The 288,358-nt window shown below is 46.3% G+C and overlaps 3 protein-coding genes, 1 long non-coding RNA gene and 1 pseudogene across 11 annotated transcripts; 2 read left to right on the top strand and 3 right to left on the bottom strand.

The window, feature by feature from the left end:
• Window positions 1-24,100: 24,100 nt before the first annotated feature.
• LOC309814833 lies at window positions 24,101-80,773 on the top strand. Of its 3 annotated transcripts, none has more exons than XR_014295753.1 (3): window positions 24,101-24,291; window positions 25,436-25,532; window positions 69,359-69,648. It is a non-coding gene; the product is annotated as an uncharacterized lncRNA (long non-coding RNA). The 3 variants fall into 3 exon arrangements; XR_014295751.1 differs by lacking the exons at window positions 24,101-24,291; window positions 25,436-25,532 and adding exons at window positions 67,378-67,462; window positions 80,740-80,773 and having other exon boundaries at window positions 69,359-69,435; XR_014295752.1 differs by lacking the exons at window positions 24,101-24,291; window positions 25,436-25,532 and adding exons at window positions 67,378-67,462; window positions 72,746-72,836 and having other exon boundaries at window positions 69,359-69,435.
• LOC309814419 (putative ATP-dependent RNA helicase DDX28) lies at window positions 60,641-67,314 on the bottom strand (annotated as a pseudogene). Its single transcript, XR_014296206.1, has 2 exons — window positions 65,577-67,314; window positions 60,641-61,612 (listed from the first exon to the last, which is right to left on the bottom strand). The product of XR_014296206.1 is annotated as a putative ATP-dependent RNA helicase DDX28 (transcript).
• LOC309815159 (dipeptidase 2-like) lies at window positions 74,354-79,654 on the bottom strand (the record flags this gene model as incomplete). The annotated part of the gene is made up of 7 exons (XM_082641755.1): window positions 74,354-74,683; window positions 74,793-74,928; window positions 75,581-75,656; window positions 76,317-76,401; window positions 76,781-76,957; window positions 77,078-77,146; window positions 79,634-79,654. The coding sequence occupies 7 exons, from the start codon at window positions 79,652-79,654 to the stop codon at window positions 74,426-74,428; spliced, it is 822 nt and encodes a 273-aa protein (XP_082497881.1). The 3' UTR covers window positions 74,354-74,425.
• A 41,288-nt stretch (window positions 80,774-122,061) lies between the features above and the next one.
• On the top strand, window positions 122,062-230,245 carry PARD6G (par-6 family cell polarity regulator gamma). 4 transcript variants are annotated; one of them, XM_082640068.1, is made up of 4 exons: window positions 122,062-122,270; window positions 157,244-157,381; window positions 157,619-157,841; window positions 227,108-230,245. In XM_082640068.1, exons 1-4 carry the CDS (start codon window positions 122,199-122,201, stop codon window positions 227,926-227,928), a joined length of 1,254 nt encoding a protein of 417 aa, XP_082496194.1. In that variant the 5' UTR covers window positions 122,062-122,198; the 3' UTR covers window positions 227,929-230,245. The 4 variants fall into 4 exon arrangements, with proteins under 4 accessions (XP_082496194.1, XP_082496195.1, XP_082496196.1 ...); XM_082640070.1 differs by lacking the exon at window positions 157,244-157,381 and adding an exon at window positions 155,719-155,781 and having other exon boundaries at window positions 122,183-122,270; XM_082640071.1 differs by lacking the exons at window positions 122,062-122,270; window positions 157,244-157,381 and adding exons at window positions 143,468-143,494; window positions 155,719-155,781.
• A 27,066-nt stretch (window positions 230,246-257,311) lies between these two features.
• On the bottom strand, window positions 257,312-284,362 carry ADNP2 (ADNP homeobox 2). 2 transcript variants are annotated; one of them, XM_082640066.1, is made up of 5 exons: window positions 284,291-284,362; window positions 276,090-276,210; window positions 266,078-266,167; window positions 259,288-262,439; window positions 257,313-258,820 (listed from the first exon to the last, which is right to left on the bottom strand). In XM_082640066.1, the coding sequence occupies exons 2-5, from the start codon at window positions 276,195-276,197 to the stop codon at window positions 258,739-258,741; spliced, it is 3,432 nt and encodes a 1,143-aa protein (XP_082496192.1). In that variant the 5' UTR covers window positions 276,198-276,210; window positions 284,291-284,362; the 3' UTR covers window positions 257,313-258,738. The 2 variants fall into 2 exon arrangements, with proteins under 2 accessions (XP_082496191.1, XP_082496192.1); XM_082640065.1 differs by having other exon boundaries at window positions 257,312-262,439.
• Window positions 284,363-288,358: the final 3,996 nt, after the last annotated feature.

The following is a 288,358-nucleotide window of genomic DNA, read 5'->3' as shown; positions in this document are numbered from 1 at the left end:
TGCCGCCACCAAGAAGCCCCTGTGCGAGCGCAGGTCACTCTCCACACCTCCCCTCCCGGGAGCCTGTGCTGCCCGCCACCGCCACGGTCCCCGGCTCCACAGACAACATCCCCGGGAGAACGCACGGGCGCGCCTCATGCTGACGCAACGTCACGCCGGCCTCCGCCGACGCACGCTCGCCCCGCCTCCGTGCCCCTCCCTCCCCCGCGGCCCGAGGGAGCCAGAGCGCCCGAATCAGCGGCTCCTTTAACCCCGTCCTGTCTGAGCGAAGAACAGACGTCCTCCGGCGACCTACACGCAGAGGCGGGGCCGAATCCAAAGCCGAGCCCCGGGAGCTGTGCGAACAAAGAAGACAAAGGGGAATCTCTCCCAGCAGCCTCAGAAGCAGCGGATTAAAGCTCCGCAATCAACTTGATGTACCCTGCGTCTGTGGAATACCTGAAGAGACATCGAATCATCCCGAATTGAGGAGGTGGACTTTGAGAGCAAGATTTATGATATTTTTCCCCTTTTCCTCTTTTTGACAGTGCGTACGTGTATGCTTCTGTGTGAGATTTTGTCTGTATACCTTTGCTTTCACCATTTGTCCTAGGGTTCTATCCGCCCGTTTCTTGGGGGTTTTGTTTTTCTTACTTAAAAAATTTTTTCTTAATAATTCTTTATTTTAATAACTTTATTTTATTTGACCTTACTTTATTTTCTTTTATCCTCTTTGTTTCTTTCTTTCTTTTTTTCTACTTTTTCTCCCTTTTATTCTGAGCCGTGTGGATGAAAGGCTCTTGGTGCTGCAGCCAGGAGTCAGTGCTGTGCCTCTGAGGTGGGAGAGCCAACTTCAGGACACGGGTCCAAAAGAGACCTCCGAGCTCCACGTAATATCCAACGGCGAAAATCTCCCAGAGATCTCCATCTCAACACCCACACCCAGCTTCACTCAACGACCAGCAAGCTACAGTGCTGGACACCCTATGCCAAACAACTAGCAAGACAGGAACACAACCCCACCCATTAGCAGAGAGGCTGCCTAAAATCATAATAAGTCCAAGACACCCCAAAACACACCACCAGACGTGGACCTGCCCACCAGAAAGACAAGATCCAGCCTCATCCACCAGAACACAGGCACCCTCCACCAGGAAGCCTACACAACCCACTGAACCAACTTTAGCCACTGGGGACAGACACCAAAAACGACGGGAACTACGAACCTGCAGCCTGCAAAAAGGAGACCCCCAAGCACAGTAAGAGAAGCAAAATGAGAAGACAGAAAAACACACAGCAGATGAAGGAGCAAGATGAAAACCCACCAGACCTAACAAATGAAGAGGAAATAGGCAGTCTCCCTGAAAAAGAATTCAGAATAATGATAGTAAAGATGATCCAAAATCTTGGAAATGGAATAGAGAAAATGCAAGAAACATTTAACAAGGACCTAGAAGAACTAAAGATGAAACAAGCAACGATGAACAACACAATAAAAGAAATTAAAAATACTCTAGAAGGGATCAATAGCAGAATAACTGAGGCAGAAGAACGGATAAGTGACCTGGAAGATAAAATAGTGGAAATAACTACTGCAGAGCAGAATAGAGAAAAAAGAATGAAAAGAACTGAGGACAGTCTCAGAGACCTCTGGGACAACATTAAACGCACCAACATTTGAATTATAGGGGTTCCAGAAGAAGAAGAGAAAAGGAAAGGGACTGAGAAAATACTTGAAGAGATTATAGTTGAACACTTCCCTAATATGGGAAAGGAAATAGTTAATCAAGTCCAGGAAGCACAGAGAGTACCATACAGGATAAATCCAAGGAGAAACATGCCAAGACACATATTAATCAAACTGTCAAAAATTAAATGCAAAGAAAACATATTAAAAGCAGCAAGGGAAAAACAACAAATAACACACAAGGGAATCCCCATAAGGTTAACAGCTGATCTTTCAGCAGAAACTCTGCAAGCCAGAAGGGACTGGCAGGACATATTTAAAGTGATGAAGGAGAACAACCTACAGCCAAGATTACTCTACCCAGCAAGGATCTCATTCAGATTGGATGGAGAAATTAAAACCTTCACAGACAAGCAAAAGCTGAGAGAGTTCAGCACCACCAAACCAGCTTTACAACAAATGCTAAAGGATCTTCTCTAGGCAAGAAACACAAGAGAAGGAAAAGACCTATAATAACAGACCCACGCACATATGGTCACCTTATCTTTGATAAAGTGGCAGGAATGTACAGTGGAGAAAGGACAGCCTCTTCAATAAGTGATGCTGGGAAAACTGGACAGGTACGTGTAAAAGTAGGAGATTAGATCTTCCCTAACACCATACACAAAAATAAGCTCAAAATGGACTAAAGACCTAAATGTAAGGCCAGACACTATCAAACTCTTAGGGGAAAAACATAGGCAGAACACTCTATGACATAAATCACATCAAGATCCTATCTGACCCACCTCCTAGAGAAATGGAAATTAAAAAAAAATAAACAAATGGGACCTAATGAAACTTCAAAGCTTTTGCACAGCAAAGGAAACCATAAACAAGATGAAAAGACAACCCTCAGAATGGGAGAAAATATTTGCAAATGAAGCAACTGACAAAGGATTAATCTCCATAATTTACAAGTAGCTCATGCAGCTCAATAACAAAAAAACAAACAACCCAATCCAAAAATGGGCAGAAGACCTAGACATTTCACCAAAGAAGATATATAGACTGCCAACAAACACATGAAAAAATGCTCAACATCATTAATGATTAGAGAAATGCAAATCAAAACTAGAATGAGATATCACCTCACACCAGTCAGAATGGCCATCATCAAAAAATCTAGAAACAATAAATGTTGGAGAGGATGTGGAGAAAAATGAACACTCTTGCACTGCTGGTGGGAATGTGAATTGGCACAGCCACTATGGCGAGCAGTATGGAGGTTCCTTAAATAACTACAAATAGAACTACCATATGACCCAGCAATCCAACTACTGGGCATATACCCTGAGAAAACCATAATTCAAAAAGAGTCATGTACCAAAATGTTCACTGCAGCTCTATTTACAATAGCCCAGAGATGGAAACAACCTAAGTGTCCATCATCGGATGAATGGATAAAGAAGATGGGGCTCATATATACAATGGAATATTACTCAGCCACAAAAAGAAACGAAATTGAGCTATTTGTAATGAGGTGGATGGAGCTAGAGTCTGTCATACAGAGTGAAGTCAGTCAGAAAGAGAAAGACAAATACCGTATGCTGACACATATATATGGAATTTAAGGAAAAAAGTGTCATGAAGAACCTAGGGTTAAGACAGGAATAAAGACACAGACCTACTAGAGAATGGACTTGAGGATATGGGGAGGGGGAATGGTAAGCTGTGACAAAGTGAGAGAGTGGCTTGGACATATATACACTACCAAACGTAAAATAGATAGCTAGTGGGAAGCAGCCGCATAGCACAGGGAGATCAGCTTGGTGCTTTGTGACCACCTAGAGGGGTGGGATAGGGAGGGTGGGAGGGAGGGAGATGCAAGAGGGAAGAGATATGGGAACATATGTATATGTTTTACCGATTCACTTTGTTATAAAGCAGAAACTAACACACCATTGTAAAGCAATTATACTCCAATAAGTTGTAAAAAAATGTTTATTCTACCTAAAGCCATCAACAACCAGTGCCTGGAAAACTAGACACCGGACTCCAAAGAACGACAGTGGTCACCATCTACACTGCATATAAAGCTAACTAAAAGCACACAGTATTCCACATTAAACTCTTTCTCTCCTGAGTCCCCTGAAGATGCACCCCACCCAGCCAGCAGTCAGTTGCACAGGCAGATTCTCCACACTTGCTCATTTTTTCCTCTTGCGGAGTCTCCTCACCAGTGGCTCCTGAGAAAACCCAGCTCCTGTCAGTGTGGACAATGCCTCATGTTCCAGAAACCTAAGCCCTGACAGGAGACAAAGCTCCCGTCTGCTTGTCACAGAGCAAAGTCTGTGGGCAGGGTGCACCTGTGCCCCCAGGGTCAGACAGGTTGGTTTGGCGCCCCCTGTGGGACGTGAGAAAAGTGCCGGGAGTGCCGCACTCACAAACCCAGAGGCCTCATCCGGAAGGCAGTTCTGCTGTATATACTAAGTTTGGAAATCCAAACTGAAATGGAGCCAAGTGTCTCACTGTATCTTCTCTAAAATTGGTTAAGGAGCAATTAATTACAAACCATATGTAATGAAATGAATGTAGACACAAACTTTACAACTTAAACCAAAATTCACTCAAAATTGCCCATAGACAAATTTAAATTACCAAACTATAAAAATCCTAGACAAAAAAAGATAATCTACATGACTTTGGGTCTGGTGACCTTATTCAGAAAACAGGAAGACAAACCACAAACTGCAAGAAACTATTTCCAAAACACATATCTGTTAAAGGATTTGTACTCAAATTATGCCAACAGCGCCATTAAAATTTAGTAAAGATTGAAACACACACCTAGCCCAGGAAGATAAACAGGCAGTAAATAAGCTTACAAGAATATACTCAAGATGCTGGTGGAATGCATGTACAACCAACTTTGGAAGACAGTTTGGCAGTTTTTTCCAAATCTAAAAAGTCTCACCTTAGGATCCAAGAAGTGTACCTCTTGTATTTAGACAACTGCTTTGAAAAACTGTGTTCAAACCAAAACTAGCATCAAGTAATGCACAGCAGCTCTATTCATAATGGCTAAAAACTTAAGATATCAGGATGTCCTTCTGTAGATGAATTCATAAGCAAATTAGGGCACATACATGTCAAGGGGAGCAGAATACACCACCCCAAAATATGCCCATTTGACAAAGGGATTATTTTGGACTGGTTAATTTAAGAAACAGCAGACCCAGGAGAATCTTTCAAAACCAAGTAGATGGCTTCCCTGGTGGCACAGTGGTTGAGAGTCTGCCTGCCGATGCAGGGGACACGGGTTCGTGCCCTAGTGTGGGAAGATCCCACATGCTGCGGAGTGGTTGGGCCCATGAGCCATGGCCGCTGAGCCTGCACGTCCAGAGCCTGTGCTCCGCAACGGGAGAGGCCACAACAGTGAGAGGCCCATGTACCGCAAAAACATAAATAAATAAATAAATAAAGTAGAAAATGCCCTTTTAGGAGGTAAATTTCCATTTATTAAGGATATCTCCATTTGTAAGGGTATGTCCCTCTTTGGACCAGGAATTGAAAGATGACTAAATATCAAGAAAAGTTTGTTGGGACTTCCCTGCTGGTCCAGTGGTTAAGACTCCACACTCCCAATGCAGGGGACCAGGGTTCAATCCCTGGTCAGGGAACTAGATCCCACATGCTGCAATTAAGGGCCTGCATGCCGCCACTAAAGATTACACAGGCTGCAACTAAGACCCAGTGCAGCCAAATAAATAAATGTTTAAAAAAAAAAATAAAGCTTGTCAATGCAATAGGCCTGGATGTAAATCTGTGTAACAACCATACCCTTGTTTACTGGGCTTTGACTAATAACATCCCTTAAATGGCTTCCTCCATTCCCTAACATCTTTCTTTTGTTCTCAGCAGAAGATAGCATTTAAGGTAATGACTTGGGCCATTTCAGGGAGTGACTCAGTTTTCCTGGGTATCTTTCAAGTATACAGGAGGTACGCATGGTATATATTAAACTTCTGATTGTTTTCTCCAGTTCGTCTCTTTTTCATTACAAGGGAGATCTCAATAAAGAACATAGAGGCGTAGAGGGAAAATTATTTTTCCTCTCATATACATGCAGTGCAATAGTATTCAGAGATATAAAAGAATGGATCATCAACCCATGCAAATATATATAGATAGATAGAGATGCAACTAACACGTACATTGCTAAGTGAAAGAATCCAGTCTGAAGTGCTACACACTGTATGACCTCATTTATATGACATTCTAGAAAAGGTAAAACTGACACTGGTAAACAGTTTAAGGAATATGTGGTAGAAATAGTCCATATGATACTTTAGTGGTGAATACCTGTCACTATGCATTTGTCTACACCCACAGATTTTTACAACACAACAAGTAATTTACAATCTATTCAAACTTAGCTACTTAGGATATGGGAGTGTCAAAGCCTGGAATACAGAATGTAACAAAGAATCTAACTGTTTCAGAAATGTATGGAAAAACTCACTGTTGGTAGTGGGACAAATGGGCTGACCTAAGTTAACTTTGGAAATGTACAGAATCTGTAGGCCAAAGACAAAATGTGCCATACATACACAGTGGACTCTAAGTTCTTTCCCATGAGGGGTAGTAGCTAACAGTACTGAAACTACTATATCAGTAATCAAATGGAACAAGCACTGAATTTAATAAATGACAAATGGTGGAAGCCATTTCTTACCACTGGAGTGGGATGTTACAGTCAAACAAAGGGAAAAGGTTACGATATCCATGTCATAACAGATCCGGTTGGAGATATCAGTATAAACTATCTTTAGCCTACACATAGTTCCACATGGATATCTTTATAATTATGTGTATATGCATAGGCTGGGATACATGCATGTATTTCTATGTACTGTCAGCTGAGCATATTGAGCTCCCACATGTAAGTTTTTAATACCATTCTCTAATAAAAGGAACAAGGCTCTTTGAAGAAAGGGCTGATGCTAGGACTGAGACAGTAAATATATGAAGCAGCGTAATCTTAAGATATCAGAAAGTAAAGAAGTACCCAAAATTTTAAAAACCCACAAAAGAAAAATTATGTAAAATGAAAACAGGAGCAAATGGAAAAAGCTCTCAACAGCCAAAGCAAGAATGAACTAAGCAGTCTAATAATGTAGTGCTGGATTATAAACAAAAGTTTACAGTAATCATTCACGTGTCCAAACTGGTAAAAATAAATTACATAGTTTTTGATGAATGGTGTTAAATAGAAATCTCCTATGCACAAATCTTCTAAACAATTCATATAGACACTCAGCTGTAACACCTCTCTCCTCAAGTGTGGCTTCTGCATTATGACTTCCTCCTAAATAAGACACACAGGATGGACATGGGAAAAAAATTAACCTGTGGGAAAACTTGACAAACACTACATTAGCTAGGTGACCAAAGTTAAGAATATAAGTGAGAAGTTTCCTTAAGAGCCTGTCCTCTTGATATATAGTGAAGAGGAAGCACTTCACCTCTGTGATCTGTTTTTACAAAGCCAAGTCTAACCACGACAAAAACACCAAGCAAATCCCAGTGCCCGGCAGTCTATAAAATACCTGACCAGTCCTCCTCCACACTGTCAAGGTCATGGAAACAAGGAGAGTCTGAGCAACTGTCAAAGCCCAGAAGAGACTAAACAGACATGATGACCCCATGTCCTTTGAGACCCTGGAACAAGGAAAGGTATAACAAAGGGAACGTGAATAGGGACTTCAGTTAATAGTAAAGTATCAGTATTTGTTCATTATTTGTCATGATTCTGTAGAAAATTAGACAGGAAAAAGTAAACGTCAAATAAGAGAAACCTACTGTAACAAACTGGAAACCTAGAGGAAAAGGGGGATTTCTTTGTAAAAACACATTACCAAAATGGTCCCTAAATTAAGGAAAACACAAAAAGGCCAATTAATCACTGAGGAACCTCTTCCTCTACTGGTTATCCTATCACTCTTCCAGGGTTTCCCTCTCCTGGGACAGGGAAGGAGCAGGGACAGAGATGTCTGGCAGCTCCCCTAGTATATGACCCCACCCAGTGTCTTCACCTCCCCCAGCCACGCCTACCCAGTGAGGACACCTGAGGAAGGGTCAGGGATTATTGATTTCGATGTTTCAACTAGGACTTTTTTTATTCTCAGCGACTGGACACACTTACGGAAGTAAAATAAATTAGTATTTATTGTAAGGGTAGAAATACATTAATACTTGCAAGTGACAAGTTGAAGAATGGGTTTGGACCTGGCAGGTCCAGCGGCTCACACTGTCTCAGTGTGATCTTGCTTCTCTCCAAACCTTTGTCCCGCTCAGTGCCTTTGGGGGACCCCATTCACAGGCACAGGCTCTCTCACTGCCCTTGGGCCAACAACAGTTCTAGGCTGACAACCACTCACCATCCATTTTCCGAGAAAGAGTTTCTCCTTTTCTTGGATTCCAAAAAGTCATGGTTTTAAATGCCTTTGATCTGGCTTGGGTTGCATTCTCATCCTTGACCCAACACCAGAAGATGGAAAATGGGACTGGCTAGATGTGGGTTGTAAACCCTTCTTCGAGCTGGGTGGAACATGGGGTCATCCTTCTGCAACTGTTTGGACTGGAAGCAGGTGAGATGTAATTCCCAAAGGAAAACTGAGGCACTTGGACCTGAGAACAGATGTTCGCTGGGAGAAAGCAACAGATTCTAAGTCAATGACAGCTCACTGCACAGCACAGAATCTGACACAAAGGGAAGAAAGGGGTTCACTTAGGGTCAGGGGCTGCAGCTATGTATCCAGTGCTCTTACTGTCCCTCCCAAGACTGCAAGAAGTTCTTTCACTTGCTGAAAAGTCAGGATCATTGGTGGTGGTAAACTCAAGTCTCTTTCCTTGGGCATCAGGTCCTCACATCTCAGAGGCTGGCCCAGAACAGCCCATGTGCCCTCAGAAGACCCACAGACCTCATTCCTGCCCCTGAGAGGTGGGAGCCCGTGAGTTATGCCATCTCCCTGGCCATATTAACTACCCATCCCTGAAAAACAATACTGCTCCTTTTCCAGTTTCTTCTCTCTCCTTTTCTAAGGGAAGAAACCAAATGCTAGGGTGGTAAGGAAACTCTTGTGCAATGAAGTAACGGGAGGCTCAAGAATTATTCCATGCCATGGAACCCATAATTGGCAGGCTTCCAGAGGCCACATGGATGCATATGGCTCTCCAAGACAATGGCAGTGTCAGTGTAAACCTCCCACTGGGCGGTCCAGGTGCTTCCATATCTTTGATTCTTAATGAATATGCATGTCAAAAGTTTCTAACGACTGAAAGGACAAAGGATTGCAGGGCCATGGTCTACTGTATGGGTGTTGTGTCAGGGACACACTCCAATGTTTAGAGGATTATTACTTCTCTTGGCAGCCTATGAGGCTGTGAGCGGGAGGCCTTTTTCTCAGCCACATGCATGTTGGTAGTTGAAACTTCTCAAAGAAATGTCTACACTGCCCAGGTAGCTCTTGAATTGCCCAGCATCATGGTCAGCTCCGTAACTGTACATGAGGGCCTGACAATGCCCAGGCTGGACTGAGCTAGAGGACCATAGATGCCTGCCTGGATAGTCAGAGGTCAAAGGCTGTCCTGCCTGAGACTTGATCATCTATTCATGCCCACTCAGATGGAACAAAGGATGCCTCCAGGGCCAGGAGGGCCCCACCAGCCCTTAAGAAGGCGGCATCTGGGGGCTGGCAGGTCACTGCCCCCAGTCCTGTATAAATCCACACGTGTCCGCTGAGTGCCCTCCTGTCCTGGCTGTGCTGGAACCTGGGGCTGCCCAGGCAGAGTAGGGCCAGCATCACCCTTCCCAGGTAGGAGGGCAGAAGGAAACCATGCATGACTTCTGACACCCTCCCCAATCCTTGACAGAGGTTGAGTTGGATAAGAAACAGTCCGAGACAAGAACAGACATTTCATTCTTCTCTCAGAGCCCAGGACTGGGGGAAGGGAGGCCAGAAAAACAGTTATTTACCTCAGCTCCCTGACTCCTGTTTGACCCTGGGCAAGTCCTATCCATTCTGGAGGCTTCAGAGAGAAAGAGAGGGGAGGGCAATGAGGGCCAATTGTGCTTAAACCTAACTCTAACCTTTACCCTAAGAACCCTAACCTCTAACCGTAACCCCCTAACAACCCTAGCCCCAGACCCCTAGACCCTTGCCCCGACCCCTAAACTCTAACCCCCAACCCTTTAGCCACAGCCCTCTACCAGGATGCTCCAACAATGACCCCTAACCCTAAACTGTGACCCCTGAACCCTCACACTGACTCAAACCTAGGCCTAAAGCCTGGCCTAGTGGGTACCGAGGGATGACTGTATGAACTCTCAAATAAACCAAGGAATTAAATCTTCCTGACCATGAATTTAGCAATGGTTTCTTAGATTTGACAGTAAAGCATAAGAAATGAAAGAAAAAAATAGATAAATTGGATTTCCTCAAAATTACAAACCTTTGTGCATCAAAAGAGGCTATCCAGAAAGGAAGAAGACAGCCCACAGAATGGAAGACAATATTGGCACATTCTATATCTGATAAGACTCTTTACCTAGAATATACCCAGGACTTTTCCAACTCATCAACACAAAGACAACAGCATTTTTGAAACAGACAAATGGCTGCATGGACTGCTCTCCAGGCAAGACATACAAATGGTCAACAAGGACATGGAAAGATGTCAAACGTCAGTAGTCATGATGAAAATGCAAATGAAAGCCACAGTGTGATGCCCCTTCACACACACTAGAATAAAAATAAACTTTAAAATCAATTTTAAAATATATAAATAAAAATAACAAATGGCAGCAATGCAGAGAAATTGGAACCCTTAAAAGTTACTTGTGGAGATGCACAATGGTGCAGTCTATGCGTACAAACCTTTACCATTTACTTAAAAATATAAAATATAATTACCATGTGGTTCAACAACTCCACTCCTAGATATATACCAAAAAAATGGAAAACAGGCATTCAAACAAAAACTTGTACACCAATTATTCATAGCAGCACTGTTCACAATAGCCCAGGGTAGAAAAGATTTAAATGTCCATCAGCAGGTAAACGGATAAGCAAAATAAGGTAGATTCATAAGCTGCATTATTCTGTCATATAAAGGAATAAAGTAAAATTATACAGCCGCTGTGGAAAACTGTATGGTGGCTCCTAAAAAACATGGATGTGATCCCTTGATTCCACTCCAGGGTGTACACCAGAATATTAGAAAGCAAGGGCTGGAACAGACATTTGTACCCCATATTCATAGCAACGTTATTCACAATAGCCAAAAGGTGGAAGCAACACAACACATCCTTCAACAGATGAATGGATAAGTACAGTGTAGTATATACACAATGGAATATGATTCAGCCTTTAAAACTAAGGTAATTCTCACACATGCTACAATGTGGATGAACCTTGAAGTCATTATGCTAAGTGAAACCAGCCAGACACAAAAAGGACAAACGTTCTATGATTCCACTAGTATGAGGTATCCAGATAAGTCAAACTCAAAGACAAAGTAGAATAAGGGTGCCAGGGGTTGAGATGAGTTCGTGTTTAATGGTTACGGTTTCACATGGGGAAAATAAAGCTCTGGAGATGGATGGTGAGGATATTTTTACAACAATGTGAATGTAATTAATGCCACAGAACTGTGTACTTACAAATGGTTTAAATGGGGCTTTCCCCATGGCACAGTGGTTAAGAATCTGCCTGCCAATGCAGGGGACACGAGTTCAAGCGCTGGTCCTGGAAGATCCCACATGCCGCAGAGCAACTAAGCCCATGAGCCACAGCTACTGAGCCCTCGTGCCACAACTACTGAAACCTGTGCGCCTAGAGCCCGTGCTCCGTAACAAGAGAAGCCACCGCAATGAGAAGCCTGCACACAGCAACGAAGAGTAGCCCCGCTCGCCGCAACTAGAGAAAGCCTGCGTGCAGCAACAAAGACCCGACACAGCCAAAAAATAGAAAATAAAATAAAATAATTTTTTAAAAAGCTTTTAAAAATGATTTAAATGGTAAATGTTATGTGTTTTTAATCACAATGGAAAAAATGAATGAAATAATGATCAATGTTACAATGTGGATAAACACTGAAAACATCCTAAGTGAAAGAAGCCATACAGAAAAACCACCCAGATCATGCTCATCTTGTACACTTTAAACCCAGCAAGGTTTGTTAAGAGAGGAAAAGCCCCAATGATGGTTCCAAGAAAAGAAAACTGGATTCGAATAGAAAAATACATTTCCACAAAGCTGGGGCAGCTGGTGAAAGTTGAAGCAGGTCTGTAGATAGGATTATAATGTGGAAACCATAATTATTCCTCATTTGGGGGTTATGTGCTCGTTCCCTGGGAGAGTGGCCCTCCTACTCTCACAGGGTAAAACAAACTGGAGTATTTTGTGAATGTGGAAAACTTTATACTGCTATTTAAAGTTTTTTATACACTTGAAATTTACTAGAAAATAAAGTACTTATCAAAACAGCCATGTCATACCATGCCAGAAGTACAGACAGAGCTATAGGGACTTGCCTGGGGGCGCGGTGGTTAAGAATCCAACTGCCAATGCAGAGGACATGGGTTCGAGCCCTGGTCCAGAAAGATAACACATGCTGCAGAGCAACTAAGCCCGTGCCCCACAACTACTGAGCCTGTGCTCTAGAGCCCATGAGCCACAACTACTGAAGCCCGAAGCCTAGAGCCCATGCTCTGCAAGAAGAGAAGCCACTGAAATGAGAAGCCCATGCACTTCAACGAAGAGTAGCCCCAACTTGCTGCAACTACAGAAAGCCCACGTGCAATAACAAAGACCGAACACAGGCCAAAAAAAATAATTAATTAAAAAAATAGAGCTACAGAGCACACAGCACTTCCACTCCCGGGTGTACATCTCGGGAGAACCATGAATCCATAGGACACAGGCACTTCAACTGTTAGTGCAGCCCTTTGCAGGAGCCTCGACTTAGAAACAATATAAATGTCCTTGGAAGGAAAAAATGGATAAAGAAGATATGGTACTTATGTACAATGGAATATTACTCAGCCATGAGATCAATGAAATAAGGCCAGTTGCAGCAATTCAGGTGAACTTAGGTACAATCATTCTAAGTGACATAAGTCAGACACAAAAAGACACTTAGCATAAGATATCACTTATAGGTGGAATCTAAAAATGGCTACACATGAACTAAATTACAAAAGAGAGTCACACATTTAGAAAACAAACTTAAGGCTGCTAAAGGGGAAAGGTGGGGTGGGGCGAGGCATAAACCAGAGGGTTGAAATGAGCACAGATAGGGTTCCAAAGACCAAATAGGTAATTGACAAGACCTACTCTATAGCTCAAAAAACTAGACTGGGCACACTCTAGTCACCATAAAAGAATATATACGACTGGTAAGAATCTGAAAAAGAATTTATGGATGTCTCTCTGTAAGTGAATCAAGTGGATGTGCAGCAGCATTGAAAATCAGCTCTACCCCATTATAAAAATAAATTACAAAAAAAAAAAAAAACAAGGAGAAACTGTTACAAAATTCGTTCAGGGGCTGTGATGAAACCTGCATTGACCCCATCTAGATCCACAGCTAAACGGGACAAGAGCAGAGGGCTCCATCTCTGTCTTTACGTTTACAGTCTAATGCGAGCTCAGGTCATTTTACCTCTGTTCATACACTGCTGATTATTTTCAACAAATCACGAAGATATCGGTGTTTTATATTTACTATTTGGTGCTTGAGCTGGAGTAGCAGGCAGCACCTTGAGGATATTAATCCTGGCTGAGCTATGCTAACCTGGAGCGCTACTTGGAGATGCCCAAGTCTTTAACGTAGTCATAACAGTCCCTGCACGTGTAATAATTTTCTTTGTAGTTGTACCCATTATACTGCAGGGTTCAGAAACTGACTTGGGCCACTAATAACTGGGACACCTGAGGTAGCATTTCCCCAAATAAATCATGTCAACTTTTGACTACTTTCCCCATCATTCTTACTCCTACTCATGTCACCAATAGTAGAAGCTGGTTCTGGTCAAAGTGGAACTGTATATTCAGCTCTAGCCTGCAATCTGGCCCACGCAGGAGCCTCTGTCGACCTAACCATTTCCTCCTTACCTTTAGCAGGCATCTCTTCAATTCTTCGTGCTATTTCTTGTATTACTATAGTCTTTAATCCAAAACCAACGGTCAAATCCCAATACCAAACACCATTATTTGTTTAGTCTTCCCTAACTATAGCCATATTACTATAATTACCACTCTCAGTCCAAGCAGCCAGAATTGCCAGACTGTTAAGAGATAGAAATCTCAACACTACATTCTTTGACCCTGCAGGAGGAAACCGAATCCTATAGCAACACCTAGTTTGATTCCTTGGTCACCCTGAAGTGTGTGTATTCATGGCCTACCAGGGTTTGTTATAATTTCACATATCATTACATACGATTTAGGACAAAAACTGTCTTTCAGCTATTTGGGAATATTATGAGTCATGTCCACTGGCCTTTTAGGATTTCTCTTGTGGGCCCATCTTATATTTACCATAAGGATAGCTGTCGACTCAGTAGCATACTTTGCATCAGCTACCATAATTACTTCTATCCCTACAGGAGTAAAAGTATCTAGCCGATTAGAAACTCTTTATTTAATTTTTTTATTTTTTTATTTTTGGCTGCGTTGGGTCTTCGTTGCTGCGCACCGGCTTTCTCTCGTTGCGGTGAGCAGGAGCTAGTCTTCGTCGCCACGCGCAGGCTTCTCATGGCGGTGGCTTCTCTTGTTGCAGAGCACAGGCTCTAGGCATGTGGCCTTCAGTAGTTGTGGCTCACGGGCTCTAGAGGGCAGGCTCAGTAGTTGTGGCGCACGGGCTTTTTGCTCTGCGGCATGTGGAATCTTCCTGGACTGGGGATCAAACCCGTTTCACCTATATTGGCAGGCCAATTCTTTACCACTGCATCACCAGGGAAGTCCCTGATTAGCAACTCTTCACGGAGGTAATATTATATGAGATCCCACTCTATTACGAGTTTTAGGCTTTATTTTGCTTTTTACAGTAGGTGGTTTGACAGGAATCATCTTAGCCAACTCATCCCCGGACATTGTCCTCCAGGACACATACTATGTAGTAGCACACTTCCATGACGTAGCGTCCATGGGAGCCGTCTTCACTGTTATAGGAGGCTTCCTACACTGATTCCCACTATTCTCAGGTTACACAGTTAACTCAGCAGGAGCAAAACCCACTTCACAGGTATATTTGTAGTAGTAAATGTGACTTCCTGCGGCACTTTCTTGGCCTCTCAGGGAGGTCACTACGTTCCTCTGAGGCACACACAACATGAAGTGTTTTGTCTTTAGGCTCATTCGTCTCAGTAGCAGCAGTAATGCTAACACTCTTCACACTGTGAAAACCACTTGTGTCCAAACGAGACGTCTCAGCCGTGGAAGCTGCTGCCCCTAACCTAGAATGGTTGCGCGGAGGCCCTCCACCGTATCCTATATCTGAAGATCCTACCTATGTAAATGTAAAATCAGGTAGGACTCAAGTCCTCGTCAAGCAGTTTGAAGCCAACAGCATAACAATTATGTCTTTCTCAATAAATGAGGTAAAAGTAAAAAGTGATGTAAATTTTTCAAAGTGAAATCATAGGCTAAAATAGTGTACGTCACGAAGGCATATCAATTTCATCTAGGCTCTCAAGATACAACATCACCGATTATGGAAGAACTTTTACATTTTCATCACACACATTAATAGTGATTTTTAAAAGAAGTTCTCTAGTCCTCTATATTATTTCACTAATATTGACAATTAAACTAGCTCATATATGTACAATAGATGCACAGGTAGAGAAAATTTGAACATTTTACCAGCCATTATTGTAATCTTAGCTGCTCTATCATCATTGTGAATCCTTTACATGATACATGAAATCAATAACTCTTCCCAAAGCATAAAAACTATGGGTCAGTAATGATACTGATGCTACAAATACACAGATTAAGAAGATTTAAATGTTGACTGCTCCGTAATCCCCACATCAGAGCTAAAACCAGGAGAATAGTGATTAATAGAAGTCAACAACCTAGCACTATAGAGATAGTCATTGAATATTAGTTTCATCTGAAATTGTTGTACACTCCTGAGCTGTTCCTTCTCAGGCCTAAAAAGAGCTGCTATCCCAGGACGCCTAAATTAAAGAATCCTAATACCGACAGGACCAGGCCTATGTTGTGGACAAGAGAGCTCGTTTTCCTGAGGTCAAAGACAGGACAGAGGGATATGGCTGAGATATGGGGTGAATCTGGAGCCCATGGGGATGCACCCTCCAAGCTCCAGGATAGGAATGGGGCCTCTGGGGTCCCAGGCCACCCACCACGCCCTCCCGAGCAGCATCTTGGCAACATTCCCTGTCAGTGATGAGGCAGCCCTAGCACTTGTCACGCCCCAATGCTGTGTCCTATGTGGGTCCCATGCTGTTGGGACCACACCCACACCCTGCAGGTCCACGCTGCAGGGTCCTTCCTGCCTCAGGAGTAAAGACCCCACAGCAAGCAGTTTCCTCCCCAACCAGCAGGAGGAGGGGAGGAGAGCAGGGGCACCAGGGGAATCTCACTCAGACAACACCCCAGGGGTGCCAGCGGGAACAGTGATGATGCAGATGAGGCACAGACCAAGAGATGGATCTAGAGGACCCAAAAGGCAGCTGGTCAGGTCCTGGCTCATCTGCACCCCAGACACCTTTGTCCCTCATACAGCCCCTTCCTCATACACCCTCTCCTTAAATGCAGATTCTTCAGATGCAAACAGGCAGAGCTTCAGGCTGAAAGTCAGCTCTTCCAAAGTGACCCCTCAGCAAACACGGCAGGATTCCACTCCAGTGGGTGCCCTGGAGTCCACAACTCAGGGACTGAAGTGGATATCGGTGCCAGGGGCAGTGGGAGAGAATGGGGAGTGAGACATTCGTGGTTGTGGAACTTTGGTTTTGCAAGATGAAAAGTCTTAGGAATGGTGGTGATGGCTCCACGAGAAAGTGAATAGATCTGATGCCTCAGAAACGTGCACTTAAAATGGTGAAGATGGTAAAGGGTATGTGACGTGTGTTTTATTTCACTTAAAATAAATTCTTAAAATAATGTCTTGTTCACTGTGATTCCATTTCGACTCCCCTTCATCACAGATGTCGGAGGCCCAGACACAGTCCCCTACCTTAGGGGCCATCACGGTACCCTCACATGGCACATGGGAGACCATTCTTAGGGGGGGCTAGTCTGTGCTCACCTGACCTCTGTCCAGGGGGACCCAGGCAGTGGTGACCCCCATAGATTAGACATATGATATGATATGTTATTAATATGATACCACCAAGCATTGTCACTCACCAGAACACAGAGCAGCAACCCACTCAAACATGCCTGACCTCACATGAATGTGAGAAGACTAAGAGTAGAAAAGGCGGGCCTCCCTGGTGGCGCAGTGGTTGAGAGTCCGCCTGCCGATGCAGGGGATACGGGTTCGTGCCCCGGTCTGGGAGGATCCCATGTGCCGCGGAGCGGCTGGGCCCGTGAGCCATGGCCGCTGGGCCTGCGCGTCCGGAGCCTGTGCTCCGCAGCGGGAGAGGCCACAACAGTGAGAGGCCCGCATACCGCAAAAAGAAAAAAAAAAAAAAAAAAAAAAAAAAGAGTAGAAAAGGTACCACAGGTTAATCAGGTCAACACCCTTAATGCAGAGGTTGGAAATCTCAAAGGGGAAAAGACACGCTGCAGGCAAAGAGCACATATGGGCTCTCCCCGTACATGTGATCCTGACCCATGCAGATGTGGTGAGAGCCACACAGTCCCCACACCCTTTACCTGGGGTCGCATGTCCACACTCACCACGGTGACCCCACCTCCCTAGACCCTGCACCTAAAGTCACACGTTCTCTCTCAACAGGTGACCCCTCCTACCCAGACCTCTCCACCTGAGTCCCATGTCCACAGTCCCAGGGTGAACCGCCCTCCCCAGACTCCCCCAACTGGGCTCACACGTGCACAGTCTCCAGGGTGACCTCACCTCCCCAGACCCTGCACCTGGGGTGACATGTCCCCTTGGTCAGGACACCATGGCTCTGCTGGTGGCTCCCCTCATGTGGAAACAAGCTGTGTTCCTGGGGCCTCCTGGGATGGGAGAATGTGGCAGGTGGGTCTCCTCTCCCCACACTTGTCCCAGAGAAGTCCTCCTCTTTTCAGTTTGATTCTGTTGATTTTACCTGTTTTTAAAGCTTTCATGCTAAAGTTGAACACACTACTTGGTTCTGGCAGGCTCAGTCCTTTCTTGTCTCACATGCTTGTTGAGATCACTCACAGGACAGCAGGGTTGAAAGCAGAGGGGCAGCTCTGGACGCTTCTGAGTAGGGACGGTAGAATGGAAGGAGAGCTCAGCAGCAGCCTCAGCTGTTACCCATCGGGCTTTTGCCCGATCTGCGTGCCCTGCGATCAATTCACCAGCTAAACCTGCCTCCCTACGCACCATGCACGTGCTGGTGAATTGGAATTATTGCCAGGTAGCCCTCCTGTGGATTCTCCACGAGCCCCAGGGAAGGTGAACCTTACAGGGATTAAACTAAGGCCCCGACCAGAGCACTGACCCTTGGGAGGACCAAGTAACCACACTCAGAAGAGAGGCTGTTACTTAGAGAAGCCCACCTCAGTTCCATACCCCAGACATTTAAGCACTCACCTTCAGATGCAGGCACGGAGTTTCCCAGTCCTGAGGCCAGGCCGGGTTTCTACCCAGGTTCCCATAGTCCTAGCGTACACAGAACATGGTCAGGTCTAAATCTTCTTCTTATAGACAACACATGGTCAGCTCTGAACATAATCAGTAGAAAGGACATGCAGAGGTCTAAATCTACCGTGTAGACAGAACTTGACCATGTTTAAACTAGCTTAGGGCTGATCTCATAGGAGGTACAGATCACACACATGGGTCTCTCATCTTTGGACACCCACATCAGGAAACTGAACAAAATCTTTGTCATTAAACATTTCAACAGGCAAAACAGAAATGTTACCAGTTTCTCTGGCCACCTGATGGTCAGGATCCATGGGTGAGCCATGAACTTCTGAGAGTGCAGCCCCGTCTGCTGCCAGGACAGACAAGAAGTGGCCTGATTCCAGCCTCCCAAGCTTCCAGAAGGAGGCGGCCGCACTGGAACCCAGGCAGGACAGTCCTGCATGGTCCGGGCCGGGAGATCCGGTCTGTCCATTCCACTGACCAATTCCGGGCGGGGCGCTCAGGGCCGCTGAGAGCCCTGCACTCAGGTCCTGCTTCCCTGCAGCGTGTGCATGTGCATGTGCGTGTGTGTGTGTGTGTGCGTGTGCGTGTGGGTGTGTGTAGAGGGGGCGGTGGCTGATGGCTCCCATGGCTCCCGTCCCGGGCACCGCGCTGTCTTTGAGGGGAGTCACGGGGAGAGGTAGGGGCACAGAAGCTGTTGGAGAGGAGAACCCACCGCGGAGCTCCTTGCACACTGGCTCGCCCCACCTGGTGACCCGCCTGCCCATCGTGGGCCGCATGTCACCGCCCAGCCCCCACCCCCGACGGCAGGGCTCCTGCTCTTTCAAAAGGACAAGGTCTCACATGAAGGAGACCCAGTGGGGACTGTCACGCCCCCACTCCTGATGCTGACTTTGGGAGAATGAACCCCCTTGACTGGGTGATGGGACACTGTGAGGAAAGAGGTGGCGGCCCCTTCCAAGTCGGGGCCTGGCTGAGAGATGGGAACACAGGAGCCAAGTGCAGGGCCTGGAAGCCAGGCCAACAGGAGGGGCATCCCCAGCCTTGGCCGGCCTCTCCAACTGTGACATTGTAGCTTTAGGGGACCTGGGGCAGGTGACTGAATGTAATGGGTGTCTAAACTGGACCCTGAATGGGGCTTAAGGAAGGTGTGAAGGATGTTACTGAGACCGTGACAGTCATTGGAAGACAGACTCTGTGTCAGGACATCCTGCTCCATCCATTTAAATCCCTGAGATCTGTGACCTTTATGTGGTTACGCAGGATTGTTAGAGCAGCTGTGTGTGGATATATCTGCAAGCGGTTCCAGCAAACACACAGTTGTGCACACAGGCGGGCATAGCACACGCAGAAACATATGTAGGTGCACAGCACAAATATATTCACACACTAGCATATGAACACACATGCACGCATATGCCCGTGCACACACTAACGTGAGCAAGTGCACACTAACGAACGTGTGCAAGTGCACATACCTATGCACATGCACAGCATAGGTATGCAAACAGGCACATGCACACGCATGTACATAGCACACACACAGGGAATAAAGTGAGTCCGTAAAGCATTAAGTCCTGAACACAAGTGAAGCTGACATGTATTTTTCCCTTTTCTTAGCTTTGATGTTTTTCACAATAAAAAGTTTAAGGAAAAAGTTAATGGCAAATGACTTTTGATTCATAGGACTTTCTGACGTTATTCCACAAATATTATGACAGGAGAAATGAATGTAGATAGTACATGTGTCCACTAATGGATGAATGGAGAAGAAAAACATGGTCCATCAATACAAGGGAATGTTATTCAGCCTAAAAGGGAAGGCAATTCTGACACAGGCTGCAGCAGGGATGAACCTTGAGGGCATTAATGCTCAGTGATGTAAGCTAGACACAAACAAACAAACAGTGCTTGATCCATTCATACAAGGCCCCTAGAGCAGTCAGAAACATAGAGACAGAAAGTAGGATGGTGAGTGCCAGGGGCTGAGGGAGGGACAATGGTGACTGAGTGTTTAATGGGGACTGTTTCAATTTTGCAGGATGAAAAAATTCTGGAGGGCGATGGCGGTCAAGTTTGCACAACAGTGCGAATTACTTCTGGACCCTGAAATGTGCACTTAAAAATGGTTAAGATAGTAAAGTTTATGTTTTGTGTATTGGACCACAATTTTTAAAACTTTAAAAAAAAAAACAACAGGAAGTAGTCCGTGAATAACACAAGATGCACAACTTCACTAACAACCGAGGGATTAAAACCATAAGAAAACTACTGTGCACACACCTACCAGAATGGCAGACATGAAGACACAGTATCAAATATCAGCAGGATGTGGAGCAATGGAAAGCCTGGTGCGCAGCGGGGGGTGCAACCACTTCTGAAACAATCGGGCCTCAGAGAGCAAAGTCCGTGCACACAGACCCACAGTGTTCCTCCCAGCTGAACACAACCCCCCCAGCCCTGCACCAGGACACACAGACATGGACTCTGCAGCCACAGGAGCCAAACCTGAAAGAACCTGAAGACCATCACAAGCAGATGCAGAAATGAACCATGCACGCTCCTATGAAGGAATATTCCACAGCAATGGAGTACATTTTGTTTAAAGGCAGTAAAACTATAAAAAATTATTTTTTTAAAAAAACTATATTCACAAGATGAAAGAATCTATAATTCTGGCACCTAAGGATTGTCGAATGCTCCTAAAAATAGATTGTTGTGGAAACGTTTATTATAAGGAAATTAACATATTCTCTAGGAAGGACGGGGTGAATGGGCCTGCTACATTTTCTACATTGAAGACATATACAGGTTTTGATTCTACTTCTGTTAACTCAAGTGGGGCTTCATTGGATTTCTGCTACCGCGGAGATCATCAAATTCTGGGTAGGGGTCAGGAGAAAACTAGCCATAGGCGTTCTCGTGTAGTAATTACTGTTGAAAGTGTAAACGATCCATTTATCAGTACGACTGAGAATAGAATAACTGCTGCATTACTTCACATGGGATCGTGTGTGCTACTGTCCCTAGGGCTCCAGTGAGTGAGGATTTTGAATGTGAAGCTCATCCAGATCTGAGGATGGAATAAATGGCTAGGGGTGATATGGCTAATATAAATAATAGGCCAACATTTATATTAATTAGTGGGTAAGATACGGGAAGAGAAATCCATGTTGTGAGAGCCAGGGTTAAGGCTAGCATTGGGGCAATAATATATAAATTGATGATGTTGATGGACATAGTGGTTCTTTAATAAGTAATTTGTATGCCTCAGCAATGGTTTGTAATCATCCATGGGGGCTGAGGATTGTTGGCCCTTTCTGGATTTGTATATAGCCTAGGATTTTCCATTTAATTAATATGAGGAATGCTATGGTGAATTAAATTGGGTCATTTGTGAAAGAATGTTGATTATAAACATATTCTTAGGAAGAGGACTTGAACCAGTGCAGATAAAGGTTTCAGTTTTACATAATTACCGGGCTCTGCCACCTTAACAAACATGGTTCTACAGTAGGGTATGTATAAATTAATTGAATGTAGAGTATATCATCATTTAGTTTCCAGACATTTTGTAAAGTAAGCCGTAATGCTCTTGTCCTTTCCTACTGGCAGAAATCTGCAATAGACAGAAAGCAACCAGGATGACTCCAGTCTGAACTCAGATCACGTGAGACTTTAATCGTTGAACAATTAAAAGCAGTTATACCATTGAAATGTCGTGATCCAGCATCAAGGTCATAAACCATATTGCCGCTATGAACTCCAGAATACAATTACACTGTTATCCCTAGTAAAACTTGTTCTGTTGATCAGTGTTTTAGAACAGGTGATAAAGCATTTTGACTAGTTGGTCTAAATTTTGATCACTCAGAGGTGGTTGCTTCTCCAAAAAATAAATGGCACACGGGCCCAAGGCACACCAGCTTCAGTAGTTGTGGCACACAGGCTCAGTAGTAGTAGCCCACTGGCTTAGTTGCTCTATGGCAACTGGGATCTTCCCAGACCAGGGATCGAACCCGTGTCCCCTGCATTGGCAGGCGAATTCTTAACCACTTCATCACCAGGGAAGTCCCAGAATCGCAGTCTCCCTTTTAGTATACCTTAAGCCCAAAGAATCCATGGAGAATTGTTACAGAAAATAAGACAATAAAATATTGTAAGGACTGTGACAGAAGCATATAGTACACAGTTCATATAGACACAGCCCAAGCAGTTACAAAGTATATTAAAAGGGAGGCTGCAATTTTATTTTATTATTTTTATTATTTTTTAACATCTTTATTGGAGTATAATTCCTTTACAATGATGTGTTATTTTCTGCTTTATAACAAAGTGAGTCAGTTATACATAAGCATATGTTCCCATATTTCTTCCCTCTTGCATCTCCCTCCCTCCCACCCTCCCTATCCCACCCCTCTAGGTGGTCACAAAGCACTGAGCTGGTCTCCCTGTGCTATGCGGCTGAGGGAGGCTGCAATGTTAAAAGAATAAGATAAATTATACCCACAAACTCCCAATCTTTCCTGAAACGTTGCAATCTGGAACCCTATTGTAGGAAGCAGAAGATTCCAGGAGACATTCTACAAATGAAGGACTCTAAACCCTGTGGTTGGATAAGGAATTCTGGAAGGAAGGTATCCTCACCCGAGGAGAGCAGGTTCCTATACTTGTCTAACATCACATACCTGGACAGTTCCCACTGATCTTGGTCCAGGCATTGCCTGTCCTCTTGAGAGAAAACTAGGGCCATATCCTGGAATGTCAGCAGTCCCTGAAATTAAAAGTACACATACCGTGTGGCCACGGGAAGAGTTCATAATGTGACCCAAGAAGAAAAGAGCAAGTTAAAAGAACTGGTTTTAATTTAGAAGAGTGTCTTCAATTACCCACTAATATATATATATATATATATATATTTTTTTTTTTTTTTTTTTACAAAGTAAGTTTCTCTATCTTATTTCTAACTACAAGAAAAGAGTGTGGCATGTGATCCACAAAACCAGTATAGAGACTGTACTTATCTGGAAAAGAAATGATAAAATGATGGTTTCAACACAGGCATATGCATTTTTGAGTGTTTTATTTATATCAAATTGGATAAAATGTGTGTATTTCTCAGACAGAAAAGACACGTCGAGGCAGGAATGTACCTTTCAACTATTCATGTGTGCACAAGTACACTGGGGAGATTGTAAAAGTTCAGATTGTGATTCAGTAGGTCCGGTGGGCCTGAGTTCTATTTTTTTAACAAGCTCACTTTTAACTAGTGATGCCACAGTCTCTGATTCATTAACGATAATTGTGAAGAGCAGAGACATAATTAGAAAGGTAAACATTCATATTTAATTTTGAACTTAAAGTGTCTTATGGATTTTACACCTTTAATAGGATAGTAAGCACAGCAGCAACAATCATTTGTGAATATTTACTATAGACCGTGTATCTTTCTAACTCTGTAGTGTAGGACTCCCGGAAAAATGCCTGGGCTGCGGTCACAGTGGGCGGGGCCCTCAGGCCGGGCCGCCCCTCCAGGACCCCCGACGGGGCCCTGCGCTCCTGGCGGCTCCCTCCCCCGGCGCCTCCGTCCCTCCCAGAAGGCCTTGGGGCAGAGCGGTCCCACCCGCTGCGCCCAGAACGGAGCCCGCGTTTCCGCAGAGCTGGAGCTCCCGGCTCGGGGTCTCTTCCCTCCGCCTTCACGGAACTGCCCCGGAGCCCGCGGCGAGGGCGGCCTCACTGACGCTGCCGGCTCTGGAGGGGCCCCGGCGGCCGAAGCCGCGACAGTCGTGCGGACGGCGGGCCGGGTAAGTGGGCGCCGACCCTCCGCCTGGTACGGTGCCCTGGCGGCAGGGCAAGACCAGCTTCTGAGGGGCAGGGGTTCGCTGCCACCCGCCGCTGCTGTGCAGAAAGGGCGGCCCCCAGCGTCTGGTCCCGGGAACTTCGGTCCCTCCTCTCGCCCCTGCCCTCGGCCTGGCTCGCGGGGCCTGGGGGGCGTGGGGAGGGGGTCGGCCAGAGTGTCCTGAGGGGAAACGGGGCAAGGGAGGCGCAGGGCCCGGCGGCAGCGTCAGCGCGCCTCCCCCCGACTCCGGGGAAAGCGGCTAAAAACTCCTCCCGAGGCTCGCAGGCCCCTTATTCAGCGGAGTCCCTCTGCCCTCCTTCCTCCCTGAGCTAAAGGACCGGGGGGAGGAGACAGGGCAGGGCACTGGCGCAGGTAATGGGGACCATCAGCAGGTGATTGTTAACTAAGGCAAACCGGCTCTCCCAACGTGAGGAATGCGGCGCTTTTCTTTGCGGAGATGCCAGAGGCTGGGCTCCCTGAATTCCTTCCTTTCATATGCACCTCAGCGCTCTGGGGCCTGCATTCTGTATTTGCATATCCTGAGATCCTCAGGGCTCGCGGCTCACGCTGGAGGGCTGCAAGGGCTGATGACTGTGACATCCTTTGTTTACTGAGATGGCAAGAAATATTCCATTTCTCACAGGCTTGAGGGGCACAGAGTGAAGAGGGCAGGAGAATCTCACTCGGCATGTACTTCGGTTTACACGTAGATAATATGTACACTTAACTGTGCCACTGGAGGTTCTCAAGTGTGATCAATTGTACCACTGCCCTCTATGGATTAACTTCATGAATATCATAAGATACGTGCCTATAGAATTGACTTAATCCATTTAAATAGGATAATGGTCTTTAAAGGAAACATAATAGAAATATAACAACAAACCCCTTACCACTAAAGGCTGGGTCTGGAGCAACCTAAATAAATGTTCCATCGTTAAAATATTGAAAGATGTATTCAATAGAAATATCAACAAAAATGACAAATGATGAGGGCAGCAGAATGTTGAAATGTTCTATCTTTATCCTTAAAGTGGCAGAACATCATGTATTAGTAGGCGCTGGGGGCAGAAGATGCCTGATTTTATACCTTTGTCATATTTGTACAGTTGTTTCAACAAGTAACTTAAAGACCAAATGGAAAAAAAGGAGGTTTGTGCCTGAGATCATGTTGATGTGAAACCAGGGATGGCCACCTTGTCCCAGGTGAGTTAAGTTTACCTGGCAGGTAGACCACAGAGCTCCTGAGAAGCAAGGGTTGGAATTTTTCTGCTGGGTGCCCCTTAGGTTCTGTGACTTGACTGATTGTGAGTCATGTTTCGGGAAAGACCTGATCACAGGAAAAGGGTGGGGAAGAGTGATTTGGGGAGCAGCTAACAACATGCATCACGGCTCATGGCTTGAATGAATTTTAAAGAAACAGGAAAACAAATACTTCTTATGGAATCAGAGAATGTCCAGCCGGACAATCCCAGAAGATGAGGAACACCCATCCCATTTTCCAGATGAGAAAACAGAGGCCCAGCAAGGTGAAATCCCTCACCCAAGTTGCACCCGTCTCTCCTCCCCACTACATGGTTCATGAAAGCACGACTTTTCCTGTCGTGATCACTGCTGAACCCCAAAAAGGACCAGGCATCTAGCCGCTGCTCCAAAAATTTTGGTTGACTGTAGGAACAATGCTATTTCTTTCTTTCTTTCTCACTCTTATTCAGGATTGTGCCAAGAACTCCCCAGGCTGCAATGTAATTCGATAAATGTAAATATTAATTGAGTTTTGTTGTGATGAGGACTTAGGCTTTGAAGGTAACAGACTTGGTTCAGATCTTGGTTCTGCCACTTAATAGCTGTTTGGCTTTGGGAAAATTACTAAACCTCTCTGAGCTTATTTCCTCCTTTGTAAAGTGGGGATAAATGTATCTGAGCCAGCAGAGCACCTGCATGAGAGATGTGCACTAAATATTGGTCTTTCTCACTCTCCCACGCCATCTCTGTTCTTCCCAGAGAAGTTGTACAGAAGGATATAGTACTTTTTAAAATTAATTAATTAATTTTTGGCTGTGTTGGGTCTTCGTTGCTGTGCGCGGGCTTTCTCCAGTTGCGGCGAGCGGGGGCTACTCTTTTTTGTGGTGCGCGGGCTTCTCATTGCAGTGGCTTCTCTTGCTGCGCTTGTTGTGGAACACCGGCTCTAGGCACACGGGCTTCAGTAGTTGTGGCCTGCAGGTTCACTAGTTGTGGTGCATGGGCATAGCTGCTCCGCAGCATGTGAGATTTTCCCTGACCAGGGCTCGAACCCATGTCCCCTGCGTTGGCAGGCATATTCTTAACCACTGCGCCACCAGGGAAGTCCAATATAGTACTTTATAAAGAGGGGTTTTAGTTGATTTCAGATAGTGTACATGTTTCTTGTAGAAAAGATTTTTCCACTATAGAAACATTAACATGCAATACCACTACAAATGCGGTATTCTATGGGTTAGATATTATCAGTACATTTTATAAGTAATTGGGCAAAGGCCAAAGCACTAGGTACTGGGGAGTAAGAAGTCTCAAGTCTGGGGTGCCCCCCACCCCAATTTCAAGAGCAGGGTGTGTTTTTCAAATCCATATTTCATCTGGTCTTTGTTGCTCATCCATCCTCTGTGTCTGCCTTTCACAAAAGGCTCAGATCCTCCACTTTCACACCCTCCCGGCTGGCTGTGCCCCAGCTCCCGTCCTGGAACCTCTGCACGCATGGGTGTGCCTGCTCTCCCTGGGCCTCGCCAGCTTTGCCAGGGAGCTGCTGTACCGTGCACTGGTAGCTGTACCCCAGGGTGCCTGGACCCTCCTGGTACATGAAGTGCACCCTCATCACCAGGAGTGCACGCCCATCCCCTTACCTTATATCCTGCCTCTAAGCCAGGCTTGGGGGTGACTAGTGTGCCTTCAGCTATGTGAGGTGCTGGGATCAAAGTGAAGTTCCCAACTTTTGAAGTTGCAGGCTTGAGGGGCACACAGGGATTTAAAGTCGGGTCACCTGACTTAAAGGGGGGGCTGGTTGCTTTAAAGCCAGGGCAGCTGGCTTAAACCCTGCGTCCCTCCGCTGCAGGACGAGACCAACTTGGCGCTGCTCGGGTTTGCTCCAAGCCGGCACTGCTGTGCAGGAAGAGCTTCCAGGAGTGCCTTAGTGCGGGGGGACTTGGTCCGTTGTCTTGCCGCTGCCCTCAGAGCGGGACCACCTGCTCTTCTGGAGGAGAATCAGGGAGGGGGAAGTGCAGAGTCCCGGCTGGAGTTGCGGCACCCCTTGTCTGATGGCAGGGAAGGGGGGACGGGGCTGTGTGGTGTCCTGGGGCTGGACTCACCAGGTCGACTCAGCCTCTCAGCCTCCTAACCTCACCCCACACACCCCACAAGAGTCTCCAATAATATGTAATTGTGCCTTAGGTTCTCGGTCTTCAAACTCATACCCAGGCTCCCAGGTCCCTTGATTTAGCCAATCCCTCTGTGCTCTTTCTTCTATTAGATACAGTCCCAGAGGGAGGGGCTGGGGGATGGGACTGGAGGGACCCCGGCAGCACTGGCCTAGGCTGACTAAAGAGATCCAGGGCCTGCGCTATCACACATGTGCAAGGACCCTTAAGGCGCAATCGAGGGGGCCAGTTAGAGGCAGTCCTTGTTGCCTCAAGTGAGTATGGATCACCGTCGGGTGGGGAGCATGCTGACCCCTGAGAAGTACTGTTAGAAGGATGTGTTCCTCCCTCGGCTTCAAGGACGTGGGTGGGCTTCAGGGCTCCATTTCCCCTCCAGACCTCCAGGGCTGACTGCACCCCAGCGGCCTTGCAGACCTGGCTTCCTGTCCCAGAACTTGCCAGGCTCCAGGAAGAATCCAGACTGCAGAGATGGTGCTTGAGCGCTCCAGCTTAAGAAGTGCTGTCCCTGGGGACCCAACAGTGGAGGGAGGAAGGGTGAAGGGAGTAGGGGGGTGGGATTGGGAGGGGTGGCTGTCCTGGGAGACGTTGAGAGAGAAATATCGCCCCCCACACCCCCTGCCCCCTGCAACTGACTGACCCACTGATGCCATAGGATCTCAGGCCCTTTTAGTCAGAGATGCCTCGGTTTCTTTACTCCTGCGTTCAAAACTATGCAAAACCAACTCTTCATCCTCTTGCTGCCTGGCCAGGACTTGTAAAGCACTGTTCTTTTGGAGCACTCGTTCCCTAAACTGCAGTTTGGAGCTGTCCCAGCTATTTAAAGGTGTTCTCCTTAAACTGAGACTAAATCCTACTCTTTTGGAAAAACGCCCTGCACTTCCGAGGAGATCATGTTTTCTGCCCATTCCTTCCTTCTACTTCCCTCTTAAGAAGCCCTGTGCTCAAAGGGCTTGGTGACTTATTTTTTGCTTGATGTCAAAAAGAAACCTTCCCCATGCACCGCAAAAATCTTTCCTGGAGCATAGGTGTTTCAAAACCATGACCGTGTTTTGCAGTCAGTATACACTGGGTAGACTGCCTAGCAGTCCCTGGAAGAGCCAGAGGTGAGCGTAATCAACGTATCTGATTGGATGTCCTTCAAGTTTAGGAAGGTCCCATTCTTATGCCCCAGCAGATAAGACAGGGCCCTGGATGGCTGTGGCTGTGATTAGATAACCTCTGATGATTTTATTTCCCTTACTGAGCTGCTGCTTCTAGGTTAAATTCATTTTATTACCTGTCCTTTTTTTTTTTTTTTTTTTTTTTTTTTTTTTTTGCGGTACTTGGGCCGCTCACTGTTGTGGTTTCTCCCGTCTTGGAGCACAGGCTCCGGACGCACAGGCTCAGCGGCCATGGCTCATGGGCCTAGCCGCTCCGCGGCACGTGGGATCCTCCCATACTGGGGCATGAACCTGTGTCCCCCGCATTGCAGGCGGACTCTCAACCACTGCGCCGCCAGAGAAGCCCTACCTGTACATTTTTAAAGAAAGACTGAAAAAGTCACTGTAATAGGTCAGGAGTCTGAGCTCAGGGTTAATCAAAGGTACTCACAGGGAGGAAGGTGGATAAACATAGGTGCGTAAAGTAGGAGGGTTGGCAAGTACAGCCAGGACGACCGGGTTCACCGTGTGCACTAATAAAGGCCAGAATCTCCTCATTTATCTCTGGTGGGAAGTTCTGATGGTTTCTCAGGATCAAACTCAAATCATATTCAAACTAGGGGGCTTCCCAGAAGGTGCTGAAGCACCGGCAGAGCCCACCTGCGCTCCCACCTTGGCACTCCAGGATCAGAGTTGGGTTTGGAGATGGGGTTGCTGTAACCCCAAGGAGGTGAGCAGAGAGGAGGAGTTGATTACTGGTCTCCTCTGACTCTCTGGCCCAAATTGCCTGGCTTCACGGGGGGGCAGAGTTTTGCTTTGAGCAACTTATGGGGCACTTCCAGACTGGTGGGGTTGCCCAGTGGCCCGACAGTCTGACAGGCTGGCTGCGGTGTGACCGCCCTTTTGTCTCTTCAGAATCTGTTCATCAGGAGGTGCATGGTTGCGGAAGCCCATTCACCGCCCACCCCCCCACCCCCCGAGGGTGATGGCACCTTCCCTGGCTGTACCCTATGATCACCAGGTACTTGAAATGAATGCAAGGTTTTTGACTTCAAGGAAGAGCTCACATAACCCCTTCTGCCTCATAATGTGTGGGATTTACTATAATGGAAGGACATTATAAAGAACAGGTAGAAAACTCACCTGTTGGTCTCCATGTAGGAGTTTATTTTGCATGAATCTCTCCTACATGAGTAGATAGCAGAGGTTTATTTTTGTTTCCGTGTGTGTAGTTGTGGCAGAGGATGTAGGTATGGTGGTTTGAAGCCCTCAAAGAAATATTCTCAGAATTCTCAAGACTTCTCTTGATTGGAACCGAAAGAGACCTGGAAAAGGAGGAAAAGCAAAGGAGGAGGGAGAACGAATGGCTGTTTCTCAGTAAATTCACCTTCCTGGTTGATTTTTCTGTCTTCTCATTTCTTTTAACTTCTATGTATGTCTAATGGAATGATGTAGAAAGGCTGATTTTTATGCTTTAAAAGATTTTACATCACAAAGAAACTAGAAGTGGCTAACAGAACTTATTCACATCAATGTTACATAGAGACTTTGATATTAAATTTGTATACTAAAATGGGTTAATCCAAATTTTCTCTTTCTTTTTGAGTGAATATTTGTAACATATTTTTGTAGATAACAATTTATCCTAGATATACAAAAGTGTGAGAATGGGTACCATTTTTCACCACTTAAATGATTTCTTTTAAATGAATAGATCGTACACTTTAAAGGCCAATGTTGTCTTACATGTTGTTTTTTAATTCCTTGATTTCCAAAACTTGTGTTTATTTAATTGATTTCTATCTAATAATCTGTCTCCCCTTTATTGTTTCTTACTTTATATTTTATTGATCTATAGTTAATTTGCATTATTATATTAGTTTCAGAGGTACAACATGGTGACTCATAAATGTTTAGGTTCTTCTCCATTTATACTTATTATAAAAGAGTGGCTCTATTCCCCATGCTATGCAGAACGTCACTGTAGATGATTGATTTTATACATAGTGGATTCTTCCTCAGAACCTCCTACCACTATTTTGCTCCTCCGCCCTGTCTCTCCCTGCTGGTAACCACTAGTCTGTTCTTTAATCTGTGAGTCTGTTTCATTGTTGTTGTTTTATTCAATGTTTTAGATGCCACGTGTAAGTGATAACCTACCAGGCTTGTTTCCTCTGCGGCTTATTTTACTAAGCACAATACCCTCCAAGTCCATCCATGTTCTTGCAAATAGCAACATTTCCTTTTTTGCTGAAGTCATCATAAATATCATTTTTTTATCCCCTAACCTATTGATGAACACTTAGTTTGACTCTACATCTTGGCTATGGCAAAGAACACTGTTATGAACATTGGTGTGCAGTTATGTTTTTTAAATGGTGTTTTTGTTTTCTTCTGATATACCCAAGAGGGAAATTGCTGGATATTATGGTAGTTCTATTTTTAGTTTTTTGTGGAACCTCCATTCTTCTTTCCACATTAGCTGCACTACTTCACATTCACATCAAGAGTTTACAAGAGTTTCCCTTTCTCCACATCCTCACTAACCTTTGTTATTTGTGACCTTTTTGATGACAGCCATTCTGACAAGACTGAGGTGATATATCGCATAGTTTTGATTTGCATTTTATTGCCGATTAGCTATGTTTAGCATCTTTGTGCATTCTGGCTGTCTATCTGTATTTTGTCCTTGGAAAAATGTCTATTTAGGTCTTCTCATTTTTTAAAAAAATATTTTGGGTGCAGTTCTGATATTGAGTTGTATATGCTGTTTCTGTAGTTTAGATATGAACCCTTGCTTGGTCATCTTTTTGGTGTTAACCTCTTATCATGTGCCAATATTGTCTCTCCTTCAGCAGGTTGTCTTTTCATTTTGTCTTTGGTTTCCTTTGCTGTGCAAAATCTTTTAAGTATAGTGAAGTCCCATTTGTTTATTTTTGCTTTTGTTTCATTTGCCTTAGTAGACTGAACCCAAATCCGTTGCTATCATTTATGTTGAAGAATGTTCTGTATTTTCCTCTCGGGGTTTTATGGTCCTACATTTAGGTCTTTATTCAGTTTTGCGTTTATTTTATATACGGTGTGCTAAAATACTCTAATTTTATTCTTTTCCATGTAGCTGACCAGTTTTCCCAGTACCACTTATTGAAGAGACAGTTTTTTCTCCATATTGCGTGCTGTGTCATAAATCAATTAAATATACGTGTGTGGGCTTATTTCTGGGATCTCTATTCTATTCCAGTGATCTTTGTGTCTGTTTTTGCTCCAGTCTGATGCTCTTTGATTACTGTCGCTTTGCAGTATAATCTGAAGTCAAGGTGCGTGATGCCTCCAGCTCTGTTCTTTCTCAAGATTGTTTGGCTATTTGGGGTCTTTGTGTTTCTATACAAATTTTAAATTACTTTTTCAAGTTCTGTGAAAATGCTTTGGTATTCTGATAGGGATTGCATTAAATCTGTAGATTGTCTTTGGCAGTATGGTTATTTTAACAGTATTAATTCTTCCAGTCCATGCACCTGCTGTATTTTCCCATCTTTTTCTGTTGCCTTCAACTTCTTTCACCAATGGCTGATACATTTCTGAGTACATGTCTTTTACCTGCTTAGGTGTGTTTGTTCTTAGGTATCTTATTATTTTTAGTGTGATTGCATATGGTATTGTTTTCTTAATTTTTTTCTTTCTGACAGCTTTGAGTTTTGTTTTTTTCTTCTTTTTCTAATTCCTTCAGGTGTAATGTTAGGTTGTTTATTTGATATTTTTCTTGTTTCCTAAGAATAAGCTTGTATCACTATAACTTCCCCCTGTGAACTGCGTTGGCTGTGTCCCATAGATTTTGGATCACTGTGTGTTCATTTTCATTTCTCTTGGGTATTTTTAGAATCCCTCTTTAATTTCTTCACTGTTCCTTTCTTCCCCTTTTATTCATCTGTGATGTTAGGACTCTCTTTAATATTGTTTGGATTTCTTTCAGTTGTGTGTGTGTGTGTGTGTGTGTGTGTGTGTGTGTGTGAGATTATTTAAGTTGCTGAGCTCTTAATTTCACGTGGACACTAACAACCCTGCATTGTTACTCTGCTCCCCCACAGTTACTGAATTTGACCTTATATTTTACATCTACTTGTTTTGTGTGTCCCTTAACTTCTTATTGTGAATATAGATGATTTTATTACTGTTTTCTTTCATCCTTCCTATTAGCTGTGTACATGGTTGATTTACTGCCTTTGTTGAATATTTGCCTTATCCAATGAGGTTTTTCCGTTAGTAAGTTTCCTTTTCTAATTTTTATGTTTCAGTCATGGCCTTTTCTTTTTCACTGAGAAAAGCCCCTTTAAGATTTCTCATAAAGCTGGTTTGGCGATGCTGTGCTCTTTTAGTTTTGCTTCTCTGTAAAACTTTAGATCTCACCATCAAATCTGAAGGAGAGCCTTGCTGGGTAGAGTATTTTTGGTTATAGGCTTTTCCCTTTCATGACTTTAAATATACCATGCCACTCCCTTCTGGCATGCAGAGGTTATCCTGAAAAGTCAGCTGATAACTTAATGCAAGTTCCCATGTTTGTAACTTGTTGCTTTTCCTTTGCTCCTTTTAATAGTGTCTTTTTATCTTTATTTTTTTTGCCATTTTAATTACAATGAGTCTTGGTGTGGTCCTCTTTGGGTTGATCCTGTTTTGGCCTTACTGTGTTTGCTGGACTTGGATGTCTGTTTTCTTTCCCAGGTTATGGAAGTTTTCAGCTCTTATGTTTTCAGGTATGTTCTACACTGCTTTATCTTTCCTTTTTGCTTCTGGGATCAGTATAATGCAAATATTAGTACACTTGATGTTGTTTCACAAGTCTGTTCAACTTTCCCCATTTCATTTTAATCTATTGTTTTACAGTTCATCTTCAGTGATTGCCAGTACTCTGTCCTTCAGTTTTCTGATTCATTCCTCTGAGTCATTTAGTCTACAGTAGTTTCCTTTTAGTGTATTTTTCATTTCAGTTATTGTATTCCTCATCTCTGTTTTGTTGTTCTTTAATGCTCTAACTCTTTTTTAAAAAATTCTACCTTCTTACTCTGGTCGTCCATTCTTCTCCTGAGTTCTTTGATCATCTTTATAGTCATTACCTTGAACTATTTTTTGAGGAGATTGGTTACCTCCACTTCACTTAGATCTTCTTCTGAGTTCTTATCTTGTTCCTTCATTTGGATCGTGTTTCAGTGTCACCTCATTTTTCTTAACTTGCTGTTTTTATTGCTATGTATGTAGTAGGTTCGTTACATTTCCTGACCTTGGATAAGTGGCCTTTTGTAGGAGAGGTCCTATGTGTCCCAGCAGCCCACTGTCCCCTGGTCACTAGAACTATATGTTCTAGGTGTACCCCCTATGTGGGCTACTTGGGCTCTTCTGTTGTGGTGGGCTGACTACTGTGGGTGGTCTGGTAGGCTTGGCTGCCCCCAGACTGCTTGTTTGCCAGACTCTGGCTTGTATGGAAGCTGTCTGTGTGGCTTGGTGAGCCTAAATCATAAGGCAGCTGGCTGCACAACTCTGGGGGACACCAAATCTAGTGCTGGTTCACTTATGGGTAGAATTGCAGTCCAGGTGATATCAGGGCTAGTGCCCAGTCACTGGCCTTGGGGCGATGCTGGCTACTGGGAGGAAGACACAGGTCCTGAGTTCTGGCTGCAGGGCCCAGGAGTCGCAGAGTTGGTGTTGGATCACTGTTCCTGACACAGCTATCTGCAGGGTCTGGGGTATCCCTAATCTTGTGCTGTCATTCTGATGGGCAGGGTCAAGACCCAAGTGAGTCCATGGCTGCTTCTGGCCTACAAGTGAGTGTTCTGGTCACACAGGCTGCTGGGCTGTGGTATTCCTGGAGCTGGTGTGTGCCTGTTGGTGTATGAGGCTGATCCCACTGCTAGAGCAGATTTGCTGTTGGGTAGGTCCAAGCTCCATCCAGTCCCTGTGCAGTAATCACCTGCCGACGGTGAGACTGATTCCAAGGCCAGAGCAGGCTCACTTGTCAGAGGGGCCAGGGACTCTGGGACTGGTGCCTCTCCACTTAGGTGTGGAGGCTGGTCCTGGGGCTTTTGGTGGCTGGGCCCATGTCCAGTGGCAGCTGTGCATTGAGCGGGTCTGAAGGCAGCCTGTTTGCTGGTGGATGGGGCTATGCCCCTGCTCAGTTAGTTGCTTGGCCTGCAGCATCCTAGTACTTGTGTCTATAGTCTGGTGGAAATGGGTAGGGCTAGACCCTGAGGCTAAAAAGATAGAGGGAGGACTCTGAAATTATGCTTGCTGGTACCAGTGGCCACGAGGTAGAAGGAGCTCCCCTAGATGGCTTCTGCCAGTGTCTATGTCCCTGAGGCTGTGCTGTAGTTGCCTCTGGACTCTCTGGGAGACTCTTCAAGATCAGGAGGTAGGTGTGACCTAGGATCCGTTTAAATGACTGCTTCTGTTCTGATTCTCGGGTCATGTGGGATTTTGTGAGCTTTTTTTTTTTTTTTTTTTTTTTGCGGTACGCGGGCCTCTCACTGTTGTGGCCTCTCCCGTTGTGGAGCACAGGCTCCGGACGCACAGGCTCAGCGGCCATGGCTCACGGGCCCACCTGCTCCGCGGCATGTGGGATCTTCTCAGAACGGGGCACGAACCTGTGGCCCCTGCAAAGCCCAACTTTCTAGGAACTCTTCTTTCCAGCACAGGGTCCCTGGGCTTGAGAGCCTGATGTTGGGTTCATACCCCTTGCCACCTGGGTGCACCTCAGAAATTGTAATTATTCTCCCATTTGTGGGCCACCCACCTGGGGGTTTGGGTCTTGACTCTGTTGAGATTTTGCCTTTCCTCCCTGTCTTGCCGAGGTGCCTTCCTTATATCTTTAGCTCTAAAACATCTTTTATGGTAGGTCCCGGCCTTTTTCATCAATTGCTGTTCTGTAAACAGTTGTGACTTTGGTGTGCCCATGAGAGGCATCAAGCTCTGGGTCTTTGAATGCTACCATCTTGGACAATCTCTCCACTTCATTCTTAAATCATATAATTTAATTTTTCTTAGTATCTTATTTGACTGGTGACAGTTTGAAATTTATTATCACTCATGTTTACGTCTCCTGTTTTAAAAAAAATTGAATAGTGCATTCATTCATTTTGAAATGAAGGTAGTGACCTGTGAATTTCCATACCTCAAAAATCAAGGATAGGACAAAAGCCTTTTCTACCTGTGTTACCCTCAAACTCTGCACCCCACACCAGCCTGGGGATTAACCTCTTGCACCCATGCTCACCTTCTTTTTTTGGACCGTTAACCATTGCTGCATCTGTATGTGTGTTGACAAAGTGAACTCTAGTCTTTCCAGTTTTTGTGTTTTGTTTTTTGGATTAGGGAAGAGTCCTACTATGAATGTACATTTACTGGTCTGCTGAAGTTCATATTAAACCTGTCAAGCACATTACCAGAATTGGAATTGCTTGTATATACACTTTGATAAATTTTAGAGACAATGGTAGAACAGAAGTAAATTGTATTTCAAATCCCACAATATTCTCACACCATGAAAACCCTTCCCTTTTTAATATATTTGTGTGTAGTTTATCTTTATGCCCATACTATATTTCCCAGAGATGGGTAAGTGTTACGTTTCTTGTGAGCACATTTACGGTATTGTTCAAAGTCAGGCGTTTAGTGATTTAACATGATCATATTTCCATGAACTTGCAAGTACAAGATCTTCTCTCACACTGTCTTTTACTCCCTGCTTTTTTATATTGCCCTCCTAATTCTCAGTCCTGGTCTTTCTTTATGTTCTTCATCAACCTGGATAGGTTATACTATTTTCTCCCTTATTCAAGACCAATAGAATAGAATAGAATAACCAGAAATAAACCCTGATATATGGCCAAATGGTTTTTGACAAGTTGCCAAGTCTTTTCAAAGTAGAAAGGATAGTATTTTCAACAAATGATGCTGAGAAGTCTTGTTGTCAACATGCAAAAGAAGGAAGATGGACCCTTACCTAACATCATATGCAAAAATTAGTGAAAATATATCAAAAAACTAAATATAAGACCTAATAAAATAAAAAGTCTTAAAAGAAGACACAGGACAAGAGCTTCATGACATTGTATTTGGCAGTGATTTCTTCAATATGAAACGAAGGAACAACAAAAGTACAGCTAACAAAAAAATAAACAATTTGCAGTACATAATTTTAAAAAACCTGTATCAAAGGAATGTAAACAGAATAAAATGGCAACCCACAAGATGGGAGAAAATATTTGAAAGCCATCTATCTGACAAGAGATTTCTATTCAGAATATACAGAGAACTCCTACAACTCAACAAGAAGCAAACACCCTGATTCAAAAATGGATAAAAGACTTAAATAGATGGTTCCTCAAAAAGAGGTACAAATGACTAAGCACTTGAATAGATGCTCCATATCATTAAATGCATGTTTATATATTTGTGTGCATGCATACACACACAAGCACACACACACATACACAAGCAGAAAACAAGTATTGGTGAGGATGTGAGGGAGTTGGAAGCATTGTGCTCTGTCAGTGGGAATGTAGAATGATACAGCTGCTTTGCAAAAGAGTATGGCAATTTTTCAGATATTGAAAAATAGAATTACTACATGATCCAGGAATTGTACTATGAGGTATACCCAAAGGAATTGAAATCAAGGTCTTAAAGTAATATTTGTACTCCAGTGTTTAGAGCAGTAATAATCACAGTAGCTAAAATATGAAAGCAACCTAAGTGTTCATCCACTAGTTCCTGGATAAGCAAAGTGTGGTATACCCATATAATACAATATTATTCAGTGTTAAGAAGGAAAAGATCTAGGAATATGCTACAACATGGATGAATCCTGAGGAAATTTAGCTACCAAATATGCCATTTTTGTGACTTTTAGCGAGTCATAACAATGCAACTACTTATTTCAATTATATAGGGTACTTAGTGTAGTCAAAACCATAGAAATTGGGAGGGTAATGATGCTTTTCAGGTGGTTATGGAACAAAAAGGAAAGTTATGTTTAAAGGATATAGAGTTACAGTTTTAAAACGTAGAAAAGAATTAGAAAGATAAATGGCGATGTTGATCGCCCAATAATATGAATGTATTTAATATCACTGAACGGTGCACTTTATAATAATGAACATATTATACTTTATGTTATTTGATGTTACTAACATACAAAATTGGGAAAGAATGTAATATCAGGTAAGGGAGTGGCCCTGGGATAGAGCAGAGAGTAATCAGAAGGGTGAGACACTGCATATGTTGAAGAAGAAGAGCTGAGAGTCTTCATTGGACAGAAGAGACTTTATAAAAAAGAAAAAAAATTACTCTGAGGGTGTATTAAATAGATATCTGTGGGTGTACTGCTATCTCCCATGGGTTATCTTTAAGAATCTTTAATAAAGTCCATAAGGCTTGCTGAGGCTTTTTTAAAAACTGGATTCCCTAGGAGATAATTAGAGGGTGGTACTTAAGTCTATGTCTAAGTTGACAGATTTTGCAGGGAAGACGAACCTGAGAACAGTGGAGGTCCTGAGAGTGTAAGTACATGGAAATTGGAAAAAAAAAATAATAAAGGAATTAGGAAAACTTTTGACTTCGAAGGTCATGTATTACTGAGTCATACCTGAGGTTTCTAAGGAGTTATATACACAGTTGCTATTTGGATTGCTTGTTGATGAAGATCAGTGGAAAACTAGAGTCGTTTCCAAGTGTAGGTAAGATATAATGAGAGGATGGAGGTGGGAAGTAGGGAGGCCCAGAGAAAAGTGGGAAGGTCATACTGGGCCAAGATGGTGGTAATATCCAGCAGAACGGATGGTAGGGCAGACTGTGGATTCATCTTTTTTATTTCGGCTCCCCACCTCATCCTTAATAATTCTTTGGGAATATTTCATTGCTCTGTGATGCAGGTACAGAATTCGAGTGAGGAGACTACACCCTCAGAGTCCAGCTGTCTGAGTCCTCAGTGTGCTTCAAATGATGGAGAACTATTGCTGCTTTATGAGAAGAGTTAGTACCTCGTAGCTAAGCTTTAGCTGGAGCTTATGCGGGATTGATTCCAGTTTATATATACTGTTGGCATGGAGGTTCCTCCTCCTCTTTTCTTGACCATTATGAAATGAATCTATATTTCTCAATATTTGTGTATATCAGATAAATACATTAAGTAAAGGAATCTTATATATTGCTCCCTGCATAGTTTGCTCTTTCTTGTTTCTCTTTTACCTTTACTAAATGAGCACAGTGAGAGACCGTGCAATGTTCTAATCAGGAGAGATTAGAACATCATATTTCTAGAGAGGTTGGTTGGACAGAGCAGGGGTCCCAGTGAGAACCAAAGCTTCTGTTTCTACTTGGAAGTGTACCTGTATAGAGTAGAGGGCTCCAGGAAATATACCAGAATATTGCAATGTCCCTGCGGGAGATCATTAAGAGAGGCAGGATCTGGTACCAGATCAGTGCACTATGACATGTTTGTCAGTCATCTGGTGTGAGATTCTCAGAGCCAATCCCATATGGTAAGGCTGAGTGCAGAGTATGAAGCACCTGTGAAAGCCTTTGATTGAATGTTAAAGATGAAGCTCTGATTTTGGGGAGAATTTTCTTACCTGACTGAATGTCACCCTTCTGTGGGGATGAGATTCTGTGCTTTTCTTCTCTTGATGACCACTGACTGAAAGTCATTAGAGGATCATGTCTAGACAGCATTCTTTATTTAATTTCTTAAAGAAGAAAACATAGAAAACATTTTTATCCACTTTCAAATTGAGGATCAAGGGGAATGACATCAGTGAAAATGTCAGAGTAGGGAGCTCTAGCTTGTGTCCATCACCAGAAACACTGACATACGTGGTAAAACCTGTCAGAATGATCTTATCAACACATGTAAGTTTTCTTTTCTTTTCACCCTGTAGATTTATCTTTCACTGAAACTTAACTTACTACAAGATGTGGAGAATAAACAGGGAAGTAGAAACTGCATTTCCTGATGAGAGAATCACTAAGTCACATTAGTTGTTCTGAGCTATGTCTTACTCACCGTGATTGTAATTAAAACAAACAAACAAACAAAACACTTTTTTTTTGTAAGTCAGTTCTGACATTTCCTCGTTAAAGACAAGGTAACAGATACAGATTTAGATCTACCAGAATTGAGCAAGATGTTGATTGTACCTGTGCTGCATATATGAGCATGACCTGCTACAAATCTTCATTATACTTATTGCCACAACTGACAAGTTCACTTTGGCCACTCCTGATATGTTGCATGTAAGGAATGCATAGGACACTAACCCCAGCTGGTCACAGGTAAACTCTGCCACGTGGATTGCTGCATGTTTTCCTGCTGGAAGACCACACATTCTCGAGTATCATGACTGCAGAGTATGTGGGCTCTTCTTTTTTCTGGATAAAGGTTAGATAATCACCTAATTTTATGAGAAATATATAAATTGTATTTGCATATTCTTCAGGTTTTTATTTATCCATTCTCTTTCAAGTCCTAAGTGCAAATATTAAAGTGATTTCCAATAGGGTGGTAAATAAGACAGCTACGTTTATGCTCCAAAATTATCAATAAAGCATAATACAATTGTAAACGCATTAATGTGTGATTAATATGTAGATACTTATGTAAATACAATTTTAGTAATGCTTTGCGGAGAGCTTCAGAATCTAGGTATTTTTAAAAAAAGAAGGAGTTTTTGAAACTCTCAGGGAATTATATAGAAGTCTTTGTGTCTATAAATATCAATCTGGAATAATGCATTTTCTCAGAAATAAACTAGGCATAAAATTGTAGGAAAAAACTTCATGAAATGAAAGAGCATGTGAGATGGACATACAAGAAAAAGAATATTCTCAGAGAATAATGAACAGTGTGAATTTCAGCAGAAGTGTAATACAGATTCAGAGAGTAAAACTTTGGAGAGCCTACTTATGAGTTCCTCATATTGCATCTTTGGAGAGACGGTAGTCATTTGAAATATGATGTTATAAGATGACGTTAACATGCTTAAATACTTTCGTTTAGAAATGACCACTTAGAACCAGAATAAATGAAAGAGAGCACAAAATTATGTTTTCGTTGATTTTTGAAGATCTCAGGTGAGTGCTGATAATTTCAATATATAGATGTCGGGCTTCCCTGGTGCAGTGGTTGAGAGTCCGCCTGCCGATGCAGGGGACACGGGTTCGTGCCCCGGTCCGGGAAGATCCCACATGCCGCGAAGCGGCTAGGCCCGTGAGCCATGGCCGCTGAGCCTGCACGTCTGGAGCCTGTGCTCCGCAACGGGAGAGGCCACAACAGTGATAGGCCCGCGTACCACAAACAAAACAAAACAAAAGAAAACCATGATGTCTTTCACTGCAAAATAAAGGAGCTGTTACGGTGGAGGATTCCTGGACTTAATGTCAATATTATGACAATAGTGTGAGTGTGTTTCGTGTTTGGGAATTACAATCATTGTTGCTTTTGCTGTGGTCATCCATTTACAATGCTTGGTGTCAGTTGATTTTTCTCTTGTAAAAATAAAATGCAGTCTGTGTGTGTGGAAAAAAGAAAACATACATGATGTCTTGATAAAGTTGTATGTAATTTGAGATCTGGAAAAAAGCATTTCTTTTCTGTAATGCTAGGATGCTACTTGGACATTTTTGCAAGAAAGAGATTTCAGGATGCAAATCTCGTGTCTCTAAGGTGGGAAGCCAGTTCATGGTGGAACATTCTATTAAACTTGTGTGAGTGCAGAAATATTTCTTTGGAAGAAAGAGGTCATGAATCCCTTTTTAACAGTTAGTGGTTTATAGTATACCGATTGAGCAAAATGGGTATTTCTGAACTTTAGAAAAAAATAATATAGTTTTTCTGCATTTATATTATGCAGCTGATGTAGAATATCAAAAATTCTTTATTTTGAAAAACAATGTAATCAGTTTGACATAATTCATATATATTGAACCTGTGGTACACACACACAATAAAACTTACATTCAAAAAATCTTTTTCACTTAAGAAATATTTTCTAGTGTAGTTGATTTACAACGTTGTGGTATTTTAAAATACATGTTTATTAGAGTATAATTGCTTTATAACACTGTATTAGTTTCTGCTTTACAACAAAGTGAATCACCTATATGTATACAGATATCCCCATATCCCCCCGTCTTGAGGCTCCCTCCCAGACTCCCTATCCCACCCCTGTGGGGGACATAAAGCACCGAGCTGATCTCCCTGTGCTACGCGGCAGCTTACCACTAGCTCTTTTACATTTGGTCGTGTATATATGTCCGTGCCACTCTCTCGCTTCGTCCCTGTCTCCCCTTCAGCCCTGTGTCCTGAAGTCCGTTCTCTACATCTGTGTCTTTATTCCTGCCCTGTCACTAGGTTCGTCAGTACCATTTTTCTGAATTCCATATATGTGTGTTCACGTACGGTATTTGTTTTTCTCTTTCTGACGTACTTCACTCTGTATGACAGACTCTAGGTCCAACCACCTCACTACAAATAACTCAATTTTTTTCCTTATTATGGCTGAGTAATACTCCATTGTATATATAGGCCACATCTTCTTTCTGTATTCATCTGTCGATGGACATTTAGGTTGCTTCTATGTCCTGGCTATTGTAAATAGTGCTCCAGTGAACATTTTGGTACATGTCTCTTTTTGAATTATGGTTTTCTCCGGGTACATGCCCAGTAGTGGGATTGCTGGGTCATATGGTAGTTCTATTTTTAGCTTTTAAGGAACCTCCATATTGTTCTCCATAGTGGCTGTATCAGTTTACATTCCCACCAACAGTGCAAGAGGGTTCCCTTTTCTCCACACCCTCTGCAGCCTTTATACATTATTGTATTAATTTCTGCTGTGTAGCAAAGTGATTCTGTTTTATATATATATATATATATATATATATATATATATATATATATATATATATATTCGTTTCCATTATGGTTTATCACAGGATACTGAATATAGTTTCCTCTGCTGTACAGTAGGTCTTTGTGGCTGGTCCATCCTATGGAGAATAGTTTGCTTCTGCTATTCCGAAACTCCCAACCTTTCCATCACTCTCTCCTTGGCAACCACAACTCTGTTTTCTATATCTGTGTGTTTGTTTCTGTTTTGCTGACATGTTCATTTGTGTCCTGTTTTCGATTCCACATGTAAGTGATATTATATGGTATTTGCCTTTCTCTTTCTGACTTGCTTCACTTAGTATCATTATCTCTATGTCCATCCATGTTGCAGCAAATGGCATTATTTCATTCTTTTTTATGTCTGAGTAATATCTATTGTATACGTATACCACACTTTCTTTATACATTCATTTTTCAATGAACATTTAGGTTGTTTCCATGTCTTGGCTATTATAAATAGTGCTGCTATGAACATAGGGTTTATATATTTTTTTGAATTATAGTTTTGTCTAGATATATGTCCACAAGTGGGATTGCTAGATCATATGGCAACTCTATTTATAGTTTTTTTGAGGAACCTCCATACTGTTTTCCATAGTGGCTGCACCAACTTACGTGGCCACCAACAGTGTAGAAGGGTTCCCTTTTCTCTATACCCCATCCAGCATTTGTTAATTGTAGATTTTTTTTAATGATGGCCATTCTGATCAGTGTGAAGTGATACGTCATTGTAATTTGGATTTGCATTTCTCTAATAATTAGTGATGATGAGCATCTTTTCATGTGCCTATTGGCTATCTGTATGTCTTCTTTAGAGAAATGTTTATTTAGGTCTTCTACCCATTTTTCCATTGAGTTATTTGTTGTATTGTTATTGAGTTGTATGAGCTCTTTGTATAGTTTGTAAATTAAGCCGTTGTCAGTCTCATCATTTGCTAATATTTTCTCCCAGCCCATAGGTTGTATTTTCATTTTGATTATGGTTTCCTTTGCTGTGCAGAAGCTTATAAGTTTGATTAGTTCCTGTTTCTTTTTTGCTTTTACTGTAAGTCCCCTACATATGAACAAGTTCTGTTCCAAGAGTGTGTTTGTAAGTCCAATTTGTTTGTAAGTCCAACAAAGTTAGCTGAGGTACCCAGGTTACACAGTCGGCTATATGGTATTGTACCATAATAGGTTTATAATACTTTTCACACAAACAGTATATAAGAAACAAACACAAAAACAAAGAAGACATTTTTAGTCTTACAGTACAGTAACTTGAAAAGTACAGTAATACAGTACAACAGCTGGGATACTGGGGCTGGCGTCGAGGGAACAGGCGAGAAGAGTTACTGATTGGAGGAGGGTGAGGAGGTGGGAGATGGTAGAGGTGAAGGATTATCAGCAGTGGGAGACAGGGGGCAAGCTCCAATTTCACTCATACCTGACATTGATGACACAGGTTCTGGTTCCTTGCTGGATTTAATTCTATCTACCCTCTTGAAAAAATGATTCATTGATGTCTGGGTTGTAGCTTGTTTCTTCTCATCATAGATGATGACACGATAGCACTGGTTTGCGTTCTGAATGGCTGCTGCCACCTTTGGGTACCATTGTAGGTTCGAGCCCTGTGCCTCAGAAACTAACAGTGCCTCCTCAAGTTTAGAAGATGCCCTTGGCATTTTCTGTGTCGTGAATCTCTTCAGTTCTTCAGTTACTTCTTCTTCCTCCTGTCCCTCTTCATCCTTTCTCTGCGCCTCCAATTCCATCAGTAAGCTCCTCATGTTGCACAGCAAGGAGTTCAGTGAAATTGTCCTCTTGCAGATCTAGCTCCAGCTTCTCGCTGAGGGTCACTACGTTGCCGAAGACCTCTTTAGACTTCTGATCTGCCTTCTCAAATCCACAAACATCATGAACAAACTGTGGGCAAAGGTTCTTCCAAACCCCATTCATGGTGACCACCATACACTCACACCACGCAAAGTCAATGTTTTTTATGGCCTTGTAGATGTTATAATCATTCCAAAATTGTCCCTAGGTTCTTCCTGATTTCTCACTTACCTTTACTGCCTGACAAAAAGTGTGACATAAATAATATTTCTTGAAAGTCGCTATAACTTCCTGGTCCATAGGATGGATGAGCAATGCAGTATGCGGTGACAGATGCACTACTTTGACGTTGGGAAAAGTCATCCATGAAAGGGGCGTGGCCCAGAGCATTGTCAAGCAGCAAAAGAATGTTTTTCTGGGACGTCCTTCTCCGAGCAATATTTCTCTACATCTGGGATAAAGTGTTGGCAAAACCAGTCCTGGAACGTGGCCTGTGTAATCCAGGATTTGGGGTTACACTTCCACACAATAGGAAGAGAGTCATTGGCTATGTTTTTAAGGGTTCTTGGCTTCTCTGAATGATGAACTAAGAGAGGCTTCAGCTTCATATCACTGGAAGAATTGCCACCAAACAACAGTTAGCCTATCTGTTGCTGCTTTACAGCCCGGCCTCAACTTTTCCTTCTTACTGATGTAACTTCGGTCTGGCATCCTCTTCCAGTACAGTTGTGTCTCATCCACATTAAACACCTGGTTGGGTAAATGCACACCATTATCAATAATTTCTCAAAGTGTTTCAGGAAGTTCCTGGACAGCTACCCTATCTGCACCTGCTGCCTCTCCACTTACTTTTACCTTGTTGAGGTTGGCTCTACTCTTGAACCGATGAAAACAGCCATGGCTGGCATTAAAAAATATGCCCTCTGATTCTTTCCCGTGTTTCTTCTTCAAGTCTTCACAAAGGCTTTTAGCTTTCTCTTGAATCACCATAAGCTGAGCAGGATTTAGCGCTGATGTTGATCCTGCACCTGCACACTGAGAAGTTTCTCCATCTCCTCCATCACTTTTCCGTGCTTCTTTGATATTTTGTCATGAGCATTGAGTATTATATTGGCTGTGGGTTTGTCATAAATAGCTTTTATTATGTTGAGATATGTTTCCTTTATACCCATTTTGGTAAGTGTTTTTATCATGAATGGATGTTGAAGTTTCTCAAATGCTTTTTCGGCATCTATTGAGATGATCATTTGTTTTGTGTTCTTCCTTTGTTGATGGAGTGTATCATGTTGATTGATTTGCGTATGTTGAAACAACTTTGTGACACGGGGGTGAATCAAATTTGATCATGGTGTATGATCCTCTTATGTGTTGTCAGATTCAGTTTTCTAATATTCAGTTGAGAATTTTTGAATCCATATTTATCAGAGATATTGGCCTGCAATTTTCTTTTTTGGTACTGTCTTTCTCTGTGTTTTTTTTTTTTTTAGTCTTTATCGAATTTGTTACATTATTGCTTCTGTTTTATGTTTTGATTTCTTATTTGTGAGGCATGTGGGATCTTAGCTCCACCACTAGGGATTGAACCCACACCCCCTGCACTGCAAGGCGAAATCTTAACTGCAGGACCACCAGAAAAGTCCCCATCTGTGTTTTTTTTTTTCAGTAAATTTATTTATTTCTTTATTTTTGGATGTATTGGGTGTTCGTTGCTGTGCACGGGCTCCCTCTAGTTGTGGCGCGTGGGGGTTACTCTTCGTTGTGGTGTGCGGGCTGTTCACTGCACTGGCTTGCTTTTTGCAGAGCATGGGCTCTAGGTGCGTGGGCATCAGTAGTTGTTGCTATGAGGATCAGTAGTTGTGGCTCGTGGGCTGTAGAGCACAGTAGTTGTGGCACACAGGCTTAGTTGCTCCACGGCATGTGGGATCTTCCCGGATCAGGGCTTGAACCTATGTCCCCTGCATTGGCAGACGGATTCTTAACCCCAATCTGGTTTTGATATCAGGGTGATGGTGGCTTCATAGAATGTCATTGGATGTATTCCTTAATCTTCAGTCTTTTCGAAGAGTTTGAGAAGAATCAGTGTAAGTTTTGCTTTGTGTATTTGGTAGAATTTGCCTGTGAAACCATCTGATCCTGGATTTTTGTTGGTAGGGAGTTTTTGTAAATTACAGTTTCTATTTTGCTTGTAGTGATCAGTCTGTCCAAGTTATCTATTTCTTCTTGATTCAGTTTTGTTTGGCTGTAAAAAACAACGTATATTTTTAAGTTATGTTAGCAGCTAAATACTTACCATGTATTAGACCACAAAAGAGCAAAGAAAAAAATATTAAAATATTTTTTCAAACAGAAAAAGTATTGAAATATTTTTAAGAAATTGGGATAATAATACTAGTTACAATAATGACAAACTGTTCTGAACTTAAACACTACTTTATCTAAGATGCATATTATATGCTTATCGTTTTACTGTTTTTAAATACATGGAATGTTTTCTCCTTTCTAATGTAATTCTTTTATTTTACCTGTATATTGGGAAAAAATTTTAGTTGCACATAATATAAAAAATTACACTTTAATAGGAGACATTAATCCATTTACATTTGCTGTAGTATTGAAAATACTTATGTTTAGAGTTACCATGTTATTGAGTACTCTATTTTATTTATTTATTTTTAAAAAGATTTAATTTGGGGGAGGTATAAATTATTTTATTTATTTTTAGCATCCTTATTGGACTATAATTGCTTTACAATGGTGTGTTAGTTTCTGCTGTATAACAAAGTGAATCAGCTATACATATACATATATCCCGATTTCTCCTCCCTCTTTCATCTCCCTCCCACCCTCCCTATCCCACCCCTCTAAGTGGTCACAAAGCACTGAGCTGATCTCCCCGTGCTATGCAGCTGTTTCCTACTAGCTATCTATTTTACATTTGGTAGTATATATAAGTCCATGCCACTCTCTCACTTCGTCCCAGCTTACCCTTCCCCCTCCCCATGTCCTCAAGTCCATTCTCTATGTCTGCGTCTGTATTCCTGTCCTGCCCGTAGTTTCTTCCCAACCATTTTTTTCCTCTCTTTTTAGATTCCATATATATGTGTTAGCATACAGTATTTGTTTTTGTCTTTCTGACTTACTTCACTCTGTATGACAGACTCTAGGTCCATCCACCTCACTACAAATAGCTCAATTTCGTTTCTTCTTATGGCTGAGTAATATTCCATTGTATATATGTGCCCCATCTTCTTTATCCATTCATCCGTTGATGGACACTTAGGTTGTTTCCATATCCTGGCTATTGTAAATAGAGCTGCAATGAACATTGTGGTACATGACTCTTTTTGAATTATGGTTTTCTCAGGGTATATGCCCAGTAGTTGGATTGCTGGGTCATATGGTAGTTCTATTTGTAGTTTTTTAAGGAACCTCCATACTGTTCGCCATAGTGGCTGTACCAATTCACATTCCCACCAGCAGTGCAAGAGTGTTCCCTTTTCTCCACATCCTCTCCAGCATTTATTGTTTCTAGATTTTTTGATGATGGCCATTCTGACTGGTGTGAGATGATATCTCATTCTAGTTTTGATTTGCATTTCTCTAATGATTAATGATGTTGAGCATTCTTTCATGTGTTTGTTGGCAGTCTGTATATCTTCTTGGGAGAAATGTCTATTTAGATCTTCTGCCCATTTTTGGATTGGGTTGTGTGTTTATTTTTGTGTTTGGTGTTAGGGAGTCTTCTAATTTCATTCTTTTACCTGTAGCTGTCCAGTTTTCCCAGCACCACTTATTGAAGAGGCCGTGATTTCTCCATTGTAAATTCTTGCCTCCTTTATCAAAAATAAGGTGACCATATGTGTATGGGTTTATCTCTGGGCTTTCTCTCCTGTTCCATCGATCTATATTTCTGTTTTTGTACCAGTACCATACTGTATTGATTACTGTAGCTTTGTAGTATAGTCTGAAGTCAGGGATCCTGATTACTCCAGCTCTGTTTTTCTTCTCAAGATTGCTTTGGCTGTTCGGGGTCTTTTGTGTTTCCATACAAATTGGGAAATATTTTGTTGTAGTTTTCTGAAAAATGCCATTGGTAGTTTGATAGGGATTGCATTGAATTTGTAGATTGCTTTGTGTAGTATAGTCATTTCACAATGTTGATTCTTCCAATCCAAGAACATGGTATATCTCTCCACCTGTTTGTGTCATCTTTGATTTCTTTCATCAGTGTCTTATAGTTTTCTGAGTAAAAGTCTTTTGTCTCCTTAGGTAGATTTATTCCTAGGTATTTTATTCTTTTTGTTGCATGAGTAAATGGGAGTGTTTCCTTAATTTCTCTTTCAGACTTTTCATCTTTAGTATATGGGGATGAAAGAGATATCTGTACATTAATTTTGTATCCTGCAGCCTTACAAAATTCATTGATTAACTCTAGTAGGTTTCTGGTAGCACCTTTAGGATTCTCTATATATAGTATCATGTCATCTAGTGGCAAACAGTGACAGCTTAAATTCTTCTTTTCCGATTTAGATTCCTTTTATTTCTTTTTCTTATCTGATTGTTGTAGGTAAAAATTCCAACAGTGTGTTGAATAATAGTGGTGTGAGTGGGCAACCTTGTCTTTTTCCTGATCTTAGTGGAAATGGTTTCACTTTTTCACCATTGAGAACAATGTTCGCTGTGGGTTTGTCATATATGGCCTTTATTATGTTGAGGAAATATCCCTCTATGCCTACTTTCTAGAGGGTTATCATAAATGGGTGTTTAATATTGTCAAAAGCATTTTCTGCATGTATTGAAATGATCATATGGTTTTTATCCTTCAGGTTTTTTTTTTTTTTTTTTGCGGTATGCGGGCCTCTCACTGTTGTGGCCTCCCCCGTTGCAGAGCACAGGCTCCGGACGCGCAGGCCCAGCGGCCATGGCTCACGGGCCCAGCCGCTCCGCGGCATATGGGATCCTCCCAGACCGGGGCACGAACCCGTATCCCCTGCATCGGCAGGCGGACTCTCAACCACTGCGCCACCAGGGAGGCCCCTTCAGGTTTTTTAATATGGTGTATCACATTGATTTCCATGTATTGAAGAATCCTTGCATCGCTGGGATAAACCCAGCTTGATTATGGTGTATGATCCTTTTAATGTGCTGTTGGATTCCTTTTGCTAGTATTTTGCTGAGAATTTTTGCATGTATGTTCATCAGTGATATTGGCCTGTAGTTTTCATTCTTGGTGACATCTTTGTCTGGTTTTGGTATCAGGGAGATGGTGGTCTCATAGAATAAGTTAGGGAGAGTTCCTCCGTCTGCTATATTTTGGAAGAGTTTGAGAAGGTTAAGTGTTAACTCTTCTCTAAATATTTGATAGAATTTGCCTTTGAAGCCATCTGGTCCTGGGCTTTGGTTTGTTGGAAGATTTTAATGACAGTCTCAATTTCAGTGCTTGGGATTGGTTTGTTTATAGTTTCTATTTCTTCCTGGTTCAGTCTTGGAAGGTTGTGCTTTTCTAAGAATTTGTCCATTTCTTCCAGGTTGTCCATTTTATTGGCATATAGTTGCTTGCAGTAACCTCTCATAATCCTTTGTATTTCTGCAGTGTCAGTTGTTACTTCTCCTTTTTCATTCGTAATTCTATTGATTTGAGTCTTCTCCCTTTTTTTCTTGATGAGTCTGGCTAATGGTTTTATCAATTTTGTTTATCTTCTCAAAGAACCAACTTTTAGTTTTTTTGATCTTTGTTGTTGTTTCCTTCATTTCTTTTTCATTTATTTCTGATCTGACCTTTATGATTTCTTCCCTCTGCTGGCTTTGGGTTTGTTTTTTTTTCTTTCTCTAATTGCTTTAGGTGTAAGGTTAGCTTCTTTATTTGAGATGTTTCTTGTTTCTTGAGGCAGGATTGTATTGCTCTAAACTTCCCTCTTAGAACTGCTTTTTCTGCATCATGTAGGTTTGGAGTCATCATGTTTTCATTGTCATTTGTTTCTAGGTATTTTTTAATTTCCTCTTTGATTTCTTCAGTGATCTCTTGGTCATTAAGTAGTGTATTGTTTAGCGTCCATGTGTTTGTATTCTTTTACAGATTTTTTCCTGTAATTGATATCTAGTCTGATAGCCTTGTTGTCGGAAAAGATACATGATACAATTTCAATTTTCTTAAATTTACCAAGGCTTGATTTGTGACCCAAGGTATGATCTATCCTGGAGAATGTTCCTCGAGCACTTGAGAAAGAGTGTATTCAGTTGTTTTTGGATGGAATGTCCTATAAATATCAATTAATTCCATCTTGTTTAATGTATCATTTAAAGCTTGTGTTTCCTTATTTATTTTCATTTTGGATGATCTGTTCATTGGTGAAAGGGGGGTGTTAAAGTCCCCTACTACGATTGTGTTACTGTTGATTTCCCCTTTTATGGCTGTTAGCCTTTTCCTTATGTATTGAGGTGCTCCTATATTGGGTGCATAAATATGTACAATTGTTATATCTTCTTCTTAGGTTAATCCCTTGATGATTATGTAGTGTCCTTCTTTGTCTCCTGTAATATTCTTTATCTTAAAGTCTCTTTTATCTGATATGAGAAATGCTACTCTAGCTTTCTTCTGATATCCATTTACATGGAATATTTTATTCCATCCTCTCACTTTCAGTCTGTATGTGTCCCTAGGTCTGAAGTGGGTCTCTTGTAGACCGCATATATACCGGTCGTGTTTTCAGATCCATTCAGCCAGTCTATGTCTTTTGGTTGGAGCATTTAATCCATTTACATTTAAGGTAATTATTGATATGTATGTTCTTATTACCATTTTCTTAATTGTTTTGGGTTTGTCATTGTACGTCTTTTCCTTCTCCTGTGTTTCCTGCCTAGAGAAGTTCCTTTAGCATTAGTTGTAAAGCTGGTTTGGTGGTGCCGCATTCTCTTAGCTTTTGCTCGTCTGTAAAGGTTTTAATTTCTCCTTCGAATCTGAATGAGATCCTTGCTGGGTAGAGTAATCTTGGTTGTATCTCTTTCCCTTTCATCACTTTAAATATGTCCTGCCTGTCCCTTCTGGCTTGCAGAGTTTCTGTTAACCTTATGGGGATTCCATTATATGTTATTTGTTGTTTTTCCCTTGCTGCTTTTAATATTTTTTCTTTGTATTTAATTTTTGATAGTTTGATTAATATATGTTTTGGCATGTTTCTCCTTGGGTTTATCTTGTATGGGACTCTCTGTGCTTCCTGGACTTGATTAATGATTTCCTTTCACATATTAGTGAAGTTTTCAACTGTCATCTCTTCAAATATTTTCTGTCTCTTTCTTTTTCTCTTCTGCTTCTGTGACCCCTATATTCGAATGTTGGTGTGTTTAACGTTGTCCCAGAAGTGTCTCAGATTGTCCTCAATTCTTTTCATTCTTTTTTCTTTATTCTGCTCTGTGGTAGTTATTTCCACTATTTTATCTTCCAGGTCATTTATCCATTCTTCTGCGTCAGTTATTCTGCTACTGTTTCTTTCTAGAGAATTTTTAATTCCATTTACTGTGTTCATCATTGTTTGTTTGCTCTTTAGTTCTTCTAGGTCCTTGTTAAATGTGTCTTGTATATTCTCCATTCCAGTTCCAAGATTTGGGATCATATTTAGTATCATTACTCTGAATTCTTTTTCAGGTAGACTGCCTGTTTCCTCTACATTTGTTTGGTCTGGTGGGTTTTTACCTTGTTCCTTCATCTGCTGTGTGTTTCTCTGTCTTCTCATTTGGCTTTGGGGACAGTGTTTGGGGTCTCCTTTTCGCAGGCTGCAGATTCGTAGTTCCCATTGTTTTTGGTGTCTACCCCCAGTGGCTAAGGTTGATTCAGTGGGTTGTGTAGGCTTTCTGGTGTAGAGGACTGGTGCCTGTGTTCTGGTGGATGTGTCTGGATCTTGTCTTTCTGGTGGGCGGGTCCGCATCTGGTGGTGTGTTTTGGTGTGTCTGTGACCTTATTATGATTTTAGGCAGCCTCTCTGATAATGGGTTGGCCTGCATTCCTGTCTTGCTAGTTGTTTGGCATGGTATGTCCAGCACTGGATCTTACCGGTCTTTGAGTGGAGCTGGGTCTTAGCGTTGTGACAGATATCTCTGGGAGGCTTTCACCGTTTTGATATTACAAGGTGCCGGAGGTCTCTGGTAGACCAGTGTCCTGAACTCGGCTCTCCCAACTCAGAGACACAGGTCTGACATCCAGCTGGAGCACCAAGACCCTCTCAGCCACACCGCTGGGGGTGAGAGCAAGAGCTAGCTTTGGTACATCTCAAAGAACACCAATGGGATTCACTCACCATTTTCTCTCCATCAGCGAAGAAAACAAAATTCAGTGTTCGGTGAGTCAGCCACTTTGGTAGCCAGCCTCCAAGATGGCCCTAATCATCCCCTAATTATCTCCCAGTCGTCATGCACCTGTGTGCCTCCTCACACTTGAAAAGGGCTGACGTTTTAACTAATAAGACATTGCAGAAATGACAGTGCAGCTTCCAAAGGTATAAAAGATATTGGAGCTTCTGCTTTGGTTTCTGCTAGATCACTCATCCTGGGGTAAGCCAGCTGCCATGTCATGAGGACACTCAAGCAGCCCTAAGGAGAGATTCATGTGGCAAGGAGCTGAGGCCTCTTACCTACAGCCACATGAGTGAGTCATCTCACAAGTCACAATACTTAATTTTATTTATTTTTGGTTGCCTTGGGTCTTCAGTGCTGCACAGGGTTTCTCTACTTGTGTCGAGCAGGGGCTACTCATCGTTCTGGTGCACGGATTTCTCCTTATGGTGGTTTCTCTTCTTGTGGAGTATGGGCTCTAGGTGCATGGACTTCAGTAGTTGTGTCACGCAGGCTCAGTAATTGTTGCTTGCAGGCTCTAGAGCGCAGACTAAGTAGTTGTGGCACACGGGCTTAGTTGCTCTGCAGCATGTGGGATCTTCCCAGACCAGGGATTGAACCCCTGTCCCCTGCATTGGCAGGCAAATTCTTACCCACTGTGCCACCACGGAAGTCCAGTGTGCTCTATTTTAAACCTAGTCTGTTTTCATTATTTTCTATCTTAACTATTCTATAATAAATAAAAAAAATAATACTCCTTTCTACCCCTCCTCTTTGAGGATTATATATGAAGAAGTATGTCTTATTTATTAATCTGAAAATTTCACCTTACTTTTAAGAAGTAACCACAATGTCAAGTATTTAGTACGTTTCACTTTCACCTTGAAAAGCATGGATATTAAAGTGCTAATATAATTACCTTCCCTAGTCTATCGTTTTTACTTTTGGTTATGTATAAAAAACAACTAAAAACATGCATGGTTTGTAAGGAAATGACAAATTTCAGAAAATTCAGAATCTGAATACACTCTATACGTAGCTTCTAGATACAGACACAGAAAATTGCCAGATACTCAGAGCCCCCCTTGTCCAATTCTAGTGACTCCCCTTAAGGTTGAATAATGTTCTGGTATCTAACAAAAAGATCACTTTACCTGTATTTTATACAAATATAAATAAATTTTATATAAATATAAATTTTATATAAATATAATATACATATTATATTTATATAATATATATAATATACTATATTTATATAATATATTCTATATAAATATAATTTCATAAATATAAATTTTAGATAAATATAAATGTAATGGCACAGTAAAATCACTTTTGGATTGGGCTTTTTTATTTTATGTTGTTTGTGAATATGCCTATATGGTTGCCTGTTGTCATGCATTGCCACTGTTGCATAGGATTCCATAGCGTAAATATTTAACTATTAATTAATTTTTTCCAAAGTGTATTACAATATGAGTGATTTTCAGTTTGGGTCTATTGAGAATTGCACTGGTATATAAATACGAGAACTTGAGCTTTGGTTGTATGTGTATAAATTATTGTTCAATATACATGTAGTAGTAAAATTTTTGAGTCATAGCTTTCATCTGTTTATCTTTTTAGATATTTCTAAATATCTTCAAAACATTTGTATGATTTTTCATCTTCAGCAGCAGTGAATGAGATTCAAGGATTATACACATTCTTGTCAAACTTGATAATACCTGTCATTTTCATTTGAACTTTCTGGTTGGTGAGTGATAATTCCAGGTATCATTTTTTTGCATTTAATTGACTACTAAGAAGCCAAGCATCTTTTGATATGTTTACTTAACATTCTGTACTCTCTTTCTTGAAATATCTTTTGGTATATTTTTCCCATCTTTGCTATTACATTATCTTCTTATTGAAGACTTTTTTTTTTAACATCTGAAGACTTCTTATTTAGGAGTTTTAAGTATATGCTTGATATGAGTTCTTCTCTCTTTCTGTCTCTCTTTCATTAGATGAGTGTCAGTTTTTAATGTTAATAACATCTAATTTGTTATTTTCCTCTATTTAGTCTTATTTCTATTTATTTATGTAGTCTTATCTGTAGCAGAACACATTATATATTTTAAACCACAAATATGTTTTCGTTTCTTCAATAAATCTAATTATTAAGCTTTACATTTAAGTTAACTTTCTAAACTAAATATGTTGTATCATAGTGAATATTAATTTGTCTATGACAGCTGAAAGGTTACATTTATTCAGAAAATGTTGTATTCAGCTTTCTTTTCATTTGCTCCTACTTCTCAGTGATTCACCGAGGTAAACATCACTTCATCCATGGGTCTGACTTTTCTTGATTTCTCATGGTCATTCTCATTAATTCTTCTTGCCTCATGAAATCTTTAGGCATCGCATTATTCCACAAAAGCAAAAAGCTTCCTTGGGCCTTTTTCCTCGGAAGATTGATTATTCCCACATTTTAAATGGGAGATTGCAATAAGTTAGGAGAAAATGCCACAGGAGTCTCTCATTTTTTTTTTCACATCTCATATCAGCCTCTGCTTGCACTCTGTGTTCAAAGATTTTTGTACAACACATTGATAGAAGTGCCAGTTGTTTCTCTCCTTGGGGCAAAAGACAGATTAATTACCTGACAAATAAAATAAAGACAGTGTCTTTCTCTGTCCAAATGTTGGAAAGGATTGCTTGCATCCTAATTTAAAAGTTTCAGGTGATTGAAGCTTAAGATTCCAAAGCTTTAATCCATACTTGCACCATGAACAGCATCCAACAGGACTGCTTTACGTAACCCCATGAGACTTTTGTGTGCAAGTGAAATAGATAAAAATAGAAAACTATTGCTGTCTTTTTGGGTCATAAAAAAGATTTTTTGTCTCATTTAAAATATTTTTTTTCTAAAATCCAGAAACGTGTCAGGCTAAAATATTGGAATTTCAAACATGGTATAACCCCTTTTGAACGATGCGAAGTGAGACTTCTTTGTAGTGCGGATTTGCATTGCCCGCTTCTTTGGTTGGCCAAAAAGGGCCTACGCGTTTTTTCCTGAATATATTCAGGGGAAAAAAACGTACGCCCTTTTTGGCCAACTGCATCATTGTCGAAGTTCTGCCGCTTTTCATGTGCTTTAAAGGCGACTCCAATCTACCTCTTGAAAACGGTTTCCTGCAATTCTGCCTTGTTTTCAAATCCTCTTCGTTGCCTTACCTCAATAAGATACGAAAGTTGTCATTTATAATCCTGCAGGTTTGTGAATTTTAGTGCCCCTGAGATCCATTTTTCAACTCGCCTTTTTGGGAGCTGGCCGCCAAACCGCAGGATTGCTTCAGGCCCTATTCTGATTCCGGGGGGGGGCAGGCTGAGCCTTTGGTTAATTCTTCTTCCTGATTGGAAATTAGAGTGACATGTGCCTGTCCAAACACCTAGAGCTGATCTCTCATTGGTTCCTCCTCTTCCCGTTTAACCTCTGGACAAATTGCAAACTGTACGAAACAGGAGGTTAAAGGTGCTGATTCTCCAAGTGGGGAGATTGTTGGTAAAGCAGCTGGAATGGCGAACCCGAGCACCACGAGATAAAAAATGAGGTGCGTTTTAGAAACGTTTCCCGATCGTATGGTGTACCATCCTCTGGGTTTCCCATGCATGTTTTAGCTGTAGGAAGATTCCCTTGAACCTGGAGATTTCTGACCCATGGAACGGGTAGCACGCAGTATTACTTTAAAGGGTCTGCATTTGCTTACCCAACCTCACCAATCCGGTCACCCCCAAGAGTGTCCAGCCTTATGTCTCTTCCTGCTGTGGGTCTAGATGTGGTCAATACAGGTTGCATCACAGCCACTGAACGAATTTTTTAAGAATTTCTCTCTCTTTCACTATCTTTGCTTTTTTTTGTAACTTGTATTTATAATGGGATTTAGCTGATTTTCAATGTTGTGTTTGTGCCCCTTTACACCCACTATATTCACTTACCAAGAAATATCAATAAGTACTTTTTAAGATTCTTACTACGCGGATATATTCTTCTGTGGTGAATAGGGTGTGTTGAGTCCAGTTCACTGAGCAATGAGTAGGTCTTGTCTATTATATATTTGGTTGATGGAACGGTATCTGTGCTAATTTCAAACTATTGTTTTATGCATCACCCCACCTCACCTTTCCCCTTAAGCAGCCATAAGTGTGTTTTCTAAATGTGTGACTCTGTTCTGTTTTGTAATTTAGTTCATGTAGCGATTTTTACATTCCGTCTATAACTGATATCTTATGATAAGTTTCTTTTTCTGTGTGACGTATCTCTTAGATTCATCGTACCTAAATCCACTCATTATGCTGCTACTAGCCTTAGGACATTGATTTCATGACTAAGTGATGTTCCATTGTACGTAAGTACTACAACTTGTTTATCCATTTTTCTCTTTCATGAGATACTTAAGGTGTACCCGAGTCAAGGATTTTGTGAACACAGCAGCCCTAAAATTTGGGGTGCCTGTGTCCTGTCGATTTTTGGTTTTCTCAAGATATAAGCCCATGAGTGGAAGTGCCCTGTGCTCTGTAGCTCTGTTTTTTAGATGTTTTAGGAAACACCATACAATTTTCGAGAGTGGCCGTTGGCAATTTATATCACGCCCATCAGCGTAAAAAAGCTCCCTTTTCTCCTTGACTTGCCCTGCATTTCTGGTTTTTACACTTTTTCAGCATGGCCCTTTTGACCAATGCCTAGTGAGACTTCTTTGCAGTGTTGATTTGCATTGCCCGCTTGTTTGGTTGGCCAAAAAGGGCGAATGCGTTTTTTCCTGAATATATTCAGGTGCTCACCAGGGCGTGTAGCAGGTGTGGGTGAGTGTCACGTAGCGCACACCCAGCGCATAGGAGGTACGCAAGATGGAGAGGCTACTGTCCAGTGAGTGGCCGCCCTCCACACCAGTGAGGCAAGCCAACTTCCGGGTATTGTTGAGAGCTGGGGGCAGGTAGGTTAGATGATCATTTTCAGAGGCAGGGGTAGCTTACTGAAGTCCCTAACACCCACTACCACCAGTCTGTTTACCTTTTTTTTTTGGCCGTGCCACGCAGCATGAGGGCTCTTAGTTCCCCCACCGGGAATCAAACCCGACCCCCCTGCAGTGGAAGCGTGGAGTCTTAACCTCTAGACTACCAGGGAAGTTCCCCGTCTACCTTTAACTGAGGTCACAAGCTCCAGCTCAGAATAGGAGGCACACATGAGGCGGATGAGGTCAATTTGTTCCAGGGTGAGGCGCACAGCATCCCGTTCGTGGGTCTGGCATGGGACGTAGGCTGACCAGAACTGAGGAAAGGCCAGGGCCTAGTTTGGGCTTTGGAACTCCTTGGGCTTCTCATAGCCTCCTCAGCTGGCACAGCACTCAGTGCCCAGAAGTCACATGTAATGCGTTGCTTTTTCTGTGGTACTTGGAAGCCCGTCAGGTGGGCTCACTGTGACCCCTGTAGCCCCCAGCATCCATGGCATGGCACTTTCTAGGTCACTATGGTAACTTCGTTCCAATGTGACTAACCTGTGGTCTCTGTGGCCCCCAAACTGCCCCACATTCCCCAGCAGCCATGGTGGCACCTTGTGTGTCCCTTTGGTACCTGGCCACCCACGAGACCATCTTTCAGCCTGTCCAAGCTGGTCTAGCCATGGCTGAAATTGCGCAGATTAACATGCTGTAGCCCATTGTGGTAAAACTGCCTCAGGACCAGGGACATGTTGTTGTGGCTGGAGAGAGGTCAAGGCAAATGGGTGGGCTCCTTAGGTCTTGGGATCGGGCAGGACACATTGCCTGGCCTGGGCCAGCCTGGGGGTCCCCCACCTCACACTGTCACACAGACTATACTAGGAGCAGCTGAGGCCTGGGCTGAGGGTTTCCCACCAGGGAGGGGATGACAGAGAAGGGGAAGGGCATCCATAGATGATGGAGAGGACATCCAGGGGTGGTGTGAGGGAGCCTCCCCACTAGCGCTACATGCTCCGGACCTCCTCCCCTGCCCAGGGCCAGGCTAGGCCCCCACCGGCCCCCAGCAGCCCGCTCACACTGCAGCCACCCTTCCACAAGTGGGAAGTCCTGCATCAGGGCCCGCGTGCGCTCCCGCGGACTTGGGGTGCTGGAGGTGCCCAGCGTGGTCTGCACGCGGGTTACCGATCACAGCAGCAGACCCAGCAGGAGCAGCAGGCACAGCAGAGGCCGCTGGCTGCGTGCACGGGGACCTTCGAGGCCCCCAGGCCGCAAGCTGCGCAGGGCAAGGCAGGCGGGCCGAGGCGGGTCTGAGAGGGGCGGGCGATGGGGTTCTGCCCGTTGAAACAGGCCACCCAGCGGCGCGGCCTCGCGAGGGGGACGGGGTGAGGGAGGGGATACAGAGTCACAGGACCCTGCGAGTCGTGTGCGGAGAGCTGCGATCCGGATCCGGGAAGCCCGGCAGCCACAGGGCGGCACTGCCCTCCCGCCCCCTGCTCAGAGGCAGCTCCCGCGGGCTAAGCTGGCCTCTGCTGAGAGCCCACTCGCCTCCCATCGCGGGTTCCCTCTGCCCCCGCCCCTCTTCCCACACCCACTGCTCCGAGGGGGCGCCCTAGGTTGCTTTCCCCCGCCTCTAACCTTCCTGTCCAAGCTGGGGTGCTTCTCTCAGAGGGCCACCTGCAGCCCGTGGCCTCCCGGGAGCACACCTCGTCCCCATCTGCCTGCAGCCGGCCCCGCCCACCCCGAGGGCTGCGTGCGAGGGTCTCTGTGGCCACAAGTGCTCTGGGCTCCCGGTTTCCCGGTACTGGGCCATGGGGGCTGGTGTGGGGGAAGAGGTAGTTTCTGGAAATGGGGGGGGGGTAACCTTGTGAGCTCTGGATTCAGGAGGGGGCCCTCTGCCCCCAACCTTCTCTCTCCTCCTACTTGACTCCCCAACCTGCATGACCATTCTCTGGGGACTTGAACCAGCACCTGGGAACTATCAGGAACCTCCTCCACTTCTGTCAGCCAGCCTCAGGAGAGCGCCCTCAGGAGCTGCTACACCTCCCCAGGGCCTGAATAGAGGGACTTTTGGGATCTGAACTGAACAACCTTCTGGGGAGAGTCAACGACCCTTTTACTCAACAGAGCAGGAACTCAGTCAGTAGGCTATTTGTGTGGAAGGAAATGAAGTCGCTTCCATGGTAGAAGAGCCCCCGCCGCAGCAACCTTCGTCCCAGAGCTGCTGGCTGACCTTCTGGCCAGGATCCCTCCTACCTCAGCGTGGAAGGCCCGGCCTCGTGGAGAAGTGTAGGTTCTGAAGAAAGACCTGGCACCTGGGTTCTGTTGCTACACTTGCCTTATCTCGTGGCCCTTGTGGCTCTAGCTTTCCCAGAAACCTCAAGGGCTAAGTGCCTGTGCTTGCTTAGAGGCTGCACGCCATTCCCCATTTCCAGCCTCAGGCCCTCTTTCTAGCTGCCTCCTCTAGGGACCCCCTCCCCCCAACACACACACACACACACACACACGCACAATGGGGATGTGCCTTCTCACAGCAGCTCAACCACTGAGATGATTTAGGGACTGTGCCCAAACTCCTTCATCCCCAGCCTCTCAAGTTTTTGCTCTGATCCCTGGTACCCCCTGGAGCTGTTCCACCTTTGGAACCTTTCCCAGGTGGCAGGAGTGCCTAGCACAGGGCTAGTGACCTAAGTCTGAGCACTGGCGACCCTACAAATCTGTTACAGAAGAACATTTTATTGAGCAGTAAGGGACGCCACTGGGGACAGAAAGGGCTGGCAATAAAGGAGCATGTGAACCTCGGGGCGGGGTGCGTGCTGCTTGACTCTCCATCCTGTTCTTGCTTCAGGGAGCAGGGCTTCCTGGGCCTCTCTGTCCTGCCTCCTGAGACCCCAGGCAGGAGGCTCTTTGGGAAGCCACAGATTGCTGCTTTCAGTTTCAAAAAGCCCAGCTCCCCCCTGGTTTGTGGTGGTGGCCGCTGACAATGGCTCAGGGCAGGAGCCCATGTGGTAGACTGCTAAGGCTTCTCTGCACCCTGTCTCTGCTCCTGCATCCTCCTCGGCTCGCAGAGTGCAGACTTCACTTTCTCCAGCTCACAAAGGGGCCCATGAGGATTGAGCAGAGGAGTGCCAGGTTTTCTTCCAGGCCAGCTTCCGCCCTGGGATGTTCAGGGCAGACTCTCATTTCAAACCTCACTTTCTGAGGCTCCTGGCTTATAGCCATTGAGTGTGCAGGGAGGCTCCTGGCTGAGGAAGGCTCAGACAGAACGACGCAGGTTCTAATCTGTGGTAGTGGGCAGTGGGGGGGGGGGCCGGAGGGGTCACTGCAGGAAGAGGCATTCGCTGTCTTAGGCAGTTAAACCATTGCCCTGTCTTCAGAATGGTTCAGCCAGCAAGATTCTGTGGAGTCCGCCTCCTGGCACCATGCTACAATCGCCGGATTTTGGGTCTGGAGCAACCGAGATCTTCGTCCGACTCTTCCGGAGTGTGCTTTCTCTCGGGAGCACATCTGGGGACTGGCTTCTCGGCTTCCGCCTTTGCTGGCGTGGCCAAAGGAGCATCCCCGTAGGCCCGGTAGCCACCAACCAGGCAGTATGTCTCCCCATGCCGGCCCACCTGCGTTTCTCCACATCCTCGGTTGAGGACATGGTAGTGACCAGGTGTAGGAGGAGAAAGGGGAGCCACAGCTGCTGCAAAGAAAATCAGAACTGATCAGTCACTTTTGCTGTACACAGTCTCCTGCCAGAATTTCCCTCTCTCATGTCTCTCCCAGTTTCTGGCTCAAGACCTTTAATCTACTTGACATCCCAAACACAGCCTTGGCCCATCACCTCTATGAGTCCCTAGAGAAGGGACACTGGCTACAAAAGCAATTCCTAGAGCCTACGGTTGCATCAGGTGAGGTAGTCTCTTCACCGTTTCCGGGGAAAACAGTAGAACCCGAAAGTAATTGCAATCATGATCCTCTCCATCTCTCCCTTCCACAACAGAGAAAACATTTCTTGCAGTGTGTCACTTCTGAGGCTTTAATGGAAACGTCTTTCAAGTTTTGGAAAAAGATAATCTAATATAAATTGGTTAAGGACCCCTCCCACCTTGGCAACCCCTCTTGGGCCCCATTTATAATGCCTGTTACAACCACACTGAACTCTAGCCCTCTGATACTTTTATCTAGATTAGATCAAGGCCAAATACTGAGGCAGAGTGATCAGGAGACTCAGACCGGGTTCTGGGTACCAAGTGTAGGCTCACATCCACCCAGCCTCCTGGGACACCATCTGCTCAGCCCTCCAGTCTCAGTAGCACTTCATCACCCCCCTTGGTTCTTCCGGTCTTCCCATGAATAAGGCACCACCCTCTCCCCTAGTACTCAGCAGCTCAGTATGGGATGTGTCTGAGGGGACCGATATAGATGTGTACATGACAGCACAGAGGTGCCTGGGTTTGAAGGTGTGGTTCAAGAGTGGCCCTCTTCCTCAAACTGCTCCGTTTACCATCTGCCAACAAAAATGCACTTGCCTTTTGCTAAGAGGCCAATCAGGAAAGGGTCTGAATGGAAGCATCCTGTAGCCCAAAGCGGAAGGCAACATTTATAAAGATCAGAAGCTTCCTGAACACTAGTTCAGGGATGACCTTTCACTTGTCCTCAGCAGTGAGCACTGTGGGACCCTGAAGGTGTCCCAGGTCACTGGTATTACTTACAGCTGGGAAAGTGCTGAGGTTTACGTAGTGGGCAAGCCCCACAGGAACATGTGGCAGCCAGGTGAGGTTGTGTGTACACCATGCCTCTTCTACAGGTGCCCGGTCTCGGTGTACCTGCTGCACTGCCCAGCCAGGGAACAGAGCACAGGTTTGAGTAAATATAGACGATCCGGTCAGACATTCTCTCTCAGACAACCAAAGAGATTGGTATCTGGTGGAGAACTGGTAGGGAAGTTTCTCTGAGGGCAGCACGTTTCCATAGTTACGCTGCCATGGAAACTGTGAGAAGGCCTGTGAGGTCATCACTACCCAGTGAGGTCATAATAAGGAACCTGTGACTTGCGGTCAGGCTTCAGGAGGAGGGGCAGTTCTGTGGAGGAGAGCAGGGTGGAGGCAGAGGTACTCTGCCTGGTCCCTCACACCTGGGCCTCCCCGCCCATGCCCTAGTCTAGTAGACACCCCACGTGGGGCGTGCAGGTGGGCTGGTACAGCCCCAGGGGCCCCAGGAGGGCAAGAGAGACCCACATTCTGAAATTGGCTTGAGAGGCAAGATTAACGTTAAGAGACAGCTAGGTTGTATGGCACTGACCCTAAGAGGCAGAGAATTGTGTGGACTGGGGAATCAGGGAAGGCTCCTTGGCAGTGGGCCTGAAGGACAAGTGAGATTTGGACCCATGGGGAGGAGAGGGAAGACATTCCAGTTTGGAAGAATACAAGCAAAGACACACTCTTCTCGACCTTGTCCTGCCCCAAATATAAATTCATAGAACCCTCACATTTTTACACCTGAGGGCTTAGAAAAACCAAGATGTTAAGGGGCCTACCCAGTGTTAAACAGCTAGTGGAGAGGGGTTCTGCTCAATGGTTACGTTCATGTCGGGGCTCCGGATTTACAGCTGATAGGAATGTGAGGACAAGCTCGTGCCGTTTCAAACATTTCCAAGCGATACTGAGAGAGATGTTAAAGGTGCAAAATGAGGGTGCTGAATGACCTCACAAAGTGGGAATGGTGGGCCCATTTTAATATGAAATTCAAAACAAATTCATGACAAAAGGACATAATACAAAATGACAACATAATCATTACATTCCCCTCTCCCCTAGAAGTAAAAATCATTATAATCCTCTCTCTCTCCACCATGAAAGGATGAGATAAAGGCTCAGCAGCAGCCCCCGTGAAAAACATGGTCAACACTGTGAAGAGGGGTTAGTAAGACAACTTGGTCCGACTCAGAGAAGGAAAGAGACAACTCTGCCCTTAGCCTGATCAGGCCCACAGGAAGGAACCACATTTGGGGCAGCTTTTGATAGTGTGGCAATGAGAGAGAACCTTCTTTAGGAGGGGACTCCCTGTTGCCGACCTTGAAAAAGCAAAGATGGGACCTTCGTTTACTGGGGCTGTTGCAGAGGGGATGTGCCCAGGAGGTAGAGACTGCTTGGACTACCCTTTTAGAGGTTGGGCCACCCTGGTTGAGAACCACAGCACCTTCTGTCCCTAAACTGCTTGAATCAGTGGGTGCCCATTAGGACAGACAAAGTCAGGCCTCATTGGAGCAGACTGCCTTTTGGAGTGGTAGAAGGTAAATGTGAAGGGGAATGCTTGCTCTGGCGGAGGTTTGTCACGGCAGGTGAGCCAGCATGAGACCATTCAGAATCTCCAAGGCTCCAGAGATTACTTGGCTGGGAGCATCCCTCTGATGTGGTGTGGGGACTCCTACCTTAACAGAACCTGGCTGGGCATCTGGGGGAGGCAGAATAAACGGTTTATTAACTTAAGAGAGCGAGAGAATCACCTGGGGGGGTCCACCAAACCACTTAAAAAGCCTTGTACCTGGATTCTTGAGCCAACCCTCAGAAAACTTATCTAGATCTGGAGTAGGGCTCAGGAAGCTGCACTTTTAATAAGCTTCCTGGGCAGTCCCACCACAGTGGTCCATGGATAGAGAGACCAAATTATTGTGTATTCTCGGTTGCTTTTGGGAGTCAAAGTGGGCAATATTAAAAACTGCAGCAGGCATACGTATAAACAGGGAATATTCAAGGCAAGCAGAGGTGTATAGTTATTCTATGCATGAATCAGATTTGAGAAAAGCTAGCCTGGTGGTTAAAGAACACAACCCTTAGGACAGACAGACCAGATTCTTTCCTACTTACTTGGGTGATTTTGACCAAGTTCTTTTATTCTTCTGACTGTTTCTTCATATGGAATAGAGCTATGACTGTACATTTAGCACAATATTCTCTTTCGGCAAAGGTTGCTCTGGGTCCATTTGTGTTCTCTGCAACTTAACCCTTTCCAGTGTGCAAGCATTTTTAAGTTTGGTGAAGTATTACATTTGACTTTCAACAGTTCATTACTTTGGGCAAAGCTTATATAATGCTGCAGAGACTAGAACCTATGCAGAGATAGTGAGAGGATGTTATAAGCTTATTCTGCCGGTTTATAAAAAAGTTTAACCTTTTCTCCTCTTCCTCCACCTGCCACCAAGAGATGAGAAAGAAGGCAGAGCCTGGAAATGCACACCAAGCAATACTTTGGTGTCAGTTTGCCTTTTATTCCTCTGCCAGTACTTCCCAGAGAGATTTCACCAAAAGTGCCTAAGCTTGCCATGGCCATTGTTGTGAAGAAAGTTTCTCTCTATTGCTAGTCACATCCCCTTTTCCTTCTCCTGGGGGCTTAATGGATGTTTGGGGGCAGGAAACAAAATTTAAACTAAAACATCCATTGAAAGAGCCTTCGTCCTAAGTGTGGTAGTTTGGAGTGTGAATCTTCTCAGGGTCTACTGAATTCTGCCCCAGTGGAAACTGTTATTAAGGGGCACCCATAGAAACATCGCTTATTGTTAGAAACCATGACATAATACAGAGCCAAGATCGACATTATTCTTCACGTGAAAGACTACAGAGAGCCAAGCTCAGTAGTTCACCCTCAAGTGTTGGCCAGCAACTTACCTTTTGAAGCCAGACTGCAGCCCGGGTCTTCAGAAGGTGACTAGGCAGCCCAGAGCACCCCACTGACAAGTGTGCTCACCCGTCCAGCACAGAGGGAAAGGTCCCTGTTACGGCATCATATGTAAGCCTGCTGCAATAAGGTTTGCTGGTGCAAAGGCTCTCTCACTGAGGACCCCAGTCCCGGAAGGCTTCTCCTCCGGCGAGCTGCCAGTTCAATCTTCTGAGCCAGGCTCACGTCCCAGGGATGGGTCACAAAGCTGACGACGGTGCCTGGCACCTCGCCCCCCACCCGGCCCACCCTCCCTGCTCTGTGGATGTAGTCTTGCAGGGTGAGAGGGAAATCATAATTGATGACTAGCTCCACCTGGGTGCTGTCCAGGCCCCGAGAGGCGATGTCTGTGCAGAGAAGAATGTCTCGGGAGCCCTTCTGGAAGGACTGGAAGATGCCTGTTCTCACTGAGGCTGGCATTTGTCCCTGCAGTCTTAAGTGTTGGATTTTGTGGTCATCCAGAATATATACCCCAGCCAGTTCACAGCGCTGTAGCAATTACAGAACACCAGAACAGTTCCTGCGGCGCCAGTCCTATATGCTCTGTCATGCTGCCTGAGGATCTGCACCAACCCAGTCACCTTCTCTGTTCCCTTCGGCCTCATGAATGTCTGTCTGACATGAGGCATGATGCAGTGGAGCTTGTCACTGGTAACGGGGGTTAGAGAGTCTAAGCTGGCAACTTTACTCAGCAGCTGGCCTACAGCTTCGGGAAATGTGGGCCCCACCAGCACTAAGTGACCTTTCGGATTGAACGGTCTTGTAAGTCAGCTGGGCCTTCTGCTATATGGCTCCCCTCCAAGATGTAATCCACCAGTTCCAGGAAGCTTTCATCCAACACCAAGAAGGAGAGCGGCTCCAGGCTGATCAGTTGAGTTTTCAGGGCCTTCCACAGAGCCCCCGGAGTGGCCACCAGAATATCTGCTGGAGGTTGTTTGGGCAGTTGCAGCCTGGTCCTCCTCATGCCATGGCCTCCCCCTAACTCCCGCACCTGGAGGTCCAAGGAGCTGCCCAAGGCCTGGGCCACAGCACGCACCAGTTCGGCTAATTCTCGAGAAGGCACAAGAGCCAGGCCTCGAGGAGCAGGGATACGACAGGGGTCCAGGCTTGGCTGGCCCAAGAGCCGTTGAAGGAGAGGTAGCATGTAGCTGACAGTTTTGCCACTGCCGGTTTCTGCGGCGCAGAGGATGTGGCGGCCGCGAAGGAGTGGGGGAATGGTACTCGACTGCTCGGTTGTGGGCCGAACAACTTCGGGAGCAGCCTCTTGTAGTGCGCTCAGAACGCGGAGCTCCAGACCCAGTTCGGTTCAGCAGCCGTTGGGCGAGAGGTTCCGCAGCGCTGGAGTCTCATACTGCGCGCGCTCGATGGAGAAATGGTCCGCGTGGGCGCGCCGATTCCTCCAGCCGCACGAAGCGAGTGGCGCGGGCTCCCAAGGGCCCAGCGTGAGGTGTGCCGCTGGTTCAACTCCGGTCGCCGCGCTGACATCAGCAGCGGCCCCGGTCGCGCCGGCCCCGGCCGCGGGGGGCTCCGCTGCCCGCTCTGCCGCTCTTCCTGCCGCCGCTGTAGAGCCCGCGGGATGCGCACCACGAGCAGGGGCTCGTTGGGGCCGCGGACCGTTAGGTCCCAGCGAGGCGCCAGAAGCAACCGAGCCGCGAGCGACCACAGCTGCAGCCGCCGTGCCAGAGCCATACTCCCCTTGCTGCGGGAGAGGCGCACGACAGTGACGTCACAGGCGCGCCAAGGCCTTGCGGACGGTGGCCGGCGCGGCTCAGTAAGGCCCGCGGACTCGGCGAACTGTGTGGAAGGAGCGGGATCTGTAGAGCTCAGCAGCGGCGAGGTCTGTAGGTCCGAACAGGGGATGGTGACTCCAGACCCCGGCCAACCTTGGGGAAGGGTGCGCGGCGGAGGCAGGACCGGGGTCCGGCGATACGCGGCGATGAGGCCCTGGCATTACGAACCAGGAGGGCGGAGGGCTTCTGGCGATCCGATGTCCTATCCCTGCCGTGCTCTTTTGTCGCCCTCACAGCTCCTGTCATGGCTTGGCCAGTTCGGGTCTCCCCCTGTGACTTATGATGAGGGTGCGGCGATGTTTTCCCACATGTGGTCCCCGTGTAATTTCTTTGAATACAAGTATTTATTGAGAGTCTGAGTGAATGGTCAGGCCTGGGGGCCGAGACCAGGAGTCCGGAGTCGTAGGTCCAGGCTCACCCTTCCCTTAGAGCTCCCCAGAGAGCTGAGGGCCCCGAGGGCAAGCTGATGGCTTTCAGCGTATCTTCTCTTCAGTCAAGAGAACTCATCTCTTGGTACTTTTCCCCTTTCTTTTCAGCTGAGGTTCGTTCTCCCCTCCCTTGTCACCCTTTCCAAATTCTCATCCTGAAGCCACTGCTTTCTTAGGTAGTTCACCTCCACCGGCTTTCCAGTCAGATACCTCAATTCCGTAAATAGCAGCGAGGAGGGTCCTGCTACAGGTTTGTGTCTTGTCTCACAAAGCCACGGTCAGGCAGAATATTTTACTTGAATTCAGTTGTTCAGGTTGCCAAAAAGCCTTAGACAACAGGTACTTCCTGAACGGATCCCGAAAATGGGTGTCCGATCATTACTGTAATTTCCAGTGCCTGGGGTAGGAGATAAGGTAAACGTGGATTAACCACCTGGGAGGTTCTTAACATCTGGAGAAAGAGTTTTACTTTCATCAGATACCGTTATAGAGATAAATACTACTAAATTTCAAATAGCATTTTGATACATGATAGACTTTCTGGAGAGTTACCTGTTAAGCCCGCAGAGGAGAGAGGTTTGAATACTCATGGGTGAACAGAGTCACCCATGGATAGTCACCCATTGGGTAGAGCAGTGGCTCTTGAGTGAGGGTGATTTTGCCCTCACCCTTCCTCCAGGACGTTCGACAGTGGCTGGAGACATTTTTCTTTGTCACATCCGGGGTGTGGGGGGGGCGGCGGCGGTGCTGCAGACATCTAGTGGGTAGAGGCCAGGATGCTACTACATATCGTACAAGGCATAGGACAGCCCTCCCCACCACCCCAAAAGAATTATCTGGCCCAAAATGTCAATAGTGTGCTATGGAGAAACCTTGGATAGAGGCTGAGGACTGAAGAGAGGCTGAGGTTCTCACATGTACTCTCACATCAGGTTGTCAGTCACATTTGCCAGACCCTTGTGTGGCCCTGCCCCTTTCCCAGAGTCTGTAGCAGGCACACTGATGCCATTGCTTGTCACGGCCTTGGGATGAGAAAACCTTGGGGGCTCCTCAGAGTCATAAACACAGGAAGGAGTGATTTAGGAGGGTGACGTGGGAGAAGAGAGCTTTAGGAAGAACAAAATTGTCCTCATGTGTTTGGGAAATGTGCCAGATGGAAAAGCGATGAGGTGTGCCATGGGGTGTACCATTGCAGAAGGCAGACTGGGACTGATGCGCGACAGGGAGTCAGATTCTGAATTTGACATAGACTGCTGTAGCAACTAGAAATGCCTAGATCTGTCTAGACAGTGCTGGGTTTTCTGTCACTGCAAAGTTCATGTATAGGCTGATGACCACAGATTGGTGATATGATAGAGGGGAGTTGATATAAAGGATGCTCTGAGATATTGTGATTCTACACTACTTTTACGATTCTTTCCCAGAACTTGGAGCTCCTCGTTTGTTAGCTGAAGTGCTCGTTGGATGTCTGCTCTGACATGTTTCATCCATTTACATGTGCCACTCATCTTTCAGGTACAAAACAAAGAATCGCTTTGCACAAAGCCAGAAGGGATACACTGAAAGAATGATCAGAAAAGAATAATACATAGGTAAGCATTTACATTGACTTTCTCCACATATTTGAGACAGGGTAGCTGGTTAGTGGCTGCTTTCTCGTGCTCGAGCCCTTACAAAGTGAATCTCCTCAGCATGTCATAGAGATTGGAGCCTGTCTGAGCCTGTCTGTCTCTGCCCGTGGCCCCTAGTTTCTTCTTGTCATTGCTTTAGGTACTGTGTAAGGCCCTTCTCTTTTCCTCCGATCACAGCAGACATTGAGTAACCTCTAGTTGTGACTGAGATGCATATTCCACAGTATAGTACTTTAGAAATGAGAAAGGTTTACCTATTGTGGAAACAAATGTAGGCCCCTGGGAGTGTTAGTGTCACTTGGTAATGATTTCCCCAGGGCTGCCATGGTAACTTACGTTGCCTGGTTACTCCCTAAGTTTTGAAAAGAATTCTTCCTTGGATCTCAGGTGATAGTGGTACATTCCTTCCTTCATTTATTCATTCAGTATATATTTTCTGAGCACCATGTATGTGCCAGGTACTTTTCATATGGACAGTGAATGAAACAGACAAAATTCCTGCCCTAGTGAAGTGTATATTCTGATTAAAATGGGGTGAGGCCTGGCCATTGGTAGTTTTAAAAATCTCTCCAGATGATTCTAATGTACAGCTAGGTTTGAGAATCACAGTTTTAAATGAAGCACTTTGGGAATTGCAAAGGCATTGCAGAAATAAAAAGTGGCTATTGGTATTCCTTTGCTATTCCTGCTTTCTCCTGCCTGCATCCGGACTGTTGTACAAGTGCCGATCATTTTCTTTTCAGCCCTTTTCACTGTTTGCCTAGACCCTTTATCCCTCTTTCTAACCTAACACCCTACCTCCTTCTGGTCTTTCAACCTCCAGTCCCTCATCTGTTTGGGATTTATCCTACACTTGGTGGGAAGCCATTGCAGGGTATAAACAGGGAAGTGGTGTTAGCAGAGATGCCTTTTTCAGACACCATACTGGCTATTGTAAGAGAATGGATAGGAGGGGGCAGGAGAAGATTTGGGGAGACTCATTACGAGACTGGCTTTGTGCACAGTGGTGGCCTTGGAGATGGAGTAAAGCAGGCAGGTTAGAGTCATATTTGGAAGGTTAGTGATGGCTTGGAGGCGAATAGCAGTAAGCGATGAATTGGATGTGGGGAATGTGGGTTAAGGATGTGTAATTGGGTAAATGGAGATGCTACCTACTGAAATGGGAAACATTTTCTCCCCACATATTGGCCTGATAAACACCTTCTCACCCTTTAGACCTTGAATCAGAGATTCTTTCTTTTTTTATTTTAATATATTTTATTTTATTTCATTTTTATTTGGGCTGCGATGCCAGCTTGCAGGATCTTAGTTCCCCAACCAGGGATTGAACCCAGGCCCCCTGAACTGGAGGCACAGGGTCCTAACCACTGGACCACCGGGGAATTCCCAGCAGAGAATTTTTCTTTGTTTTTTTTTTTAATATAAGTTTTAATTAATTAATTAATTAATTTTTGGTTGCGTTGTGTCTTCGTTGCCGCTCCTGGGCTTTCTGTCGTTGCGGCGAGCAGGGGCTACTCTTCGTTGCGGTGCACGGGCTTCTCACTGCAGTGGCTTCTCTTGTTGCGGAACACGGGCTCTATGTGCACGGGCTTCAGAAGTTGTGGCGCATGGGCTCAGTAGTGGTGGCTCGCGGGCTTAGTTGCTCCGAGGCATGTGGGATCTTCCCGGACCAGGGAGCAAACCCATGTCCCCTGCATTGGCAGGCGGATTCTTGTGGGGTTTTTTTAAAACATATTTGTTGGAGTATAATTGCTTTACAATGGTGTGTTAGTTTCTGCTGTATAACAAAGTGAATCAGCTCTATGCATACGTATATCCCCATATCCCCTCCCTCTCGAGTCTGCCTCCACCCTCCTGATCCCACCCCTCTAGGTGGTGGCAAGGCACTGAGCTGATCTCCCTTTGCGATGCCGCTGCTTCCCACTACCTAGCTATTTTACATTTGGTATTGTATATATGTCAGTGCTACTGTCTTACTTCGTCGCAGCTTACCCTTCCCCCTTCCCGTGTCCTCAAGTCCATTCCCTACGTCTGCGTCTTTATTCCTGTCCAGCCCCTAGCTTCATCAGAACTCTTTTATTTTTTTAGATTCCATACATACGTGTTAGCGTACGGTATTTGTTTTTCTTTCTGACTTACTTCACTCTGTATGACAGACTCTAGGTCTATCCACCTCAGTACAAGTAACTCAATTTCGTTTCTTTTTAAGGCTGGGTAATATTCCATTGTATATATGTGCCACATCTTCTTATCTATTCGTCTGTCAATGGACACTTAGGTTGCTTCCACGTCCTGGGTATTGTAAATAGTGCTGGCTGGCGGATTCCGAGCCGCTGCGCCACCAGGGAAGTCCACAGAGATTATTTTTTGAGGGAGGCCCTCCTCAACCCCCATCAGTCTCTTCGCTGCTGAGCTAGACTCCCACAGCCTTACGTAAGTGCTCCATCACAGCACCATGCACACTTTTATTTTCACACATATCTGTAAGTTCCCTTTCTGTAACCCTCTGTTCTATTGAACCTTACCCTCCTGCCTCATCTTTTGGTCTCTAGTGCCTAGCAGTGCTTGGCATATCTTAGGGGCTCAGTAAGTGTCCGTTGAATAAATAATTGGAGACAGAGTACGAGGCTTAGGAAGGTTGATCAAGGCTTTGTCTTCTACACGTGGAGTAGGAGATGCCCTTAACACATCCGAGTGGGGATGTGTTTTGAGCAGTTGGTGTGAGGTTGGGATGCCTTTGGAGATGATCGTGGCCAGTATTTTATACCATGGAAGTGAATAAATTTGTGGGGCAGGATGTGTGAAATTAGCAGGGAAGAGGGCCCACGACTGAGGAGCAACCTCAACATGTGAGGGCAGGAGGTGAAACCAGGAAAAGAGACTGAAAAGCAGGGGTAGAGAAAAACTGGGAGAGTGTGCGGTCGACGAACCCAGGGAGGAGAGAGATCAAGCAAGAGGGGAGGCTCCACCGTGCCATGTGCTGCTAGGAGAACAAGATTGAGGACGGGTCAGTGTCTCATAGACTGAGCCACTTCGAGGTAATTGGTGACTTTAATCAGAGCAGTTTTGGGAGAGTGGCAGGGGGGAGGGCATGCCGGAGTGGGCTGAGTAGTACAAAGGTAGTACCTCTGAGAAGAGCATCCTTGGCAAGCTTTGTGGTTTTTAGAGGGGACCGTGTTTGCTTAGAATAAATAAATTAATGGTTATCTCTGGGACATGGGATTTTGATTTTCTTCGTTTTACTCCTGTTGCCCCTTCAAAATATTTTTAGAATGTGACCACTTCTCGCCACCTCCCCTACTATCTCTCCGTCTTGAGCCACCATCATCTCTGACATCGGTGACAGAAGAGCCTTCTGATGATCTGCCAGTGTCTACCGTGCCCCCCACAGTCTGTTTTTCATACAGCAGTCAGCGTGATCATGGGGAATGTGATCAGTCATGCCACTCCTCTCCTTAAAACCCTTCACTGGCTCCTACCGTGAAGCGCTAACACAGCCCGCAGAGCGTCCGACAAGGCCATTCGGGGTCCGACCACTGTGTCCTACCTTCTCACTGCTCTCCATCCATTGTGTATCTGACTTCCATTACCCTCTTCTCCTTTCTGTGCTGCAACCAACAGTGGCCTCCTTCCTGTTCTTCTAACACACCAGACAAGCTCCTGCCCCAGGGTCTTTGCACCGGCCCTTACCTCTCCTGTGCGCTCTTCCATTAGATACGAACTTGGCTAACTCAGATCTCTGCTCAGATTTCACCTTCTCATTGAAGTTTATCTGGGCTCCTCTATTTAAAATTTTAACCTATGGGGATGAGGTGGGGTGGGGGGGAAATGGGTGCGGGTGGTCAGAGGATACAAACTCCCAGTTACAAGACAAATACGTTCTGGGATGTAATGTGCAGCATGGCAACTATGGTTAACAATACTGTATTGTATCTTTTTTCATTTTATTTATTTGTTTACTTTTGGCTGTGTTGGGTCTTCGTTGCTGCAGTGGGCTTTCTCTAGTTGCGGTGAGCGGGGGCTCCTCCTCGTTGCGGTGCGCAGGCTTCTCATTGTGGTGGCTTCTCTTGTTGCGGAGCACCGGCTCTAGGTGCGCGGGCTTCAGTAGTTGCGGCACGTGGCCTCAGTAGTTGTGGCGCACGGGCTGTAGAGCACAGGCTCAGTAGTTGTGGCGCACGGGCATAGTTGCTCCTCGGCATGTTGCATCTTCCCGGAGCAGGGCTCGAACCCGTGTCCCCGGCATTGGCAGGTGGATTCTTAACCACTGCGCCCCCAGGGAAGCCCTACCTCTCATTATTAACTCAATGTATTAACTCAATTTTGGCTATAATTAGTGCAGTTTCTATTATCATTAATGAACTGGGGGAAGATCGGGTGGTTGTCTAAGTAGCCTGAACCGACTAGAGAGGAAGTCCCTGAGGCACAGGGGAGGAGGTGTGCCCACATCCAGAGCAGTCTAGCCATTGGAGGTCCATGGCTCATTAAGTAGCCTGAGATTCTGGGCTGTGTCCAAATAGGTACAAAGATCATTTGTGATCTAGGCATGTTCTCTCCTTGGGCATCTGAACCAGAATTCCCTGAAAGATCCCCAGGTGGTACTCAGTGGGTCAGGATGTGGATGGAGGTGAGCTACACAGAGGGAACCGAGTAAGGTCCACCCTCCCGCAGCCAGAGCCACCCACTGTCTTCTTCCACTGCTGAGGCAAGCCACCTGGGTTTCCTCAGGCCACTGCCCACAGGCCTTCCTTTAGTATCCGGTGTCTAAACTGCAGAGTGCCCCACCAAACCCCAGTATTGGGAGCCTGCACCACAGACCCCACCACGGAGACGGACACTCATGCTGATTCCATTTTTAAAACATTTATTTTCAGGACATGTTTGTGTTCATATGCAAGGAAACTTTGTGGGGTATCTGTGGCTGCCAAAGTGACATCTGGCAGGATTAACTGGATCACCAGAGCCAAACAATGAGGACTGGGAAGGCGGCAATAACTGTGAGGCCTGGGCCCATGTGGGGGCAAGATTTTGAGAATGACCACTTAGGTGACAACATGGGATTCCCACGAACCGCAGCTCTGGTTAGTTTCTGGTCTGGAGCCAGATCCTCTCTCTGATGCAGACGTGGGAGAACGGAGTGGCAAGAGCTGCCCCGCTGCTCATTTGGGAACTCATCCTCCAAGCGACTCTGTCCCTCGTCCTCCTCCCATACCTGGAGGCGGCAGTCAGCGGGCAGCACCTCTCACAGCACCCCCGCGGACACCTGCTCAGACCACCTGCTCAGAGCTACTCTTCTGCCCAGCCCAGCACACCTGTTCCACCTGTTCCACCTGCCTGAAGACCCGCCGCCCCTTTCCTCGAAGCACACCCCAGAGCTCTTCCTCACTCCAGCCACGCCCCAGCAACTCCTCTATCAGTACCGGGTATAGGGACACGTCCTCCAGGCCCTGTGGGAACCTGTGTGGCTGCCAGCCAGCCAGCTCTTGGGCCCCAGACCTGTTCCCTGGTCCTGAGTCAGAACCAAAGCCCTATGTGTCCAGGGTCCACTGAACCCCAGCCCTGGTCAGATATGGAAAATGGAGACTTGGAGAGAGTAAATGATTCACTCCTGCTCTTCATCCTTCAGAGGAAGACCCCAAAAGCGCCTCGAGTATTCATCAAGTCATTGAGTTGTACTGTTAAGATCTATGCCTTTCACTGAATGCACTTTTTGCCTCCATTTATAAAGAGAAGAAAAGCTTTTTAAGAACTGGGTTGAGCCCCCTGCATGCACAGACCCAACTGCAGGCAGAGAAGATGGTCAGCCCAGCCCAGACCTTGCTAAGAGTCTGCTCAGAGGCCATGGGTCTGGTCTGCTGGCACTGGATGGGTGCAGATGCTGGGCAGTTGATCTCTGTGTGGTGTTTTAGACAAATATGATGACCTAGAGTAGGGTCAAACAGACAGGAGAGCCCAGGAAGCAGACCCTGGGAGAGGGGAGATACCATTTGGGCCAGCACACCTGAGGCTATGGTCAAGGCCATGAGGACCACAGTGTGGTGGGCACAGTGGCTGTGAAAGCCCCACTGCTGCCTAGCCAGCCTGAGACAAGCCACGGGGAAGCACCCACTGGCCAGCCCCGTCATAATCTCCGCCAATCCCGATGAACTTGCATCCAATGACTGCCCTGATGTGGTCGAAGTGATCTGAAGAATGGAAAGTCAGCAGTGTGGGGCTTCCAGGGCAGGGGTGGGGTGATGACTGACCTCTGTTGATTCCCCTTTTTGTAGCCTGTAGGCCAAACAGGCCAGTTCCTTCATGGCCTGGCACCGAGAGTACCAACTAGAGGGCCCTGAGGTTTGATCTGAAGTGATCCCAGCTGGCTCTAGAACTGGACTTCAGATTTGGAGTGGACCCCAGAGCCCCCTGTTTGGGCCATTTCCCACCCAAGATTCACCCTGCCTCCCAGTCTCCTTGAGAACCTGTGGGGGCTCCTTTCCCCGGGTGTGGAGGATGAGAGAGGAACAAGAGTACAACTGGTGAAGACCCCAGAGACCTAAGGAGCTGTCCAGTCCCTTGGCCAGAGGTAGGGGCAGTGTGCTTTAGGAGCCCCTGCAGAGGCACAGATGGGCAGCACCCGGGCTCTGTGTCTGACAGCCTCCCTGATACCCATCATTATCACAGTTTTGATTCCATGGCTCCAGTTCCACATGGCACCAAGGTGCTGTGTACCGTCCATTATTGGGTTTTGGGGAGCTGTACCTATTGCCAACAGGTGGGTCAAACCACTGGGGCTCTTCTGAAGTCCTCCCCAAATTTGGACCCAGCTTCAGCTCCAAATCAGAGTTTTCAGAGAGCCCAGGGCGAAGCCCCAGTAGACACGTTGGCTAACGGGTTGCACTGCAGCACCCGCACGGACAAGGACACCATCACGATGCCACCGTTCTTCTTCTGCAGGGGCGGACCGGTGGACAGTCAGCTTGGCTCCCAGCACAGCCACCTGCCTGTTCACTCTCTCGGCCCCTGTGAGAAAGGTGTTCAGCCCTGGCCTTGAGGTCAGAGTCATCTCCTCTCTGGGTTTGTGTGAATGGAGGAGCCGCAGCCCGGGTCTGGGTGGTGTCTTGGCCCTGGGTTTCCGGGTTTGGAGGAGTATCTTACCACCTAGACCCCCACCTAGGGCTCAAGAGTTCAGGGGCTGTGGACCGTGGGTTTTGGGGGCAGAAGATATTTAACCTGGGGTTTGAGGAAATTGAGGAAGAAGAGGCTCAGGTTCAAGGGCTCCTGGTTTGAACCTCTTGCTTTAGGGATTAGGGCCAGGGCAGTCTCTCACGAGAAGCTGCAGGATATCATCAGGAACATTCCGAGTGTTCCTGCACACGCCCCGGGCCGCTGAGTGGGAGAAGATGACAGGTGCCTGTGACACTTCTAGGGCTCGCCGTGCCACAGCATCCGAGACATGGGACAAGTCCACCATCATGCCCAGGCGGTTCATTTCTGCCACCGCCTTCTACAGGAACAGGATGGGGAGAGGGCATCAGGGCTGCATTTATCTTGTGTGCATTTATCTGTAGGGAACAGGCGGGGCTGTACATTCATGTGGGGCAGGGTATGGAACCCGGGTACTTACCTTGCCAAGCCGGTGAGCCGACTGACATTGCTGTAGAAGGGGTGGATACCCTTTGCTGTGCTCTGTGCCCTGCAGGATGGCCAGGAGGCAGTCTGACTGGTGGCCGTGACTTTGCTACAAGAGCCTAGAAAGAGGTTCTTTCGAACTGTCTACACCTGCAACTCCCTGGTGCAAGAGGAGGGACCCAAACTGGGCTGTGCCTGGCAGTAGGAGGGCCCTTCTGGGGACTCAGTCTTGACTATATTCAGGAAAAAAAAATGCATACGCCCTTTTTGGTCAACTGCATCATTGTTGAAGTTCTGTCTCTTTTCACTTGCTTTAAAGGCGACTCCAATCTACCTCTTAAAAACTGTTTCCTACAATTCTGCCTTGCTTTCAAATCCTCTTCGTTGCCTTCCCTCAATATATTTTTGGACGATAGTTGTCCTTTATAACTGTACAGGTTTGTGAATTGCAGTGCCCCTGAGCTCCATCTTTCAACTCGCTTTTTTGTGAGCTGGCTGCAAAACCGCAGGATTGCTTCAGGCCCTATTCTGGTTCCGGGGGGCAGGCTGAGCCTTTGGTTAATTCTTATTCTTGATTGGAAATTAGAGTGACATGTGCCTAGCCAAACACCTAGAGCTGGTCTTTCATTGGTTCCCCCTCTCCCCGTTCATCCTCTGGACAATTTGCAAACTGTACGAAACAGGAGGTTAAAGGTGCTAATTCTCCAAGTGGGGAGATTGATAGTAAAGCGGCTGGAATGGCAAACCCGAGCACCAGGAGATGAAAAATAACGTGCGTTTTAGAAACCTTTCCCAATCACTGGGTGTACCATCCTCTGGGTTTCCCATGCATGTTTTAGCTGTAGGAAGATTCCCTTGAACCTGGAGATTTGGGACCCATGGAATGGGTATAGCACACAGTATTACTTTAAAGGGTCTGCATTTGCTCACGCAACCTAACCAATCCTGTCGGACCCAAGAGTGTCCAGCCTTATGTCTCTTCCTGCTGTGGGTCTAGATGTGGTCAATCCAGGTTGCATCACAGCTCCTGAACGAATTTTGTAAGAATTTCTCTTTCACTATCTTTTTTTCTCTTTTTTTTTTGTAATTTATATTTATAATGGGGTTTAGCTGATTTTCAGTGCTGTGTTTATGCCGCTTTACACCCACTTGATTCACTTACAGAGAGATATCAATAAATACTTTTTAAGATTCTTACTATGCAGATATATTCTTCTGTGGTGAATAGGGTGTGTTGAGTCCTGTTCACTGAGCAATGAGTAGGTCTTGTCTATTATATATTTGGTTGATGGAAAGGTATCTGTGCTAATTTCAAACTCTTGTTTTATGCATCACCCCACCTCATCTTTCCCCGTAAGCAGCCATAGTGTGTTTTCTAAATGTGTGACTCCGTTCTGTTTTGTACAGTTCATGTGTAGAGATTTTTACGTTCCGTCTATAAGTGATATAAGTTTCGTTACCTGTGTGACTTATTTCTCTTAGTATCATCGTACCTAAATCACTCATTATGCTGCTACAGGCCTTAGGACATTGATTTCATGGCTGAGTGATATTCCATTGTACATAAGTACCACAACTTGTTTACCCATTTTTTTGTTTCCTGGGATATTTAAGGTGTACCCGAGTCGAGGTCCTTGTCAACCGAGCAGCCCTAAACTTTGGGGTGCCTGTGTCCTGTCGATTTTTGGTTTTCCGAATATACACGCCTATGAGTGGAAGTGCCCTATGCACTGTAGCTCTGATTTTTAGATGTTTTAGGAAACACCATACACTTCTCCAGAGTGGCTGTTGGCATTTTACATCCCGCCCATCAGCGTAACAAGGCTCCCTTTTCTCCATGGCTTGTCCTGCATTTCTGGTTTTTACACTTTTCCAGGATGGCCCTTTTGACAGATGCGAGTGAGACTTCTTTGTAGTGCTGATTTGCATTGCCCGCTTGCTTGGTTGGCCAAAAAGGGCGTCTGCGTTTTTTACTAAATATATTCAGGAAAAACGCATAGGCCCTTTTTGGCTAACTGCACCATTGTCGAAGTTCTGCCGCTTTTCATGTGCTTTAAAGGCGACTCCAAACTATCTCTTGAAAACTGTTTCTTGCAATTCTGCCTTGCTCTCAAATCCTTTTCGTTGCCTTACCTCAATATATTTTTGGAAGATTGTTATCATTTATAACCCTGCAGGTTTGTCAATTGCAGTGCCCCTGAGCTCCATTTTTTAAGTCCCTTTTTTGGGCACTGGCCACAAAACCCCAGGATTGCTTCAGGCCCTACTCTTGTTCCGGGGTGCAGGCTGAGACTTTAGTTAGTTCTTCTTCCTGCTTGGAAATTAGAGTGACATGTGCCTGTCCAAACACCTAGGGCTGGTCTCTCATTGGTTCCGCCTCTTCCCGTTCATCCTCCGGACAAATTTCTAACTGTACGAAACAGGAGGTTAAAGCTGCTGATTCTGCAGGTGGGGAGCTTGTTAGAAAAGAGGCTGGAGGGGTGAACCCGGCTACCAGGAGATGAGGAGATGAGGTGACTTTTCCAAACTCTTCCGGGTCAAAACGGTGTACCATCCTCTGGGTGTCAGGCATGTTTTAGCTGTAGGTAGAGTCCCTTTCATGTAAGGAGGACACCAGGGATTTTTCCAAATCAGTGTCTCCCCGAACCCCAAACTGGGAAATTTTTAAGCTATGGGTACACGTATGTTCATTAAGGGCCTTAGGCAGTAGTCAGAGTCTGAGCTTTAGTTGATTGAAATCTTCAGGGTCAGAAGCGCTCACCATTGGCCTCCCTTAGGTTACATTTTATCTGTCATTGATACATGATGTAGATATAGATATGTATTCTTTTTCAGATGATTTCCCCTTATAGGTTATTACAGAATATTGAATGTTGATCCCTGTGTTATACAGAAGTTCCTTGTTGATGATCTATTTTATACCTAGCAGTGTGTATGTGTTAATCCCAAACTGTTAATTTATCCCTCCTCCCACGTTTTCCGTTTGGTAATAATACGGTATAAGGTTTTATACTTCTCGGAAATGGGGGAGCTGAAAGAGAGGTCTCATTTTCAGTGGAAAAGCATTCAAAACAAGATTGAAGCTTCAGCCAAGATTATTAGATGTCCATCCTTGGAAAGATATCATGTCATTTCTCTAATATTGACCTGACAAATAAGACAAACCCCTCTACTGAACTTGCTTATAATAAAGTGATGGAAATATCAAATGGAAGTCTTAGAAACATCTTATTTTACCCGAGCCTTATACACTGCTCTATGTTAATTACAGGGTTTTTTTAAATTAATTTATTTATCTAACTCTTTTTTTTTTTATAAATTTATTTATTTATTTTTGTCTGTGTTGGATCTTCGTTTCTGTGCAAGGGCTTTCTCTAGTTGCAGCGAGCGGGGGCCACTCTTCATCGCAGTGCACGGGCCTCTCTTGTTGCGGAGCACAGGCTCCAGACGCGCAGGCTCAGTAGTTGTGGCTCACGGGCCCAGTTGCTCCGCGGCATGTGGGATCTTCCCAGACCAGGGCTCGAACCCATGTTCCCTGCACTGGCAGGCAGATTCTCAACCACTGCACCACCAGGGAAGCCCTGTTAATTACAGTTTGGCTCACACATCTGTTCATTGAAGTTACAATGTTCTCAATTTCTGTTACTGATCCTCCAGAGCGGACCCCAACAAGGGTCCCCCTGCCCAGTGTCGGGAGGGAGGGGGCGGAGCTCTCGAGGGCCGGGTTGCCTGCAGCTCAGGCTCTATGTCGCGGAGTCTGCAGGGGCCCCGCAAGCTGAGGTGTCGGCCCACCCATTCTGCACTAGGAAATCGGGTCTGAAGTGCCGGGTGTGGGACCTCTGCATGTGGAAACCTAGGAGCAAGTGAAATTAGACAAAGCACAAAGGAAAGAAAGGTTAGACTTTATTTTGTTGCCCAGATTCTCTTTTTATCTCCCAGGAATTTTTAATAACGTTGCCGGAGACGAACACCTCCTCTGCTTTTTGTCCCGTTCCTCATTCTTGGGGTGCTGAGGGTGCAGACCCCTCTTTTGTAACTGCTTCATGCTGTGGTGGGAGCCCTGATACATGGGGGGGAGGGGCAAAACGTCTCCCCACCAGCCTCCAGGTGAGGTTGATTGTCCCCAGGCCTCCCGCCTCACTGCTCGTCCGCCTGAGCACCAGCATTGGAAGTGTTATAGATTCTAATGACCTCTAAGGGTCCAGGAAAGAGATGCGCAGAGACGCTGGGGTGGGGGCAGGTTTTACCCCGCCCCACATTTGTTCGGCGAACTTAGGCTGACGGTTTCTGCCAGCCTAGATGCTCTGACCGGTAGTCTGAGTTTTCTTCAATTAGGCCCCTCAATTAACGTACAAACAGCACCAGGTGTCGGAGCCCTGCCTGCTCAACTCCCAGACAGTCCAGGGTCGGTGGTGATCCAGGACCATGACGGCCACTGAGTCAACGGCCTTTTGAAGTAGCCAGGAGTCCAGCCGGTCTCACTGGCTGCCGTCACCGCGGTGTCTGTAGGCTTTTCTATGGTGACAGCGTGATTTACAGTTCCCCCGCCAAGCTTATTAGCTCCCCTCTGGGTGCAGTAAGTCCTGCAAGCAGTAGTCTGCTCTTTCGGGGCACACTCTTGTTTTCTGAGAGAAACTCCAGGTCAAGTGATGGTCACATGAGTCGTCATTGGGGCCCGTTGCCCCCGGTTGTCTCTCTGGAGGTTGGAGTAGGAGGGCCTCCTCTCTCGAGGTCTGTGTGTCCACGGAGCAACCCCTGCAACTTCAGGGCATGGTGGGTGGTTAAGATCACCACGTGGGGTCCTTTTCCCTTGGGAGGGAGCTGGCCTTGCGGGCTGCTGATTTCCAGGTTTTAGATACCCCCAGTATCCTGGCCTGATGGGGCGGCGGGCAAAGCCCTTGGTGACCAAGTTTATCCTACCTGAAGGGCATTCTTGCGTTGCTCCATTTCAAGTGGTCCCAGTTTTTGCACTAATGCTCCAAGGGCGATTCACCTTCGACCGGGAATGTAAAGGTCAAAGGATTCAGCTAAATTAGGGAGTTCCTGGGCAAGGGTCTGAACTGACTGCTCTTTCCATTCTTGAAAGGCTGCTTCTGGATTCTATTCAAAAGGATCATCATCTTTTCGTGTCAGTGTTTCATGTAGAGGCCCGACTATTAGACTGTAGTTAGGGATCCAGATGCAGCAAACCTCGGCCTCCCCAGGAACCCCTAAGCTGTCTTCTAGTTTTAGAAGGGGTAAGGCTGCAAATGGCTTCTTCCCTTTCCTGGGATGCCCTTCTCCGAACTTCTGTGAGAATGAAGCCCAGGCAGGTCACCTTAGCCTGGGATATTTGAGCCTTTTTCTTGGACACCTTCTATCTTTATTGGCTAGGTAGTTCAGAGGCGTCCTTAGTAGGGCTGGCGATCAGAATGTGGTCTGCATATTGAAGGAGGGTTCCCTTTTACAGAGGCAGAACTTTAGGTGTTTAGATAACGTTTCCCCAATGATGGTGTGGGAATGTTTGTGAGGCGCGGGGCCTGAGGAACACAGGATATGCAAATACAGAATGCAGGCCCCAGAGCGCTGAGGTGCATATGAAAGGAAGGAATTCAGGGAGCCCAGACTCTGGCATCTCCGCAAACAAAGAAAAGCTCTATATTCCTCACGTTGGGAGAGCCGATTTTCCTTAGTTAACAATCACCTGCTGATGGTCCCCATTACCTGCGCCAGTGCCCTGCCCTGTCCCCTCACCCCGGTACTTTAGCTCAGGGAGGAAGGAGCGCTGAGGGATTCGGCTGAATAAGGCGCCTGCGAGCCTCGGGAGTTTTCGGCCGCTCTCCCCGCAGTCGGGAGGAGGGGTGCTGACGCTGCAGCCGGGCCCTGCGCCTCCCTTGCCCCGTTTCCCCTCAGGACACTCAGGCCGACCCCCTCCCCACGCCCCCCAGGCCCCGCGAGCCAGGCCGAGGGCAGGGGCGAGAGGAGGGACCGAAGTTCCCGGGACCAGACGCTGGGGGCCGCCCTTTCTGCACAGCAGCGGCGGGTGGCAGCGAACCCCTGCCCCTCAGAAGCTGGTCTTGCGCTGCCGCCCGGGCACCGTACCAGGCGAAGGGTCGGCGCCCACTTACCCGGCCCGCCGTCCGCACGAGTGTCGCGGCGTCGGCCGCCGGGGCCCCTCCAGAGCCGGCAGCGTCAGTGAGGCCGCCCTCCCCTCGGGCTCCCAGGGCAGTTCCGTGACGGCAGACGGAAAAGACCCCGAGCCGAGAACTCCAGCTCCGCGGAAAGGCGGGGTCCGCTCTGCGCGCAGGGGGTGGGACCGCTCTGCCCCGAGGCCTTCTGGGAGGGACGGAGGCGCCGGGGGAGGGAGCCGCCAGGAGCGCAGGGCCCCGTCGGGGGTCCTGGAGGGGCGGCCCGGCCTGGGGGCCCCGCCCACTGTGACCGCAGCCCAGGCCTTTTTCCTGGAATCCTACATTAAATAAGTTAGAAAGATACACGGTCTATAGTAAATACTCACAGATGATTGTTGCTGCTGTGCTTACTATCCTATTAAAGGTGTAAAATCCATAAAACACTTTAAGTTCAAAATTAAATATGAATTTTTACCTTTCTAATTATGTCTCTGCTATTCACAATTGTCGTTAATGAATCAGAGACTGTGGCATCACTAGTTAAAAGTGAGCTTGTTAAAAAAATAGAACTCAGGCCCACCGGACCTACTGAATCACAATCTGAACTTTTACAGTCTCCCCAGTGTCCTTGTGCACACATGAATAGTTGAAAGGTACATTCCTGCCTCGACGTGTCTTTTCTGTCTGAGAAATACACACATTTTATCCAATTTGATATAAATAAAACACTCAAAAATGCATATGCCTGTGTTGAAACCATCATTTTAACATTTCTTTTCCAGATAAGTATAGTCTCTATGCTGGTTTTGTGGATCACACGCCACACTCTTTTCTTTTTTTTTTTTTTTTTTTTTTTTTTTTTCTTTTTGCGGTATGCGGGCCTCTCACTGCTGTGGCCTCTCCCGTTGCGGAGCACAGGCTCCGGACGCGCAGGCCCAGCGGCCATGGCTCACGGGCCCAGCCGCCCCGCGGCATATGGGATCCTCCCAGACCGGGGCACGAACCCGTATCCCCTGCATCGGCAGGCGGACTCTCAACCACTGCGCCACCAGGGAGGCCCCACACTCTTTTCTTGTAGTTAGAAATAAGATAGAGAAACTTACTTTGTAAAAAAAAAAAATATATATATATATATATATATATATATATATATATATATATATATATATATACATATATATATATTAGTGGGTAATTGAAGACACTCTTCTAAATTAAACCAGTTCTCTTAACTTGCTGTTTTCTTCTTGGATCACATTATGAACTCTTCCCGTGGCCACACGGTATGTGTACTTTTAATTTCAGGGACTGCTGACATTCCAGGATATGGCCCTAGTTTTCTCTCAAGAGGACAGGCAATGCCTGGACCAAGATCAGTGGGAACTGTCCAGGGATGTGATGTTAGACAAGTATAGGAACCTGCTCTCCTCGGGTGAGGATACCTTCCTTCCAGAATTCCTTATCCAACCACAGGGTTTAGAGTCCTTCATTTGTAGAATGTCTCCTGGAATCTTCTGCTTCCTACAATAGGGTTCCAGATTGCAACGTTTCAGGAAAGATTGGGAGTTTGTGGGTATAATTTATCTTATTCTTTTAACATTGCAGCCTCCCTCAACCACATAGCACGGGGAGACCAGCTCGGTGCTTTGTGACCACCTAGAGGGGTGGGATAGGGAGGGTGGGAGGCAGGGAGATGCAAGACGGAAGAAATATGGGAACATATGTATATGTATAACTGATTCACTTTGTTATACAGCAGAAAATAACACATCATTGTAAAGCAATTATACTCCAATAAAGATGTTAAAAAAATAAAATAATAAAACAATTGCAGCCTCCCTTTTAATATACTTTGTAACTGCTTGGGCTGTGTCTATATGAACTGTGTACTATATGCTTCTGTTATAGTCCTTACAATGTTTTATTGTCTTATTTTCTGTAACAATTTCCCATGGATTCTTTGGGCTTAAGGTATATTAGAAGGGAGACTGCAATTCTGGGACTTCCATGGTGATGCAGTGGTTAAGAATTCGCCTACCAGTGCAGGGGACATGGGTTCGATCCCCAGTCTGGGAAGATCCCACTTGCCACGGAGCAACTAAGCCAGTGGGCCACAACTACTGAGCCTGTGCACCACAACTACTGAAGCCCGTGTGCCTTGAGCCCATGCGCCATTTATTTTTTGGAGAATGAAACCACTTCTGAGTGATCAAAATTTAGACCAGCTAGTCAAAGTGTTTTATCACCTGTTCTTCTAAAACACTGATCAATGGAACAGCTTTTACTAGGGATAAGAGTGTAATTGTATTCTGGAGTTCATATCGGCAATATCGTTTATGATCTTGATGCTGGATCATGACATTTCAATGGTATAACTGCTATTAATTGTCTGTTCAACGATTAAAGTCTCACGTGGTCTGAGTTCAGACTGGAGTCATCCTGGTTGCTTTCTGTCTATTGCAGATTTCTTCCAGTAGGAAAGGACAAGAACAATACGGCTTACTTTACAAAATGTCTTCAAACTAAATGATGATATAATCTACATTCAATTAATTTATACATACCCTACTGTAGAACCGGGTTTGTTACGGTGGCAGAGCCCGGTAATTATGTAAAACTGAAACCTTTATCTGCACTGGTTCAAGTCCTCTTCCTAAGAATATGTTTATAATCAACATTCTTTCACAAATGACCCAATTTAATTCACCATAGCATTCCTCATATTAACTAAATGGAAAATCCTAGGCTATATACAAATCCAGAAAGGGCCAAAAATCATCAGCCCCCATGGATGATTGCAACCCATTGCTGAGGCATTTAAATTTCTTATTAAAGAACCACTATGTCCATCAACATCATCAATTTATATATTATTGCCCCAATGCTAGCCTTAACCCTTGCTCTCACAACATGAATCCCTCTTCCCATATCTTATCCATTAATTAATATAAATGTAAGCATATTATTTATATTAGCCATATCACACCTAGCCATTGATTCCATCCTCAGATCCGGATGAGCTTCACATTCAAAATACTCACTCACTGGAGCCCTAGGGACAGTAGAATATACAATCTCATATGAAGTAATGTACCAGTTATTCTATTCTCAGTCTTACTGATAAATGGATCATTTACACTTTCAACAGTAATTATTACACGAGAACACCTATGATTAATTTTCTCCTGACCCCTACCGAGAATTTGATTATCTCCGCGGTAGCAGAAATCCAATGAATCCCCACTTGATTTAACAGAAGTAGAATCAAAACCTGTATATGTCTTCAATGTAGAAAATGTAGCAGTCCCATTCACCCCGTCCTTCATAGAGAATGTGTCAATTTCCTTATAATAAACGTTTCCACAACAATCTATTTTTAGGAGCATTCGACAATCCCTAGGTGCCAGAATTATACACAGCCCAAGTCATCATTAAAACACATCTAACAATCTCCTTTCTATGAATTCGAGCATCCTACCCAGAAGTTTGATATGATCAACATATACATCTCTTATAAAAAGTTTTTTTACTACTAACATTAGCCCGGTGTATATGAGAGTTTTCACTACCTGTCATCAGACCCGTCAACCCACCACAAACTTAAGAAATGTGTCTGACAAAAGAGTTACTTTGATCGAGTAAATCATAGAGGTTTCAATGCTCTTCCTGGAATTGAATTCTTCCTAAGAATTTTACATTCTCCATGCTACCACATTACACCACATGCTATATAGTAAGGTTCTCTAATTAAGCTCCAGGCCCATACCCGCAAAATGTTGTTTTATATCCTTCCTGTACAAATAAACTCTCATTGTTTTTACTATCATCATTCTACTGACTGTTATCTCAGGAAATATAATTGTATAACAAGCTCACACTGGTTAATGGTATCCCCATTCTAATAAAAAAACACGAACCCATAAGCTACAGAAGCATCCAACAAATATTCCCTAAAACAATCCACCACATCAATACTACTTATAATGGCTATTATCATTCATCTAATATACTCTGGTCAAAGCACACAATGAATAACAAAAATCTTTAATCCAGCAGCATCCACCCTCATGACAATCACCCTTGTCGCAAAAGTAAGGCTTTCCCCATTTCACTTCTGAGTGTCTGAAGTCACACAAAGCATCCCATGAACAGCAGGTCTGATGCTATTTACATGACAAAAGTGCACCCCTATCAGTTTTATACCAGATGTCACCATCCATCAATCTAAATATACTATTAACCATAGTGATATTATAAATCATAGCTGGAGGCTGAGGCAGACTTAGCCATACTCACCTGGAAAAAATTACACCCTCCTCATCAATTGCCCATAGAGGATGAATAACAGCTATTATAATGTATATTCAGATTATAACAATCCAAAACATACGACTTTATATCATAACAACACTCTCTTCTTATTTATGCCCAGATCATGTACTACAAGAGTACCATTATCACACACATGAGATAAAACACCTCCCATCACAATCCTTTTCCTCACCATTATAGTATCATTAGGACATCACCCATCACTATCAGCGTTTTTACCCAAATGAATAATTACCCAAGAGACAACAAAAATGATAACATCATTCTACCAACACGGATAGCCATCATAGCCGTCCTCAGCATATATTTCTACTTGCAGCTGACATACCCCACATCACTATGTTCCCTTCATTAAACAGCACAAAAATAAAACAAGTTGAACATACAAAGAAATAACCTTCCTATCATTACCAATCATAATATCCACACGATTACTACACATAACACCCATTCTATCAGTGCTGGACTAGGAATTTAGGTCAGTTCAGCCCAAGAGCTTTCAAAACCCTAAACAAGTAAAATTTACTTAATTCCTAAAAATAAGGATTGCAAGACTTCATCCTACATCAACTGAATGTAAAGCAAACATTGTAATTCAGCCAAATCTTTAGGAGATTGATGAGTTTTAACCCCAGGAAACTTCAGTTAACAGGCAAATCCTCTAGTCAACTGGTTTCAGTCTACTTCTCCTTCATTTGAGAAAGAAAGAAAAAAAAAGGCAGGAAAGTCACCGGCAGAATTGAAGCTGCTTCTCTGAAGTTACAATTCAATTTCTTGATTCATCACAGGGTTTGCCAGAAAGAGGGCTCAATCTCTGTCTTTAGATTTATAGTCTAAAGCTAGCTCACTCATTTTACCTCTGTTCATACACTGCTGATTATTTTCAACAAATCACAAAGATATCAGCATTTTATATTTACTATTTGGTGCTTGAGCTGGAGTAGCAGGCAGCACCTTAAGTATATTAATCCAGGCTGAGCTATGCTAACCTGGAGTGCTACTTGGAGATGCCCAAATCTGTAAGGTAGTCATAACAGTCCCTTCACTTGTAATAATTTTCTTTATAGTTGTACCCATTATATTGCAGGGTTTGAAAATGGACTTGGGCCACTAATAACTCGGACGCCTGTGGTATGAGCATTTTCCCAAAAAAATCACGTAAACTTTTGAGTACTTCCCCCATCATTCTTACTCCTATTCATATCACCAACAGTGGAAGCTGGTTCTGGTACCAGTGGAACCGTGTATTCAGCTCTAGCCTGCAATCTGGCCCACGCAGGAGCCTCTGTCGACCTAACCATTTTCTCCTTACATTTAGCAGGTGTCTCTTCAATTCTTGGTATTATTACTTTTATCACTATAGTCTTTCATACAAAACCAGCAGTCATATCCCAATACCAAACACCATTATTTGTTTAATCTTCCCCAACTACAGCCATATTACTATAATTACCAACGTCAGTCCGAGCAGCCAGAATTGCCAGACTGTTAAGAGATAGAAATCTAAACACTACTTTCTTTGACCCTGCAGGAGGAAACCGAATCCTATACCAACACCTATTTTGATTCTTTGGTCACCATGAAGTCTGTATTCATGGCCTACCAGGGTTTGTTATAAACTCACATATCATTACATACTATTTAGGACAAAAAGTGCCTTTCAGCGATTTGGGAATAGTATGAGTCATGTCTACTGGCTTTTCAGGATTTCTCTTGTGGGCCCATCGTATGTTTACCACAGGGATAGCTGTCGACTCAGGAGCACACTTTGCATCAGCTACCATAATTACTTCTATCCCTACAGGAGTAAAACTAGCTGATTAGCAACTCTTTCTTTAATTGTTCTTTTTTTTTTTTCTTTTGGCTGCGTTGGGTCTTGGTTGCTGCACGTGGGCTTTCTCTGGTTGCGGTGAGCGGGGGCTACTCTTCGTTGCGTTGCACGGCCTTTTCATTGCAGTGGCTGCTACTGTTGCAGAGCACGTCCTCTAGGCACGTGGGCTTCAGTAGTTGTGGGTTGCGGGCTCTAGAGGGCAGGCTCAGTAGTTGTGGCGCACGGGCTTTTTGCTCCGCGGCATGTGGAATCTTCCCACACGAGGGCTCGAACCCATGTCCCCTGCATTGGCAGGCGAATTCTTAACACTGTGCCACCAGGGAAGTACCTGATTAGCAACTGTTCACGGAGATAATATCATATGACCTCCCACCATATTATGAGTTTTAGGCTTTAGTTTTTCTTTTTACAGTAAGTGGTTTGACAGGAATCATTTTAGCCAACTCATCCCCAGACATTGTCCTCCAGGATACATACTATGTAGTAGCACACTTCCATGACGTAGTGTCCATGGGAGCAGTCTTCACTATTATAAGAGGCTTCCTACACTGATTCCCACTATTCTCAGGTTACACAGTTAACTCAGCAGTAGCAAAACTCACTTCACAGGTATATTGTACTAGTAAATATGACTTCCTGCAGCACTTTCTTGGCCTCTCAGGGATGTCACTACGTTAGTCTGAGTACCCTGAGGCACACACAACATGAAGTGTTTTGTCTTTAGGCTCATTCTTCTCAGTAGCAGCAGTAATGCTAATAATCTTCATACTTTGAAAAGCATTTGCGTCTAAACAAGAAGTCTCGGCAGTGGAAACTGCTGCTCCTAACCTAGAATGGTTGCACGGATGCCCTCCACCATATCCTATATTTGAAGATCCTACCTATGTAAATGTAAAATAAGGTAGGACTCAAGTCCTTTTCAACCAGTTTCAAGCCAACACCATAACAATTATGTCTTTCTCAATAAATGATATAAAAGTAAAAAGTGATGTAGCTTTGTCAAAGTTAAATCATAGGCTAAAATTCTGTATATCACTAAGGTATATCAATTTCATCTAGGCTCTCAAGATACAACATCACCAATTGTGAATGAACTTTTACATTTTCATCACACACATTGTGATTTTAAAAATAAGTTCTCTAGTCCTCTCTATTATTTCACTAATATTGACAATTAAACTAACTCATATACATACAGTAGATGCACAGGTAGAGAAAATGTGAACAATTTACTAGCCATTATTATAATCTTAGTTGCCCTATCATCATTGTGAATCCTTTACATGATACAAGAAATCAATAACTCTTCCCAAACCATAAAAAACTATGGGTCAGTAATGATACTGAAGCTACAGATTCACAGATTATGAAGATTTAAATGTTGATCCTCTGTAATCCCCACATCAGAGCTAAAACCAGGAGAATAATGACTAATAGAAGTCAACAACCGAGTATACATAGTCAATGAATATTAGTTTCATCTGAAATTGTTGTACACTCCTCAGCTGTTCCTTCTCAGGCCTAAAAAGAGCTGCTATCCCAGGACGCCTAAATTAAAGAATCTTAATACCGACAGGACCAGGCCTATGTTGTGGACAAGAGAGCTCGTTTTCCTGAGTTCAAAGACAGGACAGAGGGATATGGCTGAGATATGGGGGGAATCTGGAGCCCATGGGGATGCACTCTCCAAGCTCCAGGATAGGAATGGGGCCTCTGGAGTCCCAGGCCACCCACCACGCCCTCCCGAGCAGCATCTTGTCAACATTCCCTGTCAGTGATGAGGCAGCCCTAGCACTTGTCACGCCCCAATGCTGTGTCCTATGTGGGTCCCATGCTCTTGGGACCACACCCACACTCTGCAGGTCCACGCTGCAGGGTCCTTCCTGCCTCAGGAGTAAAGACCCCACAGCAAGCAGTTTCCTCCCCAACCAGCAGGAGGAGGGGAGGAGAGCAGGGGCACCAGGGGAATCTCACTCAGACAACACCCCAGGGGTGCCAGCGGGAACAGTGATGATGCAGATGAGGCACAGACCAAGAGATGGGTCCAGAGGACCCAAAAGGCAGCTGGTCAGGTCCTGGCTCATCTGCACCCCAGACACCTTTGTCCCTCATACAGCCCCTTCCTCATACACGCTCTCCTTAAATGCAGATTCTTCAGATGCAAACAGGCAGAGCTTCAGGCTGAAAGTCAGCTCTTCCAAAGTGACCCCTCAGCAAACACGGCAGGATTCCACTCCAGTGGGTGCCCTGGAGTCCACAACTCAGGGACTGAAGTGGATATCGGTGCCAGGGGCAGTGGGAGAGAATGGGGAGTGAGACGTTCGTGGTTGTGGAATTTCGGTTTTGCAAGGTGCAAAGTTCTAGGGATGGTGGTGATGGCTCCACAAGAAAGTGAATAGATCTGATGCCTCAGAAACGTGCACTTAAAATGGTGAAGATGGTAAAGGGTATGTGACGTGTGTTTTATTTCACTTAAAATAAATTCTTAAAATAATGTCTTGTTCATTGAGATTCCATTTCCACTCCCCTTCATCACAGATGTCGGAGGCCCAGACACAGTCCCCTACCTTAGGGGCCATCACGGTTCCCTCACATGGCACATGGGAGACCATTCTTAGGGGGGGCTAGTCTGTGCTCACCTGACCTCTGTCCAGGGGGACCCAGGCAGTGGTGACCCCCATATATTAGACTTATGATATGTGATGATATTAATATGATACCACCAAGTGTTGTCACTCACTAGAACACAGAGCAGCAACCCACTCAAACATGCCTGACCTCATATGAATGTGAGAAGATTAAGAGAAGAAAAGGTACCACAGGTTAATCAGGGCAACACCCTGGAAATCTCAAAGGGGAAAAGACACACTGCAGGCAAAGAGCAGATATGGGGTCTCCCCGTACATGTGATCCCGACCCATGCAGATGTGGTGAGACCCACACAGTCTCCGCACCCTTTACCTGGAGTCGCACATCCACACTCACCACGGTGACCCACCTCCCCTCGTTCTCTCTCAACAGGTGACCTCTCCTCCCCAGACACCTCCACCTGGGTCACATGTCCACAGTCCCAGTGTGACCTCACCTCCCCAGACCCTGCACCTGGGGTCACACGTCCCCTTGGTCGGGACACCATGGCTTTGCTGGTGGCTCCCCTACTGTGGAAACAAGCTGCGTCCCTGGGACCTCCTGGGATGGAAAAAAGTGTAAGGTGGGTCTCCTCTCCCCACATTTGTCCCAGAGAAGTCCTCCTCTTTTCTCTTTGGTTCTGTGTGATTTTACCTGTTTTTAAAGCTTTCATGCTAAAGTTGAACACACTACTTGGTTCTGGCAGGCTCAGTCCTTTCTTGTCTCACATACTTGTTGAGATAACTCACAGGACAGCAGGGCTGAAAGCCAAGGGGCAGCTCTGGACGCTTCTGAGTAGGGACGGTAGACTGGAAGGAGAGCTCAGCAGCAGCCTCAGCTGTTACCCATCGGGCTTTTGCCCGATCTGCGTGCCCTGCAATCAATTCACCAGCTAAACCTGCCTCCCTACGCACCATGCACGTGCTGGTGAATTGGAATTATTGCCAGGTAGCCCTCCTGTGGATTCTCCACGAGCCCCAGGGAAGGTGAACCTTGCAGGGATTAAGACTAAGGCCCCGACCATAGCACTGACCCATGGGAGGACCAGGTAACCACACTCAGAGGAGAGGCTGTTACATAGACAAGCCCACCTCAGCTCCAGACCCCAGACATCTAAGCACTGACCTTCAGATGCAGGCACGGAGCTTCCCAGTACTGAGGCCAGGCCAGGTTTCTGCCCAGGTTCCCATAGTCCTAGCACACACAGAACATGCTCAGCTCTAAATCTTCTTATTATAGACAACACATGGTCAACTCTAAACAGAATCAGTAGACAGGACATGCAGAGGTCTAAATCTACCGTGTAGACAGAACTTGACCATGTTTAAACTAGCTTAGGGCTGATCTCATAGGAGGTACAGATCACACCCAGGGGTCTCTCATCTTTGGACACCCACATCAGGAAAGTGAACAAAATATTTGTCATTAAACATTTCAACAGGCAAAACAGAAATGTTACCAATATCTCTGGCCACCCGATGGTCAGGATCCACGGGTTAGCCACGAACTTCTTAGAGTGCAGCCCAGTCTCCTACAAGGACAGATAAGAAGTGGCCTGATTCCAGCTTCCCAGGCTTCCAGAAGGAGGCGGCTGCACTGGAAGCCCAGGCAGGACAGTCCTGCATGGTCTGGGCCGGGAGATCCGGTCTGTCCATTCCACTGGCCGATTCCGGGTGGGGCGTTCAGGGCCGCTGAGAACCCTGCACTCAGGTCCTGCTTCCCTGCAGTGTGTGTGTGTGTGTGTGTGTGTAGAGGGGGCAGTGTCTGACGGCCCCTATGGCTCCCGGTCAGGTGACCTCATGCCCTGGGGCTGACACCCAGCACGGGCACCGAGCTGTCTTCAAGGGGAGACACGGGGAGAGGTTGGGGCACAGAAGCCACTGGAGAGGAGAACCCACCATGGAACTCCTTGCACATTGGCTCATCCCCACCCAGGGAACTGCCTGCCCATCGTGGGCCCCATGTCACCCCCCAGCCGCCCCCCCCCAAGGGCAGGGTGCCTGCTCTTTCAAAAGCACAGGGTCTCACATGAAGAAGACATGGGGGGGCTGTCACCACCCCCCACTCCTGATGCTGAGTTTGGGAGAATGCACTGCCTTGACTGGGCAATGGGACCCTGTGAGGAATGGCGGCCCCATCTAAGTTGGGGCCTGGTTGAGAAATGGGAACACAGGAGCCAAGTTCAGGGCCTGGAGGCCAGGCCAACAGGAGGGACACCTCAGGCCCTGGTCGGGTTCTCCCACTGTGACATTGTAGCTTATAGGGACCTGGGACAGGTGACTGAATGTAATTGAGGCCTCAGCTGGACCCTGAATGGGGCCTAAATAAGGTGTGAAGGATGTTACTGAGACAGTGACAGTCATTGGAAGACAGACTCTGTGTCAGGACATCCTGCTCCATCCATTTAAATCTCTGAGATCTGTGATACATTAAACAAATTGACTTAATTGATATTTAATTGATAATTGATATTTATAGGACATTCCATCAAGAAACAACAGAATACACTTTCTTCTCAAGTGCTCATGGAACATTCTCCAGGATAGATCATATCTTGGGTCACAAATCAAGCCTTGGTAAATTTAAGAAAATTGAAATCATATCAAGCATCTTTTCCAATCACAATGCTATGAGATTAGAAATAAATTACAAGGAAAAAAAGGTAAAAACACAAACACATGGAGGCTAAACAATACATTACTAAATAACCAAGAGATCACTGAAGAAATCAAAGAAATTTAAAAATACATAGAAACAAATGACAATGAAAACATGATGACCCAAAACCTATGGGACACAGCAAAAGCAGTTCTAAGAGGAAAGTTTATAGCAATTCAAGCTCACTTCAAGAAACAAGAAATATCTCAAATAAACAATCTTACCCTACACATAAAACAACTAGAGAAAGAAGAACAAAGAAAACCCAAAGTCAGTAGAAGGAAAGTAATCATAAATATCAGAGCAGAAACAAATGAAATAGAAATGAAGAAAACAATAACAAAGATCAATAAAACTAAAACCTGGTTCTTTGAGAAGATAAACAAAATTGATAAACCCTTAGCCAGACTCATCAAGAAAATAAGGGAGAGGATGCAAATCAATAAAATTAGAAATGAAAAAGAAGAAATCACAAGTGACACTGCAAAAATACAAAGGATTATAAGAGACTACTACAAACAACTATATGCTGATAAAATAGACAACCATGAAGAAATGGACAAATTCTCCGAAAGGTACAATTTTCCAAGACTGAACAAGGAAGAATTAGAAAATATAAACAGACCTATCACAAGTAATGAAATTGAAACTGTAATATAAAATCTTCCACAAACAAATGTCCAGGACCAGATGGCTTCACAGGTGAATTCTATCAAACATTTAGAGAAGAGCTAACACCAATCCTTCTCGAACTCTTCCAAAAAATTGCAGAGGGAGAAACTCTCCCAAATTCATTCTATGAAGCCACCATCACTGTGATACCCAAACCAGAAAAAGATATCACACAAAAAAAGAATATTATAGACCAATACCACTGAGGAACATAGATGCAAAAATCCTGAACAAAATACTAGCAAACAGAATCCAACAGCACATTAAAAGGATCATACACCATGATCAAGTGGGATTTATCCCAGGGATGCAAGGATTCTTCAATATACACAAATCAATCAACGTTATACACCACATTAGCAAATTAAGGAATAAAAACCATATGATCATCTCAATAGATGCAGAAAAAGCTTTTGACAAAATTCAATACCGATTTATGATAAAAACCCTCCAGAAAACGGGCATAGAGGGAATTTACCTCAACATAATAAAGGCCATATATGACAAACCCAGAGCAAGCATCATACTCAACAGTGAAAAACTGAAAGTATTTCCACTAAGTTCAGGAACAACACAAGGACATCCACTCTCGCCACTCTTATTCAACATAGTTTTGGAAGTCCTAGCCACAGCAATCAGAGAAGAAAAGAAATAAAAGGAATACAAATTGGAAAAGAAGAAGTAAAACTCTCACTGTTTGCAGATGACATGATGCTATACATAGAAAATCCTAAAGCTGCCACCAGAAAACTACTAGAACTAATCAATGAATTTGGTAAGGTTGCAGGATACAAAATTAATGCATAGAAATCTCTGGCATTCTTATACACCAACAATGAAAAATCAGAAAGAGAAATTAAGGAAACACTCCCATTTACCACTGCAACAAAAAGAATAAAATACCTAGGAATAAACCTGCCTAAGAAGGCAAAATACTTGTACTCAGAAAATTATAAAACACTAATGAAAGAAATCAAAGATGACATAAACAGATGAAGAAATATACCATGTTCTTGGATTGGAAGAAACAATATTGTGAAAATGACTGTACTACCCAAAGCTATCTACAGATTCAGTTCAATCACTATCAAACTACCAATGGCATTCTTCACCACTGAATTAGAACAAAAAAATTTACAGTTTGTTTGGAAACACAAAAGACCCCAAACAGCCAAAGCAATCTTGAGAAAGAAAAACGGAATTGGAGCAATCAGGCTCCCCGACTTCAAACTATACCACAAAGCTACAGTAATCAAGACAGTATGGTACTGGCACAAAAACAGAACTATAGATCAATGGAACAGGATAGAAAGCCCAGAGATAAACCCATGCACATATGGTCACCTTATCTTTGATAAAGGAGGCAAGAATACACAATGGAGAAAAGACGGCCTCTTCAATAAGTGGTGCTGGGAAAACTGGACAGCTACATGTAAAAGAATGAAATTAGAACACTCCGTAACACCATACACAAAAATAAACTCCAAAGGGATTAAAGATTTAAATGTAAGACCAGACACTATAAAACTCTTACAGGAAAACATAGGAAAAACACTCTTTGACATAAACCACAGCAAGATCTTTTTTTTTTTTTTAACTTATTTTATTTTTTTGCTTTATAACAAATTTAATCAGTTATACATATACATATGTTTCCATATCCCCTCCCTTTTGCGTCTCCCTCCCACCCTCCCTATCCCACCCCTCCAGGCGGTCACAAAGTACCGAGCTGATCTCCCTGTGCTATGCGGCTGCTTCCCACTAGCTATCTACCTCACGTTTGGTAGTGTATATATGTCCATGCCGCTCTTTCACTTTGTCACAGCTTACCCTTCCCCCTCCCCATATCCTCAAGTCCATTCTCTAGTAGGTCTGTGTCTTTATTCCTGTCTTACCCCTATGTTCTTCATGACTTTTTTTTTCTTAAATTCCATATATATGTGTTAGCATACAGTATTTGTCTTTCTCTTTCTGACTTACTTCACTCTGTATGACAGACTCTAGGTCTATCCACCTCATTACAAATAGCTCAATTTCATTTCTTTTTATGGCTGAGTAATATTCCATTGTATATATGTGCCACATCTTCTTTATCCATTCATCCGATGATGGACACTTAGGTTGTTTCCATCTCCGGGCTATTGTAAATAGGGCTGCTATGAACATTTTGGTACATGTCTCTTTTTGAATTATGGTTTTCTCAGGGTATATGCCCAGTAGTGGGATTGCACAGCAAGATCTTTTTTGACCCACTTCCTAGAATAACAGAAACAAAAACAAAAATAAACAAATGGGACTTCATTAAACTTAAAAGCTTTTGCATAGCAAAGGAAGCCATAAACAAGACAAAAAGACAACCCTCAGAATGGGAGAAAATATTTGCAAATGAAACAACAGACAAAGGATTAATCTCCAAAATAGACAAACAGCTCATGGAGCTCAATATCAAAAAACAAACAATCCAGCTAAAAATTGGGCAGAAGACCTAAATAGACATTTCTTCAAGGAAGACATACAGATGACCAAGAGGCACATGAAAAGATGCTCAACATCACTAATTATTAGAGAAATACAAATCAAAACTACAATGAGGTATCACCTCACAACGATTAGAATGCCCATTATTTAAAAATCTAGAAACAGTAAATGCTGGAGAGGGTGTGGAGAAAAGGGAACCCTCTTGCACTGTGGGTGGGAATGTAAATTGATACAGCCACTATGGAGAACAGTATGGAGGTTCCTTAAAAAACTAAAAATAGAACTACCATACAACCCAGCAATCCCACTACTGGGCATATACCCTGAGAAAACCATAATTCAAAAAGAGTCCTGTACCAAAATGTTCACTGCAGCTCTATTTACAATAGCCAGAACATGGAAGAAACTGAAGTGTCCAGCAACAGATGAATGGATAAAGAAGATGTGGCACATATATACAATGGAATATTACTCAGCCATAAAAAGAAACAAAAATGACTTATTTGTAGTGAGGTGGATGGACCTAGAATCCGTCCTACAGAGTGAAGTGAGTCAGAAAGAGAAAAACAAATACCGTACGCTAACGCATATATATGGAATCTAAAATAAAAACAGAAAAGGGCTTCCCTGGTGGCACAGTGGTTGAGAGTCTGCCTGCCAATGCAGGGGACACGGGTTCGTGCCCCGGTCCAGAAAGATCCCTCATGCCACGGAGCGGCTGGGCCCGTGAGCCATGGCCGCTGAGCCTGTGCATCCGGAGCCTGTGCTCCGCAACGGGAGAGGCCACAACAGTGAGAGGCCCACGTACCGCAAAAAAAAAAAAGAAAAAGAAAAGAAAAGAAAAGAAAAGAAATGGTTCTGAAGAACCTAGGGGCAGAACAGGAATAAAGACGCAGACATAGAGAATGGACTTGAGGACATGGGGTGGGAGGGAGAAGCTGGGGTGAAGTGAGAGTAGCATCGACCTATATACACTACCGAATGTAAAATAGATCGCTAGTGGGAAGCAGCCACATAGCACAGGGAGATCAGCTCGGTGATTTTGGATGACCTAGAGGGGTGGGAAGTGGAAGGTGGGATAGGGAGGGTGGGAGGGAGGCTCCAGAGGGAGGGTATATGAGGACATGTGTATGCATATGGCTGATTCACTTTGGTGTATGACAGAAACTAACACAGTACAGTGAAGCAATTATACTCCAATAAAGATGTATTAAAGAAAAATTAACCAAGGATGTGAAAGCACACTGAAAAATGTAAAACACTGATGAAAGGAACGAACAGACACAAATAAATGGAAAGCTATCATTTATTGGATGCAAAGAATACTGTTAAAATGTCCATTCTACCCAAAACAATGTTCAAATTCAAAGCAAGCCTGCTCAAAACTCCAATGGCATTTTTCACAGAAACGGAACAAACATTCCTAACATTTGTGTGGAAACACAAATGACCCTGAATAGCCAAAGGGATTTTGAGAAAGCAGAACAGGCTGGAGGCATCTTGCTCCCTGACTTCACACTTCATTACAAAGCTACAATCACCAAAAAGTGGGGAATTGGCACAGAAACAGGCACGTGGACCAGAGGAACAGAGCAGAGAGCCCAGGAATCAACCCACAGGTATGTGGTCAGTTAATTCACAAGAAAGGAGCCAAGAACATACACCAGGGAAAGGACAGTCCCCTCAACGAACGGTGCTGGGAAAACCAGACGCCACTTGCCAAAGAACACTGAACTCTGTCTACACCACACACAGAAGTGGCCAAAAACCCAGTTTTCCACATCAAGCCCTTCCCCTCCTGGGTCCTCTGAAGACAGACACCCTCAGCGGTCAGCCACGCACAGGAACCTTCTCCCCACTTTTCCTCACCTTCTCCCTCAGCGGCATCACCTTCCGGCAGGTCCTGAGGAGACCAGGTTCCTGTCAGCATGAACTGCACCCCACAGTGTCCCAAAGCCAAAGCCCCAGCGGGTCCTGAGGAGACCCGGCTTCTGTTACTGTGGACTCGACCCCGGCTTGTCCCGAAGCCTGGCCATCAGCGTGGACTCGGCCCTGCGTGTCCCAGAAGCCAAAGCCCCAGCGGGTCCTGAGGAGGCGAGGCTCCCGTCAGCTGCGCGCGGCGCCAAGTCCGCAGGCAGAATGCGCCTTCCCGCGGAGGGTCAGCGGGGCGGGCTCGCATTCCCTGCCAGCCAATGGGAACGTGCAGACCAAGCCACCTCCCAGTTCAGTGGAGGCCCCGCCCCCTGAGGGCACTTCTGCAGCATTCACTAAAATGTGGAAATTCAAACTGAAATACAGTCAAGTATCCCATGACTTCTCCAAAATAGTTAAGGAACAATTAACTGGAAACTGTATGAAATGAAATGACTGTAGACACAAACTTTAAAACTTACACCAAATTCATGCAAATTTATTATCAGACATTTAAAATGCAAAGCTATCAAAATTACATAGAAACACAGAAGAAAATCTACATGACCTTGGATTTGGTCTGTAGATCATGAGCTTTGAGGGGTTTTTTGTTGTTGTTGTTTTTTGCAGTACGCGGGCCTCTCACTGCTGTGGCCTCTCCCATTGTGGAGCACAGGCTCCAGACGCGCAGGCTCAGCGGCCATGGCTCACGGGCCCAGCCGCTCCGCGGCATGTGGGATCTTCCCGGACTAGGGCACGAACCTGTGTCCCCTGCATCGGCAGGCGGACTCTCAACCACTGCACCACCAGGGAAGCCCGAGCTTTGAGCTTTAACACACAAACAGCCAATCCACAAAAGAAAAAACTGTCGTGGACTTTATAAAAACTAAAGATTTCTACTCTGAAAGACCTTATTCAGAAAGTCAAAAGACAAGCCACAAACTGGGAGAAAAATATTTGTAAACCACATATCCGATAAAGAATTTGGACTAAAAACAGGCAAAGAATTCTAAAACAATCCCATTTAAAAAAAAAATGGGTTAGGATTTGAACAAGACACCTGGCCAAAAAAGATAGACAGATAGTAAAAATCATACAAAAATATCATATACTATTAGGGAATTACAAATTAAAATCATGAGATATCACAGCACACCTATTAGGATTGCTAAACTCCAAAAATATGACAATATCAATTGCTGGAGGGTGAAGAACAACAGAAACTATCCCTCATAGCTGGAGGGATGCATGTACAGCCACTTTGTAAGACAGTTTGGCAGTTTTACTTTCCAAAGCTAAACAAGTCTCACCTTGGGATCCAACAATCATGCTTCCAGTATTTAGGCAACTGCTTTGAAAATCTATGTCCAAATTCAAACAAGGATGCAATTATGCACAGCAGCACTATTCATAATGGCTAAAAACCTGAAGAAATCAAGATATGCTTCAATAGATGAATGCATAAGCAAAGTGGAGTACATCCATGTCAAGGTGAGTGGAATATGCCACCCCAAACTGTGCCTCTCTGTCATAAGGATTATTTCAGTCTGATTGAAAAAAAGAAAGAAAAAAACCGAGTAGAGATTGTCCTTTTGTGAAGGACATTTACAATAGAGCAGTCTCCATTTATAAGGGTATGTCCCTCTTTGTACCAGAAATAGAAGGATAATGAAATCTCAAGTAACTCTTATCAGTGGAGAAGTCCTGACTTAAATCTGCAAACAACCATACCTTTGTTTACTGTGCTTTGCATGATAACCTGCCATAACTGGCTTCTCCCCTTCCTCAGCATCTTTCTTCTGTTTTTAGCTGAAGATGATGGTATTTAAGGGGATGGCTTTGGCCATCTCAGGGAGTGACTCAGTTTTTCTTGGTATGCCCCCTGTATTCAGAAGGTATACATGTTTTTAAACTTCTGTTTTTCTCCTGGTAATCTGTCTTTTATTACAGGGGCGGGGGGGCCTCAACCAAGAACCTAGAAAAACAGAGTGAACATTGCTTTTCCTCCCATACACATGCAGTGGAATACTACTCAGCAATAAAAAGGAATGAACCATCGACCCATGGAAAGACATGGATAAATCTTCAGTATATATTGTTAAGTGAAAGAATCCAGTCTGAGGAGGCTGCACATTTTGGGAAAGGCACAGCTACATAGATGAGAGCAGATCATGGGGTGGGGAGTTTGAAGTAGCCCACGTGATACTCTAGGATGGATACCTGTCACTATGCATTTGTCTAAGCCCATAGATTTGTATAGCCCAAGGGGTCAATCAGAATTTATTCAAATTTAGTTATTTAGGGTGTAGGAATATTGCAGGATGGAATATTCAATGTGACAGAATCTAACTGTATTAGAAATGCATGGAAAAAACTCACTGTAGAGGATGGGGTAAAAGGTGCTGACCTAAGTTAACTTTGGAAATGAACAGAATCTGTAAACTAAAGGCAAAATGGACCATATATAAACAGTGGGCTTTATTTTATGAAGTTCTTTCCAGGGTGTAGTAGCTAACAATTCTGAAACCTCTGCACATGTAACCTGGAAAGGAGCAATGCACACGTAAATGGCAGATGGTGGGAGCCAGGCTCCTTGCTGTGGGAGCAGGAAGTTACAGATAAGCAAGGGGAGAGCCTCTGCCCTCGTAATCCTGGATCTGGGCTTCCTGGGAGGATGCTGACTGGCTGAGGGAAACATACACATGTTCACACTGGAAAGACCCTGCAGACATAGGAAACTCACACCCCATATTTCCACCATAACTGCTGGAAACACTCATCCCTCCATAATCAGTCAATTGCAGCTTTTTAGACATTCTCACCCCCAGGCGGATAAAGGAGCATGAGGGTCTTTCTTACCCCTCAGCTGTCCCAGAATCCAGGCCCTGGGGGTGGAGCCAGGTTGGGGGTTCCTGGGCCTCTGACCAGCAGATGTGAGGAAGGAGGAAGACCAGTCCTGAGGACAGAGGTTCCCTGAAGTCTGTGAGCCCTGGTGCCCTGATGGGATTCATTCCCAGTGAGGACATGGGCAAGGCCTGCAGTGGTTCTCTGTTCCCCCTGGGGCCTTTTATGAAGCCATGGCAGCACTGGGCCCGGACGTCTCCTGGCGGTGTCTCAAACTCTGACACAGCGGTTTTACAAAGGAACAAGAGAATGGAGCTGAGCCCCTGACGGCCACTCCTTTCTGGCTCTAAGTTGCTTCCAACAGGACCGCAGTCACCTGCACATAGTCTGCTGTGACCTACCTGCCTCCATTGGCCTTTCCTCTCCCTCCCTGTGATGATTCCCGTGACATTTCCAGCCTGGACCCCTCTCCCAGGCCAGACGCCTCTGTCCAGCCACTGCACCCCCATCTCACCTTGGGGGCTAACAGGGCCCTCAGAGGACTGGGATCCCGCAGCTCCCCACAGCCAGGAGCAGCCCCACCTTCCCAGGTTGCTGAGCCCAGGCACCGGGTGTAACCGAGCAGGACCCTATGGGGCCTTCCCAGGACAGACCCCTCCCCCATATCCTCTGCTGTAGGTCCTCTCTGAAGTATCTGATAACAGTGTCTGATGCACGCTTCCTGAGTTGTTTTACAGAGGCTAAAACCACCACCAAGTGGAAGGAATTAACTACTTGATGATCATGAACAGGTAGCCCTGGAGCTTCTGGTGCCTAAGAATTTATAATGTTAACCGCCTGTTACCTCACCATCAGCCAGAGAATTGTGCACCAGCTGATCACATACCCTGCGACCCCCCTCCTTCACCTGGCCTTTAAAATTGCTTTGCTGAAAACTTTCAGGGAATTTGGGGTTTTAGAGCACAAGCCACGTGGCCTCCTTGTATTGGCGCTTTTACAACTAAAGCTGCACTTTCCTTCACCACCCCCGGTGTCAATAGATTGGCTTTACTGCACTCGGGAGAGCCGATCCAAGTTTGGTTCAGTAACACTGGGGTCTCCCAGGCTCCCACTCTCCTTGTACCCCAGTGACTGTCAGCTCCTCCTCCAGAGTCTGTGGCCAGACCCCACACTGATTCCCCTCTACACCCACAGCTCTGGCCCAAGCCCGATCTTGTGCCTGGTTCCTCCATCAGGCTTGACAAAGCTCCCTGCCCCCACGGTGCGTCTCACATCCCACCCCAATGTGGTCTTCCTGAAGTATAAACGAGACTGTGACTCTCTCCCACCTGTAATCCCCCAAATGTTTCCCCACTTTCGCTAGGGTATCTGCCGGGAGAGACATCTGCCAAGGCCCTGAGAGTCCCCGGCATCCCCACTAGGCTGCTGGCTCCTGAGTTCCCTGACAGTGAGCACCTCAGCAGGCCAGGAGACACGGCAGGAAACCCCAGAACTGCTCACCTCTGGAGGGGACTGGCGCTGCCACTGCCTGATCAAAGAGAGCAGAGAAGGGCTCCCCTGCTGGGACGCAAACTCTGCATGAGTGGCCTCTCCTTGAGCCATTACATCACCTCGTGTGACTTGAGGGAAGGAAGGACCGAGGCACCCTCGGTTCCTAAGGAGGATGGTACAGGCTCAGCCACGTCCCCCCAAATTCACATGCTGAATCCCTAACCCCCAGGACCCCAGGACGTGGCTGTATTTGGAGATGGAGTTTTTAAAGAGGTGATCAAGGTAAAATGTAGTCACTATGGTGGCTCATAATCCAGTAGGATTGATGTCCTACAAGAAGAGACTAGGACACAGATAGGCACAGGGGGAGACCATGTGAGGACCTGGGGAGAAGACAGCTGTCTAAGCACCAAGTAGAGAGGCCTCAGGAGAAACCAGCCTGCAGACACCTTGATCTCAGCCAGCATCCAGGACTGGGAGATGTCTGTTGTTTAAGCTGCCCTGTCTCTGCTATTTGTTACGGCGGTCCCGAGCAGACTCACACGCAGGGTAACTCAGGGCTCAGACTGGACAGAGCCCACTCTCCATCCCCCTGTACATGAGTTACAGGAGCCCCAGGAACTGAGGAGGGGGTCCCTGATGGGAGGCACGAGATAGAAGATGCCAGGCATTAACATGAGTGCATTCATGTTAAACGTGCCTGAACTACATTCACACGAGATGGTCTTGTCCTGTATGTACATCGGCACCTTCAGTCTGAACTGCGGATCTTTGGCTTCACCAGCTCCACCGAGAGCATTAGCTTCACCTGCTATGAACCACCTCCTATAGGATTTCCAGAACCACAAAGCATCGAAGAGCTCATGCTGATGTGTAATCATGTTTCACAGGACCCAGAGTCTGTGCGCTAGCTTCCGGGCAACCCTCACAGCAGAGCGGCGCAGCTGCCCACCAGATCCCATTTCCCTTTTTCCTGCTCACAGCTACCATGCCCCTCCCAGCTTTCCCACCCCTGGCAACTGGGACCCAGTGTCTCGTGTTACCAAGGGGAAATGGTGGAGGTGGTGAGGACCTTGACAAGCCTGCATCCTAGGACAGAGGACATGATGCCCACATGGACACCCCACCCTGCTGGGGGGGACAAGGGGGAACAGAGCCTGGGCCCTGACACCCACCTGCCCTGGACGCTTACATGAAGCGGACAGAGACATCTTGAGCTTCAGCCCATTTCTATGGGGGATACTTTGTTCTAGTAACAAACCTTTGCCTTAAAAGCCAAGGTGCTTTACAAACCCCTCCCCAGCTTTAACAGAAAGTAAGGCTTCTTTTCATCACACAATAAACTTATGAAGAATTTACAAGTCAAAGAAACTTAGGTTTTGGATATTCAATTCGTGAAGTATCTGAACAAAGTTTGAGCTTGGGGCAGTAAATTAAAGAAGTACCAAGGGTTGTTTATATAGGCTTCTGCACCTTTCACATGAGAGACTTATTTCCTTCTTTCAGGGAGAGAGAGAGAGTGTTCCTCTTGCATCAGCAGTTTATTAAGTAACTTTAATTCAAAATAATCAGTACACCATTGTGAAGCGGCCCTCTCTGAGACCCAACAATACACAGAGGTGGGAATACATGCATATATTTTCCTTGCATTATCAGCTGAGCACTTTTACCTCCTATATGTAACTTTTTTTTTTTTTGCGGTACACTGCCTCCCACTGCCGTGACCCCCCACCCCCCCGCCCCCCGCTCCCCGCTCCCCACTGCAGAGCACAGGCTCCGGACGCGCAGGCCAAGCGGCCACGGCCCACGGGCCCAGCCGCTCCGCGGCACGCGGGATCCTCCCAGACCGGGGCATGAACCCGCGTCCCACGCATCGGCAGGCGGACCCTCAACCACTGCGCCACCAGGGAAGCCCCTATATGTAACTTTTTTAAAATAAATTTATTTATTTATCTATTTATTTTTGGCTACATTGGGTCTTCGTACGTGCTTTTCTCTCTAGTTGCAGCGGGGGCTACTCTTCGTTGCAGTGCTCGGGCTTCTCATTGCGGTGGCCTCTCTTGTTGCGGGGCACAGGCTCCAGGCGCACAAGCTCAGTAGTTGTGGCTCACGGGCTTAGTTGCTCCGCGGCATGTGGAATCCTCCCGGACCAGGGCTCGAACCCGTGTCCCCTGCACCGGCAGGCGGGTTCCTAACCACTGCGCCACCAGGGAAGCCCCCTGTAACTTTTTAATACCATTCTCTAGTAAAAGGAACCAGAGTTTTTTGAAAAAATGGCTGACACTAAGACTGACACAGTAAATATATGAGCCAGGAGAATCTTGAATCTTATATCAGAAAGTAAGGAAGTACCAAGAAAAAAAAATCCACAGGATGGAATTATGTCAAAGGAAAAGAGGAGCCAATGGAAAGAGCTCTCAGTAGCCAAAGTGGGAATGAACTTAGCAACCAAATCTGTACTGCTGGATTATAACACAAATTCTAAACAAACAAACAAAAAAACTATCCACAGGTGTCCATGCTGGTAAAAATAAGTAACTGCATAGAGTTTTTGTGTTTTTTTATTTGTATGTTTGTTTGTTTGTTTGTTTGTTTTGTGAATGGGGTTGAATACAAGTCTCCTATGTGGAAGAATGCCAAATAATTGATGTAGACACTCAGCCAGCCATGGAGTGTGGAGGTGGAGCTAACTCCTGTCTCCATAGTTGCTGGTTCCCAAAGTGACTTCCTCCTAAAGAACGCACACAGTATGGAAATGGGAAAAAAATTAATTTCATTATGGGGAAATGTGACAAATACTACCTAGCCAGGTGACCAAAGTTAATATTAACAATGATAAGTTGCCTTGAGAACCTGTTGCCTTGATATAAAATGATAAGAAAGCACTTTACCAGGTTTTCCTGGTGGCGCAGTGGTTAAGAATCCGCCTGCCAGTGCCTGGGACATGGGTTCGAGCCCGGGTCTGGGAAGATCCCACATGCAGCGGAGCAACTAAACCCATGCGCCACAACTACTGAGCCTGTGCTCTAGAGCCTGTGAGCCACAACTACTGAGCCCGCGTGCCACAACTACTGAGCCCGCATGACTAGAGCCCGTGCTCCACTACAAGAGAAGCCACCACAATGAGAAGCCCGCGCGCAGCAATGAAGACCCAACACAGCCAAAAATAAATAAAATTTAAAAAAAAAAGAAAGCACTTTACCTCTGTGATCTGCTTACTCAAAACCCATAACTCGGGCTTCCCTGGTGGCGCAGTGGTTGAGCGTCCGCCTGCCGATGCAGGGGACACGGGTTCGTGCTCCGGTCCGGGAAGATCCCACGTGCCGCGGAGCGGCTGGGCCCGTGAGCCATGGCCGCTGAGCCTGCGCGTCCGGAGCCTGTGCTCCGCAACGGGAGAGGCCACAACAGTGAGAGGCCCGCGTACCGCAAAAAAAGAAAAAAAAAAAAAAAAAAAACCATAACTCATACCTAATCATGAGAAAAACACCAAGTAAATCCCAATGCAGGACAGTCTACAAAATACTGACCAGTCCCCCTCACCAATGTCAAGGTCATAGAAAAAAGCAGAGTCTGAGAAACTGCTAAAGCCGAAGAGCCTAAACAGACATGATGACTAAATGTCACATGATACCCTGGATGGCATCCTGGAAGAGAAAAAGTTAGAATGAAGGAAACCCAAATGAAATATGGATTTCAGTTAATAATAAGATATCAATATTTGTTCATTAATTGTGACAATTCTGTAGAAAACTAGAACGAGAGGGGAAAAAAAGTGAAATAGGAGAAACCTATTGCATCGCACTAGAAATCTAGAGCAAATGGGCAACTTCCTAGTAAAAACAGATTAACAAAATGGAACGTAACTATGGAAACTACAAACAGAACAATTTGCCATCAAAGGACCTCTTCCCCACGCTGCTTCTCCTCTCATTGTTCTGAGACTTCACTCTCCTGAGACAGGGGAGGAACAGAGAGCAATTGGCAGCTCCCCTAAGATCTGACCACATTCAGGGTCTTCATCTCCCCCAGCCATGCCCCACCCAGTAGGACACCCAAGGGAGTCTCAGGGATTATTGGTTCTGATGTGTCAGCTATGAACTTTTGATTCCAAGGGACTGGACACACTTACTAAAGTAAAATAAATCAATATATTTTTTTAACCATTTATTTATTATTTATTTACTTTTGGCTGTGTTGGGTCTTTGTTGCGGGCTTCTCTCTAGTTGTGGCAGTGGGTTTTCTCTTCTCTAGTTGTGACGTGCAGGCTCCAGAGTGCGTGGGCTCTGTAGTTCGTGGCAAGCAGGCTCTAGTTGAGGCAGGTGAGCTCAGTAGTTGTGGCACACAGGCTTAGTTGCCCCGCGGCATGTGGGATCTTAGTTCCCTGACCAGGGATCGAACCCACATCCCCCGCATTGTAAGGCAGATTCTTTACCACTGGACCACCAGGGAAGTCCCCAATATTTTTAAATGATAGAAATAAATTAATAATAGTAAGAGACAGGTTTAAGAGTGGATTTGGACCTGGCAGTTTCGGGGGCTCATTCTCTTGCAGTGTGATCTGGTCTCTCTCCAATCCTTTGTCCTGCTAAATGCCTTTGGGTGGCCCCATTCACAGGAACAGTCTCTCTCACTCCATCCAGGGCTTCCTGGAGCAACTCCAGGCTGACACTCACTCAATGTCCATTTTACCAGAAAGGAAGAGGTTCAGTTAAGGTCATGGGCTGTGGTCACCCATCCAGGGCTCTTGCTGTCTTCCCTTGATGGCAGGAAGCTCTTCCACTTGCTAAAATAGCAACTTTGCTGTTGGTGGTAAACTCAAGGATCTTGCTTTGGGCATCGGCGCCTCACATCAGGGGCTGGCCCTGATTGCCTGTGTACCTCAAAAGGCACACAGACTTCATTCGTGTCCCTGGGAGCTGGAAGCCCAGAAGTCACACCTGCCCTCTGTCTGTATGAATCACCCAGCTCCACAGAACACATTTGCTCATTTTCCAGTTTCTGCTCTCTACTTTACAGAGACCAAAAACCAAATGGTAGGTGGTAAGGGAACTGTTACTCAATGGAGCATTGTCTCAAGGATTATTCTATACCATGGAACCCACAGTTGGCTGGCTTTCCAGAGGCCACAGGGACTGGGCCCGAGATGCACATGGCTCCTGGAAACCACGTGGCCTCAGTGTGAGAATACCGGTTGGGTAGCCACTTGCTCCCATACCTTTGATTTTTAATGAGTATGAATGTCAAAGGTTTGCAACAACCCAAAGGCCAGAGGATTGCAGGGCCGCGGTCTGCTGTATGCTGGTTGTGGCCAGGGCCACACTCAATGTCTGGAGGGTTATTTCCTCTCGGAAGGCTAGGAAGCTATGAGGGAGGAGGCCCTTTTCTCAATCACATGGATGTAGGGAACTGAAACATCCCAAGGGGCCGTCTACCCTGACCAGGTAGCTGTTCAATTGCCCAGCAGCAAGGTCAGCTCAGTGATTGGCCACAGGGGCTTGACAGGGCCCAGGCAGGCCTGAGCTGGAGGACCACAGATGCCTGCTTGGATGGTCAGGGGTCAAGGGATATTCTGAGATTTTATTATCTACTACTGCCCACTCAAATAGGATGAAGGATGCAGCCAGTCCTGAAGGGCACCACCAGCCCTCAATAAGGCAGCATATGGGGGCTGGCAGCGCCACAGCCTTGCATACACGCCAACACGTCCCACTGAGCGCACTGCATGTCAGGGCTGTGCTGGAACCTGGGTCCAGCCCCACCCTCCTCATGTTGGCGGTGGCGGACCTTCCTGACTTCTGAGACCCTCCACAACCACAGACTGAGGTTAAGTTGGAGATGAAACAGTCAGCAACCAGAGCAGACATTTCATTCATCTTCTTTAGAGTCCCGGATGCGGAGAGGAAGCAGAGGCGGAGCAGAAAACCAACAGTCCAGCTCGACCCCGCATCACTTGTGCCAGGTGAGTCCTGTCCATCGTGGAGGCTCAGATAGACGAGAGAGGGCAGAGCGAAGCAGGCCCATCAGATCGTGAACACTAGGGTGTGTAAAGCACGAGTACTTTCTGGTTTTCTTTTTATTTACAGGAATTTCTATTTTTCAATCATTAAGATGTACTATCAGTAAAATAAAAAGATTAAAATTGTGTACACCTTTTCACATGCCCCTCACTAAATGTGAATTCTGTAGAAGGTACATATCTTCAGACATCTCTTCTTACAAGAGTCATGGATTTACTTACTAAAAGCTGGCTGGAATCAACACAGGTGACTTTGCAGTTTCAGGAATGCCTGGGGCCCTGGCTTGCTGGGCTGCAGCTCCTACTTTCCACCTCTGTAAGATGCAGGTGGAGAAGCAAGTGTGAGACCTATCTCCCTATTAGCTGTTCAGCCAGGACTTTGAGGTACTTACCTTGTGCAGTATGTTGTAGAAGAAGCACGGGTCACAGCAGGAACAGAGTACTTGATCTCGGCCCTTAGATGACCCAGGGTGGACATTACATACTCAGCCAACAGCTAGAAAAGAGAATCCACACATCTTTCCTCCCTTCTACAAGTACGTGCCGCTCAAGAACACAGGACACAGAAACTGGGTGGATATAGAGTTTAAATGCAGAATCTCTGGGACTTCCCTGGTGGTCCAGTGGTTAAGCCTCAGCGCTTCCACTGCAGCGGGGGCAGGTTCAGTCCTTGGTTGGGGAACTAAGATCCCGCATGCCGCACGGCCCGGCCTAAATAAATAAACACACAAATGCAGAATCTCTGTTCTCAAGGTGCTGGCTGATGGGGGAGACAGAGAATAATTCATGTTCACCTCCCCAGAGTGGAAGTGTCGGAGCCAGCCACAGACGAGCATACCTATATGGGATGCCGGGGTAGGAGCGGGCAGCTGCAGGGGGAGGAAGTTTAATGAGGAAGGGAAGCGACCCAGGGGTCCAGCCAGCGAGGCTGCCTCACAAGGCAGGCCCGGGAGACCACCGTGTGGACAGGACCACAGGTCCCCTGAGGACTGGGGCTGAGCTGCTGGTGGGAACAGGGGGGCAGCCCTGATAGAGGGTTGGGAGGCTCCAGAGTTTAGAGAGAGCCCTGGGCCCCTGTGAGGAGGATGCAGTGGAGCAAGGCCCTGCAGAGACCAGCTAGGAAAGGCTGCACGGATCCAAGCAGACGCCAGAACAAGATCGCGCCAGGGGACCATGTACAGGCGGTAGAGGAGACTGGGTGACTGCTGGGCAGGTGGGGTGGGATGGCCGACAGGGGGCGCATCACGGGGAGAGCCTAGGAGCAGCAATTTGGGGAGAGAGGAGGGACGGCAGAAACGATGAGATCGGCTGTATAGGTCAAGCCATAGTGACAAGTATCCAGACGGTCTGCCTGAGGCCTGAGTGCATGATTTAGATCTTGCGAAATATGAGTAGGAAGGAAGGAGGAGAGAGGATCCCAAGTTCTGCTACTTGCTTACCACTTTGAGGGTATGAGGAATATGAAGATCCTGCAGTGAGTGAAAGTCTGGGCAGTTATTCTCCCAGTAAAATGGGGAGATCCAGGACTAATCAAGGAGAAAAAGACACCAGAAGGGGATGCAGACATGTGGATATGGGGAAATGAACAGGACCAGAGATCAGAAGACGATGGTCCGAGGGAACCCAGTGGGCTTCCAGTTTGTCCTTGGGGTTTTTAGTAGGACACGCGAGAACAGCTAGATCGGGTGCATATTGAGGACAGAAGGGCCTCTGGCTAAAGGACTGGGCATCAAACTGGGTGTTGCCTGAATCCAACCCTTGTCTTCCTTAGGCTAAGGAAGTTCCTTGTTCACTTTCTGCATGTGCTACTGTGAGTTTTATAATCGCGTACTGGAGCACCACCTCCCAGGAAGATTTCCACCCAGTTCTAAGAGTGCTGGGTTAACCCATAACAATCTAGAATGAATAAACTGTATCCAGACAAGGACAGACAGAGAGACAGAAAATGACAGTGTGGTGTGACGAGTGCTATGACAGGGACCATTCAGGGGAACAACGAAGCCAGCAGGAGGACCAAGGGGCTGTGCTGGGCCGGCCAGACCGGGGTGTGGGGTGGAGAGCCTCCGCGAGGAAGGACGCAGTTGTTTCCTTGAACAGCTACAGGTGTTGGTTTGGCGGGAGGTCACCGGACCAGAAAATGACCAGCAGGGGGCGCTGAGGGAGAGACCAGGCACCAGGAAAAGGCAACAGCTGCCCCAGCTCAAGACATTCGGCCGGCACCTCGGGTTCACCCAGGCCTGCTCTGGCCTTCTGTTCCCCCTCTAACACAGGCCACCAAGACAGCTCTGGGCAAAACTGTGCCCTCGCTCACCTCCCACCCAATCCCCTCCTCACCCACTTTGGGTCTTGATGAACCCAGAGCAGCAGGGATGCCTACCATCCTCCCAGTGGGGGCCAAAGTCTATAAGCTCATCCCAGCAAGCCAGCCCACTCCTTCCAGCACACTCCCGAGGGTAGCGATGGAGATGCAGCTGGAATCCAAATTGCACAGCCTGCTCACTTCACCTTCCGTCGTTAAGAAAAAGGTCTTTACCCGTGGAACATACTTTGCATTTACACATTCACCCCATTTTTGGTCCTTTAAAAAATACATTTTCTTAGGGACTTTTACAGCAAAGTATCTTCTGGAAAGCAAACCTTCAGTAATAAGATTTATTTTCAGTACAGTTTCATTTTATGTACATATATGTGAACTTAAAGAGGGCCGTGTATAAAGTGATATGCTTAGTTTTGCCATTTCTTTGAAGTCTGAGGCATCTGACGGTGAGCGTGCCTGGTGTTTATGATTGTTGCTTTCATAGAGTACTTTTTCCCGCCTTTATCTCCAGACCCAAGGATGGGGAACAAAGGCAAAACAGGTCTGCACACTGCAAAATGTCTTCAGGGATCTGCAAACCCCGCTTCTTACAGGAGCTAAAGGTTAAGGACTGGGACAGTGAAAGGGTGTGCGGGGCAGGGAATAGCAAGTAACCAAAGCAAGGTGTCTGCGACCAGCCCGCCTCCCCCGTCAGGAGCTGCACCTGGAGCTGGTCTCTGTGTTTGGGCAGCCCTTGTGCTTCACAGAAGCAGTGCTGAGCCAGGGTGGAGCAGCTGGCCACAGACACCACCTGCCAAGCACCCACTCTCAGTCCTGAGCTAAGGTTAAACCATAATTACATTTATTTGCTTACTTACTGTGACAGGCAATGTGCTCAGTACTTGGAGTGACTATATTCTCCCCTATTTTATTTTTTTAAACCACTTTATGAAGGTATCATTGACATACGGAAAGCTGTACATAATTAATATATATGCAACTTTGTAAGTATGGAGACAGATTACACCCATGAAACCATCACCACAATCTACACCGTAAACATAGCTGTCATGCCACAGGTTTCCTCCCGACCCATTCATTCCTTTATTTATTATTATTCCTATTATCATCATCGTTTGTGTGTATGGTAAAAACTCTTCAGAAAGGAACCATCCTCTTCGTGCATTTTAAGCACACGATACAGTATTGTTAACTACAGGCACCATGTTACTCAGCAGAGCTCCAGAACTTGCTCGTCTGGCGTAACTGAAACTTTGCGCCCTCGGACTAGCTCCCAATTTCTCAGGGACTCAGAAGGGGTAACCTATTGCCTCAGACCTTGACAGCTGGGAGGAAGCAGAGCCTTGGTGTCTTCCTGCTCTGTCCAGACCTGTGCATGGTCGGTAAATGCTCTGTCCTGGCTGCAGCCCCTTGCTCACACGCCCTAGTATAAAACCCCAAGTTTGGATCCCAGGCCACCCATGCATGAGTGGCAGAAACCCTTCCCAAGGACCTCCCTCTGCCAAGTTTTCTTAGTCTTCTCCCTCCCACCCTCCCATGCCTTTCCTTGCTTCCCCTAAAGAAGGAGTTAGTGGAGAAAAGCGAAGCCCGGCGGCTACAATCACACACACACACACACACACACACACACACACACACACACGCAGTGCTCCCTGCTGTGAGCCTCATGACAACCTTGGGAGGGGAGTCCTCACTGTACCCCCATTTCACAGATGAGGGCCCGAGGCAGAGAAGAGCAGTGGCACATCCACCTCACACAGGATGAGGCCTGGACGCCCCTAACCTGTGGCTCACCTGGCTCCAGCCACAGCCACCTCGGATTCTAGGAGACTCTGCTGGGTCTTTTCCACAAATCCCTTCGAGACCTACAGGCTCTTAACTAATCTACCAGGGCAAGCTACTCAAAAACGCCCCTGGCAGGTTTCTAGCCAGCTGTGAGCACATGAAAAACTGAAGACAGATGGGAGAGCCCAGGTTACAGAAGAGGACGAAGCAGCTGCTTCGCTGGCAAAGCAGGAGACGGGGAGCTTCTCCACGCTTCCTTCAAGGAAAAGGTGTGTGGCTGGGAAGGAGGGGCGTGTGGACCCTCTCAAAGCCCCGTCCTGAAGAAGGCGTACACCCGGGACCAAGGCCAAGTTCCAGCCAATGTCTTCAGAAGGGAAGAAAAATATAAAATAGGTAGCTCTGCTTGGAGTGTTTGAGATTGAGCCGTGAGGGGCAGACACCAGCATCATCACACTCCAGCACATGTTCATGCCCAGAGGTACATTCTCCACGGGGAATTGTGGACATCTGTGGAACATATCTGCCCTTTTCCTCCACAGATGAAGAACCTGAGAATCACAGAACTGAAGTCTCCTGTGGAGGAGCACGCACCGTTTACAGGTTGTAAATAGTTTCAGGAGGTCACCACTGCTGACAAAGCCCCCAACTTCACGTGCATTTAGGCACACAGGTGGGTCAAGAGTCAGGCAGGATCCTTTTGCAAAGCTGTCCCACTAAGCTTCCACTCTAGTAAGGTTTTGTTTACAGAAATGCATACTTATGGCAGAAGTTTTTAAAATGCAGAAGATAACTGAGAAGAAGTAAAAATTCCCTGTGATTCCCTCCCAAGAGATACCCGCCACTAACCTAGTGATCCATCCACCGCCTTTCAGCCTCAGGCTGAGCCCCTCTGACCTGGACTTTAGTCTGGCGTGGACACCACACCCCGCACTACCCCTAGATGTCCAGTGTAGAGTTGGCAGCATGCTGGGGCTTGCGGATGGGGTTGTCTGTGCCTGGGAGAGCCTTCTGAAGAGGTCAACTCTGAAAGGCCCAGGCTGTGGAGTAGGGTGTGAGGCTGTGTCTTCGTCACACCTCTGCTACTTCTCAGTTGACCCTGGAATCTCGCGACTCAAGGGTGCTCCACAGAGCAGGCACCACCTCACTACTAATTGGCCTAATTTGTCTCTTTCTACCCCAAATATACATTGTACATTACCAGTGAGACCAAGACCAAGCCTGCTGGTGCCAAATCCAGCAGCCACTCCCTCTGTTTTTTCAGACCCTGCTCTACAACAGAGGGGAGGGTGGGGTAAGGTGCAGTCTGAGTCCGTGGAATTCGGGGAGCTAACAAGGCCCTCAGTTCCCAGCTCCTAAGGCCAGGGTACCGGGTCACTCACCAAGGGTGGACAGCAAAAGGCCCTTAAATTTGACCAAGCTACAGGAGAGGACCATCCTCCCCTTGTGGGCAGGAAGAGGGGTGGGCTGTCTCCTGAGCTTCTCCTGGAGGCCAGCATTACCACTTACATAGGTTTCTCATCCTCAGCACTGCTGACATTCTGGGCTGAATCATTCACTGTGGTGGGGTTTGTCCTGGGCATTGTAGTGTGTTTAGCAGCGTCCTGGCCACCTGCCACTAGCCCACCTTCCAGACATTGCTAGGTGTCCCTGAGGAGGGAGGGTAAAACTGTTCTGTTCAGGAACCCCTGCACTTATCCTGCTGCTCTGGCCAGCCCAGGGGCCACCATGTATGCAGGACTCACCTCCTAACCAGGCATACTGGGGAGGGTGGGCAGGGAGGGTACAGGCTGGAGTCTCTTCTCCACCAGAGTTGACATCCAAAAATCCTAACTGCTGATTCTGCAACTCGCATGAGGTTGACATTTCTCTTCTCTCTTTTCAGGGTCTTGGAAACAAATTATCTCTCTGTGTTTTCATTATTAAATCCTTTTTCTTTCTGATGAAAATGCCTTTGGTCCCCGAGTACCTAGAAGTTTAAGATTTTAAGCCTACTGCTACTTCCATTTTAGATACTGATGACTGTGAGGGCAAACCTAGGCCTTTTGGGAAACACATTTTCGGGGTCTATAGCATGTTTCCTTTTTGGTACTGGGGGGCTCGGCTACCAGTTTGGGATGGATTATTTGAAGCCAAAGATTTGAGGAGGACTGCACCCTTACACCTGCTTATTTTCCAGTCTCCATGTGAAAGTAGCCTGTGTACATGGCAGGTGTGGACCTCTGCAGCCCGGGCCTCAGTGAAGGAACACCTCTGGCTGGGCTGTGTTCGTTCATCTCAAGGACAATGTGCCCACTCCTGACACCCGCTCCACCCCAGACCAGGTGAGGCATTGCTGGGAAGGTGCAACCTCCAGCCACTTTTATTGGCAGACCGCTTTAAAGATTTCAAAGTCGGCCCACATGGTGTCCTCTTGTCGCCAGGATATCGCCTTGAAGTAGGCGAGGGAAGCACTGCGGTGCCTACCTTACAAAGAAAGAAAGCTGAAACTCAGTTAAGTGACTTGTCCAAGTTGACCTAGATCCACGTCCTTCATAAGATGCCTGCAGGACGCACGATGGAAATATAAGGCCTCCACACCCTCCCAACACTTCTGCTGAGAGACTCCAAATTTAACTTCATTTAAATCTCTGGATACCTGACTGAGGCAGCTAGCTCAGAGACAACTAACGGAACAGCAATCAACATTTTGTATCTGGCCTGTGGGGCAAGCATGCACCTTCCAGCCATAGACAGCCTCCCATCGAGGACTCCCAGGGCTCTGTGACCCCATGGTGTGTGTCAGGCCAGGACCTGTGGAGAGCTTTTCAATTATGCTTCTGAACTTTGAAGAGATTTTTCCACCTGAAGGCTCCACTAGGCAAGTTGGTTTGTCTACACCCAACCCACTCACAGACTTGAAGCCCTAAAGGACCCTGTTCAAGTCTCAGCTGGACACTCAGGTTCCACATGCAGCCAGGCAGCTTTCCCAGCCTTTCCTCCTGCTGACCACGCCAACCAACAAGTGACCGGCAACAGATGAGATGAGAGATGGGTGAGAAAGGGTGCAGATGTTCAGGTGCAGATCGTGCTGCAGCGGGCCTGGGGGATCACTAACAAGTGCCACGGGATCACGTGTTATGGGGCCTCGGACCACATGGGCCACAAACGTGGCAGAGATGATCTCTCCTCCACCAAGCCTGGAATCCTGTGGCTTCCAGCCTTTCCTCTCTTCTGCCCCAAGGGTGCTGCTCATCCCCCCTCTGCCTCTATCCCTCCTTCTTAAAATGTCTGGGTGGGAGTTCACCGTGAGCATGCCCGGAGCCTCTCCTACCCACACCAGATGAAGATGCCCACTGTCAGCCATAACCTGTGACTCTCCTCGGAGCCAAAGACCTGCATTCAGTTTAGGAAATTTCCCTTTGAGAGAAAGTCAGCACCTCTGTACACAGTTTACTCTCCCACTTGCCCACTGTGTATCTCTTTGACATTTTTTTGTTCTACCTGGAATTTATTAAGTTTTGCATAGATGGCAAACTAATATACCAGGTCCTTTCTAGCTTTCAGACATCCTCAACCTGCTGTCTGGAACAGTTTTCTCCTGACTTCCTGTGGAAATTTCTCAGCATTTTGTTTGCATGCTTACTTCACTTGTGCCTTGTTGTGGAACTCTGTCTACATGTCTGGACCACTGGCCACCCTTCCCTTAAGGACAGGGACCGTGAATTGTTGCCTCTCTGATCGTAGTCCCTGGCATGTAACAGCATATTTAGTGAAAGGAAATGAAAATTAAATTTTGCGTACTGGAGCTTGGCAATCTATATTGAAGGGTTTAGGGATAGGTGTGCTTTATGGCCTAGAAATTCCACTTTTAGGGGTTGATTCTAATGAAATCAGAAATAAGAGAATTCAACAAACACAGCATTATATAAAACCTAAACATTGGAAACATTCTAAATATTCAATAATGGAATGATTAAAAATTATATCTGTATTCACATATGCAGTTATTAAAAATTATATTTTCTAAGAACATTTAATGAAAATGTTTTTTATGTAACATGAGGTTAAAAAAAAAGCAGGTTGCAAAGCTGGTTAAACAGCATGATCAAAATTTTGTGAAATATATAAATATATATGCAGAAAAATGAAACAGAGGTAAAATATACCAAAAAGGTAATAAATACAGTTGATTGCTGAGTAGTATGATTATGGGTGATTTTAACTTTTTTCTATTATGTGTTTGGATTCTCCTGATTTCTTTTACAATGAACTTATGGTACATTTATAATTACATAACTTATAAATTATAGTCATTTATAGTATATTTGATAATAATTTTTTAATCGGTTAGGTTACCTAATATTTATTTGTTTTTTTCAAAAAGCCACCTCCTGCATTTATTTATTGATTCTATTATTCTTTTCCTAATTCAATCTTTCTACTTCCCATCCTGCAATTTTATTTTATTGTTATTGTTTTAAAATTTTTAATTTGATCTTTTATTCATTTATTTTCATTCTCACTTATTTATTAGCATAATTACTTACTATAACATTTTCCTCTGAGCACTGCTTGAACTATATCATATACAGTCCAATCTATGGTTTTTCATTATTACTTTAGATATTTTAATCTGATTTTTATTTACTCATTTATTCAAGGTGTGTGTATTTTCATAACAGTTTGAGTTCATAAAATTAGCTTCCAGACAGTAAGGATTTTTGTTGTGGTGTTTATTTTCTAATTTTTTCTTTCATTCTTATTTTTAAAACATTGTGACCACATATACATATCAATATCTATCTGTCTATTGATACGTATATATTAATACTCTTTTTATACTTTGGAATTATTCGTGTTTACAAACTAATTTAGGGATCAGCAAACTTTTTGTATAATGGGCAAGACTGCAAAAGTTTTTGAGTTTGTGATCCATGCAATCTCCCTCTCAGCTATTCAGCTTTGCACCTGGAGCACAAAGCCAGCCACAGACATGAAAGAATGAGCATCCCTGTGTTCCAATAAAACCTTATTTACAAAATCAAGCAGCAGAGCAGATTTGGCACATGGGCCATAGCGTGTGGCCCTGTCCTAACATATGTCCTGATACACAGTTATTTTGTGGATGTTCTATGAAAACTGCAAAAGGACCATTGTCTGTATTTAGGCACAGAATTCAATAGTTATATAAGTTCAAATGACTAAGTTTACTATTCTTTACCTATTACTGTGCATTTTAACAAAGGCACATTAGTTAATTTCTCATTCTGTTTCCTGCCATGTTATTTTATGAATGCTGATCCATGTAGTGTTCATATATATTAGATCTTCATGTTGGCATACCATTTTTCATTATGAAGGCTCATTTCCTTTTGCGTGTGTGTCCAAAATATAAGCCTTTTATTTAAATATCATGTAAGAGATGTCTAAAGTCTGTACAATGACTGAGTAAGCTTAATATAACAGGAGTAAGGAATAACATTATTCCTAAAGAAAAATTTTGCCCATATGACTTGTTTTCCTCAAAAAAAAAAAAAACTCCTCTCATCTGTGGTATCTGAAGGCTCATTTTCATTAAATGAGGTAATGCCTTTGTCCCTAAAGCGACATAATCTTAAATTAAGAACCCTCATTTTCTCCCTTTTACTGATATTTTAAATTTCATCCTTTCTATGTCACTTTGTTGTAGTTACGTCTCTTGTTTACCGTTTTTTAAAAAAATATTTATTTATTTATTTGGCTGCGTCAGGTCTTAGTTGCTGCACGCGGGGATCTTTGTTGCCCCTTGGGGATCTTCGTTGCAGCGTGCGGGATACAGTGCCCTGACCAGGGATCAAACGTGGGCCCCCTGCATTGGGAGCGTGGAGTCTGAGCCACTGGACCATCAGGGAGGGCCCCTCTTGTTTACTGTTTTTGACTGGGTATTACTTAGTGAACAAATCTGAAAGTCTTAAAATAGGTGAATTTTATCTCACTCACATTTATAGGCATGACAGATGTATATATATATACTCTCAGTTCCTATCTACTTTGTTATTTTTTCTGTCTGTAGAATTTAATAAGTATTTCACAACGTGTTTGCATTCGTTTCTCTCTCTCTCTCTATATATATATACATAAAATGTTCTGAAAATTTGAGGGGTTATATTGTTTTCTATATTTGTTCTTGATTAGATTTATTTTTAAACGTAGTTTAATCTTTTTTTTTAGAAATTTATTATTTATTTATTTATTTTTGGCTGCGTTGGGTCTTTATTGCTGCACGTGGGCTTTCTCTAGTTGCGGCGAGCCGCGGCTACTCTTCGTTGCGGTGCGTAGGCTTCTCATTGCGGTGGCTTCTCTTGTCCCGGAGCACTGGCTCTAGGCGCACAGGCTTCAGTAGTCGTGGCACGCGGGCTCAGTAGTTGTGGCTCACGGGCTCTAGAGTGCAGGCTCAGTAGTTGTGAGGCATGGGCTTAGTTGCTCCGCGGCATGTGGGATCTTCCCGGACCAGGGATGGAACCGGTGTCCCCTGCATTGGCAGGCGAATTCTTAACCACTGCACTACCAGGGAAGTCCTTGATTACATATAAAACCATACATTTAACTAACCCTTCTGTATGTATAATAATTAAATTAGCATGTGTGTACTTCCTCTTCCTTTTCCTCCTATGAATTTACACTAAGAAAAATAATATAATAAACTAAAATTGGATTGCAAACTCGTATAGTATACTTTATAATAATTTTGAAACACCTATTTGTCCTGTGTTCTTAACTTCATTACAAATTCCTCAAGAGCGAGGATGTTGGTTTTGGCAGCCCCGCTTCCAGAGCTCTCTAGATAATAAGTACTCATGTCATTGCTAACAACTGATGACCTCTTTCTCCTAACATGTTCTTTTTTCTACCAGCCGTGGCAGAAGTCTTCCTTCTCATCAGACAGGCCTATGAGATGCTTCTGACCCTTCCCTATCCCTTTACTTCGGCCTATGCTAGACTATGCCTTAGGAGTTTGCCTCCGGCAGAACCTTCGCCCAGACCAAATACCACCTGGCAGCTCCTACGGACACTTGGACCCAAGGGCGTCACGCCTCCGATGATTCCCCTATTATCAAAGACAACGTTAAAGATCACCCCAAGTCAGCCCCCTTCCCTGGCCGACGGGTGGAGGCAAACAAAATCTTGGTGGGAGCGAGCAAGGGACAAAAAGCGTGGGCGCCGAGGTGGAAATGAGGCGCCCCGCGTGGGTCAGCGCGGCGTCTCTTCCCCGCTCTTGATTTTGCGGACTGGAGCACGCACCTACCCGGGCGCGGCGTCTTTGGGGGCGGGCCCGCGGGGCGGGGCTGGGGGAGGGTCTTCGGGGCACAGGGCGGGGATTGACGGCGGGTTCGGGGGGGCGGGTCGGCGAGCCCTGGGCGGGGCGTTGGGTGAGTCCTCGGGGCAGGGGGCGTGTCCTCCAGGCTCGGGAGGTGGATCCTCAGGGCGCGAGTCTGGGCCTTGAGGCTCGTGGGGCGGGTCCTCGGGAACGTGAGCCGGTTTTCTCGGCGTGGGGCGTGTCCTCGGGGAACAGATCCTCGGGTCGGGGGGCGGGGATTGGCGACTGATCCACGGGGCGCGGAGCAGGACGTGGGCCCTTGGGGCTCGTGGGGGCGTGTCCCCCGAGCTCCGGGCGTGTCCTCGGGGTACGAGTGCTGGCGACGCGGGGCAGGTCGTCGGCGCGCGGGGCGGGGCGTGGGGCCGGGTCCTCTGGGTACGGGGCGGGGATTGGCGGCGGATGCTCTGGGCGCGGGGCGGGGATTGGTGGCGGATACTCTGGGCTCGGGGCGGGACGTAGGTGCTAGGGACTCGGGGGGCGGGTCCTCGGGGCGGCGCGCGCCGGCTTCCCCTGCTCCTCCCGCGCGCGGCCCCTGGAGTGCCTAAGGCGCGCGGCCAGCCCAGCTCGGGCCGCTGCACTCGAGCTGCCCCGCGGCCGAGCGAGCGCGGGCCGGGGTCGGGGCCGCGGCGGCGGGTATTGCACCCAGGGTCCTTCTGCAGCCCCCGTAGCGAGGAGCGAGGGCGAAGACGAGGCTAAGCGGGGCCGGAACCATGAACCGGAGTTTCCACAAGTCTCAGACCCTGCGCTTCTACGACTGCAGCGCGGTGGAAGTCAAGAGCAAGGTGAGCCGGGGGCCGGCGGTCTGCGCCCCCCACCCCCGCGAATGAATGGGCACCCCGAAGGGGACTGAGAGGTGCGAGACGGGCCGGCGCCAACTTTGGAACGCGGCGCCGTCCGTGGGATGTGCAGGGGTCCCGCGATCCTTCCCGCCCCTGCGCGCGCACAAAGCCCGGCAGCCCGATAGGGTTCAGCTGGAGCCCCGGCGCTCGGAGGGCCGCGCGGCCGCCTGACCCTTCGCGAGAGCGGCTCTTTTGTTCCACAAGCTGGCGGCGACCCGGCGCGCCGCACGGTGGAGGGGCGACATTTCCGGGGCGACCCGGGGGCTGCTCGGACTCGGGGCCGTGGAGGGGCCTCGGGGGCCCGGGCCAGGGGAGGGCCCTCGCCGCGCCGCCTCCTTCATTGCGGAGGAGTCTCGGAACCGGTGAGGGGAGACGGGCAGCCGGTCCCCGATCCCCGGACCGGACCCCCAGCCCCCGGCCCGGCCCTCTGTACCAGTCCCTCAGCCTCCCGGCTCGCCCCAGGCCCAGATTGCCCGGGCGCGCCGGGCCGGCGGCCCCTCCCGCTGCCCGCGCCCCGGCCCCAGCGTGCCCGAACTTGCGGGTTGCTGTGCGCGTTTGGGTAATTGGCTGATAGGATCTGGCGCTTCTGCCCTTTGCGGGGGCGGCTACTTCGCGGCAGACGCTTTTGTCTGCGAGGGTCTCAGTGGTGGACCCCGCGGCAGAGGAGGAGTTGCAGTTGTTCAGGGTCCTGGAGGGAGGGGGCCCAGCTTACCGCTGCCTGGGATCCGGCTCTCGCCCGTTCTCTGCGCGCCCCCCGCCTCGGTCAAGCAAGGCGGAGGCAACTGAGTGGTTGGTGGGAGGGGGCCGGACCCGAGGGTGGGCTCTGACCTCCAACTCTGCGCACGCTTGGGTCGCGGGGCGTGTGTGCCCCGGTCCGGTCTCTGGGAAGACGAACCCGGCGGCCCCCTGTCTGGGCTGCCCCTGCCGGCCAAGGGGGGTGCTTTGGCGTAGGAGTCCAGGGCTTCCTCCGAGGATGGGGGATTCTCTGCGGGAACCCCACTGCAATGAGTTGCGGCATTTCATCACCATCTTGTTGGACAGTCTTTTTAGGAACCCCTCATCTCTAACTACCCCGTGTGCTAATTCTGGGACCCTCGCCCCACACTCCTCCCCGCTTTTAGCGCCAGAGTGCCTACACCCCGGAATCAGAAGTGCCCGCTGTGAGTTGCGTGGGGGAGAAGAACCGACAGGCGTGAGTGGGAGCCCCAAATAATTGACGTTTCTTCAACTCAGTGGGAAGGTGGCTTTGTGGAGCCCATTGTCCCCTGCAATAGCCACTGAGCCCGTGTGGTGTTTCGTTTTAATTGTTTATTTTGAGATCATCATAGATTAACAGGCAGTTGTGAAAAAGAATACAGAGGCTTCCCCAAAAGTAACATCTTGTATCACAATGTCATGTCCAGGACTTCATCAGACTTGTTCACTGGGTGTTTTGGGTTCACACACTTTTGTCGTGTGCTCATTCCTGAGACCTAGCACGGTCACAACACAGACCACTTCGATCGCAAGGGTACCTCCTGCTGCCCTTTCACGGTGGCAGTTTGGTTCTAAGTGATTAACATCACATGCTGTTCCTGAGTCTCACTGGCCACATTCCCTGTGCTCAGTAGCCACAGGCGGCTTGCAGCTGCCTGACCAGATTCAACTCCGGAGGGTCCGTCCAGAGGGACAGCCCTGGAGGAAATGCCCTCACCAGGCCTTATCTTGCAGTTCTGCACTGTGGACACTGTGAGGACCCCTGGGGACTGGAGAATAGGCGTCTGCCTTTGCCTCTCCTGGGGAACTGTGGGCTGTGGGCGTTCGGGGGGCCCAGTGGGTTGCCTCAGGCTGCCCCACCTTCTTGACTCCCCAGTGAATGCTTGCCGCATGGCCCAAGCCTGGGTTCAAGTTCAGATGCATTGACTGCTCCACCGGGGGTGAGCGGCAGAGCGAGAGTTTTGGTTGGATTTGGGAGCACCCCTGGCAGGCCACACCAGCCTGGGCCCTGCTGGGCTGGCTGGTTACACACACACCACCACGACCGACCCCCGCCCTTTTGGAAGAGGGGGCTTGCCTTACTGTTTGTCCAGAGGGTCCACGTGGCTCATCTGTCTGTACACGCCCTCCCACCCACCCACTTGGTAGTGAATACGTGCATGGAGTCCATCTCTACAGGGAGCCTTAGTCCAGCTGCTGATGTCAAAATATGGGAGGCCAAACGTTACGACAGTGATGTCTTTCTACCATCTAAAGGTAGCACCGTAACACCTGGGTTTGTATGTGGAGAAAGTGGTGCCCGGGAGCTGAGTCCGGCTGGTTCTGCCACCTACCCTTTGGAGTTTTCAGGCAAGTTATTTAACTTTTCTGAGCCTTAGTTATTTCATCTGTAAAATGGTCATTGAACCTATTCCGCTAGCCTCCCAGGATCAAATGAGGTAATGAATGTGAAGTACTTTTAAACACAGAGCACCCACAATTGTAAGAGTTAAGCACTGCAGGTCAGGATTCTGTGGCATTTCAGGATATCAGCTCTGAAAATCTGATCCTCTCAGAATTTTTGGCCTTAGCCACCTGCCACAGCTGGTCAATTCCCAAAGCCTCGGAGACAGAGACATTGTCTTGACCTGGTGGGTCTTCCCCATCGTATAGCCCCGGCTCTTCCCCAGCATTTCTGTTTTAATACCTGTGATGCGTCTATTTCTCTCCCCACCAGCTGCATTTCTCAGCACTTCTTTTTTTTTTTTAACATCTTTATTGGAGTCTAATTGCTTTACAATGGTGTGTTAGTTTCTGCCTTATAACAAAGTGAATCAGCTGTATGTATACATATATCCCCATATCCCCTCCCTCTGTGTCTCCCTCCCACCTTCCCTATCCCACCCCTCTAGGTGCACGCACTTCTGATTCCCCAGTTTTGGTTAATGGGGCCGCCATTTCACACTCACTCTGACTTTGTCCTCTCTCCCTGTAAGACCTGCAGTGGGGAGGGGCTGTGCAGCTGTCTGAGGGAGCATGTTTCAGGCCGAGGGGAGCAAGTCTTGGCCCATCAGAGGGGGAGCAGGAAGGCCAGTGCTGGGGGGTGGTCTACAGGGGCAGAGTAATTGGGATGACTGGTTTGAGGAGAAGGCAAAAGGCTGCCCGGGGCCATTGTGAGCCACATGCCCGAAAAGCCTAGAGGAACACAGCTACCCGTGTCCGCAAGTTGCTGTTCACGGAGCCCTCACCCTCTGGCTGGAGGCCCCTGTGTTAAATGAGGCCCGTGTTGTCCCGGTTTCCTTACCCCTCAGGCCTCATCCGTGTTCTCTTCAGCCTCTGGGCCCCGTTTATGTGGCTTTCCCCCCACCTGAAATGTTTTCTCGAAGAATCTGCCCTATCCTGACGACCCTTTCCTGCAAGGCCCATCTGATGTCTTCACCAGGCCAAGCTTTCTGCATCCTCTGACCCCTTCCCCGTGTTTCTCTCATCTTATGGCCTTTGTCACGGTGCTGGTGACAGGAACCCAGGACTGTGTTTACACCCCCATGACTTGTTGTGTTCATTGTGTGAGGGGAGAATAACACCTCTAAAGGTTTTAATCCAGTTTTGGCTGCTTGGTTTAGATAATGTTGGAGACTTTTCTGCATTCTAGACAAATACATTATCACTGTAGAAAATGTAGAAACCATAACAGACGCAAGGGGATAATTCTCACATCCAGAGTGTGGTCGCATGTCCTTCTGACCCTTTATATGCATGTATACATGCAGATGTCTTTGTTTTACAGAATCAGAGTCATATTTTATAGGTATATTATTCTGTAGCCTTCAAGTTTCCACCTTGAACTTAACAGTGACGTGTTAAGTGTTTTCTCACGTCATTAATAATTTTAGAAAACATATTTTTGAAATGACTACGTAGTATTCCATCTTATGTGTAAACCATAATTAATCTAACTAATATCCTATTGGGTTATTTCCAGTTTTTTCCTAGAATAAACAATGCTGTGAATAACAACTTTGCATTTAAATCTTTATATAAAGAGTACATATAGAATGTATATCATAAAAAGTATACAGAGAATACTGATTCCCTTAATTCAATGCAGAACTTTTCTTATTTCTTTAGGACAGATTCCTAGAAGTGAAATTACTAAGTGAAAAGTATGCACATTTTTACGGCTTTGAGTACATATTGCTGAATTTCCTTCCAGAAAGTCTCTTCTGTAAACGTGTATACCTTGTTTCATGTCTAGCCCTCTCTCTCCCTCCAGTACTGGGTATTTTCTTGTTCTTTCCCATTTAGATAAGTGAAACACTACCCCATTTAATTTGTATTCTTGGGTTATTAGTGAATAGAAAATCCTTGTATTTGTTAGCTATTTGTATGTCTCTCTTTAGCTGCCTGTTTCTTCCCACCCTTCTCTGTTTTTGGTTCGTGTTCTTATGTTTCTACTGAACGGAGCTGCTCGTCCACAGGAGATTTTCCAGTCAGTGCGGATGGTGCTAGGTGACAGTGTTCCCTGTGGTCCCAGATCTTGTCTCTGCTGAGGTTGCTGGCTGCCTGGCCATGCCCTTGAATCTGGGGGCTGGAGCCTGGGCCAGGCCCTCCCCATGGGGTGGCTGGGCACTTGCCTCCTGTGGGCCAGTTGAGAACCGCCTGACACAGTTTGACTCACCTGTGTGTTTGGCTACACCCTTTTAAGATTCCGGTTTTGTTGTATCTGTGCATGTCTGTGTTTAAACAGGTTCGGTAACTTGATTTGGGAAGTTGCATCTAGAGGAGGCTCTCATCAGGGACCCAGGTGGGGAGTGTCAGTCTGGTGGGCATGGATGGTGTTGCTGCCCACCTCCTGTGGGTCTGTGACCCGTGAGCAGCAGAAAGCCCTATGGGCCTTCCTAGGGGCACCCCAGTTAGCAGGGGTTCAAGCCCTTTCCTAGGACCCATGACATTTCAGATAGATAGAGGGCTCTTCCAACTTTAGGGAAGGAAAGGAGTGTCAGGGCCTGGGAGATGCAGCCATTCAAGGTTGCTTCTAGGTGTCAGAAGCTCAAATGTTTGTGAATCATATCCTGAATCGGCGAAAATAGAGAGGCATCCTGCCCCTTTCCCATGAAGGGGCCTCCTGGACTTTTAGAGGCAAGCAAGGAAGGAGCTTGGAATGACTAGGGCAGAGGCATCTGTGAAAGGGGCCTCAGGGGTCTGGGAGTTGCATTTGGTCAACTGGCTGTTTCCATGTTTATAGGCTACCCACTTCCTCTCGGCAGATTTCTCCTCAGCTGTGAACCTGGGGAGCAATGCAAGGTGCTGTGCCCCTTTCTAGCCCAAGCACACACCCTGTAGCCAGCCCTCCTCTGAGGCTGCCCTGAACACACTGGGGGTATAGAGATGGTCCAGGCTGGACACTGCCCTCTGTGTATAGGTTGCATTCAGAAGTATTTCTTAATATTTGGTTAACCACATACATATATATTCTAAATACATTACAAATAATAATTCATTAATCCCCATCACAACCTTGCCAGATCGGTTCTGTTATAACCTCCGTTACACAAGAGAACGCTGAAAAACCAAGGTGGTTCCACTAAGCTGGCCCAGGTCAGAGATCCCAGGCAGTTGGGCTCGAGACCCCGTGATCTTTACCATGAACGGTCTGTGGCCCCGTTGGAGGAGGGCTACTGCCCCTGCCCCTCTGACAAGCCCTCAAGTCCAGGTCCGGATACTGACGCAGGTGCTCACAGCTCACCCCGTGTAGAATGAGCCAGTCCCTCTCGGGCTTTCTGGATCTGGAGTTTGGAAGGGTTCGGCCTAGTGCTTTGGGGGAGGAAGTTCTACTTTTCTTCCATCCCGGGAGCAGTTTCTAGCCGCGTGGCCTTGAGGGGAGTCCAGTGTTCAGTAGTCATTCTTAAAAGCCTGTCATCCATTGATGTATTCATTTATTGAGCAACTACAGTGTGACAGGTGTGGGGTTCGTGCTGGGGTACAAAGGTAACCAAGACAGCCAGTATCCCCACCTTAAAAACGTAGGATCCAATGAAGGATCAGTCGCTGATGGGCATATCGGAGTGGGTGGATGCGGGGGTCCTTCATTCTGATATCCAAAGTGTCACCAAATCCACAGTTTCACATCTTGAGACCAGAGGTTTCCGGTGCATCCTGGCCATCTTGCCCACACAGCAAGGCCAGTCATGGGGCTCGGGCACCCAGGACCTGCTCTTGTCTTCTCTGGCGTCAGCAGCAGCGGCGCCTGCGCGGGTCGCTTTGAGACGAGTCAGAGCATCTTCCGCCCTCCTTGCTTCCAGAAGCAGCTGGGCTCTGGTCCCCACTTCTACGCATCTGGGGACTCTAGCTCTCCCCCTGGGCTGCCTTTCTCCGTAGCTCGCTCCAAGGAAAACGTTCAGTGGCTAAAACGTGACAAGCACTGCTTTGCATGCAGTCGGTACCCAATACGTATTAGTTGAGTTGAAATCAGATGATTTTCCTGATAGCTGCTACTGCAGAAGTGGTCTGTCAGGGTACTTTCAAAAAGAACTGCTTTCTGAGGAAGGTGACCAAAGCTGGAGTCACCGATTGACTTATTCCCAGGGCATCTCTGAGAGGGGTCAGGGGCCTTGTCCCCTGCCTGCTAGTGCCACGGAGGGGAAGGGAAAGAGTGGGGTAGAAGATGAGCTGAACAAAGACGAGAAAGTTTGCAAGTGCAGAGGAAGCTGATGTAAAAGTCCACGTGGACATTGCTGCTGTGCTAAATTGTAGGCTGAGAGCTGCAGGGGCCCAGCTCGGGGCACGTCGTCAGAGCCAGCTCCTGTGCATCTCCACGAGCGGTGCTCACCCCTCTTCCTTGTAAACCCCATTGGCCCTACCTGCTTCCTCCGCCAGAGCCGCCTGGGCAGCCCTGTGTTACCCATAGGATAGGGGGAGCAGGACAGGGCACTCACTGTTACAGCTGGGACAGCAGTTACCTTTGATGCCTCCTTTCTCTGTCCCCTAAATTCAGTGCTTCTCAGGTTCCTGGGGTCCAGGGATATGTGTCCCGCACCCCGCCATCCGTCTCTCCGACTCCCCAAGACTGTTCCTCTGGGGCTCTGCAAAGATGCTTGCTGGCAGAGGAGACCACAGGGGTGGGCTCCTCTCAGCATCCCCAGCCAGAGCATGTGCTCTGTATTCTGGGGTACATGTGTAGCATTTTACTTGAGGAAAGTGAAAAAAGCTTTTGCCGCTTAAAGAGTGTGAAAAGCACCCAGAGCCTCCTGCGTGGCCCATCCCTGTTAAATTCTTAGTTTGTCACCCTCCCCGGGTCCACCGTCTGACCTTCTGCAACCTGATCCTCTCCTACACTTAAGCAGGAAGCTCTGCCATGCCTCAAGGCTGAAACAGCTGCCTTTTCAGGAAACTGTTCCAGCCCCACCTCGCGCCAGGGAATCTCTCCTGTGTGGAGTGCGGTGTCTGTGACAGTACAGTAATCTCAGGCGTGTGGCTTGATGAAATCTTACATGTTTGCACACCCGGCGAGCACTGTGCACATCACAGTGTGGAGCATTTCGGCATTCAGGAAGTTCCTTCGTGCCCTATACAGTCAGCACCCATCCCCGTTGTAACCACCATCGGGGTCTCTGTCACCAGAGATGAGCGTGCCGGTTCTCAGGCGCTATGTCACAATGCAGTCTGTGTCCGCGGGGTCCATGCGTGTTGTGTGCATCCAGAGATCTGTTTTTTATGGATTCAAAGTATTCCTTTGTGCAGAAGGTGTGGCACATATATACAATGGAATTTTACTCAGCCATAAAAAGAAATGAAATTAAGTTATTTGTAGTGAGGTGGATGGACCTAGAGTCTGTCATACAGAGTGAAGTAAGTCAGAAAGAGAAAAACAAACACCGTACGTGAACACATATATATGGAATCCAAAAAAAAAAATGGTCATGAAGAACCTAGGGGCAGGACAGGAATAAAGACGCAGATGTAGAGAATGGACTTGGGGACATGGGGAGGGGGAAGGGTAAGCTGGGACGAAGCGAGAGAGTGGCTTGGACATATATACACTACCAAATGTAAAATAGATAGCTAGTGGGAAGCAGCCACATAGCACAGGGAGATCAGCTCGGTGCTTTGTGACCACCTAGAGGGGTGGGATAGGGAGGGTGGGAGGGAGATGCAAGAGGGAGGAGATATGGGGATATATGTATACGTATAGCTGATTCACTTTGTTATAAAGCAGAAACTAACACACCATTGTAAAGCAATTATACTCCAATAAAGATGTTTAAAAAAAAGTATTCTTTTGCATCCGTCTGTGTGCTGGAAGTCCAGGTGGCCAAAGCCTCCTGTGAGCTCCTTCAGCATGCTTGTGAATTTCACTAGCCATTCTCGATGTTGCTGGGGGCCGGCTGGCGGAGGCCCTGGTCAGGCTAGCGCACAGCCCACTGTGGCTCTTCTGGAGTGTCAGCTGTGCGGGCTCCAGCCCTGGACTTGGGTGGATTTGGGTGGGGCAGCTGTTGTAGGGTTCTGAGGGTTAAGGAGTTCCTGAAAGCCTTGAGCCACAGCTTATTAATTAGTTGTTGATTACTGAATCCAAACAAATCAGGAATTAGTCTTACAGAATTGAAGGGCCTTCCTAGTCCTTCCTGTATTTATTTATTTTAAAAACTATTTATGTATTTATTTATTTGGGTTGCGCCAGGTCTTAGTTGCAGCGCGCGGGATCTTTAGTTACAGCATGCAGACTCTGAGATGCGGCATGCAGACTCTGAGATGCGGCACGCACGCGGGATCTAGTTCCCCGACCAGGGATGGAACCCGGGCGCCCTGCATCGGGAGCGTGGAGTCCTGCCCACGGGCCTGCCAGGGAAGCCCCCCCGGCCCGGTCCTTCATTTAATTCTGCAGTTTGAGCTGTTGCTGTCCTGCCTTCCCCTGCCCCGCTCTACCCCGTATTACCTTGTGTGGGCCCTTCTGGTGGGCCAGGTGCTCGGGGAGAAACTGAGACACGACATGAGCAAGGATGGGCCTGGTGCTGCTCAACGGGTCCAGGATAGCTCATGCCACAGTCTCTTTTTTTTCTTGAATTTTATTTTATTTATTTTTTATACAGCAGGTTCTTGTTAGTCATCTGTTTCATACACATCAGTGTGTACATGTCAATCCCAATCTGCCAGTTCATCCCACCACCGCCCCCGCCACTTCCCCCCTTGGTGTCCGTACTCTTGTTCTCTACCTCTGCCACGGTCTCTTTCGTGACAGTGCACAGTTGTCCTTTTGAAAACTGTCTGAGTTTCCCAGGCGGAACGAAGACCCCCCACGGCGGCCTTGACCTTGGCGGGCTGTGGAGCCAGGAGCTTCACGTGGCCTTCACCTAGGGGTGTCCCTGTGTCGCCCTGCAGCTCACCACTCGCACACCTGAGGATGTTGGTGAACCGCACCCTTTGCCTTCGGGAATTTCTTCGCTCTCCCTAAAAGTCCTGCCTAGTGATCCGGCTTGTTTATTTTCCGTTTCATGGCGTGAGTGTGCCTGTCGAAAGCTGGATTGTATGTCCGTCAGTCTATAGAGCAGATCTCTCTGTGCCTTTGCTTCCGAGACAGGATGTGGGGCACTGATGCACAGGGGCAGAAAGTCCCCCCGACGGCCTCCTTTGGGGGTGTGTTGCTGTGGTCCACCTGGGGTCCCTGGTTAAGGGCTGTGGAAGAGAACTGTGAGGTCCATTAAGTGGCTGTCTTTATGTGGTCAGCTATGCTAGAGGAATTGGGAGACTAAAGTAATGTTCGTGTCCTGTTTTCCATGCTTGGGGGCCTGAGCGACTGCTTCCCCACCCACAAGCCCTGCCCTTACTTCCCTCGCTGGCCTGGAATAATAACGGGCTGCTGCTATGGGGCAAAGCAAACTACTCTGCCTGCAGGAAGGCCCTTCACACAGAGGAGGAGGTGGCCCCTGGCTCCTGGCAGCAGCTACAGGTGCAGGATGAGCAGGGCGCCCAGATTTCACAAGAACGTGCTCCTTTGGCCTGGAAGGGGATGCAGAAGCCCGTATGTCTGGACGCTCTTGTGGGAAGCAGCATGTCGAGGGTTCTCCGGAGAGGAGATGCCCTGGAGCAGCTTTGTCCCTGCTCGTCTGGAGCTCGGGGTCACCGGTCCTGTGCGCCGCCTCCCCGAACTGGGAGCAGTTTCCCAGGAATGCGACCGCACTGCTGATCAGTGGTGCCTCCTCTCAGCCCACCCGGTGGAGGGTCACAGACTCTGGTCACCGCCAGGCCAAGGATCAGCAGGGACCAGCCCTTGAGAGTGAGCAAGCGTGTGCTCTCGGGGTTGCCCTGCAGTCCTTCCTGGAGCAAGTTTCTGGGGAGCACACAATCTCTGGGCTCCCCCCCTGCCCTAGGAGCTAGGTCCAGACTGGTGGGAGCAGTTGCCACCCAGGTCACCTCACCTGGAGGAGAGTCCGGGCAGGCGTGACCTTCTCTCGTCAGCTTCAGTGGCGTCTCATGGTTGCAGCTTCCTTTCTTGGAGCATCAGCTGTGTACCAGCTTCCTGCCAGCCCTTCTGCGGGGTACTCGTCACAGATGTTTTCCTTGATGCTCATGACACCTTATGCATGGGCTGTAGAGGGGAGGACCTGGGGTCTTGACCAGGCTGTTAACTCGCCCAGCCAAGGCCCCAGCCAAGTGGCAACATCAGATCTTAAACCCTCAGTTGCTATGCCATCCTGCTTCCCATCTAGTTCTCATTATCCACCTCATGGAAAATAGACAGCACCTACCTGGTCGAGACGTGCTCTGAAGTCACAGCATGTGTCACACCACCTTCCTCCCCAGCACCTCCTGGACACCAGCTCAGGGCTGCACTGCTTCTTAAATATCCCTCCTGCACCCTGTGAAATCCCCTCTCCTAGGCAGCCCCATGAGCTCTGGCCCGTGTACAGTCTGATTGGAGGGAGATGGGGAGGGTATAGGGAGGGCCTTTTCCTCTGTAGCACTGCAGAGGCTCTTGCAACCGTGGTCAGTGTTAGCGGTGACCTCCCAGGTACCTAGCACACTGGACATGTGACTCAGTGGAGGCCCCTTGGATTGCAAGGCTGGGGGTGGGCAGCGCCTGCTCAGCTTAGCTCTGAGTCCCCATCCAGAGATCGGGATTAGGGTCACACTCCTGAGCACAGCTTTTCTCTCACAGAGTTATAAAAAGGTGGTTTCATTGTGAAAAATGCCCTGAAAAATAACTGCCTGCCAGTGACGGAAGGGACAGGGCCTATGGCAGCCGTGACTCATATTCAGAAGTTAGGAAGGTGGCTCAGCTGAAGGAGGGAACGCTGCCATTGGGGACCCACGAGCTTCCTGCTCTGTCTTTTATAAACCCACGCCGGCAAAAGGTCTCACTTTATGATGCTGGCAGGCCTGGCTCTTTGAGAAGGGCTCAATACAGCCCTGGGAATGCGTGTGGAAGGTCTAGCTCAGTGCAAAACTTGTGCACCTTCTCCACGCGTGCTTGGCCAAGAGGAGCAAGAGCTCCGGGAGCAAGCTGGCGAATAGCTGCTGTCTGCTGGCATCTCGCTCAGAACAGCACGTGGTTGTGGATTCGGTTCTCACAACAACCCTGTGAGCAATATACTTTGTCCCTCTTTTACAAAGGAGGAAGTAGGCTTGGAGAAGTTGAAATTATCGAGTCCCCCAGCCAGTCAAGGTGAGTCAGGAATTTGGACCTAGTACACTGGTCCAGAGCCTGCCTCTCGGTGACTCTGCCTTTTGTGTGATAAGCTACCCCCCTGACCCAGGCAGCATCCCGCCTCAGCCCGTGCCCTCCCTGGACACTGACTCTTTTCCGTGCATCCTGAGCTCGTGTCCGAATGTGACCTTGCTTCCCTACTCAGGCTGGGGTCCCAGTCCTCTGCCTGAGTGGATTTCTGTTCCAGGAAAGTTCTGTGAAGGCAAAGACACATGAGAAGCTGGCATTTGCCTCCACACTCTGGCCCAGGTGGACCTTCCAGTCCTCCAGCCCCACCTCAACACCAGGGTCTCCCTGCACGTCTACCCCCAGCTTCTAGAGCAGCCCGGCTCTGGTTCATGCTGCTAGCCCCACCATGGCCCCCCTTTGTCCACGCTCTCAGCTGGTCTGGGTGCTGTCCCTTCCCACGTAGGGCGTCCCTGTCCCTTGGAATTCTCACCCGCACCATGGGCGCTCTTTAGGTCTTGTCTAAATTCTCCCCTGTATTAGCCTCAGTTCCTTCATTTACTAGCCTTGTACCCGTGCACTGTTATAGAATCCTTCCAGGCCTCAGTCTCCTGGTCTGTAAAATGGGAACAGTGACACCTCGGGCTCGCTGTTAGGGTCACGTAGAGCGTGCACGCAAAGCTTGGCGCCCACCACACCTTCTCTACCACAGTGGAAACCCCTGCCAGGCAGGCACCACAGGCCATATTCCTAAATCTCTCTGGCCTCTATTCTCAGCCCTGCCCCACCGCTACATTTAGCAGCACTGGGTCCACGGGTGCCAGTCACGCATTCGTGAGCAGAGGAGTGTGTGCCCACCTGTCTGGAGCACACGTGGGGCTCATAGAGGTGACCACAAGCGCAGTGGGTTCTCAGTCCCCAGCAGCTGTCGGGCAGCCTCATGCGGGAATCGGTGCTTGTCTGAGCAGTTCTGCAGGTGCTGACAGCTACGCCATCATTGCTGTGGATTGAGGTGGGTGGACGGGGCACAGCAAGGGGCCAGGCTCCGCTGTCGGCTCCACCCCATCTGACTCACAGGTCCGTGGCCCGATTTTAAACTGTCCCAGCGTGTCAGCCCAGGAGCTCGTCCCTTGGCAGGTCCCACGCTCTGACAGATACCTCGTTAGGACGACAACCTGTGCTGCCTGGTCATCCCATAAAGGGAGGTCTCTCCACAGTTTTCCACATGGCATGCTTGTGTACACATGTTCCTTGGCCCCGTCCTGAAATGGTCCCGAGGTGCTGGCATTTACCCTATGAATGTACGCTCCTGAGATCTTTTATGGATGGAATGTCATGTTGATTGTGACTCCAGGACCCACCCCGACGAAAAGCAGGACATAGGAGGTCACAGCCCATTTGGCCGCCCTGGCAGCCTCCTGGTGCACACAGTGAGGGCCTGCCCCCCCGGTGCCTGGGCTGTTGGGAGCTCCTTCGGGCCACGTGTGGGTGATGTGCTGCAGCCCTTCTCCATCCATCTGTTTGTTGCTTTCCTCATGCACACAATTTAAACCAGGGCCTGTGTCATGCGGCTTCTTTGTTTACGTTTCTCAGTTTGTCGTTACACATTTGCACATGTGATTACTGTTCAACGTCTCAGTGCTGGGCTCTCAGGCTAAACCATCAGCCTCACGAAGACGCTCATCACTGGCGCAGGGCCTGGCCCGTACTGGGCATTCAGTGAAATCTTGTTGAATGAATGAATGAGTACTAAAAAGTAGCCCATAGTGGTTACTGGCAAGATGCTTACTGGGATGTTTATGACACTGCTTTTGAGACTTTAGTGTGCACCTGGGTTACTGGGAATCTTGTTAGAATGCAGATTCTGATTCCCTGTGCCTGCTGGGCCCAGCCCAGAGAGCCTGGCTTCACTGGCCAAAGATGGGCCGGGTGTACACAGCTCCCTGGGCTCTTGGCTTAGGCAGGAGTCCCAGGCCCGGGGTGGGGCCTTGCTGCTTTGTTCTGTGTTGCACCCAAGTCATTTTCAACCTGATTGGGATCACATTGTGGATTTTCCGATGGGTTGTGTTTTCTTTCACTTTCCATATTGTAAAGGCTTCCTTGAGCGCTAAAACAGCACTTCTGTTGGCTTCATCGTATTTCATCCTGCGCGTGTGCTTCATCTGTCTGACGAGCTTTTACAGTTTCCGTTTTTCACCATATTTTGATGAAGCTTTTCCATCAGAATCTACCTGTACTTCTGATGACTTCCTGCGATTGCTCTCACCTGAGAGGCCGGGGGTGGGGGTGGTGGCCTCGGTATGGGGTGGTGCCTCGGGGTGGGGTCGCCTGGGGGCGGAGCCTCTACCGCAGGGTCCAGAGTGCTGGGCTGGGTCGCTTCCTGCATTGAGCTGCTCAGAAGGCTGGGTAACGTGTGTGCGTCGTTTTAAGTCTGCGCTGTAAGACAGACTTTACTTAAAAGGGGTCGTTCGTGTGTGGAAGAACATAGTAGCCCCCTGGATAACCCTCAGGAGTATCTTAAGAGAAACACAACATTTTACAATAGGAAAATGAGCCGAGGAATCCTGGATGCTTCAGCCCCAGGCCCCTGCCAGGGAGCAGTCAGTGGGTATTGGAATGAGAAGATTTAGCATCTAGCATCCTCCTTGGTCCCTCAAGATTAGGGCAGAGTCTCGGGATCCCTGGGAAGAGTCTAGCCCTGAAGATTTTTCAAGGAAAGTACTGCTTTCACAGTAATGGTTAAATTGTTACAGTGGTCAGAAGCAGCTAACCTGCTCTGTGTGCATAAAACCTTACGGTAGCCCCATCCTACAGATGGGGTAACTGAAGCCCAGAGAGCTGTAGCGCCGGGGCGACCTGTCCAGGCCCTGTGGAAGGGATCCAGCAGGCCTTTGAGCTGCCATGGTCTGTGCTCCCATGTAGCTTCCGGCAGGTTATGGAAAACACGTGGCTTCCATCAGCCCATCTCCTTACCATTCTCTCCTCCTCCCCGTGGCGCTCACCACTTCCTCACACACTCTAGGGTCTGCTTATTCACTATTTGTACTGCTTGCTGTCTGTCCTCCCCACTGGTATGTAAGTCTCATGAGGGCAGACATTTTTTCTGTTTTGTTCACTCACGTGCCCCAGTGTGAGGGGTCGTACCTGCTTCTGGGAACCTCTCCGTGGATATTCTCTGCGTGACTGAGAGCAGGGGCCATGCCTTATTACTAGCTGTCCCCTCGGCGGATGTACTTTGAGTGCCTGCTCTATGCCAGGCTCAGTGGGGATAAAATGGAGACCATATTTTTCTTTTTGCAGCTATAAAGTTCAGCTCATGAAAATATTTTTTCAATGAATAAGTTCCTCCTTGGGGTACTTCCCTGGCGGTCCAGTGGTTAAGACTTCGCCTTCCAGTGCAGGGGGTGCGGGTTCTTTCTCTGGTCGGGGAGCTAAGATCCCTCACACCTCGAGGCCAAAAAAACCAAAACATAAGACAGAAGCAATATTGTAACAAATTCAATAAAGACTTTAAAAATGGTCCACATCAAAAAAAAAAAAAAGTTCCTCCTTGGTAGTTTGGAGGAGTGAGTTCACGTGAATGAAGAGACACATGTCACATGAAACGACACTTTTGTAAAAGTGTCCTGGTGGTTCCTGGGGCCTCTCTTGTGAAAGGGAGCAGCAAAAGCAAACGATGCTTCTCGGATGTTCTCCTCTTTCTAGGGTCAGTTCTGCTGCAGGGAGGGTGTGGGGCGGGCAGTGGTAGGAGCGGCCTGGAGGCTCGGGGTCTACCTTCCTGCCGCAGGTGCAGGGTGCCCACTGCGTGGTCTCTAGCAGAGGGTACAGCTTCAGGCAGCCACTGGGTCTGAGACCCACTGAGCCTCTGTGGCCTAAAACTGGCACTTGATGTTGAGCTGTGCCCTCTGAAGCAAAGGCACAGCCAGAGTGTGTTACACCTGCCAGGTCACACCCCTTTGCAAATATGCATTGAAACAGTGCCTTTGCTGGTGAAGATGTCTTCACTTTTGGGCTGACACGTGGTGGGCAGGGGCGGGCTGGCATTCAGCTTCAGGTTGCTGGGATGCGGCAGGGCTGACGTGAGGCGCGGGGCCTGCTTCGTGACTCCGTGCTCACATCTGCTGCATTCCTGTTTTGTCCCGTAATGTCAGCTTATAGAGTTTTATTTTGAAACTGGTTAACACAGGTTTATTTCATTAATTCAATAAAGATTTGAGCGCCTACCGTATACCAGGGACCGTGATAGGGTGCAGCAACCAGACCCTGCGCTCATGGGTTTGTGGTCTGGTGGCAGTTTCCTGCTCCCACTCATATGGTAATTGAAAGTTTGTGGCTGCTTGGGGTTTGGGGGGTAGCTTATAAGTGACTCAGTTACTAAGCAGATTTCAACAAGTAAAGACTCCTCCTTAGTGCCTGGCTCCTCTGGCCTTGCCTGGTGAGTCTGACAATACCTCATCACGTCCCTGTGGGCACCTTGTGGGCACCTTACAAGCCAGCAGCCAGATGACGTGCAAGTTTGAGATGCCTACCTCATAGGACCTCAGCATTCAGTAAAAGAATGTTTTTCAAGTACAGCAGATACGTGGAAAATGCATAGCATAGAGCAGTGCCTGCGGTACAGTACTGTTTAGAACAGAGGGCACATGGACACAAGTCACAGATACTGCGTTTACATGCAGGAGACGCCTTTTGAAGGCACATACAAGTGAAGTCATCGGTTCCTGTGGAGGGGACACTGGGTGGCTGGGATTCCTTTTGAATTTTGAGCTGTATGGTTCTATCCCCTTCAAACCATACAGATAAATGTACCAAACTGTGTAATCCTAATTGTTTAAAAGCACACACGTTGGAGAAGCCTGGAGGAGCGTCCTCTCCCCCAGCGCAGAGCTCTCTCAGTCAGCTGTCCCTCCCGGCCCAGGCAGCACTGGAACGGCCGCAGGACATTGAGCCCTGGGCTCCAGCGGCACCTCAACTGTCTTACCAGACACCAGCCCTTGGCGTGTCTGCCTCTTTTTCGGTCCAGCATGAATCTTGCTGGTTTCTCCAGAGTGACGGTGTTCACAGGCACATGCGGTCGGCTTTGCTGACTGCCTCTGAGGCGAAGATTACCGTGAGTTGCATGCAGGAGAGGAAAGGATGCTTTCTTAAGAACAGCAGAGTATCTTAAGGAAATGATGAAGAAGGATAGAACTTCAGAGTTTATAGACCTTTGTCCTGAAAGTTCAATTCCCCCTTTTTGTGAAAGCCAACCTGAAAGGGGAGGTGAGCTGGGGCTTGGGGGTGGCTGACTCAGACACTGTGGCAAAGAGTGACCAAGAGCACCTTCGCCTCTGGGTTTTAGCTGCCTACATCTAGGAGGGGGCAGCTTGAAAGTAACAGTAGTGTGGTGCACTTCCTGCCCCCAGATAGTTGTTAGAGACACAGCCACGGGTGTACCTTTACCTCCCACGGCCTTTCCCCAAGTGATGGAAACGGTGATTGGTTGGCCCCCCCTGGGGCCGTCGAGGGACATCACGTGGGGTTCAGGCCCTAGGAGCTGTCCCTAGTTAGAAAGACAACGGTGGGAAAGGACCTAGGTGAGAAGACAGTACCATTTTTAATTCTCCTACCCTTGCCTTTGACGTTAGACCACAGGAGGATGGCAGCTGCTTTTACTCAGACTCAGTTTCTTTGGGAATGGTATTAAGCCAGAGCTGCATCTTAATTATCAAAGATGTGCCGTTTTAGAGTTTTTAAGTAAATAGTAGCTAAGTGAGTTTAAGATGAAACCTGGGACCATGATTTCAGTTGTAAAAAGAATGAACTTTTTGGTTGGCTTGAAGTGGCAGCAGGTGGAACACAGGACCAGAGTCAGGAAATGGGGTTTATTTCCAGCCTGGAATCAAGTAGCTCTGTGGCTTTGGGCAAATCTCTCTCTCTGAGACCCTCAGCATAGGAGCTTGGAAGTGCACTTCCACTGGGGAAGCTAATGATTTAATTGTGGGCGTGAAGACAGCTAACAAGACTTGCAGTGCACACCAAATGAGCCTTTCACGCTCTGAATTAAATATGTTTCCATACCAAAGGGATTTGTTTAAACATGTGGATAACTGTAGAGAGAACTCCTTAGGTATCAAGAAAAAGAAAATTTTACATTTTTAATATTTTTAACCTGGAAAGTAAGAGAGAATTATGGTAATGGTAGTAAACTAACCTTGGAGTCACGTGACATTGAATGATGAAAATACATTTGTATTGCCAGAGCCTTGTGGCTCCAAAAACATCATTCATATGAAGTTTTAGCTTCTAACTTGGATGAGAGGGATTGAGGGCCTTTTGCAGTTTGGGGTCAGGGTGGAGATGGGCGTGTGAAGGAGGCAAGTTCTGCCCTGTTCAGAGTGCTAGCCCTCTGTCTTCCCTACCAGTTGTACGCCGCTGGACCAATTCGAACTGGAAAAGCTTGCCCTACCAGCTTGGACGAAGTCTCACATCCTGTTCTCCTCTGCAAGGGCCAGCAGTAACGGCGGCGGGGCAGGGGGCGGGCTTCCCTGAGTTCTTTGTAAGTCTTCATCTTCTAAACTGAGGTGTGCTGGCAGCTGATGCTTGGACCCTTGGTCTCTTGGGATTTCCTGGGGCACAAGCAGAGCCTCCGTGTGCACCAGCCAGTCCACCGCCGTCTTGCGGGGTTTCCATATTTCTTAACGTAACTGCCAATAAGCCTTCAGTTGGCGGTTTAAAAAAATTATTCTTTGAAGTGAAAGTTACAAAAACAGCTCTATAAGCTGTAATTTGTATGAAATAAAATTCATACCTTTAAAGTATAAATTCAGTAGTTTTTAGTATTTTCACAGAGTTGTGCAATCATTACCATTACTTAGTTTTAGAACATTTTCTTCACCCCAAAAAGAAACCCCCTACCGATTAGCAGCCGTTCTCAATTCCTTTCTACTTCTAGTCCCTAGAAACCACTAGTCTACCTTCTTTATGAATTTGCCTATTCTGTACATTTCATATAAATAGAATCATACAGTATATGGTCTATGTGTCTGACGACTTTCATTAACCATAATGTTTTCAAGGTTCAAATTTGTTGCAGCATTTATCATACTTCATTCCTTATTATGGCTGAGTAATATTCACCAGTAAGGGTATATACCACTTTTTGTTTATCCATTCATCAGTTGATGGACATTTGGATAGTTTTCACTCTTTGGCTATTGTGAACAATGCTGCTGTGAACATTCATGTGCAAGTTTTTATGTGTTCGTTAATCTTGGGTACATACCTGGGGGTGAAATTTCTTGGGCCACATGGCAACTCTTTGTTCAACATTTTTAGGAGCCAAGCTGATTACCAAAACAGGCACATATTTTATATTCCTACCAGAAATGTATGAGAGAGTTCAGACTCCTTCATATTCTACCAGCACATCATCATCTAGCTCTTTTTTTTTTTTTTTCTGGCTGCACCTCATGGCATGTGGGATCTTAGTTCCCTGACCAGGGATCTAACACATGCCCCCTGCAGTGGAAACGTGGAGTCTTAACCACTGGACCGCCAGGGAAGTCCCTGTCGTCTGTCTCTTTGATTGTAGTCATCATAGTGGATGAAATGGTGCCTTATTACAGTTTTGATTTGCATTTTCCTAATGACTAATGATGTTGAGCATCTTTTCATGTGTTTATTGGCTATGTGTGTATCTTCTTTGGAGAAATGTCTGTTCAAGTCCTTTGCCCATTTTAATAGGGTTGTTTGTCTTTTCATTGTTGAGTTTTAAGGGGTCTTTATATATTTTTGGTACAAGTACATTATATATGATTTGCAGCATTTTCCTCCCAGTCTGTAGGTTATCTTTTCACTTTGTTGATGCACAACGTTTTCAGTTTTGATGAAGGCCAATTTATCTAATTTATTCTTTTGTTGCTTATGCTTTTAGTGTCATATCAAAGAAATCATTGCCTAAGTGAAGTAATAAATTTAATCCTATGTATTCTTCTAAGAGTTTTATAATTTTAGCTCTCACATTTACGTCTGTGATCCAGTTTTAGTTTAGCTGTATCTGATACGAGGTAGGAGTCCAACTTCATTGCTTTGCCTGTGAGTATCAGATTGCCTCAGCACCATTTGTTGAAAAGACTGTTCTCTTCCACTACTGAATTGCCTTAGCATTCTTGTCAAAAATCAATTGATCACAAATATAAGGGTTATTTTCCTTGACTCCCAATTCTATAATATTGATTATATGTCTACTTCTTTGCCAGCATTAGTCTGTAACTTCTGAAATTAAGAAGTGTTGAGTCCTCCCTGTTCTTCTTTTTCAGGCATCTTTTTTTGGATTTTCTGGATCCCTTGCATTTCCATATAAATTTTAGGAACAGCTTGCCAATTACTGCAAAAGGGCAGCTAGGATTTTGATAGGGCTTGAAATGAATTTGCAGTCAAGTTGGGGATTATTGCCATCTTAACAGTATTAAGTCTTGCACTTCATAAGCATTGAATATCTTTTTTCCTTCCCTCCCCGCTTCCTTTCATGCCATAGGTAGCCATCTGCTCCCTGGAGGCATCTGCCGATAACTTTGAGAAAAATATTTGACAAAATGGGAACTCATCAGGGAATTGTTGTTAATGTGTTGGAAATGAAGAGCAAGATGACTAATATTCCCAGTCGTCTTACTTTATGAATTAAAAGCTGTTTTGTTTTGTCCTTTTTACATGTCCATATATGTGCTCACACTATTTAGGTCTTCTTTAATTTTTCAGCAGTATTCTGTACACTATTCTGTAGTTTTCAGCATACAAGTCTTTCACTTCTTTTGTTAGATTTATTCCTAAATACTTTAATCCTTTTTGATGCTATTGTAAGTGAAATTTTGTTAATTTCATTTTCAGATTGTTCCTTGCTAGTGTACAGAAATAAACTTATATTTGTGTGTTGATACTGTATCCTGCAACCATGCTGAACTCATCTATTAAGTCTAATAATTAATTCTTCCAGATTCCTTAGGACTTTCTACATGTAAGAACATATCAGACGGGGACAGACGTATTTTTAATTCCTCCTTTCCAATCTGGATGTCTTTTATTGTCTTCCCTAAGCGCCCTTGGTAGAACCTGTAGAACAGTGTTAACTAGTAGATGTGAAAGTGGAAATTCTTTTCCTGTTCCTCATCTCAGGGTGAAATCATTCTGTCTTTAACCGTTAAGTATGAGGTGTTAACCTAAAACAATCAGTTATTTTACCAACAAATAGGGTTTGCTTGGGAACGGCAAAAAAAATTGCAATTTGAGACATGCAGTCTATGGCAAACCACAGGCATGTCCAGAGAACAAAGGGAGTCTGCTTTTATGGGGAAAATGGGGAAGCTGCAGGGGTTGTTCTAAATGAAAGTTCATTGGAGGAAGGAAGGAGTTCAGGATGGTGATGGCTTCTCCTTGGTCGAGCTGTAATGTTTCTCATTGGCTGAACTGTTGCTGAGCGAGGAGAAATTCTTCCTTTCGGATAGTGATGTAGTCACTTCCTGTCTGGGAGTGCAAGGTATTTCTTCCTGTGGGGCAAACACATGAAGTTCAGGGCATGCGAATGATGGTGAGTGAGAATGTGTGAGCGCTCCCTCTACAGGTCATTCCTGACTCTAATTTTAGTTGAGGTCTCCTTTATTAATTTCCAGAGGTTACCTATGAGTTTTCTTGGATGCCCTCTATCAGGGTGGAGAAGTCCCCTTATATTCCTAATTCCTTGAGTATTTTAGATCATTAAAAGGTGTTAGATTTTGTCAAATGCTCTTTCTGCATCTATTGAGATGATCACGTGGCTTTGCTCTTTATTACTATTATGTACTACATTGATATTTAGGTGTTAAACTGACCTTGTGTTCCTGTGATAAATCTCACTGGTCATGATGTATTGTCCTTTTTATACAGTCCTTTGCTGGATATAGCTTGCTAGTATTTTGTTGAGAATTTCTGTGTTTCTATTCACAGTGGATATTGATTTGTTGTTTTCTTTTCCTGTAATGTCTTTTTCTGGCTTTGCCAGGGTAATACTGACTTCATAGAATAAGTTGGAAAATGTTCCTTCCTCTTTTACTTTTTAGAAGATTTGTGAAGGATTGGTATTATTTTTGTAAATGTTTACTAGAATTCTCCAGTGAAGCCCTATGGGCATCGGATTTTCTTTGTGGGCACTTTGAAAATTAAATAAATACCTTACAATAAGTTTAATCAGATTGTCTATTCTTGAGTCAGTTTTGGTAATCTGTGTATTTCTAGCAATTTGTCCTTTTCATCTTGGTTATCAAATTTGTTGAGACAACAGTTATTAGTAGTATTCCCTTGTCATACTTCTAAAAAATAAACTTTTAATTTTAGGACAGCTTTAGATTTACAGAAAAGTTGCAAAGATAGTACAGAGAGTTTCCATATATGTGCCACATCTAGTTTCCTCTGTTATTAATGTCTAATGTTAATAAAATAAAATCTAATGGTACATTTGTTATAATCTGTAAATATTGATACATTTAAATGAAATACATACTTTATTTTTCCTTAGTTCTCACCCAGTATTCTTTTTAGCCTAATGTTTCAAAATCCTGTACAGGATACCACATCGTATTTGTGTGATGTCTCCTTAGGCTCCTCTTGACCATGACAATTTCTCTGACTTTAATTGTTTTTTATTACCTCTATGAATTGAATGTTGAATTCAGTTCATATGTTGAAGCCCTAATCCCCAATTTGACTGTAGGTATTTCGAGGTATTAGGCCTTTGGGAGGTAATTAGCTTTAGATTAGGTTATCAGGGTAGAAGCCTCATGATGGAATTAATGTCCTTATAAAAAGAGGAAAAGATGCATGAGCTCTCCATCATGTGAGGACACACAGCAAGAAGGCGGCCATCAGCAAATCAGGAAGAGAGCTCTCACCAGATACTGAATCTGCCAGCACCTTGATTCTGGACTTCCCAGCCTCCAGAACTGTGAGGAGAAAATATTTGTCGTTTAAACTACCCAGTCTATGGTATTTTGTTTTAGCAGCTCAAGCAACGACCTCAGCAGTTTGAAGGAGTAATGGTCAGATACTTTGTGGATTATCCTTCAGTTGGGATTTGCCTGTTGTGTTTCTCATTATTATACTGAGATTATAGGTTTTGGGGAGGAAGACCATAGAGGTAAAGTGCCATTTTCATCACATCATATCAAGAGTACATGCTGTCAACATGGCTTATCACTATTGATATTGACCTTGATGACCTGGCTGAGAATGTTTGCCAGATTTCTCCACTTAAAGTTATTCTTTCTCTCCCTTTCCACACTGTATTCTTTGGAATGAACTGTGCGTGCAGCCTACTCTTAAGGAGTTGTGTTCTATTTCCTTGAAGTTGGTGTATCTACATAAATTATTTGGTGTTCTTCTGCATGGGAGATCTGTCTCTTCTCCCCCGTTTATTTATTCACCATTTATTATGTCATTCTGGACACATGAACATTTATTTTGTATGCTGAGTTATAATCCAGTATGCTTTATTGATTTTGTTGCTCATATGGTTCCAGCTTCAGCAATTGGGAGCTTTTGCAATTGGTTCCTGTTTCCTTTGACATACCCCCATGATTATGTGTTTTGTTTCTGTTTTCAGCACTTTCTTACTTTCTGGTATTATAAAATTTCCTAGGCTCATCTTATGTGTTTTGTGTACCAGTTCTAGAATCAGTCAATTCTTCAGGGAGTTTCTTGGGTGTTAGGTGTGATTCTTACTACTGGGATGCTTATGATCCTTCTTAATTCCTTAAGCTCAATAGTAATGTTTCCTCCTCTTTCATTCCTGGTTTTAGTAGTTTGAATCTTCTTTTTTTCTTGGTCCACCTACTTAAAGATTTGTCAGTTTTGTTGATCTTTGATCTTTTCAAAGAACTGATTTTTGGTTTTGTTATTTTCTATATTTTTTTCTATTCTCTATCACATTCATTCTGTTCTAATCTCTATAATTTCTTTCTGCTTGCATTGGGTTATTTTTGTGCTCTTTTAGTTTCTAATGGTGGTAGTTTAGGTTATTGTTTTGATATCTTTCTTCTTCTATTACTATGGGTGTTTATAGCTGTGAATATCCTCTAAGCACTGCTTTAGCTGATTTCCATAAATTTTGGAATGGAATGTTTTCATTTTCTTTAATCTCTCTGTATTTGCTAAGTTCCCTTGTGATTTCTTCTTTAAACCATAGGTTATTTAGGAGTATGTTGTTTAATTTCCACATATTTGTGAATTTCCCCAATTTCCTTCTATTATTGATTTCTAATTTCATTCCATTTTGGTTAGAAGACATATTTTGTATAATTTCAATCCTTTTAAATTTATTAAGACCTGTTTTAGGGTCTAAAATGTGATCTATCCTGGAGAATGTTCCATGTTCACTTGAGAAGAATGTGCATTCCACAGTTGTTTGGTGGCATGTTGTGTAGACTGTTAGGTCTAGTGTCGTCTTCTATTTCCTTTTTGATCTTCTGTCTAGTTCTATTCTGTAATGAAAGTGGGATATTGAAGTTTCCAACATTCATTGTTTTTTTAATAGTTTTTTAAAATGTTTATTTATTTATTTATTTGGCTGCACCAGGTCTTCGTTGTGGCATGCAGGATCTTTTAGTTGCAGCATTCGGGATCTTTGGTTGCAGCATGTGAACTCTTAGTTGCGACATGTGGGATCTAGTTCCCTGACCAGGGATCGAACCTGGGCCCCCTGCATTGGGAGCTCGGAGTCTTAGCCCCCGGACCACCAGGGAAGTCCCTCCAACATTCATTGCTGAATTGTCTATTTCTTCCTTCAAGTTTGTCTCTTTTTGCTTCATGTATTTTGGATCTCTGTTGTTCGGTGCATAAATGTTTAAATTTTTATGTTTCCCTCATGAAATGACCTTTTTATGATTGTAAAATATTTTTCTTTGTCTCTAGTAACAATTTTCGTCTTAAAGTTTATTTTGCCTGCTGTTAGTATAGCCACTTAGCACTCTTTTTATACTGTTTGCATGGTATATTTTTTCCCATCCTCTTTCAACCTATTTGTTTCCTTGAATTTAAAGCATGTTTCCTGTAGGCACCATCTGTTTGGATCATGATTCTTTTTAAAATTCATTTTGCCAATCTCTGTCTTTTAACTGGAGCATTTAACATTTACATTTAATGTAATTATTGATAAGCTAGGAGGATATACTCCTGTCACTTTGCTTTGTGTTTTCTATACGTCTTATGTTTTTTCTTCCTTTCTTCCTGTATTACTGCTGTCTTTTGTATTAACTAGATATTTTTTAGTGTACCATTTTAATTCCTGTTTTGTTTCTGTTACTGAATTTTTTCTGATTTGTTTACTTAGTGATTGCCCTGAGGATTACAATTAACATCTTAATTTAAAACAATCTAGTTTAGATTAATAGCAACTTAATTTCAATAAAAAACAAGTACTTTGCTCCAATATATCTGTTTCCACCCCTCTCCTTGGTGTTATTATTCTCATACAAAGTACATTTTTATTTAACTTTATCAAACACTTGTATAACTATTGCTTTCTGCAGTTGTCTTTTATTTATTTATTTTAAAATAAATTTATTTATTTATTTTTGGCTCTGTTGGGTCTTCATTGTTGTACGTGGACTTTCTCTAGTTGCAGTGAGCGGGGGCTATTATTCGTTGCAGTGCATGAGCTTCTTACTGCGGTGGCTTCTCTTGTTGCAGAGCACAGGCTCTAGGTGCTTGGGCTTCAGTAGTCGTGGCACTCAGGCTCAGTAGTTGTGGCTCATGGGCTCTAGAGTGCAGGCTCAGTAGTTGTGGCGCACAGGCTTAGTTGCTCCACAGCATGTGGGATTTTCCCAGACTAGGGCTCGAACCCGTGTCCTCTGCATTGGCAGATAGATTCTTAACCACTGCACCACCAGGGAAGTCCTTGCACTTGTCTTTTAATCAGAGAGAAGAAAAAGTTACAAGCAAACAACAACACATTTGTACATACCTATGTAGTTATTTTTTTTCTATGTAGTTACTTTTAACAGTGCTCTTTATTTCATCATGCGAATTTAAGTTAATGTAGAGTGTCCTTTCCTGTCAGCCTAAAGGATGGCTTTAGTATTTTGTAAGGCAGTTCTGCTAGTGACAAATTCTCCCAGTTTTTGTTTATTTGAGAATGTCTCATTTCTCCTTCATTTTGAAGGATAGTTTTCCTGGATATAGAATTCTTGGTTGACATTCTTTTTTCCACCCACAAGTTGGAACATGTCATTCCGCAGCATTTTAGCCTCCGTGGTTTCTGATGAGAAGTCAGTTGTTAATTTATTGAGGATCCTTTGGACATGACAAATTGTTATTCTCTTGCTGCTTTCAAGATTCTCTCTTTGGTTTTGGGTTTGGTAGTTTGACTATGATGCATCTAGATGTGGGTCTCACTGAGTTTATTCTCCTTGTAATTTGTTGAACTTTCAGATATGTACATTAAACTTTTTCATCAGATTTGGGAAGTTTTGGGCCACTATCTCTTCAGATATCCTTTAGCCTTTTTCTTTCTCTCTCTTCTCCTCTAGGATTTCTCCAAGATGTGTTTCTTGGTATGCTTGAGAGTATGGCACAGATAGTATGTCATTGAGACTCTGTTCATTTTCCTTCATTCCTTTTTCTTTTGCTTCTCAAACTGGATACTCTAAATTCACCTATCTTCAAGTTTGCTGATTCTTTCTCTGCCACCTCTAATCTACTGAGTCCCTCTAGGGAATTTTTTATTTCAGTTATTATAATTTTCAACTCTAGAATTTCTGTTTGGTTCTTTTTTAAAAAATGATTTCGTCTCTATTATTTTCTAGTGGTGAGACATTGTTTTATGGTTTCCTTTAGTCTTTATACATGGTTTCCTTTAATTTGAACATATTTATAGTAGCTTATCTAAAAATCTTTGTCTAGTAAGTGCAACTTCTGGGCACCCTCAGGGACAGTTTGCATTGACTGTTTAATTTAACTCTGGCCATTTTTTCCCATTTCTTTGTACATCTCATAATTTTGTTGGAAACTAAACATTTTAAATAATATGACATGATAACTCTGAAAGCCAGACTCTTCCCTCAGGGGTTTGTGGTTGTTGCTGCTGCTTGTTTGTTGAGTGACTTTCCTGGACTAATGCTGTAAAAAAGTGTATTCTTTCTCATATGTGACCACTGAAGCTCTGCTTAGTTAGCTTAATGGTCATCTGATGATTGGACAGAGATTTCCTCAAGTGATTTTAACCAGTAAGTCTCCATTCCTTTTGGTTATATGTACCAAAATGGGCACATATTGGGGCACATATTCAACACTTCAGTAGTTTACAACTTTGCTTTAGCCCTCACTTCCTGATTGCACAGAATCTCAAAGTCAGCCAGATATGAGAGATTACAACCTTCTCATGTCTTTCCTGACCATGCACACAGTCCTGCACATGAATGTGCCCTTATATTTCCAGGAATATATCAGAGCTTATCAAAGCCTCCTATGGATACCTCATTCCCCAGCATTTGAAAATTTTTCCTCCATTTTTCTATTGTAGTAAAATATACATAACATAAAATTTACCATCTTAGCCATTTTTAAGTGTACAGTTTAATGGAATTAAATGCAATCACATTGTTGTGCAATCATGCCAGTATTTATCCTCGTAACTCTTTTCATCTTGTTAAACTGAAACTCTATACCTGTTAAGCAATAACTTCTGGGAATTCCCTGGCGGTCCAGTGGTTAGGGCAGGGGGCACAGGCTCAATCCCTGCTTGGGGAGCTAAGATCCTGCATGATGCATGGTGCAGCCAGAAAACAAACAAACAAAAAAGAAGGTGTACTAAGTGACTTCCCTTCAAAAAAGGAAAAAACCAATAACTTCCAATTTCCCCCTCCCCCAACCCCTGGCATTACCATTCTACTTTCTGTCTCTATGATTGTGATAACTCTAAGTACATCATGTAAGTGGAGTCGTACAGTATTTGTCTTCCTGTGACTGGCTCATTTCACTGAGCATACTGTCTCCCAGGTTCATCCATGTTGTAGCATATGCCAGAATTGCCTTCTTTTTTAAGGCTGAATAATATTCCATTGCATGGATAAAGCACATTTTGCTTATTCATCCATCTGTTGATAGAAACTTGGGTTGGTTCTGCATTTAAACTGTTGTGAATAATGCTGCTATGAACATGAGTGTACATATATCTCTTTGAGACCCTGCTTTCAGTTATTTTGGATGTATACTCAGAATCTGAATTGCTGGGCCATATGGTAATTCCTAATTTTTTGAGGAACCTCCATACTATTTTCTGCAGTGGATGTATCATTTTACATTGCTAACAACAGTGCACAAGGGTTCCACTTTCCCCATATCCTCACTAATACTTGTTTTCTGTTTCTTGACAGTAGTCATCCTAACAGGTGGGAATCCCCAGCATTTCTTTTTATTGTGTTTGTCCCAGCTGGTACTTGACTCGGGTACTTTTGTAGAGATTCCTATACCCTAATGCAGTAATCTTCATATGTTACAACCCCCCTAAAAGAATTTTGAGAATTACCTCTATAGAACAGATAACATATGTTGAAGTTTACATCTAAGTTTTCTTGTATTAAATATAGTTACAAAGGATATAATTTCCTTCATGTTGTAAAAATTCCATTTAAAAATGGAACTTTTATTGTATAATCTTTAATCATTAAACAATTGCTGCTGATTGTTCTTAACAAATGTCCTGAGGAAAGGGCTTTTCCCAATGAGTGATCTCTGACTCAGGTCACATAGAGACAAACCCTGTGAACCGGGCTTTTCCAGGGACTTGTGAGACAGGTTTAAAGATGACAGTTATATAAGGATGGGGCTTTTGGGCGAGCTCCAAACCAGTTCTGCCCCCTGTAAAGCTATTAGGCTGCTGGTTTTCAAAGCTGAGGAACGGGGGAAGTTCAAACACTGTAAAATTTGCTGTTCTGAGATTCAGCTGCTTTTCTGGAATAAATGCACCTTGGATTATTGCTTGCAAACCTTTGGTTAATTTCCAGAATTCTCAAAAAGTTGCTTTTTTACTATCTTTGCCAGAGTTCTCATGGCTTTTATGGAGGAGCAGATTTTTGCAGATCATGACTCCACTGCTCTAGAAGTACTTCAGGATTCATTTAGAACAACAAATAACTTGAACTTCCCCAGCTCTTAGCTATCTTGGGTTTCTACCACTCTTTTTTGTCTCCTTGCTTCTTGACCAAGGAAAGGCTTCTTGTTGACAAAGAACTTTATCAGTAACATAGTGCACTCAGTAGCATATTACTTGTGTAGCAACCAAGTTCTGGGTATTATTCATTCAACAAGCATCTGTCAGAAGTCTCCCTTCTTCCTGAAGGGAAGGAGCGTCAAAAGAGATGTGTAGGTAAATCTTGGTTTTCTAATTATAATGATCATTGTATTACTTATGTAATATTTTTAAAGGAAATAAAAGTAAATTTCATTTAGAGGCCAATTCAGTTTTGCTTACTGACTTCCTTATTTCATATTTGAGATAACTAAAAAATTTAAAGAGGTGAACCCCCTCCCCCATTTTTACTATCCTGTTGTAGGAATAACAGGTGGGGTCAGCTGTAAAATTCAGTAAATATTATCAAGATCATAATGGAATAACAGTTTATTTATCTGCAAGCTTTGGGAAATAAGGAGTTGTTACATCTGTTAATTTCCCAATAATTAATGATGTTTCTTTGGGGAAAATGCTTGATTCTTTCCTTTTATCTACTTATTTTCAAAGTAGTAGGTTGGTTCCCTGGCACCCTCCAAAAAGTAAAAAATAAAATTTTGGTTCTCATTATAAACAAATATGCATTATTTATGCATATTGGATGTGTTCCAATCCATAGCAGTTATTATCCTTATGGATGATAAATGCACAAATGTCCCATCTTCAGCTGTTGGGAGATCATTCAAACTAGTTCCTGAGTCCTTTTGATATGACCCTAACAGTCTTTGATAATTCCTTGCTTCTTAGAAGGATGAGATTCATGGGCTCATATAAAGTTCTTGACTCATATCTAGAATTAGCCATTTTGACAAGGAACCCTAGATCTTTTTTTTTAAATTTGTGTTAAAATGCACAGAACAGGGACTTCCCTGGTGGCGCAGTGGTTGAGTGTGTGCCTGCCAATGCAGGGGACACGGGTTTGAGCCCTGGTCTGGGAAGATCCCACATGCCATGGAGCAACTAAGCCCATGAGCCCAGGTGCCACAACTACTGAAGCCCGCACGCCTAGAACCCGTGCTCTGCAGCAAGAGAAGCAACTGCAATGAGAAGTCCTCGCACCACGACAAAGCATCTCCCCCGCATTCGCCGCAGCTAGAGGAAACCAGCGTGCAGCAACGAAGACCCAACGCAGCCAAAAATAAATAAATAAATAAACAAACAAATAAATAAATAAATAAATTTGAAAAATACACAGAACATAAAATTTGCCATCTTAATCATTTTTTAATTTAGTGATATTAAATACATGCACATTATTGTGCAGCCATCACCATTCATCCCCATAACTCTTTTTATCTTATAAAATTGAAACTCTATACCCATTAAACAATAACTAACCATTTTCCCCTCCTCCTAAGCCCCTGGCTACCACCATGGGACTTCCTATGATTTTGACGACTCTGAGTACCTCATATAAGTGGAATCATACAGTATTGTCCTTTTATGACTGACTTATTTCATTGAGCATAGTGTCCTCAAGTTCCCATGCTGTAGCAAATGCCAGAATTTTGCTCTTTAAGGCTGAATAACATTTTGCTTAGGAATTCTTTATATATTCTGAATACAGTGGACCCTCAGTATCCACAGGTTCTGCATCCATGGATTCAACGAACTGTGGATAGAAAATATTCAGAATAACAACTACAGAAATTTTCAAAAAGTAAAACTTGAATATGGTGTGCACTGGCCACTATTTACATTGTATTAACAACTATTTACATAGTGTTTACATTGTATTAGGTATTATATGTCATCTAGAGTTGATTTAAAGTATGGGGGGTGGGGCATGTGCGTAGGTTATATGCATGTACTGTGACATTTTATAAGGGACTTGAGCTTCTTAGGATTCTGCTGATAGAGAGGTACGACTGTATTTGTCACTGTTTAAAGCCTTTTTACTCTGTGGATAGTGTCCTTTGACGCACACAGTTTAGTTTTTAAGAAGTCCAACGTCTATTTTTTTAATTCTGTTACCTGTGCCTTTGCTGTCATATCGAGAACTCATTATCAAACCTCATGGACTGAAACTTTTGCCCTATGTTTTTGTCTAAGAATTTTATAGTTTTAGGCCTTACATTTAGGTCATGGATCCATTTCGAGTTAATCTTTGTAATGGTGTTAGGTAGGGGTCCAACTTTATTATGACAAAACTATTTTATTTTTTAAAAATATTGGCATGTGGTACTAATTTTATATTTTTACTTCCCTGTTCTATCAGATCAGACAGGTTGCCTTTAAATGAAGGAATTAGCCGGCACAATTCATTGTCGTATAATTCTTGGTATAGTTACCAGAAATTGAAAAAGTGAAAATGGCTCTAATGACGGGGCAATAAATCTTCCAAGTCAAGTATTTTCCAATTCTTTGTTTTCAACAAACTTGAAAGTGGTCCTAATTGAATTGTCAGCTAATAGATTGTTTGAAATAATTCTAATGATAGGCTGCTCTGTGGTTACTTCTGGCCCAAGACTTGGTGAGACTCACAGGGCTGAGCATCTTTGTGTCTATCTATGTCCTGCTTCATGTGAAAAGGCTCCTCAGTGCCAACACCACAATAAGAAACAGCAGAAGAATCGATGCTACCCTTGCCTCATTTAGCAATAAATACTTTCTATTAAGCAAAAGATTTTTTAAATGTTTACTTTGGAAGGCTAATAATTATTTGTCAAGTTTTATAACTATGTTCCAACCTGATTTAATAATTGTCATGACTCAATCTAGAAACTTTTTTACTGTAAAAATCTATTTTTGTTTATTTTATATTACTTGATTTATAAACGTGATAAAATACACATACATAAAATTTACCGTCTCAGCCATTTTTTAGTGTACACTTTAGTAGTGTTAATTACATTCACGTTGTTGTGCATGCACTCCAGAACACTTTCCGTTTTTCAAAACTAAAACTCTATACCCATTAGAAACAACTTTGAAATATTTTTCACAAAGAGAGCCTTATGGCCTTGGGGAAAATGTTTAATTTCAATTTATCTAATTTCGTTGTAGAGAAGAGTGATAGGGTAATCAAGCATAAATTATTAGGATAAAATATCAGGGTTAAATTCTCTTGGAGCATTGTAATGGAAACGAGATCAAAGAGAAAAAGGAACCTTGTTGAATTTCTTTTTTTTTTTGGCTGCGTTGGGTCTTCGTTGCGGTGCATGGGCTTTCTTTTCTCTAGTTGTGGCGAGCAGGGGTTTCTCATCCTTGTTGAATTTCTGATTTTTATAAAAGAGCTTGTTCATTCTATTTTAAAATGCATGATAGTAGTATCAAATCACTATGGCATTTAGATTTCACTGACTATATTTAAAAGATCATATGATAAAATATTTTTAAATGAAATACTTACAGCATGCTGGAAATTGTATCCTTTGCAACTATTTATTTTTCTTATGAAGAATTTAGATGCCAACTTAAAAGTATATTATCCTCTTCATAGTGGTAGGTTTTCCAAAATTCTTGAGGGGATATGTGACATTTGGAGACCACTGCATTAGGGTAGAGGGATCCCTATGAAATGCCTGAACCAACATTGAAGTTCACTGGAGACTCACCACCCCTTTAAGGTGTTCAGCGTCTCACTGGACTGTGTTCCCACGGCAGGACTCACGAAAGGGTGACCGCTGAGCTTCACTCCTTCACTTATTATCCGATAACCAGACCCGTAAAAAGGCTCACTCCATTACCAATTTCAAATGAAGTTCAATACTTACTAAGGAAAGTTTTAAGAAAAACTTGCCGTAACTGTGCCTGACCTAGGTTAGGAAGCAAGTTACAGAACTGTGTCAAAAGTCCAGCTTTAAAAAAAATAAATAAATAAAAAGTCCAGCTTTCCCTCCCAGCACCCTGGTTACTTAAAGGACCCAGATCCACAGAGTAAAAGACAGAATGGGAGGAAATGTTTACAAAGCATGTATCTGATAAAGAATTATATGCATATGTGTGTGTGTGTGTGTGTGTGTGTGTGTGTGTGTGTGTGTGTGTGTATAGAGAGAGAGAGGGAGGGAGGGAGAGAGGAAGCACAGTGGTGGTTGCCAGGGTCTGGGGGGCAGGGAAATGTGTTGTTATTGCTTAACGGGTATAGGCTTTCAGTTTTACAAGATAAAGAGTTAAGGCAGATGGATGGTGGTGATGGTTGTAAAACAGTATGAATGTACTTAATGCCACTGAATTGTACACTTAAGAATGGTTAAGATGGTGAATTTTATGTATATTTTGCCACAATAAAAAAAAAGCTTGAAAAAATGCTTTTATCATATTACATTTCACACCTCTTTGCCCAACTGTGGAACTCATTCAGCATATGAAGCATATTCAACATATAACTGGATTGACAGAACCAGCCTCTTTATCCAACAGAAATCAGACTTCTGTCAGGAAGAAGTCAGAGCTCATTTGCACTTCAAATTAACATGTATTTTGAGGAAAATTATTAAAAGAACTGAGAAACAAATTAAATTTCATCTGAAGTTAATTACCAAGTACAGTTAGGACTAAAACATCGCAGAACTAACTTATTTAATGCATGCTGTTTCTCATTACTTAAATTGCAGGATGCGGCGTAAGTCTAGCATGAGGGAGAGGAATGAGAGTCCCCTGGTGTCCCTTGGATGAAAGTGAGTGTGTTGTGTCCAGTTTGGGGGAATATTCAACTGGGAATTATATATAAGTCAAAAATACCTGGTTTCATTAGACATGATGAAGCTCTTCTCGTGTATTTAGTGAAAATAAGGCATATACTGATAAAAACTAATTGCTCTGGAAGTCAGCATGTGTGAGATATATGAGACTGGAAAGATGGTGGTTGACTGCTATTGAAATAAACATTCGTGATGTGACTGGATAACTGATTATGAAAAATCCCATTAACCTTGTGTCGTCTGCTTGTCTCTTGTGTCTGGAAAAGTTTTGCCGGCCGGGATGTCTCCCCTGTGTGTAAGGGGTGGGGTGTGCCTTGCTTACTGTGAGCCTGTTCTTGTGAGTGCTTGGAGAAAATACCGAGAAGGAGAACGGTGCTTGTCTTTTAAGTAAAAGGGAGAGGGACCCCGTCTCAAGGGGAGGCATCTCTGGCAACAGCAGAGGACGAAGGAGAGTGCTCCCCTGGGCCCTGGCTTGCGGAGCCAGGCTTTCGTTTCGATTAGCCATTGAAGGTGGTTTTCCCAAACTTGAAGTTTTTCGTTCCTGGGGCAGTGCAGGATGGGTGTTGTCCTTTGCTTTTTAAAAGGGAAATGGGATCTGAGGCTCTGTTTCTAAGAGATCTGTGGAGGTTGAGGTCTGAAGACTGATTCCCTTTAAATCTGTGGTTTTGTCTGTGTGCTTTGCAGACCAGTACCATCCGCTTCTCCTGGGAACTTGTTAAAAATGCACATTCCTGGGCTGCATTCCATATCAGGCAATTCCAGAACTCTGGCATCCTCCAGGTGATTCTGATGCCTCCCCAAAGTTTAGAACCACTCACACCTGTATGGTTTGAGTCGCATTGCCCTTGAGTAGTTGACATAATGTCTAGATGATGTAACTATTGGTTTGTGTAAACGTTAGACATTTCATTTTTATGTATTTTGGAGCCAATATAATTAGTTGTCAGTTATATACAAGGGCACAGAATCTGTTCCGCCTGTTGAATAAAGGCCCCTTTGGCAAGTGAGGTACAACAGCATGTCCTAAGCCAGCAGCCTCAGGCCAAACAAACAGGCGGTGTCCTGAGATCGCTGGACAGTCCGGCCGTGGGAGCTGACCCAGGGTCCTCTCCTGAGATCGCTGGACAGTCGGCCCATGGGAGCTGACCCAGGGTCCTCCCCTGGCAGGTGGCCTGGAGGTCTGCAGGCAACTCTGTGGGCATCTGAGCCAGAGCCAAGGGCTGACAGGAAGGAGGTGGGCCCTGCATGTTTCCTACAACAGGAGAGTGCATAGCATCTTTTTTTGAAAAGACGTGCTCTGTCCTTTTGGCCAGTCCAGAACCCATCCTCCTGCCCCAGAGATTTGTGAAGCATCTGATCCTTTTGAAGGGCAGCCGTTTGGTCTTTTTAAAAATGCAAATCGTATCAAGTCGTTTCCTTAATGTTACAATTGTTCCAGGACTTCCCATTGCCCTTAGGAAGGAGTTCAGAAGCTGCAGCTGGCCTTTGCTTCCCTCCCACCTTTGAGTGTCTAAGGCTGCCCTGGGGTTGTGCTGTTGCCTGGGCCTGGAGATGCGCCCCAGCGTCCTCAGATGAGGTGAGGGTCCCCCACAAACGGAGCTCCAGCGCCTGTCCTGCACTCAGGACGTGGTCCATGCTGAGTGAGCTGGTCCCTCCCCTCTGGGCTCGCGTAGCCCTGAGGACTGGGGTGCCGTTCGCAGCTGTGTCCCAGGCCTCCTGGTGGCTCTGTAAATGCTCCTTTGTCAGGTGAACAAGCCACAGCTCTGCTGCCCTTTCCCTGCTGTTCGCGTACCCGCTGTCTATTTCGTTGTAGTTTGGAGCCGAGTTCCGAAGGTTCTCCTTGGACCGTCAAAAGCCTGGAAAGTTCGAAGACTTCTACAAGCTGGTTGTGCACACCCACCACATCTCCAACACTGAGGTGACCATCGGCTACGCAGACGTGCATGGCGACCTGCTGCCCATCAACAACGATGACAACTTCTGCAAGGCGGTCTCCAGCGCAAACCCCCTGCTCAGGGTCTTCATCCAGAAACGAGGTACCGAGGAGGCTGAGCTGTTGCTCTTGCTCGGCGCTCATTTAAAAAATAAATACAGTTTTCTATTTTGTCTGTCATTTCAGAACCATGTTATTCTGTTTTCTAGCCTTTGGTGGGAGACTAAAGAAATTAACATCTGTTGGGTCAACGTTAATTTCTTAGAAAGGCTTAACAATATTTGAGCTGCATTTTCCACCTGAAATCGTGTTGACTTATGATTTTTAAATACCGAGGAAAAATAATATCGATATTTTCAGTATTTTAACTGGATGCATTAGCCAGTAACCCAAGAATGAAACTTCAGGTTATTAGTATATGTTTTCCACTGCCTTTTTAGGGTTGGAAAAAACGTTCGCTTTAGAGTATAACTTTGGTTAACTTTTAGCTCTGAAGGCCTAGCTTTGCTGTAAGTAAGAACAGTATCATTTTATGTGAGAACAAGTCACTAACACAGGTTAACGGCTGACAGGTGGGGCGCTCTGCTGTGGGGTCACTTCTCAGAGCTGCGTGTTAGATTTGTTTCATCGTCTCTGAACTTGGGAGAACCCTGAGGACTCTACATAACGTACTGGAGAAAAGAGCCGCCTGCAGGCGAGGCCTGAGGTTACAGAAAGAGGCACCTTATGATGGCCCTGGTCACAACCGTCCCTCCTTCCCTGAGCAGACCTCTGTGCCCCCAGCAAGTGCTGACCACCGCGGGGGAGCAGCATGGCGGTGGGGACACCGTACTCGCCGTCGTGGACTTCCGGCGTAGGGGAGGAGAGAGGACGGTCTTAGCCTCTGGGGCAGGGGGGCAGCTTCACGGACACTGGAAGCCGCAGCACAGCGTGCTGGGCGGGGCGCCCTCCCCGCTGCGGGAGCCCGAGCCAGGCTTGGTAAGCGTGAGACTGCGGGAGGCCGAAGCGCGGGCCGGGTGCCTGGCGCTCTCTCCTCCGCCCGAGTCCCCGCCCCCGCTTTGCGTGACGGTGTTCGAAGAGTGCTCGCCCGCCGAGCCGTCCCGAGGTTGGGAGGCCGCACATGCCGAGCGCTCAGAGCGTGCTGGCCGGCAGCCCGTGCTCTGAACGCCGGCTTCTCGTCTGCGGCGTTGGAAGGGAGTGTGTAGCAAGGGAACGGCAGGCGGTCTGCTGACCTCACTTCGGGCTGGTTCCCTGGCACTAGATCAGAAAGCTGTGCATCTGCAGCCCCGGTTTAGCCTGGGTGTCCTGCTGATGGCACCGAAAGTCAACACAGCTGTCACTTCCTCACGGTGGCGGGGGGACTGGCTTTCGCCCTCCTGTGGAGTTGCTGGGGCCGCAGGGAGCCCGCCGCCGCTCACGCCGTTTGGGCGCCTCTTCTCGTCCACCCTCTCAGCAAGGCCTGGTCTCGATCGGCCTGTGGCCCCCCCGCCCCCAGCCCCTTGTCTCTTTATTCTGCTCTCTCTGTGTCGTATCATCAGTTGCTCCCAGGGCTGGCGCGTGGTCCAGATGCCACGTCTACAGCTGTGCCCCGGCCATCCCAGGTCGCGGCGTTGTCTCACAGGGTGCGGAAGGATGAGTAGTGGGTGTGAAGCCCTGTGAGTGACGGACGTGCACACAGGCTTTGCCACCTGTGTAGGAAACAGGCCGCTCTGTACGGCTGCACTGGGAGCACCGCCTCAGGCACTCCTGCCCTTTGTGAGGGCAGCCCTAGGGACACTTGGCAGCCTGTGCCGTCGAGTCACCGAAGCTCAGGTGAGGCGGGAAGCCGCAGGCGGGGATGTGCCAGCTTCCACGGGTCGCTCGGATGGCTTTGCTGCTCAGCTTGCTGGCTCAGGCCCTGCCCCCTGTCTTTATTATTTTCTTTTCCTCTTTCCCTTGGCCTCAGAGGAACAGCCCAGAGTTTAACTAGCTGCCTTAGGGTTTCTAACCGTCCTGTGTTGTAAGGGTGCAGGCTTCGCCTCCAGCCCCTGCCTTTCTCTGTTAGGTGACGGCAGGGAGCCGCATTCATACCCTGCCCCCAGCACTTTCTCGCGGCTCGACGACCCCCGACCCTAATGTTCTCACATCTGTACAGTGGGAGAACCTACCTCAGGTTATTGTCAGGCTTTGAGAGGAAAATGTTCCTGATGTTCCCAAAGCCTGGCCCCTCGCTCCGTCACTGGGGAGACTGGGGCTCTCCTCTCACTCTCCTCAATGGAGTCCAACTGTAAAGACTGCATCGCAGTGGGAGAGGCAAGGGCAGTCGTGTTTCTGTGGACGGTGGCAAGCAGGAGCCATCCTGGTGCCCTACGTGTTCAGGAAAGACTCGCTAACCGTGTGACAGGGTCTGTCCGTCACGGGTGGGGCCGAGCCGAGGTCCCTCTGGAGGTGGCACTCAAGTCCCATGTCCTTGTCCTACAGCGCGGGTCCTGAGATTTGGGTCACAGTGATGCCATTCTCATGATCTTACTGTAACCACACCCGGTCTGTAGTTTACTTAATAACTTTCTGTACATTGATGTGTATTGTAAGAGGAAATTGTTTGACCATCACAAATGAAGAGTCATTCTTCTAATAGGTGTTGAAATACACCCACAGTGATGTTTAGGAAAATGAATTTGTTTGCCACTTGCTAATCCCCTCCCCAAACCACACAAAGACACCACAGTAAAACTACAGACCAACACCCCTTATGAATATAGATGTAAAAACCCCTCAGCAGAATACTAGGATATGGAAAACATGTTTCCGTGGTGGATGAATAGATAAACAAAATGTGGTATATCCATCCAATGAGATATTATTCAGCCATAAGCAGGAACAAAGTACTGAAGGGTCCAGACTGCAGTACAGATGGGAAAGAACGCCAGGTGGATGAAACAGCCGTGTTACAGGATTCCATTTATGATCTGTCCTCATCCTGTGCAGATTCTGTGTTTGTGAACTCAGTCCAGTTTCAGTACGCGGGGCCCTTTCACAATCGTTTGCAGACGTGCACAGGTTGCCAACGCATGTTCCAGACGAGGCTAAGTAGGCACTGCTCTGCCTGCTTGTGTCAGCTCACGCTGTGAACAAGCGAGCTTTTCATGGTCTATTTAGTGCCACATTTTCCAAATTTTTGTACTTTTTTGTTTTGTGAAATTGTATTAAAATGCATACAACATAAAATTTAGCATCATAACCATTCTTAAGTGTTCAGCTCAGTGGCATTAAATACATTCACAGCGCTGTGCAGCCGCCACCATCCATCCCCTTTTCATCTTGTAAAACTGAATCACTCTGCCTTTTAAACAGTAATTCCCCACTTCCCCTCCCCCAAACCTGGCAACCACCATTCCACTTTCTGTCTCTAGGATTTTGACAACTCTGAGTACCTCCTATAAGTGAAGTCATACAGGATTTGTCCTTTTGTGCCAGCTCATCTCACTGAGCATCATGTCCTTCAGGTTCATCCATGTTGTAGCCTGTGTCACAATTTAGTCCTCCTTCCATTCTATGACAATACCACATTGTGCTTATCCACTCATCTGCTGATGAACACATGAGTTTCTTCCACATTTAAGCTGTTGTGAATAATGCTGCTGTGAACATGAGTGACAAATATCTCTTTGAGACCCTCTTTGAGTATAAACCCAGAAGTGGAATTTCTGGGTCACGTGGTAATTCTATTTTTTATTTTTTATTTTTATTTTTATTTATTTATTTTTTTTTTTGCGGTACGCGGGCCTCTCACTGTTGTGGCCCCTCCCGTTGCGGAGCACAGGCTCCGGACGCGCAGGCTCAGCGGCCATGGCTCACGGGCCCAGCCGCTCCGCGGCATGTGGGATCTTCCCAGACCGGGGCATGAACCCGCGTCCCCTGCATCCGCAGGCGGACTCCCAACCACTGCGCCACCAGGGAAGCCCTATTTTTTATTTTGTTTGAGGAACCCTCATACTGTTTCCCGCAGTGGCTGTTCCAGTCTCATCCCCACCAATGGTGTGTAACGGTTCCAGTTTCCCGACATCCACACCAGCACTCACTGCTTTCTGGTGTTTGGATCGTAGCCATCCTGGTGGGTGTGAGGCGGTAGCTCATTGTAGTTTTGATTAGTGTTTCCCCGATTACTTGTGGTGTTCAGCATCTTTTCACTGGCTTAATGGCCATTCATATGTATTCTTTGGAGAAATGTCTGTTCAAGTCTTTTGCCCCTTTTGTACGAGGTTGTTTGTTTTTGGTTGTTGAGTTTTAGGAGTTCTCTATTTATCTGGATATTGATCCCTTATCAGATATATTATTTGCAAACATTTTCTCCCATGCTCTGGGTTGCCTTTTACTCTGTGGATCGTGTCTTTTGGTGTACAAAATTTTAAATTTTTCCCGAGGTCCAATTTGTCTAATTTTTCTTTTCTTACCTGTGCCTGTGGTATCATATCCAAGAAATCGTTGCCAAATCCAATGTCATAAGACATTTGTCCTACGTATTCTTCTAAGAGTTTTATAGTTTTAGGTCTTCAATGTAGGTTCTTGATCCATTTTGAGCTAATTTTTGTGTACGATGTTAGGTAAGCATTCAACTTTATTCTTTTGCATGTGGATATCCTGTTTTCCAACACCATTTGTTGAAAAGACTGTCCTTTAAACATTTAGTGGTCCTGTCACCCTTGTAAAAAATCATTTGACTATATGTGAGAGTCTATTTCCAGGCTCTCTATTCTATCCCATCAGTCTCTATGTCTCTCTTTATCTCAGTATCACACTGTTTTGATTACTGTAGCTTTGTAATAAGTTTTAGAATCAGGAACTGTGAGTCCTCCAGTTTTAGTCTCCTTTTCAAGATTGTTTTGACTACTCAGGGTCCTTTGAGATTTCATATGAATTTTAGGATGGTTTTTCTATTCCTGAAAAAAAATAGCATTGGGATTTTGATAGGGATCACTTTGAATCTGTAAGATTGTTTTGGGTAATCTTGGCATTATAACAATATTAAGTCGTCCAATCCATGAACGTAGGATATATTTCCATTTATTTATGTCTTTAATTTTTTTCAGTAGTGTTTTAAAGTTTCATTGTATAAGACTTTCATCTCCTTGGTTGTTAATTTCTAAATACTTGATAAATTTTGATGCTCTTGTAACTGGAATTGTTTTTGTAATATCCTTTTCAGATCGTTCCTTGCTTATATATAGAAATGCCACTGATTTTATGTGTTGACTTTGAATCTTGCTACTTTGATGAATTCATTTATTAGATCTAACAGCTTCTCTGTGGAATCTTTAGGATTTTCTGCATATAAGGTCATATCATCTGTAAACAGAGATTATTTTACTTCTTCCTGCTCAGTTTGGATGCCTTTTATTTCTTTCTGTTGCCTAATTGCTATGGCTAGACTTCCTGTGCTTTGTTGAATAGAAGTGGTGAAAGCAGGCATCTATGCCTTCTTCCTGATTTTAGAGGAAAAGCTTTCAGTCTTTCACCATTGAGTATATATGTTTGCTGTGGGTTTTTCACATATAGTTTATTATGTGGAGGTAGTTTCCTTCTATTTCTCATTTTGTGAAGTGTTTTTATGATGAAAGGATGTTGAATTTTGTCAGATGCTTTTTCCGCATCATTTGAGGTGATCATGTGTTTTTGTTCTCCCTTCATGTTGTTGATTGATTGATTTTTGTGTTTAACCATCCTTGAATTCCAGAAAAAAATCCCACTAGGTCATGGTGTACAGTCCTTTTACTTTGCTGCTGAATTCTGTATCCTAGTATTTTGTTGAGTATTTTTGCATCAGTGTTCATAAGGAATGTTCATAAGGAATGTTGGTCTGTGATTTTCTTCTCTTGTGGTATCTTTGTCTGGCTTTGGTATCAGAGTTATGCTGGCCTCCTAGAATGAGGTGGGAAGTGTTCACTCCTCTTCAGTTTTGGGGAAAGTCTGAGAAGGATTGGTATTAGTTCTTCTTTAAATGTTTGGTAGAATTCACCACTGAAGCCATCAGGTCCAGAGCTTTTTGGGGGGGGAGATTTTTGGTTACTTATTCAATCTCATTACTAGTTATAGGTCTATTTAGATTTTCTGTTTCTTCTTGACTTCGTCTTGGTAGGTTTTGTACTTCTAGGAATTTGTCCATTTCATCAGGGTTATCCAATTTGTTGGTGTAAAATTGTTTATAGTACTCTCTTATAATTTCCTTTATTTATGTAGAAATGGTAGTAATGGTAGAAATGGTCGTCTGCACTGTCATTTCTTATTTTAGTAATTTGAGTCTTCACTCTGTTTTCTTAGTTTATCTAGCTAACGATCTGTCGATTTTCTTGATCTTTTTGAAGGACCAGCATTTAGCTTCACTGATGTGTTCCACTGGTCTTCTATACTCCATTTCTTTTAGTTTTGCTCTACCCTTTCCTTCCTTCTGCTAGCTTTCAGTTTAGTTTGTTCTTATTTTTCTAGTTCCTTAAGTGGTACGTTAGGTTGTTGATTGGAGACTTTTCTTGGTTTCTAATGCAAACATTATAGCTATAAATTTACCCTTAACGCTACTTTTGCTGCATCCCATAAGTTTTGGTATGTTTATTTTCATTTTCATTTGTCTTTAAGTATTTTCTTTCTTCCCTTGTGAGTTCCTCTTTGACCCATTGGTTGTTTAGAGGTGTGTTGTTTACCTTCCACAGTTTTGTGAATTTTCCAGTTTTCTGTTTGGTTTGTAACTTCATCCCATTGTAAATAGAGAAGATTCTTTGTATGATGTCTTTTTAAAATCTTCTGCGACTTACACTGTGGCCTAACATATGGTCTATCCTGGAAAATGTCCCATGTGCACTTGAGAAGACTGTGTATGTGGTTGTTGTTTGGTGGAGTGTTCCGTGTGTATCAGATCTATTTGGTTTATTGTATTAAGTCCTCTATTTCCTTAGTTATCTTCTGTCTGGCTTTTGTATCCATTATTGTGAGACGGGTATTTCAGTCTCCAACTATTCTTGTAGAACTGTCTGTTTCTTCAGGCTTTGCTTCATATATTTTGATGATCTGTCATTTGGTTTATAAATGTTTATAATTGTTATATCTTCTTGCTGTATGAACCTTTTATTAGCATATGGTGTTATACTTTGTCTCTTGTAATCTTTTCTGATTTAACATCCATTTCATTTGCTATAAGGATAACTACCCCTGCTCTATTTTGGTTACTCTTTGCATAGAATACCATTTTTCATCTTTTCACTTTCAACCTGTTTGTGTCCTTGGATCTAAGGTGAGTCTCTTGCAGACAGCCTATAGGTGGAACATATGTTTTTATCCATTCTGCCAATCTCTGTCTTTTGATTGAAGAGTTTAATCTGTTTTCATATAAGGTGATTACTGATAAGAGGGGCTTACTTCTGCCATTGTGCTATTTGCTTAGTATATGTCTTATAGTAATATATAAGACATATATATGTCTTATATGTTACTCATTTTCTGTAATCCTATCTTCTTTTGTGGGTTTTTTTGGTTATGAATGTTTAACTTCACTTCTCATTTCCTTTTGTGTATATTATACAGCTATTTTCTTTTTGGCTACCATGACAATTACATTGAACATCCTAAAGTTATAACACTGTAATTTGAATTCATACCATCTTACCTTCAGTAACATACAGAAACTCTGTCCTTTTACAGCTCTGTCCCTACTACTTTTGTTGTTGATGTCACAAAATTACATCTTTTTACATTGTGTGCCCCCAGACATAAATTAATGATTCTTTTAAATGCATTAGACTCCTAAATTACGTAGAAAAAAAGATTTGGAGTTACAAATCAAAGTTACCTTACTACTAGCTTTATACTTACAATTATTTTCTTTTTTTAAAAATGTGTTAATGTGTTGAACCATGTAGAAAACAAAAAGTCCAGTCTAAAACGTTGTCACAATACTATAGCATTTATAATTACCCATATATTTAATTTTATAGAGATCTTTATTTCTCCAGTTGGCTTTGAAATTCTGTCTACTGTCCTCTCATTTCATCAGCAGGACTCCCTTGAGCATTTTTTGCAGGGCAGGTCTAGTGGTAATGAACTCCCTTAGCTTTTGTATATGTTGAAATGTCTTGATTTCTCCCTCACTTTTGAAGCACAGTTTTACCAGGTATAGGATTATTCATTGACAGGTTTCTTTCTTTCCACATTTTCAATACATTGCCCTTTGTCTACTTGCCTCCAAAGTTTCTGATGAGAAATCTGCAGGTAATCTTATTGAGGATGGCCTGCATGTGATGATTTTGCTTCTCTCTTGCTGCTTTCAAGATTCTCTATTTGTCCTTGGCTTTTGAAAGTTTGATTAAAATTTGTCTCAATGTGGGTGTCTTTGAGTTCATCATATTTGGAATTTGCTGTGCTTCTTGAATTTTATATTCATGTCTTTATTCAAATTTGGAAAGTTTTCAGCCATTCTTCTTCAGATAGTCTCTCTGCTCTTTTCTATCTCTGTTCCTCTTCTGGGACTCCCATAATACATATGTTGGTCCTCTTGATGGTGTACCACAGGCCCCTTAGGGTACTTTCTTTTTTTCCCCCCAATCTTTTGCTTTCTAGTCCTCAGCCTTGATGATTTACATTTCCCTGTCTTCTGTTCACTGGTTCTTTCTTCTGCCTGCTCAGATCTGCCTTTGAATCCCTCGAGGGAATCTTTCAGTTCAGTTATTGTACTTTTCAGCTCCAGGATTTCTTTTTGGTTTATTCTTAGGTTTTCTATATATTTGTTGATATTTCCATTTTGTTCATACTTTGTTTTCTTTACTTTCTCCACATATTCCTAAAGTTCTTTGAGCATTTTTAGGACTGTTGTTTTAAAGTCTTTGTCTAATATATCTGCCATTAAATCTTTTCAGGGACAGATTCGGTTGAATTATTTTCTCCTGTGAATGGGCCATACCCTCTTATTTCTTTGTATGCCTTGTGATTTTTTGTTGAACACTGGACATTTTAATCTAATAACATGGCAACTCTGGAAATCAGATTCTACCCCTCCCCCAGGGTTTGCTGGGGGATTTTTGTGGTTTTTGTTTTTGTTTTTTTGGTTTTTTAAAATTATTTTTGTAGGCTTTCTCTGCCAAGCCATCTGCATGAGGTGTAAAATTAATAACTTCGGAGGTCTTTTCTGAGACTTTCCTTGGGCACGCACAGTCACTTTCTGATTTTCGCAGTTGTTTTTCAATGTCCTAGTCTTTAATGTCTGGTTCATGAAAGGGGAAAAGAGAAAAAGGGGGGATAAAAGGGCACTCACTTTTGAAATCCCCTTCAGGTCACTTCAGCTTCTTGGGGAGGGGTTTGCAACAGTGGGGGAAAGTGTAACAACAATGGCCACCTGCCTCTGGCTGCACCTTTGCAATCAGATGCAACAGTCAGCATCAGAGCACAGATTCCTGGTATTTGCAGGGCAGAGTCCTCTTTGCCCACCCTGGCTCCTGCAAGCTGCTCCAGACATACATGCGGAGCTGCCTGCTGTGTGGCTGGGGGTGCGATGGGTGGGTGCTAAGACCTGAAATGAACCAGAGTTGAGGGCAGTAACCTTCTAGTTCTTCCCCTTGGAGTCGTGAGCCTTCGACAGGCCTCAGATTTCCAGATTAGTTACCCCAGCAGGTCCTGCCGTTGTTGTCCAGGTGGGGGGTGTCCCTGGTGCTCCCTTCTCTACCGTCATCCCAGAACTCTCCTGTGTGTGCGTGTGTGTGCGTGTGATTTCACTGTTTAAAATTGCCCCAAGCACAGTGCCAGAGTGCTGTAGGGCTTCTCTGAGCCCAAGGTGGATGGGATGTGCTTTACTTAGAAAATGCTCTTGGCCATGAGTTCGATGTTAATGAATCAATAGTATATATGAAATCAGGCGTCTCAGCCAGAAACACACTAATGCAAGTTTACTGCTCAGTGGATGAAAATGTTGTGATCAGAGGCTCACAGGACCCTGTATTTCCTGGCAGCCGTGGTTCAGTATTCAGTAATGCGGTGTTCATGGAGACGCTGTGAAACGTAACTACTGTGGATAACGAGAATCAACTGTATATGAAAAGTCTAGAATGGGCAGTCTGTAGAGACAGAAGGCACATTCATGAGGGTGGGAGGTACAGGGTTTCTTTGCTGGATCATGGAAATCTTCTGAAATTCGATAGTGATGCTGGTTGCACAGCTCTGTAGATATACCAATAACCATTGAATTATACTCTTTAAACGGGTGAACTTTATGGGATGTAAATTATATCCCAGTAAAGTTGTTAAGAATTAAAAGTATGAGATGCAAACCAGACTCTCCTGGATCTGAGTCTCGGCCCTGAGTGAAGTCATCTGGGCTCGTCTCCAGCCTTTATTTCCAAACTTCAGCCATCCTCAATCCATGTGAATACTTTGACTTTTTAACTCATTTATTTGTACAGATTTTTTTTTTTAAATCATCTTTTTCCCTGGTAATAGGGACTTTTGTTCTTCACTTGTGGCCTCAGCTGTGAGCAGCACCTGCTGTCCTGATGCGCTGGCTTTGGGACTCAAGATAGCGCTCAGGACACCCAAGTTGGCTCCTAAGGGGCTTCCCTGGCTGCCATCCTTGAACTCATTAGGAATGTCAGTGGCAGGCACAGTAAAATTAGCAGGACCTGCAACTTTGTTACCAGTAGAAATCACAGATAGCATTCTCATACGATGTGATCATATCAGCCAGAGACCTTGAATATCATTTACAGTAATTATTTTTAAATAGTGCAGATTGTTGTTGTGAATGCATTAGTAAGAAAGCATATGTAACGTTGTATCCCCCACTTGCTTTAGTGTTTTGATCATTGCCTTCAAAGTAATTTCTTTCTTTTATCATCCCATGTCTCTTACTTTATGCGTTTAAGAACATTATTCTGAGAAGGCATTCCCAGGCCTCGTCGGATTGCGGAGGGTTCTTGGGACTCAGAGTTAAGAACCCAGCTGTGGATAGTCTGCATTCGGGCGCTCAGACAACAGGCCAGCGATGACTGGGATTTTGCCCTCCTGGGACCCAGTCAGGGGCATCTGTGTCCACAGGGGGCAGAGAACCGCGCCTTTGGCCTTCACATCTGCAGACTTCTTTCCTTCCGCATTTCTTTGTCAGTCCTCTGTCCTGGGCTGGCTGCTGTTACCAGCTGTGGGGTTTTTCCCTTGGGTAAATAAAGGGTGTCATTACGCCTTTCACGTTGATGCTCTGCCCATTTAAGTAAAGAAGAAGAGCAGTTACCAGGATGAAGTAGTCGCAGTGGGGAACCCGGATCCCAGATCCTCTCCATCCCCTGCATACCCCTGCCCTCCCCGAGCATGCAGGAACCCTGGGGAAACGGGCCCAAGTCAGAGGGAATGCAGGATGAGACCAGCAAAGGAGCTGGGAGTCTATTTTTAGCAGAATAAACAGGAAGTGCTGACACTCACTTGTCACCACTTACCCATCAAATAAACCCTCCCAATACTAGCGACCCCTGTGTTCTCATCATTTAAGAGATGGCCCTTTTACCCCCAGGTCCCAGCCCAGGACCAGGGGAGGAACCCTGATGGAATTTCAGTTGCTTTCTGTCCGTGGGGTAAGGGGCCTCCCAGGGTGTCAGAGGAGGCTTGTTGAAGACAATTATACCAAAAGATTTCCAGCATAATTAGAGGGCTCTCAACTATTTACTTTTAAAATAAACATAGGGCCTCCCTGGTGGCGCAGTGGTTGAGAGTCCGCCTGCCGATGCAGGGGATACGGGTTCGTGCCCCGGTCTGGGAGGATCCCATATGCCGCGGAGCGGCTGGGCCCGTGAGCCATGGCCGCTGGGCCTGCGCATCCGGAGCCTGTGCTCCGCAACGGGAGAGGCCACAACAGTGAGAGGCCCGCATACCGCAAAAAGAAAAAAAAAAAAATAATAAAATAAAATAAAATAAACATAAATGTTGCTCATTTACATGTGTCTGTTAACTGCTCTTGGCATTCTAGCATTCTTTGGGGTTTCCAGAATGAGGAAGACACATTTTAAAACTTTTGACTTATCAGAAGTGGCATGACTCAGGGCAGGGTGGGGAGGTAGGGGTATTTGCTTGTCATGTCACTTAAGCGTGTTGCCGGAAAAAGTAATTAAGGGAAGTTCTTCAAAGTAAAACATATAGAGTCATTGACAATTTGGTTATAGACACTGGCAGACTCTTAAAGTATCAGGCCTGCAAATTCTGCTTATAAACGCTTTCCTTGGATTCGTCCTTAATTGGCAGGAGGCGTGTTTGACTTTTACGTTGGTGGCTTTTACTGCTCAGCAGGAATCACTCAGCGGGTCTAACAGTTTAGCTGCCACAGCTGAATCTCTCTATTTCTCTCCCCGTTTTACTCTCTTTCCTCAGATGCTGCCTAAGGTTTTGAGGCTGTGTGTTGAGGGCAGGGTAAAGATGTAGTTTGGCTGAATTAGCTGCATCTATGCGCCCACGCGTATAGGAACAGGTGTGTCAGAACCTGCAGTTAAACACCCCTCTGCTCTGGGAGCTTTTTCATGAGACACATTTGCTTTTTTAATTGTCACTGATTCCTGGAAGTTCGTGTGTTTGGAGAATTTCCTTTTTTTTTTTTTTCCAACTGTGAAAAAGGGCAAAAACTCTCCCACTGCTCTACCGTGGGAACATGCAGAAAACAAAATGCCTGAAGCCGGTGTTCACCCCTGGAGTGGGAGTGGATGGGGGGAGAGAATGTGCTGATGTTAGCTCATTAAAAAGCAAACAAAGCCAGAGCCGCCCACCGTCCAGAAAGAGCTTGTCCTGGAAAAGCTGGCCACTCTGTGCAGGCGCTGTCGGGCAGCCTGGGCCTCGCCGTGTCCTGGACGTGGCTCACGCCACCCATGTCACTGGGTCTGCAACTTCCCCTCCAGTTGAGCCTTTGGGAGGGAGGGGAGAACATCAGAGGCTGATTTTATTCTTTGTCCCACAGAACACCTTGTGTATAAACAGTGAGAGTTTACACAGATGGACTTTTGGATTCTCCTCTTTCCTTATTTATTTGCAAGTCATATATACTTTTTTATGTATTCAAGCCCATAGTATACTAATAATTTGGATTCTTTTTTAAATCCTTACATACCATAAACATATCCTATGTCATTAAACCCTTTGTGAAACTTTTGTTTTAAAAGATGTTTTTTCTGTTTATAACGTGTTTGTAAAAGAAAATTCAAACAACATGGAAATAACTTCACTGCCCTGAGGTGACCATTGTTAGCAGTTTGGTGAGCCCCCTCCAGACCCCTTGGTGTAGATACAACTAGTTGGATATAGTTTCACATAAACAGGGTCATAATACACATACTATAGAGATTATTTTAGCCTAGCATCTTTTCTTTTTTTTTTTTGCGGTACGCGGGCCTCTCACTGTTGTGGCCTCTCCCGTTGCGGAGCACAGGCTCTGGACGCGCAGGCTCAGCGGCCATGGCTCACGGGCCCAGCCGCTCCGTGGCATGTGGGATCTTCCCGGACCGGGGCACGAACCCGTGTCCCCTGCATCGGCAGGCGGACTCTCAACCACTGCGCCACCAGGGAAGCCCCTAGCATCATATTTTTGACTCCTTGTAGATACATAGATATACACCATCTTTTTAACAGACATAGCAGTTGTATGAATTTAACAAAATGTAACCAATCCCATAATAATTTATATTTAAACTGTTCCAATTTTTCATTATAATAAACTGTGTTGTACCTTTTCGTGTACATGTCAGATTCAGGATTAATTGGTAGAAATGTTCTTGCCGGATTAAAAGGCATGCATATTTTAACTAAAGTATATTTTTGCCAGTGGACCTCTCTTTAGCAGGGCATTAGAATGACATTTGAATTGGGTCTTTTTAAAACACATCTTTGAAGGCCGTTCTTGTGTGGCATGGAAGCTCGTGAGCTTTGAATTTACTGTCTTGAACGCTGCAGCAAAGGCCAGTGAGGGGCTGGCAAACGGTGTGGGGGGAGGGCTGCCCTCCTGCTAGGACAGCAGCCGCCGTGGACTCGTGAGTCTGGTACCTTGCAGGTCCCAGCCTGCCCCCGCGAGCTGATTATCCTGCTCCAGACTCCTGAGCTCAGGGAGCCCCTCCCAACCTGGCCTCCCTGGGTGGGAGCTGAAGACCGGCAGGACGTGAGCTCCTGGGGGGAAGCCGCCCGGGGGGGTGGGGGTGGGGCGGACGGTACCAGCTGAAGCCGTTTGCTTCCACGGAGGCCAAAGGACCGTGTGGCTGCACGTGGGCATCGTATCGTTTCTTTCCTGTCTTATCAGTGTGGCTCGTTTGTGACGATCCACACATGTATTTAAGCCAGCTCAGTGAGGACGAGCTCAAGTAGTTCTGCTCTGATGGGAAATAAGGCCAGGAACGGAGGCACGGTTTGGGGCTTTCTTTTCCTGTTTCAGCTGATAATCCTGGTTGTCAGGCTGCCTGTGTTAGTAGGATTTCTTTTTTTTTTTTTTTAACATCTTTATTGGAGTATAATTGCTTTACAGTGGTGTGTTAGTTTCTGCTTTACAACAGAGTGAATCAGCTATACATATGCATATGTCCCCATATCCCCTCCCTCTTGCGTCTCCCTCCCTCCCACCCTCCCTATCCCACCCCTCCAGGTGGTCACAAAGCACCGAGCTGATCTCCCTGTGCTATGTGGCTGCTTCCCACTAGCTATCTATTTTACATTTGGTAGTGTATATATGTCCAAGCCACTCTCTCACTTCGTCCCAGCTTACCCTTCCCCCTCCCCATGTCCTCAAGTCCATTCTCTACGTCTGCATCTTTATTCCTGTCCCGCCCCTAGGTTCTTCAGAACCATTTTTTTTTCTTAGATTCCATATATATGTGTTAGCATACGGTATTTGTTTTTCTCTTTCTGACTTACTTCACTCTGTATGACAGACTCTAGGTCTATCCACCTCATTACAAATAGCCCAATTTTGTTTCCTTTTATGGCTGAGTAATATTCCATTGTATATATGTGCCACATCTTCTTTATCCATTCATCTGTTGATGGACACTTAGGTTGCTTCCTTGTCCGGGCTATTGTAAATAGAGCTGCAGTGAACGTTTTGGTACATGACCCTTTTGAATTATGGTTTTCTCAGGGTATATGCCCAGTAGTGGGATTGCTGGGTCGTATGGTAGTTCTATTTTTTGTTTTTTAAGGAACCTCCATACTGTTCTCCATAGTATTTCTCTTTGAAAACTCTTTTTAAACGTAAAGCAACATACTCCTCGGGTAATGTAACAGGGCTGTGTTTCTGTTTCCAGGGTGGGTGAGGGTTATGTGGTGTCACCTGCTTTTAGAAGGGAGGGGTTCTTTGGCCTTCTGGAGCAGCCCAGCCTGTACACTCTGCATCCACACCCCAGCCCCACATGTGTGCCTGAGGCCTTGGAGGTGCTCAGAGCCTGGCACTCAGGCACCTCCCGTGGGGCCCGCCTGCGTTCAGGCCGGCAAGTGGTCATTCCTTCTTGGACTCGCTGACTCTCATGCCCCGCCAGTGCTGCGGCACGCAGGTTGGGTCATGTTCCTGCTCTCTGGGTGCAGGTTCTAGTAGGAGGCATGTTGCAGGGAGGCATTGTAGCCCCAGGGATGGGCCGGCTGCTGCAGGGCCGTGCGGGTTGCTCCAAGGCTGATGGAGAGCCGTGGGGAGGTTGAAGCAGACGCCCTGTGGGGCCAAGGTGCCCTGTGGGTGGTGCCTTGCCCACCGCACCTGCTTCCCCTGCGGCCCGAGGGAACCCGTGCCCGCTGCGTGTCCTAGGCCACACTCTCCGTGAGGTGGGGCCCCGCTCCTTTCCATCCGGAAGGCCTGCTGTGCTGAGCAGGCTGGCAGCATCCCCGCAGCAGGTGTGCAGCTTTGGGGGGGCCCTGTGCCTGGAGTTAAAACCGGGTTTTACCGAGTGTTTCTGAAGGCCAGCAGGTCGAGAAGCGCCAGCCCCCGTGGGCGTTTGTAAGCAAGGGGTTAAGGTTGAGCTTTCCTGGCCCTTGTTGGGGACGGGTGTCCACAGGTGTCAGCACAGAGATTTTGGAGAGGTGACCTGGCCTCTGGCCGCTTCCAAAAGTCAGGTCCTTGCTTCATTCCCCTTTGATCTGGATAGTGGTTCCCAGGTCAGCCAGCCCTGGCTCTGCACTGGGAAACGCAGAGCCCCGGCTAAAGACGCGGCTTCCAGGCCGTCATTCCTAACAGTCACAGAGCTCCCAGCTCTTTGCTGACTCACTCATTCGGCTGACGTGACCCACGGACGGGCTCACCTCGCTGATGGGCACCTGCTCTGTGCTCAGCACTGCCAAGTCCTGGGGCACAAGGTCAGGTCGTGGCTCCTGCACTAACAGGGGACCCGCAGCCCCACAGTCTGCCGTGAAAACAGCGACCACCCAGGGGGTTGTGCTCCGGGAACTGGGAAGAAGTGCGTTAGGTGGAGAGTCCAGGAGGGCTTTGTGAAGAGGCGGTGCCAGAGCTGAGTGTCGACTAAAAAGCGTGCGCAGGGTCACGGGAGAAGCAGGAAGTTGGTGCGCTCCGTTTCGCAGTGCCAGGCTGAAGTCTGTGACGGGAGGAAATGGTGGGAGGTGACCAGGGGTCTCTGAGCTCCAGGAGAGCCTGGGGATTGCGTATCGCCACCTGCAAACAGGAGGGGCTCACTCGTGAGCTGGTGGCTACATTATGAGCTTCTGGCCAAGGATGCGGTCAGATGACAGATCCCCCTCAGAACCTGCAGATGAGAGAAGGGTGCACGTAGGAGAAGCCCTTCAAGGTCTTGATAAGATCTGGGGACCAATCACACATCCCTTGGGAGATCTATATTCCAGTTGCCTTCTGTCGAGACCATTTTTTTTTAGCGTGTTTACAAAGTGGCTGGCTAAAACATCTTTTGTGTAGGTGAGAAGTAGTTGATCGGTATTAATCTTTTTTTTTTTTTTTTGGCTGCAGTGGGTCTTCGTTGCTGCACGCAGGCTTTCTCTAGTTGCGGCGAACGAGAGCCACTGTTTGTTGCAGTGTGCGGGCCCCTCATGGCAGCGGCTCTTCTTGTTGTGGCTCACGGGCTCCAGGCGCACGGGCCTCAGTAGCTGTGGCGCACGGGCTTGGTTGCTCCGCGGCATGTGGGATCTTCCCGGACCAGGGCTCAAACCCATGTCCCCTGCCTTGGCAGGCAGATTCTCAACCACTGCGCCACCAGGGAAGCCCGGTATTAATCTTAAATTGTGTTCTTTTAAGCATTTTGCATTTGACGTGTTTTTGCTAGAAAAAAGCTCCAGGTTACTCAAAACAGTGAAGTCTTCCCTCTTAGCTAAAGGCTAGCCCATCTAATCTACACCTACCTGTATCCTTAGGGTCACTGGGCTGGGGAAGCTGTTTATGTTCCTGTTAGTAGTCATTTTGAATCCAATTAAATGCCACTCCATTTGGAAGAAATTCTTTTGGGGAGAGAATGAAGACGGCTGGAGGAGAGCTTGCAGTTGGTGTGGGCCCCATGGAAGCCCCAGGAAGGAGACTGGACCCCGGGTGCAGCTCCCATGAAAGCACACCACACGGAGATGCTCAAGGACACTCTTGTGACAGGTTCCGCTAGGTCTATGTGGCCATTTCTGTTTAAAAGGGCTTCGCATTGCAGAGGACAGCTGTGGAGACTGGAAGCTGGTGGTAATCCGGGTGGGCTCGTCTGAAGCCCCCCCGTCCGCTGTGATCTGTCCTCAGTGGAATTCACCAGTGAAGAGGAGGGAACCATTCTAAACAAGCAGCTGGAGGCGAAGAAGGATGCTCTGTTGTAGACAAATGGTTCCAAAGCCCTGAATGAAATTGCTTTGGTGCCACCTTTGTCCAAGGCCCTTAAACTCACAGCTCTGGAGATGTTTCCTTGCTGGTTTGTTCCTTTTCAACTTTCTTTCTCCTTTCTTCCCAAACTCTGGCCTGTCTTCCAGCTCTGTTGACTACTTCTCCACGTTCTGCCTGCCTGACCCCTCCTCTTGGTCTCTGTGGCTCTACTGGGCAGCCTGTGGCACCCCGGTGGGCTGAGCTGGCCTCCTGCCTGTCACTCCCTCCTTCTGCCCAGACACCCGGTTCAGCAGCTTAGAGGCTGGACTGACCCCTGACATACAGCTCACGCCCCACAGCAGCTGCGAGCATCCTCATCACGTTTTTCGTTACAGTGCATCATGGCTCCTTACGCCAGCATCTCGCATGTTGGCTTCTGTGTTTGTTTATGTCATTCCCTGGCTCAGTCATAGCCCGCTTGTTTCCCTTTACCGTCCATTCCTTCCTAAGGTCCACCGCTGTTACCGTCTTACTTGAGGAGTCCTTAAAAGTAATTCCCATGTGGCCTGGGGGCCACCGGCCTCAGAACCCCAGGGAGGGGAGGAAGCTTGTAAGATGCAGATTCTGGAGCTCATCCCAACCCAGGAACCAGAACCTCTGGGGTGAAGATCAGAGCCGGCTTCTCCAGTGACTCACGCACACAGCCTCAGAACACATATATCCCTTCTGCTCTCAAGACAAATGCTCATTTAACGGTCTACTGTTGACCAAGGACTCTGAAGCTATCATGTGCCTGTCACAACAAACCAAGTTGTGTAATTGTTCTCGTTTTGAAACTGAAGCTTCAAGAAAGGTTAAACATTCCAAATATAGTTCTCAATTGAAGTTGTTTGGAATTTATTTAAAATACCCCCTGGTGAGGGCTTATCTGGCACCTTTCAACAAAGGATGTAGAGCCGGTGACATCCAGCCATTTCACTGTAATGGGTGTGCCATGTGACTGTCCACAGCTCAGAACAAGCAGTCAGCCTTGGGAACTGGAATTGATTAAGACCGCATTAAAGACCGTACTGTGTTCCCAGAGCCAGGAGAACCCTTATTTAGAACACAGTAAACTTCAGTGGTACCTTAGTGCCAAGTAGTTTACTGTACAAATGATTTACCTGTACTAGTTCGGAGTCCAGAGGTTAAAATTTCCATCATGAACTTTTTTCTTTTCCAGAAGCGTAAGCAAGATTTGGATTTCCTCTTGCATAGTGATTTGTCTTCCTGTTTTTGCCCTGTATCTCTGTAGTTTCCATCCTCTCCTGTGGGAAAGTGATTCAGCACAGAGGCCACCATCTCTAGCAGACTCCACCTGCACCCGGGCTCTCGTAAAGCCCCAAGCCACTTTGTGGCATTTAACAAATGCAGGCAGAGAATTAGGATGAGACTGACAGTTGGATTTGGAGCTGTTTACTCCTGTGTTGTTTTCTCTGGGGGCGTGAATGCAGGATACGCCCCCTAGGCCCTGCCCCCCGCCCCCCCCCAACCCCGTATTCCAGCAGCCCTCTAGAACCACGGACAGGGAGAGGCTGCGGCTGGGAGTTCTGTACCTTGTTAAACTGTAAGGGAGAGTGTTGATACAGTACGTGCCAACTAAGAAAGGCTGTTTTTATTGTGGTAAAAAGTAAAACATATGTAACGTAACATTTACCGTTTTAACCATTTATGAGTATGCAGTTCAGGGGTGTTCAGTACATTCGCGTGGTTGTTCAGCCACCGACCACCTCCTGAACTTTTTCATCTCCCAGCTGAAACTGTACCCACAAAAACATTATGTGTTTGGGTGAGTTAAAGTCAAACGCCAAGAAGTACCTCCGTCTGTGAAAGTATGAATTCCTATAAAATGCCCATGGGGCACATTTATAACTGAGTGTCTATGGTCTTCTTAGAATTTCAGATCAAAGGGTGAGGGATTATACTTTTGCAAAAAGCAAATCACTTAGGAAATAATTGTCACTTGCTAGTGGCGTCATCGTGTCCCTGCAGAGACCCCAGGCCTTCCCTGGGGGCTGTGTCTGCGGCCCACCCTCATCCCTCTGGTTCCCGTGCACTGACCACGCCTGGACCGGAGGCTGGCAGTGAGGGCCGGGCTTCTTGGACTTCAGATCGCATGTGGAGAACCTCAGGTTAAATTAATCCAGCTCCTCTGGACACGTCAGGGCATCAGCAGTGACTCAGAAGGGTCAGCCAGCCTCACTTGTCCTCCTCCTGCTTGGGACCCCTCTGAGCTGGGAAGTGCAGCATGCAGCGTGACGGGCGTCTGTGTGTTGGGGGCGGGATGCCCTCTGCCAGGGCGGTAGCAGTGTGGCAAATCTGCTTTCCTGCAGACGTTTCTCCCTGTGCCTCCCAGACTCCAGTGAGGGGAGCCTGGAGATGGCCGGGCCCCCGTGGCTCCTCCTGTGGCTAATAGGCCTGGGACTCCCTGCGAGCAGACAGAAGAGCAGGAGAACGGGGAGGCTGGGGCTGGCGGCCGTCCTTGCCCAGGCCAGTGTGCTGGTCGCGTCTTCCCGGTCCTCCCTGCAGCCCAGCCTGTCCTGGCGGTGGTGGACGCCGGGGGGTGTGCGAGCACCCAGCCTCCTCCCAGCCCCAACAGCCACTCTCCGCAGCCTTGGGCGTGCGCCCACCCCTGGCCTTGGCTGGCTCTCGGGTGGACTTTGGGTGGGGTGGACGTTTGGTTGAGGCCCCTTGGGGGGAGGGGGGCTCCAACACAGATCTGCCCCACGTGGCCCCTGCCCATCTCCTGCCAGCTTCAGAGACCACCAGAAAGTGTGCTTGCCTTCGGGAGCAGGTGCCAAGCAGAGGGTGCGTTGTCTCCTGATGTCACCTTTGACCTTGGAACCATCCCAGTCTTTTTGAGCATCATTTAGTGGATGGAAGTTCTTGGTGCGGTTGACACTGGAAACACGGTTCTGATGCTCAGGATCATCAGAAGGCAGAGCCTGAGGCTGGCCCACGTTTAGATTTGGGGTGTGTCCGCCCGAGGACGTGACCCTCCTAAACCCTCCCTCCAGCAGCTCCTTCTGGCGGCCCTCACTGCCGAGCGTGGGGGCACGCTTAGCTAGTGAACCCTGATGGGTCTCCTGCGCTGTCAGAGTCCATCAGAGGAATTGCCAAAGCTTGACAAGCTCTCTGGCCCAGGCACTCACTGACCGGCAAGGAAGACCCTGAACTTCGTGCTGCAGGTTCCGGGGCTTCACACAGGGAGATTTACAGGTCCTTTCGCTGTGGATCCTGCTCGAGTTCCTGGGGGATTCCTGCCGACCGCAGACCATGGCGAAGGCGCTTCTGAAATGAAAATGTGCCCTCCTGACCCTTCGTTCCTCTTTAAATCCTCGTCCACCTGGCGCCCCGACCCAGTTGATCCTCTTGTGCTGTGTGCTGCCTGCGTTGCTCTGCCAGCCCCCTGGTAACGGGCAGACGTTCCCAGGACAGTGGGTGAAGGGAGCTGCAGAAGTGGTGTCTGTTTCACAGGGGCTTGGGAGTATGGTTTCAGGGTCCGTTGTTACAGCGGGAACTTAATGAGCCCTGCTTCCTGCGTCAAGATGGTGGTTTGGCGTGTGGGCCGCCGGGACCACTGAAGACTCCAAGGGCTGCGGAGCCCTCACGGTCGAGGCAGGCATCCTCAAGTCCGTGGTCTCCCTGAGTGGGGTGAACTGTCCCTTTTACAGAGGACAAACCTGAGTCCCAGAGAGGTCCACACGACTGTCCAGGTTTCTCTGGTTTCCTCCCACGGCTGAAGTTGGGAGTGAAGAAGAAGGCTGCAGCTCTCCGGAGCGGTCAGCAGAGGACCTAGGCACTTGCACAAACCCAGCCCACAGGCTGCGGTGTCCACTGGCCCAAGGGGCGGCGTCAGGAAGTGCCCCCGGACGGACCACAGATTCCTCTGGACGGGAGAAAGATGCGCACTGTGGTTCCTGGTCCCCGTGGTTTGCCCATCTTGGACAATCCTGCCAGTCAGGACCCTCTCCTGACCCAGACTGTCGCTGGTGAACTGGGCAGCTCCATAGAAACAGCAGGAAGATGACTCGTTCAGCTCTTAAAATCCAGGGTCTTCAAGATGTATTAAATGGAAAACCTAGGTGCAAAATTGTGTGTATAATTTGTTACGCCCTGAAACAAAATGAGGGAGTACGAATCTTTGTTCATATTTGCTTGTAGTTGCATAAATAGACCTGGAATGACGGATAAACTAGCAAAAGTCACAACCTCCAGTGCGGGGTGGGGAGTGACTGCTGACGTGTCTGGGGTTTCCTTTCGGGGTGATGCAAGGGTTCTGGAATTAGGCAGTGGCGATGGTTGCACAGCCGAGTGCGCTAAAACCGTTGAACTGTACCCCTTAACGAGGGGCACTGTGGAGGCCAATCACGTGGCGCGTATCTCAGTCCTGTGGTTAAAGCATCTTCCTGAAGCAGGCATCTCGCTTGGCTTTGAGCCTCTCCGAGCCAAGTGTTTAACGCTAGCGGAGCTGCACTGGTCTTCGCCCCGTCTCGATTCGTGGACTGAGGGCCCGTGAAGCTGTGTCTCTTGCAGGGTCTTTGGGGGTGAATCAAGCGGAGGGCCCAGGGCTAGGGCTGGCCCCTGGGTGCTCTGTGGTAGGGTCCCGGGAACTGCTCCCTGGGATTCACGCTCAGGAGCTGTTGGTGAGAGAGACAGCTGGAGCCGGGGCCTTGGCTGTGGGCTCGCGCAACAGAGACCTCTCCCCGTCGTCGTCACTGCCCAGCGGCCGCTGCTGCAGAGGCGCAGCTGCCGTGGGTGGGACTCAGCTGACCGGGTGCTGTGAGGCTTGTAGTGCCGGGTGGCGCAGAGACCTGGCCGCTGAGGGCAGGGGTGAGGACCTGTGACCCTCCGCCAGGCTCCCGTGGAGCTTCCGTGACCCCCTCTGCTGTGCTGGCCGGGCCTGCAGCGTGGAGGGCTGGCCATGGGAACTGCTGAAGGAGGTCTGCCTTAAGTACAGGCTTTCCTGCCAGCAGTTATTTTCGGCTGTTTCAATTACAGTTGTCCCCTCTGGTAATCGCTGTAGCGTCCCGTAAATACAGGCTGAATCACAGCCCCCGGCTGTGGAGCCAGCGCGGGGAGGGTGGACACGTGGATGGCCCCGCTCCTCCTGGAGGGGACGGCGACCCCGTGGGGCTTTTGAGTGGCCGCTCGGAGGAAGGAGAGCCAGTGCACGACGCCCCCTTCTCTCTGATTGGATCACGCTGTTCTTCCCACATCCTCTGCTCAGTACCTGGAATCACCTTGTGTTCAGGAGCCCGCTGTGAGCTGGGGGCGGAGCCACCGACTCTGATGGGCGTCGGGAAGCTGGCTTTTCGGAAATGCCTGACCCTGTTCTGCCCCCGGCGATCCAACCCTGCTCCTGAGACAGGCTCCTGAGAGGCCCTGTGTTTTCCTTGGAACTTGGGGGTTCATATTTCCTTGCTTTTTATCTGATCTCCTTTCTCCTACGTCATAACAAAGGTTAAGTATGAGAGGGCGGGGAACGGGGAGAGCTCTTCCTCGGGCCGACCTCCGCGAGGCAGAGGGACTGGGAAGGGCTGCCCGCCGGGGGCCCGAGCCGGGCTTAGCCGCCAGCGCACCGCCCTGGGGCTGGTGAGGCCAGGCCGTTACTGTTAATCACGGGGGGACCGTGTCTGGGCCGCGGGTCAGCACAGCAGCCCCGCCTGGAGGTGAGGGTGGACTTGAGGGTGGAGGGAACTGCCGCTTGGACCCTCAGAACGGCTGGCATCAGTGCCCCTCGAGTCTAGGTTTCTGAAAGTGTTCTACTTGGGAGAGACACCAGCCCTGTCCCCTGGGTGTCCAGAGATGTGGTGGGTCTACAGGAGGGCCTGCTCACGGCCCACTTCTCGGTAGTTACTGAGTCTGGATCTTAATTACACCGGACCGCAGACTCGGGAGGGGCAGGAGTCCCGCAAAGTGAGTGGGACTGACCGAGTCCAAGCCGTCTCGCTTCTGGTGCTGAGCTTTTTCAGTTAAGCTTCTCGTCTGAGATCAGCCCCCAGAACTTGGAGTTTTTTCAGTCCGGCTCCCTTAGGACCACCAGCGTCCTCGCCCTTCTGGGTTGGTCAGTCGTGGTCCTCGGACGTGACGGTGATGAAAGTGAGTCCCCGTTCCTCACCCCACCAGCCACGTGGCCTCGGGCAGATCACTTCATCCCTCTTGTGCCTCAGTTTCCTCATCTGTTAAACCTCAGTTTGGGAGGATTAAATCTTCAGAACTGTGCCTGACCCCCTAGGGCATTTTGTGAGAGTTAGCTGTTACCACCCTCCCCTTGCCCATGGCACCTGGCTGAGGTGTGAGTGACGACGGGGTGTGTGTGACGGGGTGTGGGCCCAGGGGTCCTGGTCCTTGAGCATCGGGGGCGGGGCTGGGTGTCCTTCAGACCAGCAGCAGCCCAGCCGCTGCCCAGCACCTCCCTGGGTGCCGAGCAGCAGTGAGCCTCCCCCTCGAGAAGCTGGTTGTTTGGCCCGAGGGTTACGTGGCTCTCACACCACCCATCTTCCGTGTCCTGCCCACAGGACACAGTTCCCTCCACTCTGGGGCACAAGTTAAGAGCGGTCAAGGCTGGTGTTGCACACCCGGGGCTCTCTAGGAAGGGGCCCATTGAGCAGAACCCACCCGTGTGTTGCCGGTTCCTCCCAGAAGCCAGGCTGGAGCCTGGGGCAGTCCTGCGTCCTGAGCTGTCAGCCAGGCAACCCCACCATGGGACGCATTCTAATTGGGCTTCAGGGACATTAGAGTGACTCCTGTTGGATTCTTCCCCCATTCCTTAAGCTGGTTCTGAAGACCAGAAAAGATGAAAAGCCACTGGGCATGAAACAGGCTTTAGGGATGGAGGATAACATTTTATGCGTTAACTTCTGAAACAGTTGGAAGACGAGCAGCTGCAGATGAAATGCTTATTAGCGCTTGATCACAGCCAACGGTTGGCATGTGCCTGCGTGTGCACGTGCCCCTGTGTGTGTGTCCTGTTGTGTCCCGAGGTCTTTGGTTGTGTGCCTGGAATGATTTTGCCCCCCGGTGGTGTGACACTTAGGTACCTTTGGGCCCAAGTGTAGCTAGATAGGAAAGACAGTGAAAGTTAATTTACCTTCATTAAAATTAGTTTTAAAATCACTTCTTCCTAACACACTGAACCTTAAATCACCTTCTGCGGATATAATTGGCCATTCAAAATGGATTTGTAAGTAGAGACATTGCCACCTGTGTGCTCAAGGGAACTGATTACTGATGTCAGCAAAGCGAAGCAGCATTTACTAGACTTTTATTAATCAAGATCAGTTACTGGAAAATACCCTGAAGAGGGCAGGACCTTCTAATTCATAGTGACTACCTGATTTTCTGATAATGCACCAGAAAGAACAGTCTCCTTGGGTCCCAAGCAGGACCTGGGAGGACGAGACGCCCTGGTTTAAACACACGCACTGTCTCACGTCAGATCCTGAGCTCGACCTGGACCCACTGTGCACTTACAGGCCGCCCAGCACAGGCAAGGTGAGGAAGTAGCCCGAGAACAGGCCTGGCCCCGGTCCCCTGGGGGTATCTCCCTGGCTTTGGCTGTTTTCCCACCGCGCCAGCAGCTCAGTCGCTGTCTGATCGGCCGTGCTCATTCTCGCTCAGCTTCCCAGAGGGCTGTGCCGAGGTGGGCAGCAGGGGTGCCAGCTCAGACCCGCCCCTGTGGGGGGTCAAGGCCAAGTGCAGGCTGCTTCCCAAGGCACGAGGAGTGGGCTCGGGCTCTCGGGGCTGCCCAAGGGGAATTCAGAGTGAAGGAAGCACTGGTCCCTTGTTTGCTGATCATCGTTCTGGCCTGTGTCAAGTCTTAATTTTTGTCTTCAACAAAGTAAGGATTATTTTACTTGTCAGTTGCTTATCTGATAAAGGTGTTGTTAGAGTTAATGAAATAATGTTGGCAAATTACGGCGAGCTCCCGAGCGGCGAGGTTCTGTGTCCGCGCGAAGTGCACTGAAGCTGCAGTAGGGAGCAGCTCCCTTACACCCGCCTCTCCTCCCGGGGACTGAAAACAAAGGCAGACGTTTGGGGTCACCCCTCAAACTGCTGCTCCTTCCTTCTGCAAAGCCCGCGGTCCTTACCGTTGCCTCCTCAGAGACCCGCACAGAAGCCAGAATGACCAAAAGCTCCAGGTTTGTAGCGAAAATGGAAGCCATCCAGAATAGTCAGGAGGAAAAAGAGCCTTCAGCGAAAGTGAATGGCCACCATGTTCACGAGCGTTACAGAGCCGTCCAGTCGTGGCGTGTGGAGCCTCACCAGGGGTCTCCTGGCCCTGCTCTTGCAAGGCCTCATCCTGGGGGATGGGTGCAGGTGAGCCTGTCTGGAAGCAGAGAATGTGGACAAGCAAGCTGTGGACCCGATAAAACGCAAAACCAGATAAAGGCAAAAATGTTCAGGTTTTAATTCGTTAGTGTTGATTGTAGTCTAACTGGAGGGAGGAGAGTGGATTAAAAGTAGGGAGAAGGTGAGAATGTCTCACAAATGTCTTCTTCTTAAAAGGCGTTCTGAGGATGCAACAACTAGGAAAGCGCTGGGCTGTATCTAGTATTTCTTTTTCTTCCCCCAAAGCTGGAAGAAACCATTTTATTTTTTGTTTTAATAAAAGCTTTATTGAGAAGTAATTCCTGTATCATATAATCCACCCATTTAAAGTGTGCAGTTCACTGGTTTTTAGGGTGCTCACAGAATTGTGCAGCCTTCACAACAATTGTAGAACATTTTCATCACCCCAGAAAGAAACCCTGAACCCAGAAAGCGGCTTCTTCCCAGCCCCTGACAACCACTGATCTGCTTTCTGTCCCTCCAGATTTGCCTATCCTGAGCATTTCGCATAAATGGGTCCCATCACGTGTGGTCTTTTGTGACTGGCTTCCTTCACTTGACATCGTGTTCTTGAGATGCATCCATGCTGTGTCCTGTGTCAGTATTTCAGTCCTTCTTTATGGCTGAATAATATTCCATGTATGGATGTGCCACACGTTTTTCATCCATTCCTCAGTGGATGGACACTGGGGTCATTTCCCCCGTTTGGCTGCTGTAAACATTCCTGTACAAGTGTCTGTGCAGACATAGGTATTCAGTTCAGTTTTGTGCCTCCTCAAAAGGTTCAACGTGGCATTACCACGTGACCCAGCAGTCCTGCTTCTAATGATGGTTGTACTTCAACTTTTCCCACCTGAATGAAGGCCTTTTCTTCCTTTTTCTTGCCTGATTCCCCTGGCTGGAACCTCCAGGTGCAGTGTTGAGTAAAAGAGTAGATACTCTTGTCCTCTTCCTGATCTTAGAGGGAAGCACCCAGCCTGTCACCTGAGTATGAGGTTTGTGGTGGCTTCTTCATGAATGCTCTTTATCAGGCTGAAGACCTAGTGTTTCTTTTTACATCAGGGGCAGATGCATCTGGGAGTGGGTTCTTAATTTCATCTTCTTCATAAAAACGACCAAAGAGAATAGAGCTACTTGACTACTAACATATTTATAAGAAGAAAATCCATAAAAACAAGAGTTAAAGCACTTTTATCAGCGTCAGCATTCACGGCGCACACGTCGTTGGAGTTACAGTTCAGTGTGTGTCTGTACTTGTGGTTTCGTTGTGTGCCGTGGGCTCTCAGCTAAGCCTAGGAAAACTGAGTTGATTTCCTGAGTTAGGGAATTGAAACTTTATACCACAGCTCCATTTAGAGGATTCATTTTGTTGTATTTTCCATTCTCTTTTATTTAAAAGTTGTGTGAAAGGTCGTTCAGGCTGGGTTTGATATGGAAAGGTCATTATGCCTGGTTTGGCTAAATGCATATCTTTGTGGTCTTGGGAACGTGCTGTGCTCAAGCCTAGGAATGTCTGCAGAAACAAATGTGGGGTTTCTCCCAGCACAGAGATGGAGGGGAGAGACGGCCCTGCCCGGCGTGTGCAGCCTGCTCAGCTGCAAGTGGGCTTAGCTGGGGCCGCCCTCACCTCGGGAGCCTGCACTGCCTCTCTGACCAGCGTGTGCCCTCAGGGCCAGTGAGACTTGTCTGACTGCAAAGGAAGGAGAATGGTGCTGGCGATTTTGTCTTCTGGGTGTCTTTGTTTTCGTTTTTAGAAGAACCCGTGGGAAGAGCGGTGTGCTTCTCCACTCTGCCCGCGAGTGGCTTTCCCCGAGCTCTTTCGTGCTGTTGCACAGCATCGTCCCCCAGCCTGCGTCTCTCTGTTGTCCTTGGCTTCCACTCCTTCCTCAGTTTCCCCGCAGGTGCTCCTTCAGACGGAGCTCACGAGGGTGGGCTGGGTGCACCCCTTGAGCGCATCCTGCCACCTCCAGGGGAGGACGCCTGTGACGCCCCCCAGAACCCTGCCAACTGCCTCCCGGCCAGCCCGTCCGGGAGGCCCAGCCGCACGCGGCAGGGGGACACGGCAGGAGGGCCTTTGGCTCCTGGGCGAGTGCCACCTTCAGCCGGGTGTCTAGCCCTGCGCCCAGAGCTAAAGCATACAGCTGTCTTCTTGGATGTTTGTCCTGCCCAAACAATAAGTGTGCATTTTTAAAGAGTTAACCCAAGCTTTGTAAGCGCTGAGAATGTGCTTTGTCTGAGGCACTGCTGATGTGGAACCGGCTTCAGGCTGTACCTCCCAGGTGATTTCCAGAGAATTGGAAAAAGTGTTAGATTAGCACCTTTTTTTCCCTGTGAAAGCTATCTTTATGCAGTTTCCGTTTGTTCTCAGAACACATTGGCCAAAATCATTACCTTAAAGTGTGAATTAATTTTTAGTGTGTATTTTCAGATATCGTTGGAAATAAATTCAGAGTTGAGGTGTCTAAACGTGGAAGATTCCTCAGCCATGGACAAACACATGTGTTTGTTATCGGTAGAAAAGCTAATCGCTTTCTAAGTGCAGTTCCAGAGTCTGCACAGCCACTACTTTGCAAGTAGAAGGAGGGGAGAGGGGTGGACGAGCCACTGCACACCCACCACAAAGCCACCACCACCTTCAGGGACAAGGGCACGACCAGGGAGTCCGCCGAGCTGTGAGGACCGGTGGCCACCCAGCCAACCGCAGGCCCCCGCCGCTGACTCCCCGGGGTGCCACCCGTGGGCGAGCTGGAGCCATGGCTCGCTCAGCTCAGCGGGAGGGAGCCCAGGTCCCTTGCTCACCCTCACAGCCACCCTAGCCTCTACCCACACCGCCTGCCCTTGACCTCCACACACACACTCACCAGCTTCTGCTGGTTACGGTAAAAGAAACACATAGAATTAGACACAGAACCTGTCCTTTGGCCAACTTCCCTTGCCTGGCGTACGTCTGCTCGTGGGGACGTCGGGGCGCGGAAGGGAAGGCGGGGCTGCTGTTTCTCCGAGGCCCTCAGCAGAGGCGGCCTGGGTGTTTCAGGAGAGGGACACAGTGGCTCGAGGTCCAGGGCAGCTGTCAAGTTGCAGACACAGGAGGGCTTTGAGTGCTCTGGGTGCCCGCTTCCAGCCTCAGGTTCCCCCTGACGAGGGGCAAAGGGGGCGGAGCCAGGGGCCAGGCTTCCCGCGGCCACGCATGGGTGCTCCCGGGTCTGGTCCAATGTGGGTTCCGCCGGGCAGGGCCTGGTCTGATCTCTGGGGCAGCTCCACGGGCCAGCCCGCTCAGCAGACCCAGAGCCTGCTTCCCGCGTTCATTCCGCACGAGGAGGGTGCCGGACCAGGCCCCCGCTGGGAGGGGGGCGACTCCCGGCAGGCGAAAGGCCAGGCGCCCCTGTCTCGGCCTGCCACGGCCCCAGGCTGTGGCGAGCGGCTCTGACACTGGGTGGGGCACCGGGCCGGGAGGGCACCCCTGTGTCCCCAGTCACGACCCAGCACAGCTGGGGGGCGGGTCCTCAGAGGGTGGCCCGGGCTCACAGGCACCCGAGCGCTGCCCCCGTGTGTCCCACGTGTGCCGCCAGGTGGGGAGCGGACTGGGCGGAGGACGGCCACGTGCTGGTCGCCCGTCTGTGCCAGCTCGTCCGCCGCAGACGGCTTCCAGGTTTGCCCCCCAGCCCCCTTGGCCTCAGGTCCCGCCTGCAGGGTCGCCCGCTGGCCCCCAGTCTTCTCCGTCACATGGATATGGTGCCCCCTGTTCCCAGCGCTAACAGCAGCCTGGGGGCCCCCCGGCCCTCTCGCTGTTTGGGGTCCTGGCGGCAGGGAGCTGTGAGTGGACACGGCAAGGTCTACCCTTCAGGGAGCATGCAGAGGAGAAGGGGTCTCTGGACGCAGTTTTGGTGAGACTGCTAAATCGGGGGGGGGGGGCAGGAGCAAAGGCCTGCGGACTTCCTGGGTGCTTACGGCCCCACTTCGGCCAGTTCCTGGTGCCCAAGTGCGTGTAACGCACACGTGCGCCCCAGGCCTGATGTCCACCTCGGGCGTGTGCAGGACATGCCCGTCGGGGTCACTGAGGCCACAGCACCGGGAAACCAGGGGCCAGTACGGAGCCCAGTGGGGATGCATCCCTGTGCCTGGCCTGGGATGCTTGGCCTGCCCTGCAGGCCCTGGTGTCAGCACCAGGGCTGGTCCTCACAGCGACCTGACCACAGACAGACCCTCTAGGCTGCACCTTCCCCCCCGCCCACCCAGGCCAGCTGTCTCCTGTGACCCACGTTTTCACGTCGCGACCACTCATGTGTTACCACGCGCCTTAGACGGCCTGACTCTCAGGGGCCCCTCCCAGCTGCCGGAGACGTGTGCGTGGCAGGTGTTGTCCCCTGCAGCAGTGCTGACACTTGGGCCAGATGACCCTTTGCTGCAGGGTGTCTGTGCTTTGCGGGCACTTATCGGCGCTCCTGGCCCTCACCTACACGGCGTCAGTAGCACCCCTGCTGATGACAACCGCAAGCGTCTCCACCGTCGCCACACGTCCCCTGGGGGCCGGGACCCTCGTGGCCGTTCCCTGCGTTGGGTGTCATTTTCTGTGCTGCGGTGACGAGGAAGGGGCTGTGCTCTCAGGCTGAGGGTCTGGCCTCCCCAGGAAAGGCTGGCCCTTGGGGTCTGGGGCGTGAGGAGTGTGTACTGACATGGTAGGTAGGAGCTGGGCCAGGCCTACTTCTTACAGAGATGGAGCGGCCCCATCACACTGGGCACCCTGTCCCTGTGGTGTGACAGAGACAAGCAAGCTTAACGTGAGACGGTCCTGCTGGAAACTTCTGCGGGCAGCTGCCTGCCCGGCCACGGGCGGCTCCTAGCTGAGCCGCAGGTGGACTTGACCAGGGAGCTTGGAGGGAAGTGAGTCCTGGTCCCCACCCAGGGACTGGTCTGAGGAGAGCCTGGAGCCCATGTTTCCAAAGACGTGGGCACCGGCGTGGACAGGGGTCCCACCCCTCGCAGGGCTGCTGGGGAGCCCGTGTGGACCGAGCGTCCCACTCCCCAGGGTGAGAGCTGAGCGCTGCACCACGGGCCCTGCTGCGAACTCCCCCAACAAGAGCTCAGGCCGGTAGGGCTGCCAGGACCGTACCTTCAGGCAAAGTGAGCTCCAAGCCCTGAATCCGGGGCTGCCAGACCAGGCCTTCCTGTCACTTCCGCACGGGGCACCTCAGTCTCCTTTCTGCATCTCTCGGGAGGGCGCTGGACTTTGTTACCTCTGCCTATCTCTGCGGGGAGAGAGGACCAGCTGCGTGCAGCTCTGACAGCCAGGCACACCCCTACCGCTGCCGCCTTGTCGCACCTTCGCAAAGGCCCCCGCAGCCTGCTTTCTCCTTGTCTCTTGGGGCCTCGGGGCAGCTTCCTTGGCCCTCAGACCACAGGAGCATCTGTGTTAGCTGTGTTCCGAACCAGCACGCAAGCAGTGGAGGCTCGTTCTGAAATTTGCGTTACCCAGGCCGTTTGCTCTAACGAGACAGTGTCGGGGCGCCGCGTGTTCCACGTGGTGGCGGTGAGCACCAGGCTTCAGGGGCAGCCACCGGACACTCAGGTAGCCCACGGCATTGGGGTTTGTCGCCGTGCTCACATACCCAGTGAGAAACCGCGGCCTTGGGGCCGAAGTGGCTCCCAGGGTGCTATGGTGGGTGCGGTGCCTCAGGCCCAGAGGCAGGAGACCTCAGACGAGACCTGCCTGGGGACCTGGGGATGGGGGAGCGGGGCATTCACTGGCGGCTCCCACCCCCGTCAGCCCTTTTGCAGTGACGTTGAAGCCCGTGGCCTGCGGAGGGCAGGACATAGTCCTGGCGAGGAAAGGGATATTCTCCCTGTGACGGCCAGGAGACGGGAGGCGTGTTGCTGCAGTTTGGGGCACGCGAGCCTGGTTGCAGCGGGGTGACTTCATCCCGCCCTGGCCTCAACGTGCGTCTGAGGCTGCTTCACCGAGACACACCTGAGTGACTTCAGTTCCCTGGATTTCCGAGTGAAAATGTTCCCCTCTAGTTAAAACTACGACTGCAGTCCTCCTAGAGGCCCCTCCCGCGGGGGACAGGCCACGGCACGAGGCCGGGAGGTTTGGCCAGAAGTCCTTCCACGTGGGCTTGAGGCGGGAACGCCGAGCTCCGATTGGTGCTTTGTGATCAGCCCCCCTTCGTGGCTTCTGCAAAAATGTAAGAATTCGGGGGGTTGGCTGTGTCTCTCCCTTGACTCGGCATGTTCTTTACTAGCTGTCTGCCCAGGTTGGGTTCGCCCTCCTCCTCCTCTCCCTCCCGAGGAGACACGGTCCCATAGGTGGCAGGACGGGATTGGGGCCATGGAAAGGGAGAGAGAGGACGCCTGATTCTCAGCATTAGCAGGCTTGGCTCGGGGAGAGACATTCAAGGAAACCATGCTGGATGCCCCCAAACGGTGCTTCTCACCCCTTCTGTCTTAGATCCGCGTCCTCTCGAAGCAGTGCAGAGCAGTCAGCCCTCAGCCCCTCCCATGGACCCCTCCCCAAGGCTGTTTCTCCACTCACCCGTATTTGTTGACTTTTGCTTCCCACCCTGTGTTATGTACGTAAAGGCTGGTTTCCCACAAGGGCTGGATAAGCGGGTTGTGCTGAAGGCGATGCTCCTTCACGCTCTGAGGGCCTCCACCCTGCTCCGGTGAGCGGGGCAGCCCTAGAGCAAAGATGACCCGAGAGTCTGGCAGGAGCCTGTGTGTGTGTATGTTGGCGGTGGGGGGGGGGGGCAGGGAGCTGGGAGCTGGCCAGCAGGACACGTTAGGAATTCTCCAGGAAGATCTCTGTGAGCTCTGGGCGTCTCTGCTCATCTTTGCATTGCAGAGAACAGAAGGTTTGGGAGAAGTTTTCCTGCTGTGAATGCAGCCGGGAGTGCGGTGCTGGGGCCTTGCAGCGGGGGCCCAGGGGCCCTCATGGCAGCACCCGACTCTCCTGAAGACACTGAGTTTGCAGAGCCTCAGCCGGAGTGGGAGGCTGGGCATGCGGGACCCTCCCCCTGCTGGCATGGGGTTTTATTGAGGTTTTTATTGAGATGGTTGCAGTTTTCAGAAATAATACAGAGATCCCCGTGTACTTCGCCCATTTCCCCCCAGTCGTGGTATTTTACAAAACTGTCACATGTCTCACACATGACACACCCCGCACCTTGTTCAGGTTTGCCTAGCTTTACTTGGCACCCAGTTGTGGGTGCTGGCATGATTTTTAAGAGCAAATCACAGCAATATCTGGTAAAATTGGACACAAAGACAAGCCACTTTCCCACCTGTGGCAGGATGTTCTGCCCCGTCAGACGGCGTTTTACGCGTGCTTCCTACATCTTAGGGCGCGGTCACGGGCTACTCACATCAGCAGTGTGTGTCTGTGGGCCATGCCCGATACCTGTCAGCCCTCGTGGCCGCGGCCTCCCAAGAGTGCTTTCCACCCGCGTGGAGCTGTCCTGGGGCCTGCATCCCACAGCAGGCTGCAGAAGCAGCCCTCCGAAAGCAGGCAGGCAGCAGCTGTAAGGCTGACTGTGCTTTACTCCCTCCCATTCTCCCTGCCGACCCCTCACCCCCGTCACACAACCACAGCCCCTTACCCTGCTCCCCAGCCCGTGTTACCTGCTGTGCCCTCTCTCAGGCGAGGCCCACGTGGGCGCTGAGATCCCAGAGCAGGTGCTAGGTTTTTTCTCTGGGGTTTGGGGGCAGTTTTTCAGCTTTGAAGGAAGTGGGAAATACACATTATAAGTAGGATAACTGGTTCTGAAAAACACTTAACGTGTTCGAAGTTTAAATGTAACTTACAGGTATATATCCATCAGTCTTTTCTCAGGGCGTGAAGTTTTCCAGGTAGAGACACTAGGAAAAACTTTATTAAAAAGCAGGTATGCTCATGCAACTCAATATTAAAAAACAAACCACCCAATCCAAAAATGGGCAGAAGACCTAAATAGACATTTCTGCAAAGAAGACATACAGATGGCCAAGAAGCACATGAAAAACTGCTCAACATCACTCATTATTAGAGAAATGCAAATCAAAACTACAATGCGCTATCAACACACACCAGATAGAATGGGCATCGTCAGGAAATCTGCAAACCACAAATGCTGGAGAGGGTGTGGAGAAAAGGGAACCCTCTCGCACTGTTGGTGGGAATGTAAATTGATACAGCCACTATGGAGAACAGTATGGAGGTTCCTTAAAAAACTAGAAATAGAATTACCATCTGATCCAGCAATCCCACTACTGGGCATATACCCAGAGAAAACCATAATTCAAAAAGACACATGCACCCCAATGTTCATTGCAGCACTATTTACAATAGCCAGGACATGGAAGCAACCTAAGTGTCCATCGACAGACAAATGGATAAAGAAGATGTGGTACCTATATACAATGGACTATTACTCAGCCATAAAAAGGAACGAAATTGGGTCATTTGTAGAGATGTGGATGGACCAAGAGACTGTCATACTGAGTGAAGTAAGTCAGAAGGAGAAAAACAAATACCGTATATTAACGCATATATGTGGAACCTAAAAAATGGTACAAGTGAACCGGCTTGCAGGGCAGAAATAGAGACACAGAGGTAGAGAACAAACGTATGGACACCAAGTTTGGGAAGCCATGGGGTGGTGGTGGTGGGATGAGTTGGGAGATTGGGATTGACCTGTATACATGTATATGCATAAAATACATAACTAATAATAACCTGCTGTATAAAAAAATAAATAAAATTCAAAATGAAGAAATAAATAAAAAGCAGGTATGCAGCTACTTTAAGCGTGGTCGGGTGTCTGCTCTGATTTCTGTTCCTCACCTGTCCCTTTAGGCCGATATTCCCCCCTCTTTTAGACACTTGCTTCTGTCACCAGTCCTTTCCAGGTAAAATGTGAGCTCCACCCCCTCGCCGCTTTCTCTCTTCATCACGACCGTAGCTCTTCTCTCCTCGTCTACCTTCAAGGCTGGTCCTCATAAACCACAAACCTCTCCTCTCCTTGCAAAGCTCCTCCTCCAGGAAGCCTCTCAGGATTTACTGTCCTCTGACCGGAAAGACGTCACAGTGTCGCTGGCGCCGGTGGACCGTTGGGGTCATCGGATTTGGAGGCGCTGCCTGCGGCGGCGTCACAGAAGCAGGCCCGGCGTGGCCCGTTGTAAACGTTGACCCAAAGCTCGCAGCCCCGCTTCTAGGAAGAGCCCACTCAGAGGCACAGTGATGGTCTTAGGGTCATCGCAGAGCGGTTCGAGCATCCAGGTGGGCATGCGGAGGCCTCTCCCTGTGGTGTGCACCTGATAACTATGACAGAGAGAGACCTGCCCTACCTGGAGAGCGCCCAGGGTACGGTAAATGAAGGAGCCAGCTGGGAACCGGGCACCAGCAACACGGACCGAGCTATGTCCCGAAGCCACACGCCGAAGCCCTCACCCCAACGCGAGGGTCTTCAGGAGGCGATTAAGGTTAAATGAGGTCCTGGGAGGGGGTCTGTGTCCTTCTAAGAAGAGGAGAGGACACCAGAGCTCCCCCTCCGCCACGAAGAGGCCTCATTAGAACCCACCACGCGGCGCCCCGAGGGCGGACTCCAGGCCCCAGGACTGTGCGAAGTAAACGTCTTCTGTTTAAACCACCCGGCTCGAGCTGGCGTAGGAAGTTCCCAGTTACTGAAGTGCTGTTTTATGTATTTTCTGTATGTGGTATCATGATGGTTAATTTTATGTGTCAACCTGATTGGCGTAAGGGATGCCCGGAGAGCAGATAACACGTGTGTCTGTCAGGGTGTTTGCAGGAGAGATGAGCGTTTGAATCCGTGGACTGAGTAAAGCAGGTCACCCCCGGCCCCCCGCAGTCGGTTAGGGGCCCAGATGGGACCAAAGGCGAAGGAAGGGCAAATTCTCTCTCCGGGAGCTGTGGGGCGTCGACCTGTCTTTGCCCTCAGACATGGAGCTGCTGGGTCCCCAGCTCGCCTATGGCTGGGGGCCGCCTTGGCGCCCATAACCGCCGGAGCCAGTTCCCGTGAGAAGTCTCCTCTTACGTCTGTGTCTGTACGTGTCCCGTCGGCTCCGTGCCACCGAGAACCCCACGAGTACGGATACGTTTTAGTCGCGCTCAACAGCCTGGGAAGGTGTGCACGAGACAGTGACTAGGAAGGAGGGCCGTCGGGCCTTTTCTTTCTGTTTTGTGTGTTTAATCCGCTTGATCCAACCTGCGTGCTGTTCTGCTGCCAGCGCGTGCTGAGCGCTTTCTGTGCACGTTGTTTCAATGAATGAACCAGCAGAGGATAGTGACTTTTCACGATGCTGCCTTTACCCCTGCCGAGGGGCTCACGCTGCTCCCAGCCACTGGCGCAGTGCCACAGGCGAGCACCTGGGTCCCGTGCCTAGTGGCGTCTGCCTCTAGCCTCAGTTTCCCCGTCTGTCAAAAGAAGGTACCCTGGGCCTCGGGAGCCGTGAGGCCTGAGGAGGACGGGGTGGGAAGCGCTTAGTCGGCTTGGCCTCCAGGAAGGTTTGTTCCCGGCTGACCCGGCCTCTCCAGGCCTCAGGAAAGCCACCCGAGGGGCTCCTGGCCCGCCTGACTTGCCCGTGTCTGTGGGCCTGAAGGGTGGGCTCTGAGCACCCACAGAGGGTTGGAGAGGACGGCTTCCACTTCCTGGCTGCAGGCGTCTTTGCGTTCTTCCTCTGGAGCCCTGGGGGAGGTCGAGCGTGGCTCAGAAACGGCAAACAGCTCTCCGGGCTGACCGGGCTGACCGGGCTGAGCTTCAGCCCGGGCTTCTCCCGTGTCCTGAAGACATAAAGCTTCACTTGTCATTGACCTCAGTGGTTCTGCCAGCAGCCTGGACCCTGCATCTCGGTGGAGACTTTCGCGTGCTGCCCAGAACTGGCCACACAGGACCCGGCACTCTTCACTGTGGGCTTTGAAAGCATCTCAGCAAACCCTTCGGGGAGTGGCCCAAACATCTCCCAAAACTCGGGCATGGCTTCCTTTGGCAGAGAAAGGTATTTCAGAGTTGACTTTATTTTTACTTTGAGGTGGCTTTCAAGACCCGATCCATTGTTTGAGGCAGCTTTTAACAGAAAATACCAAGTGTTGGTCTGAGTCTTGTTTTCCTGGTAAACTTGTTCAGGCTCCCGGTGTAAACCACCCTCACACGAGGCTGGGAAACTGGAAGCTGAGCGCCATACTTAGCGTCTCAAATTAGGACTTTCTACATTGTGTGGTTGGTTTGTTCATGTTTACATCATGCTGGTTCCAGACAGCTTCTATTAACGCCTGGTATTTTGTGTTGGGCCTCTTCTCCAGAGAAGCCAGAAAAGAGCCCCTAAGACCAGACCCCACACACAGGGTGTTACTTATGTTTCTGTTTTTTCAAACCAGGGCCACAGCTACTTTTGTTTGCTGCTTTACTTAGAAATACACAGGGACATGACCTTGGGTTAGGGAATGGTTTCCTAAATATAATACCAAAAGCACAAGCAACAAAAGAAAAAATAGATAAATTGGACTTCATCAAAATTTAAAACTTTTATGTGTCAAGGGACACTATCAAGAAAATGAAAAGATAACCCACAGAACAGAATATTTTAAAGTCATATATCTTATTAAGAGATTTGTGTCTAGAATATGAAGAACATTCTCATCAATGATAAAAAGACAAATTGAAATCTGAATTTGTCAGATTTGGCAAAGGATCTGAATAGATGTTTCTCCAAAGAAGATATTCAGATGGCCAGTAAGCACATGAAACGATGGAAGATAAAAACAAATGTGGAGAAGCTAGAACTTTCGGGCACTGCTGATGGAAATAAAAAATAGTGCAGCCACTGTGGAAAACCATTTGGTGAGTCCTCAAAAAGGTGAAAGTATAGTTACCATACAACCCAGCGATGTCACTCCTAGCTATCTACCCAAGAGAAATGAACATATATGTCCACACAAAAACATACATAGCAGCATTATTCACAATAGCCAAAAAGTGGAAACAACCCAAATGTCCATCAAGGAGGCATGGATTTTTAAAATGTGGTCCATCCATACAGTGGTATATTTCTCAGCCATAGAAAGAAATGAAGCACTGATAAATGCTACAGTGTAGAAGAACTTGAAAATATTATGCTCCGTGAAAGAAGTCAGACACAAAAAGCCACATACGGTATGATTCCACTTATATGAAGTGTCCAGAATTGGCAAATCTATAGAGATAGAAGGCAGATTAGTATTTGCTCGGGGTTGGAGGGAGGAAGCCGTTTTGCAGGGCGGTGTTTCTTTTTGGGGTGACGAAAATGCTCCAGAATTAGTGGTGATGTTTCCACAACACTGTAAATTTACTAAAAACTTCGGGACTGTACAGTTTTAAATGGTCTAAATGGTGAATTTTATGTTACATGAATTTTATCTCAATTTTTTTTAAAAAAAACACCTTTTTTTAAGCCAGATGCACAGGGAGCAAACATGGGCTGGTGAAGTAAACAGCCGGGCGGTGCCTGTTTCATGGACCACTTGGTGCTCCCTGCTGACACCGCCCCCATGGACTGGGGCAGAGTTGGGGGCCTGGAAGCTCCTCTGTCTTAGAGGTTTTCTTGGGTGGGGTCGGGGGCCTGTGGGGGGTGTGTGTGGAAACACCCACCTGGGATGACGATGCCCTCTAGCTGTGTCCATGATTACCTGCTCGAGGCTCACAGAGGAGCAGGTGGGCGTGGCCTGAGTCTTTGCTGAGACAGTTCTAGTGGGGAATGCTGACACTGGTAACCTAGGAGTGGGGCTACAGCTTTGGGGGTTTTCTAATTATTCTTTGCTTCCATTTTTTCTATAATGAATATGGATGGTTTGGGTTAGCTTTTTAATAGAATGAAATACCAGACGCCCAGAAGCAAAAGAAAATGTAAACTCTCTTCCTTTCCTTACCCTGGACTTGGGGTGGGGGGCATTCCAGAAACAGCATCCTAAGTAAGTTAAGAATTCTATGCCCTCGTTACAGAAGACACTACCCAGGGGAAAACTAGTACAGTCGACCCTGTGTATCCACGAGTTTCACATCCATGGATTGAACCAGCCGAGGATCGAAGGGGATACGGATGCAGAACCCACGGATACGGAGGGCCGACTGCACTGGGCCATTTTATGTAAGGGGCTTGAACATCGCAGATTTTGGTGTCCACGGGGGGCCCTGGAAGCAGTGCCCCTTGGATACTGAGGAATGACTGTACTGTGTTTTGTTTTTTGGTTTTTTGTCAGAAGAAAGCTTGTTGTCAAGCACCCAGGCTCTCTGAAGCTCATGTGAGGAGAGTTCATTTTGAAAGAACGTGCTTTAACGTGAGAGGGAAGGAGGGCCGGAGGACTGGCCACGTGACTAGCGAGGTTTCTCCCCGAGGCCCCTGATCGCGCGCTCATGCCTCTTTCCCTTCCTCCATCTGTGGCGAGTCCGAGGTGCCCCTGTTCCCCCACCTTCCAGCTCTCTCTGGCACCTGAGTCCCTGCCTATTTTCAGCGTTCTTAGACTCTCTGTGCACACTGAGCAGACAGGTGTGTCTCGGACCCCCTGCTGGGAGCTCGGCCTTACCTGAGCACCGCATGGCATCCTGCTGGACCAGTCACCTGCTTGGCAGATACAGGCCCCGGGGTCCTAGTCCACGTTGAGATGGGTTACAGATAAGTTAGTACTGCTAAGAACAAAGCACTGAAGATGTTTAGAGTTTACCGAAAAGGGTGGACCCACAGATATGATTCTAAGGAAACTGTGTCGGTCAGTCAGCTCTTGGGGGAGGGTTATAGCCCTCCCAGACCTGACCCAGGTGGGGACAGAGGTGCTGGGAGCTGCTCGGGGTCACCAGCCTGTCTCCCAGTGCCAGCGGCTCCCAGGCTGGGGTGCCCTGCCGACCACCGTCTGCAGCTCGGCCAAGCCACAACCAGCCTCTGCGTGAGATGCACAGTAGAGCTCGTCCCGGTGAAGCTGGGACAGGAGGGCGGGAGGGCGGCTGGCGGCTGGCGGCTGCGCCGTGGACAGAGGCAAAGACCCAAGAAGAAACAAGCGCCTGGGAACAGAAAACAAGCACAGGAGACCCCTCTATGCCCGTTAGAACAGATCTCCTCACCTGAGAAGCACAAGCCCCAGAAGCCGACTCTAGTTCATGGACACACCCTGCCCTGGGGTGTCAGGGAGCTCACAGCCATGAGAAGGCCCCACCCCAGGAGCCCTGTGAGTGATGCCCAGGCCCCGCCTCTGGGTGCCCTCCTTCCAAGCCTCCTGACACTGGTCTGGGGGTCACTGCGGCCAGGGCTGTCTGTGGCGTCGTAGCATGGATCTGCCGCTCCCCGTCCCCTAGATGGGCCTCGGTGACCCAGAACTACCCGAGTTTCTCTGCTGGGATGAGTAGCAGACGCTCAAGACACGTGCGAGTGGCCGTGCCGAGCCCCCCAGAGCCTGCGTGCAGCCCTGGAGGACAGGTCTGTGTCTGCTGTCGGCAGGGCTCCTAGGACCACGACTCTGAGAGGGGCCCCGAAGCTGTCAGGAGGCATCTCGCCCTGAAGCAGCGCCTCACAGCCTCGTCCAGAGAAGAACTGAAACGCATGTTTACCTTTGGGAGGGGTCCTAGGACCACAGCTCCAGGGGGGCCCTGATGGCCTGAGCCCGACCCAGCCCCGCTCAAGTCCTTGTTTCCAGAACGGGCTGAATCATCTCGGGGCAGGAAGAGACAGCCTGACACACACCGACAGGTGCTGGGCTGGAGCTGTCGGCTCCCGAGCCGCGCGTTCCTTGATCCTCGATCCCTGGAGCTGTTTACCACCCTAGGCCTGATGCTGCATTCGTTTTGAGTCATTTCTTAGAAATGCTCTTTAAACTTCCTTTGAAGCTGGAGCCAGCCCCGATAGAAGCAACCGTGATGCCAGGACCGACGCTCAGAGCACATGCAGCCAGTTCCTGAGCTGTGGGCCCCCGGGTGCCCTGTGGAGCCATCCCAAACCCAGAGGACTGCACTCCTGGGAAAGGTGGGGGACTAACCGGGACGGCGTCCTTTGAGGAAAGCTCAGGGGGGTGGGGGGACAGCACCTGGGAGTGGCCCAGCTGAGTCCCTCAGCCCAGCAAATCGGATGAGCCGGGAGTGGCGAGAGGGCTGGGTGCGCGGCGGGGGGCCTCCAGGGAGTTCGGCTCCTCGAGTTCATCTGGGGGCGCCTGGGGAAAACAGAGCAAGGAGACGGGTCCCAAGTCTGCTCGACAAGGTTAGTGGGGAGGGAGAGAACTGCAGGACTTCCGGATTCCTTTTACTATGTGGCATGTTTTGTTTTTCAGCTTATGTGGCAGACTTTTAACATGTTGGCATTTCCAGTGTCTCTAAGAATGAAATCTTGCTCTGACTTGTGTTTTGATGTAGTGGTGCCGTTCTTCCGGGATGTCTTTTGTATGTGTCGGCAGTGTTTGCTTAATTGTGGGAAGGCGACCTGTTTGGCCGTAACTACCCGTGGACAAGCCAAGACTGGAGGAGGGGTTTGCGTGCAGCCAGGCTGATGGCTGATTAAAGTCACCCGTGTGAGCCTCCCGTCCCCGGTGTGGTACGTCACTGAAAGGCCCCCAGCTCTGCGGCCTGTTCTCCGGCCTCCCCCAACCCCTTCCCTACATCCCCCTCCCTCCTCTCGCTTTTGTTTCTAGAATCCTTTTACGTAGACGCCAGCAGCCGTTTGCTGGCGCCACTTCCTGCGCCGCGTGGCCCGGGATGCTCCTCTGGGTGGCCACGCAGCAGACTCGCAGCAGCTCTTGTGATCCTGGTGGCAAATCGGGCTCGGTAGGGAGCGGTTCCTTCTTCTCCTCGTGGTGCTTTGAAGTCGGGTAACTGTCCTGGGGAAGGAAGGAGGCCTCCTCAGCTTGTGTCTGGAGAAGCTGAGTCAGCAGCAGCAGGATGGGGGCAGTGGGGGCCAGCTTACTGGACAGAAGGCAGGGCGCCTGGAGAGGCCTCCCCTCCCCACAGCCCTGGTCTGTCTGATCCTGGAGGAAGGGCGCCACTGAGCGCCCGATGGGGCGGACGGTTTCTGCCAGGCTGAACGGCGCCTTGGTTTCTGCATCTGTCTGGCGTGTCCCCCCTCGAGCAGTTGCGGGAACATAAGGGAGCTGTGGCTGGAGCGTGGCCTGCAGGCTCGAGGCGTCCAGGCGCTGAGGTCTGGCACTGCCTGGCCGAGGCCGCGCCCCCAGCCCCCTGCCCTCGGCCTGCCCAGCTTGCCTTCTCTGGACGCAGCCCGGCTCTGCGGAAAGTGCACCCTGAGCCGTTTCCTTGTACCACCTGCAGACACACAAGACCATTCCTGGAACTGCACATTAAAGCGGCATGGGTGGTGTTTTCTCACGTTTGTGCTTCCACTGTGATGCGCTGATTGAGTGCCTTCAGACTGGGAGTCCTGGTGATGCGCTGGCCAGCTGACCTGGCGACTCACATCCGGGCATCTGCCCGAAGGAAACAGTCAGAGGAATGTACAGCCACCTCGTTGTTATTTGTAGGACTACAAGGTAATATCAAACCAAATATCCAATTGTGAGGGATAGATTAGACAGTTGCAGGCAAATCCATATACTGGTGTCTTATGTAGTCTTTAAAAGCAGAACATTTACTGAACAGATGCTCCTGACGTGCAGCATTAATAGGGAGAGCATCACAACAGGGACGCTGCCCGAGCCACACACGCACAGGGCAGCAGCACCGAACGGTCAGAAGGAGCATCGCAGCGCCGGGGGCCAGATGAGCTCGGTGCTGTGTGTGTGCACGGCTTGGGAAGCGTAGCAGTGAGCGTGTATCGCTTCTGAAGTCAGAAGAAAAAGTGTTCTGGAAAGCACAACCAACACCCAAAAGAGCAGTGGTAGGGAAAACGGGTGTCCTTTCAGACAGCGATCCCCCAGACTCGGCCTGGGGTGGAACCGCAGGCCTGACCTCTGCCGGCCAGCTCGGACCGGGTTTCTTCCACGCAAGGGGCAGCCGTGGCAGTGGTGGTAGCTCACCGCCGCCCCCCGTCCAGTCTGGGTCAGTGGGGCCCCTGGGCGTGGACAAGGCATGACCACTCGGCACCGTGATCCGGCAGGTTGTGGTTCAGCCTCAAGCTGTGTCCAGGGTGCTGGGCAGTGTGGACTGAGGGTGGGCTGGAGCTTCTCGGGGCCACCGTGGACTGACCTCGAGGGCCCACACGAGGCAGCAGGAGAACACACAGACCCAGGGAGGTGGAGCGGCCCGGGGGCGCCCTGTGCTTCCCAGAGGGGACGGGGTTCCAGGCGCCGAGTGCCGGCCCCCCCCGCGCACAGGCCCCTTCTCCAGGTCAAGCGTGTTAGCAAGCGGCCTGCAAAGCCAGACCCAGGGAGGGGGGAGGTTGGGTGGGAACTCTTTGTGGGAGAGGGGACGGAGAAGGGTGTGTGTGGTGACTCCTGGACTCCCACCCGGCTTCTGTCTGTCTCTTGGGGGTCCCCTGCCCACCTGCCGTGCATTACTTTAAAGGGAAAGCAGGCCTTTAACTGTGCCGCTGCTTACAGCACAGTGACTTACAGCCTCCTGGCACTGCCTAGGCTGCTGGCCTGTTCTGCCCGTCACAGAGAGCTGCTCCGGACCCTCTCCCGGGCCTGTTTTCTTCCTGGCACAGTTGCTGGACGTTGCTCTCGGCTGCTTGTTCTCCTGACTCTGACGCTGGACTGGGGCTCTGTGACATGGAGGTTCTGTCTGTCTGTCCTGTGGTCACAGGTGCGGGCAGGTGGCGGGGAGTGAGGGACCATCCCCCGGCCTCTGGGGCAAACCGAGGTCTCCTCAACCTGCCAGGCTGAGCCCCCATCTGAGCTCTGTGTCTGGGGTGCTCGCCCGGCCAGCTGGCCAGGGCTGGCCCTCAAGTCGGGGCTGCGAGGGCCACGGGGAGATGGTTCCAAGCAGTTCTAGCTGCTTCGACGGCTTTTTGACCACTAATACCTAGTTTACTTTTAAAGAAAATGGTCGGTGCTACTGAGGGAGTAGTTTGTTTTGTGTAAGAACCATAGACGGATTTCTAGCCTTTTATGCTTTAAGGCATTTTTTTAAATGAACAGACTTTATTTTTTAGAGCAGCTTTAGATTTATAGAAAAATGCAGCAAAAGTACAGAGTTCCCATTGCCCTCTCTCCCTACTGATGGCATCACATATTAACGTGTTACACTGTTACAGCTGGTGAGCCAGTATTGATACGTTACTGTTAATTAAAGTCCGCAGTTTACATTAGGGCCCCCTCTCGGTGCTGTGGTGTTCAGTGAGTTTGCCACGTGCACGGTGACCCGTGTCCATCACAACAGTTCATGCAAAGGATTTTCACTGTGCTGAAGACCTGTGCTCTGTTTCTCCCTCGCCCACTCCATCCTGGGCAGCCACGGGTCTGTCTCTTCAGTGTCTCCACAGTTTTGTCTTTTCCCGAGTGTCGTCTAGTGGGAATCACACAGTGCGCAGCCTTTTTGGATTGGTTTCTTTCGCTTAGTTATAGTTATAGAACTTTTTAAAGTTCCTTCTTCTCTTTTCATGGCTTGATAGGTCATTTCGTTTTATTGCTGGATAATTCTCCATTGTCTGGCTTTACCACGGTTGATCTACTCACAGTTTGGTTGCTTCCAAGTTTCGGCAATTATGAATAAAGCTGCTGTAAACATCCACGTGTCAGTTTTCGTGAGGACATAAGTTTTCGGTTCATCTGGGCAAATACCAAGGAGTGCTGGATCATATAGTTAGATTATGTTTAACTTTGTTAGAAACCACCAAACTGTCATCCTGCCATGGCTGCACCATTTTGCGTTCCCGCCAACAGCGAATGAGAGTTCCTGTTGCTCCGCGTCCTCGTGGGCATTTGGTGGTGTCAGTGTCCTGGAGTTTGGCTCTTCTATTAGAATGGCCAAACTGATAGGGGTGTGGTGGTATCTCATTGTTGTTTTACCTTCTATTTCCCTGACGATGTGATGTGGAGCATTTTTCAGGTGCTTATTTGTCATTTGTGTATTGGGCGAGGTATCTGTTCACACTTTTTGCCCATTTTTTAATTGGGTTGTTTGTTTTCTTATTGTTGAGTTTTGAGAGTTCTTTGTGTTTTTTAGAAACAAGTCCTTTATCAGACGTGTGTTTTGAAAATATTTTCTCCCAGTTTGCGGCTCTTTTTTTTTTTTTTTTTTCCATTCTCTGTGTCTTTAACAGAACAGAAGCTTTTATTTCAATAAAGTCCCATTTATGCATTCTTCCTCTCCTGGATCATGTTTTGGTGTTGTATTTAAAAACTTGCTGCCAACCCAGGGTCACCTAGATTTTCTGTGCTGTCAGCTTCTAGGGGTTTTACAGTTTCACATTTACATTTAGGTCTGTGGCCCCTTTTGAGTTAGTTTTTTGAGGGTTGTGAGGTCTGGGTCTGAATTCACCTTCTGCATGTGGACATCCAACTGTTCCAGCACCGTCTGTTGAACAGACTGTCCTTTCACCATTGAATCACCTTTGCCCCTTTGTCAGAAAGATCGGTTGAGTGTCTTTATGTGGGTCTGTTCTGAGCGCTCTGTTCTGTTCGGTTGCTGTTTCTCTATCCCTTCACCACAACCTTATGGTGAGTCTTAAAGTCGGGGCGTCGGTCCTCCGGCCGTGTTCTCCTCCTTCAATTCTGGTCCTTTTGCTTTTCTGTGTAAACTTTAAAATCGGTTTGTTGACATCCACACAGTAAAATGTTTACTTATACTAAGGGAATAACTTGGTTTGATATATGTACCATCTGATGATTTTTAGCCTTTTATACTTTAAGACATTGTTTCCTGTTCTTCATAATCAGAGGGTTTGGGGCTTTGGCAGGGGGGAGTTGCTAATCTTTATGAACTCCGTGATTTTTTTTAAGCATTTTTACCGGTCATCTGGATTTTAAAAAATTCTCAGTGAATTTTTAAAATAAAATTTCAATTTAATGTCCAGTTTCTAGTGAATTGCCAAAAAACAATTTGCTTGAAAGGGAATACTATCCGTCCACAAGTTCCCGTATTTATAACATGGAAAATACCATGGATACCCTACGTGATTCTGCGTTTTCCAAATTTAAAAGTTTCAAGTTCAAAAATTTTAAAGTTCCTTTCATGTAACTTGGTCGATTTTCCAGAGTAGACCTGTCCCAAATGTGCATGAAACAGGGTAGCCAGCGGAGCTGCCCACGGCACGGCGCCTTCCCCGGCCGCGCGGGCGCCTTGCCGCTTCCCTCCCTCTGCCCGGCCCCCCTTCCTCCTACTGACCCTGCCCCGGGGGCCCGCACAGCCCTCCGCCTGGGCCCCCGTCAGCCCCTCCCCAGCCTCCCCTCAGCTGGCCTGCGTCCCCGCGTTTCCTGGACACGCACGGCTCCCTCCTCGAGGGGGAGGGCCGGTCCCTAACCAGCGCCCAGAGGCACTTCAGGTCACGACTCAACCGAGCGGGAAGGGACCCCCTTCGCCCCCACCCTGCCCGTCTCCTCTCCGTCGCCTGAGGAGTGCTCCCGACGGGGCCTGCACCCACCTACCCGTGTCCTCGCATCCGCCAGGCCCTCAGGGCCTGCGCGCGCTCCACGCGGGCAGAAGTGGAGCACGTGCAGGTGGCGGCTCTCCGGCGGCTGTTTTGTGGCAGCGGGTTTGCGGCCGGTCAGCCGGCCCTCAGACCCAGGACGGCCCCAAGGAGCCCCCTCGCACCACGAACGTGTGTCACGCGCGGCGCGCTGAGTGGCCTTGTCGCCCGTGAGGAAGGACTGCAGAGCCGTTCAGCCGGCCCTCCTCCCGGACACGAGCTGCCCGGCTGGACCTGGGCCGAGGAGGGAGACGCGCTCGGGAAGCGGCCAGGCTTCTGTCTCCCCTCCTCCGAGGGCGTCTGGAAACAGAGGAGGGGAGGGGACGTCGTTTCACGTGAGTGTAAAGGTGAAACAGGAAAGGGGGAGGGCGGGGGCCATGCGCCCAGAAAACGGGGGCCTCCCTTCATGGCTGACTGCGTGGAAAACATACGATCGAACACGCTGCGGGATAAAGAAGCCGTGACCGTGTTGCTCTGGCGGAAAGGTGTTCCGGGAACCAAAGCCGGGGTCTTAGGAGCGGGACATTCTAGACAACAAGTTTCGTGTTTGAGATGCTGGTCCCCGTGCGACGGCTTCTGTGTGAAACCACCTGAGCCGCAGGGCTGCCCCGCCGCTGTCGGCACCGGGCGTCTGGCCGCAGCTTTGCCGTGCTGCTTAGGACGTGGAAGGACGGAGGGAAGCCGCCTGGGACCTGGGCGCGGGGCGCTGGCCACGGGACTCGGGGTGAAGCCTGCGCGGCCCGCCTCTTCGTGAGGCCGCCTGCTCTGATGCCGCCGCCGCCGCCGAGACTCGTTTGTCTTCCGTTCAAACCGCTTGCCGGCCTCACGCCAGCCGCCTCGTCGTTCAGAAGCAGCCGTGAACCACGTGCATCACCTGAGGCTCTCGGGCTGCGTCCCAGGCCAGGGACGGAACCTGCCCGGCACAAGTCCCAGCATCAACCTGCCTGAAAAGCAGGTCCCCAGGACCCCGAACGCGCCCACCCGGGGTCGTGTCTGGACCGCCTCACCTCGCTGCGAGTCCCCGCCAGCCACACCTGCGAAAGGAGGACAGGAGTCCCTGAGCCTGGAGGACACGTCGACGGCCGACTGCGTGTGCCAGCCTGGCCAGGCCACGGGGCCCAGAGGGTGGGCGTTTTGGAGCGTTTCCGGAAAAGGTGAGCATTCGAGTCAATAGACTGAGTGAAGTAGGATGGGCTTCATTCAGTCCTCTGAGGCCTGGATGGAACGAAACGGTGGAGGGAGGGAGAATTCTCCCTCTTTCTGCTTGGCTGGGGAGTCCTCCTCTGCCCTTTGACATCAGTGCTTCCGGGTCACCGCTGGCTCACCTGGGTCTCCAGCTTGCAGACAGCAGGTGGTGCGACTTCTCGGTACACACACACACACACACACACACACACACACACTTCTGTTTCCCAACGTTTCAGGGATCTGAGACACCTCCCTTCCAGAGAGAGGATCTGCAGTGGACAAAGCACACAAGGACAGGGTCACTCCTACCCGATTCTCGCCAGCATCCTCTCCCAGCCCCCAGGAATGTGGTGAAGGCTCTCCTCAGGGCCCGCCTCCCCCAGGCCATTCTGGACCCCGTCCCACCCTCCAGGGTGCACTTCTCGGGGCCCCTGGACCCAGGCTTACTGCCCCGTCCCCAGACCCCCGAGTCTTCATGCTTCCGTCCGTGTTCATACGTGTTTCCCGGTAGACGGGGCGCTCCCAGGATGGGAACCACACACCAGCACGTCCTCTGCTCCTGACACCCACAGGCCCATGAGGTCCCCAGATGGACCTGCTCACTTTGGACAGGGTCTTTGCTGGAAGGAACGAGCACCCGGTATGGTACCTTGGTTCCCTTTAGATTTGCTGACGCTCCTTTGGAGGCACCGCTGAATAAACCAGGGCGGTTGGGCACACAGGGTAGGGTCAGCATGAGTGTTAGTTTTCAGCCAGCATGATCTGGGTCAGATGCTGGGCCTTCCAGTGTTTGTGTTCAGAGGCTCCTCAAAAGAAGGAGGCCGAGTGGTAGAGAGGGGGCCGGGTCAGCCTCCAGGCTCCAGCCCCACCAGCTAAGCCCCTTCCCACTTCCCCCGCCATCCTCGGAGGTGAGCAGGCCTCCTCGCCAGCAGACGGAGAAAGGCTAGAAGGTGCTGCAGCTGGGACCCGGTCTGGCTAACAGTGTGATCAGGGCCCACGAGGCGGCCGCCCCCTCCGGCCCTGGGCCCGCAGCCCTGACCTCATACTCACTCCTGGTCTGCTTCTCTGAGGTCACCAAGACGATGGGAACAGGCTTGTACATCATCACCTGTGGCTGCAAGAAGCAGGAGTGGGCTGAAATAAGCAAGTTTCCCCCCACTTGTCTGATGATCTCTACTGAGGACATTAGCAGAAAATGGAAAATACTGTTTTGTTTGTAAATAATAAGCCACCACTGAGCAGCTGTGTTTTCTCATCTGGCAGCTAATTAAACCTCAGGATGGAAGCGTGGTTCCAGGCCCTACCCTGAACAGGGAGATTGTAATTAATTGCTTACGATGAACTTATTGAACTCTTTAGATTCTAAAGGAGCGGGGTGGTATGTGTAGGAATGTGCCTTTAGTTTGATAACACCGAGATTCAGTTTCAAACATTCATCTGGTTCAGCTTGAGAATTTTATCATTTCAAACAGATTAACAATCTTAGTGTTGAAAAACTAGTGTGTAACAATAACATGTTCACGGGAAAAAGTGTCAAAACAAAAACTGTGTCCAAAATGTCAGGGTCATTAAGGAAGTAACCATACCCTGCTGATGATATGCTTCCTGGATGGAATTAACAGCGATTTGAACAAAAAACCTGTGGCATATTATTTGAAAGTAAGGGCTGCTTTTTCTTACAGGAACTTTCTGACTTACGGTTAGACAAATATGAGAAATACTTAACAACAAACGGTAAAATCTCCCATTTCCTGAACTACGTTTTCATCAGTGACTGAGCGTGCCAGCTACGGCTTCCAGCCCTGAAAACACTAATAATTCACCCACGCCGAGAGGGTGCAGCTCTGAGGCCTTCCTGCCAGCTCTCCGCCCTTCTCAAAACTATCTAATTCCAGGACATTCCACCAAGCTGAGGAGTCCTCCTCATGCCTGCAGGCTGGGGAGGCAGGTCAGATCAGCAGGGGCGCCCGCACACAGGTGCCCCAGGCTGTGTTGCCTCCTTGGGTTATCCAGGGCATGGGGCCAGGACTGCTGCGGAAAGACCTCGCAGTCGCGCTCCTGGGCTTGTTCTGTTTGGGGTGGGCGCCACTGGCTGGAGGGACGCAGCGGTGATGCTTGGGCGGCGTGTGGCCTAGTGCCCGCCTGGCCGTACAGCCTCAGGTAGCAAGGCTGTGTTGTGTGGGCAGCATTGCAGGCGGGCCTGCCTTCATTTCAGAAGGAAAAATACAAGCGGAAGAGTCACAGCATTTGTTTCCACATCCAGATGGTGACAGGGGTAGCTTTTTCACTCAGGAAATAAGTAGCAATGATAAATGATGGTTTCTGGCAACTTCCTAGAGGTTAGTCATTCAACACCATTAAAAACATTTATCAGCGTGAATGAAGTTGGCTGGGATTTTTATATTGTTGTCTGTGGGCCAGCGAGGCCCCCCTCATACCTGTCCTCTCCGTTAGGGTCCGGGAGGCCCAGGACCAATGGTTCTGTGCCCTGAGGCTGAGCAGCACTCACACACGACACTGGTGGGGAACAGTACGGACCCTTCAAAAAACACTCCGACAGCAAAGTGAAAAGCTGTAGCCCTCTAGGAGAAGAGAACGTGTCATGGAGGGAATGCCCTTGGACTCTGAAGGGTTTGGGTTCCAGAGGAGGGGGGACGTGCATCTGCTGTAGTTTGGCCTTGGCATGACGGTGGGGTGAGCGTGTCAAGAGCATGTAAGCAGGTAGGGAGGAGAGCTGTGGAGGACGCGCTCAGGCAGCTGAGCGTGGGGGGGGCGCGATGGTGCGTGAGCGCGGTGGTGGGGGCGATGGTGCCTGAGCGCGGGGTGGGGGGGCACGATGGTGCATGAGCCCCAGCAGGCCTGGAGCGCAGATCGGGACGCGGCCCAGGGCAAGGGCCGAAGGGGAGGGGGCCGGGACCACAGAATGAGAGCACCCCCATCAGACTGTGACGGACTCAGCTCCTAGTGTCATGGATTTTCTCTGTTGTTTTCAGGCTTGTTGAGTCACTTCTTATCTTTATTCCTTCCTTCCTTCCGTCCCTTGGGCTTGTTTTGCTCTTTCTCTAGGTGTGGGCCCTGACTGCTGACCAGAGGCTGCTCCCCTTGTCTGACGTGTTCTGGGTGCCTCTCCCGTCCCTGCACCCCGCACTCCTCTCCCCCCAGGCCATCCCGGCCGCCCCGTCTCATGTGCTTGGACGGCTGCGCTTCGTTTCCACTCCAGCCAGTGCCGGGTTTTCTCCTTAGAGACGTCCGGTTTACCTGTGGATTATTTCCCTGCCGTTTGGAGACCCTCCCGTGGCCCCCCCGGTGCTGATCGCACACTCGGTGTGACTCCAGCTGTGAAGATTTGTTGAGGTCGGGGCGCGGCCGTCCCGGCACGGAGCCCTTGGGCGCTTGGAAGAGTGGGTGTCCCCCCGTGGGCTGTCCCCAGAGGCTGTCCTGCTGGGTCCTGTGCTGGGTCAGGAGGGTCGAGGGCCAGTCTCCAGCTGTGACGGGGCTTGTCGGTTTCTCCTGCAGCTCTTCTAAGGCGTTTTGCTCCGTTTTCGTTCTGTTGGTTTGCTCCGCCTCGCTGCGGCCCCGCTGGGGCACTTGGGGCTTCCCGGGTGGACTGTCTCGTGTGTGGCCCGTCTGCCCCTCTGCCCGAGGTATACGTTACCTATCAGAGCAGCTTCTGCTTTCCTCTGATTTAAGTCTGAGCGGCTCCTCCGTCCTTTTAACCCACCTACATTAGGACATTGGATTGGACTTGCAGCTGACCCTGGGCGGGTCCTGTTCTGACGCCCCCGCCCAGGTTGGACATCCAGCCTCCGGGCCTGGCCTTCACCGACCTGCGGGGGCTTCTCCGGCCTGGGAGGGGCCCTCCTCCCTCCGCCTTTGCTGTCGGATGGGGGTAAAACGGCATTTTTCGCTTGGATTTGGACTGGGAAGAGATTCCTGAAAGTGCCGTCCCTTCAGGCTGCCCCCTTCCTGGTGCTTCGGATGGGAAGAGCGGTTTTGCTGGGCTTCGAGGTCTGTGCACACTGGCGTTTCCGGCTGCGGCCTTGGAAACAGAAAACTCAGGCACTGGACAGCGAGTGGTCCCTGGGGCCACGGTCCTGGGGACGCCTTCCCCTCACCACCCTCGGGGTCGTCCTGCGGTTTGTGTGACAACGGTGAACCCGGAGTAGGGTGGGCAGGTGGGCATTTCCCCCCACCTTGGGAGGCAGAAGCCCACTCCGTCTCGTGTGGGGGCCTCGTCCATCTGTGTACGTGGGGAGCCCTGCTGTCCTCTGTCCCCCGAGTCCTGGGTGGATGCACAGGGACGCAGCCCTCGGGCCTCCGTCCGGTGACCGCGCCTGGAGTGCCCACTGCCCTGGGGCCACCCAGCCTGGGGACGCGGGGAAGGGAGCCTGGGGGAATGGGGGTGCTGGAAGGCCAGCGGCTCTGATGGAATCACAGCGCAGGTCCTGAGTCCGGGGCGAGGATGCTCTGAGCAGCAGCATCCGGTCCTCCACAGGCTCTGCCCCCGCCCCCGGCCCCCTCACCCCGCCCCCAGTCCTTCACACGTGGAATTGCCCAGGATGTTCCTGAGGGATATTGGTCTGTAGTTTCCTTTCCTCTTAGTGTGTTTGTCTGGCTTTGTCAGGGTTATGCAGTCCTCATAGAATGAGGTGGAAAGATTCCCTCCTCTTGAATTTTGGGAGAAGTTTGAGAAGGATTGGGTATTAGTTCTTCTTTAAATGTTTGGTAGAATTCACCAGTGAAAACATCAAGTCCAGAGCTTTTCCTTGTGGGAAGAATTTGGACTACTGGTATAATCTCCTTACTAGTTACAGAACTATTCAGATTTTCCACCTCTTCATAATTTAGTCTGGGTAGGTTTTGTGTTTCTAGGAGTTTGTCCATTTCATCTAGGTTTTCCAATTTGTTGGTGTGCAGTTATTGATAGTAACTCTCTTAAAATCCTTTTTTTTCCCTGTAGAAATGGTTGTAATGCCCCACAGTCGTTTCTGATTTTAATCATTTGAATCTTCTCTCTTTTTTCCTAGTTCATCTAGCTAAGGGTTTGTCAATTTCATTAATCTTTTTGAAGAACAAGTTTTTTGTTTTATTGGTTCTTCTCTATTGTTTTTCTGCTCTCTATTTCATTTATCTCTGCTCTAGTCTTTATTATTTCCTTCCTTGTGCTAGCTTTGGGTTTATTTTGTCCTTGTTCTTCTGGTTCCTCAAGTTGTAAAATTAGGTTGCAGATTGGAGATCTCTTGGTTTTTAATGCAAGCATGTAACTATAAGTTTTCCCCTTAGCACTGGCTTTGCTGTGACCCTTAAGTTTGGGTATGTTGTGTTTTCATTTTTATTCATCTCTAAGTATTTTCTAATTTCCCATGTGATTTCTTCTTTGATCCATTTCTTGTTTAAAACTGTGCTGTTTAGGTACACATTTTTGTGAATTTTTCAGTTTTCTTTACATTACTGATTTCTAACTTCATCCTCTTGTTATCAGAGAAGATAATTTCTGTGATATCGATCTTATTCAATCTACTGAGAAATAATTTGTGGCCTAGTATATGGTCTACCCTGGAAAAAGTCCTGTGTGCACTTGAAAAGACTCCCTATGCTGTTGGGTGGGGTGCTCTGTGTGTGTCCGTTAGATCTCATTGGTTGATTGTGTTACGTCCTCTATTTCCTTACTTCTGCCCAGGCATTGTATCCACTTTTAGGAATGGGGCACTGAAGTCCAACTACTCCTAAGAACTGTCTCTTTCTCCCTTGAATTCTGTCAGCTTTTGCTTTGTATATATGTAAATATATTTTTTACATGGTTGATTTACAAAATTATATTAGTTTCAGGTATACAACATAGTGATGCAAAATTTTTATAGGTTATACTCCGTTTAAACTTATTATAAAATACCGGATATTTTCCCTGTGTTGTACAATATATCCTTGTAGTTTATTTATTTCATACATAGTCATTTGTGCCTCTGAATCCCCTCTCCCATCTTGCCCCTCCTCCTCCTCACTGGTAACTACTGGTGTGTTCTCTACTCTGTAAGTCTGTTTCTGTTTTGTTATATACATTAGTTTCTTTTATTCTTTAGATTCCACATAAAGTGAGAACATACAGTATTTTGTCTTTCTCTGTCTGACTTATTTCACTGAGCATAATATTCTCTACATCCATTCATGTGGTTGCAAATGGCAAATTTTCATTCTTTTTATGGTTGAGTAATATTCCATTGAATATATATACCACATCTTCTTTATCCATTCATCTGTTGATGTACACTTAGGTTGCTTCCATATCGTGACTCTTGTTAATAATGCTGCAATGAACATTGGGATGCACTTATCTTTTCAAGTTAATATTTTTGTTTTCTTTGGATATATGCCCAGGATTTGAATTACTGGATCACATGGTAGTTCTATTTTTAGTTTATTGAGGAAAATCCATAGTGTTTTGCTCAGTGGCTGCACCAATATACATTCCCACTAACAGTGAACACTGGTTCCCTTTTCTCCACATCCTCACCAACATATGTTATTTGTGATTTTTTTGACGATAGCCATTCTGACAAGTGTGAGGTGCTATCTTATTGTGGTTTTGATTTGCATTTCTCTGATGATTAGTGATGTTGAGCATCTATTCATGTGCCTGTTGGCCATCGGTATGTCTTCTTTGGAAAAATGCCTATTCAGGTCTAATGCCCATTTTTTAAAAGGTTGTTTGTTTTTTATTGAGTTGTATGAGCTGTTTATATATTTTGGATATTAACCCCTTATCAATCATATCATTTGCAAATATTTTCTCCTGTTCAGTAGGCTTTTTGTCAGTGGTTTTCTTTGCTGTGCAAAACCCTTGTAGTTCACTAATGTCTCCTTTCTTTGTTTCTGCTTTTCTTTCCTTGGCCTTAGGGGACAGATCCAAACAATCATTGCTACAGTTTATGTCACGGAGTGTTCGACCTGTGTTTTCTTCCAAGATTATTATGGTTTCTGGTCTTACATCTGGGTCTTTAATCCATTTTGAGTTTATTTTTTTATATAGTGTGAGAAAATCTACTTTCGCTCTTTTACACGTGTAGCTGTCCAGGTTTCCCTGCACCGCTTACTGAAGAGACTGTCTTTTCCCCATTGTGTATTCTTGCCTCCTTTGTTATAGATTAATTGACCATAAGCATATGGGTTTATTTCTGAGCTTTTTATTCTGTTTCATTGCTCTATGTGTCTGTTTTTGTGCCACTACCATACTGTTTTGATTACTGTAGCTTACAATAGTCTGAAGTCAGGGAGCATGATACCTCCAGCTCTGTTCTTTCTAAAGATTGTTTTGGCTGTTCAGGGTCTTTCGTGTTTTTATACACACACACACACACACACACACACACGTATTTGACTGCACCAGATCTTAGTTGCAGCACATGGGATCTTTAGTTGCAGCACGTGGGATCTTTAGTCGTGGCAGGCAGGATCTTAGTTGTGGCATGCATGTGGGATCTAGTTCCCTGACCAGGGATCAAACCCAGGCCCTTGCATTGGGAGTGCGGAGTCTTACCCACTGGACCACCAGGGAAGCCCCTCCATATATAATTTTAAATTATTTGTTCTAGTTCTGTGAAAGGTCTCATGGATATTTTGATAGGGATTGCATTAAATCTGCAGATTGCCTTGAGCAGTATGGTCATTTTAATAATATTAATTCTTCCAATCCATAGCACAGTATATCTTTCCTTCTGTTTGTGTCATCTTCAATTTCTTTCATTAGTGTCTTCTAATTTTCCAAGCAAGGTCTTTTACCTCCCTGGCTAGATATATTCCTATGTAATTTATTCTTTTTTCATATGATTATAAATGGGATTGTTTGCTTAACTTCTCTGATAGTTCATTGTTAATGTATAGAAATGCAACGGATTTCTGTATATTAATTTTGTATCCTACACCTTTACTGAATTAATTGATGAGCTCTAGTAGTCTTTTGGTGGCATCTTTAGGATTTTCTACGTATAGTATCATGTCATCTGTAAATAGTGACAGTTTTATTTCTTCTCCAATTTGGATTCCTTTTTTCCCTTTTTCTGGTCTGATTGATGTGGTCAGGACATCCAGTACTGTGCTGAATATAAGCGGTGAGAATTGGCAATGTTGTCTTGCTCCTAATCTTAGTGAAAATGCTTTGAGCTTTTCACCGTTGAGTATGATGTTAGCTGTGGGCTTATCCTATATGACCTTGCTTATGTTGGGGTAGGTTCCCTTTATACCCACTGTAGAGCGTTTTTATCATAAATGGCTGTTGAATTTTTTCAAAAGCTTCTTCTGCATCTATTGAGACGCTCATATGATTTTTATTCTTCAATTTGTGAAAGTGGTATATCACATTGATTGATTTGTGGGTGTTGAACCATCCTATGTATCCCATTTAATCATGGTGTATGATCTTTTTAATATATTGTTGGATTTGGTTTGCTAATAATTTGTTGAGAATTTTTGTGTCTATGTTCATCAGTGATACTGGCCTATAACTTTCTTTTTTGTTTGATAGCTTTGTCTGGTTTTGATATTGGTATCAGGGTGACGCTGCCCTTTTAGGACAAATTTAAAAGTGTTCCTTCCTCTGCAATTTTTTGGAATAGTTTGAGAACGATAGGTGTTAACTCTTCTCTAAATGTTTGGTAGAATTCATCTGTGAAGCCATCTGGTCCTGGACTTTTGTTTGAATTAGTAATCAAAAAACCTCCAACAATTTCATTACTGGTAATTGGTCTGTTCATATTTTCTGTTTCTTCCTGGTTCAGTCTTTGCACATTGTACACTTCTAGGAATTTGTCCATTTATTCTTGGTTGTCCATTTTATTTGCATACAGCTGTTCATAGTAATCTCTTTATGACCCTTTGTTTTTCTCTGGTGGCAGTTGTAACTTCTTTTTCATTTCTGATATTATTGATTTGGGTCCTCTCTTTTTCCTGATGAGTCTTGCTAAAGGTTTACCAGTTTTGTTTATCTTTTCAAAGAAGCAGCTCCTAGTTTGATTGATCTTTTCTACTTTTTTAGGTCTCTATTTCGCTTATTTCTTCTGATCTTTATTATTTCTTTCCTTCTACTAACTTTGGGTTTTGTTTGTTCTTTTTCTACTTCCTTTAGATGTAAGGTTAGGCTGTTTGAGATTATTCTTGTTTCCTGAGGTAGGCTTGTATCACTGTAAACTTCCCTCTTAGACCTGTGTTTGCCACGTCCCATAGATTTTGGATCATTGTTTTTTCATTTCCATTTATCTCCAGATATTTTTTAATTTCTTCTTTGATTTTTTTCAGTGATCCATTTGTTGTTTAGTAGAATACTGTTTAGCCTCCACATGTTTTTGTTTTTTGCAGTTTTCTTCTTGTAGTTGATTTTCTAGTCTCATAGCATTGTGGTTGGAAAAGATGCTTGATATGATTTCTTAAATTTACCGAGACTTACTTTGTGGCCCAGCATGTGATCTATCCTGAAGAATGTTCCACATGCACTTGAAAAGAATGTGTATTCTGATGCTCTTGGATGGAATCTATATATATATACAAAAGTCCATCTGGTCTATGTGTCATTTAAGACCAGTTTCCTTATTGATTTTCTGTCTGGATGATCTGTTTGTTGATGGTAGTGGGATGTTCAAGTCCCTCACTATTACTAGGTACTGTCAATTTCTCCCTTTATGTCTGTTAATATTTGCTTTATGTATTTAGGTGCTGCTCTGTTGGGTACATGTGTATCTACAGTTGTTATATCTTTCTCTTGGGTGATCCCTTGATCAATATGTAATGTCCTTTGTTACAGTCTTTGTTTTAAAGTCTATTTTGTCTGATGTAAGTATTGTTATCCTGGCTTTATTTTCATTTCCATTTGCATGGAATAACTTTTGTCCATCCCCTGACTTTCAATCTGTGTGTCTCTTTAAATCTGAAGTGAGTCTCTTGTAGGCAGCATATACATGGCTCTTGTTTTTGTATCCATATACAGCCATTCTGTATCCTTTGATTGGAGCATTTAGTCCATTTACATTGAGAGTAATTATTGATAGGTACATACTTATTGCCATTTTAGTTGAGTTGTTTTGTAGTTCTTTTTTGATACTTTCTTCTTTTGTTCTCTTGTCTTGTGATTTGATGAGTATCTTTAGTGTTATGTTTAGAAACTTCTCTCTTTTGTGTGTATCTATTATAGATTTTTGGTTTGTTGTTACCATGAGGGATGGTAAGTTGCTCATCTTGTAGTTTCAAACACATTTAAACAACCCTGCATTTTTACTCCCCTCCCCTCACAATTGTTTTGACATTATATTTTACATTTTATTTTTGTATCCCATAACTACTTACTGCAGATATAGGTGATTTATTACTTTTGTCTTTTAACCTTCTTACTACCTTTGTACATGGTAGGTTTGCTACCTTTACTGTATATTTGCTTTTACTGATGAGCTTTTTCTTTTCATAGTTTTCATGTTTCCAGTTGTGGCCTTTTCTTCGTTGCTTAAAGAAGTCCCTTTAACATTTCTTTTTTTTTTTTTTTTTGCAGTACGCGGGCCTCTCACTGCTGTGGCCTCTCCCATCGCGGAGCACAGGCTCCAGACGCGCAGGCCTAGTGGCCATGGCTCACAGGCCCAGCCGCTTTGCGGCATGTGGGATCCTCCCAGACCGGGGCACATACCCGCACCCCCCACATCGGCAGGCGGACTCTCAACCACTGCACCACCAGGGAAGCCCCCCCTTTAACATTTCTTGTAAGGCTGGTTTCATGGTGCTGAACTCTTAGCTTTTGCTTAGCTGTAAAACTTTTGACCTCTCCATCAGATCTGAACGAGAGCCTTGCCAAATAGAGTATTCTTGGTTGTAGGTTTTTCCCTTTCATCACCTTAAATATATGGTGCCACTCCCTTCTGGTTTGCAGAGTTTCTGCTGAAAAGTCAGCTGATAGCCTTACTGGAGTTCCCTTGTAGGTAACTTGTTGCTTTTCCCTTGCTGCAGTTAATATTCTCTCTTTATCTTAATATCTGCCATTTTAATTACAATGTATCTTGGTGTGGTCCTCTTTGCATTGATCCTGCTTAGGACTCTCTACCTCCTGGACCTGGATGTCTGTTTCCTTTCCTAGGTTAGGGAAGTTGTCAGCTACTATGTCTTCAAATATGTTCTCTGCCCCTTTCTCTCTCTCTTCTCTTTCTGGGGCCCCTATAATGAGAAAGCTAGTACACTTGATGTTGTCCCAGAGGTCTCTTAAACTGTCCTCATTTCTTTTCATTCTTTTTGTCTGTTCAGCTCAGTGGTTTCCACTCCTCTGTCTTCCAGCTAGCTGATCCATTCTTCTGCATCATTTAATCTGCTATTGATTCCTTCTGGTGTATTTTTCATTTTAGATATCGTATTCTTTGTCTCTGGTCCTTCTTTGTGTTCTTTTACTCTCGGTTAAAAACTTCTTTTTACTCTGCTCATCCATTCTTATCCCAAGTTCTCTGATTATGTTTATGATCATTACCTTGAACTATTTATTGGGTAGATTGCTTATCTCCACTTCTCTTAGTTCTTCTTTTTTCATTTGGAACATGTTCCTCTGTTGCCTCATTTTACCTAATTTGCTGTTTTTATTTCTGTGTATCTCATATGTTGGTTGCATTTCCTGATCTTAGAGAAGTAGTCTCTTTTAGGAGATGTCCTATGTTCCCTGGGGCACACTGCCCTCTAGTCACCAGAGCTGTTTGCTCTAGGGCTATATGAGGGCTGCGTTGGTCCTTCTGTTGTGGCAGGATGACTATTGTGGGCAGTCTGGTAGGTGCAGCTGGCCCCGTCTGGTGGTTTGCCAGGCCCTGCCTTGTGTGGAGGCTGCTGGCCTCTGGTTGGCAGGACCAGGTCACAAGGTGGCTGGCTGCAGAACCCAGGGTGGTCCCAGATCTAGTGCTCACCGTTGGGCAGAGCCTGGTTCTCACACAGATGGCTGCAGGACCAGGGCTCCTGGATCTAGTGTTGGCCTGTTGGTGGGTGGGTCCTGTTCCTGACATGGCTGGCTGTGGGTTCTACAGTATCCCAAGGCTGGTACTGGCCCACTGTATCCCTGGGCAGCTAGCTGAGGGTTCTAAGGTATCTCAGAACTGGTGTTGGCTTTCTGGTGGGTGATTCTGGGGACTGGGGGGTCCATGGGCTAGTTCCAGCTCACTGCTTGGTGGAGCCAGGTCCCGAAACCTCTGGCTGAAGGGTCCTTGGGGTCCTACAGCTGGTGTCATCCCACTGGTGGGTGGGGCTGAATCCTGGGGTATCCTGATACTGTTGCCAGCCTGCTGACACGTCGCCTGACACCTGAAAAGGCAAGCTGCAGTGATCCTAGGGCCAGCGACCTCCCACTGGTGGGTGAAGCTTGGTCCTGGAGTCTCTGGCTGCAATGGTACTGGGGCTGGTGTCTGCCTGCTGCTGGTCGGAGCCGGGGCCCAGGGAGTTCTGGAGCTGGTACTTACCCCACTGGTAGGCAGAGCTGGGTCCTGCAGTCTCCAGCTGTGGATCTAGTCTCTAGTCTCTGGCTAGATCCAAGACCCCCTCTGGCAGGGCTGTGGGGGTCTTGGATCTAGTTCCAGGGTGTGGTGCCAGGGCCTAGGCCCTCTGGTGGACGGGGCTGTCTGCAGGAGTGGCTGGGGGTTCGGGAGGTCTTAAGGCAGCCTGCCTGCTGGTGGGGGTGGGGCTGTGTCCCTGCCTGGCTAGTCACTATCCTGAGGCCTCCCAGTACTGGTGCCTACAGGATGCTGGGCAGGGCAGGGCTGGGTCCTAAAGCTGATAAGCTATACGGAGAATTCAAAAACAGCAGTTTCCAGCACGGGTGTCCATGTGGTAGGATGAGTTCCCCAAGGTAGCTGCCACCAGCGTCTGTGTCCCCAGGGTGAGCTGCAGGTGCCTGCTGCCATTCCAGGGGGCGCTCTGAGATCAGCAGGTGGGTGTGACCCAGCCTCCTTTCAAATTACTGCTCCTGCCCTGTGTCCTGGAGCATGTAAGATTATATTGAGTCTAGTTTTTTTTTTTTTTTGATACATCTTTATTGGAGTATAATTGCATCACAATGCTGTGTTACTTTCTGTTGTACACCAAAGCAAATCAGCCATATGCATACACATGTCCCCATATCCCCTCCCTCTGGAGCCTCCCTCCCACCCTCCCTATCCCACCCCTCTAGGTGGTCACAAAGCACCAAGCTGATCTCCCTGTGCTATGCAGCTGTTTCCTACTAGCTAGCTGTTTTACATTTGGTATGTTTTTATGTCCATGCCACTCTCTAACTTCGTCCCAGCTTACCCTTCCCCCTCCCCGTGTCCTCAAGTCCATTCTCTACTTCTACATCCTTATTCCTGCCCTGCAGCTAGGTTCATCAGTACCATTTTTTTCTTTTTTTTTAGATTCCATATATATGCATTACCATATGGTATTTGTTTTTCTCTTTCTGACTTACTTCACTCTGTATGACAGACTCTAGGTCCACCCACCTCACTACAAATAACTCAATTTCATTTCTTTTATGGCTGAGTAATATTCCATTGTATATATGTGCCACATCTTCTTCATCCATTCATCTGATGATGGACACTTAGGTTGGTTTCATGTCCTGGCTATTGTAAATAGAGCTGCAATGAACATTGTGGTACATGACCCTTTTGAATTATGGTTTTCTCAGGGTATATGCTCAGTAGTGGGATTGCTGGGTCATATGGTAGTTCTGTTCTTAGTTTTCTAAGGAACCTCCATGCTGTTCTCCATAGTGGTTGTATCAATTTACAATTCCCACCAACAGTGCAGGAGGGTTCCCTTTTCTCCACACCCTCTCCAGCATTTGTTGTTTGAAGACTTTTTGATGATGGCCATTCTGACCGGTGTGAGGTGATACTTCATTGTAGTTTTGATTTGCATTTCTCTAATGATTAGTGATGTTGAGCACCCTTTCATGTGTTTGTTGGCAGTCTGTATATCTTCCTTGGAGAAATGTTTATTTAGGTCTTCTGCCCATTTTTGGATTGGGTTGTTTGTTTCTTTGATATTGAGCTGCAGGAGCTGCTTGTATATTTTAGAGATTAATCCTTTGTCAGTTGCTTCGTTGGCAAATATTTTCTCCCATTCTGAGGGTTGTCTTTTTGTCTTGTTTAAGGTTTCCCTTGCTGTGCAAAAGCTTTTAAGTTTCATTATGTCCCATTTGTTTATTTTTGTTTTTATTTCCGTTACTCTAGGAGGTGGGTCAAAAAAGATCTTGCTGTGGTTTATGTCAAAGAGTGTTTTTCCTATGTTCTCCTCTAACAGTTTTGTAGTGTCAGGTCTTACATTTAGGTCTTTAATCCATTTTGAGTTTATTTTTGTGTATGGTGTTAGGGAGTGTTCTAATTTCATTCTTTTACATGTAGCTGTCCAGTTTTTCCAGCACCACTTATTGAAGAGGCAGTCTTTTCTCCATTGTATATTCTTGCCTCCTTTATCAAAAATAAGGTGACCAGGGCCTCCCTGGTGGCGCAGTGGTTGAGAGTCCGCCTGCCGATGCAGGGGATACGGGTTCGTGCCCCGGTCTGGGAGGATCCCATATGCCGTGGAGTGGCTGGGCCCGTGAGCCATGGCCGCTGAGCCTGTGCGTCCGGAGCCTGTGCTCCGCAACGGGAGAGGCCACAGCAGCGAGAGGCCCGCGGACAGCAAAAAAAAAAAAAAAAAAAAAAAAAATAAGGCGACCATATGTGCGTGGGTTTATCTCTGGGCTTTCTATCCTGTACCATTGATCTATATTCTTGTTTTTGTGCCAGTACCATACTGTCTTCATTACTGTAGCTTTGTGGTATAGTTTGAAGTCGGGGAGCCTGATTGCTCCAGCTCCATTTTTCCTTCTCAAGATTGCGTTGGCTATTCAGGGTCTTTTGTGTTTCCATACGAATTGCAAAATTTTTTATTCTGTGAAGAATGCCATTGGTAATTTGATAGGGATTGCATTGAATCTGTAGATTGCTATGGATAGTAGTCATTTTCACAATATTGATTCTTCCAATCCAAGAACATGGTATATCTCTCCATCTGTTTATGTCATCTTTGATTTCTTTCATCAGTGTTTTATAGTCTTCTGAGTACAAGTCTTCTACCTCCTTAGGCAGGTTTATTCCTAAGTATTTTATTCTTTTTGTTGCAATAGTAGATGGGATTGTTTCCTTAATTTCTCTGATTTTTGTTGTTGGTGTATAGGTATGCCAGAGATTTCTGTGCGTTAATTTTGTATCCTGCAACCTTACCAAATTCATTGATTGATTAGTTCTAGTAGTTTTCTGGTGGCATCTTTAGGATTTTCTATGTATAGTATCATGGCATCTGCAAACAATGACAGTTTTACCTTCTTTTCCAATTTGTATTCCTTTTCTTTTTCTTCTCTGATTGCCGTGGAATAAGAGTGGCGAGAGTGTATTCCTGATCTTAGTGGAAATGCTTTCAGTTTTTCACCATTGAGTGTGATGCTTGCAGTGGGTTTGTCATATATGGCCTTTATTATGTTGAGGTAGGTTCCCTCTATGCCCGTTTTCTGGGGAGTTTTTAATCATAAATCGGTGTTGAATTTTGTTGAAAGCTTTTTCTGCATCTATTGCGATGATCATATGGTGTATCACATTGATGGACTTGCATATACTGAAGAATCCTTGCATCCCTGGGATAAATCCCACTTGATCGTGGTGTACGATCCTTTTAATATGCTGTTGGATTCTATTTGCTAGTATTTGGTTGAGGATTTTTGCATCTACGTTCATCAGTGATATTGGTCTATAATTTTTTTGTGACATCTTTTCTGGTTTTGGTATCAGGGTGATGGTGGTTTCGCAGAACGAATTTGGGAGTGTTTCTCCCTCTGCAATTTTTTGGAAGAGTTTGAGAAGGATTGGTGTTAGCTCTTCTCCAAATATTTAAGAGAATTCACCCGTGAAGCTGTCTGGTCCTGGACTTTTGTTTGTTGGAAGATTTTTAATTACAGTTTCAATTTCATTACTTGTGATAGGTCTGTTTATATTTTCTAATTCTTCCTTGTTCAATCTTGGAATATTGTACCTTTCCAAGAATTTGTCCATTTCTTCCAGGTTGTCCTTTTTATTGGCATATAGTTGTTTGTAGTAGTCTCTTATTACCCTTTGTATTTCTGCAGTGTCAGTTGTGATTTCTCCTTTTTCATTTCTAATTTTATTGATTTGCATCCTCTCCCTTTTTCCTTGATGAGTCTGGCTAAGGGTTTATCAATTTTGTTCATCTTCTCAAAGAACCAGCTTTTAGTTTTATTGATCTTTGTTATTGTTTTCTTCATTTCTATTTCATTTATTTCTGCTCTGATCTTTATGATTACTTTGCTTCTATTGATTTTGGGTTTTCTTTGTTCTTCTTTCTCTAGTTGTTCTAAGTGTAGGGTTAGATTGTTTATTTGAGATTTTTCTTGTTTGTTGAGGTGACACTGAATTGCTGTTAACTTCCCTCTTAGAACTGCTTTTGCTGCGTCCCATAGGTTTTGGGTCATGTTTTCATTGTCATTTGTTTCTATGTATTTTTTAATTTCTTCTTTGATTTCTTCAATCATCTCTTCATTATTTAGTAGCTCACTGATTAGCCTCCATGTATTTGTGGGTTTTTTAGTTTTTTTTCCTGTAAGTGATTTTCAATCTCATAGCGTTGTGGTCAGAAAAGATGTTTGGTATGATTTCAATTTTCTTAAATTTTCCGAGGCTTGATTTGTGACCCAAGATGGGATCTATCCTGGAGAATGTTCCGTGTGCACTTGAGAAGAAAGTGTATTCTGCCACTTTTGGGTGGAATGTTCTATAAATAATCAGTTAAGTCCATCTCATCTATTGTGTCATTTAAAGCTTGTGTTTCCTTATTTATTTCATTTTGGATGATCTGTCCATCGGTGTAAGTGGGGTGTTAAAGTTCCCTACTATTATTGTGTTACTGTCGATTTCTCCTTTCATGGTTGTTAGCATTTGCCTTATGTATTGAGGTGTTCCTATGTTGGATGCATAAACATTTATAATTGTTATATCTTCTTGGATTGATCCTTTGATCATTATGTAGCAGCCCTCCTTATCTCTTATAACAGTTTTATTTTAAAGTCTATTTTATCTGATACAAGTATCACTACTCAGCTTTCTTTTGATTTCCATTTGTATGGAATATCTTTTTTCCATCCCTTCACTTTCAGTCTGTATATGTCCCTAGGTCTGAAATGGGTGTCTTGTATACAGCATATATATGGGTCTTGTTTTTGTATCCATTCAGCCAGTCTGTGTCTTTTGGTTGGGGCATTTAATCCATTTAGATTCAAGGTTATTATCGATATGTATGTTCCTATTACCATTCTTTTAATTGTTTTGGGTTTGTTTTTGTGGGTATTTTTCTTTTCTTGTGTTTCCCACCTAGAGAAGTTTCTTTAGCATTTGTTGTAAAGCTGGTTTGGTGGTGCTGAATCCTCTTCGCTTTTGCTTGTTTGTTTTTTGGGGGGTTTGTTTGTTTGGTTTGGTTTTTTTTGCATTACGCGGGCCTCTCACTGTTGTGGTCTCTCCCGTTGCGGAGCACAGGCTCCGGACGCGCAGGCTCAGCGGCCATGGCTCATGGGCCCAGCCGCTCCGTGGCATGTGGGATCTTCCCGGACCGGGTCACGAACCCACGTCCCCTGCATCGGCAGGCGGAGTCTCAACCACTGTGCCACCAGGGAAGCCCCGCTTTTGCTTGTTTGAAAAGCTTTTGACTTCTCCATCGAATCTGAATGAGATCCTCGCTGGGTAATCTTGGTTGTAGGTTTTACTCCTTCCTCACTTTAAGTATATCCTGCCACTGCCTTCTGACCTGCAGAGTTTCTGCTGAAAAGTCAGCTGATAACCTTATGGGGTTTCTTTTGTACGTTATTTTTGGTTTTTCCCTTGCTGCTTTTAATATTTTTTCTTTGAATTTAATTTTTGTTAGTTTGATTAGTATGCATCTTGGTGTGTTTTTCCTAGGGTTTATCCTGTATGGGACTCGCTGCGCTTCCTGGACTTGGGTGACTATTTCCTTTCCCATGTTAGGGAAGTTTTCCACTCTAATCTCTTCAGATATTTTCTCAGACCCTCTCTTTTTCTCTTCTTCTTCTGGGGCCCCTGTAATTCGAATGTTGGTGCGTTTAGTGTTGTCCCAGAGGACTCTGAGACTGTCTTCAATTCTTTTCATTCTTTTTACTTTATTCTGCTCCTCGGCAGTTGTTTCCACCATTTTGTCTTCGGCTCACTTATTCGTTCTTCTGCCTCAGTTATTCTGTTATTGATTCCTTCTATGTATTTTTCGTTTCAGTTATTGGGTTGTTCATCTCTGTTTGTTTGCTCTTTAGGTCTTCTAGATCTTTGTTAAACGTTTCTTGTATTTTCTCAGTCTGTGCCTCCATTCTGTTTCCGAGATTCTGGATCATCTTTCTTATCATTGCTCTGACTTCTTTCTCAGGTAGATGGCCTACGTCCTCTCCATTTCTTTGGTCTTGTAGGTTTTTACTTTGCTCCTTCATCTGGAAATAGTTTTTTGCTGTCTCATGTTTTTCGTTGTTGTTGTTGGTTTATGAGTGAGATTGTGTTCCTTTCTTACTGGTTGTTTGGCCTGAGGCTTCCAACAATGGAGTTTGTAGTCTATTGAGTAGAGCTGGTTCTTGGTGCTGAGATGAGGAACTCTGGGAGACCTCACTCCGATGAATATTCCCTGGGGTCTGAGGTTCTCTGTTAGTCCAGTGGTTCAGACTCGGGGCTCCCACTGCAGGAGCTTCGGCCTGACCCCCAGCTCAAGAACCAAGAGCCTGCAAGCCGTGTGGGGTTGCAAAAAAAAAAAAAAAAAGTACAATAACAAAGCCCAAAATAAAATTAGACTAGGAAACTAACAGATATGTTAGAAATAATATGAGTAAAAATATAGATGGATCAGCAACCAGAAGGTCCAACAGTACCACAACAGTAAAAAAGAGGAGGAAAACAGGGGGAGAAAGGCCTCGGCTGTGGAGGGCGGGGCCTAAGCAAGAGTGAGGTTTGGGTGGTGGGCGGGGCCTATGCTTAGGACCCACAGGGCTGGAAAAGGCCCTGGGGGCTGTGCGGGGTGGGGCTTAGGCTCAACGGAACAGAAGGGGCCAAGGCGTGCCCCCCACTCCTGGTCTCAGAGGGCGGGGGACTTCACCTTGAAGCACAGCAAGCTTCCCAGGCTTGAGTGGGTGGGGCAAACACCCTTCTCTCCTCTCCTGCTCCTCCCACAGGGCCCCTCCCACCTGCCTCTCCTGTTCTCCTCTCAGCCTCCTTCCTATGCCTCCAGGACCAATGCAGCCAGTGGGGGGGTTGCCCTGGAGGGCAGGGACCAGCCTGGGAGCTCAGCAGTCTCCCTGGCCCAAATGGGCGGGCGATCTCCCTCTGCTCCTCTCCTGCTTCTCCCACAGGGACCCTCCCCCTGCCTCTCCTGATCTCCCCAGCCTCAGGGGCCCCATCCTGTCTGGCCTCCACTTCTCCTCCCCTCTCAGCCCCCCCACATCCTACCGGTTCACTTGAGGGTTCCTCCCGTCTCCTTGGGCATCAGGGTCCCCCATCAGTGGCAGGCAGGAGCCCTAGTTGTGGGGAGATGCTAACTTGGTGTCTTCTCATGCCACCATCTTGACTCTGCCCCCTATACTGTGTCTTTATTAAGTTTGACTATTTTGTAATCTTGTGTCTCTTTGACTTCATCTTACTTAGAGATTGTTGAGCTTGGATGTTTACATTTGCACACTTAATCAAGTCTGGGAGTTTTCAACCATTATTTCTTCCAATATTCCCTCCACCCCTTTCTCTTCTCCTTCTCAGACTCTCACAAGGCATATATCAGTTTGATTAATGGTTTCCCAGTGATTGTTTACTCTCTGTTCTCTTTTCTTTAACCATTTTTTGTTGTTGTTCCTCAGATATGATCATTTCTATTGTCCTATCTTCAGATTCACTGATTCTTTCTTCTGCCTGATCAAATCTGCCTTTGAGTCCCCTGTTCAATAATTTCCATTGTACTTTTCATCTCCAAAATTTCTATTTAGTTTCCTTTTAGGTTTGCTGTCTCTCTGTTGATATTTCCATTTTGTTCACACATTGTTTTCTTGACTTTACCCACATCTCTTTTTTTTTATCATGTCTTAGGCCATTGTTTTAAAGTCATTGTCTAGTAAATCTGCCATCAGGTTGTTTCAGGGACAGTTTCTATTACTGTTTTCCTTTGGGGCTCACTCTCGTTTCTTTGTCTTGTGACTTTTGTTGTTGTTGTTGAACACTGGAGATTAATCTAATAACATGGTAGCTCTGGAAATCAGATTCAACCCCTTCCCCAGGGTTTGCTGGGGTTTTGTTACTGTTTTGGGGGTGTTTTTTTTTTAATTGTTGGAGGCTCTTTACTGAGTATCAACATTAAGGTGTGAACTTAAGGTCTTCTAAGGTCCTGAGTCTTTCCTTGAGCATGCACAGTCACTTCTAACTTTCCCCATATATGCAGTTGTTTTTAATGTCCTAGACTTTAAGGTCTGGCTCCCAAAATGAAAAAAGGTGAAAAATGAAAGGAGAGAAAGGGTGCCAGTCCTTTAACTCTCCTGGACGTTCCTTCAGGTAGAAGGGGAGGGGCTTGCAACAATGCAGGGAGGTGCAATAGCCACCTACCTCTGTCAACACCTTTGTGATCAGAAGGAGCAGTCCGTAATCAGAGCACGGATGCCTGATGCTTGGAGAGCAGGGTCCTTTTTGCCCACACACTCTCCAGGAACAGTGCACAGCTGCCTCCCAGGGTGCTGAGAGGTCAGCTAGGTAGCTGCTGCTGTGCTAAGAGTTGAAACTGAGCAAAATTGACTGCAGTTACCATCCAATTCTTCCCCTGGAAGTTGAGCCTTCAACAGACTCTCAAGTTCCAAATGAGTTACATCAGACAGATTCTGCCCCTGCAGCTGTTGTCCAGGTTGGGAGACGTTCCTGGTGCTTCCCGCTCCACTGTCATTGCAGAATCCAGTCAGGCACTTTTAAACCTTTCATCTATTGTTAATTCTCTTAACCTTTCAGCCATTCTGTTGGTTGCCTGGAGAGCTAATGTTAAGGAGGTGATTGTGCTTGAACTTGGCATCAAACATTTACCTGAATATTTGAATACTGTTTGAATATTGAATATTTGAATATTGTTGGGCCAGCTCACCTGAGGCCAGGATTGCTGTGGGCTCAGCAAAACAACCCATAAAGTTACTGCATTGTGTTTGCATATCATCCAGGAGGTTGAGACTTTCCCCAAAACTGAAGTGTGACAAAATGAACCGATCATTCAGCTCCTGGGCATATGTGGGAGCCTTGCCTTTCAGTCAGTTCTTTATATGGTTTGATTTGCCCATTGCCTCAGACTTCCCTGGGGTCACATCACAAGTCAGAGAAGCAGTGGGAAGGTGAGCTGCAGAAGGCCAGGCCTTACCTGGACAGCCAGCCTCAGGCTCCGGGTGTTCGATGCTGTTTGACTTGTGCTTCTCCGTTGCCCGCGGGGTCTCTCCTCTGACTGACTCCTCTGTGCTCTTCCAGAAGAGGCCGAGCACTGCAGCTTCGGGGTGGGCTCGCTGTCCAGGCGGCGGCGCCCCCTGGCCCTGCGGGAGGACGGCCCTCGCCGGCGCGCACACCTGCACATCGGCCTGCCCCACGACTTCCGCCCCGTGTCCTCCATCATCGACGTGGACATCCTCCCCGAGACACACCGCCGTGTGAGGCTGTACCGGCACGGCTGCCAGAAGCCGCTGGGCTTCTACATCCGCGACGGCACGAGTGTGCGCGTGGCCCCGCAGGGGCTGGAGAAGGTGCCCGGCATCTTCATCTCCCGTATGGTGCCTGGCGGCCTGGCCGAGAGCACTGGGCTGCTGGCCGTGGACGATGAGGTCTTGGAGGTGAACGGGATTGAGGTGGCCGGGAAGACACTGGACCAGGTCACGGACATGATGATCGCCAACAGCCACAACCTCATCGTCACGGTCAAGCCGGCCAACCAGAGGAACAACGTGGTGCGTGGCAGCCGTGCGTTGGGCAGCTCCGGCCGCTCCTCGGACAGCACGGCCAGCCGCCACAGCCTACCTGCAGCCCACGTCCTGCAGAACTTGCCCCCTGACGAGATGGAGAGCGACGAGGAGGCCGACGTGGTCCTCGAGGGCGTCCTGGAGCCCCGGCTGGTACCCAGGCTGCCACCAGGCAGCCTCACTCGGGTCAACGGCGCTGGCCTGGCACCTGGCCTGCACAGCCCTGGGCGGGAGGGCAGTGTCCAGAGGCTGCTCAGCTCCCTCCGGTCCGACCCCCGCCACAGCCTGGCCCTGCCCCCCGGAGGGGTGGAGGAGCACGGGCCGGCAGTCACCCTGTAGGGCCAAGCGTCAGACAGGTCAGTTTCCCGAGGGGAAATACTTCTTAAAGTTTTATTCCAGTCTTAAAATAAGAAAAAATTGTATACTGCACGCCTCCTTTTTGTTGTTTTTACTTATCCCTCCCTTTTCTCCCACAACCCTACTCTTTATTCCAACTTATGGAGAGAAAAGAATAGTGTATTTTTGTAGAATTTCTCCACAGAACGTAAAATACATACACATGCACCGTCTGTACGAGGCTGGGTAAGGGTCTAGCACCTTTGTCAAGTGGTAGAAAGGATCTGACAAAGTGCAGAAAATACTTCATTTTTAAATTTTAAAAATATACTTTTTTAAATGAAGCTTTAAAATTACTTTTTTAAAATACTCGAATTCATGTTTTCACCGTGCTTCCTGCCGACTTGCACTGATTCTGCTGATGGGACGTGGCAGGAAGGTGGAGGCAGGTTTTCAAGAGCGAATGCACCCACACCTGGAGTAGTAAGCATGGCGGTAGAGGATGAATTTCAGAACGCTGCACTGTCTGCAGTCCCGTCTCACACAGCATGAAGTGGTCGTGGGGGCCGCAGCGGTGGACCCTCCCTGACAGGCAGTTTTGTGAGGCCGTCAGAGGTGGCCTGTTTAGCCTCTGAGGTGAATTTAATTTGGGGAAGAGAGTGGAAGGCACAGCACACCAGTACCATCTGTGATCAAAAGCCAGCATTTACTCTGAGGTAAAAACCAGCCTTTTCCTGTGGATTGTGACTCTGAGGGCAGTTTTTGAAGTGTTTCCAACACTTCACACAGGCCTTCGAAAGGTCAGTCATTTGGATGTATGGGTTCTGTTATCTTTGATTTTAAATAACAAGTCACATGGAATGTAAAGATTTTTAACGCAGGTTAAATTCATTGTCACTTCGTTTGGTATTCTAGCAATATTCACGTATTTAGTGATTTTAAAGGTTTATTCATGTTTCAGCCAATCAAACTTTATATGACCTATATTTTCTACTTGAATCCAGTGTCGAGGAGAAAATGTTACACTTGTACTTTGGAAACTAAACTTTCACCCAAAAAAGTTTTCATGTAAATACAGGTAAACGTATTTTTGTAGGTTGCCTTTTGGGAAACTATGTGGCTGCTTCTCCTGTGGTCAGGCACCCCCTGCTGGTAGTGGCAGAACTGACTTTATGGGTGGCAGGTTGATAACAGGTGGAAAACAGTGTATCTCAATGTGTTCATTTCTCTTGAATTCATTTCTCCTGAATTCATTAAGTGAAAAGCAAATTATTTTTCTTTCGGAAACTATTTATTGGGCATAAATAGCTTTTATTGAGTAGTTGTGGTCTCCTGCACCTTTGTTTTTGTTATTTGTATGCCAGGATCACTGTCTGTTTTGGTCCTAAGTACAGGGAAGACCAAAGATGCTCCCCTTTGAGGTCTAGGACTCCCAAATTTATGGGCTCCAATGAACTGTACGAGCATTTTTGGGCCCCAGGAGTCAGAAGTGTTTTTTTTTTTTTTTTTTTACTATGACACATTGTAGAAGCAAAACTCTTATGCTAACTAACTTACTATCACAAAGGAAATGTTCTTTTATTAAGTTATTGCTGGTTATTGAATATCTTGTCAAATAACTAGGTGTGTTTTTTAAGTAAATGTGAATACTTTTTTTTAAAGGAAAAAAAGGCTGAGATTTGTGTGCTATTGTTCATAATTTTAGAAGTTATGAATTGTCTTGAGCAGCTGCTTGAGTGTATTTTTCTACCCAGGTCTATATTTCTGCAATTTTCTTTTTTTAAAAAAAAAAGGACAAAAAAAACTATGTTGTATACACATTAAAGTTTTCTTTTATATCAAAGAATAAAACTTTTTCTTTGCTGCTTTCAGCTGTGTTCTAAATACTGGAGAGAATGTCTGTTAACGATCAGCAGAGATAAACTCAGCCTCAGGATGAAACACCTAATATTTACCAAGTGCCTCTTGTGTGCCTTATTGTTTTTTTTTCACATAATCCTCACACTTCCTCCACAGGCAAGTAGTAGTAGCCCCATTTTACAGATGGGAAAATGGGCTCAAACTCAAGCAGGTAGTAGGGCATTTCAGATAACCAAATTATACTCGTATTTGATAGGAGATAGATGTGTCGTCGGTCCAGAACCTTCTTTTGAAGTTCTTTTGAAAAAGCTTTTCTGAATACTTACTATACAGCTTTTTCAAAATATACCCTGGTTTGCAAAACCTCCGTTAACACTTTCTCATCACTGATATTACTACCTGTATAATACATCAAGATCTACTCATTCAGTGAATTACACATGTCAACGTGACGGCAGCAGATAACTTCCAATAACTCTTGGAAGAAAGAGGCGCAGCTACCTCAGCTTTACCAGCTGCACCACCTCGCTGAATCCCCTCACTGACGCTGATCTGCAGGCAGCCCTTTTCCATTTAGAGTTGGGGGGACGCGAGCACTGGGACAGTCACCCCCGCAGCCTGTGAGGTGGAGCTGAGGCAGGGAGGTACTGAAGCTGGATATATGCTCTGAGTTAGCTCCTGCAATGGAGTCGGAGATGCAGGGGCAGATACCTGGCTGACCAGCCAGGGAGCGCAGGTCACTTGACCTCGTAGTAATGCACATTGCCAGCCCCAGAGCCTGTGACATCTCAGGAGGGCCAGCCTTTCAGGTGATAAGGAGACCCTGTCCACGAATCAGTGAGGTTATATAGTATCTCACAGTTTTACACAAAGTAGCCAGAGACAGGGAGCGGGGTCTTGTTGCAGGTCACAAAGATACCTGGATAATGCTGGTACTGAGACCCTAATATCAGGTAGCCTGCAAAAAGTATTTCCTGATGGGCAGAAATACTGTTCTGTGGTTCACTTTTTATTCCAGCTACACCTGTTCCTCCTGTCTGCCTGTGACATCAGTCTCCTAAGTATTTCTTATCCCAAACTCATCCCAAGTCAATATACAAATTCTTTTTCCCTCTTATGTTTCCGCACTTATTTTGTTTTCTTCTTTATCTTCACAAAAAGATAACTTTCAGGGATTGAGAACTTTGCATTACTGAACAACGTTTCCAAGGAATGGCATAAACTGTTATTATGTTAATAAAAAGCAAACAAAATGATTCACCATGGGCGTCCCCAGCCCAGGAAACAAGTGCCATTCTCCACATTCCCTTCCCCAGGGAGCTCTGAAAGTAAGCACATTTCTTAACCTGAACCCTCTTGACCCCAGGCTAATGTGCAGGGGGAAGAGCTCTTTTCACACACGTTTTACTTCTAGTAGACCCCAGTGATCTGTTGAGCAAGAGTACAGGTGTTTCATGGCAAACTGAGTTGTCTGCCTTATTGCTCCAGGACCAAGTTACATTCTTCACATGAACCCCACCCGAAGCCCAGACCACAGGTGAGAAGCAGCTTCCACAGACCGGCTACCAGGGACTCCAGGGAAGCACTGCAAGCCCTACTCAATGTCCTCAGGTTTTTGCTGTTTTGGTTCTATGTGCTCCGTCTCCTAAACCAGCATGAGCTCTTTGTTCAGAGGCTGTTACATTCTCTTAATTTTCTTACTTAGTGAGTGTGAGCATACAAATGTTTCCATGGACCTTACACTTTAGAAACAGATAGTAACAAATGAGTATAAGGTGTAATATTTTGTTTGCCCGTAACTGCTATGAATCAAAACAAAACCAGAAGGAGGATACTGTAAATTTTTACCATTACTTTTTAAAACGAGGAAGTAAAGGTAGACTGATATTTCCAGGATCTCATGGTAATTTCAGAGCCATAATTCACACCCATATTTTTTGACATCCAGTACTTTTCCTGCCCCATCTATCTGCTTTCAGAAATGCAACATTCGGGGCTTCCCTGGTGGCGCAGTGGTTGAGAATCCACCTGCCAATGCAGGGGACATGGGTTCGAGCCCTGGGCCGGGAAGATCCCACATGCCGTGGAGCAACTAAGCCCGTGCGCCGCAACTACTGAGCCTGCGCTCTAGAGCCCACGAGCCACAACTACTGAAGCCTGCGTGCCTAGAGCCTGTGCTCTGCAACAAGAGAAGCCACCGCCATGAGAAGCCCACGCACCACGCCCCTGCTCGACGCAACTAGAAAAAGCCCGAGCACAGCAATGAAGACCCAACGCAGCCAAAAAATAAATAAATTTATAAAAAAAGAAACGCAACATTCATCCGCACTAAGGAAAAACACCACTCTCCTCCTTGAATTATTCTGGACTGAGCCATAAACCTCCAGTCCATCCAACAATAGTAGTTCCAGGATCTGTCATCCAGCGTAAGTGACATCAAGAATAGAAACTGAAGGGCTGCTCATACCAGGATCACTCAGGTAGAAGATATCAAGAGGAAATTTCCCTGTTCTGGGCCACTGACCATAAACATCCTTCCTCTTCCCTTCTTCAGAATCATGATTTCTGTGTTTAAAAGCACCTTCGAGAACTGAATGCTGCTAGGACGGTAGCCTATTTGGGAGGCCCAGCCGTCCTCCGCAGCAGCCCGCTTACCCTAACCACGGCCCATCTTCCTCTGGCTCACTCACCCCGGCTCCTCCTCATGCCCCAGGGTCAGGGGTCAGGCTCCCCCGCGTGGGACAGGTGTGTTTATTAGTGAGAACTTTCTTACTCCTGTATGTTGTTCCTCATTTGCTCATTCTGCTCCCTCGGGGGCTGCGTGGTTTCCACTCCCACCATCCCGGCCCCCTGTCAATATCCCAGGTTGAACTCGGGTTCAAAACGCAGAAGAGGCTACGTTCGCGGTCAGGCTGTTTAGTGCTGACGAAACATCATCCCACTGCGGCCGCAGCTCAGGGCTGGGATCAGTCTGACCTTGCGGGTGAGCCACGCAGAGCCCGATTTTCCCAGCCCTGCACTTGTGCAGTGTGAAGGTTCTCAGACTATAAGTCCAGGTTCGGGTACAAATTAAGATCAAAGAACACATATGCACTAAACAAACACAGTAAATGAGAACGCACACGTGGGGTCGGCAGTGCCTTACTGCTCCTAACTTAGGGCACCCACCCGCCGGGACTGGTGACACCGTACTAGACATGAGAAAAGGCCCGCTTTGTCCACACGGGTAGATGGTGGAGCTCCAGGCCACGTGCCGCTCCAAATCCAGCACTAGCCAGGGCAGTGGGGGTGGAGTCCATCTTCACCACGATGGGAGGACGGGCCACGCAAACAACACTGGGGCTTTGGCAGCGAAGAGGGACGTGCCACACCAGCCGCCTGGCGGCAGTGCCGCGATCTGAGGTGAGCTGCCAGCACCTTCAGGTGCCCATGGCTCACCCTCCGCTCTGTGGGTGCAGGCCCGCCCTCCCATGCTCTGTGCTGCCGCGGGAGACGTGTGCCAGCCACGGCGCTGGACCCCGAGACACCGGCCTCCATGTGGTCTCTGGCATTCCCGTCCTCGTCACCTGGCTTCCTGCCTCTGTAGCCCAAACTGGTCATCACCCTGTTCCACTCCACCTGCCCCGGCTGGCGGTGGGTTGGGGGGCAGCTGTAATCAGGTCCCCACGTGAAATCTCCTCTGTTTGAAATGCCTGGCAGAGTGAAGACACTTTGGCAGGGAACCTGGCGGTCCCTGTGGACCCTCAGGCTGGCGGTGGGGTGGGGGTGACGGAAACAGCGCCTCCCGGGGCTGCTGGCAACGGCTTAGACCCCCGTGGACGGCCCCCCGCTGGGAGCGCGGAAAGGGCGCTGCTGGGACCGTACAGCCAGCGCTGCTCCGGTGGGAAACACTGTGACGCCGGGACAGGCCCCGCCCCGCTTGCCGACGGCAGCTGCTCCCTCCGTGCAGACGCTGCATCCCCATCCGCACTCACCGTAGCAGCTTCACCAGCCGACACAGCCGACAACGGGGCCCCTCACGGCCCGGCTGAGCGAGGCCAACCGAGACTAAGTCGAGGCTTCCGGCTCAACGTTCGTATTCCTGCCCCGCACAGACCTGGTGCTATCGGAAGCCTCCCCTGCACCGTTTTCCACTCGGGCTCTCTGGGTGTTCAGGCGGGAGCCCTGAAACGCCACAAGTATCTGAGCCCATTCAGAAGTGCACATCAGACACCTTCAAATGCTGAACCTAGATTTCTACCCACAGAGCCATTTCCTTCCCCCTTGTCTTCAAGTCTACCAACCCAAACTACCCACAAAGTGCTTCACAAAGTGTGACTCTCAAAAATATAACCCCTGAAGAAAGATGGCCCCGTAGGCATCTGGACAGGTCAGCACTGAAGTAACAAAGTGTAGACACACGAAAAGCACAAAGGCCCGGAGATACGGGGTTATTTACAGTGTTTATATTACAAAACGTATGGAAGCTTTACACATCAATTGTGGCTTAGATTTCTGATTATTTCTCTAGGATAGAGTCCTAGATGAAATCACTGAATCAAAGGGTATGAACATTTCTGAAGGTCTCTTTCTCTTTGGAAACAATCTCATGGAAAAGTTGCAAGTACAGCAGGAAAAAAAAAAAAAGCTGAAACGCTGCCAAACTGCAGCCATCGGGACCCAGAGTGGGGTGACTCAGGAAGACCCTGAGCTCACCTCCTCCAGACACGCGTCTACAGCTGCAGGTGCGACCATCTCCTCTGAAAAAGACCTTCAACTCGCCAAGCGGCTACCTCACGTTGACAAACGAGACAAGAGCCACGTGGCAGTGGGTGGGAGAGGCTGACGCAGCCTCCCCATAAACCTACCCCTGGCACAGCTGCCCACCACCGGGAGGGAATCACAAACCCAGAGTTTCTCCCTGAGGAGCCAGAAGTTGCGCCCCACAAAGGGCACCCCGGCGAGAGACAAGCCCCCAAAACATCTGGCTTGCAGCCCACCCAGCCCCGCATCCGCGAGACCCAGCGGGCTTCAGGAAGCCCAGAGGCACCCTGACACGCAGGCTCACTCAGCCCAGGGCCCAGACTTGACGGCAGAGGCTCACTGGCTGATCTCAGAGCCTCGGCCCGAGGAGCCAGGCCTGGCGGGACACTCTCCAGGGACAGGGGAGTAGCACTGCCGCTGAGCTTCCTCTTGCTAAAGCTGGGGGTGACCTGTTGCTTGACTGAGACCTTTTTCCTTTTTCTCTCTGTGGGAGCCATCTTGGCGCTCTCTCTCTCTCTGCCTCGCGAGAGCCCGCAAGCCCCACCATTTTTCCTGTTTCCTGGGAGGGTGCACGTCTTCACCGCTCTCTCTGCCACGCCCACAGCACCAGCACCTCTGGGAGGGGAGCTCTTGCACACGCCAGTGCCCTGGTTCTTACGTCGGGTGCCTGGTTCTTGAGGCTTCGGCCCAGGGGATGCCCCTTGATCCCCTGGCTCTGAACACCGAGGGCTTGCGTTTCTGGGTCCCCTGGGACTGTAACATTGGAGAGTTCTTGGCAGGCTACAACCCAGGGCACTGCACAGATAACAGACCAAAACATTCGCCCATCTTTGTGAGACAGAGGCCTATTGGCTGTCCAGGGGCTCTGGCCTGAGGGGCAGGCCTCTGAAATGGCAGGCTTGCAGGGGCCCAAGAGGTGCTCCAGGGAATGGAGGCCGGTGGATGCAGTCTTCGTGCCCGCCCCCTGCCTTGGGCACCTCACTGGTATCTCCCAGAGAGGAGTTTATACCCTCTGGCGCCCTGATTTTTGCAGCTGCTGCCGGGCAACACCTCCACATCACCCGGCTCCAGCTGCCAGTGGGCCTTACGTGGGCAGGTCCCGCACTATAACCAGTGGAGGTAGAGTGTCAGACAGCTGCCACCCCCGGGCACGACGCGAGGTGGCGGGCCCAGGAGCTCCGTCTTCCTGTGAAAGAGGCCCCACTGGCTCAGCAGCGAGGCTGACGCCTGAGGAGCAGGCGTCGAATGACACACAACATCTAAGGGCTGAGCGCAAACCTTTCCAGAGGCCTCGAGAGCCGGGTGTTTGCATCCTCACTCCAGCACGTCCAGAGCCCACGGCTCGGGGGGAGCTCCTACATGCCGCTGGTGTCCCACTGTGGCTGCCCCGGGATGCCCGTGAACCCCTGGCTCTGGCGGCCAGTGGGCTTGTGCTCCTGGGCCCAGAGGACTGTGACGGTCAACGACAGCTCTTGGCAGGGTCCCACCCCAGGACGCCGCACAGACACCACACCGGAACACACCCCGACTCTCTCCGTGAAAGAGGCCTACTTCCTGTCCCGGAGCTTCGGCCTGAGGGTCAGGCTCCAGGTGTGGCTCAGCCCGAGGCCCTGGAGCAGAGGTGCTCTCAGGGACCGCGGGCTGGGACACCATCCTATGCGCCTGCTCTGCCTCACTCCCGCTCACCAGCATCTTCCAGAAAGGAGCTTATAAACTCGTCTTGAGCCCCAGTTTTTGCAACTATTGCCCAGGGGACACCTCAGATCACCTGTCTGGTGGCCAGCAAGGCCTCCGCAGCAGTCCCACAAGACTACATATTTCTATACTGTAAAAGCTACTACCACAGATAACCAACACGGTCCTACTGGACAGCACAGGGAACTATATCCAAAATCCCGTGTCAAACCAGAATGGAAAAGGACTGAAAAACAATACATATATGTATAACTGAGTCACTTTGCTGTACAGCAGAAATTAAACACAACATTGTAAATTAACTATACCTCAATACAATTTTTTTAAAAAGCTTTTTCCAGAGGAGATCAAGATGGAAGAGGAAGAGGACACGGGGCTCACCTCCCCCCACAAACACATCAAAATATATCTATATATGGAGCAATTCTCACTGGAAACCAGCAGAAGGATTCTTCTATAACCAAGGCTGTAAGACAGAGCCCTACAGGGCTGAGTAGGAAGGGGGGAGAAGCGACGGGGTCGGGACCTGTGCCCCTGGGAGGGGACACAAAGGAGGAGGGGGATTACACTGACTCGGAGATCCTCCCTGGGAGCGAGCAGTTGGAACCACATCTGGGCACCCGAGCCCTGGGTTGCAACACGAGGAGGACAAGTCCCCTTAGCTGGTTTGAAAACCGGTGGAACCAGCAGTGGGGATGTGACAAACCTAGACTCTACTCGTGAAGAGTGGGCACATGCTTGCTCACTCCCAGGGAAAGGTGGAGGACGCAGACAGAAACTGCCCGGGCTCTGGTCAGTTTCCACAACCAACCCGGGCCACGCCCTGGCCCACACTGAGCACCCCACCCCCTGCAGCCCCTCTTGCTCTGCGGTGCAGCCCCTCAGGAGGGTGAAGGCCGCCGCAGCCGAGGAGAGTGCTTGGTTGAGGAGCCAGAGCTGACTCAACCAGCACAGCACCTGAACAGGGCGAGGATGGCTATTACTGGCATTCACAGCAGGTCAGGATTGGCTGCAACTGTGACTGGTGCCCATGCTGCTCAGGCACCCCCCAGCAAGCCCTGGGTGCCCGCTCCAGTACGCTCCCCTCTGGAGCAAAGGTGCTGATGCCCGGAGGGGAGGGCACACACCTACAGGGAATGAACCAGCTCAGACTGACCCTCAGGGTCTGGGATCCTGCCTCACCCCTGAAAGGTGGCGCTGGCCACTGAGCAGAGGAGTGGCCCCAGCTCACACCTGACTCTGCCACCTCCACTTCCAACCCCACACCTCCTACCAAGGTGGTAGCTGCCAGCACACCCTGGGGGAAGATGTGACTCATGCTCACATCAGATCCAGCTCTCCCAGCAAAGCAGCTGGCACACGCAGACTGTGTCGGGACATCCCCACACAAGGCCACCCCTCCAAGACTGGGATCGGTAACTGCTTCATCTAGTTTCATAGAGATAGAGAAAGATGAGCAAAATGAGAAGACAGGAATTTGTTTCAAATGAAAGAACACAAAAACCCTTGTGAGAACAACTAATGTAACACAGATAAACAATTTACCAGATGAAGAGTTCACAGCATTGGGAATAAGAATACTGACGGAAAAAAAGAGATGAACACATGACAAATTTAACAAGGAACTAGAAAATATTAAAAGAACTCCTCAGAACTGAAGAATACAGTAACTGAAATGAAAAATACACAAGAGGAATTAACAGCAGACTAGGTGATACAGAAGAATACTAAGTGATCTGGAGGATAGAATAATGAAATCACTCATTCAGAACAGCTAAAAGAGAAACATAAAAAAGAAAACAGTTGAAGGAACCTTTGGGGCAACATCAAGCATACCAACATTTGAATTATAGGGGTCCCAGAAGGAGAAGAGAGAGAAAAAGGGGTCAAAATGTGTTTGATGAAATTATGGCTGAAAACTTCCCAAACCTGCAGAAGGAAAGATATTCAGGTACAGGAAGAACAGTCCCAGACAAGATGAACCCAAAGACACCCACACAAAGACATGTCATAATGAAAACAGCAGAAGTTAAAGATAAAGAGAGAATTCTAATGGCAGCAAGAGAAAAAACAAGAGTCACATACAAGGGAACTCCCAAAAGGCTATCAGCTGATTTTTCTGCAGAAACTTTGCAGGCCATAATGGAAGGGCATGATATATTTAAAGTGCTGAAAGGGAAAAATCTACAAACTAGGATACTCTACTCAGCAAAATAACCAGTCAGAATTGAGGGAGAGATCAAGAATTTCTCAGATAAGCAAAAACAAAAAGAGTTCATCAATACTAAACTGACCCTAAAAGAAATGCTAAAGGGTCTTTTCTAAGCAGAAAACAAAAGGCTACAAGAACAAAGAATCCATAGGAAAGGAAAAATCCCACTAGTAAAGTCAAATGTATATTAAAGGCTGTGGATTGACCACTTCAATAAGCTAGTACAAAGATTAAAAAGCAAAAAATTGTAAAATGAACTATAATAAACAGTTAAGGGATAAACATGAAGATGTAAAGTATGACATCAAAAACTCATAACATGTGAAAGTTAAAAAAATGTAGCTCTTTCAGAAGAATCTTTTAGATCTTTTTGAACTTAAATGACTACAAGTTTAAAACAGGTAGATATAGTTATAGGTCGAAATATATGAACCCCATGGTAACCACAAATCAAAAACCTACAATAGATGCAGAAAAACTAGAGAGAAAGGAACACTAGAGCAAATCATCAAACCACAAGGGAAGAAACTAAAGGAAGACAGAGAAGAACTACAAAAACAATCAGCAAACAAGTAACAAAATGGCAATAAGTACATTCCTATCAGTAATCACTTTAAATGTCAATGGACTAAAGGCACCAATCAAAAGTCATAGGTTGGCTAGGGACTTCCTGGCAGTCCAGTGGTTAAGACTCCACGCTTCCATTGCAGGGGGCATAGGTTTGATCCCTGGTCTGGGAACTAAGATACCACATGCCACACAGCACAGCCAAGAAAACAAAGACCCATATGTATGCTGCTTACAAAAGACTCATTTCAGAGCTAAAGACACACACAGACTGAAAGTAAGGGATAGAAAAAGATATTGCATGCAAATGGAAATGTCAAGAAAGCTGGGGTAACAATACTCATATCAGGCAAAACAGACTTTAAAACAAAGTCTATACAAAAGACAAAGAAGGGCATTTTATAATGATAAAGGAATCAACACCAGAAGAGGATATAGGGACTTCCCTGGTGGCACAGTGGTTAAGAATCTGCCTGCCAATGCAGGGGACATAGGTTCGAGCCCTGGTCTGGGAAGATCCCACATGCCGCAGAGCAACTAAGCCTATGCACCACAACTACTGAGCCTGCGCTCTAGAGCCTGCGAGCCACAACTACTGAGCCCGAATGCCACAACTACTGAAGCCCGCGTGCCTAGAGCCTGTGCTCCACAACAAGAGAAACCACTGCAATGAGAAGCCCGCGCATCACAACGAAGAGTAGCCCCCGCTCGCCACAACTAGAGAAAGCCTTTGCGCAGCAACAAAGACCCAACGCAGCCAAAAATAAAATAAATTTATTTTTTAAAAAACGAAGAGGAGGGCCTCCCTGGTGGCGCAGTGGTTGAGAGTCCGCCTGCCGATGCAGGGGATACGGGTTCGTGCCCCGGTCTGGGAGGATCCCATATGCCGCGGAGCGGCTGGGCCCGTGGGCCATGGCCGCTGGGCCTGCGCGTCCGGAGCCTGTGCTCCGCGACGGGAGAGGCCGCAGCAGTGAGAGGCCCGCGTACCACAAAAAAAAAAAAGAAAAAAAAAAAAAAAAAAAAAAAAAAACGAAGAGGATATAACATTTGTTAACGTAAATGCACCTAATATAGGAGCTTCTAGATACATAAAGCAAATACTTCTTCTAGATATATAAAGCAAATACTTCTAGATATATAAAGCAAATACTGAAATACATAAAAGGAGAAACTGACAATAATAAAATAATAATTAACACCCCACTTACATCAATGAATATTTCATCCAGACAGAAAATCAATAAGGAAACAGTGGTTATAAATGACACAATAGACCAGTTGAACTTAATAGATATCTACAGGACATTCCATCCAAAAACAGAAAAATACACATTCTTTTCAAGTGCATATGGAACGTTTTTGAGGACAGATCACATGCTAGGCCACAAAAAAGCCTCACAAATTTAAAAGAAATTATATCAACATTTTTTTTGGACCACAACAGTATAAAACTAGAAATCAATCACAGGACAAAAAATAGGAAAAGCACAAACATGTGGAGATTAAACAACATGCTACTAAAAAAACATTGGGTCAATGAAGAAATCAAAGAGGAATTCAGAAAATACCTCAAGACAAATGGAAATAAAAACACAACTTTCCAAAATCTATGGGATGCAGCCAAAGCAGTTCTAAAAGGGAAGTTTAAAGTGATACAGAAACAAACAAACAAAAATCTCGAATAAACAACCTAACCTACCAGTGAAAGGAATTAGAAAAAGAAGAACAAACAAAGACCAAAGTCAGCAGAAGGAAGGAAATAAAAAAGATCAGAGAGGAAACAAATAAAAATAGAGGCAAAAAAAAGAAAGAAAGAAAGAAATGAAAGAAGAGAAATAACAACCAATAACACAGAGATACAAAAATTCATAAGAGAACACTAAGAATACTTGTATGCCAACAAATAAGACAACCTAGAAGAAATGGATACATTTCTAGAAATATACAATCTTCCAAGACTGAATCGGGAAGAAATAGACAATCTGTGAAACATTAATAGTGAAATTGAATTTGTAGTAAAAAACAAACAAACAAAAAAACAAAAAAACTGCCAACAAACAAAAGTCAGGCCCAGACAGTGTCACAGAGGAATTCTACTAAACATATAAAGAAGAGCTTATACATATCCTTCTCAAACTATTCCAAAAAACTGAAGGCAGAACACTCCCAAATTCATTCTGCGAGGCCACCATCACCTGACACTAGAACCAAAGACAATACAAAAAAAGAAAATTACAGGCCAATATCTTTGATGAATATAGATGCAAAAATTCCCAACAAAGTATTAGCAAACTGAATACAACAATATATAAAAGGATCATATACCATGATCAAGTGGGATTTATTCCAGGGACATAAGAATGGTTCAATATCCACAAATCAATCAATGAGATGCACCACATTAACAAAAGGAAGGGGCCTCCCTGGTGGCGCAGTGGTTGAGAGTCCGCCTGCCGATGCAGGGGATACGGGTTCGTGCCCCGGTCTGGGAGGATCCCATATGCCGCGGGGCGGCTGGGCCCGTGAGCCATGGCCGCTGGGCCTGCGCGTCCGGAGCCTGTGCTCCGCAGCGGGAGAGGCCACAGCAGTGAGAGGCCCGCATACCGCAAAAAGAAAAAAAAAAAAAAAAAAAAAAAAAAAAACAAAAGGAAGGATCAAAATCACATGATCATCTCAATAAACACAGAAAAAGCATCTGACAAAGTGCAACATCCATTCATGATCTCTCCTCAAAGTTGTAGACAGAATATATCTCAACATAATAAAGGCCATTATGACAAACCCACAGTTAACATCATACTCAATGGTGAAAAGCTAAGAGCTTTTCCTCTAAAATCAGGAAGAAGACAAGAATGCCCACTCTCACCCCTTATATTTAACATAGTACTGGAAGTCCTAGCCACAGCGATCTGACCCAAAAAAAGAAATAAAAGGTAACCAAATTGGAAGGGAAGAAGTAAAACTGTCAGTATTTTCAGAAGATATGATACTATCCATAGGAAACCCTAAAGTCTCCACCACTAAATGATTTGAGTGAAGTTACAGGTTACAAGATTAACTACAGAAGTCTGTTGCTTTTCTATACATTAATGATGAACTATCAGAAAGAGAAAGCCAAAAAAAAATCCCACTTAAAATTGCATCAAAAAGAATAAAATACCTAGGAATAAACTTAACCAAGGAGGTGAAAGACCTATACTCTGAAAACTATAAAACACTGATGAAGAAAACTGAAGATGATACAAAGAGATGGAAAGATACCCCGTGCTCTTGGATTGGAAGAATTAATATTGTTAAAATGGCCATCCTACTGGGACTTCCCTGGTGGTCCAGTGGTAAAGAATCCACCTTACAATGCAGGGGACACGGGTTCGATCCCTGGTCAGGGAACTAAGATGCCACATGCTGCAGGGCAACTAAGCCCGTGCACCACAACTACTGAGCTCGTGCACCTCTACTAGAAAGCCTGTGTGCCGCAAACTACAGAGCCCATGCACTCTGGAGCCTGCACGCCACAACTAGAGAAGAGAAAACCCGCACACCACAACTAGAGAGAAGCCCGCGTGCTGGAACGAAGAGCTCACGTGCTGCAACAAAAGATCTCACATGCCTCAATGAAGATCCCGCGTGCTGTGACTAAGACACAATGCAGCCAAAAATAACTAAAATAAAATTTAAATTTTTTTTTAAAAAGAGCTGAAACAGCTATAAAAATAAATAAATAAATGGCCATACTACCCAAAGCAATCTACAGATTTAATGCAGCCCCTATCAAAATAGCCATGACATTTTTCACATAACTACAACAAATAATCCTAAAATTTACATAGAAACATAAAAGACCCCAAATAACAAAAAAAATCTTGAGAAAGAAGAACAGAGCTGGCGGTATGATGCTCCCTGGCTTCAGGCTATACTACAAAGCTACAGTAATCAAATAGTATGGTACTGGCACAAAAACAGACACACTGGGCCTCCCTGGTGGCGCAGTGGTTGAGAGTCCGCCTGCCGATGCAGGGGATACGGGTTCGTGCCCCGGTCTGGGAGGATCCCATATGCCGCGGAGCGGCTGGGCCCGTGAGCCATGGCCGCTGAGCCTGTGCGTCCGGAGCCTGTGCTCCGCAACGGGAGAGGCCACAACAGTGAGAGGCCCGCGTACAGCAAAAAAAAAAAAAAAAAAAACAGACACACTGATCAATAGAACAGAATAGACAGCCCAGAAATAAAACCACTTACTATGGTCAATTAATCTATGACAAAGGAGGCAATAATATACAATGGAAAAAAGACAGTCTCTTCAATAAGTGGTGCTGGGAAAACTGAACAGCTACATGTAAAAGAATGAGATTAGAATATTTCCTCATATCATATACAAAAATAAACTCACATGAATTAAAGACCTAAATATAAATCCTGAAACCATACAACTCCTAGAAGAGAATATATGCAGAACATCCTTTGACATAAATCATAACAGTATTTTTTGGACCTGTCTCCTAAGGCAAAAGAAAAGTATTAAACTTAAAAGATTTGTACAGCAGATGAAACCACTGACAAAACGAAAAGACAACCTAGTGAATGGAAGAAAATATTTGTAAATGATATGACTGACAAGAGGTTAATATCCAAAATATATAAACACATCATACACCTCAATATCAATAAAAACAAACGTCTCAATCAAAAAATGGGCAGAAGACCTGAATAGGTATTTTTCCAAAGAAGACATACAGATGGCTAACAGGCACATGAAAAAATGCTATCACTAATTATTAGAGAAATGTAAACCAAAACAACAACAGGTGAAATATCACCTCACACCTGTCAGAATGGCTATCATCAAAAAGTCTACAAATAACAAATGTTGGCAAGGATGTGGAGAAAGGGGAACTTGTACTGGTGAGAATTTAAATTGGTGAAGCCACTGTGGAAAACAGTACAGAGCTTTCTCAAAAAACTAAAAACAGAACTATCATATGACCTGGCAATTCCACTCCTGGGTATTATCCAGAAAAAAATCAAAGCACTAATTTGAAAAGATACATGCACCCCAACGTTCAGAGCAGCATTATTTACAATTGCCGAGATATGGGAGCAACGTAAGTGTCCATCAAGAGACAAATGGATAAACGATACAACACATACACACACACACACGGAATATTACTCAGCCATAAGCAAAAAATGAAACACTGCCATTTGCAGCAATGTGGATGGACCTAGAGAATATTATGTTTAGTGAAATAAATCAGACGGAGAAAGACAAATACCATATGATGTCATTTATTTGTGGAATCTAAACAATAAAACTAATGAATGTATATATCAAAACAGAAACAGGCTCACAGATATAGAAAACAAACTAGTGGTTACCACTGGGGAGAGGGAAGTGGGGAGGAGCATGTTAGGGGGATGGGATTAAGTTATAGAAACTATTGAATACTATGTGTAAAATAGATAAGCAACAAGGATATATTGTACAGGGAATTATAATCATGATTCTATAATAATTTTTAATGGAGTATAATCTATAAAAATATGTATTCACTATGCTGTACACCTGAAACTAATGTAATATTGTAAATCTACTATACTTCCAAAAAAAGCGGCAAGAGAAAAACAACTTATTACATACAAGAGACCCCCCCCATAATACTATCAGCAGTATTTTCAGCAGAAACTTTGCAGGCCAGTAAGGGGTAGCACAATATATTCAAAGTGCTGAAAGAAAAAAATTTCTAACCAAGAATATTCTACCTGGCAAAGTTATCAATCAGAATTGAAAGAGAGAGAAAGAGTTTTCCAGACAAGCAGAAGCTAATGCAGTTCATCAGCACTAAACTGGCCTTAAAAGAAATGTTAAAAGGGTGACTTTAAGCTCTAATGATTAAGAAGAAAACATAGGAAAGTATAATTCTCACTGATAAAGGTAAAGGTAGTGCAGTAATCACTTACAAAGCTAATATAAATGTTAAAAGACAAAAGTAGTAAAAGCAACGATAACTACAATAACATTAAGGGATATACAAGGTGAAAGATGTAAAATGTGACTCCAACAACATAAAATGTTGGGGGGGGCTTTAGAGATGTAGAGCTTTAGAATGTGTTCAAAGTTAGGTTGTTATCAACTTAAAGTAGACTGTCAAAAATACAGATTGTTAGATGTGAGCCTCATGGTGATCACAAAACAAAAACCTATAGCAGACACACAAAAGATAATGAGAAAGGACTCTAAGAACAGCACTAAGGAAAGTAATCAAACCACAAGGGAGAGAGCAAGAGAAGAAGAAACAGAGGAACTACAGAACAGCCAGAAACCAGTTAACAAAATGGGAATAAGTACATACCTATCAATAATAACTTTAAATTTAAATGGATTAAATTTTCCAACCAAAAGACAGAGTGTGGCTGATGGATTAAAAAAAAAACAGACCCATCTATATGCTGTCTCCATTACACACAGACTGAAAGTGAAGGGGTGGAAAAAGATGTTTCATGCAAATGGAAACCAAAAGAAAGCTGTGGCTGCTATACTTATATCAGACAAAAGAGACTTTAAAACAAAGTCTGTAATAAGAGACAAAAAGGGCATTACATAGTGATAAAGGGGTCAATCCACAACATTTGTAAATATTTATGCACCCAACATAGGAGCTCCTAAATATATAAAGAAAATATAGACAGGCCTAGTGTAATTATATACATATAATTCTCATTAATATATATTTACATAAATACACACACATACATACAATGGAATACTACTCAGCCATAAAAAAATAAACTCTTGCCATTTGTGACAACATGGATGGACCTTGAAGGCATCACACTAAGTTAAGTAAGTCAGAGAAAGACAGATACAGTGATCTCACTTATGTGTGGGTCAATCGGATTTAATCACCTTTCCCAACTGGTAGCACTGTTAGATGATACACTCCTTGTATTTTTAAAGAACTAAATAAATGCACTTTAATTTTAGAAAATTTGTAAAATACAGAAAAACACAAAGAAGGGAGTCACATCTCATCTCGCACCAGGTGCAGCAAGGGCTTCTGCAGCCCATCTCCCCAGACACATAGAGGTCACAGCTGAGCCTCACAGGAGCCCAGACATGCTGAGCGTTAACTGAAAGCAAATGAGCATGGCATCTTGGCACCCATGTTCACAGCAGCTTTGTTCACAGTAGGTAAACCGTGGAAGTAACCCCAGTGTCCATCAAAGGATGAACAGATAAACAAAAAACGGAAATACATGTGACCAAATATTCAGCCTTTAAGAGGAAGGACACTGTGACACACACCACAACATGGATGAAACTGGAGGAATTATGCTGAGTGAAATGAGCCAGTCACAAAAGGACAAATCCTGAATGATTCCATTTAAAGGAGATCACTAGAGTTGGCAAAATCATACATAGAGACAGAAAGTAGAATGCTGGGTTCCAGGGGCTGGGGGAGGGGAAATATGGGAGTTAGTGTTGAATAGAGACAGCGTTTCAATTTGGGAAGATAATAATGTTCCCTGGGGCTTCCCTGGTGGCACAGTAGTTGAGAGTCCGCCTGCTGATGCAGGGGACACGGGTTCGTGCCCCGGTCCGGGAAGATCCCACATGCCGCGGAGCGGCTGGGCCCGTGAGCCATGGCCGCTGAGCCTGCGCGTCCGGAGCCTGTGCTCCGCAACGGGAGAGGCCACAACAGTGAGAGGCCCGCGTACTGGAAAAAAAAAAAAAAAAAAAAATTCCCTGGATGGATGGTGGTGACGGTTCCACAACAATGTGAATGTATTTAAATGCCACCAAACTGTACACTTAAGAATGGTTAAGATGGTAGATTTTATATTACAAGTATTCTAACAATTTTTTAAATTGGGGGAAAAAAGGAATGAGTACAAATTTCTGGTCATAAGCAGTCTAGAAATAATGCTTCGGATTCTTAGCTGAGTTGTTCATCCAGGCTCCTTCCCTCTCTTTTCAGGTGCCTGTGTACAAACATTCTTTTGCACACACACACTGCCCTGCTGACCTGTGGTCTGATAAGAATATGTGGAGCAATGAATAATTTTGGGGTCTGTGCATGAATGGGCCTTAAAGGTCACAAGACACGTTCCCAGATTAATTTCTCGACAATGAATCTAAGGATCACGCTGGTCTTAGTTTGAGGAACAAAAGGAGTAGCTGCTTTAAGCGTGGTTTGGAGCGTTCCAGGCAGAAAGGTGAGGGCAGTGAGGCCTGGGGACAAGGAGTAACTTGAATGCGATGCTTCCTAACTGAATGCAGAATTCATTACCCAAAGGAGAAGCACGGGATGAACCCCAGACCCTTGCAGCAAAGACAGGACTCATGTGCCACTTATACTCTACAGGTTTTTTGTTTTTTGTTTTTTTTTTCCCCTGCGGTACGCGGGCCTCTCACTGTTGTGGCCTCTCCCATTGCGGAGCACAGGCTCCGGACGCGCAGGCCCAGCGGCCATGGCTCACGGGCCCAGCCGCTCCGCGGTACGTGGGATCTTCCCGGACCGGGGCACGAACCCGCGTCCCCTGCATCGGCAGGCGGACTCCCAACCACTGCTCCACCAGGGAAGCCCTACTCTACATGTTTTAAAGAACAAAGCCTTTCACACTGTCCTTGCACAAGCCCAGCTGGCACAGCGATTAGTGAGACACCATCACCCACCTTGGAAGGGCAGCCTTTGTCAGGAGAAGGTGCTCCAGCCACCCTGGAGGGGTTCCTCCTCACCACTGGGCTGTGCCTCTGCTGAAGGGGTGGAGCTAGTGTCGTAGGGTTTTGGTGGAGCCGGAGACTTGAATTTTCTCTGAACCTGAAATGAGGTAAGGCCGAGGTGTCAGAGCAGGCAGGCTCCAGGGCCACGGAATCACTCACATCCTCTCAGACAACACTTATCCTGACCTCTTGAAACAGCAGAACGCTTTCTTCAAGTAAGTTCTGGGCCGTCCAGAGCAGCATCCGTCCTTGCTGAAGACCACGGGAAGGCTTGCTGACGTCAGGGTCGGGGGTGGAGATCCCGCAGTCACGGGCACTGCAGATAGCAGCTTGCGATCCGCTGGGCCTTAGGGCTGTCCAGCTTTGAAAGGGTGTCTTTCTCACCCTCCTTAATCTTTGCAGGGTGTCCAGCCCTCCCCAGGTTGAAAAACACTGTTGGAGAATCTGAAAGTCAAATACAAGTTGCGTCAGTTTGCCATTTCCTTCAATTTGTGGGAATCACGTCAGTTTGAAGCAGCAGGCCTGTTGGATTCCTGTTCCAAGGACCCCACTTTCAGGTGCTGCTTCAAGTGCTCCCAGGTGTTGCCGGCCTCTTCTCCCTCCCCTCCACCAGTGAGCAGCCTCGGCTGCACCTGGGTTGATTGAGCAGCTTCCCCATTTCTCTCTCACTGAGGTCATCTGTTATCACACGTTAAAACATTATTTTTTAAAGACTTATCTTCATGGGGAGGTAGCGCATGCTAGAAAATAAGTCAGTAACTCCAATTTAGATCTGGCTCTGCCAACCACTGTATCATACGGCCTAAGAAAAGTCGTTTACCTCTCTGGGCCGGTTTGCTCATCAGCAAGAAGCAAAGCCTAACTTATCTCTTCCACAGGATTGTCAAGAGACTCAGGTGGGCAGACTGCAGGTACTAAGCAAATGCAAAATACATACTCTCAGAACCATTTTCTATTGAAACATCAAAAAAAAAAATCACACCTATTTCTTATTGGAACTCTCAAAACTTGCCTTTAAAGAAAACCTCATTTACCATCAAACAACGCATAGGGCCCAAGGAGTATGAACCTTCGTTAAGGAAGCAGCTCAGGAAGGCACGGTTCTTAGTTGACAGGGCACAGGTGCTGGATTCGGGCTCAGGGCACACCTGAGGCAAGTCTGCTCCCTCTGGCATCACCACTGAAGTAGCTGGGAACGACGAATGGATGAGTGAGGTACCTCGTGGCTACATGTGCCCATCTACAACCACACTGGTCGCCATCTTCAGTGGCTGCATCGCATACTTAGCATGGCACCATTGCACGTGATCAAGAGGTTTTGAAAATGTAGCCTTTAAAATTAATACAAGTCAGAGGGCTTCCCTGGTGGCGCAGTGGTTGAGAGTCCGCCTGCCGATGCAGGGGACACGGGTTCGTGCCCCGATCCCGGAAGATCCCACATGCCGCGGAGCGGCTGGGCCCGCGAGCCATGGCCGCGGAGCCTGTGTGTCCGGAGCCTGTGCTCCGCAACGGGAGAGGCCACAGCAGTGAGAGGCCCGCGTACAGCAAAAAAAAAAAAAAAAAAAAATACAAGTCAGAAAGCACCTCAGCCCCTGCTCATGTGTAAAATTCCTGTCAGGTTTTACAAGTGGCGATAATGGAAACAAGTTAATCAAACTGAATTAACAGTTACTTCTATTAAGCAACGCTATCAACTTAAAAACATAAGCACTCCATGTAAAAAGTTTTGCAAGTCAAATTACCAAGTTAATAACCAACATTATTCTTTGCACAGTCGTTAAAAACTTAAAAAAGAATTTTTATTCATAAATCAAATGCACAAATTCAGTTAATCCTAAACTAATGTTTCTTTATTACAGAACAAAGATTCAGACAGGAGTCTTGAAGACTTCTAAGGACAGCTGATGAGTTTGCGGGTATGTTGGATTATATCTCAAACATTGCTGTGATTTAAACACTAAGACACAGTCATATATTTAAATTACCAAGATATTTGGATTTTTAATTAATCAATCCAGATATTCAGATGCCAACCGAATTTGCAACAGAAATAAAGAGCTATTTGATCTATTTACCATCTTTTCATTTCAGGTTATGATTTGGTAACTAGCACCTGGCAAGGAATCAATGTTAGGATTTAAATCTCTAAGGCAGTTCACGCTTCAGTCTGTGGCAATTTAATGCCAACTCACAGGTGGGCTCAGGTGAAAATATGAGAACGAACCAGGGGGAAGGGGCTGAAGCCATGTAAACACAGACCCAAGTCACACATGCGTGAACAAACCCCCGGAGCCTCCAGTGACGAGGGACGGAACCACTGAACGCAAAAGGTCCAACATGAAAGGCTGATTTTGACAAATTTTAGAAACCTATAATACATTATGCAGTAATGAAGACCACATTTATCCAAAATTATGTAATCAGAGTAACTTGTTCTAGCCTCACCCTTTTCTTTTAGATTTTAGGTTTGTAGGGACTCTGCACGTCTTGTACGTGAAAGTGCACCTCCCACTTCCCTAAAGCCCCTGAAGTGAGGCAGACACACTTGATGTGTGTAAAATATTCTGACAGCTTCAGATGAACTCAACAGTCAAAGCACTTCACCTTGTTTTACTGGGACTCAAGTTGCCCTTTGCATTTTTATTAGCATCTTTCTACTACTGGACATATCATCTCAATCAATATAAACTATGATAGGCAGACAGATATATATAGCACATACCCAGGAAAACCTGGTCCAAAGGTACTTTACTGCTTTAGGAAGAAAAGTCTACAATACTATCCCGATAGTGAAATACTTACAAAATAATGTTGCTGATAATCTTAGACTATGCACACAAATAGCGTCTTAGCAGTGAGAAACCACTACTGGAAGAATATAACATTACCAAATGTAGGTAGCAGCTTAATTTTTTAAATAAATGAATATTAAATTTTAAATCAAAGAAAATTAATCATTCTGCCACTATCTTCCTTCACATTGCTTATCCTCATGGGCAAAAGGTCCTGACCATGCGGGGTGCGTGGAGAAATGTAATGAAAGACAATCCCTTAGACTTTTATGCCAGTCTACATAGTTTGAGTTACAACCAAATGATCTAGATTGAGGTGGACTTTATATTAGAAGGCAAAAGACTCTTATGGTTACCCTCAAGAATATACTGTGTTCTGAACTCTTTGTCTGGTCTTTTTTTTAATTGAAGTATAGTTGATTTACAACATTGTGTTAGTTTTAGGCATACAGCACAGTGACTAGGCTTTTTTGCAGATTATATTCCATTATAGGTTATTACAAGACATTGGGTGTCTAGTGTTTTTTGTAGACACTCTGGCAACCCTGCAGGACAGGAATGCACTGATGCCAACTAATAATCTATCCTTACACAAGTCATCGCAAGGAAGCAGTTAATTACTAACTGTCCAGGAATTGGCAAAGACCCATTCTCTATTTCTAGTGCATTGAAAATAAAACATATGATTATACTGAGGCCATTTCTTATGACACACAGAAGGAATCACCTCTCCCCACCTGCCATTTTGTGAATGGAAAAACAGGCACAGTACAGCCAGAACCGGCGTAGCTTCTCAGATGGCAGAGTAAGGTTAAGTAGTTCACACCCTGAACTTCTTAAGTGTTGAGAAATTAGATTGAGGATATCATTCAATTACACTGCAACCCTCAGACATTATGGGTATTTTGATCCTGGAAATAAGATATGTTTCATTTGGACAACAGTGTACAATTCTGGGAATTCCCCAGTGGTACAGTGGTTAGGACTCCATGCTTTCACTGCGGAGGGCGTAGGTTCAATCCCTGGTTGGGGAACTAAGATCCCACAAGCCGTGTGGCACAGCCCAAAAAAAAAAAAAAAAAAAAGTGTGCAGTTCTAAACATATATTTAAAGATTCATTTCTAAGTGGGACTCAGATAGATAAGAACCTGTAATCACAGTAATGTCAATCTACTTTGATTACTGAATAGATCTCATAATGAATTTACCAAGATTTTCCATTTTCGTTTTTAAAATTCTGAGTTGATTCCATGTTGTCAATAACAATACATCTATTTTTAGTATCCCAGCTTCACCTTTAGTCATCAAATCATGTAACACAGAATGTTATGTAGAGGCCAAAAAATTGGCAATGCCAATAGCTAGGATATGGTTAGAAAACTCTACGTACTGCGTGTTGATATATGTGTATCCTGCTTACTTCTAAATTAGTGACTTATTGGACCAAGAGGGTCACTACCACCACCTGTATAAAAACAGGTATAAATAAAATAAAAACAAGGTCAGCAGTGAAATATATGGCAACAAGGAAACAGGGCACCAAGAACTACTGTGATAACAATGTGAGTTCTGGTGCGAGGCTACTGATCTTCTGATAAGTTATTAGAAGGGCACTCACCTTAGAGCTGAACGTAGTGAGAAGGCCTCTGCTAACATGCCTGGAGTCATGTGACTGGAGTGGGGAGCAAGCCACTGGCAGGGCTAAACTTAGGCTTCCCCAGTGAGCTTCAGAAATTCCTGCATCAGCTGCCCTCCTTCTCCTGTGTAAGTTGTCTTATTGGTGTACGTAGCCACTCCAGTTAGTTATTTGAAAGCACATACAAAATCTAGACAAAATTAAATTTTAAAAATAACCAAAAATTACCTTCCCTGCAAAATGCATAATTTCTTTAAAATGATCTCATGACTTTCCCAGTGTTTTCTTAAGTCATCTTCCACAAGACAACAGCAAACTGAGGGTAAATCTCCTGTCCTTTTTAGGACCAAAGGTGCTTTCCTTGTAATGAGAAGACCTTAAATCTAAGTCTGCATAGAAACTCCTTCTAGAATCTGTGAGATGTAGTCTAAGTGTGACATCATATTAACTTGTGTGTGCATTTGTGTGTGTGTATGTGTGGCGGTATCACTATTTCATAGACAATGTAGGATTTTCTGGGTCTTCAGTCTAACAATTCTGAAAGCTGCTCCACAGAGGATTGGGGAGGCAAAATGAGTCAACTTATCTATAAACTCTAACAAAACTGTTGTTTTTACGGATTTTACAACTCAGCTAACGCTCAAGATAGATCTATATAGAAACGTGGTTTTAAGAAAAACTACCGAACCATAATTCGTTGCTATTATTCAATTTTCTCTAGATTATGTTTAGGCAAATGGTAACTTAATACATTAAACTTTCCATATCGTGGATTGTAAACTGTAAGCAACTAATTTCTGAAAAAATATATTCATTTATGACAACTAATTCTGAATTTGCACTTGATAGTATGACCACAGGATCTTATAGTTTGTTCATAGCAAACATACCTATATGGCTGAAGTTTGATTTATAATTTAAATATTATAAAATTGTAAATTTTAATTGTTAAAGTTTTCCTTCTGAAAAGGAATTTACGTAATTTTTTGTTTGTTTAAAAGCAAACAAACACTGCTCATGATTTTATGAGTGGGATAAAGAAAAGTGGTTTGGGAAGCACCTTCTTTAACAGGCTGTGAAAAACAAATGTTAACTACTATTTAGCAGCGTTATATACGTTTTCCCTCTCAAAATGTGAGCTAGGGGACTTCCCTGGCAGTCCAGTAGTTAAGACTGCCTTCCAATGCAAGGGGGGTGGGTTTGAACCCTGGTCAGGGAGCTAATATCCCACATGCCTCCTGACCAAAAAACCAAAACATAATACAGAAGCAATGTTGTAACAAATTCAATAAAGACTTAAAAAAAAACAAAAAAGTGAGCTAGGTCATCTGAGTGAATGGTGTTAGTATTTGTTTTCCACCTGCCAATATGGTGGCCTTAAGAGATCCCTGTCAGATACAACAGATTTTGATTTTGATTTTAATCTACTTTACAAGGTAACCCTCCTAGATATCTGATCCCAAATAAGCATAAAATTTAGGCTGTTTTCCTGTGTCATTAACATAGGCCTTTGAGGCTGATAGTGCCAGTAAATTGTAATCTTACCTGTATAATATGAAAAATCTGATAATATAATGTAGACTTTAACTTTCATCAGTGTTTACACTTTTGACTCAGATGGTTCATGGGCCACAAATTCAGAAAATCCTAGGTTTCGAATCTGAAAGAAAGTCACTACTCGGCACTGTTACAAGTAGTATGTTCTTAGGGCACATTCACTTGCTGTGAAGAGTTTCCCTCTAGAACATCTTTATTGCTAAAATGATTTTTAAACTTTTAAATTTTAAAAACTAAGTAGTAATTAGGACAGGTTCTCAAAACCTAGAACAGTTCTAAAGCTGAGCGTTAATAACTGCGTTAACAGAAAAAACAGATTCCATAAGTATAAATCAGCAGGTGTGCCACAAGGTGAAGCTTTACGTTAAGGAATGCACGCTTAGATATTTACTCTCAGCACCTATGAAAAAGGAATTGGTGTGAGAACATTCAAATTATAACTATCAGTAAGAGAATGAAATTAAGTTTTTAAGACTAAAGAAAAGTGGGACTTCCCTAGTGGTCCAGTGGCTAAGACTCTGAGCTCCCAATGCAAGGGGGCCGAGTTCAATCCCTGGTCAGGGAACTAGACCCCACATGCTGCACCTGAGTTCGCATGCCGCAGCTGAAGATCCCGAATGCCTCTACGAAGATCCCGCATGCCACAACTAAGATCCGGCCCAGCCAAATACATAAATAAATAAATAAATATTAAAAAAAAAAAAAAAAAACTAAAGAAAAGTTTTCTGGCAGCACCTCATAGTTGGAATTTTTATTCCTTAGTTGATAGTTCAGCAGAGGCTCTATTTAGTAACATGGGGAGACATTCTAAGGTATCTAAATCGCAAGTCTGTGTACTTCTTGTATTGTTGCTCTGACCAGGACTTCCCTCCTTTCACTGTTCATTCACAACATACCATGTCATTGAGTTCATGACGCAAAGCGTTCAGAACACCACCTGGCACCCGGAGGGCACTTACTGTCGGTGCTGTAACCATGTAGGATCCGGAGACCCTGTATATCTCGACATCTAAAGGGCTACGTGTGCGTCTAGAGAGAGCAGACAGAGATTTATTACAACCAGTACTGCATCGGTTAAGGGACATGTCACCGTGGGGGGTGAACTGACCTCTGAGTAGGGTGACCAACTTATCCCCACCTGCCTGGACGCTCCCAGTTTTGGTACTGAAAGTTCAGAGAAATCCCTCAGTCCTGAGTAAACTGGTACAGCTGGTCACTCTACCTTGGATCCCATTTCTTCATCTTTAAAATGCAGGTAAAATAAAACCTACATCCTAAGAGTATTATGAGGCTTAAGTGGGGAAATACGTGGACAGAGGAATGTATCATCCCAGCTAAGAGCGTGACGCTCGGCCCTCAGGTATCGCCCTATAGCTCCTTTCACCTAACTAGCTCCCTGCCTTGGGCAACTTACTTAACCTCTCCATGCCTCAGTTTCCTTTTAGGCAAAACGAGATACTACCATTTACCTTGTAGGCTTGTTGAGAGTTAAAATGCATGTCAGCTGTGCACAGCCTGAGTAAGCACTAAGTAGATCATTATCATTGTCCTTAAAATACTCGGCCCATTTCCTAGCAATAGTAAACTGTTGATAAATGTTTATTATCTACTAGGAAGGTCTGTTTAAAAACAATGTAAAGACTAGGTTAGTGTTTGGGCGCCGTTTTTTCTTTTCTTAATTGGTCAGGGTTGTTGCTTTCTTTAGGGAACTCTTAAGACAGCTGCACATAACCGTATGTGAAGAGCTGTTGGAAAAGGGTAACAGGAGGTGGGCGACTGCCCTCCCTGGCCACACACCCCTGGGAACTCGGGGGCAGAAGAGCAACCGTCTACTGCAGGCCTGGCCCAGCTGCTGCCCAACTACAGCACAGCGTAGGATTTCCAGAGGTCTTATTTCAAAACGGAATGAAGAACCAGAACCACATGGCTTCTGCAAGGGAGACTGAACTGGCCTGAGCTTGAGGGAGAGGATGATGTGTCCACAGCACCAGGGAGGCCAACTGACAAGTCTCATATGATCAACAGCCCTTTCCTGAGAACCACCCGGACCAGGGATTCCTGGAAGAGCCCCTTGGCCCGGGAGTACCAGTCCAGTGTAGTGACACAGAAGGCTAGTTTTTTTGTGGTTATCTGGTGGTATGTGGATGAGGGTCTTCTGGCCCCCGTTGGCTTTTCAGGACCGGCCTGGCTTCTTCACTGATTGGCTATGTTTTGTTTGATCTCACTGATGAGGGTGAAGGGGCTAGAGTGGGCGGACACCACCTATACCATGTAGTCTTCAAGCCACTGTGGTACCAACACTGCCCTCGCACCCAGCACTGTCCTCGACACAGCCATCTCTGCTGTCTGCCTGCCCTCATGCCAGCCCTGTGGCCCACATCACAGAAACCTGAAGGCAGGCACTCCTGCAGCTGTGTCGGAGTCCCACAGCTTCTTGCACGGTCAGACTCCGAGGCCTACTGTCCTCGAGAGCCGTAGGGTCCACACTCAGCCCTTCCTACCTCACTCGCCTGCAGCTTTCTAAAGAAAACATTCATGGGCCTTAGGACAAGGTGAAATCAAAGCCGACTTGTTCCTCAGCTGAGTTGCTAAGGCAATCCGACAGACTGAGATTTGCTGGCAGTTTCATTCTGGAAGCAGCATGCTGAGGGACACGTGGGAGAGCAGTGACCAAAAGAATTAACCCAAGGTGTGGGTGGTGAAGGTGCTTATCCTATTTGGTGGATGAAAAGCTTTCTGGAGCACTCCTGAATTACTGTCTCTCATTTATTAGTCACTGTAACAAATGAAGTGATGTGGTTCCTAGTTATTAAAAACTAACACATCCAAAACAAGGATGTGTTAACAGAATTCAGAAGCTAAAATAGTATCCTACATTCTAATTTGTCTTTCACTGAATAGACTTCAAATATGTAATCTGGGGGGGAAGAGGGTAGGAGAAGGGAGGATTTATTACTTGCAGCAAGGAGAACACGGAGGATCTTTCCCAAGCAGTGTCTCCAAATATGAAATATTTTTAGAGTTCATGCTACATAGATTAAAAAATTTTTTTAAGTATACAACTATTCGTAACCGTGGTCATAAAAAGGATTGTCTCCTTTCCTTCTCAATTTCTAATCTTTTAATGGAATACTTTTAAAAGCCTCCACCACTATTAATCTATAGTTTAGTTTTTCATTTTCAAATTATACATTTAGGGACTTCCCTGGCAGTCCAGTGGTTAGGACTCCACGCTTCCACTGCAGGGGGCACGGGTTCCATCCCTGGTCAGGGAACTAAGATCCCGCATGCCGCACGGCAGAGCCAAAAACAGTAATAAATTTACTCATTTTTCACATTTGCAAGAACTCCCATGTGCTTTTTGAAGCTCAGCTTATATCAGATTTTGATCCATAAGCCTAAAACCTTATTTAGTAACCAGTAACTAGCATACTATGAAAAGACTCCACATCAGAAGCTGAAATCCAATTAGAAGTCAGAAGTCCTTCATCACAGTGGTTCTCCTCAGGGGCTGATGCAGCCCCACAGGGACACCTGGCAGGGACACATCTGCCAGCCCGGGGGGTGGGTGGAGGTGCTACTGACTTGGAGGGCAGAGACCAGGGACGCTGCCCCGATCCTGCAGTGGGCAGGACAGTCACCTGAGCAAAGAATGATCAGGCCCCAATGCCAACAGAACCCCTAACGTGCACAACTGAAGGAGGGTCAAACCATGCAGACGGCAAGCTGCGCCGTTCGGCACAGAGCACAACCTGGAGAAAGGCCGACTCCCAGCCACCGCCAGACACGGCAAGGATCTCTAGCCACATCTATTTTGTGACCCTGTAATTAGTTAGCCCCTCTGGGTTGTGCTTATTTTCACAATGACAAGTAATGTTTTTTAGAAAATAAGTATGGTATCTACTTCCACGTTTAGATTGTTCCTGAGTCACCGTGATGTTTTAACAGTTAAAAGAATTAAACAATTCTATTGCAGTGGTGTAACAAGTTTTAATTCAAAATAGACACTCTGAAAACAATAGGTAAAAAAAAAAAAAAACTTGAACAAGCTCTTTGAATTTACAACAGAGCACACCAACAATCACACACCAGTTTCACGACTGCCTCAAAAATGCACATTATAGCAATGACATGCAGCTATTATATTTTAAAAATCCGTACGGTAACATTATCTTATTTCCCAGAGACTGTCTTATCTTCTGAGTATGTTGCACAGGCGCCTCTGCTGTGTATCACCAGCGCTACGACTTAAGGTCTAAACTGGATGGTCTCCATTACTGCTTCTGGTGCTTTAAGTTATTTTATATTGTGTGAAAAAACCGAGGCTTAGCTGTCCAAAGGAGAGTAATACACTTGAGCTCCTTGGCAATACCCCAACCCACTAACCTGGACAACTAGGCTATGGGAAAGCCCATTTCCCCAAAATGAATACGTTTACCTCTAGGAAACTGTCAGAGATTTAATACACCAACCAGGAGCCTCGCTCCGGTCTACTCATTTCACCCTGACCCCTGAAAACCTGTGTTTAAATTTCAGTTAGTAGCCACACCCAGGGGCCAACATTTTATTCCTGAGTAACACAGTCCTTCCCTTTCACTGGTGTATGAACAGCTAGGTTAGGAGGAGAGCGTGTGTGTGTGTTTTCAGTGTTTGTTCTAAAGGCACTAAAGATTTATGGTCCTATCTTTGAATGGAGAGAAGACTTATCAGCGTATCAAAAAGAGGGGAAAAGTCTACACTGAGAAGTATTTTTGTACCTACAGAATTACTTTATTTGTAAAATAACTCTTGACTTATGAGCTTTAATACCAGACTTCAGGTTCAGTATATTTTTAACAAATGAAAACATTTGGTTTTCTGAGTTACAGTCAAAAACAGCTGTTAGGACAAACCTGAAAAAACGTAAATCAAAAGTATAATCTAATAAGCAAATACCTTACAAGAAGAAATCAGCATAAGTTAATGCAGTGCATCCTTAAGGAACCAGACATGTCACAGGGGCTTCTACTCACTTCTCTAAACATTTACTGTATCATCTGCTGCTACTTGTGAAGCTGAGGGAGAGCAGTTTTAATTCGCAGTTAATCAAGTATTCTGAAACAAGCTGAAATTTCCTTAAATGAAAAACAAACATATATAGATTTCAGTTTTTATCATACGATACTGACACTACTGGGAAAACAAGGCATGCATGAAATATCAAAAGATTTCGTTTACATGACAGAGGAAAAAATGAAAAACAACTGTTACAAAATCAAGCTGCAGGAAACAATAAATTTGAAAGAACTATTCAGTTCTTTATATAGAAGTCTTTCTGAGCACCTGAAATAAATCTAAAGAGCAGCATAAAGACCACTGAAATTGATTAGTTCAACATACAGTGAAGAAAATAACATTTTTAAAAATCTCAATTGAAAAAGACTACTAATTATCTAGTACTTTAGATTTCCTAATTTTTTTTTACAAGTTTTGTGGTTCATAGTCAAATTTCAATCTGTGTTTAACATTTTTAAGTTCAGACATATCAAAGCCTAAAAGTACAGAAGGCTTATGACTTTTTATTGCTTTCATGCAAATATACCTTCTTTTTCCAAAAAATGAAGCCACGTCAATTTTCCACACCCATAAGAGTGAGGATAACAGTTCTATTTCCTTTTTACTGGGATATGGTCTCTTGTGGAAATAATCTCTAAGAAACTGCTTTTTTTCTTCGTAAGAACGGTCTTCGTATCTTTTGGGATTTAACGCTAAAACCTGGAGAGCGTCGTCGTGCACAAGGAGCGCCTCCGTCCTGCCCTCGTTCCTCTGTCTCTTAGAAGGCACGGCGCTCGCCTTCTCCGGGGACGGCTCTGTGTCAGCGCTCGTGACGAGAGGCCGCTCCGCGCCGTCCCTCTGCTCTTCAGCCCCGAAGTGGCCATCAGGCATCTTCCTCTTTACAGAAAAACTGGAGTCGTGTATCACCTCGCCGTTGACTAAAAGCAGTTCACTGTTGTCAATAAAATTAGGCTGGACCCGCAGGCCCGAGCTGCTGTCCTTTGGAGCACTGCGGCAGCGCAGCAGATGTATGGCAATGGCTGCCAGAGTCATGTTGCCCGTGTAAACCCCACAGCAGTGGATGCACTTGAAAGCCGGAGATTTCAAAATCGTGTGGACTGTTGGCATGATGTGGTGCCGCTCCTTCAGATGCAGCTCGTACGCCTCAGCCGTCACAAAGGTGCCGAAGCAAAAGGGGCAGGTCAGCGCCTGGTTGCCAGGCCTCCCGGGCGCACCCTCGGTCTGCGGCCTCACTTTGATGTACACGGGCACCAGCGACTTGGAGTGTATCCCAGCCAGGACGGCCAAGTAGACCTCCCGCTCACCCAGCTCCTCCCTGGGCAAGATGGTGATGAAGTCAAGGTGGGGAAACAGCAGGCTGCCATTGGCATCAACATCCAGCTGAAATCCTTTGTCACTATAGTCCCCGGGCAGTCTCCTCTTCCCGAGGTGCATAGCCCTACTATGCTCTGAGAGGCCTTTAATATCGTGGAAAGTGCACGGGCAGAACACGCACCCCAGGCCGTGCACCAGTAAGTGGCGGATAAGCTCCTCCTCAGAGACTAAGCACTTACAGGACAAACACCGAACTGTTTTCTCTCTCATCCACTTTAGAAACGGTGCACATGCCGCCAGCTTTTCCGGCTCCAGGGTTTCGGCGGATTTGGATTCGCTGTGCTTATGTGCCACTTCCATGTGGACCTGGTAGACATTGGAAGGGAAGAGCTCGTTGCAAACTGGACAGGTTTTCCACTGCTTTGCCTGTCTGAGCACCTGATTTGCCTCTGCCGCAGACGAAGAAGGCTGAACGAACATATTCTGAGTGGTATTTACCACCACTGGTGGGGAGGGCAGGCTGGCCATGGAGCTGGCCATCTGCGCAGCCGTGCCCGACTGCAGGAGCTGGATGGGCATCTGTGGGGGGGCAACAGTGGCGACACTTCCAGGGGGCACAGGCAAAGTGACAGATACTGGGGCAAGTGTGTATGTGGGGATCCCATTCACTTGTTTCCCTGTGGGTATCAGCTGTCTGAGAATAGAGCCTGACGTTAGGAAAGCGGTGTTTGGCGAAGCCCCGGGTCTAATGGGCTGATGTGCAGGCAGGATGTTGGTACTCACGGACTGATTAAGCTGCAGGACCCCCGGCCTCACCGGCTGGCCCACAGGGAGGACCCCTGACACGACAGGCTGGCTGAGCTGAAGAACACCAGAGTTCATGCCCTGGTTCACAGGGAGAACCCCTGACGAGACCGTCTGGTTGGGAGGAAGGAGCCCAGGTGGGACCACCTGGCCTGCAGGGAGAACCCTCAGTGGGACCGTCTGGCCGGGAGGGAGCACCCGCGGCGGGACCGTCAGCCCCGTGGGGAGCACCCCCGACGGGGCTGTCTGGCCAACGGGGAGCACCCCTGACTGAACCACCTGGCCAGCAGGGAGAACCCCGGAAGTTGCTGTCTGTCCTGAAGGGATAACCCCAGCAGGGGTCATCTGTCCCGCAGGAAGGACCCCTGACGGGACTGTCCGACTCACAGAAATCACCCCTGGCGAGACCGCCTGAAGAACTCCAGGGGTGACAGAGGGGTTGACAGGAAGGACACCAGACGCAACAGGTCTATTTACCGAAAGAACTCCAGGCCCAACTGGTCTGCTTATGGGTCCAACAGGCTGGTTGAGGGGCAAAAGCCCCGGGCGGATGGTCTGGTTTATGGGGAGGACACCGGCTCTGACAGACGTATTTACAGGTCGCACTGGCTGAGTCAAGGGAAGCACGGGAGGCTTTGCTGCCTGATTCAGTGGAACTCCACGAGAGAGAAAGACAGGCTGAGGCGCTGCGGGCGGCAGAGGGAGGCTGCTCTGGCCCACCTGCAGAGGACTGGAGACCAGAGTCACGTGAGACTGGGCAACAGCAGGCGGGGAGTGGGTGAGGCTTCCAGAAGCACCCGAGGCCACAGTCACCGGAGGGGGTGCACCCTGAACTGGCTGTACCACAGTCTGGCTCTGACTGTTCTGCGGCAAGGCAAGGTGGAAGCAAGGAGGTGCGGCTGGGATGCCCGGAGCACTGCTGTTGGGTGGTACAGCCACACGTGCAGCTGGTTTTGGAGCAATATGCATTTGCTTCAAAAGTCCAGTCTTCTTAATATGTTCTGAGATCACAGACCTAAGCTTATTCTCCAAATCCCTGTGTACATCCGACGTCAAGATGTGGTACATTAAAGCATCCTGGCTGCTGGCATTGGCATTGCACTTTTTACAGTAATACCTGTCGGATAGGGGCATCTTCTCTGTAGAACGGGGGTCGTCAGCTCTTGGTTGCTCACCCATCTCCTCAGTTTTCAGGCCAAAGTAGGAATTAATTAAGTGGTGGAAATGGGCTACCAGGACGTGCTTCTTCATGCTGTAGTACAGAGTGTTTGAGAAGTTACATTTTAAACATGTAAAACTTATCACATCGCTCCTAGATGAGCTCGTTTCACCTAAAATATTCACAGTGTAGTTCTGGACTTTCCGAGCAGGTGCATGAAACATTCTGAAGTGCCTTCCCACAACTCTGGGTTGAGAGGAAAACACACAGTTTGGACAAGGGATCACCAGCTCTTGGTCAATTTCATCTTCATGGTAACGATGTAAATGATTTTTGAATGAAGTAAGCACTTTTGTGGAGTATTTACAGAGGCTACAACAGTATGGTTTTGTTCGATATCTCTGTTAAAAGAAAAGAAAGTCAAGCATAGTTTAATAAAACTATCAGATGCTACACCTTCTACAGTTGACAAGTATATGATTCTGTTTCTTCGAACTGTCTAGATCTAGTGCTGTGTTGTAAGGGAAAAGTACCCACGGATAATGTGTAAATAACACTAGAGACCCTAATTCAAATTTTCACATGTCACAAAACAGTATTCTTTTCATTTTCTTTCCTTCTCAAACATTTAAAAATGTAACAACTATTCTCAGCATGTAGGCCATACAAACACAGTTTGGTCCCAAAATCACAGCTAGCTGAACCCTGTTTCCAAGCCAGCCATTAAACCACAAATCCCATCACTTAGTCCTATACTTTGAATTGATGCAGTCCTAACTGCAAATAATTAAAATAAACTCAATTTTCTGCATGAAAAAGTTATTTTCTCCCCTTCTCATCCCACTTCTCTTACTTCCAATGTCATTTTTAGTCCAAATTCTAAAACTCCTGGAATTTATCTAATATAAGCAAACCTGCAAACTGTTAACCCCATCACCACTGTCTTCCATTTCCCAGATTCCTGGAGAAGGCAGGAGACACACAGACGGCGCATGGCACAAGCAAGTAGCCAATAAACCATGCGACAAGCTCTGAAGAAAGAGGGACTGTGCCTAACTCACTGTGAATAATCCTGAGGTAAGTTCAGGCCACACTGTAACTCTGACAGTATGGTAATTCTCTGTAAGGCAAATATGGGAAATTCAACAAGCTTGGGGCACAAGAACAGACATCTGTACAGCAGCTGGCCAACTGAGGAGCAGTCTGTTCGAGCATCCAGGAAACCTTGCTGGTCTGACAACCTGGAGCAGTATGACAGCCTCCGGACCCCAGAGCTGGTGCCCCAGGAAACACGGGCCCTAGTTTCACAAAGGAGGAAGGTTAAGGTGAGGACAGGTTAAACGCTGGGGCAGAGGCCTTCCCGTTCTGCAACCCTTTTTCCAGCTATTGCAGTGGCCACAGGCCACCCCGCTCCCTCCCAGATCTGTGCTCTCGTGACCACTCTCATACACACACACACATACTCCCCTCCTGTGGGTTTTGTCGCCTTCTCTCCTAGTCATGCCGTTTTCCTCTTGGGTCACTGCTCAGAGAAATCACCCAAACTCATTCAACAACATGTTACTACTGCTTTCCCAGCAATTAGAAATCCCAGGTTCTGGCACTTCCAGGAGGATCTATAATAAACCTGGGCAACAGCCAACCACAGATCCCCAAGTAAGAAAAACATTTTTCACTGATTCTGACACACTCTTCCCCCCATATTTTAATATCTCTGAAATCTGAAAACACCTTACAACTGACAGTTCAATGCTGCAACACAGCTTCAGTGTGAAGTATTACTTCAGTTTCATTAGTGGTTCATTTTAAAACGGTGCATCTTATACTCCACAAAATGCTATACTGAAAAACCAGATACCGAATGAAAATTATACCCAGTTACAGAGTCAATAACACTTACTAACAACTTGTTACTGTCTGTTAGTATTGAACAGGTCTTTGGGTTAAGAAAAGGTTTCTTAAATATGACACCATAAGTATGAGCCATAATAGAAATCAATGATAAACAGGACTTCATCAAAGTAAGAAATCTGCTCTTTGAAAGACACTGTTTAAAAGATAAAAAGACAAGCCACAAGCTAGGAGACAATATTTGCAAACCACATATCTAATAAAGGACTTGTGTCCAGAATCACTTTTGTGGACATGTTCAAGTCTCAATAAGAAAACATATAACCCAATTTTTAGAAAACTGGCAAAACATTTTAAGCATCAAATACTTTAAAGAGGGATCCAGATGCCAAACACACGAAAAGATGCTCAACATCATTAGTCACTAGGGAAATGCAAACTAACACCAGAGCAGATACCACTACAAACCTATTAAAATGGAAAATAAACAGTAAGTCCGTAAGCACAAAATCCCTGACAAAATGTTCAGAGAAAAGCTTGTATGTGAAAGTTCTAGGACAGTGACCAGTCAGAAACAATTTGAGCGTGAGACCTTGGTTCACTGTAACAGAGTTAGAAAAAATAACCAAGGAGAGCAGCAGAAAAGAAGTGGAGCCAGGTGTTCTGGGTGCTGGTGGAAATCCTGTCCCCGTGATAGTCCCTGTCTCCCCGTCAGCCTAAGGCCTCAGCCTCAGGTCCCACAACAGCTGGGTTCCATCACCTGATATAACCTGAGCATCTTCGTCCCAAACCCAAAAGTCCAGCACATCTCATTTCTGTGCAGCATGAGCCACATAATCCAGCAGGATCACACTTTTCTGCTACGGTGCCCGAAACTGTCTCTGTTCACACATCCTATTACCCAGAGACAAATTAAGGCAAGAAGCTACCTACGGCACAGAGAGGGGTAAGGGACTAAACCGAGCAGACAACACAGCCTCCACCAGGCCAGGCAACAGTGGTTTATGGGTTTTTTTCTCAATATGGTATCTACTTAACAAATTCAACCTCCATTCTTTCATATTGTTATTTAACTTTTTATGCCAGGCCCTATTCACCCGAACAAAAAGATAAACTCCCTGAGGAAAAGAACCCTAATTTTCACCTCTTTGTATCAAGCACTCAAAGTTTTACCTACTTTTTAACAGGAATTCAAAATATGTTTCTTGATGAAAAGCATATCATTATACATTATACTGCATGTTATGTTACAGAATCTTTTAAGAATTTGGATGAGAAAAATCAGGGAGGCCCAAGAAAATATTCACAAAGCCAGGGTCTTCAAAACAAGGCATATTTGAATAGCCATGAGCTGTTCTGAGCAGAATAACCAAATCAAAGCAGGTTCAAGGAATCCTGTATCTGTGGGTAGAAAGGGGAGTTCCGGGTTAAGGAGGTAAAGAGACACAAAATAGAGGCAGAAAGCAGGACTCAGGACAAGGTGACAACGGAAATTTTTTTAAGTAAAATTCTGACAGAAAAATGACTCACTGGCTACAGGAATTTGTTTTTAAAGCCAGAATTCTTAAGGTCAACACGATCTGGCCAAATGGGGTGGGGGAAGCGGTGAGGGGAGACAGTGAAGTCGTATCAGGGACACGCTAGCTTGACGCTGATGAAGGTGCTAGTCCAGTGGCTGGGGGGTAGGAAGGGTTTTCCAGAAGAAAACACTTTAAGGAGAATTCAGCAGTATGTCACATATTTTAGCTCGAATCTGCTTAAGTATGAGGCTTCAAATTATTATAAACTGTGTTCCTCGATTCAAACTCCATATTCTTATTTTAATTTTTGAAACCAGGATGTACCTTCATTACATATAAAGTCATGACATTTCTTTTTACTGAGAATAGTTATATAAATCAGAAGCCCTTCTTACATCAGGGACATATAATAATCAAGGACAAATAATAGTTTCACTACATCACTTTACCAACTTGATAGGCGGAAAACTCTCAAAGCATCAATAATCCTATATTACAAAACGTTTAACTTTGTTTTTCTTTCTACTTCCCTGAATATTTACACTACACCTCCTCCTCCTCCCATTCATTCATCTGCAACCCCAAAACATATGATGTTCCTCAGAACTAAGTTGACACTTACCCCCAGGTTCTTAGGAAACATGAAAATCAAAAATAAAAATACATACCACTTTCTTTCCAGAAGGTTCCCAGAGAGAAATATCTCCCCATGATGTGTTATAAAAGTACTTCTCTCCTGGATCAAAGCCTTTAAGGTCCTTTTAAAAAGGGAGAAAAAGAGAGATTATTACATAATTTCAGAAGATAAAGAAATATTTAATTAGAACCTGATGGGATTACGTGGCACCTAAGAAATCTACTTGGGAAGAGTGAGATGAAAATGCAGCCCATGGCAAGTTGTGACAGTTCCCATCAAGTTGGAGACCTGGAGAAAATGTTGAAATAATCCAAGTTAATATTACAGTCTTTGTACCTCAGCAGCGGCCTTTTAATTTATGCCAAGTACTTACTGAGTTTACACTTGAATAGTAAATGAATATGCCTTCCGAGTTTTTACAGTGTCTTAAATTCAATGCACATTTTTTTCTTCCTTTCCCATCCTTTCTTGTTTGTAGTTCATTAAGCCGTCCTATTACAGAGTTGATTTCCTTCCTGGCCGTACTTTGTTAGGGTGCTGGATTTTTTTCCATGTCTTTAGTCTTCCGTAAATTCAAAAATATATATAAATATATATATTTTTTAAAGAGTAACAGTTTTGTAAGAAATAAACAGATGAGATTTCCACAAGTAAGTTCTGAAAGACAGAAACTGCATGAGCAGACACTGTCTTCCATCAGCGCGAGCACCACAGAGAAGAGTGTCAGGGTGGGGAATGACGTAGGGGCTCAAGTGTGTGGCTAACACCACCACAGGGACGGCAAGAGGGAAAGGGACGTGACTCTAAGACCCTAAAGCCAGATGCAGCAGGGTCCAGACTGAATTCCATTTCAAAGAGACAGAGTGTGAAAAATATTTGGGGGGAACTGGAGAAATCTGAATATGGACTGGGTATTAGACAGGATGAACATTTAATGACACAGAAAGATGAAGGTAACTGAAAAAAGCATGCAATAAAAGAGTGTGAGCGATATGAGCTCACTGTGGTAAATACTACACACATTTATATTTATATGTTTACACACATAAAGAGAAAGCTAAACCTCTGAATGGTAGGTACGTGGCATTTAATATTTCTATTTTCTAAAGAAATGATAGGGCTTCCCTGGTGGCGCAGTGGTTGAGAGTCCGCCTGCCGATGCAGGGGACACGGATTCGTGCCCCGGTCCGGGAGAATCCCGCGTGCCACGGAGCGGCTGGGCCCGTGGGCCATGGCGGCTGGGCCTGCCCTCCGGAGCCTGTGCTCCGCAGCGGGAGAGGCCACAACGGTGAGAAGCCCGTGTACCGCAAAAAAAAAAAAAAGAAATGATAACCTGTACTTTCTAACTTTCACAGTATATATTACTGGTTTTTTTTAAATAATAAGATTATTTTAATATAAAATAATTAGTTAAGCCGAAGAATGACAATTAATATCACATCTGCCTTGGACTATACCTAGGCTAATACACTGCTACCAAGTCAATGCAGAACTAGAGACAAGTGCAAATTATTGCAAGGATTTAAACTGGATTACACACTGCTTTTCCTGTGAGGTTTGTAACGTATATAGAGGTAACCTATGTGACAACAACCGCACAAAGCTGCAAGGGGACATGAAAGCAAAGCTGCTGTAAGGGTCTACACTACACAGAAATCAGTAGTACATGAGGAAGGTACCCACAACGCATAGCCGATACGCCAGAAATGGAGATAACATGGAATCATAAAAATATTCACCCAAACGAAAGCAGAAAAAGAAGAAAGAGAGCAAAGAACAGATGAGGTAGGTAAAAACAAACAGCGAGATGGGAGGTGTAAACCCAATCATGTCAACAATCACATGAAATAACAGGGGTTGGTAAACTGCTTCTTAAAGAGTCAGACGATAAATACTGAAGGCTTTGACAGCCATGCAGTCTCTGTTTGATACAACTACTCAATCCCACCATCGTGCACAAAAGCAGCCATAGACAATATGTAAACACTGATAAGTATGGCTATATTCCAAGAAAGTTTATTTACAAAATGGGCAGCAAGCCAGATTTGGCCCAGGGGTCATAGTTTGCCTACCTCTGGTCTAAACACTCAAACAAGAGGTAGAGAATGTCAGATTGGGTTAAAAACCACGATCCAAACCACCATCATGTGCTGTCTACGAAAGTCTCACTTCAAATACAAAAACCGCAAATTTATCAATGCCTGCAACTTTCTTTAAAATGCATCAAAAAATAAGATAAAATGATGAGTGTAGATATATGTTCATGTTAATTTTGTAGACTTTACGTGGTAGGTACATGGGTTTTCACAATACAACCCTTTCAGTATTTCTGTAGGCTTAAATTTTTCATAAGGAAATACTGCAAAAGGAAGAGGGAAGCAGTAATGTTCTATCACAGGCGATGAGAAGGGTTTAAAGGAAAGAGCGCTTTCCATTGTCAGATGCAGGAAAAGAAGAGCAGTAAGAAAAAAACACAATTATTAGGAAATAAATGGATTAAGAATATTTCAATATATTTTTGTACATAAGATGTAGAAACATAGATGAACACATTTTTTAAAATCTGTTTATACATATATAGGTCTCAGAAGATTGACATGGGGTGGGTTCAGTGCACTCTTTTTGTTTAAGCTTCCCTAATTTAGATGCAGCAACCCCAAATTTGTAAACATTGGTTGAAATGTTCTCATCTAATCTGTAACTTGATGCAAAGAAGTTAAGTGCACGAGTTGCCTGAGAAATGGCAGCTCTGAGCAGAACAGCAGAAAGGAACGTGGTGCAGTGCAGTGAGAAGCAAGTGCAAGAGTGGTCAAGCTTTTGCACCGAAGGCAGACCCTTGGGGCTTCTACGAGGGGAGAACAGTACCTCCAGGAAGAGCCTCAGAGTAGACAGGATGCAACAGAAGACTGGTAGGAAAAAAAGGCTTACAAGGTAATAACCCACAAGGCGACAAAAAGGCGAAAATGATCATGGATCCAAATTTCTACTAGACAGTCAACATTAATTCCTTCTATCTCATCCTCCCTCAATAAATCTGATAGATACTTTGAAACTCTAACCTAGGGACCTTCTTTTTTTAATCCCCTTTTTCCCTACCGCTTCTTCAAAGGTTTCTGGCCTCCATGTGACAGTATTTGTATCTCTGATAGCTGTTAATTGAGAAAACAGAGGATGACAAAAGCTGATAGGAAGAGTAATACTTTTAAATAAATTTGGATAATATTAATCACCTCAGTATCTATGAACATTTGATATATAACAGTAATTTAATGGGAGAGATTACTTTCAATTCTCAGACAATGCTTCATTTGAATTTGCAGCCACCAGAGAAACTGGAGTAACTCCCTAATAACTTCATGATTCCTCAAGGGTCCACATCATACATTAGAAATCTTTCCTCTAAGCAACATACACATCATACACAGAAAGAACATCCAATGTCTCTTCCACTTTCCCACTGATTACATTTGTGGTTTTTTGTTTTTTTGTTTTTTTTAATCAAGCAACCCAGTACTAGTTTCCTGTACATTTTAATGAGATTCAAGGGATGGGCCTGCCTAATGAGGCTGACCAAGCAATGAAAAGGATGGTCAGGACTGATCCCTGATGTGGGTCCAGCACACTCAAGACATGCCACATACTCTCCTAGCACGAGTTCTGAAAAAAAACTTCCTTTAGGGTTTTACATGGGGAAACCTGAGTAAAATAATGAAGGTAATCGAAAACACACTAAGGGCAAGTGCAGAAGAAACTAACACACCATTGTAAAGCAATTATACTCCAATAAAGATGTTAAAAAAAAAAAAGAAAAAAGTTGGAGAGCTCACACTTCCCAATTTCAAAACTTATCACAAAGCTACGGTAATCAAAACAGTATAATACTAACATAAGGATAGACACATAGATTAATGGACTAGAATTGAGAGTTCAGAAATAAATCCATGCATCTATGGCCAAATCGTTTTCTACAAGGCTGCCAAGTCCATTCAATGTGGGAAAAATTAGTCAAATAAATGGCACTGAGACAACTGGATTTCCACATGCAAAAGAATAAAGTTAGACCCCTATATCACACCACATACAAAATTAATTCAAAATGGATCAAAACCTAAACAAAAAGAACTACAACCATAAAACTCTTAGAAAAAAACAAAGGAGAAAATCTTCTTGACTTGAATTTGGCAATGGATTCTTAGATACTACATAGAAAGCACTGCAAACACGAAAATAAATTGGACCTCATCAAAATTTAAAACTTTTGTGCATCAAGATATTATCAAGAAAGTAAAAAAGAATGGGAGAAGATATCTACAAAACATATCTAATAACGGTTTAATATCCAGAACACATAAAAAACTACAACTCAACAACAAAAGGACAAACAATCCAATTTAAAAATGGGCAAGAGTTGAATACAAATCTCCAAAGATACACAAAGGTGCAATAAGCACATGAAAAGATGCTCAACATCATTAGTGGCCACAATGGCGAGGACGGGAGAGAAAGAGGGAGAGACTGAAAGAGAAAACAAATGTTAGCAAGGCTGTGGGTAAACTGGACCCCTCATTCATGGCTGGTGGGAACTGAAAAAGGTGCAGCCACTGTGGAAACAGTTAGGTGGTTCCTCAAAAAGCTAAACAATTATTACATGACCCAGCAATTCTCTGAGGTATATACCCTAAAACTGAAAACCGGGACTCAAACAGATACCTGTGAGCCAAAGTTCACTGCAGTATTATTCACAACCGCCAAAAGATGGAATCAACCCAAGTGTCTATCAACAGATGAACTGATAAAATGTGGTATATGCTTACATAATGGAATATTACTTGGCCATAAAAAGGAGTTAAGATTTTGACACATGCCACACATAGATGAACTTTGAAAACATTAAGCTAGTGAAATAAGCCAGTCACAAAAGGACCAATACTGCATGATTCCACTCACATGAATTATTTTTAATAGGCAAATCTATAGAGACATAAAGTAGATTACAGGTTATCAGAGGCTGGGGTGGGGCATGGGGAGTTACTACTTAAAGGTTACTGAGTTTGTTTGAGATGATGAAAATCTAGTTGCAAAATAGTGTGAATATAATTAATGCTACTGAACTGTACACTTAAAAATAGCTAAAATGCAGAATTCCTTGGTGGTCCAGTGGTTAGGACTAAGAGCTTTCACTGCCAGGGCCCAGGTTCGATCCCTGGTCAGGGAAATAACATCCCACAAGCCGTGCAGCGTGGCCCCAAAAAAAGGCTAAAATGGCAAATTTTATGTTATATATATATCTTACCATAATAAAAAAATTCTATAAATACACTTGGAGGATTTAAGAGAAAAAAGAGGTTAAAATGTTTCATTACTTATTTTATACTGATTACATACTGAAATAATATTTTCAACATGAGGTTAAATAACTAAATTTTTTTAAACTAAATTAAAAAAATAAAGAACTGGGAAAGTTTTCAAAATGACCGATGCAGTTGCACAGAGCCCTGTGCTCACAGGCCAGTGCTGGGGTGTAATCCCTGTTGTCAGCATTTTGAAAGTGTTAATAATTTCATCTTTGAATTTGTTTTATAAAGTGAAGTCTAATAGGACCATGGAGCATGTGTCAGGGGCCTGAAGCATCAGCTCACGTGTGGTCCTACCTCCACCGTCCTAGGACAGATTCTGTCCCTGCTCTCGGTCTCCACAACCCTCCAAACTCCCCTCACCCTGCAACCACTCCTAGACTCTTGTCCACCACCTGGGGCAATAACCAAGTTGTCAAGAGGTCCATATTCCCCAGTCGCCCTGGTGGGAGCCAGGCACAGACTCGGGGAGAGGAGGAGGAAGGTGGTAACCAGCCCAGCCCTGGACTGGCAGCACCAAGGTGTTTGGCAGATAACTTGGGGCCTTGAGCCCACCCTGGATCCAGGTAACAGAAGCATCCTGACACAGAAGTTGCAATCTCTTGGGAGTCACCCATCTGCTGTGGGTTGGGACAGTGCGCCTGTGGGGCCTGTCCATGGCCCCACATTTTCATTTTGCACAGTGCCCTCCAAATTATGTAGCTAGCCTTTGATTTAACTCATCAAATGTTAACTTTTTTTTAAAATATCTTGATCTAATTTATTTTATTTTTAAAATTTTTATTTTATTTATTTATTTTTGGCTGCATTGGGTCTTCATTGCTGCACGTGGGCTTTCTCCAGTTGCAGTGAGCAGGGGCTACTCTTCGTTGTGGTGGGCAGGCTTCTGGTTGCGGTGGCTTCTCTTGTTGTGGAGCACGGGGTCTATGCACGCGGGCTTCAGTAGTTGTGGCACAAGGACTGGTAGTTGTGGCTCACGGGCTCTCGAGCGCAGGCTCAGGAGTTGTGGCGCACAGGCTTAGTTGCTCAGCAGATGTGGGATCTTCCTGAACCAGGGCTTGAACCCATGTCCCCTGCCTTGGCAGGCGGATTCTTAACCACTGGGCCACCAGGGAAGGCCCCAAATGTTAACTTTTTAAAAAACCCCTCAAGATACTCTAAGGGGTAGCAGGGTTTAGATCTATTTTTAGAAAAGGAGATAAGGTTCTTGGAAGAGCCTATTTCCCCTAAGATTCATTTTTCTCAGCCAGGCTTTTGACAAGAATTGTACAGCCTACAATTTGAGGGCCTAAATCTTAGGATAAGTGGAGTTGTATACACCTTGGAAATCAGAGAAGGCAGAGTGATTTCTCACTATGAAACCTGAAATGCTGGCTAAGGAAACGGAAAGGACCACGTGGGCAGGTGTTCCCAGGGCTGACTCTCTGTAAGCGCCCACAGACTTCAGATAAATTCCCTCTTGCTTAACTTGGTCAGTACTGGTTTTCGTTGCTTGAGACCAAGAGACTCTAAATAATACAATGGATTAAGAATAAATGCATTTGACATGGAAAGAAGTTCTTCATATGAGATTCAGTGAAAAGTAAGAACAAAGCTACTAGGACAGTATTTTATATAGTTAGATCAAGTCCTGTTTCTAAAAATCTGGAAAGATATAACAGTGTTTACCATGGAGATTCTGGGGTAACGGTTTACAAGTGAGTCATTTTTTTCCTCTCAGTTTGTGTATATTTTCTAATTTTTCTATAATGAACTTCTACATTGCTTGAATTTTCAAAAATTTTTCAAAATATAGGACCAACTACAAATTAATAAAACAAAAATTTTCCCCCAAAAGAATTAGTAAAATTTAACCCAATAGTTAATTAACTAACAATTCTGATATGCCATTCAAATCTCTTACTTTTCTCTTGTGAAGTATGTACGTTTCTGTGTCACTATAGTCTTGGAAAGAAAAAGTAAACAGTCCTGAACAAATTCAGATGAGTAAACAATTCTTAGGCTGACTGAGGAAGCAAGTTAGTGAGGAATGTCCAGTTTTTACGCCATGTCAAAAACAAAGGACTCCAGGATGAAAAATTTTAGTTGTTACTGGCATTTTACCTAAAAATAAAACTAATTCTGTAACAAAATTCCATTTAAAAAGTAAATTCACATTAAAGGAGACTCAAGACAGATGACAACCAAAGGCAACACCTGACCCTAGATTGGGTCCACCAATGACAGGGGGAAAAATGCTATAAATGATGAGACAAAAATGTTATATCAATGTTAAATTTACCTAAGTTGATAACCATCCTGTGGCAATATAAGAAACTAATCTTATTCTTAGCAAACACACACTTTAAGTATTTAGGTGATAAGGGTCATGAGAAAAGCAACCTACTTAAGTGGCTCAGGGAAAAATACTACATACACAGCACGAGCAAGAGTGTGCGAATATTAACGCAAATGGGAGGGAATGTTAACAACCGGTAAGTCTGGGTCAAGGGGAATGAGTGTTCCCTGTACTATTTTCATTCTTGTAACTATTCTGTAAGTTTGAATTATTATTTCCAAATAGAACACTTGTTTTAAAAACTGAATTCACGTAGCCTAGTTTGATGGGGGTTAGTCAACTGGGTTGTGATTCTAAATTCCATGTTCCTGAAATACTCTTCCTAATTCCACTGGAGAATCCTACCCTATCTTTAAAAACACGGGGACTTCCCTGGCGGTCCAGTGGTTAAGACTCTGTGTTTCTATTGCAGGGGGCATGGGTTCTATCCCTGGCTGGGGAACTAATATCCCTCATGCCATACGGCACGACCAAAAATAAATAAATAAATAAACAAATAAAAACAAACAAAAAACAGTTCAAATCCCATCTCCTCCATAAAGGCTGTTCTAGCCTCCTCAGCTAGAAGTGATCTGTCTGTTTCTCGCTATGATTGTTGCAAGTTTGTCTCAGCTCCTGCTAGACTGTCAACCCCCTTCAACGGTAAGTATCCTGACTAATTCTCTACATTCCTTAGAATGAGGACACTGAGGCCCAAAGAGTAACAGATTTGCCCAAGGTCACACCATTAGCTACTAGCCAGGACTAAAATGAAAGCCATGCCTTTATCCCCCAAATATTCCAAAAAGAGTTTCAGTCTGTTACTGAAGGCACTGCTATACCTTCAGGGTACATTTTTTGAGCATCTACCACGTGCCAGGCACCATTCCAAAAACTTTCTCATACGTCATCATTTGAAATTTCCTCAGTCTATACATATTGTGCTCTTAGCTTGTTATTTTTATATTCTCTGCAAATATTAAACTTGCATACTTATCTATTATTAATGGACAATGTGTCCACTATCTACCTTCTCAAACCTGTCTCCAAAAAATTATCCTGCTTTCTTCCTCATGCATAAAATATGACTTACAGACAGAGCTGCAAGAACAATGACAGTACTCTCACTTTAAGGCTGTTCTTGAACAATGTGTCTAAGAGCTTCCAATTCAGTATCTCCCAACCTTTTATTTCCAAATAAACTTTCAGGCACAGTCTGCGATTAAAAGTACTTCTCTACTTGGGTTTTACTTTCATTCAAATATTAGTTGAAAAATATTAGTTAAAAAAAATATATATGTTAAGCATGTACAGGTAATAGAGTGGATAACAAAACAATGTGGTCCATGCCTTCTTACATTCAAGTGAGGGATACAGATAAACAAATAACATCAGGTATTGCAGGAGTTCTGAAGAAAAACAGAACAGGTAAGATAACAAAGTGAAAAGGGCAGCATTTTAGGGGGAAGATCTCTCTGGGGTGGTAATGTTTGAAGATAACTATTTGAGGTCTTTCTTTCAGAAATTTTACTTTAGAGCAAAAATCAATTCTGACCATTAATGAGAATCCTGGTTAAGTATTGGTCTTTCAGCATCAGAACACCTGAACACCTTTTTATAAATAAAAGTCAATCTGGTTCAAAGTCTGAGATTTGAAAATTTAGAAACTGAACTCTTCCCAGGCCAATAACACCTTGAATTGAATTCTTCACAAGTCTGAAAAATTCAAAGCAGACACGGTCCCTATTTCAATAGCTATGAATTAAACATGCATAGAATTATAAGTGGCTATAAAGCTACAAAGCAAGCTTTATTTAACAATTTTTATTTCTTTATGCCAGCCATACATTCTCAAGTTATAAGAAAAGATAAAATTATATGAGAACATAATTTATCAATAAAGTGTGTGACTGTGACCTTAATTTTTAAACTTTTATAAGACTGAATGTATTAAATTCACAAATCAGAAAAAAACAGAAGAAAACAAACAACCCTATCATACAAGTATGCATCCCCATTTGACGATCACTCTAACAATACTGGAAAATTGAGTTAGTTTTCTTCTGCTAAAATAATTTATATAATTCAAGACATTCCCCTCAAAGATCAAGAACAAAGATATGTTGCAACTAATGACTATAAACGGTCCCTCCTAAAAGTAAGGTTAAAAACTGGAAGAGCCTCAAGTAGCCCACTTTAAGTCAAAGACATGAATAAAAACGAATGCTATTCCCATGCCTCATTTCAAGAGTCGGCAATCTCCATCTTGAGGCATCTTACCCATTCTCCAAAACCTCCCAGTTCAAATCTCACCACCCCCAGTATCTCCAATATTACTGTTTTCTCTTAATCTGTTACTTATGTCTTCTTACCTTCAGCAACTCCTTGCAGGTGTCAAGCCCAATATCCACAAGAATACTTTTCACCTTTTTCCGTACCTTCCTGATGTTGTCAAGATTCTCCACGGGAATTTGAAACATTTTTGAAATTTTCCTTAAAAGGGAAGAAAACAAAACTGTAATAAGTGCATATACACATACACGCACACGCACACACACACACACGTAAAAATTTTTAAAACAGGGCTGGTAAAGCAGAGTAATTTTTATTCTGGGACAATTAGATTTCCACATACCAAAGAATGAAGTTGGACTCTTCTCTTATACCATACACAAAAATTAACTCAAAATGGATCATACATGCACATGCACAAGGTGAAATTTTAAAACTCTCAGAAGAAAACATAGGCATAAATCTTCATGACCTTGGATTTGGCAATGGATTCTTAGATATGACACCAAAAAGCACTAGCAACAAAAGAAAAAATAGATAAGTTGGACTTCATCAAAATTAAAGACCTACCGGCTTTGAAGGAAACCATCAAAAAAGCGAAAAGAGAATCCACAAAATGGGAGAAAATATTTGTAAATCTTATTTCTGATAAGAAACATATCCAGAATACATAAAGAACTCTTATAACAATAATTAAAAGGCAAATAAATAACCCAACTTAAAAATGGGCAAAGGGGACTTCCCTGGTGGCGCAGTGGTTAACAAGCCGCCTGCCAATGCAGGGGACACAGGTTCAATCCCTGGTCTGGGAAGATCCCACAAACCGCGGAGCAACTAAGCCCGTGGGCCATAACTACTGAGCCCATAAGCCACAACTAAAGAGAAGCCCTCGTGCCTCAACTAAAGATCCCACGTGCCTCAACGAAGATCCTGTGTGAGGGAACATTATGCTATGTGAAAGGAGCCAGACACCAAGGACCACATATTATATGATTCAATGTATATGAAGTATCCGGAACAGACAAATCTATAGAGACAGAAAGGAGAATACTGGTTGCTTAAGGCTGAGGTGGACTGGAAGGTGATGGCTAAGGGGAACAGGGTTTCCTTTTGGAATAATGACAATATTCTAAAATCGACTGTGGTGATGTATGCACAACTCTGTGAACCTACTAAAAGCCACTTAGTAAGTACGGTTTAAATAGGTGACCTGGGGACTTCCCTGGTGGTCCAGCGGTTAAGACTCCACGCTCCCAATGCCGGGAGCCTGGGTTCGATCCCTGGTCAGGGAACTAGATCCTGCATGCCGCAACTAAAGATCCCGCGTGCCTCAATGAAGATCCCATGTGCCGCAACTAAGACCCGGCAGAGCCAAATAAATAAATAAATAAATAATTTTTTTTAAAAAGGTTAAGTGTATGGTATGTAAATTACATCTCCATAAAGCTGTTTTTAAAATACCTGAAAAAGCATAAAATTAAAATAAATCCTGTGGTGCTTGACCATGATAAGAGGTATAGCTGTGACCTCATAATTCTTAACACATACATAGATTAAAAATAAATACATTTGTTAATGTGTCTGTGTATATTGTATAGCTCTGTCCACTGAGAGAGCCTGGAAGCAGTTACACAGCCCAGTAGCAGTGAGCACTCCTTGGCCCCAAATCTTTTTTTTTTTAATTATATTTATTTACTTATTTACTTATTTTTGGCTGCATGGGGTCTTTGCTGCTGCGTGCAGGCTTTCTCTAGTTGCGGACAGAGGAGGCTAGTCTTCACTGTGGTACGCGGGCTTCTCATTGCGGCGGCTTCTCTTGTTGCAGGGCATGGGCTCAGTAGTTGTGGCAGACAGGCTCAGTTGTTGTGGCTCACAGGCTCTAGAGCGCAGGCTCAGTAGTTGTGGCTCATGGGCTTAGTTGCTCCACAGCATGTGGGATCTTCCCAGACCAGGGCTCGAACCCGTGTCCCCTGCATTGGCAGGTAGATTCTTAACCACTGTGCCACCTGGGAAGTCCCTCAAATCTTACTTTCTAAATACCACTTTCCATTAAAAGGAAACAGGGCTCCTTGGAAAAAACGGCTGATTCTAGGGCTGGAGCACATAAAAGACAAGATGAGCCTAGAATTTCTTATGCCAGAAAATAACGAAGTTGCTCAAAGAATGGTGAGACATGTCAAAAGGACTCAAAAGAAGTCAGCTTGAAGAAGTTCCCACAAGCCAAATATGGGACAATGTGGGTACCAAATAAGTAATGACAATAACAGATTAACCTGTGGCACTGAATTTTCCAAAGATAGTGTAACAGTATCTCCCATCCCACATGCTTTCCTTAAAATATGTCCTTGACACTCCTCCCAAAAAGTAGGGGCATCTATGCTCCCACCCTTTGAACCTGGGCAGAACTTTGTGGCAACCTCAACCACTGAAGTATGGCAGAAGTAATGCCATGTGAATTCCAAAGGTAGACCATAAAAATGCCACATGCTTTTGCCTGCCCTCTGGGTACCATTACTCTTGGAATCTAGACTCCTTATTGTAAGAAGTTCAACTAGCCCACATGGAGAGGTTCCACATCAACCAGCAGACACAAGAGTGAAGATGCTCTACAGCCTGCAGCTGTCCAGTCACCCTGAGCCTTTGAGTCTTTCCAGATGAGGCCCCAGACACTGTGGAATATAAACAAGCCATCCTCCCTGATCCCACCTGAACTCCTGACCCAAAGAATTACTGAGATTTTTAAATAAAATGTTTCAGTCTACAAAGTTTTGGGGTGGTTTGGTATTAAGAAATAGTAACCAAAATATAACCCACTAGAATATAAACTTAAGTCCATGGTAACATAAACAATTTAATAAATTGAAAGTTTAGTGAGGAATGGGATATGTTACATGGTTTCCAAGCATCTCCCCATAAAATACTTGTTAATAACCAAAGGGGAAAGTGTAATTCACAGAAGTCTGGCAGACATTCAGTTAAGAGACACTACAAAATACCTAACCTGCAATCTTCAAAAGTGTCCAAATGATACAAGGGAGCACTATTCATAATAGCCAAATGTGGAAACAACCCAAGTGTCCACCAAATGGTGAATGGATGAACAAAATATGGCATACCCATACCACAGAATACTATCTGGCAATAGAAGTAACTAGGTACTGATGCACGCTACAACATGAATGAATCTCGAAAACATGATGCTAAGTGAAAGAAGCCAGACGCAAAAGTCCTCATACTGACTGATTCCATTTACATGAAATGTTCAGAAAAGACAAATCTACGGAGATAGAAGGTAGATTAGCAGTCAGCTGCGGGTGGGAACAGGTAGTAACTGCACATGGATAGGTTTTTGGGGAGAGTGCTGAAAATGTTCTAATATTAGATTGTGTTGTTGGTTGCACAACTCTGTAAATTTACTAAAAATCAACTAATTATACACTTAGAAAAAGATCATGGAAGGAAAAACTAACAACTGTTCCAGATTGAGAGAGACTAAAGATAGTTAAATACAATGCGCAATTCTAACTAGATTCTTTACTATAAATGATGTTATTGGAACAACTGGCAAAACTTCAATGGAGTCTGAGGATTAGATGGTAATAAACTGATATCCTAATTTTGATGGTTGTGTTCTGGATATATATGAGAATGTTCTTATTGTAGGAAACAGACAATATTGGGGGTAACGTGGCATCATTTTTGTCAACTTAGTTTCAAATGATTCAGGGGAAGAAGTTCTTTGTACTGTACTTGCAACTTTCTATAAATCTGAAACTATTTCAAAAAAGGTTTTAATGTGCAAGCTATAAAACAAAATCAGTTAAGCTCGAGTTAAAGAAATGCCAGGTAAAAAAATGAATGCCAATTTTCTATCATCAAAACAGTAACTTAAAGATTGATAATACCCACTGGTAGTGAGGATAAGTAGAAAAACGGTAATTTCTACATGTTTAGAGGACAACCGGCAGTATCTTCCAGGATTTTAAATAACCATTTCTGTAAGTCTGCAATTCCACTTCTATACCCTCTTATAACCCCTTCTCCCTCAAGGATAAGCTTGGTGCCCCTCCGAGGAATTCCCAGAGTGGCCAGTTTATACTTACTTCATCGCACTCACCTCACTACGTTGTAATTATTTACTTCTATACCTATTTTCCCTATTGGACTGAACTTCTTCAGGGCAGGAATCGTTTTCTTTGCACATCTGGGCCTATCACTGAGGTTCAAAATGCAAAGGATATGGAGGGTTGGTGAGTTGGAGTCCAAGACATTCCAAGTGAATAGATCAGCATCAGAAAATGACTAAGGTAAGGTAGTAAAAGTCTGAATATACTGGGCAAAAGGTAAGTAAAACCAAAAAGGTGGACTGGAATAAAACGAGATGAGTAGGGCAGGGAGGGTTAACAGTGGGAGGACCTTTTCGTGGGTAATAAAGAAACATGAAGTATTTGAGAAGCTGATTTGGAATGGACACGCTTTTCAGACAAGTATATCTCAGGCTCAGTAGAAAGTGAGCTTGAAGGATCATTTATTATTTTAGAATTGGGAGATATAAAAATCATAGGAAGTAAAGTTAAAAATAATAAAATTAGGGCCTCCCTGGTGGCACAGTGGCTGAGAGTCCGCCTGCCGATGCAAGGGACACGGGTTCGTGCCCCGGTCCGGGAAGATCCCACATGCCGCGGAACGGCTGGGCCCGTGAGCCATGGCTGCTGAGCCTGCGCGTCCGGAGCCTGTGCTCCGCAACGGGAGAGGCCGCAACAGTGAGAGGCCCGCGTACCAACAACAACAAAAAAAAACCTAATAATAAAATTATTAACAATAAAATTCACTGAATTGGATTCTAGGCTTCAAAAGCATAATTTAACAGAGGAGCTGTCAAGAACCTCGTGGTGGCATTCCTAAATATTAAGCACAAGGTCACTTTCAAGCCCAGACTGGCCTCCTTGGCCAGAGCAAAGCCTCAACAAAAAGCCTTCTTCACGCTTCCCACTCACTCTACCAGACCTGCCGTTATCTCCCCCTTGAAGCCCCACTGTCCTCTCTATCCTTTGGGGTCCTTCTTTCCCCAAAGCTGGTAAATAGGATTGTCCAAGGTTAAGACCACCATCCACATATATCCAAAACAAAAAAGCTAAATTTTTTGCTTGCAAAGAAATCTGGCCTTCCGTAGCAAGTGCTGATCTTCTCACAGTTTTGAGAAGCAAGGAGCACAGGGATCGGTACACTGTCACGCAGTTTAGGGATTGGCCGATTTTCACAGCATGGTTCCCAAGGCTGCTACTGACAGGCCGGCCCTCAGGAGGAAGGCACTGAAGAGAGGCTTCCAGTGACGAGGCAAGTTTTAGAGGGCTCTGCAGTTACTTGTTCAAGGCTTGGGAGGAGGGCCAAGGAAGTCTGTCTTCTTGAATTTGGAGAATAGGAGCTTTTTATTCTCAACTGTAAGTGCCCCCATTCCCTCATCATTGCTATTGTGGTTGCCCGCCCCCTCCCAAAACAAACACACAGATCCATTCTTAATTTAAAAAAAAAAAAAAAGTTTCCCCTTTTCAGCAGTTTGCTGTTTTAGGGAAACCAAGTAAAGATAAAAAATAAAATATCGGTAAATCACAGAAGTGTCATAACCTTAAAACAATTCTTTCAAAATCCTGGTCTACTGTTGCCAATCACTCTGGGGAACAGAAGGTGACTTTTACCATTATTTCTCCATTCTAAGAGATGAAAGATTCCATAGAGGACCTAGTGGATTAATTAACTAGGAGAGAAGTTGTTCAATGCTTCCATATCTATAGATCCTTTATTGATGCTGTTCTCTATATATTCTTAGTACTCAATTAAATCTGTATCTTCACCATTAGGAAACAGCAGGCTAATGCAGCTGCACTAATCTATCAACCTCTGTTCACAGTAAATTACCTTTAATTTCACAGTGTGTGGTAGACACTGAACTACCAAAAATTGCGCTGATGTGCACAAGAAAATATTACTTCCCAAAGAGGCACTTAAAGGGTTTCTTTCGTTGCTTTTTAGTATCATGATTTAAGAATATTCCATTATTGAAAAAATACACTACAAAAAAGAAAATCATTCAGGTAATAAATAATACTTTTTAAAGCCACAGAACTTTCTTTTGAGTTCCTGTGAAATCTAAGTTCTAAAAAGACTTCACTTCAGAAGCAACCCCACACAATCATCTCACGAGCAAAGGATTCTGGAGCTGCGCTGCCTGAGTTCAAATCAGCTCCACAGTTGACTAGCTGTGTGATCTTTGACAAGTCACTTAATCCTGGGGCCTTAGTTCCTTCTGTGAAACGGACTGCACAGCTACTCTGAGAAGTGCTTTTGAGAAAGAACAGTCTAATACAAGAAAAGCACTTAGAACATAAGACTGTGAGTTTGCCATTATCTAACTCCAAAAAATCTAAATGAAATGTCCCAACTATTGGAATACAGGTTTGTTGTTTTTTGTTTTTAAGTAACTTTAAAAACACATAAATATTCAGGGATTTCCCAGGGGGCGCAGTGGATAAGAATCCGCCTGCCAATGCAGGGGACACGGGTTCGAGCCCTGGTCCGGGAAGATCCCACATGTCGCGGAGCAACTACGTCTGTGCGCCACAACTACTGAAGCCCGGGAGCCACAACTACTGAAGCCCGCACGCCTAGAGCCCGTGACCCACAACAAGAGAAGCCACTGCAAAAAGAAGCCCACGCACCGCAAGGAAGAGAAGCCCCGGCTCGCCGCAACTAGAGAAAGCCCGCGCGCAGCAACGAAGACCCAACGCAGCCATTAATTAATTAATTAATTAATTAATTAAAAAAAAAAAAACACATAGTATTTATACAATGCATGAAAGCAAGATTCAAAGGTCTGGGTTCAAACACAGGAAGACCCCTTCTCAGACTTGTGGCCTTCAGCAAGTCATCATCTTTCAGTCAGTCTCCCCACTTGTAACACACTGCCCTAACAGGTGTGTGACATCCAGAGTGGCGGCCACGGCAGAAAGCTGGGGCGTGACCCCTCAAAGGGACTTCAACCACAAATTCACCAAAAGCATATCGCAAACCTGGGATCAACTTTAAAAGGTGTCCCAGATTTCTCCAGCTAAAAATCCTGTAACAACTCCACCTTCACCTCCCGTCACCGACCTTCAATTCCTAACCCTAAATCCAGCTCCCACGTCCTCACCACTGCTCAGACGGACAAGTGAGCATCTCCGCCCCACTCCGGTCCATCCTCCAGGCCAGCACCAGTTCCCTTCCTGCACACAGGTCTGTCACTTGCACGCCTAAAGACCACTGGCTCAACACAGCTGCATCTCCAACCAGAATATCAAAGTTCGTTCAGCTCTAAGTAAGTCACGCATGCATTACTTGACTTCCAAAGATGAACACGCACTTCCCACAAGACGCACTTTTCACGCGGTCCTCTCCCCAAGACGCTCCCCACAACCTTGACTCTCCGCCCCACCTATCTGGCGAGACCTGGGTACCCGCCGGTGTCCGCCGGCACTTGCCCATCTGCATTGTAAATCACCACACAGAAGAGTCCTTCAGGTCTCAAGAGGCTGCCATTACCCATTCCATTCAATTAGAACGAGTTTTAAGAGCATTCAGGTAAGCCTCCCATTCAAATTCAAAGAAAATACTTTAAATATTTAACTACTTATCATTTTGCAACTGTGTACAGGGTGAACTGGTGGCTACAGGTTTGGACGTTCCAAAGCCAAGTGAGAGGAGAAATTCTGCACACAGACTGTACGTCAACGCAGTAAGCGACGACATATGAAAAGTTAAAACGTTCATGTCAACAACTGCATGTGGTCAATATGCAGGGGTGAAGGAACTGGGCTTTGCTACCGGCTGTTCTCTCCTCCTGAGAGACAGCCGCCACAGGGCAGGCCGGGTGAGCTCGCATCCGCTCGGCCCGCGTCCGCACTCGCTCCGGGCGGCTCCCCGGGTCCCCGTCCCGCCGCCCTCCGCACGCCCGGCCCTCCCCTGCCGCCGCCCAGTCCCCGAGTCCCCCTCACCCCGGTCCCGTCCCCCCGCCCCGCCCCCCGAACCCCCATCCCCGCCCCCTCCCCACCCCCGGCCCCCACGTGACTCGGAGGAACGACGGGTGCCCTTGTGGCGGCGAGCCCCGCGCCGGGAGAACGTCGCGGGATTCGTGAGGCGGCCCCGGGCCGCGAGGTGTGGGCGGGATGGGGCGGGGCCGCCGCCGGGACTTCGCTGGCCGGGCCGGGCCGGGCCAGGGGCGTCGGCGCAGGCCGGGGTTACCTACCGCTGGGCGACCGCAGCGGCGCTGCGTCCCCCGCTGCTCTCGCCGCACCCGCTGGGGCCCCGCGCCCGCCCGCCTCAGCCCCGCGCGGCGGGACTCCGGCTCGGCGCGCGCCCACCCCGCGCGACCCCGTCCCCTCCTCCCAGCTCGGCCAGAAAGAGAAAATGGCGCTCGATTGGCCTCCGGAAGTGACGCGCGCCCTCATTTGCATGCCGGTGCAGCCAGCCAATGGGGGAAGAGTGTGCATGGGACCCCTGGGCACTGCCCCACAGGCCCCTAGGGGCCCCTGTCTTAAGCTGGACTGGAGACTCAACAGTAGGAATGGGGGTCTGTATTGAAGCTCCCTCCCCTCACCCCCCTCCTGCCACAGTGGACTGGCCTGCCAGCCTCTCACCAGCATCTGTGCAAACTCTCGTGAGAGTTTGAGAGGGTGATGATGTCATTTGAGGGGGTGGGGCGAGTGTGTCGTACCACGTGACCAATCACGTGGGTTCACCAGAGCTTTGATTTCATTTGCATGGGGTGGGGTGGAGCTAGTGGCAGCAGCAGGAATGGGTGGCCCCGCCCACATCTCAGAGCCAATGGGAGACCAGCTGTGAGGAGAAGCCTGCCCTGCCATTGGAGGATAGAACTTGGACTATCAGAACTTTGACAAGTATGCCCTTGATTGACACATCTTGGTGAACTGACTGGATAGGGTCTCCTGACTTAGTAATTATTTTCTAAGAAAATTAATGTCACACCTTTTCTTGAGAATTCTGATTTTTAAGTTAGAGCTACTACATGTTGTGTAGGAAAAAAGTTAATTGCATACATTTGTTAAATCTCTTAAACGGCCTAGAAGTTCACTTCTGCCCAACTCTTTAAAAAATTGTGAAGCAATAATTATTTTTCAAAATGAATGAAATCATGGAGTAGGAGGCTTTCAAAATGCCTTTGGGTCTTCCTCCGTGGAGTCAAGAGCCCAAGGGGGAAGAAAAGGGCCACATCGCCCTCAGAGAACTTGCAGTTTAACGAGAGGCCTGGTGTGTGTGCAAACAGCTACTTTAATTTATCGTTCGTCAATAACTATTCCAGACCTTTCTCACTTCACTGAAGCTGCCGGGATAATCCTCAGCTTCCTTTTCAGCAGAAGACCATGTCTCCTCCTTCTTCCAGAACACCAAGACCATCAGACCTGGTCTCCCTGGAACCCCCTCCTGGCCCCACGTACACGCCTTTTTCCTCAGCAGCCACCCTGATCAGAGGATGTGTCTGCTCACGCTCATGGCCAGCGCCTTCATCCTTGGGCCTTGTTTGCCCTACCCAGCACCTCATTGTCCAGCCATCCCTCTCCCATAATTTCAGCTTCTCTCTTTCTACTGGTAACTTCTGTTCAGTTTAGCCCAGTGACTAAAAACATAACAGGCACTAAATAAATTTAGTGAGTTAATTTAAAAATTGTGTTGAGGGCTTCCCTGGTGGCGCAGTGGTTGAGAATCTGCCTGCCAAGGCAGGGGACACGGGTTTGAGCCCTGGTCCGGGAAGATCCCACATGCCGCGGGATCCCACATCCCACATCCCACATGCAACTGAGCCCGTGCGCCTCAACTACTGAGCCTGCGCTCTAGAGCCCGCGAGCCACAACTGCTGAAGCCCACGCGCCTAGAACCCGTGCTCCACAACAAGAGAAGCCACCGCAATGAGAAGCCCACGCACTGCAAAGAAGAGTAGCCCCCGCTCGCCACAACTAGAGAAAAGCCCGCGCGCAGCAACGAAGACCCAACGCAGCCAAAAATAAAAAAATACATACATAAAACTTATTTTTAAAAAATTGTGTTGAATGCTGGGCTGATGTTACTTAGCCACAATTTGCTTTTTTCCTACAGGAATACAAGCCATAATTGAAGGAGAATTTGCTCTTTATAGTTATTTATGAATCATGATTTAATTTGATAATAAATCACAGCAGTAAATGGGTATGACGTCCCTAGATATCTTTCTTCAAGTAATTATGGGTGTGATGAAAAGTTAAAGCCTTCCGGTCACCCTTGATCTAGACCACGGCGCTCCGGTATGGAGCAATTGTGTCACATTTCTCCCGATGCCTCAGCTGCTTCCACTCCTCACCCTGTGCTCTCTTGTCCCCACCCTCTGCACTCTGCAGATATCCCTTGGCTACCAGTGACCTCCCAACTGGTACACCCAAGAACAGATTTTAGTCTCATCTTTTATTTGTAACCTCCTCCCTGTCCTGAAACACTTCCTTCCCAAACATGACCTTTAATCTTCTCCACCCTCTCTGATCGGTCCTTACACCTTTACCAGCTTCCCTTTCTCAGCCCATCCTTGAATGTTTGTCCCAGAATTCTTCCCACTTTTGTTCATATTCATCACCACGTCCTATGTGCCAGGCACTGTTCCAGGTATTGGAAACCCCATCCCTTTCATTTATCACTCTCCAGACTCTCCCTTGTTAGTCTCAACTGCAGATTCAAACTTCATTATTTCGATCCCAGTAATGAAGTGTATCCACCTCTTCCCTAAGTTTCAGCTTTGTTTCCTGGCTGCCCACTTGGCAGCTCCACTTGGGTGCCCCAGGTGTTCAAGGCTGAGCCCATCATCCCTCCTCAACAGCCCCTCTAACCGTAAGCAGCATGCTTACCACCCTTCATCTTTCCCATCTCCAGTTTTCTAATTTTACATCCTAATGCTCCTCAAATCTGTTCCCCCACCTACAGCCCTCTTACCACGTGTGCATCTCCTGACAGGAACACCTGCACAGTCAGGCACCGACCTGACCTCCAGCTTTGGCATCTCAGGGATGCTCTGCAGTCAGCTAGGTAGAGACGCAGCAAAAAGCGAATCTGACCCTGCCGTTTCCCTTCTTACCTTCAGCCATTCCACCTCCCCCCACCACCAAGGAGCAAGCCCAGCTGGCCAGCTTGGAACACAGGCTCCCCAGAGCTGACCAGTCCGGCCCATCTCCCGCTGCCGCAAACACTATACAGGGTTTGTTCATGGAATTCCTTCCTTCCCCACTACCTGACCTGATCTCTATCCCATTGCCATTCGAGGCTGAGTTCTGGTGGCTTCTCTTCCAGGAAGATCTCCCTGACCACCACCACCACACACATACACATGGCAAAATGTGGTGGGTTCTTCTTGACGTGCCCAGAGCTGTCTGTGTGTATCTATCACGTCACTCACCATGCTGTTTGATCATCATCTGCTAACGTGTCTGTCTCTCTCAGGGAGTGCTGTACCAACAGGGGCCATGTCTTCTGATCATCACTGTATCCCTGATGCCTAGGTTACTTTAATAAAATTTATATTAATAAATATTTTAATAAATATCATCAGGTTTTAATAAATGTTGAATGAATTTTCTCCCAACATCTTATGCAAAATTTTGAACATACTGAAAAGTTGAAATAAATGCACAGTGAACACCATCACCTAGATCTTTTTTTTCAATTATTTTTAAGAGTATCCAGTATTCTTTTCTTTTTTTAATTAATTTATTTAATTAATTTATTTTTTGCCTGAGTTGGGTCTTCGTTGCTGCGTGTGGGCTTTCTCTAGTTCCGGTGAGCAGGGGTTACTCTTCATTGCGGTGCACGGGCTTCTCATTGTGGTGGCTTCTCTTGTTGCGGAGCAGGGGCTCTAGGCGCGCGGGCTTCAGTAGTTGTGGCACACAGGCTCATTAGTTGTGGCTCAATGGGCTCCAGAGCTTGGGCTCAGCAGCTGTGGTGCACGGGCTTAGCTGCTCCACGGCATGTGGGATCTTCCTGGACCAGGGCTCAAACCCGTGTCCCCTGCATTGGCAGGCGGATTCTTAACCACTGTGCCACCAGGGAAGCCCAACATCACCTGGATCTTATAATGAACAATTTTACTCTATTTGCTTTATCACCCAGCTATCTAACTACTCATCTCTTTCAATTCTTTTATATTTTTATTGAAGTATAGTTGATTTACAATGCTGTGCCAATCTCTGCTGTACAGCAAAGTGACTCAGTTCTACACATACAGACGTTATTTTTTAATATACTTTTCCATGATGGTTTATCACAGGGTATTGAATATAGT

The sequence above is a fragment of the Mesoplodon mirus genome, assembly GCF_964341445.2.
Source record: "Mesoplodon mirus genome assembly, chromosome: 13".
Taxonomy (NCBI): Eukaryota; Metazoa; Chordata; class Mammalia; order Artiodactyla; family Ziphiidae; genus Mesoplodon; species Mesoplodon mirus.
Note: the sequence above shows the minus strand (reverse complement) of the source record. Positions and strands in the feature narration are given on the sequence as shown.

Coding starts and splice junctions, on each gene's coding strand:
- PARD6G (XM_082640068.1), top strand. CDS start 122,199: ATGAACCGGAGTTTCCACAAGTCTCAGACCCTGCGCTTCTACGACTGC. Junction 157,382..157,618: donor CCCCAGCGTCCTCAGATGAG/GTGAGGGTCCCC, acceptor ATTTCGTTGTAG/TTTGGAGCCGAGTTCCGAAG. Junction 157,842..227,107: donor GGTCTTCATCCAGAAACGAG/GTACCGAGGAGG, acceptor GTGCTCTTCCAG/AAGAGGCCGAGCACTGCAGC.
- ADNP2 (XM_082640065.1), bottom strand. CDS start 276,197: ATGTTTCAAATTCCCGTGGAGAATCTTGACAACATCAGGAAGGTACGG. Junction 266,168..276,089: donor CCTGCAAGGAGTTGCTGAAG/GTAAGAAGACAT, acceptor CCTTTTTAAAAG/GACCTTAAAGGCTTTGATCC. Junction 262,440..266,077: donor AACCTTCTGGAAAGAAAGTG/GTATGTATTTTT, acceptor TTCTTTTAACAG/AGATATCGAACAAAACCATA.